Source organism: Mixophyes fleayi, chromosome 1 (genome assembly GCF_038048845.1).
Source record: "Mixophyes fleayi isolate aMixFle1 chromosome 1, aMixFle1.hap1, whole genome shotgun sequence".
Taxonomy (NCBI): Eukaryota; Metazoa; Chordata; class Amphibia; order Anura; family Limnodynastidae; genus Mixophyes; species Mixophyes fleayi.
This window is the reverse complement of record NC_134402.1, coordinates 134,631,912-134,920,269: the sequence shown is the minus strand read 5'-3', so window position 1 is coordinate 134,920,269 and position 288,358 is coordinate 134,631,912. Positions and strand designations below refer to the sequence as shown.

General features: G+C 42.7%; 1 long non-coding RNA gene across 2 annotated transcripts; it reads left to right on the top strand.

Moving 5' to 3' along the window:
- The first annotated feature begins 95,056 nt into the window (after positions 1–95,056).
- On the top strand, positions 95,057–275,846 carry LOC142106008 (uncharacterized). Of its 2 annotated transcripts, XR_012679730.1 has the most exons (4): positions 95,057–95,218; positions 96,565–96,644; positions 196,934–197,093; positions 275,803–275,846. It is a non-coding gene; the product is annotated as an uncharacterized LOC142106008 (long non-coding RNA). The 2 variants fall into 2 exon arrangements; XR_012679729.1 differs by lacking the exons at positions 196,934–197,093; positions 275,803–275,846 and adding an exon at positions 128,556–128,933.
- Positions 275,847–288,358: the final 12,512 nt, after the last annotated feature.

Here is a 288,358-nt window from a genome sequence, read left to right as displayed (position 1 = left end):
AGTACAATTACAATGTCCTGCAAAATGATAAAGTTAATTTTGCTAAAAATTCATAACTTATCTATGCTGGGAATGTTTGTATTTGAGAAATTTAAGATGTTACCGATGTAGACAAGAACAAGACCCAACATCGATGAGTCTCCCTGGCTGTGCTCACAAAATATGTACTACTATATATGTCTGTTGATCATACCTGGAAATGATTGTCAATATATAACAACTATTATTATGTTATATGTAGCCAAACTTCTTCAATAAAAATGTTTATTAAAAAAATTAGGTCAAAGGCTTGGATAACCGGGATCTCGTGGCCAGGAATATTTACTGGTACTGCACAAGACAACGCCTAAAATTAGACAAATATGGTTCCACTCCACAGAGAAACAGTGCTTATATGGGGTTATGACATTCCAGCTTGTGCTTTACACCCAGTAATTTAATCTAACTGTGATGTGCAAAGTATTATTTACATTGTCAACATAAAAGTCGTCTCACTTCTCCACTTTATAACAGCTGTCATAGAGAGTCAATTCAATTGACTGATTCTACAATTGTGTCATCTCTGGCAACAACACTATGATGATCTCATTTTATGGAAGGCACAAATAGAAATAAAATAGACATCAGGTAAGAATCTGTTGTTTCCTGTAACAGCACCCTATGAGGATGACCTGATGTTATATTTTAGTTTATTATGTATATAGTGTGTGCAGGTTTTTTGTAGTACAGTACAGGTTATACAGGGCTCAGGGGGGAGGAGAGCGTTTTATTTCTGTTATAGGCTTTGAATAGCTTGTATTAAACAAAAAAGGTCTTATCAGATATCTGGGACAACCTCACAAGAAGTTCAATATTGAGACTGAAAATTCTTATAAACTAATAATCCGCTGGTAATATGTCCCCAGTAGATAAAATCTCTCCTTCCACCTCTGATGGGTGTTGGGGAGGGTGTTCCTTTTATTACATTTGGTGGGATTGCATCAAGTTAACAGGGTTCTGGAGAGCAATTAAGAATTTTATTGTATTGATTATTCAAGTTGATAGCTCTTTCTTCCCTGATATTTTCAGCTTCCTCCGCCCATCCTCTCCAACACTTGGCACCAACACAAGCTTCTCAGATATATTATTTCTGTGGCTACCGGTCAGTTGGTGGCTGATTGGAAATCCCCTTCTCCTCCCATCTTTCATGATGAGCTGAACAGCGTTTGGCATGTATAACCACTGGAATACATGTCATGGCTCTTGAACTCGTCTTCATTGTTTTGTAAACTATGGGAAGTCTTGTGCTTTTCATTTCAATCTAAAGCTTCCCTTCCATTTTAATTGTTCAACTCATGATTGACTCTTACTGAGCATAGTGCTCCCCTGAGTCTCATGGTTTCTGTCCTGGACGCCTGCCTAGTTGCTAAGGGTGCATTAAAAACCCCTCTACCACCCACCCACCTTACCCATCTTCAGCACATCCCTGTCCTCTTTTGCACCTCTTCTCTTAAATTTCTTATAGAATGTTGTCTTTTTGCGCCATAGACTTGGTGAGGTGCATGGCTGTACCAGAGGATTTGTCCAAAGCCTCAGACATTTTGTACTACATAAAAAACTTCCTGTGTGTGAATATTCAGGTGTAGACATGTCAGGTGACATTTCTGAAGTTTAATCCTCTGAAACGTAACCTGATGTGGTTCCACTTGAATATTCACGAAGAAGCGCTCATCTAGGGTTGCCAGTTGCATTTTCCATATGAAATGTGATTAAATACAAACACCTCCACATCTGTTGTTTTTTCTTTAAAATCAAATGGGAAATGTCAATTAAGTAATGTGAATAGACGACTGTGACTTAATATAATATAGCCCTGATCCTAATGATTTAAGTACTGTTAGCTGGAGGGGTCAAATAGCAATTAGAAATGGCTGGATAGTGCTGCCTATAGTCATTATCCTCCAGTATCTGCATGAGATAACCTTCTGTACTCTTGCTTTCATAGATGATGTGTGTTAGCACTTCTGCCTCACAGCGCTGGGGTAATGAGTTCAATTCCCGACCATGGCCTTATCTGTAAGGAGTTTGTATGTTCTCCCCGTATTTGCGTGGGTTTCCTCCGGGTGCTCCGGTTTCCTCCCACATTCCAAAAACATGCTTGTAGGTTAATTGGCTATCAAAATTGACCCTAGTCTCTCTCTGTCTCTCTGTCGTCTGTGTGTGTGTATGTTAGGAAATTTAGATTGTAAGCTCCAATGGGGCAGGGACTGATGTGAATGAGTTCTCTCTACAGCGCTGAGGAATCAGTGGCGCTATATAAATAAATGGTGATGATGATGATGATGAAGAGGGTGTGTGCAAACATCACACTGCATCCATATGTGTCATGCAATACTATTTGCATAACTTGGTCAGCATTATTTTTAAGGAAAAAACACATGATTCTGATAAATGACATTGCTATATTAAAAAGCAAAAATCAGATGGAAAATTCTTTCAACATAGTTATTGTACCTTTGACACAGTTGACGGTCATTAAATATTTCACTAACAAATGTAAAACCAATAGCAAAATAAATGCAATAGTGTGTACATTAGTTGTTAATATTTTAGATATTTGCATGTAGGGTTTAATTCTTTCATCATGTATTCATACACCTTAAAATCATATTAGCACATTATTGTTACACTGTTATGGTAAGTATTACCAACCGGGACTATAATTTCTAAACATAACTGTATTACTTGTGGCAAAACAAACTGCACACATTTGTATATCCTTTCAAAAGAAACGTATACAGTTCACACATTCAGAAATGGCAGAAATGCAGCATGATGTTAATAAGCAAGGTGTACTATGCATTTTCTTAGTTTATCCTAGACTTCCATCTAGTGGTTGAAATAGTGACCGCTTCCATTTCCTTGGTTATAATTATTTATTATAACTATAAAACTGCTATGTGAGAATTGACATAACCCAACACACACGTCACTGTTATATATAACAGGATGTAAGATATAGTTCTCAAACATTGTTGGGACAATGTTTTAATAATGGCAATCACAAGTGAATTAAAAGAGGCTTTTCATGTATTGAAAAATTCCAAAGGGCGATGGTGCAGGTGTAATGAGAAATTCATTAAAGTTTCTAAATTTTGAAAGCTGGGCTTTTCCTTTTTTATTAAAACTGCATTGCAAACAGTGAATGTTAATTCCACATATTGCAATATATGATGTGGGGGCTTGGACTATATATACTGTATACAAACATGCACACACACTATGCATGTTGTAACAGTTACAGCTGTCCGAGTGCTAGAGTCTAGTGTCTGACCCAGGAGTGATGGGTGCTGTCCACCTTGTGCACCTTATTGGACGTGGATAGGCAATATGTTGATACTTATAATTTTTAAGGTATATACACACTTGGTGGTCACTTTATTACCTTTCTAGTACTGGATAGGATCCCCCATTGTCCCCAAAACAGCCTAAATTCTTTGTTGCATGGGATGAACAGGGTGCTATAAAGATTCCTTAGAGATTCTGGTCCATGTTACTGTAATCATGCAGCGTTACAGAGTGTCTGAACACTACCCCCACTGATCGCAGGCGAGGTCACCAGCGTGGACACTAGGAGTCGAAGCGTGAGCCTTGTGAGATCTGGTGCCGTAGCCAACTGCATCACTGATTGAGCAAAGTTTAGCCCTGTGATGTGAAAATGTCAGTTCCGAGTAGAGCAGGCTTATGTGGGGGACCCTGTGCTTGAAGAGAGGAGCAATTTTTGGAGTGAGGCAAGTGGTGGTTCCAGATCCCTGGTAAAAGTAAGGGGAGTGTGCTAGGGCTCCTGCAGGGGCATATAAATAGAAGGCATCAGAGGGGGTACTCTCCAGAGATTTGGGTGACTTCAATGTTGTAAGAGCAGGTGTGTGGTAGCTGCCATGAGAGCCAGTTTAATGAATTAGAGGGGAAAAGTCCCATCAGCTGAAGGCACAGAGTAAGAGAACTGCAAGGAGGATCCCAACATTTAGGGATACCCCAATAGTACCAACAGCAGCAGAAAGCTACTGACAATGCAGAGAAAGGACAGTGAGAGAGGGCATCTAGCAGATGCTCTGATGGAGAAGTCTCAATGGAAGAGGGCACAGTTAAACTGTGTTAAAAATCTGTGTATTCGGTGGGGCAGGGCCCTCTGGTTCCACATGCCTGTACCCACCAGCTAGCCGGGTAAGGACCACATAAGGTTGTTAGACCAGGTCACCAGTAGGGCTTACACATTACATGATAGCATCACACAGTTGCTGCAGATTTGTCTGCTACACATTAATGCTGCAATCTTCTGTTCCACCACATCCCAAATGTGCTCTATTGGAGTTAAGATCTGGTGACTATGGAGGTCATTGCAGTAGACTGAACTCATTGTCATGTTTATGGAACCAGCTTGAGATGACATGTGCTTTGTGACATGGCACGTTATCCTGCTGGAAGTATCTATGAGAAGATAGGTACTGTGGCCATAAAATGATGTACATGGTCAGCAACAACACTCAGGAAGACTGTGGCATTTAAGTTATGCTCAATTGATATTAAGGGGCCTAATTTGTGTCAAGAAAACATCCTTCACCATTACAACACCAACAGCCTGGACTATTGACACTGGCAGGCCGGTTCTATGGATTAATGTTTTTTATGGCAAATTCTGACCCAACCATCTGTTTGTCGCAGCAAAAAACGAGATTCGTTTTGCCAGGCAACATTTTTCCGATCTTTAACTGTCCAGTTTTGCTGTACCTGTACCCACTGTAGACTCAGTTTCCTGTACTTAGCTGACATTAATGGAGCCCGGTGTGGTCTTCTGATGCTGTAGCCCATCCACTTCGAGGTTTGACATGCTGTGCATTCAGAGATGCTTTTTCTGTATGCCACTGTTGTAACGCATGGTTATCTGAGTTACTGTCAGCTTTAACCAAGCATTCCATTCTCTTTTGACCTACACTCACAAGACCACTAGAGACTGTTGTGAGTGAAAATTCCAGGAGATCAGCAGTTTGATTCAGTCAAACTACCATGTTCTGCATCAACAATCATTGCACAGTCAAATTCACTTACCTCGCAATTCTTCCCCATTTGGTTATTTGGACTGAACCTCTTGACTATGTCTGCATGCTTTTATGCAAGTTTTTGGCTTATGATTGGCTGAGTAGATATTTGCATTAAAAGATTGTGAAGATACCAGGTTTTCTGGCCCAATTCTACCCACTTCATGCTGGCTGGCCACCCACAGGTGCTTTACTATGCCAGGGAAGCCTATCTCAGTACGTTCTAAGGTTCGTATAGTCACTCAGGCAAATGCATTTAGAAAGTAAAACAGTACATTTATTGTAATAAAAACAATCACTAAAATATACAATACACAGTAAATAAATGCCAGGCAGGTTCACCACATTATCTGTCCCTTACACCACTAGCTTAATGAGTTACAGTCAACTGGCTGTCCTGACTTGACGACCAATGGATCTGTCGATATATTTCACTGGTAGAAAACGGCAACTCAACACCACATCTTGCACCTTCCAGCATTCAAATCACAGAATGAACATCACCTCCCCTCTGGAGTGGCTCCGTATATCTATGGTCAAATTTATACAGTGTTTTCCCCTCCCTGTCCAAACCCCTGGGTCTCTCCTTATTAAACATTGGTGAATGCTGGATTAGGGGGTTGGAGGAGGAGTGGAGATAAGCTGTTATTCCACAGTGGCTCCCATGCGGTTTCCTGAACAGAATATCTCAGGCAGTCCTTAATCCCTTACACTACTTTGGCATGTCACAGGGTCCCCAGATATTCCATGCTTTCTGTAGAGTAAGGAGGAGGAAAATGAATGCAGCTCCAGCCCTCTCACCTGTATCCTGGACACCACCTGATCCTTACCCATAACCCACCTGGCTTCAATTTCAGAACAATGCATAACAGCATCACTAAATTAACAACAAACACGTTTTTACAATGGGTAACATGGAATGAAGAAGTCTCTTATCTAGGCATGGCTACAATGTCCACTTATCCACATGTAATTATACACTGCAGTTGAGCTGGGGAACAAAAGGAAGGGCTATAAAAAGTACATGCTATAATCCACATTTTGTGAGAAACGAGGGACAGGCTGGTTAAGGTGTTATCAAACTCGGTTCGTCACATATACCTCCCCCACTATTTTAGCCCTTGTTCCCCAGTGGCTCCCTTGACCCAAGTAAACCTTTCTCGCCCAAGTCCAAAGTATCTGGCCTGCTGTGGATTCACCTGGGTCTGATGGTAAGGTAGACAGCAGTACACAGTTCCTTGATCTCCCACCAGGGTCCCGTGGGTGCGGGAATATCATCCCACCCAACTGGAGTGGGGCTTTATGCTGCCCTGCGTTATAAGATGAGATAACAATATGTCACGTACTGTCAAGTTATTCAGGTTTAGGATGGGCCTCGAAGCGTGCTAGGCAATGACAACCCCCCGAGAGCTGCTTATTCTAGTGGAAGGAGAAGTATTCACAGGGATCCCCGCAAGGAGATATGGACTTGGCTGCTCTCCAACCACAGGTCGCGGTCCTCTAGGGGGCACAGAGCATACTAAAAGGAACCTGGAGACAATAGAGATGTGTAGCTATGTCAGACTGTCGGAGGGTAAGTATACAGGTCTTGGAGAGTGGCAGGTGAATCAGAAGAATACGACAGGAACAATACGCTGAGAGAAGCAGATGACCTATAGTCAGCAGACCATCCACGTCTCTGAGAGATGTCTGTGCTGAGCAGCAATATACAGGAGAGCTGAGATCCCTAAGAGCCAGTTACTCAGAGACAGAATCTATGATGGTGCCCGATGCCTTGTAGTAACTCTTCAGGTAATCTGTGGAACACACTACAGCAGGTAAGAGCACTGAGGCTTCATTCAGGATCAATGATGAGGTGCGATATAATGCTGGCTTGGCACGAACATATACTGAGGAACAGATGACACAGGAACAATAGTGAGAGTGATAAACTGTAGAGAACTGTGCGCTGAGATCCCTGTGGGCAGAATACCCTGGAGCAGGATCAATGATGAGATGCGATATTTAGCAGTATAATCACTGGGCTTGAATAGAACAGGTATGAGCAATAAGGACACAATGAGTAGTAGGTGATTGATCGCAGAAATTATCCTCGGGGCTGGATAGCCTATAGACAGGACCAATGGCAAGGCACGAGGCACTGCAATATATCTACTGATCTGATTGTGGAACAGGTGACACTGGTTAGAACCTGGAGGACGATGTACTGCACAGACCAGAGGCTCTGGGATCCTCGTGAGGCTTATAGCCTAGGAACAGGACCGATGGTAAGACGCGATGTACCAGCAATACAGCCGTAGATCACAATGATATACAGGTGTCACAGAAATCAGCAGACAAGTAGGCGTGGAAACGATCAGAAGTCAGAGTGCAAACAGGGAAAACTGCATCCATACAGGTAGGAGACCTGAAGATCTGACAATGGGAGATAGGAGGGAGCGGTTAAAATAGTGAACAGGCTGGTAATCAGCAAATGTGGATCCAGGAGAAGTCTGAAAAGTGGCGGTATGGCACATGTTTAGCAGGGCAGGCAAGATCGTGATTAAGAGAGGAGGAAAGCCATGCAGTCCGAGATGAGATGGCTGTCCAGGGCAACAGGTTTGACAACCGTCTAACATGGAGTTAGAAAAGTGCGATGTGTGATACAATAAACCTGGGCCACTCCTGTGCACACATCTGTGGTAGGAGAGTTGTAGTCCACCATCCCTTGGGTGCCTTGTCCATCCTCAAATGCCCAACTGTAAATAGTGCCTTGACAGGTACTGTTTCTGGAGATCAGGCTCCCCTCATTCACATACCCAAATGAAAACTGTCCAGGGGCAGGGAAAATTTGGGGCCCCCTGTCCGGTTGTTTCTCGCAAAGATCCACTCCCCACCTCCCCCAAACGCTCAAGTGACAACTGCCCAGTGGCAGACAAACATGGGGGCTCTATTAATTCTTTGCTGCTGGGGAATTCTCTGTTCCCCTCCAAAACCACATGTGGGTGCCCCTGTATGTACGTTGGGGTGCATCTCCCCTCCCCCGCTACCACATTCACCTGTTGGACTACTTCCCTCGCCTGTGGCGCATCATTGTAGTGTGAATCCTCTTTGGACCCAGAGGAGTCCTCTTAGCAGCAAACCAGAGTGGATAGTCCAATGAAGGCCTGGGTCCCCAGATTTGGATTTGTAGTGCGGTGCTCCAAAGCTTGTGGGGCTGGTGAATCTTGCTGTTCCGGTGCCCTCTCAGACACCTGCTCGGTCAACGTCTCCTCATCTGCCAATTCTGCATAAAGAAAGGTGTAGCAGTAGTTTTCCCAGGGCCCCATGGTATTGGCCCCTGACATGACAATTCCTTTGTCCTCTGCCATTAATTCTGTCATACAGTCTGTAATCATGATTTCTGCTGAGATCATATGTTGAGCAAGTTTATATTTCTCTTCTGTTACAATTGGGTACAGCTGTACATCATTTGCACCGGAGAGCACACATACAGTATCCTGTGTTACTTCATTGGATAATACATTATCAGACACAACAGGGGTGGATACCTGGCCCTTTCTGCAATTCTGTTCTGACTCAGACACCTGTTCTGTCTCGGGTGCCAATAATGCTGGCAGATTATCAGAAGATGCTACTACATGGTACTTACATGGTGGCTCTTTTCCATCCAAGTCACCAAATGAGAGGATTTCTCCTAATCCTTTCTGAGTAGTGAGAGGTACAACATCCTCACCAAGCAGTTCTTCAACAGCCTTCCCCAAGATAGTAGCTTGGGCAGCTGTGTAGTCCACTGGGATGGGCCTCCCCCTGATTAACAGACTGAGCAGCCCTTCTTTTTAGAATGTGACAAAAGATATTGTAATTGGCATTTTTCAGTATTCAGTCGATAAAACTGATCCTGACACTTTTCAGTGTCAATAAGTCCTTGTCGCCATACCTCGTCCTCTGCTTCTTCAAAACTCTGTGGCAGACATTGCAATTGTTCCCAGAGTGGTATGTGGGGACCTAAATTGAGCATCCATTTCCTATAGACATTAAAAACATTGATGGGATTCTCCTGATCCTTCAAAAGACGTTGGAGGATATCCCTGTGAGTGCAGAACAGGTCCTGTACACCCCAGATCTAGCATTCCACTATCAACTCCTCCACACTCCGTACTCTGTTGAGCTGAGGAACAAAAGCAAGGGCTAAAAAAAGTACATGCTATAATCCTCATTTTGTGAGAAACGAGGGACAGGCTGGTTAAGGTGTTATCAAACTAGTTTTGTCACACAGATGAACCAAATAAAATGTCCACTGAGAGTATGTGCCAGCGTCTATCAGCTGATCAGAAACATTTGAAGTAACATCTAGAAACCTCTGAGTTGCATTTAATGTAGGGCCTGAGTCATTAAGGAGAGTAATGCATAAAAAAGGAATAACTTTGCACCTGGGAAAAACCATGTCGCATTGGATGAGGAGGTAAATTTAAAATGTGGGGACAGATTTATAGTTGGGGTAGGGTGTGTCCTAGATCAATTTTAAATTTCAGTGTAAAAATAAAGCTATCAAGTATCTGTGTGCTACATGAAAAAACAGCCAGTATTTAACTTATGTGCAAAATAATAAACTAATTTGCACCCCTTACATTATAACATGGTTTGTCTCAGAGAACATTTACTCCTTTTTTTTTGCCTTACTTGCCTTAATGACTCAGGCCGTAAAGTGCATTCTCAATTTCTAATTCCTTTGTTGTGCCTGAAAATAAAGCTGTGATAAAAGACTACAGAATTTAAGTTTTTCTGATTCTTTTACTTAACAGGTATCTTTACTAATATACAATATATGGACAAAAGTATTCGGGCACTTGACCATTACACAAACAGGGACTGTAATGACATTGTATTAAAATACATATACTTTAATATGGAGTTGGTCCCCCTTTTGCAGCAATAACATCTTCCACTCTTCTTGGAAGACTTTCCACAAGGTGTTGCAGTATTTCTGTGACAATTTGTGCCCATTCATTCTGTAGAGCATTTTGAAGTCAGGCACTGATGTTGGACGAGAAGACCTGGTTTGCATTCTCGTTCCACTTCATCCCAAAGGTGTTTGATGAGGTTGAGGTCAGGGCTCTGTGCGGGCCAGTCAAGTTCATCCCTGCTGAATATTCCACCGTCAACTCTAAGTAATATTATTATAAAGTGGAAGCGTTTAGGAACAACAGCAACTCAGCCACGAAGTGTAAGACCACATAAAATCAGAGAGCAGGGTCAACGACTGCTAAGGCGCATGGTGCATAAAAGTAACCAATGGTCTGCTAATTCCATAGCTGAAGAGTTACAAAATTTCACTGACCTTAATGTAAGCACAAAAACTGTGCAGCGGGAGCTTAATGGAATGGGTTTCCATGGCTGAGCAGTTGCATGCAAGCCTTACATCACCAAGACCAATGCCAAGCATCGTATGTAAAGCACATCAACACTGGACTGTGGAGCGGTTGAAAAATATTCTGTGGAGTGATGAATCACGCATCTCTGATTGGCAGTCAGAAGGGCGAGTCTGGATTTGGCGGATGCTGGTAAAATTTTACTTGCCTGACTGCATTATGCCAACGGTGAAATTTGGTGGAAGAGTGATAATGGTATGGGGCTGTTTTTCATGGTTTAGGCTAGGCCCCTTATCTCCAGTGTAGGGCAATCTTAATGGTTCAGCATACCAAGTCATTTTGGACAATGCTATGCTTCCAACTTTGTGGCAACAGTTTGGGGAAGGCCCTTTTCTATTTCAACATGACAGTGCCCCAGTGCAAAAGGCAAGTAATACAAAGACATGGTTTGATGAGTTCGGTGTGGAAGAACTTGACTGGCCCACACAGAGCCCTGACTTTAACCCCATCAAACACTTTTGGAATGAACTGGAATGGAGATTGCAAGCCAGGCCTACTCGTCCAACATCAGTGCCTGACCTCATAAATGCTCAACAGAATGAATGGGCACAAGTTCCCAGAGAAACACTCCAACATCTTGTGGAAAGCCTTCCAAGAAGAGTGGAAGCTGTTATTACTGCAAAAGGAGGATCAACTCCATATTAAAGTATATGTATTTGAATACAATGTCATTACAGTCCCTGTTGGTGTAATGGTCAAGCGTCCGACCATACTTTTGTCCACATAGTGTGTCATGTGATGCGGCCGCATCACATTGATATTACTTCCGGGGAGCGGGCGGCCCTAACAGCCGTGATTCTGAGCGGCCCGGGGGGGCGATGCCCCCCTGCCCCCTGGCCCAGCCCGCCCCTGCTGTAGGGTATGGCAGAAATACCAAGAGAACTTAGTAAACAACAGATGCAGAATGCGATGGTCTGCAGGACTTTACCACAAAGTAGTGGAGTTAACACACAAGGTGCGACGGGCAGCGGAGCAAAGCACTGAAGGTAAAGGACACAGGATGCGATGATCTGCAGAAGCACCGGTGAGCAGGAGGTGGAGACTGCTAGCAACAGGTTAGTTCTCTGCAACACTGGAAAGCTGAAAGCAGGTATTGGTGGTAATACTCTGCAACAGGATAATGCTGAAACACTGGAGAGCTGCAAGCAGGTACAGAGTCACAGACAAGCCCAGTCAGGGGTCACAAGAAGAGGTGCAAAAACGGAGGGACAAGCAGAGGTCAATAACAGGAGTTCAATCCGGATAGCATACAGGAAAATTAACACAGGTAATGGCAACAGATGATCTGGCAAAGGCTGTTGGGTAATGCAGGCTTTTATAGCCAGGGACAGTTGTTAAGCATCCTGGGATAACGATCCTAGCTCTGGCAGATAAGTGAACTGTACCACAGTGGCCACCTTTTGGTGAAACAGTGGCACTGCAGAACAACAAAGGTCCAACATAGTTCTTGGCAGACAGGAGCTGCAGGATACAGATCGTGACAACCAGCTCCTCTATGACTACTGGAAATTAAGGGAACCATTAACTTATGAATATACCTACTACTCCCCTGTCCACAACTTGTACTCCTGTATAGATATGATTCTGCTCAGCCATGATTTAGCCCTAAATATGATGTTGGTCCAAGTCCACTCTCCAATTTGGTCTTACCTATATCTATTGACCTGTGCTCTCGTCCACGCCCTATGACATGGTGCCTCAATGAATCTCACCCACAACAAAGATACTGCATTACAGCTCAAAACCCATCTTACAGAATACTTTGAACTGAATGACCTCCCTGATATATCATCCATCCTTTGGACAGCTCAGAAAGTGGTCCTGAGGGGACATCTGATCAGCCTGGCATCCCAGAAAAAAAAAAAAAAAAAAAAAAGTCCCTTACCATGATCAATGAATTGTCCATCAAACAACAAAATTTAGAATCCAGACACAAGCTTAGCCCTGACCCATCCATTTTTGCTGACCTCAATACAGCTAAGGCTGAACATGATCCTTCCTCTCTACGCAACTATCCAAGTGCCTCAAGTGGCTAAGACAAACCTATTAGTAGAAGAGGGACAAGGCAGATAGAATTCTCACGTCATGATTGAGGTCCACAAGAGCATAGAAAAATATAAACATTTGAAACTCTCATAACTAATTAATAAGTGATCCCTCGGGTATTAGATCAGAATTTCAAAACTACAACAACCTTTATAATTTGGCTTTTCAAACTCTCCCAGTAGGAGTTCCTCTCTTCATATTAAACAACATCCAGAATTTCATCATTCGCTTCATTAGGAAAAACATTCAGCCAACATACTGAAAAGATCTATTCATATATCTGGTAGAGGCTCCCTGATGTCACACTATACTACTTGGCCTCACACTTTTCCCAGATAGTTGCTTCGTATGCTCCCCCAGGCATAGTCTCTTGGCTCCATAATGCATCTGATTTCTTAAACTGGCCTGACCTGAATCCCTTGTGGGGCATACCTAAGAAGCAAAGACCTCCCACCACCAAAATGCTCCCAACACTCAAATTTACTACTAAAATCTGGGACATATTCCTTAAAACTGATGCTCGCCTCTTCAGTGTCATCCTTGACTTCCATCTCCCACTATCCTGTATTTCCCCTAGCAGAATTTATTGCTAGACACTGTAGTTGTATCCAGGTTGCATTTTGTGTACATGGTGTAAGAGAAGGTCCCAGTCTCCGGCTCCCGAGCAGTCCTCTCCTTCCACCCATGCCGGCTGTCAGTCAGACGAGCGACTTCCAATCGAGGTTGCAGTCATGTGACCGCTAGGTAGGGAATTTGAATCCCTGCACTATTTAAGAGGGTCCTGTACACTAGATCAGTATCAGATCAATAGGTTTACCTTCTTGGTGTCTGGATCCCTTGAATCCTTGTTAAGAGAGTGTGTGTGTTTCAGTGTATGACCCAGCTTGTTTCCTGACTTTGGCTCTTGATACTCCTATTGTTACTTCGCTTCCTGCCTTTATTTTGAACTCAGATAGCTGACTACTATTACAGATCTCCCTTGAACCAAGTCTGTATGTGTACCAGACCCTGGATTGTTGACTATGTTAATCAGATCTCACTGCTATTTCTCAAACCATCACGTCAGAGGGCCGTCCTAAGGCCCGCAATCTGCGAACCTTCGGCAGTGAAGCCTGGAGGGTTCATTAGACTCCACGCCTTGGTTTGGCTAGTGCCTTCTCTATCTGCTAGTAAGCTCCACTTTGCCACACGGAACGTGACACATAGTCAGCACTAGCAGAAGTATTCCTCCCAGATACTTAGTCAATTAGATTTTTTTTGTACAGAGTTATGATCTCCCAAATTAATGGTATTTTACTCAACACTGCCCAATCCTCATATAATTACAATGAAGCTGCAATGAAGCAGAATGGGAAAGGTACCTGAGATCCCCGCCAGATGAGAAGGCCTAGGAGGACATGATACTGGGAATTGCTAAAAGTTCCATCAACTATGACCAAAGAAACTTCCTACAAAGTGTCACGGCTCTGAGGTTTTTTGCAGATCCCCTGCCTCACTATCGAGGATGGTGGAGGCAGGATACAATAATATTCACAGGATAAGTTCATGGCTTACAAGCATCAATAATAACACAGGAGAAAGTAGTAGTGCTGCAACGTAGTATATTGAATGTTGGTACAACAGGAATATATATGAATATATTGGCAGAGACGAATACACGGCAATTCGTAGTAATGCAGACACAATTCACATATGCTACTTCATAGTCGGTAACCCTTGGCAACAGCATGAGATGAGATGCTATACAGTTCAACGCAGTGATGATAAACAAGAACACCAGGATCCAATAGAGAACCACACAGCAGATGAATATGAATCACTGGTACAGCATACAGTCCAAACAGAGTAGTATATAGAACTTAGCTGATCCGAGAGTAGAGATGACTCAACATAGCAGGTGGTACTGGAATCGCTGATTCTTATTAAGTAAAGCAGTAAGCGTTAAACATCACCCAAGGACTTGGATGAACACTGACACATGCAGTAGAATGTTGCCTAGAAGTAGCAGAGACGCGAGTAGTATCTGAATCATGCGTGGAACTACAGGAAGCAGGATTCGTTGTAACTGCAATGGTAAGTTCGCTGTAGTATGGAGCAACTGAACAGAGACACGCAACTTGAGCCCAAGTACTAGCCACCGGCACAACAAGTAGTTCACAATAACAGTCCAGTAAACAGGTAACAGCAGAGTAAGGATAACCCGTGTCAGACGTGGAACTACAGGTGACAGGTAACTTGATAGTAGCTCTAACAGTGAGATGCAGCGATCTTAGCAAGCCAGCAGAAAAGTTGAACCAATAGATAAAGCACAGGTTTAGCAACAACTCACGATACTCGTTCAGCGTGCAGATGAATAGCGGAGAGAAGTTCCAGCTTGTAGATGAACAGCGGTAAGGAGTTACAACTTGCAGGTGAACAGCAGTGAGGAGTTTGCAGCTTGCAGGTGAACAGCAGTGAGGAGTTTGCAGCTTGCAGGTGAACAGCAGTGAGGAGTTTGCCAAAAACATACTGGTAGGTTAATTGGCTACTATCAAAATTGACCCTAGTCTGTCTGTCTGTCTGTCTCCCTCCCTCTCTGTCTGTGTCTGTGAGCGAGTGTGTGTCTATATTAGGGAATATAGGTTGTAAGCTCCAATGGGGCAGGGACTGATGTGAATGAGTTCTCTGTACAGCGCTGCGGAATTAGTGGCGCTATATAAATAAATGATGATGATGATGATGATGATGATGAGTTTGCAGCTTGCAGGTGAACAGCAGCGAGGAGTTTGCAGCTTGCAGGTGAACAGCAGCGAGGAGTTTGCAGCTTGCAGGTGAACAGCAGCGAGGAGTTTGCAGCTTGCAGGTGAACAGCAGCAAGGAGTTTGCAGCTTGCAGGTGAACAGCAGTGAGAAGTTTGCAGCTGAACAGCAGTGAGGAGTTCAGTTCAACGAGCAGGTAACAAACACACAAAAGGAGAGGTATACAGCCAGATCCAAATGCAATCAGAGTAACACGAAGAACAGGCAATGAGCCCATAACCATGGGAGGTTAATATAGTGCTCGAGGACCAATGAGGTTCGGGAGGAGGTGCAGATCACAGTAGCCAGGAACACCTGTGAAAGTAATGTTTCTGAGGCAGAAGCAAGCAGAATCGTGGTTCTTAAAGGGAAAGTCACAGCGCCGGCACCTAACTATGGGACCGGCGTGTGACACAAAGTGTTCTATTGATGGTACTATACCCCAGCAAAGCTCACTAAAATGTTTCCCCTGTTTCACCTTATTATTGGCGAAATTGTAGCCATATTTGGTAAACATGCCCTTAAAATCCCTCCCTCCTGGGATAAAGTTAATAGACTCCTAAACATCCTCCCAGTAGCAAATGGGAATGTTTGCTGTGTTAACCCCCCTTCCCCCCAGATCTGGATACATTTTCTAAACTGGAAGAACTGCTGCCCACCGTCCTCACGTTTATACAAGTATAGGCTCCTTGGCTGTTTCACAGAAAGCAGGTCTCCATCCCTCTTTTTGACCCATGTGCAGTCAGTAGTTTTCTTGCCTCGCGATTTTCCTTTCAGCCATGTCCCCAGTACATCAGGCCCCTAATGTCACCTTGTTAGGTACCCTATTATAGGCTGATATGAGGTTGCTCTCCTACCCCCTACATAGTCCCCACCCAGGGGCAAACGCAGGATTTGTAGAGGGGGGTTTCCACACCATGCCACCAGTGGGCGTGACCAGCATGCATGGGGGCGTGGTTATAATCTTAGACAGTGCTTGGCTGCTCTCCAACTCTTCCTATCCCTATAATATACATGGGCAATGTTGCATGTACTACTGTTAGGTGCACGCAGCTCTCCCTTTTCAAGTAGAGCTGTGTGAAGTGGGAGCAGCGTCCAGCCACCTCAATTATACAGTGCCCCATGTTTGGAGGGGGGTTTCCAGGCACTAGTAAACCCCTCCTCGGTTTGCCTATGCCACCTATTTCACTACAACATTTTCTTTAAACCTGAAAAGGTGGTCATACATTTTCATTCCTTGGTTCATTGTTGAAATTGCTTTTTATGGCCTGTTTGCTTTTTCTTTTAGGACCTTGATCGACTGTAATATTTTCACTATGACATTTGATACTTTATGCATTATTGTTTCTGTGTCTAATGTCACTCAGCTTGAGTATAAAGGTCAATGCTTAGCATAGAACAGAAAGTTACCAGCTGTCTGTGAGTAAGTGTGTACCGTATATATTTACTGTTTATTTCTGTGATTACATCTACTGGATTAAGTATCACCTAGTTAAAGGTAAGCTTATTTTATATTGAAAAAATATATATTTAGTTACATTTCACATAATAATGCAGACATTGCAAATTTATTTTTTTGTGTGCAAATTTTGGATATACAGGTACCAGCCAATAAAGTTTAAGTGTTCCATATCACTAGCCTTAGAATACTATTTGTGATCAGAGCACTTTAAGTAATTACTGTACCTATAACAACAGAGCTCCTTAGTGGGCCCCATTCTCATTTGGGTAAATCAAGGGTTAACCTGCAACTCTTCCACAACATTTTCTAAGGAGAGCAGTACAAGTCAAAAATACATATTTTATTCTTTACATTTCTACTGTTTCTTTCCACATTTCTAGCTACACTGGGAAAAGATTTATTTGAATTTGCTAAAGAAAGTTCAGTTAGACCTTGAAAGAGTTGAGGGATGTAAGCAATGTATATCATTACAATTTACACATGGATTATGGTTTAGGCTAATGTTAAGTTTAGTGTTAAAACTTAAGGTAAGTTGAGATTTAGGACTTGAGATATGTTAAATGTTAAACATACGTGTATTATGTTAGTATTCTTTTATCTTTAGACACAGGGGATCTTAGGATCATCTTGCTGAAACAGTAGAAAGAGGAGACTTAATTTTTTGAAACAAGAAATGTCTTTCACCTAGGACACCTAGGAGTTGAGACATGAGATCCTTTGCGGCTTCTCTTATCCAGGCTCTGTTACTATGAAGCCATTTGTGGGCCCTTTGATTGGGTGGGCCCAAGACATATGACTCTATGGGGCGTATTCAATTGTTAGCGTTAACGATATCAAACGAGCGCTCAAAAAATCTTAGCGTTAATACCGTAAGCTGAAATTCCGCGAGTAAACTACCGTATTAACGCTTTTCGCGCGAGTAATTACCGTATTAACGATAAGATTTTGTGAGCGCTCGTTTGATAGCGTTAACGCTAACAATTGAATACGCCCCTATGTCTATATTCTCTGCACAGTGGACGGACCTTGAAAGGAGCTTGTTTTATTTTTGGTCTATCCAGCAAATAGTGAGTATATACATTCATTCTTCCTAGTGAATATAGATCACTATTTTGAGGTCTGTTTAGACTGCCTTCACTAGAAGGTGGATGTCTGTGAGTATATACCCATATCTCAATGGCTTGTGTCTTATAGCTAAGGCTAGGTACACACTGGATGCTTTTCATCCAATTATCAGGCCAATCACCCGATAAACCCCCGTTGGGCCAGATATCGCATTAGTGTGTATACTTACACAATGAACAACAGTCATTCCAAAGTACCGATTGTCGTTTCATTTGATTGCTCGTTCTGTTTAATAATCCCGTTCCAGTGACCTTCCGATCCTGCAGTGTGTATGCAGCACTCTTGTTCCTCTCTTGTCACTCTTTATCCTCTCAGCGCCGCTTACCAGTCCCACATTGCACATCTCCTTCACATAGAGAAGATTCCCTGTCCCACTGTCTCCAGTTCACCAGCGCCTCTCCCAAGTGCCATCTTCATCTCCCTCAAGTAGAACTCCTAACACTAGTCCTACAGTGCATATTTTAAGATCTAAAAACTTGCAGGACTCGTTCACTCAGTATTAGCAGTTTATCTGACAGCTGCCTGATCTTTTGGCCGGCATCTAGCAGGTTATTTCATTCATTGATTTTAATTTAAGAGTGCACTCGTGGCAAAGTGCACTAATATGTAGAAGTACCTCTTGATGTTAATAATTACTTGCCATTCCCATGCACATTACAAAATGTTTTAGAGATTGCTGCAATAGCATCATTCTTTCCCTCCAGTACTCAAGAGGTTAATTGGCCTCTAATCATCACAATTTCACTACACAATTTCTGACTTCATTATTTCTAGGTTGATTTCTGTCTATTGCATGTTCATTTTCATCACTCAAGCTATGCATGTGATGTACATGGTGAATGAAGGAGGTTCTAGGGATATTGCATCAATGCAGATCGTATAAAAAGCATCATGCACAAAAAGGTAGTTTGCTCAATGAGCCATCTCCATTTTTAATCTATACTGTATTCAGTCACAATGCATGTTATGCTTGCGCAAGCCACAAATAAAAGCACACAAGATTTAAGAGCATTGGTGTGGATGCGTAACATGTTTTTGTGCGACTTATTGTTTCTTCATCCTCTGTGTTCTAGAAATTAAAGTGTCAAATGTCAAAGACAGCTTTGGGATCCGTTGCACAATGTGAAATTACAGGTGGAAAATGTACCAGCTAAAATCTCAATCAGTGTGATGGATCACAAGACTATGTAGACATCTCAAAACCATTAATATTTATCGGGTAATACACTGGTGGGTGAACAGGGAGTGGGAGCAGTATCATAATAACAGTGGATGTACCAGAGTAGAGACTTACTTATTTTAGGGAAACCTCCATCATCAAGGAGCGCTTTGCTTTTAAACAACTTGAGTAAAGGAGATAAATAAGTTAATTATTCAAAATAGGCGTCCATCTAAATTTTACTTGCTTTCCCTATGTGCACATTTGCAAGTAACACACACTATGGGGTATATTTTTAAAACTGGGGGTTTTAAAAAGTGGAGATGTGGCCTATTGCAACCAAATCAGATTCTAGTTGTCATTTTGTAGAATATACTATATAAATGTTAACTAAAATCTGATTGGTTGCTATAGGCAACATCTCCACTTTTTCAAACCTGCAGTTTACTAAATATACCCCCATGACTGCATTGAGCTCTACGCCTCAGTACTAGCCAGTAAAATACCACATATGTATGTGCACAGCAAAGGACCATCTTTGGTTTTTTTCATTTTACTCCTTTTAGTTCATTTAAATAAGACAAGTGAACATTTGCAGTATTGGCTACAAATTTATGTTCAAAACCATGTGCATAGGAATAACTACACTGTATATGCCTATATTTACCCATGTTGATTGCACACATACCTCCAAAGTGCCCTGATTTGAGTGGACTGTCCCACGGTCCCTGGAGGTAGGAACATTTGTCCCGACTGGCAACTGGCATCATGTTAAGAGTGCAGAGGCAGGTGCATTGGATTTAATCGTACAAAATGACAATGTTTCTACAGTGATAATTCCGCCCTTTCAACATAGAAGGTTCAATAACAATTTGCACTTTGTGCTTGTGGCTGGAGCAATAACCACAATACGAACTGTAGATAATTGGAATTTTGTAGGTTTCGTAGTGGAATGTTTTCCCAAGTCTGGTGATAGAACTGTCTTTCTATACAGATCCCCCATACATGTGTGTATATCTGGTGCTTGTGAGGCAGAATCACTCATAGTATGTGAGGACCCAGATCACTCTGTCAATCCTTGTTCAGGTTTCCTAAGAGAACTCTGAGCTAGATGAGTGCAACGTATGATATAGAACATATAGTTGATGCCCTTTCTAAGAGGGTTCTAATAACACACCTGCTAAAACTGAAAAGGGGTCTTGGCAATTGATCCCTTGGTAGGCAGTGTAAATATTTGCAGGAGCAAAAAGCACATTAATAAAGATGCTATTTGTAGTTCCTGAAGATGTGTGTTTTACACCTACATCGCAGGGACTCCCTGTGCATGATGAATCTGTGTATGGGCTTGGGAGCCGGCTGCCTTTCAGAGTTATGAATGGACGGCTGTGGCCGTTGTGTGACGTTGCAGGCACAATCTGATATGACTTACTGTAGAACATAGTATCCTCTTATTTTTCTTGAATTAATCTCATTTACATGGGGAGGATACCGAGGGTACAGCGAACACTGAGAGATAGGGCATAGATAAATAGGTGAGCGATATGTGAGTGGTCACAGAGGTGTTAATGGGGAATACGGGAATAATGAATTGGTTATAAGAGGGGTAGATTATGGTAGTCAGTGATTTATAATTGTGGTGCCCACACATTTCCTAGTAAATCTACTAATGAAGGTACCATGCTTCTATCAAAGCCTCTATCCCAGGTTTCTAGCAGTATGGCCAGCTTTTTATATGGATGCCAAAGAAAATAAAACTGTATTCTCTAAATGACTACACTACTCTTGGACCAGATGAAGAACACAGATCTGAAGGCAAATCATGTATTGTGTGTACACATCAATCCGCATGCTGATCAGGACATTTTTTTCCCCGTCGATGGTAAATTGCGAATTATTAGAATCTTCCTGTAGTGTGTAACTAGCCTAAGCCAGACTAATTGAATGAATGGAGCAAGAGTTATCACAAAGTAAGACCTGAGTTTTGTGCACAGCTGTTAATGACAGATAGTGAATTAGCACAAACTGCTTTTTGAAACTGATAAAATAGAGAAAAACATTTACTTGTTTGTTTTGTAATGTTGATTATAAAACAATAATCTGTATTTGCAAATACAAAATAATGTCCCTCTGACCAATTACATTGTTGAAAAACCATATAAGTTATACAGAGGCAGCATGAACAATGTAAGTAACAAATTGTAACGAACAGATGTGAGCAAACTCCTTATAATTTGTTTCACAAATATATCTATCTATCTATCTATCTATCTATCTATCTATATATATATATTGAAAGAATAATAAGCAATAATGGCGCTCAGTGAGTTGTGAGTCCAACAGTGCACCAAGTGTAAACAAATCTCTGTGTTACAGACAATAAATAAGATATTTGGTCACATACAGTAGGCAGCTTATAGATCTTAGCACTTAGGTGCCAACCTAAAAAATGAAACAGAGAGAACACACAAAGATGATACACACCTGGAAGCTGGGACAATTCACTGGACACACACTGCAACTTTCCACTTTTTAGTGACTTTTCACCCCTGTAAAATATCTGTGGCAATAAGAAGAGACATCTGTTATTCGAGTCTTCCAAGGAGGAACCTCATTTATCAGATAAACCGACATTGATTTTTTCCTTTGGTACTAGGCTACACTATTCTATATTATTGGACATTTTTCCTCGCGCTTTCTTAAGATTAACAACTCTAAAACTGAACTCATTGTCTTTCCCCCGCCTAGACTCCCATTCCACCATGACCTCTCTATCGTTGTTAATGACACAACCATCTCCTCTGTCACCCAACTCCACTGCCTGGGTGTCACTCTTGACTCCTCTCTCTCTTTTGCCCCCCACATTCAATCACTCGCCCAAGCTTGTCGCTTCCAACTCCGCAACATTGCCCGCATCCGTCCCTTCCTCTCTCAGAATGCCAGCAAAACTATCATCCACGCACTCATCATTTCCCGCCTCGATTACTGCAACCTCCTCCTTACTGGCCTCCCCAACTCCCACCTCGCCCCCCTCATCTCTATACTCAATGTGGCTGCAAGACTCACCTTCCTTTCACGCCGCTCCTCCTCTGCGTCCCCTCTCTGCCTTGCCTTACACTGGCTCCCCTTCCCCTACAGAATCCTTTTCAAACTCCTTAACACCATGTACAAGGCTCTCTCTCAGTCTACTGCCCCTTACATCTCTAACCTCCTCTCCATTCACACTCCTGCCCGCTCCCTGCACTCGGCCAATGACCGCCGCCTCTCCTCCACTCTATTCACCACTTCCCACTCCAGAATCCAAGACTTCTCCCGTGCCGCCCCCCTTAACTGGAACGACCTCCCTCGCTCCATCTGTTTCTCTCCTAATCTGTGCTCCTTCAAGCGAGCACTCAAAACTCACCTTTTCCTCAAAGCCTACCAACCATCCACCAAACCTCCTCATCTTCTCCACTCGTTCTACTCTCTCTCCTCCTGGCCCTTTTTTTCTCCTCATACTTCAACTGCCTCCCCTTGTGCCTTTTTTGTTTTACTCTCCCTTAGCATGTAAGCTCGTATGAGAAGGGCCTTCCTCCCTCTTGTCTCCACACCTGTTCTTCTGCTCCGCCTCTAGTGCATTAGCCTGCCCGGAGTTTCTGAAGCATTGGTATTTTTGTTTATTGTTCTGTACTGTCTCACCCTGTATAGTCTACTGTTTGCTCTCTGTACGGCGCTGCGGAAATCTTGTGGCACCTAACAAATAAATGATAATAATAATAATAATACAACCCTTTCCGGAAGTCAGGCAAAGCTCTTTGTAGTGAGTTTCCCTAACCAAGCGTGTATCATGGTACCAGACTTCCACTGGTACAAAAGATGCTTTTGAAGGTTTCTTTTAGGATTTAGGTAAAAAAATTTAGAGCAGTGTTATGGACAGTTTAGTGCTAAGACTAGACTTAAAGCTTGGGTCATGTGCTGTGGAAACCTTGTGGAACCTTATAACTAAAAAATAGTAATAATTTAGAGTCTGGGTTAATTTTTGGACATTGGAAGAGTTATGATTAAAACTAATGTTGTGAACTCGTTAGGGTTGCCCATTATCACCTCTAATTTTGGTTTTATGCATGGAGGCTCTGGCGAGGGCGATTAGATGTAATCCAGACATTTCGGGTCTGCAGATAGGAAAAAAGGAATATTGTTTAACTCTATTTGCTGATGATTTACTGGCAATAGTCACCAACCCAGTTATTTCTCTCCCTAATTTGATGTTCGGAATTCTTAAGATTTGGCCATCTTTCTAACTTTAAAATTAACTATTCCAAATCAAATGCACTTAACATTTCCGCTCCAGAACAAATGATTGCAGGTCCTAAGGGGGCATTCCCATTTAAATGGCAAGCATCACACATACGCTACTTAGGAGTTTCCATTGCAAAAAATAATGAACATCTATTCCGATTGAACTACTCCCCGTTATTGTCTAAAATGAAAAGAGAACTAGGTTCATGGTCTCTACCGAAGTTTTCTTGGTTTGGTAGAATGAGTATTGTAAAAATGAACATTTTACCCAAGGTATTATATATTATGCAAGCACTACCAATTAAGATTCCGAAGGTATTTATTGATGATTTCCAAAAACTAATCAGTAAATTTGTCGGGGGAGGGAGGAAACCTAGATTCAAACATTCTATTTTATAACGACGAAAGCACCAAGGAGGCGTTCAGTTGCCTATGTTTAAACTTATCTCCAGGCCGTATACTTGAATAGAATTCTGGAGTGGACCAGAGGGGGTGATGTTAAGCAATGGGTAGAATTAGAGGGTAGTTCCAGTGGAAAATACCTGAGTGCTTTACCCTGGTTGTCTAGGATCCCTAGGATAAATCACCCTACGGTCAGGCCCACCCTGTTGGTTTGGAATAAACTTTGCACTTGGAGTAGTGTGGCGGCTTTCCCCTCCCCTTTGACTCCTATTTTATATAATCCAGATTTTCCTCCTGGCTTGTCTAGAATTTCATTTGTTGGATGGTCCTAAGCTGGGATTCTTGGCCTCGGCCATCTGGTGGTCAATAGGAAACTTTGTTCCTTTCGGGAACTCCAGTCTACATACTCACTACTCTCAAATGAATATTGAAGATATTTGCAGGTGGTGCACAATGTCAAATCAGTGGGAGGTTGCAGATCTCTGGCTAGGGAGCCTTCTCCTTTTGAGGCTTTGTGTCTATTCAAAAATACACCCTCTCATACCATATCAGGGATTTACAAAATTCTAATGAATGATATATTTCAAGTGGCTCCATCTTATACAGGTCCCTGGGAGCGAGACTTAGCACCTTATATATCACAAACCTCATGGCCTAAGATTTACCAAAACACACATAGTTGTTCCTTGAGTGCCTCAGTTGTGGAAACTCATTATAAACTTCTTACAAGATGGTATAGATGCCCTTCCACACTTCATAAATTTCACCCTCAGATGTCCTCATTATGCTGGAGATGTAATGGGGCTTTTGGCTCATTGGTGCATATATGGTGGGAATGTCCTCAAATTACTCCCTTTTGGGATGAAGTAATCAGGCTCTCTTAGATCATTGTGGGTTACGAGGTTATAGTTTGGAGCTTGTGATTTCACTGCTTTTTTGATTTCAAGTGCTGTTTTTGTTTAAAGTGTGGAGTTAGTTCCAGTAAGGATTGCTGTGCTGAGAGAGTGATATAGTTTGGGGAATTATTCTGTGTGTTTATTGAATGGGATTCGTTTTTCTGTGTGTTTATTAAGTGTCCCTTTTTTCTTTTCTTTTCTCTTTTTTTTCCCTTCTCTCTGTTAGAGCTAGTGGGTGTGGTTTAATTGCATAGTTGATACAGCTGGTTAGTGCAAGCTCTATTTAACAGGAGGTAGCAAGCGATTTCATTGAGCTTGTGATTTCACTGCTTTTTTTATTTCAAGTGCTGTTTTTGTTTAAAGTGTGGAGTTAGTTCCAGTAAGGATTGCTGTGCTGTGCTGAGAGAGTGATATAGTTTGGGGAATTATTCTGTGTGTTTATTGAATGGGATTCGTTTTTCTGTGTGTTTATTAAGTGTCCTTTTTTTCTTTTCTCTTTTTTTTCCTTCTTTCTGTTAGAGCTAGTGGGTGTGGTTTAATTGCATAGTTGATACAGCTGGTTAGTGCAAGCTCTATTTAACAGGAGGTAGCAAGCGATTTCATTGAGCTTGTGATTTCACTGCTTTTCAAGTGCTGTTTTTGTTTAAAGTGTGGAGTTAGTTCCAGTAAGGAGTTGAATCCAGGAAGGGGTTTAATCTGGTAAGTGGCTAGGAAAGGCTAGTACTTAAGTTCACTGTAGGCTATAAGAAGTTAGGTTAGCCATAATAAGATGAGTAGTAGCAGGCTTGATGATCTCACTCAATGCATATCTTGTCATATGTATGCACACTTGGAGCAAGTGCTCCAAGGTTAATACCTCTGTGAGAAATGTGAGCAATTGGTCTCTTTGGAAGCCCAGGTAACTGATCTAAAGCAGACCATTGCAATATTGAGAGACATTGCCAAACTGGAGCAGAGTTTACAGCTCACCGTTGATGCGTTAGCTGAGCAGGGTGGAGCAGAGACAGAGGAGGATGCACAGGTAGGCAGCTGGGTGTCACGGGCACTAGGAGTCTTTACCCAGGGATCACCAGGTGATGGACTTACCAGAGCAGTATAGGTGGTAATATGGTACTCTGGTAGCGGGGTGATCACGGAACAGGAGACAGCAGATGGTAGAGAATGCTCGTGGAAAGTCTATGACTAGCAGCACTGGTAAAATATATGTAATAGTACACGAGGAACTGAATGGACAAAGGGAACGTGAGGGTAGTCAGTGGTCTGCGGATAGTAAGTTGTACCACTGCTATAGTGAGGAGGAATGTCAAGAAGTAACGAGGAGGTGATGAGAGTCAGCGGTCTGCGTTTAGCAAGTTGTAACGCTGTCTAGGTGAGGGAACGGAATCCGGGTGGAGGTATCCGGGAAGTCAGTGGTCTGCGTTAGCAAGTTGTACCACTGCTATATAGAAGGATACTGAAACAGGAATCAGTGGTCTGCCTCTAGCAAGTTGTACCACTGAAATATATATGTGAGGAGGAGCACGGGGAGATAACTGTAATGCAGAGTATACAGGGGCACACTGAACTTGATCCCACGATGATATGCACAAGTAGTAATAACTGAGCAGCACTGCACAAATATACAAAGTCACAGGAACTATCCAGACTACAAGGTAACACAGTCAAATGATGGCAATAGTCTCAGTGGATAGGCAACTTCAGAGAAGAACAACTCAGTCCAGCAAAGTATGCAATACACGAGCACAGTCAATGATAAGTATGCATACCGTGGTTCAGAAGAGCAGGCTGTCAGAAAGGAGTGCAGGGATACCTGAGCGGCAGGAGGCCGGCAGGATGCGAAGTCCCAGGGAAATGGAAGCGGTAAGCCAGTAGGTGCAGCGCACAGGTAGGGAGACCAGCAACGATGGAAACAATACTCAGGAAGCAGTGGTATATTGGACAGGTAACCTGGAGATCACTGAAGAGTAGAAGTAGTATGGCAGAGAAGACAGCAGCAGAGCGTTGATCCAATGCAGACAGGAGTTGACACAGGCAGGAACACTGTAGAAGCACGGAGAGCGGATCAGCTGGCTGCAGACACGAGTAGTACTGGAGGGTAGCGACAAGCAGGACACTGCAGATACACGGAGGTAGCGGATAGGAATCAGCAGGTGCAGTAACGATGAAACACGGGAGAGTTGAGATGAGCTGGAACTGTTGAGCACGGAGGCAGCGGATAGGAATCAGCTGGAGCAGTCTCGATGAAACACAGGAGAGTTGAAGTGAGCTGATAACTGTAGTGCACGGAGGCAGCGGATAGGAATCAGCTAATGCAGTCACGATGAAACACAGGAGAGTTGAAGTGAGCTGATAACTGTAGTGCACGGAGGCAGCGGATAGGAATCAGCTAATGCAGTCACGATGAAACACAGGAGAGTTGAAGTGGTCTGGAAACCACAGGAGAGTTGAAGTGGTCTGGAAACCACAGGAATCAGCTGGGCTGAATACACGAGGAAACACAGGAACACCTTCAGAGGCTCATGGGGAATGAGACTCCAAGATCAGGCCACGAGGTAAGACAGCAGGTGCTTTAAATAGGGAGTGTTGCCTGATCAGCCAATTAACTAAAAGGAACATGTACTGAAGGTTTGAAAGGGCTGCACATGCGCAGACCCTCAGGATGGTGGACGACCACGGTTCCTAAACATACGGGAAGAAGCACTCACAGTCTGGTGAGTGACACTGGGTAACAGTTACTAGGGGTAGCAGAGGGAGGAAGAGGCAGGCCAGTTCTGAGCTAGGCAATCCCAGCAGATTTGCCAGATTGGATGAAGATACTGTGGAAGGCAGTTCAGAATTGGTAGAGTTGGATGAGACTACTTCCTCTAGCAACCAGGGGAATGGTCTCTCCAGCACAGAGGGGACCAAAGTTACTCAGGGACCCAGGCAGATTGTGGTGGTAGGGGATTCAATTATTAGGAAGGTAGATAGGGCAATCTGTTACCGGGACCGTGCATGCCGAACAGTGTGTTGTCTCCCGGGTGCTCGGGCTCGGCATATTGCGGATCGGGTGGACAGATTGTTGGGAGGGGCTGGGAATGACCCAGCGGTTTTGGTGCATGTTGGCACCAATGACCGAGTTAGAGGAAGAAGGGGTGTCCTAAAGAATGATTTCAGGGACATAGGTCGCAAACTTAAGGCAAGGACATCCAAGGTAGTATTTTCAGAAATACTACCTGTGCCACGCGCTAGTCCAGGGAGGCTGCGGGAGATTAGGGAGGTTAATGTGTGGCTAAAAGATGGGTGTAAGAAGGAGGGTTTTGGATTCTTAGAGCACTGGGCTGATTTCTCGGTCAGTTGCCATCTTTATTGTCGTGATGGATTGCACCTGAATGAGGAGGGGGCTGCAGTGCTAGGGGAGAGGATGGTTAGAAGGTTGGAGGAGATTTTAAACTAGGCTCCGGGGGGGAGGGGCAAGCAAGTATTTATGGGATAGACATTGAGAGTAGTAAGGAGGAATTTAAAAAGAGTAAAGGGGGTGGAGAGGGGGGAAAGGGAAGCATAGCCGATAAGGAGCGGCCCTTTTTAAAGCAAAAAGAAATACCTAAGGGAGGCAATAGACTTAAGTGTATGCTTGCAAATGCAAGAAGCCTGACAGGTAAAATGGGGGAGTTAGAACTAGTAGCAATGAATGAGCAGTATGATATTATAGGTATTACTGAGACCTGGTGGGATGATACACATGACTGGGCAGTCAACTTGAAAGGCTATTCTCTCTTCAGGAGGGATAGGGTAAATAAAAGGGGAGGAGGAGTATGTCTTTATATTAAGCCAGAATTAAAACTAAGTATTCAGGAAGTTATATACGAGAATATTGGTGATAATATAGAGGCATTGTGGGTGGAAATATCCAGCGGAGGAAAAAGTTCAGAGAAGTTTCTGATAGGGATATGCTATAAACCGCCAGATATTAGTACGATTGAGGAAGCCCAACTTCTACAGCAAATTGAGAAGGCTACACAACTAGGTCAAATTTTAATTATGGGGGATTTTAATTATCCGGACATTGATTGGAGTACTGAGACCTGTGGTACAGCTAGGGGAAATAGGTTTCCGAGCACGCTAAAAGACCATTACATGTCCCAATTAGTAGAGGAACCAACTAGGAACCTGACTATACTGGACCTAGTAATAACAAACAATGTAGACGTAATATCAAATATTCAAGTAAAGGAGCACTTGGGAAACAGTGATCATAATATGGTCTCATTTGAAATTAGTTTCCAGAAACAACAGTATAAGGGATCAACTAGGACTTTAAACTTTAAAAAGACAAATTTTAATATGCTAAAGGAGTCTATAAAGAGCATAGACCTGGACAGAGCCTTTGAAGGAAAAAAATACGGAAGAAATGTGGGCTGTCTTTAAAATGTTGTTGGAAACATACATGTATAAGTTCATTCCTATGGGAAATAAATGTAAAAGAATTAAGTCTAAACCAATGTGGCTAAATAAAAAGGTAAGGGAAGAAATGCAAAGGAAGAAGCGTGCTTTTAAATTGTTTAAGTCTGAAGGGTCAAGGGAGTCCTTCCATAGGTACAAGGAATGTAATAAAACATGCAAAAAGGAAATTAGATTGGCTAAATTAGAAAATGAAAGGCACGTTGCAAAAGAAAGTAAGACAAACCCCAAAAAGTTTTTTAAGTATATAAATAGCAAAAGGATAAAAAAATATAATATAGGACCCCTAAGAAGTGAGATGGGTGAATTGATAAATGATACTAAGGAAAAACCAGAGGTATTAAACACGTTCTTTTCTTCAGTATTTACCAGAGAGGAACAAATGGCAGGAGTAATACATAAAAATGGAAATGAAACCATGCCATTAATTAATACTTGGTTGTCAGAGGAAGAAGTCCAAAGGCGACTGAAGAATATTAAGATAAATAAAGCTCCAGGTCCAGATGGCATACACCCAAGGGTCCTTATGGAGTTAAACTCGGAAATAGCTAGACCGCTATTCTTAATTTTCAGAGATTCAATCTCATCAGGCTCAGTACCAAGGGATTGGCGAATAGCAGATGTGGTGCCGTTGTTTAAAAAGGGGACGAGATCACAACCAGAGAATTATAGACCTGTAAGCCTGACATCAAAAGTGGGGAAACAACTGGAAGGTATTTTAAGGGACAGTATTCAGGATTACTTGGTACGCAATAAAATTATTAGTGGGAATCAACATGGATTTGTGAGGGATAGGTCATGTCAAACTAATCTAATTAGTTTCTACGAGGAAGTTAGTGGGAACTTAGACCAGGGCAGGACAGTAGATGTGGTCTACTTAGATTTTGCAAAGGCCTTTGATACAGTGCCACACAAGAGGTTGGTTTACAAAATAAGGGAACTGGGTCTAGGAATCAAAATTTGTACTTGGATCGAAAACTGGTTAGAGAATAGGGAACAGAGAGTTGTGATAAATGGAACATTTTCTAATTGGTCAAAAGTCTTAAGTGGAGTACCTCAAGGTTCCATGCTGGGACCACTCCTTTTTAATATATTTATTAATGACCTTGGTGATGGTTTAGAGAGTAAAGTTTCTATTTTTGCAGATGACACTAAACTCTGTAAGGTAATAAAATCAGAGCAAGATGTAGTTTCTCTACAGGGGGACTTAAATAAACTGGAGGATTGGGCGGCCAAATGGAATATGAGGTTTAACACAGATAAATGTAAGGTTATGCATTCAGGGATCAAAAACAAGAACTCAATCTATAAATTAAATGGAATTAATTTAGGAGAATCTATAATGGAAAAGGATTTGGGAGTGTTCGTAGACAGTAGACTTAGCAATAGTGCTCAATGTCAAGCAGCAGCTGCAAGGGCAAACAAAGTATTGGCATGCATAAAAAGGGGCATAGATGCAAGGGAAGACAGTGTAATTTTGCCACTGTATAAATCGTTGGTAAGACCTCATCTTGAATATGCAGTACAGTTCTGGGCACCACTCTATAAAAAAGATAATTTGGAACTAGAAAGGGTTCAGAGAAGGGCGACAAAATTGATAAAGGGTATGGAGTCATTAAGTTATGAGGAAAGGTTAGCCAGTTTAGGCATGTTTACTTTAGAAAAGAGGCGCCTAAGGGGAGATATGATTACTATGTACAAATACATTAGGGGTCAATACGGAGAGCTTTCATGGGAACTTTTTACCCCAAGGACCATACACAGGACACGTGGTCATCCCCTAAGGTTAGAGGAGAGGAAATTTCACAACCAGCAAAGGAAGGGGTTCTTTGCAGTAAGGGCAGTCAAGATATGGAATTCATTGCCAGGGAAGGTTGTGATGGCAGATTCAATAGATATGTTTAAGAAAAGGTTAGACAAGTTTTTAGTGGAAATGTGTATCCAGGGATACGACCATTAATTTAAAATAAAGGATAGTAGTGGATATAGGGTAAAAATTGGATTGCAATATTGAGTCTGGGGGGATTTTCAAAATTGAAACAGATTGGCGGTTGCCTACTCTGGATTAATTTCAAATATAAGTGCAGGATCGCAGGAGATCCAAAATAGGTTGAACTTGATGGACTGGTGTCTTTTTTCAACCTCATCAACTATGTTACTATGTTACTATGTTACTATGTTCCCGAAGATCCGGGTTTTTGGCTCTTATCTCTTTCTAAAATTCCCTCATCTAAATATAAGAAATCACTTTTAAAACACTTAAACAATGCAGCTACAGCGGTTATTCCAATACACTGGAGATCTCATTTTCCCTCTTCAGTCAAGGATTGGTTCGTCAGAGTGGAGTTTTATATGTCAATGGATGATATTATTTTCTCTGTGAACGACAAATATTCAGATTTCACAGCCATATGGTTTAGATGGTTGGAGTTTAAGGAAACAGAAGAACTTAAGACTATCTTTTACACTCCCACTTTGATTGATGGAGGTTACACATCTAAAAATTGCACTTTTAAATTCCATATAAGGTAATTTAATAAGGAACACCTTTCGCTTGGCAAGTTACATGTTTTTACAGCTACTAGTGCAGCACAGTGGCCTAGTGGTTAGCACTTCTGCCTCACAGCGCTGGGGTCATGAGTTCAATTCCCGACCATGGCCTTATCTGTGTGGAGTTTGTATGTTCTCCCTGTGTTTGCGTGGGTTTCCTCCGGGTGCTCCGGTTTCCTCCCACACTCCAAAAACATACAGGTAGGTTAATTGGCTGCTATCAAAATTGACCCTAGTCTGTCTCTCTCTGTCTGTCTGTCTCCTCTGTCTGTGTGTGAGTGTGTGTCTATATTAGGGAATTTAGACTGTAAGCTCCAGTGGGGCAGGGACTGAAGTGAATGGGTTCTCTGTACAGCGCTGCGGAATTAGTGGCGCTATATAAATAAATGATGATGATGATGATGATAGTATCCCCAACAGAAGTAATTGAAGATAGTCCGAAGAGCTTCTTACACTCTCCCCCTCTTCCTGTCCCTTACCTTTCTTACCTCTTGTCTTATCCTTTGCCCGGTATTTGTTTTGCCTCTTATTTCCCTTCTCTACCTATGTCAAATTTTGTTCATTTAGATTGAAGAAAAAAGAAAAAAGAAAAAAGAAAAGAAAAGAGGAAACAGTGAGTTTGTTTGTCTGCTTTATTATAATTACCAATGGATTGACACTTTGTCATTGTACCATTTGTAACGCTATGCTTATGTACACTGTATAATCGGTATTGTATATTGCCATATTTTCTCTTTCTAACAAATAAAGAATTAAAAAAAAAAAAAAAACTAATGTTGAGAACCAGTTAGGCCCACCATTGCGGTGGCCTACTTTCTTCAGGGACCCTTAGTATGGGATGCCACCAGCTAAGGAAATTAGTAGTAAAGGGGTGTGGGGATTGGTTTGCAAACTTTTTCATCCAATAGGTGGAAATATCCTTTAGGTGGCAACTTGCACCTGAGGCAGAAGTGCATTTATAGACGTGCACTCCTTTTCTCATTTGGAAGTATTAAATAAATATATATAATTTTTTTTCCCCTCAAATACTGTATATTGTCCAAATATTAACCCAAGTTATAAATCAAAACATAACCGAAGCGTTAAGACTAGTCTAACAGTAAACTTGGCTCAAGCTCATAAACTATCCATCATAGTCTTAACAGTAATCTAAACTTACATCACTAAAATCTAAAATAGAAAAAACATCAAAAACACTGTACCTCAAAAGTACTGTGCCTTTTGAGACCATATCAGTTGTACCATGGTGTACGGGAAACCAAACCATGTAAAGAGATTTTTGCCTGACCTTGTGAAAGGTTTGAGGCATGAATTCATTATTTAACAAAGGGTCATTTACATACCACAAACATGTGGACACACTATGCTTCTTTATGTGTGTAAGTGTACATTGTTGCCTTGACAATGCATTTCACAGTGCATACACACTTACCTACAATTGTGCAAATGGAATTGCACTGCCCATTTACATTGCTGCACATTTATACTTGACAAGGTCAATCTTTTATTCCTTATATTTATTGTTATTATACTAAAGACATAAACCACAGATGGGACTTCTCACATGCTTCTTATATACTGTATATCGTCCTCTGGCTTACTTTGATGTGTGATTTCACGTGCCTATTGAATGTGTGTATCTAGATTAAAAAAAAACACCGTCACATGTTCTGCAGTCTCTGACAAATGAACAGCTCAAATATCATTTTCTGGGTGATAACATATTTTTCAGACTCCTATTTTCAAACTTTTGTTGATATATTATGTGAAAAGGATTACTAGCAGCTTGAGGGCCACTCACTGATGGTAACGTTAATCCTCACGTCTTAATACACTGCACTGAAAAATTTAAATAGTCAATAGTTGTTTTAGGAGACTGTCCAAAGGTTAACCTGATAAATCTGAAAATTGTTGTCATAAATAATTCAAACAAAGACCAGCCAGCAGAAACAGATGGTGCTTCTGGAAAGTCCTGTAGAATTTCCACGAGACTTTTACATAAACCTTCTGTCTGTAGCTGTGTGGAAACATGCAGCAGTGTGTGCCATTACTTAGAACTTGTTATATTTTACTCAGTATTATAATGATCTTCAAATAGAGATCCAGTAATGACGTATTCAGACATACCAAGAGAAGTTTCTGAAAACTGGTGCGCAGCTGTGCAAAAATGGTGCTATAACATCTCCAACAGTCAGACGTTTGTTTTCAGAAACTGTACAGAAAACTGACAGTATGTCTGATTTATTGCTATGGCTACAGCACCTTTTTACAATTCAGTGACCTTGAAGTGCAGTAGGCATGCCGGATCACATGTCAATAGCCCCATCTTTCCATTCTATTTCAGTGGCATTGGGTTTAAGATAAGTGCAAATAGCTTTGTTCCTAGTGGACTTTGATGATACAATTCGCAGTGCGATGATGGGATCAATGCATTGTTGTGAGACACTAAGGAGTACAGTTGTTTAGTACAGGAAATATTAGTTCCACGTATTGCAATACATGTTAGACTGACCATTATTGGTACTGGGACAGTTATTGTATATTCAGACCAACAAACGTTCCATTCCTCCAATTTTAGACAGGACAGTCCCCACTTGAGTGGACTGTCCTACACATCAAGCTGAGAGTTTTCCGGCGGGTTTGAAAAGTGGAGATATTGCCTATAGCAACCAGTCAGATTCTGGCTATCATTTTGTAGAATGTACTAAATAAATGATAGCTAGCATCTGATTGGTTTTTCAAACCTGCCGGAAAACTCTCAGCTTGATACATTTACCCCCAGGACTTTTGCACAGTTGGGTGATAACGGGTGCCCCTTCAATGCCGCACGTACACATGGCAGGTGGACTTGGCATTGACAAAGTGTTTTTTGGGGAGGGAAGTGGCACTAGGTGGCCCAGCATTTACACAGCTCTGGGCACGCCAATAGGAGAGTGTGGCATCCCCAAAGTGATGTAGATTGCATGACCATACCACCTTTTTGTGCATGCATGCTGTCCGGATTTGGGATAACCAAAATTTGAGGGCACTGTGACAATATAAAAACATTATGCTGCAGGTAGAGTGCTTTTATAAGGTCACAGACACCCAAGGTGACATCTAATGTTTGTAACAATTTACAGTAGGAAGTTCATTATTCCTTATAATACACAAGTTTTCCTAATAAATACTAAAGTGTTGAAGCCGGAAATCACCAATTACAAGTGATGATATCAGTACTCATTATTCGTACATGTATTATTCACAGGAGTTTATACCTATATTAACATTAGGAATGAGCGCACTCGGATTTATGAAATCCGAGCCCACCCGAACGTTGCCGATCCGAGTCGGATCCGAGACAGATCCGGGTATTGGCGCCAAATTCAAATCTGAAACTGAGGCTCTGACTCATAATCCCGTTGTCGGATCTCGCGATACTCGGATCCTATAAATTCCCCGCTAGTCGCCGCCATCTTCACTCGGGCATTGATCAGGGTAGAGGGAGGGTGTGTTAGGTGGTCCTCTGTCCTGGTAGATCTCGTGCTGTGCTGTTTAGTTCTGTGCTGTGCTGTGCTGTGCTGTGCTGTGCTGTGCTGTGTTCTGCAGTATCAGTCCAGTGGTGCTGTGTGCTGTGCTCTGTCCTTCTGAGGTCAGTGGTGCTGCTGGGTCCAGTGCTGTGTCCTGTTCAGTCCAGTGGTGCTGTGTCCTGTGCTCTGTGCTTCTAAGGGCATAGTTATTTCCCCAATATTCCCCTGTGTTTAAAAAAATAAAAAAAAGTTATTTAAAAAAATACCAAAAACTAATTTAATTTTTTTTAATTACCACAAAATTTGCACAACCAATCCTGCAGTATAAGCCCATTGGTACTGCAATATTACCAAGTTCACACATTCAGCAGTAAAAGTCCAGTGGTACTGCAATATTACAAAGTTTACACATTCTGCAGTATCAGTCCAGTGGTGCTGTGTCCTGTGCTCTGTCCTGCTGAGTTCCGTAGTGCTGCTGGGTCCTGTGCCGTGTCCTGTTCAGTCCAGTGGTGCTGTGTCCTGTGCTCTGTGCTTCTAAGGGCATAGTTATTTCCCCATTATTCCCAAGTTTTTAAAAAATAAAAAAAAAGTAAAAAAAAAATTACAATTAAAAATTAAAAAAAAAATATATATAATTATAACCAAATTTGCAAAACCAATCCAGCAGTATAAGTCCATTGGTACTGCAATATTACAAAGTTCACACATTCTGCAGTATCAGTCCAGTGGTGCTGTGTCCTGTGCTCTGTCCTGCTGAGTTCCGTAGTGCTGCTGGGTCCTGTGCCGTGTCCTGTTCAGTCCAGTGGTGCTGTGTCCTGTGCCCTGTGCTTCTAAGGGCATAGTTATTTCCCCATTATTCCCAAGTTTTTAAAAAATAAAAAAAAAGTAAAAAAAAATAAAAAATTTAAAAAAAAAAAATATATAATAATTATAACCAAATTTGCAAAACCAATCCAGCAGTATAAGTCCATTGGTACTGCAATATTACCAAGTTCACACATTCTGCAGTATCTTGTGCTACATATAATGGAGACCAAAAATTTGGAGGATAAAGTAGGGAAAGATCAAGACCCACTTCCTCCTAATGCTGAAGCTGCTGCCACTAGTCATGACATAGACGATGAAATGCCATCAACGTCGTCTTCCAAGCCCGATGCCCAATCTCGTAGTACCGGGCATGTAAAATCCAAAAAGCCCAAGTTAAGAAAAAGTAGCAAAAAGAGAAACTTAAAATCATCTGAGGAGAAACGTAAAGTTGCCAATATGCCATTTACGACACAGAGTGGCAAGGAACGGCTTAGGCCCTGGCCCGTGTTCATGACTAGTGGTTCAGCTTCACCCACGGATCTTAGCCCTCCTCCTCCTCCCCCCCCCTACAAAAAATTGAAGAGAGTTATGCTGTCAGCAACAAAACAGCAAACAACTCTGCCTTCTAAAGAGAAATTATCACAAATCCACAAGGCGAGTCCAAGGATGTTGGTGGTTGTGAAGCCTGACCTTCCCATCACTGTACGGGAAGAGGTGGCTCGGGAGCAGGCTATTGATGATGTAGCTGGCGCTGTGGAGGAACTTGATGATGAGGATGGTGATGTGGTTATTGTAAATGAGGCACCAGGGGGGGAAACAGCTGATGTCCATGGGATGAAAAAGCCCATCGTCATGCCTGGTCAGAAGACCAAAAAATGCACCTCTTCGGTCTGGAGTTATTTTTATCCAAATCCAGACAACCAATGTATGGCCATATGTAGCTTATGTAAAGCTCAAATAAGCAGGGGTAAGGATCTTGCCCACCTAGGAACATCCTCCCTTATACGTCACCTGAATAACCTTCATAGTTCAGTGGTTAGTTCAGGAACTGGGGCTAGGACCCTCATCGGTACAGGGACACCTAAATCCCGTGGTCCAGTTGGATACACACCAGCAACACCCTCCTCGTCAACTTCCTCCACAATCTCCATCAGATTCAGTCCTGCAGCCCAAGTCAGCAGGACTGAGTCCTCCTCAATACGGGATTCATCCGAGGAATCCTGCAGAGGTACGCCTACTACTGCCACTGCTGCTGTTGCTGCTGTTAGTCGGTCATCTTCCCAGAGGGGAAGTCGTAAGACCGCTAAGTCTTTCACAAAACAATTGACCGTCCAACAGTCGTTTGCCATGACCACAAAATACGATAGTAGTCACCCTATTGCAAAGCGTATAACTGCGGCTGTAACTGCAATGTTGGTGTTAGACGTGCGCCCGGTGTCCGCCATCAGTGGAGTGGGATTTAGAGGGTTGATGGAGGTATTGTGTCCCCGGTACCAAATCCCGTCGAGATTCCACTTCACTAGGCAGGCGATACCAAAAATGTACAGAGAAGTACGATCAAGTGTCCTCAGTGCTCTAAAAAATGCGGTTGTACCCACTGTCCACTTAACCACGGACATGTGGACAAGTGGTTCTGGGCAAACGAAGGACTATATGACTGTGACAGCCCACTGGGTAGATGCATCCCCTTCCGCAGCAACAGCAACAGCTGCATCAGTAGCAGCAACTACAAAATGGCGGCTCGTGCAAAGGCAGGCAACATTGTGTATTACAGGCTTTAATAAGAGGCACAACGCTGACAACATATTAGAGAAAATGAGGGAAATTATCTCCCAGTGGCTTACCCCACTTAGACTCTCATGGGGATTTGTGGTGTCAGACAATGCCAGTAACATTGTGCGGGCATTAAATATGGGCAATTTCCAGCACGTCCCATGTTTTGCCCACACCATTAATTTGGTGGTGCAGCATTACCTCAAGAGTGACAGGGGTGTGCAGGAGATGCTTGCGGTGGCGCGCAAAATTGCTGGACACTTTCGGCATTCAGCCAGTGCCTACCGCAGACTAGAGGCACATCAAAAAAGCATGAACCTGCCCTGCCATCACCTCAAACAAGAGGTTGTGACGCGCTGGAACTCCACCCTCTATATGCTGCAGAGGATGGAGGAGCAGCAAAAGGCCATTCAGGCCTACACAGCCACCTACGACATAGGCAAAGGAGTGGGGATGCGCCTCAGTCAAGCGCAGTGGAGACTGATTTCCGTGTTGTGCAAGGTTCTGCAGCCATTTGAACTTGCCACACGAGAAGTCAGTTCCGACACTGCCAGCTTGAGTCAGGTCATTCCCCTGATCAGGCTGTTGCAGAAGCAGCTGGAGAAAGTGAGGGAGGAGCTGGTAAGCCATTGCGATTACACCAAGCATGTAGCTCTTGTGGATGTAGCCCTTCGTACGCTTTGCCAGGATCCGAGGGTGGTCACTCTTTTAAAGTCAGAGGAATACATTCTGGCCACCGTGCTCGATCCTCGGTTTAAAGCGTATGTTGTGTCTCTGTTTCCGGCGGACACAAGTCTACAGCGGTGCAAAGACCTGCTGGTCAGGAGATTGTCCTCTGAAGAGGACCGTGACATGCCAACAGCTCCACCCTCATTTTCTTCCACATCTATGGCTGCGAGGAAAAAGCTCAGTTTTCCCAAAAGAGGCACTGGCGGGGATGCTGATAACATCTGGTCCGGACTGAAGGACCTGCCAACCATTGCAGACATGTCTACTCTCGCTGCATTGGATGCTGTCACAATAGAAAAAATTGTGGATGATTACTTTGCTGACACCATCCAAGTAGACATGTCAGACAGTCCATATTGTTACTGGCAGGAAAAAAAGGCAGTTTGGAAGCCCCTGTACAAACTGGCTCTATTTTACCTGAGTTGTCCCCCCTCCAGTGTGTACTCGGAAAGAGTTTTTAGTGCAGCGGGGAACCTGGTCAGTGAGCGGCGAAGGAGGTTGCTTCCTCAGAACGTTGAAAAAATGATGTTTATAAAAATGAATAATCAATTCCTCAATGAAGTACAGCACTGCCCTCCAGATACTACAGAGGGACCTGTGGTTGTGGAGTCCAGCGGGGACGAATTGATAATGTGTGATGAGGAGGAAGTACACACTGTAGGGGGAGAGGAATCAGAGGTTGAGGATGAGGACGACATCTTGCCTCAGTAGAGCCTGTTTAGTCTGTACAGGGAGAGATGAATAGCTTTTTTGGTGTGGGGGCCCAAACAAACCAATCATTTCAGCCAAAGTTGTTTGGTAGGCCCTGTCGCTGAAATGATTGGTTTGTTAAAGTGTGCATGTCCTATTTAAACAACATAAGGGTGGGTGTGAGGGCCCAAGGACAATTCCATCTTGGACCTTTTTTTTTAGCATTATATGACCAATCAACAGTCGTTTGCCATGTTCAAAAAGTAAAACCAAATTTAAAAAAATACAAGAAATTAAACCAAAAGTAAAATGCCGTGTCATAATTTAAAACAAGAGGTATTGACGTGCTCTAAAACTACTGTATTGTTGTTTATATTTTATAAACACTACACTTGAAAGCTTGAGTCTTTCAATAAAAAAGTAACTGTCCATTGCACGAATATTTGCAACAGGGACAATTTTAGGGTTAAGAAAGTCAACTAATAACACTTCGACGCTGTCTGTCTTTATAAACACTACACTTGGAAGTTGGAGGAGGTATTGTGGCCCCGGCACCAAATTTACTACCGGGGCCACTCCACTGTGCAGTCCATATTTAGGTGTATCAGATATTAAACAACGGTGACAGTTGATGCCCAATTTTTTAATTATATTGTGGCCTCGGTACCAAATTGTGTACCGGGGCCACCACACTACGCAGTCCAGATACTTGTTTGGTGGAATTCAGACCAGTTGAGGGTTTTATTATTATATTGTGTGGACCACTCTATCTATACCACACTACAACTCTATACCACTCTATTTCATACTTTAATTCTATTTCATACTTTAATTCTATTTAATACTTTAATTCTATTTCATACTTTAATTCTATTTCATACTTTAATTCTATGACTAATTACCATAAAGAGGAACAAAATAAACCAATTTTACCAAAAGTATAATATGACTTAGACTTACAAACACTACACTTGAAAGATCGTGCCTTTAAATGAAAAAGTCAGTCTTCATTGCACGACTATGTGCAACAGGGACAGTTTTTTGGGTTTACAAAGTCAACGAATAACACTTCGACCCTGTCTGTCTTTAACATACTTGATGGGATCTCAATGACGAATTGTCTGTACCATGTTTGGAGGAGGTATTGTGGCCCCGGTATCAAATTGGGTACCGGGGCCACCCCACTATGCAGTCCAGATACTTGTTTGGTGGAATTCTGACACGTGGAGGGTTTTTTAATTATATTGTGGCCTCGGTACCAAATTGTGTACCGGGGCCACCACACTACGCAGTCCAGATACTTGTTTGGTGGAATTCAGACCAGTTGAGGGTTTTATTATTATATTGTGTGGACCACTCTATCTATACCACACTACAACTCTATACCACTCTATTTCATACTTTAATTCTATTTCATACTTTAATTCTATTTAATACTTTAATTCTATTTCATACTTTAATTCTATTTCATACTTTAATTCTATGACTAATTACCATAAAGAGGAACAAAATAAACCAATTTTACCAAAAGTATAATATGACTTAGACTTACAAACACTACACTTGAAAGATCGTGCCTTTAAATGAAAAAGTCAGTCTTCATTGCACGACTATGTGCAACAGGGACAGTTTTTTGGGTTTACAAAGTCAACGAATAACACTTCGACCCTGTCTGTCTTTAACATACTTGATGGGATCTCAATGACGAATGGTCTGTACCATGTTTGGAGGAGGAATTGTGGCCCCGGTACCAAATTGGGTACCGGGGCCACTCCACTATGCAGTCCAGATAGAGGTGTATCAGATATTAAACAACGTTGACTGTTGATGCCCAATTTTTTAATTATATTGTGGCCTCGGTACCAAATTGTGTACCGGGGCCACCACACTACGCAGTCCATACCCTTTTTTGGTGGAATTCTGACACGTGGAGGGTTTTTTAATTATATTGTGGCCTCGGTACCAAATTGTGTACCGGGGCCACCACACTACGCAGTCAAGATAGATAGATGCGTATCATAGATAAAGTACATTCAGTGGTGTGGGGCAAATTGAAAAATATTCAAAATGCACTGACATTATCAAAAACAAGAGGTTGTCACACGCTAAAACTCCAACATGTATATGATGGAGAGGATGGAGGAGCAGCCGTATGTGTAGTGTAATGCAGACCTGTTGAAGGTTTTTTATATATTTTATTGTGGTGCCCAGTGCCCACTCCTCTAGGCAGTCCAGGTACATTTATTGGTGCGATTCATAAAAGTTCAGGGTTTTTAATAGATATTGTGGTGACCCACTCCTCTACGCAGTCCAGGTACATTTATTGGTGCGAATCATAAAAGTTCAGGGTTTTTAATATATCTTGTGGTGACCCACTCCTATACGCAGTCCAGGTACATTTATTGGTGCGATTCATAAAAGTTCAGGGTTTTTAATAGATATTGTGGTGACCCACTCCTCTACGCAGTCCAGGTACATTTATTGGTGCGAATCATAAAAGTTCAGGGTTTTTAATATATCTTGTGGTGACCCACTCCTATACGCAGTCCAGGTACATTTATTGGTGCGATTCATAAAAGTTCAGGGTTTTTAATAGATATTGTGGTGACCCACCCCTCTACGCAGTCCAGGTACATTTATTGGTGCGAATCATAAAAGTTCAGGGTTTTTAATATATCTTGTGGTGACCCACTCCTATACGCAGTCCAGGTACATTTATTGGTGCGATTCATAAAAGTTCAGGGTTTTTAATAGATATTGTGGTGACCCACTCCTCTACGCAGTCCAGGTACATTTATTGGTGCGAATCATAAAAGTTCAGGGTTTTTAATATATCTTGTGGTGACCCACTCCTATACGCAGTCCAGGTACATTTATTGGTGCGATTCATAAAAGTTCAGGGTTTTTAATAGATATTGTGGTGACCCACTCCTCTACGCAGTCCAGGTACATTTATTGGTGCGAATCATAAAAGTTCAGGGTTTTTAATATATCTTGTGGTGACCCACTCCTATACGCAGTCCAGGTACATTTATTGGTGCGATTCATAAAAGTTCAGGGTTTTTAATAGATATTGTGGTGACCCACTCCTCTACGCAGTCCAGGTACATTTATTGGTGCGAATCATAAAAGTTCAGGGTTTTTAATATATCTTGTGGTGACCCACTCCTCTACGCAGTCCAGGTACATTTATTGGTGCGAATCATAAAAGTTCAGGGTTTTTAATATATATTGTGGTGACCCACTCCTCTACGCAGTCCAGGTACATTTATTGGTGCGATTCATAAAAGTTCAGGGTTTTTAATATATTGTGGTGACCCACTCCTCTACGCAGTCCAGGTACATTTATTGGTGCGATTCATAAAAGTTCAGGGTTTTTAAGATATATTGTGGTGACCCACTCCTCTACGCAGTCCAGGTACATTTATTGGTGCGATTCATAAAAGTTCAGGGTTTTTAATATATATTGTGGTGACCCACTCCTCTACGCAGTCCAGGTACATTTATTGGTGCGAATCATAAAAGTTCAGGGTTTTTAATATATCTTGTGGTGACCCACTCCTATACGCAGTCCAGGTACATTTATTGGTGCGATTCATAAAAGTTCAGGGTTTTTAATAGATATTGTGGTGACCCACTCCTCTACGCAGTCCAGGTACATTTATTGGTGCGATTCATAAAAGTTCAGGGTTTTTAATATATTGTGGTGACCCACTCCTCTACGCAGTCCAGGTACATTTATTGGTGCGATTCATAAAAGTTCAGGGTTTTTAAGATATATTGTGGTGACCCACTCCTCTACGCAGTCCAGGTACATTTATTGGTGCGATTCATAAAAGTTCAGGGTTTTTAATATATATTGTGGTGACCCACTCCTCTACGCAGTCCAGGTACATTTATTGGTGCGAATCATAAAAGTTCAGGGTTTTTAATATATCTTGTGGTGACCCACTCCTATACGCAGTCCAGGTACATTTATTGGTGCGATTCATAAAAGTTCAGGGTTTTTAATATATTGTGGTGACCCACTCCTCTACGCAGTCCAGGTACATTTATTGGTGCGATTCATAAAAGTTCAGGGTTTTTAAGATATATTGTGGTGACCCACTCCTCTACGCAGTCCAGGTACATTTATTGGTGCGATTCATAAAAGTTCAGGGTTTTTAATATATATTGTGGTGACCCACTCCTCTACGCAGTCCAGGTACATTTATTGGTGCGAATCATAAAAGTTCAGGGTTTTTAATATATCTTGTGGTGACCCACTCCTATACGCAGTCCAGGTACATTTATTGGTGCGATTCATAAAAGTTCAGGGTTTTTAATAGATATTGTGGTGACCCACTCCTCTACGCAGTCCAGGTACATTTATTGGTGCGAATCATAAAAGTTCAGGGTTTTTAATATATCTTGTGGTGACCCACTCCTCTACGCAGTCCAGGTACATTTATTGGTGCGAATCATAAAAGTTCAGGGTTTTTAATATATATTGTGGTGACCCACTCCTCTACGCAGTCCAGAAAGATACCTTGTTGCAACGTTTTGGACTAATAACTATATTGTGAGGTGTTCAGAATACACTGTAAATTAGTGGAAATGCTTGTTATTGAATGTTATTGAGGTTAATAATAGCCTAGGAGTGAAAATAAGCCCAAAAACTTGATTTTTAAACTTTTTATGTTTTTTTCCAAAAAAATCCGAATCCAAAACCTTAAATCCGAACCGAGACCTTTCGTCAAGTGTTTTGCGAGACAAATCCGAACCCCAAAAATAACGAAAATCCGGATCCAAAACACAAAACACGAGACCTCAAAAGTCGCCGGTGCACATCCCTAATTAACATCCCTTGTGTATAATAATGATCTTAAATTTATGCAAGGGAAAACCTATGAAATGGAAAATATAAGCACACTGGCATATAGTATGACCAATTGGTGCAGCTGTAAAACGGTTAATGGAAAAGGCGACATAAAACAAAGTTTTCCTAACATATATTATGGGATAATAATGTTATTATGTGTAATCATTCCTTGTTCTGCCTTGTATATCCTCTATATTATGTGCAAATAAGCAGTTATACGGTACATATTTCACTCCAGCTATTTTTGTCAGGCAGTTCTGAGGTATTTTAATAAATTTAAAGGAACGATATGCTCACTCACTAGTAATAACAGTCTTTATATGGAAGTAATTCCATGATTCACAGCACACTGTAGTTTATGTTAAACGCTCTGATTTACACATTCCAAACGAAACTAATCACTGCATGATTTAGGGCCACATGAAAATGATGTCCATATAGAAACTGTAAACCTACACTTCTGGGAATATGCAGTTATTTTTAAAAATACAATTATACATATATAAAAGTCTCATGTACAGTATGTTTAGAAAAAATGCATTTCAGCAACACATGTTATGTTTAGCATGTTACTTGATTAAATTACTATATATTGTAATATTGTATAAAGGATTTAGAGCACATAATCTATAATCCCAATAAATGCTTCTTCCTAACTATATAGAGTCATACTAAATAACATTTTACAAATATTATATTTCCCTTCTCTAAATAGAAAAGCAATTTGAGTGCAGCATGTAGGGGCGCCGCACCTCCCCCATTTACCCAGAGAAAAGGAAACAGCTCAGTGGTGACAATCAGTGCACAATTCCCTGTAATATCCCTACACTGTATAGAAATAGCCAGTATAAAGTGTTTGGGCTAGATTTACTAAACTGCGGTTTTGAAAAAGTGGAGATGTTGCCTATAGCAACCAATCAGATTCTAGATGTCATTTTTTAGAATGTACTAAATAAATGATAGCTAGAATCTGATTGGTTGCTATAGGCAACATCTCCACTTTTTCAAACCCGCAGTTTAGTAAATATACCCCTTTGTCTGAGTGTAAGCCTTGAGAATTCATACTGTAATGTTGATTGTATCTCATAAAGGGGGGTCCAGGATTATAATGTCACCAGGAATGAAACAACAAGCTAAAATGAAAGTCATTGACAGGGGCGTAACTAAACATTAGTGGACCCCATACCAAATATGTGGTAGGAGCCCCCACGTTTTAACAGGGGAAGTAGGACTCCCTCAGCTGTGGGCTCTTACAGCTGCACTCCCTGCACTTATGGTAGTCACACACTTTATATCCTTCAAACCTCTTCTTGATTGAACATTATGAACTGGAGAGAGAGACACAAATTGTAGTTTATTTTAATAAGCAGATAGTAAAGATTCTCAGCAAGAGTGTAAACAAGGAACGTTATTAAAATTTACTATCAATGGTTGATGTTGCATTGACCAATGTGAGTTAAGATGTACAACATATTAATGAAAGTAGAATGTAAACAAGGTTATTCCTGTTGTTTTTTTTTTTTCTTTAAAGACTTTTTTAAGAATTTTTGTCACATAATATACAAATAACTAACATGGGCAAAGGGGGATATGAACAAATGACATCTTTAAGTATAAACAAGAAAAGAAGACAAATCCCGATTGGGGTAATTGCATAATATAAATAGGTAGACTGGTTACCTTAACACAGAATTGGAAAGAAATCTTGGAGAAGAGTATAGAAGCATGACTATGTATATAATGGATAGGGAGAGAGGTCAGAGGTACTATTGTAAATGAACCAATCACACTACATTTGGAAGAATTTATGGGTTCTCTTATTTAGATATATATCATTTTTTTCATGGATGCCAAACAACTAATTCTATTGAGTAATTGCTGTTTAAAGGGGGGAAGGTCTGTATTTTTCCAGTGTTTTGCAACTAGGCATCTGGCTGCGTTGAGGATCTGAATGGACAATTTGTCTGAATATTTGTTTAGTACCTCAATAGGGAGAAAGGGAGAAAGGACCATGGACATTTGGAGACCTGAATAGTAGTGACGTTGCTAATGAGAGCGGCAACATCATCCTAGAAAGAGGCGATCCATGGGCAAAACCACCAGATGTGGAGAAAGCACCCCTGCTGTCTACATCCCCTCCAACATAAGTTGAAAGTGAAACCATAGATTCTTTTCAGCCCGGTGGGAACCAGGTAATACATTTTGTAGGCGTTTTCCTTGACAAGGAATGAGAGGATGTCTTAGAGACCCTCTCTTTGATTCTTGCCCAGGTGTCCTCATTTGGTGGCCTGTCCAAATCAGCCTCCCACCTCAGGTCATGGATGGGCGGGTTGGGTTGCTTGGAGGAGGTGAGAAGATTATATAGAATGAAAAAAACCCCACTTTGCAGAGGTGAGTGCACACAAAAGGATTCCAAGGGAGTTAAAAGTCTTGTTAAATTGGACTTAGGAAGGGAGTCAACATAGTGTTTCAGTTGGAGGTAAGCAAATGGGCTAACATTAGGAAAGTCAAATTTCTCCCGTAGCATCGGTAGTGAATTACACTGGTCCACATGTAAGACGTCCCATACCATCCTGATACCCTTCTTCTGCCAGACCTTGAAATGGGAGAGGCATTGCCCCAGTATAGAAGAGGGATTGTCCCAGAGAGGCGTTATAGGGAAGTGAATGGAGGTGGTCTCCAAATGAAGCTTACAAAAGTCCCAAATCTGTCAGGTGAAGAAGGCCCCTGGGTGTGATCTCTGCAAGAGAGGTCTGGCGCCCTTTGAAACCTCCAAAGCTGAGCCTAAGAATGGTGTGCGACAACAGGAGGACTCTAGATCAATCGACCGAGGGTCTTGACTAAACCACGCCAAAGCTTGGCTCAGGTGAGTAGCAGTATAATCAAGTGAATGTCCGGAAAACCCCTACCACCACTAATCATCGCTGGGCATAGTAATAAAGCTAGTGCGTGGCGGTTTATGCTGCCAAATCAATTGAGCGAACCAGTGTAGTAATTGGTTTAAGATGGGTCTAAGTACCTACACTGGGAGAGTCTGCAAGAAATAAACCAATTAGAGTAGGATATTTATCTTAAGGGTTACTATCCTACCCAGCCAGATCATTAGTTTTTGCCATCTGAGCAGATCCAATTTAATTGCTTTCATTATGGAGGGGAAGTTTTCCACATATAAGGAGTCATAACAGGAGGTAATAAAGACCCCTAGATATTTTCATTTAGATTGCCGCCAGGAAAAGTTAAAGTTACTTTTAAGGAGAACCACGGTTGGTGGTGGTACATGGGGAGTGAGGGACTCAGTCTTGGAGAGGTTTATCTTATAATCAGAGGCTGAACCATAAGCTGCAAGGGTGGTAAACAGGTTCAGGTGCGAGGTATGGGGAGAAGTTAACGTGAGGAGGATGTCGTCTGTGAATAAGCTAAGTTTATACTCTTCAGAGCCAACGGTATCACCATTATTAACTGGGGCCAAATTAAATTTTGGCTGCCAGGGGCTCAATCACAAGGGCAAAAATTAGGGGGGGGAAAGAGGACACCCTTGATGAGTGCCATTGGTGATTGAGATCAGGGAAGATATTACTTCATTTACTAAAATCTTAGCAGAGGATTTTGAGTATAAAGCTTGGATGCCCTGAAGAAAAGTGCCATCAAAACCAAATTTCCTAAGAGTTTCCATCATGAAGGGTCAGCTAGTTCAGGCAAAGGCATTCTCTGCATCCAAAGACAGCACTGCGGCTGGGGTCATAGCAGAGTTGATACAGTGAATGAGGCTATTGATTCTTCTGGTGTTATCACGCGCTTGAAGGCCTGGTATGAATCCCACCTGGTCCTTGTGGACCAGATGGGATAAAACAGAATTAAGGCGGTCAGCAAGGGCTTTTGCATAAATCTTGACATCTGTATTCAAGAGTGAAATTGGTCTATAATGGGCACAGTCCGATGGGTCTTTGCCTTCCTTTGGAATGACAATAATACATGCTTCTCTTGAGTAGGAGCCGCCCTTTAGCACACTGTTAAACAAGTAATCATGATAAGGTGAAAGAAGCTTATTATATGTTTTATAATATAAAGCTGTGAAACTGTCAGGACCCAGTGCCTTTATAGATTTCAGGTTTTTGATAAAACCAGAAATTTCCTGTACTGTAAATTCTACCCCTAATTGTTGGAGTGTAGCTGGCAGGAGTCTGGGCAGGCGGCATTGGGAAAGAAAATGCTTAGAGGTCTCCACTGAGGCCAGGGAGGAACCACTTTATTATAAAGTTTACTATAAAACCTCCTAAATTCCTCTCCTATTTGATTTGGATCCTGAGTAACACCACCCGAGTGAGATTTGATATGAAGTACATTGCTATGGTAAAGTTTAGATCGTAACCTGGATGCCAGCAGTCTGTCCACTTTCTCACCCTTTTTGTAAAAAGGTTTGATTTAGGCATTTAAGAGAATTCTCTGCTCTAGTGGAGAGCAAAAGGTTTAAGTCCCCCTTGCTGCTACAAGTTTAGTATAGTCCTCTGACAAGCCTGAAGCCTTATGAATTCTGTCTGTGAGTCCTCACTTTTATAGTGTACGTGGCCGTCCTAATCAGATCCACATTAAGGACATGTTGAGCTAAATCAACGCACAGGAAGACCATGTCCAAACGCATGTGCATGCCATGGACCGGTGAGTAGAAAATACATTTTTTCATGGTGGGCTCCCTAACTCGCCATGATTCAAATAAGAGGTGTTGGGAAAGTAGAAACCCCAAGCCCTTAAAGCTAGTATTAATGGTATGGTCGGTTGAGGGGGAGGTGAGGATCTGTCCAGGTGGTTGTCTAGGGTAGTATTAAAGTCACCCGCCAGTACTACTTTGGCCTCTCGGTGCAGTAATAAGACATTGCCTAAGGAACGGACAAATTGAGCTTGGTTCGTGTTGGGAACATAAAAATTAAGGAGTGAAGAGGAAATGTTGTTAAGGTTCACCTATTAAGAGAAGATAATGCACCTCTGGGTCCCTAATCTCCTTAGAAAGTGTGAACGTAAGAAGCATAGCTATAAGAATGGCGACTCCCTTCTTCTTTCGGATGGGGTTACAGGCATGGTTAGAGCAAGGGTAGTGTTTAGATTTATACAAAATTGTGAACAGAAATGGCGCTATTAGTAAACAATCCAGATATTATTATAAATGGAATTCAATGTCCATATATTTTCAATTTCTGGTAATTTTCATATCCTTGGTGTATCCACTCCTCTTTATTCAGTGTGCTTCTCTGTATTCACTCATCAAAGGAATATGTAAAACAAATATAAAACAAACATAGTGCACCCGGGTTGCAGAGTTGGATGCCTCTGGAAAGGTGATAAGATGAGTAGCCTGCAGGTTACATAGGTGTATAACTCAGGAACAGGGTAGATGATGCTGTGTCTGCGGCACTGGAATGAACAGCAAAAACACTAATACAGGTACACAGTAAATTATAAGCAGGAACAGGAGTCAAAGGAGAATGCTTCCAATCAGGTTGAGTGACCTGATGATCTGGCTCAGACTGCTGGGCGAGGCTGTCTTTTAAGGAGTAGCGGCAGGTGAAAATCATCCTGAGAAAATGAGCTTAGTTCAGTGGGAAGGGAAACAGTTCAAGCGCCACAGTGGCCCCATTGGTGGCATGGTGGTACTGCAGGCTATATATATCCAGAAAGTCCAACATAGCTCCTGGCAAACAGGAGTTGCAGGAGGCAGATCGTAACACATAGTTTGTGCCAAAATCATAGGACTGCAAAATGGTGTAGATTGCAAGCCCCCGGGGCTATAAAATCCCAAAATGGCACCAGTGGGGTATAGTGTGGATTCTCCACCGCCTAGTAGTGGTATGTAGGCTCGCAAAGATGTGGTCTGGATGGTCAAAGGAGAAGTTTAGCTCCATGCAGGACAGTTAGAATGTCTGACTGGCCACCTTGGATGCCAAGCCACACCCCCTATTAATGCTGTTTTAATACCACGTGAAACTGTATGTAAACATGTTAAATGCATTGTTTCCAGATCAGGTGCATTTTGCATGGTTGCATATACCAATCAATTAAGATTAATGCTACATACTTGCATAGTGTAAACTTAACATGTGCTGCATGCAGTGGTGGTGCTACCATGGGGCAAGCCTAGGCACTTCCCTAGGGTGTCAATGGTTAGGGGGTGCCTAAAGCATATTTTAAGGCACTCCCTAACCATTGGTTAGGGGGTGCATAAGAACACAGCCATGAATAAAGAATGGTACCAAAACATCCTCCAAGAGCAACTTCTCCAAACCATCCAAGAACAGTTTGGTGACGAACAATGCCTTTTCCAGCATGATGGAGCACCTTGCCATAAGGCAAAAGTGATAACTAAGTGGCTCAGGGTTCAAAACATTGAAATTTTGGGTCCATGGCCAGGAAACTCCCCAGACCTTAATCCCATTGAGAACTTGTGGTCAGTACTCAAGAGGCAGGTGGACAAACAAAAACCCACAAATTCTGACAAACTCTGAGCATTGATTAGGCAAGAATGGGCGGCCATCAGTCAGTATGTAGCCCAAAAGTTGACTGACAGCATGCAGGGCGAAGTGCAGAGGTCTTCAAAAAGAAGGGTCAACACTGCAAATTTTGACTCTTTGCATAAACTTAATGTAATTGTCAATAAAAGCTTAAAAACACTGAAGCAGCAAACTTTTTGAAAACCAATATTGTGTCATTCTTAAAACTTTTGGCCATGACTGTATTTTTCCATAAACTAGCTGTGAAAGAGAGAAAGAGAGACATTAATGCAAAGAGTAATCTTTAGCTTTTTATTGTACTGATGAGAAGTGTGAGCTTGATACCTTAAGGTATCACCACTGAATCAAGACTAGTAGACAGAGAGGAAATGGAAACAAATGTGCTTTCCTATTGCAGCATTCGATCTATTTGACAACAGACAACCTGAAGTTCTTAGCTCTCCGGTAGTCTCGCCTTTATCAGACAAGCCTATGCCCTTTCTGGAGCTCCTTTTGACAGGAGCAATCTCTCAAAGTGTCCCAGGTAAGTGCCAGATGACCTTCTTATATAAAACAATCTATCCTCAATTAGCTCCAGTACTTTTTTTTACAAAAATTAGTTCCACTAATTTTTCTTGATGAACTGATAGGTATACACAAATGCACCATTAAAATCAAGCAGTAGACACAATAAAAAAAAAATGGTACATTATATTGTACACATAGGTGATCATTTAGTGTTGGACACATTTTTGCCTGTATATAGGGCCTGAATCATCAAGAGGTGTTGTGGTCGTATTTTGCATAAAATCGCCCTGTGCTTGTACAGAACCATAGTATATTCCAGTGATCGCAGCAACATTCAATTCATCTTCAATTGCAATGGACCCTTACTGCAGCTTACATTTTCATGGGTAGAACCGGGGAAGGGAATGGGCGTTTGCACATAGTCAATGTACAGTAAGGGGGTGCAAAGCGCAGGCACACGCAGCAGTGTCTGATACAAGCTTTGGTAATCTCTAAGATAAGTGTTTATCTATCCTAACACTTCCACAAGCTACAGGTCTGGTGTATGTGCTGATTACTAGTGATGATGATTGTGTATGCATGCTAGAACACGTGTTTGCAATCAGGGGCAACTGTAAAAAATACATGTTATGTACAGTAGACATTCAGAACATTCTAATAAATGTATTGTATGGGGGGGGAAAAAGCCCTTTTTTTTAATTAATGTTTTATCATTAATGACTATGGGCCTGATTCATCAAGGAAAATTAAGCAAGACTAAGCAAGTAAGGCAAAACCATGTTGCATTGGAGGGGGAGGTAAATTTAAAATGTGATGGCAGACTCAGAGTTGGAGTAGGGCATGTCCTATCCTTTAGATTTCAGTGAACAAATAAGCTATCAAGTATTTGTGTGCTACATGACAAAACAGACAATAATTTCCTTATGTGCAAAACAATAAACTTATTTGCACCCCTTGCATTGCAACATGGTTTTGCCCAGAAAACTTACTCAAATTGTTGCTTAACTTTCCTTATTGAATCAGGCCCTATATTATTAACAGGTGACAATAATTTAATATTTATTTTTTCCTGTGCGTTCTTTTGTAGCTTGATAATCCACATATGTATTATATGTATCCTGCAATGTATTGTCTTTTAGAGTCAAGCAGACTTTTACCCATATTCGTCAACAGATATATCTTTGCATCTGCTCCTTGTTGAATGTGGACAAGTTCAACATGTATTAAGATCAAGGGCTGGCTGGCAAATATTAGCCTTTGGGCTAAAACTTGCCAGTCAGCGCAGAGCACTGACCCATGAACAGCAGTTCATAATAAAAGATGGTTTCAGTATAGAACCCAGGGGCTGATTTATCATAGGGTGAAAAGTTGTCTTGTTGGAGAAAACTTTTTTTTTCACTGTCGAAAGGGCTTGTTTTCCCTTTGCCATATATATTAATGGTATTACTGCTGACAGTAACCCTGTTGGGGGAGCCTAATTATCGAGCGTCATGGTGGTACTTCCTGTTCTGGTAAGACCAGAGGCATTACCAGAACAGAGACATTAAAATGATTTAATTTTAGAATAAAGTATTTGTTTAATGCAGTACTCTTAAAATTATTTTCAATTATTTCTAAGAAAGAAAAGTACTTAATTTTACCGGTGCCCTTATAGCTCATAAGTGCTGTGCTGCTGCTTGATCCACTATTTACAAATCTCCTACTGCTTGGTTCAAATTATTCAATAAGTCATCACGTCAGCTAAGTAGCAGAAGATTTGAAATTTGCAGTTGAAGTGAAAGCAGCGTTACAGCACTGGTGACTTGCAGTGGAATCCGTGTAATTAATACATATAAAAAAAATAAACGTTATTAATTTAAATAAATGTTTTTTAAACTTAAATTATACTTTATAGAATATAAGTTACATATTATACATAATGCTGTTTACGTGTGGGTTTGTACAAAATCTGTTCTAAATAGTCTCCCAACAAAAAGGCATTTTTTGAAACAAAAACACAATTATATATTTATAATGATAATATAAATGTAATATATACAAATAAGGTGCATACACTTCCCTAAATAAAAGATAATATAATATTTCCCCTCTCTCTATTCTCTCATTTCTGCCTTCTCTCTTTTCTCTCCTGGGCTAAGCCAAGTTTGTGGATGTGTCTATGATATTGTGTTCTTTTCCCACTATGCACCCCCACCCACTTCCTTTTTAGTATATCACCCTCCTTTTTGCTTTCTGTATCCCTCTAGTTTGTTACATTTTAATAAAAGTTATTGATGTTAAAAAAAAATAGTGCAAATAAAGCTTAAGTTAAAGAACCTGTGTGGAAAGAGAGTGACTGCCTGGGACTCAGCACAGAATGGAGGAGGTCCTGGGATCTCCCTTGTAATCTAGGGAGGTGGTCCATGGCCTGATACTACGAGGGGCCAACGTACAACATCACTGACAGAATACTAATGAAATATGACAGATTTGAGGGATGAATTACCTTAGAATGTGGCAGAATTGTAGACAGGAGAGACAGTATACATTGATGGGGCTGAGAGAGGAACATGTAAAGTGATCATTCTTAACAGTTTATGATTGTGCTGGAGTAAAGAAGGCGTGTAAATAAAGAGTTTATTTTGTAATATAGAGATTACAGTTACATCACCTGTGTCCCAACATCTTCACAGAGACTGTGTAAAAATAACCTGCACCTGCGGGCAGGGCCGTCTTTCCGACTGGCCATGATGGGCAGGTGCCCAGGGGCCCAAGGCAATGAAAATAAGAAAAAATCCTGCAGAAAAAAACCAAAACAAAACAAAAAAATACAGCTTACCTTTTGCGGTCAGGTGCCGTGCTCGCAGTTAATATATATACATATATCTATCATCCACACACTCTGTGCCCCTGCATCATCATCCACACACTCTGTGCCCCTGCATCATCATCCACACTCTCTGTGCCCCCTCTGCATTCACTCTCTGTGCCCCCTCTGCATCCACTCTCTGTGCCCCGTCTGCATCCACACTCTCTATACCCCCTCTGCATCCACTCTCTGTGTCCCGTCTGCATCCACTCTCCGTGCCCCGTCTGCATCCACTCTCTCTGTGCCCCCTCTGCATCCACACTCTCTGTGCCCCCTCTGCATCCTTACTCTGGCCCCTCTGCATCCTCACTCTACCCCCTCTGCATCCTCACCCTGCCCCCTCCTTCATTCTTTTGCCTCTCCATTGCAGTTTCCTATCACTATTCCCCTCCATTTCTTTACTTACCATACTTGATCTTCTTTCTTCTATTTCTTCTGTTTTTTCTTCTTTCTTCTTACCAATTCGTCGGTGCCTGGGACACAGCATCCTCTCTCCTGCCGCTTGTCACTGAATTTCGGGCATGATGATGTCACGCCCGACATTCAACGAGAAGCGAGGAGGGAGGAGGATGCTGGGTCCCGGGTGCCATCGGATTGGTAAATTGTTTTTTTTTTCTTTGTCCCCTGGCCACAGCACCCCTGTGACAGCGCCGCGGCACCCCTGGGAGCTGCGGTGCACACTTTGGGAACCTAGGTCTTAGCCTCTGAGCAATCTATTAATAAGACATGTAAACACCTGCTTGACACCCATTGGCTTGCAACTTGTTTTTTCAGACAGGTGCAAGAGCCAGCACCTCCTGTTTAATCTTTAACTGTCAGAGCTAAGCAAAACACTCCTACAACCATTGTGCGTGTGATGATACCGAGCTTAGTGTAACCCTCTGTGCCGTACAGCTGGCCTATCCAGTACCTATCCAAAGGTCAAAATCACCCTGGCAAATTTCAGAATTAAAGGACACAGATTTATTTAACAAAATGGTAGCACCAAACAGCAATAAACATGTTTAAATAATATACATAATATACACAATATATATATATATATATATATATATATATATATATATATATATATATGCAAAATACACAATATCATTTGCATTATAAAGGGTTATTAAGTGTCATTGGGCATTACTTATGAGGGATCCAGTACTACAAGATATAATCCTGAAGACTCCCCATTTTATTTATAGAAGGGTTGCTAATTTAAGAAATCATCTGGTTAAGAGTCATGGGCCTGATTCATTAAGGATCTTAACTTGAGAAGCTTCTTATTTCAGTCTCCTGGACAAAACCATGTTACAATGCAAGGGGTGCAAATTAGGTTTCTGTTTTGCACATAAGTTAAATACTGACTGTTTTTTCATGTAGCACACAAATACTTGATAGCTTATTTGTACACTAAAATTTAAAGTTGTTATTTGTGTGCTACATGAAAAAAACAGTCAGTATTTAACTGTGCAAAACAGAATACTAATTTGCACCCCTTGCATTGTAACATGGTTTTGTCCAGGAGAATTAAATAAGAAGTTTCTCAAGTTAAGATCCTTAATGAATCAGGCCCCATATTCCTAAACTTAGCGAAAGTAATTATATTAAATCTAAGGGTTTCTACTGGTGTGGAACATGTATTATGCGTAGAAATATTAAAAGTGAAGCATCTAGAATCCAGGAAATTGTTTCTTCGTCCACAGATTACAGATTCAAGATAGACAAATTTATAATGTGCAATTCCAAGAATTGTGTTTATATAGTGGAATGTGAATGTAATAAACAATATATTGGAAGAACATCAAGGAGTTTAAAAGGTAGATGGAGTGAACATCTAAGAAATGTTAAAAAGGATATGAACAACATTCACTTTGTGCACACTGTAAAAAGTTACATAATTGCAGTTCGAATTCTATTAAGCTATTTTGTGGTATGAAGAAAGTGGTAGGGAGTTGGAGGAAAAGTAATATTGATACTACTCTAGCCCAAACAGAGATTAAGGGGTATATTTACTAAACGGCGGGTTTGAAAAAGTGGAGGTGTTGCCTATAGCAACCAATCAGATTCTAGTTATCATTTATTTAGTGCATTCTACAGAATGACAGCTAGAATCTGATTGGTTGCTATAGGCAACATCTCCACTTTTTCAAACCCGCTGTTTAGTAAATCTAGCCCTTAGTGTATTTTTATGATGGGGACACTAGCCCCAAGGGGATTAAATAATTATTTTGAAGTTAAATGGTTCCTGTAATGTTCATCTATATTTTTTACAAGTCTAACTAGAGTTATTTTCAGGATTTGTTATAATCCATATCTTATATACGGTGTGTATTTTATTTATGACATGTATATCAATGCATAATTGGTACAGAAATAGAATATTATTGGTTTTAACCTCCTATTTGTTATTAATGGCTGTACAGCAGCTATATGTAGATTATATTTAGTCATAATTAATTGAAGTGTGTTATAGCTTGATATTAGAGTAGATAGAAGATGTGTCAGCACTGATATCCACACATATCTAATATTGGAGTAGATAAATGTATAGCACATCTTTTATTTATTTATTTATTTATTGAAAGGGATCATATACAATGTAAATACTGCAGATACAGGATCGTTTCTTAATAGTGCAGACATAATTGGTTTATATCTTTTATTTTATTAATAGCGGTTATACTGCAGTAATATTCATAGAACGTTTATGTGATTTATTTTAATTCTTCATGTGTTTGATTATATGCTGTTTTACCATCTATATGTGGTAAGGACCCATTTGTACCAATGTCTGGGATTGGTTTTTAAGGAATGTATTTTGTTTCTTTCTATTTTTATCCAGTTGTTATACTGGTAATAAAGCTGTATCTGTGATTTTATACCCTCTTAGTTTAATTCTGTTGGTGAAAATATTTTTTCCATTGAAGTATGGTATTTCACCTTATATATTACAAAGGAGGATTAGTCATATCTATGAGTGTGAGCTATTACGAAATACTGCACCATAACTTTTTTTTTTTTCATATGTGATACATTGAATTACACTAAGAGGATTTTCACTACGAGTAAGAGAAAGAACCTTTGTGAAGAAAACTGCACTACAAAAACAGTGAGGAAATATATGAACTATATGTATTTATTCATTGATATATGAGAACATTATGTTATAGCGCCATCTTTCCATCCACTTTTTGTGACTTTTGGGATGTTTAAATACCTGCAACAAATAGCACTACAGTCTGTCACAGACCACATACAGGGTATAATAAAAACACCTCACCAGTACTCTAATCACTCTCAGGGACTGCTGTCTATCCATCCAAGCTTCTCCTCCTCTCTCCTTTGAGGCTACCAGCAAGGCAGTGTGTCACTGGCACTAGGAGTCTTTGCCCAGGATATCACCAGATGATGATCTTACCAGAGTAGTGTGGGTTACACAGTGGTCCTCTGGTAGCAGGGTGACTAGCGGAACATATGACTCAGCAGATGGTGAGAGGATGCAAATAGAAAAGTCAATAACTAGCAGCAATCTGGTTAATGATTAGGTAGATATGAACACGAGGATCTTGATGGACGTGAAGAAGTGCAGGAAGGTAACGGAGAAGTCAGTGGTCTGCGGACAGCAAGTTGTACCACTGCTATAGTGAGAAGACTTGTCCAGGTGTAGGTAGGTAACGGAGAAGTCAGTGGTCTGCGTACAGCAAGTTGTACCACTGCTTATAGTGAAAGGACTTGTTACTGGTAGGTAACTGGGAGTCAGTGGTCTGCGTACAGCAAGTTGTACCACTGCTATAGGTGGGGATAGGTACAGGTGTCGAGGAGTGGAAACATAGAATGTAGACACTGAGAGCACAAGGAACTTGATCCCAAACAATATGCACAAGTCTATGTTGGTGTGGAAGGCGCTGCTTGACAGAGACAAATTCACTACTGGAATCCAGGCTAATAGCAGAAGGTCAATTAGCATATGTATCTCACGACTGAACAAAGAGGTAAACTTCCCAGCAGATATGCGGAGTAATAACACAGTCTCAGGGAGATAGAGGATTCCGTGGGTAAGTGGAGAATAGTCCAAGCGGATATGCAGTAAACGAATACAGTCAATAGAAAGTAAGCATACCGCAGTTCAGTTGAGCAGGCTGTCCACGAGAGGATACAGGAACAGCTGAGCGGCTGCACGCCAGCACGAGTAAAGAAACCACAGGTGAGTGGTAGCGGTAATCAGGGTCCGGGTCAGCACACAGGCAGAGAACTTGACACGGGTAGAACAACGATGAGCAATGCAGGAATCACTGGAGATAGCGAACACGAGTAGAACACTGGAGGTAATAGCGGACTGGAAGCCGCAGATGATTAGAGCAGGAATCAGCAGGGAACTGAAGACATAGTAGAACACAGGAGACTTGTAGCGGTCTGGAAACCGGCAGGAATCAGCAGGGAACTGAAGACATAGTAGAACACAGGAGACTTGAAGCGGTCTGGAAACCGGCAATGAGTTGAGCAGGAATCAGCAGGAAGCTGAAGACACGGAGAAGTACACAGGAACACCTTCAGAGACTCACAGGGAATGAGACTCCAAGATCAGGCAACGAGGTAATGAACACAGGTGCTTTAAATAGGGAGCGTTGCCTGATCAACCAATTAACTAAAAGCAAAGGTCAGAGAAGTCCTTAGGAACTGCGCATGCGCAGACCATCAGGATGGCGGGCGGCCACGGTTCAGGATAGGTGCTGGCAGGAATACTGGAGAGCCACGCACCAGTGAAGAGGCACTCACGGTCCGGTGAGTGACAGTACCCCCCCCTTTTAAAGGTGGGCACAGAACACATGGAGCCAGGTTTGCCTGGATACTTAGAATAAAATTTTCTTAGAAGAGCTGGGGCGTTGAGATCTTCTGCCCGAATCCACGAACGTTCTTCGGGACCAAAGCCCTTCCAATGAACGAGGAAACGAAGAACTCCTTGCAAAATTTTTGCATCTAATATATGAGTGATCTCAAACTCCTCCTCTTGATAAACTTGAACTGGCCGAGGTGCTGAAGGAGGAACAGAGAAACGGTTGATGATAAGAGGCTTGAGTAATGACACATGAAAGGCGTTGGAAATACGAAGGTTCTTAGGTAGTAGAAGTTTGAAACAAACTGGATTTATCACTTGAGTGATCCTATATGGACCAATAAAACGAGGAGCGAACTTCATAGATGGAACCTTCAAACGAATATTTTTGGTTGATAGCCATACACGATCACCAATTTTAAGTGGTGGAATAGCCCGTCTCTTTTTATCTGCAAAGGACTTATATCTGGCAGATGTCTTCTTTAAACAGATTTTAACCTGAGACCAAATATTTTTGAAGGTCTGACAAACAGTCTCTACCGCAGGAACTTGGGTGGGAGGGAGGGCAGGAAATTCCGGGGGAGACGGATGGTGACGGTAAACCACAAAGAATGGACTTCTTGAAGATGACTCATGATACATGTTGTTATGGGCGAATTCAGCCCATGGGAGCAAATCTACCCAGTTGTCTAGGTTGGCTGAGGAGAACATCCTTATGAAAGTCTCGAGATCTTGATTGACTCTCTCAGTCTGTCCGTTTGATTAAGGATGGTAGGAAGATGAGAGTGATAATCGAATACCCAAGGTCTTACAAAGGGCTCACCAGAATCTGGAGACGAATTGCACTCCTCTATCTGAAACAATCTCAGAAGGACATCCATGAATTCGGAAAATCTCTTTGATGAAATGATCAGCCAAAGTAGATGAAGAAGGTAAACCGGTCAAAGGAACGAAATGTGCCATTTTCGAAAATCTATCCACCACTACCCAAATGGTATTACACTTTTTACTAGGAGGAAGATCTGTAACAAAGTCCATACTAATATGGGTCCAAGGCTTGGAAGGAATGGGTAGTGGTTGAAGTAAACCCGCTGGTGTTCTGCGGGGAGTTTTAAACTGGGAACATAACTCACAGGCAGCCACGAAGTCTTTGACATCTCTCCTCATAGTGGGCCACCAGTAGCTTCGAGAAAGGATTTCGAAAGTCTTGCGTTCACCAGAATGTCCAGAAAAACGTGAAGAATGAAACCAAGACAAAATTCTCTTCCTAAGAGATGGAGACACGAGAGTTCTCCCAAATGGTAGCACCTTGGTGGATGAAGCGGCCAGAGAAACACATTTGGGATCTAATATAGAATGGTTAGGACCATCTTCAACGTCTGAGGACGTCACGAATGCCCGGGATAGGGCGTCTGCTTTTTTATTTTTTGCAGCTGGTTTGAAGGTTATAATAAGTTCAAACCGAGAAAAGAAAAGAGACCATCTTGCTTGACGAGGATTCAAACATCGAGCTGACTGTAGATATGACAAATTTTTATGGTCTGTAAAAATTGTTACAGGATGACGAGCTCCCTCCAGCAAATATCTCCACTCCTCTAATGCTGCTTTTATGGCCAGCAACTCCTAGTCCCCGATGGTATATTTCTTCTCCGTGGGTAGAAGACTCCGGGAATAAAAGGCACAAGGATGGAATTTTTGTTGCTCCGATCTTTGGGAGAGAATGGCTCCTAAGCCAACATTAGAGGCGTCTACCTCTAGGAAGAAAGGGAAGCGTCACATCAGGCTGTCGAAGAACAGGAGCGGAGGAGAAGGACTCTTTGAGACACTGGAAAGCTTGAAGGGCCTCGGAGGACCATTGTTTAGTGTTGGCCCCCTTGCGAGTTAGGGCCACTATAGGAGATGCAATAGACGAAAAATCTTGAATGAAGCGTCTGTAATAATTAGCAAAACCTAAAAAACGTTGGATTGCACGAAGAGTAGTTGGCTGGGGCCAATGTAATACAGCATTCACCTTTTCTGGATCCATCTGAAGGCCAACTCCGGAGACAATATATCCCAGAAATGGAATCTGGGGCAACTCGAATGAACATTTTTCTAATTTGCAAAATAAAGAATTTCTTCGGAGTCTGGAAAGGACCTCTGCCACGTGTTGATGATGATAGGGCAGATCCTGAGAAAAAATTAATATGTCGTCCAGATAGACGACGACACAAACCTATAACAGGTCCCGGAAGATCTCATTCACGAAACCCTGGAAGACAGCGGGTGCGTTACACAACCCGAAGGGCATAGCTAAGTACTCATAATGCCCATCTCTGGTGTTGAAAGCTGTCTTCCATTCGTCTCCAGACCTGATCCGAATTAAATTATAGGCACCTCGATGATCCAGCTTGGTAAAGATCCGGGCTCCCTTGATACGATCAAAGAGCTCAGTAATTAACGGAATGGGATACCGATTTTTGATGGAAATGGCATTGAGTCCACGAAAATCTATACAGGGACGTAATGACCCATCCTTCTTTTTCACGAAGAAGAATCCCGCTCCAGCGGGAGAGGAAGAAGGTCGAATAAATCCTCGCTGGAGGTTCTCCTTAATGTACTCAGATGTAGCTTGAGTCTCAGGTAAAGAAAGTGGATACACACGGCCCCTAGGAGGAGTCTTGCCTGGATGTAGATCAATCGGACAGTCCCAAGAACGATGAGGAGGGAGGCGTTCAGACTGAAGCTTATCAAATACATCGGCAAAGGAAGCATACTGTGGAGGAAGACCCGGTGGACACGATGAAATGGAGGATTGCTGTATCTTGAGTGGAACAACTTGAGAAAGGCAACGATGATGACATTCAGACCCCCAGGACGTGACTTGAGGAGTGTTCCAGTCAATCTGAGGGGAATGAAGTTGAAGCCATGGAAGGCCTAGTACGATTGGACTGGTAGTGACAGGAAGAATTAGAAATGAAATTTTTTCCTGGTGTAAGGCTCCAATTTGAAGAGTCAATGGAGACGTACTCTGAGTAATGAGACCATTAATTATACGTGATCCATCGATAGCAGTAACGGTAATGGGTACCTTTAAAGAAATCACTGGTAGGGACCATTGATTCACTAGGGAACTAGAGATAAAATTTCCTGCAGCTCCAGAATCTATAAGTGCTTAAGTGTCAAAGGATTTGGTAGCAAAGGAAACGGTAACATCAAAAGCACAAACTTTCACTTTCGTGGAACATGGAGAGGACTCCAGGGACCCTAACTTTACCTCTCCAGAACTGGTTAGGGCCTGGCATTTCCCGACTTCCTAGGACATGAGTTGAGCATGTGAGTAGAATCAGCACAATAGATACAGAGTCTATTTTTTACTCTTCGTTCCTTCTCCTCTGATGTTAATTTGGAGCGACCTACCTCCATAGGTACTACTGGAGATGGAGCATGATGAACTTGAGGTACTAAGCGAAGAGGTGCTTTATAGGAAGTTACTTTCTTGGAATCTCTCTCACGAAATCTCATGTCTACACGATGGCAAAGAGAAATAAACTCATCCAAGGAGGAGGGTAGTTCTTGTGAGGTCAGTGCGTCTTTAATCTTATCAGAAAGCCCCTGCCAGAAGGCGGCAATCAAGGCTTCAGTGTTCCACTAAAGTTCAGAGGCAAGTATCCGAAATTGAAAGACATACTGAGCTACGGTGCGAGATCCTTGGCGTAGTCAGAGGATGCTGGAAGCTGCAGAGATAACACGACCAGGTTCGTCAAACACACTTCGAAACGTAGAAATAAACTTGGCACTATCTTGCAACAAAGGGTCATTTCTCTCCCACAGAGGGGAAGCCCATGCGAGAGCCTGTCCGGAAAACAAAGAGATGAGATAGGCCACTCTGGAACGATGAGTAGAGAAGTTATGAGGTAGAAGTTCAAAATGAACGGAGCATTGATTACGAAAGCCCCTACAGGTTTTGGGATCTCCATCATATTTAGAAGGAGTAGGCAGGTGTAGCGTGGAAGCGATGGACACCTGGGATGGCACTGGGGAAGGAGATGAAGATACTGGAAGCTCAACGGTTGCTGCTACATTTTGCACAGGGGTTCCTTGGGAGGCTAAAGCCTGACAAAATTGCAACAACTGTTGTTGGCGAACATCTTGTTGTTCGATTCGGGTGACCAGATACTGCAGCATCTCTTTAGCTGTTGGTTCCGATCCTGGGTCTGTCATGGCCTGATCTTACTGTCAGGGGCACTAGGAGTCTTTGCCCAGGATATCACCAGATGATGATCTTACCAGAGTAGTGTGGGTTACACAGTGATCCTCTGGTAGCAGGGTGACTAGCGGAACATATGACTCAGCAGATGGTGAGAGGATGCAAATAGAAAAGTCAATGACTAGAAGCAATCTGGTTAATGATTAGGTAGATATGAACATGAGGATCTTGATGGACGTGAAGAAGTGTAGGAAGGTAACGGAGAAGTCAGTGGTCTGCGGACAGCAAGTTGTACCACTGCTATAGTGAGAAGACTTGTCCAGGTGTAGGTAGGTAACGGGGAAGTCAGTGGTCTGCGTACAGCAAGTTGTACCACTGCTTATAGTGAGAGGACTTGTTACTGGTAGGTAACTGGGAGTCAGTGGTCTGCGTACAGCAAGTTGTACCACTGCTATAGGTGGGATAGGTACAGGTGTCGAGGAGTGGAAACATAGAATGTAGACACTGAGAGCACAAGGAACTTGATCCCAAACAATATGCACAAGTCTATGTTGGTGTGGCAGGCGCTGCTTGACAGAGACAAATTCACTACTGGAATCCAGGCTAATAGCAGAAGGTCAATTAGCATATGTATCTCACGACTGAACAAAGAGGTAAACTTCCCAGCAGATATGCGGAGTAATAACACAGTCTCAGGGAGATAGAGGATTCCGTGGGTAAGTGGAGAATAGTCCAAGCGGATATGCAGTAAACGAATACAGTCAATAGAAAGTAAGCATACCGCGGTTCAGTTGAGCAGGCTGTCCACGAGAGAATACAGGAACAGCTGAGCGGCTGGACGCCAGCACGAGTAAAGAAACCACAGGTGATTGGTAGCGGTAATCAGGGTCAGGGTCAGCACACAGGCAGAGAACTTGACACGGGTAGAACAACGATGAGCAATGCAGGAATCACTGGAGATAGCGAACACGAGTAGAACACTGGAGGTAATAGCGGACTGGAAGCCGCAGATGATTAGAGCAGGAATCAGCAGGGAACTGAAGACATAGTAGAACACGGGAGACTTGTAGCGGTCTGGAAACCGGCAGGAATCAGCAGGGAACTGAAGACATAGTAGAACACAGGAGACTTGAAGCGGTCTGGAAACCGGCAATAAGTTGAGCAGGAATCAGCAGGAAGCTTAAGACACGGAGAAGTACACAGGAACACCTTCAGAGACTCACAGGGAATGAGACTCCAAGATCAGGCAACGAGGTAATGAACACAGGTGCTTTAAATAGGGAGCGTTGCCTGATCAACCAATTAACTAAAAGCAAAGGTCAGAAGAGTTGTTAGGAACTGCGCATGCGCAGACCATCAGGATGGCGGGCGGCCACGGTTCAGGATAGGTGCTGGCAGGAATACTGGAGAGCCACGCACCAGTGAAGAGTTTCTCACGGTCCGGTGAGTGACACAGTGGTCCTGAGTCACTGTCACTCCGCTTTTGGTGGACACACAGCTCCCCAAGACCTGGAGAGGTAGATCAGGGCAAAGGCAGTGCTCCAGGGACCGATTGTCCCTTCCCTGTCAGGGGCAGAGATCTAGACCTCAACCCCAGCCTGACTTCAGCTACCACTGGGTAGTGAATGCCCTATTGCTGTTCTCTGGAGCTCTTTTTAAAAGCCATAAATGACCTTCTCAGGAGTTTCAGGAGCTGCCTAATTGGTTCTTTTCTGTGTTTACCTTTTCACAGGTAAACATACAGAAAAAAGGATAGCAGATGAGCCACTCTTTATATAATTAGGGATAGGTATTGTTCTGTGGCTATACAGCAGAATTTGTTTAAACAGGAGAGATCACAATTCAGACACATTAGAATTAAATACACAATGCAGTCCTCTGTAATTAAACAAAGAGCTCTATCTGTGGACCATTTTCCTATCTTAACACATGAGATTCCCTGGTGTGATGTACATTCTTACAGAAATAGTGGACATTAATCTTTAGGGGACATTAATCCTTTTGCTTAGACTGAAACAATGGGATAGTCTGCAGGTATACACAAAATAGGAAAACCATGCTGCCAGATATATTACCACATAAAAATAAAATAATATAATAAATAAATAAATAAGGCCTTGAGGGCAGAGTTTATTCTTGCATGTTTCAACAATAGATTTTGTGTTTCCATTGCCTTCCCTGTGAGACTGGGTCCCACATATTGGGGCCACACCACCAATACAGCTACAGATGAATGTTAATGTCTGTTTTTTTGCATCAAAGATGGGCACATTCCTCTGGGGGGATGGTCTGCTTGTGCTCTTGTGATGTCACCCATTGTGTTGTCATATATTATGATGTCACCCATTGTGATTATATCTATGTTTTCACCCATTGTGATTTTATATGTGATATTACCCATTGTGATTTCATCTATTCTGACAACCATTGTGATAATTATGAGGTCCTCCACTGTGATGTCATCTGTGATATCACTCACCCACTGTAATGCCACCTACAGTGATAATCATCTGTGGCTTCACATATGATATATTGCCCATTGTGGTGTCATGCATTGAGACATTAACTATTGTGATGGCATCAGTTACATAATCTATTGTGAAAGTGCATAATGGCCACGATACAATGGATATTTGGGGTATTTCTTGAAATATATGGAACACCGATATGTCTACTTTTCTGGACCACACTTTTACATATTAACATTACTATAGTTAGCAGTATGGCCTCAGCAGCAAAAAAACAATCAAAGGGAAAAGGAAAAGGAAGGGAAATAATTCAATTTATATCAGTGGTCCTAGTGGACCGGTATACGGTGGTTTGTCATGTCGTCACTTCTTCTACTGCTTTGATTGTAAAACTATCAAATTCCATTCACTTATGCTACTTCTAAATTTCCATACCACCAAGTCCAAATTTCCATTTTGACCCCTGATATATATATCAATAAAGATAGTAACATCCCATACATTCAGTATCATGCAGAATTACATTTTCTTCCACACACTATGAATAATAAGGGAAACTTATACTATAAATGTGGCCACACCATGCGGTCTGGCCATTGAAAGAATCATAAGCTTAACAGTTGGTCCAACTAGCATTTTTGACCTGGAAAATGTGGCTGAGCATTTAAATGTTTTAGATTTTCGAAATGAACCACCCATCATTTATTCCCCTCCCCCCCCGTGTGTGTCCCAACTCCCCATAAGTTGAACATCATTTAATAAGGGGTTGAGCAGGATGGTCAGGATGGTCAGTATGTGCCATGGCAATTTTCCAATGTCTGAAATTGTGCAGGATTCTTACACACAAAAGTCACTCAACTGATGCGGGGTGTAAAAGCTCTGTTTTAAGGTTTGTTACAGAATTTCCCATAAATGAATGACTGGTTTGACTAGATGGGAGAGATAGTCATCATGAAAGACACTCCTGCTAGGATAGAAATGCTGCAACATTAAGTAGCAATTCGTATTGCCTTCTAATGGAATGATTGTAATTAATCCATGCAAGGAAAATGCACTACACATCATTATAGAACTCCCAGAAACCTTCAGTGTTGGAAACAAGCACTTAGTACTGTTGAATACTATAGGTTAGCATCAGATGTTGACTTGTGTGTTTGTTGATAACATGGTGAAGGATGGTTCATCTGACGATATCACCTTGCTCTACTGCTCTGTAGTCCATTACCTGTGCTCTTTGCACCATTGAACTCGCAAATGTGCATTGCCAGGTGGGATGCAACCTGTCTTTTATCCTGCTCTGTCTAGTTTTGATCAAATTGTATTTGATTAAAATTGCCACTTACACCACTGGTTGAAATTTACAGTCATATGATCTATTTCCTTGTTTTTCCTTTGGAGTTCCATGCTGACACTGTTGCTCGTCAAACATTAGCAAGTTAAGGCTGTGACAATAGACAGTAAACACAAGACGATGGGCAATAACAATTCACAGATATAACAAGATTCATAATTATCTGGAGATAGGGACAACAAAAAAAGTCAACAAGTAAATGGACGAGGAAGCCTCCATTGTTAATTGGGAATGTGCTGTTGCTGATCTTATTAGTGACCAAGGAGACAGACAGAAAGACACACAATAAATTAACGATAAGAGACATGTGTCAAAGTCGTATAATGGGATGAACTAAAGTATATTGGTTAATATTGTTTTGCCGTGCGATTGCGATTCATACACCACGTAACACAGATCCGTACGCCACCGAACACAGCGCGTGGTGCGATCGCATGGTAAAATACGCACGTACACACTCGCATTACAACATTTAGTTATTTATATAATTCATATTCATGCTAGTCCGTTACACTGTAATTTATGAGCAGATAGTATTTGGTTTATTATTAGTTTATATAATATGATTATATGTGCACTTCAGTGATATTTAAGGTTCAGCTTATAGGAAAGGTGTCATGTCTAATATCATATTAATCCCCTAGACATCAGCAGCTGTTCGGTGCATTCGGCGAAGAGATCGCACATTGCATACTCTAGTTATTGATGTTAGGGAATAAACCTTTAATATGATATTAACTGCCAAATGCAAATGGACTGATTGTATTTGGAGTTTGGTGGGAAGAACAGAGCAGTTTGGCAGGAAGAACAGAGCTCATCCCCTGGAGAGACCCCCTCCTTTGGATTCCTTAGATTGAATCAGCCTATGATGCGTAACCCCCTGGACCCTCCTGATGCCTGGACCAATAGAAGCAAGCTATACCACCTGCATTGTTTCACTGTATCTCTGTTTGCATATAAGCAGTAGCTCTCATGGAGTGTTCAGTCTACTCTGACCACAGTTATCTAAACAGATATACTGTCCACTGGGACCTGTGGAAGCGCAGCGAAGCGCATGCAATACGAGCGCGGTATGTATGTATCTTTTGGTATTGGCTGTACTGTACTGTATTATATTACAATCATGTATTGAACTGTTAAACTTTTTACATCTGCTAAGAAAAATCACTTTGTGCGTTAGAAACACAATACAATCGCTTGGGCAATGCTTATTTGAAAACGATACAATTACTTTAATAATTTGGGGGCTCTTGAGTTTGGAGGTTACGTTGCCGGAAGGTATGCAACGCTGACGGAATTCGGTTCCTCAACAAAGGGTGGATATTGACGGACGCGTCTCATACGGGAAAGAACGCAATGTGTTCAAAACCTGTTGTCCATTTTGTGTTGAGAAGCCGAATGTCCGCAGTTGCGTAATCTGAAGGAATGTTAACTAGAATCTAGGGACAAGAAAGAAAAATGTTTCTTTATATTATCGCTTTGCGTTTTCAAAAGTATTGCATTGCCTAGTGTATGTTTAGCGTGTATGAACTTCCGGTATTGTTACCACGTGTTTAAACAATCATGTTCATAGTCTGTTATATATGTAACATAGTCTACATATGTGTTAATATGTTTATAGTCTGTTATATAAGCATTTGTTAAAACCTCTGTAAAACTACCATTGATTGGGAAATCTATTTTTTGTGCAGAAAACAAAAGGTTGTATGTGAATTGTATGCATAAAGATAAGAGAAGAGTTTGCATACTGGTGAAAAGAGATAGATAAGGGAAGAATTTGCATACTGTTGAAGACAGACAAAGAGGTGATTTACTATTGAAAAGACAGGGATATCGGTTGCTGCCGGACCAGGGGGACTGGATGGGCAAGGTTGGGTTTGAAATAAGAACACTATTCTAAGTAGTATGTGGATTTTTATGTAGCATACGGTGTATTTGAATAAGTAGTATGTGGATTTTATGTAGCATACGGTGCAGTTTTATAGGTAGTATACAGGGTATACAGTGATATGGTAGTATGTGGATTTTTATGTAGCATACGGTGTTATAGGTAATATACAGTATTCTAAGCTGTATATGGTGTGGGAATAGGTAGTATACAGGGTATACGGTGATATGGTAGTATGTGGATTTTTATGTAGCAAAAGGTGTTATAGGTAATATACAGTATTCTAAGCTGTATATGGTGTGGGAATAGGTAGTATACAGGGTATACGGTGATATGGTAGTATGTGGATTTTTATGTAGCATACGGTGTTATAGGTAATATACAGTATTCTAAGCTGTATATGGTGTGGGAATAGGTAGTATACAGGGTATACAGTGATATGGTAGTATGTGGATTTTTATGTAGCATACGGTGTTATAGGTAATATACAGTATTCTAAGCTGTATATGGTGTGGGAATAGGTAGTATACAGGGTTTACAGTTGTCACGGGCACTAGGAGTTCTGCCCAGGATTTCACCAGATGACTTTGCTTACCAAAGGGGCGGAGTTTGCACAGCGGTCCTCTGGCAGTAGGGTGAATAGTGGAACGTATATAACAGCAGATGGAGTGAGGATGCCAATGAAGCAGATGAATAGTCAGTGACTTGCAGCAATATAGGTAGATGAGTCAGCGACTTGCAGCTATATAGGTAGATGAGTCAGCGACTTGCAGCTATATAGGTAGATGAGTCAGCGACTTGCAGCTATAGTGGAAAGGCAGGTTTAACCACGGAGACCAGAGTGGACGTGCACAGGTGAAGGAAGGTAACGGGTAGTCAGTGGTCTGCGTATAGCAAGTTGTACCACTGCTGTGATGAGAAGACTTGTCCAGGTGCAGGTAGGTAGCGGGTAGTCAGTGGTCTGCATACAGCAAGTTGTACCACTGCTGGGATGAGAAGACTTGTCCAGGTGCAGGTAGGTAGCGGGGAAGTCAGTGGTCTGCGTACAGCAAGTTGTACCACTGCTGAGATGAGAAGACTTGTCCAGGTGCAGGTAGGTAGCGGATAGTCAGTGGTCTGCGTAAAGCAAGTTGTACCACTGCTAGTAAGTGAGGACTTGTACTGGTGCTGATAAGTGAATACAGGGAAAGAGTCAATAACTGAATGAGGACAATGAGAGCACAGAGGAACCTCTCCAAACGGGTAGGCAGCGTTATCGCTAATAGTCTATGGTGATATGTATACCGCTGCTCAGTAGAGAGGCTTGTATCGAGCGGATAGGCAGAGTATCAGCCAAAGTCTATAGCGGGTATGGATACAGCTGTTTGAGAAGAGGAGCTTGTCCTAAGCGGATATGCAAAGTAACAGTGGATAGTCAATAACGAGTGAGCATACCGCTGATGAGCAGAGAAGCTTGTCCACGAGAATATGAAGACACAGCAGGAGCGTTGAACGGCTGTAGCGGGTATGGGAGCTGCAGGTGAGCAGAGTAGATAATCCAACAGGCAGCTGAGAACACGAGCAGGATGCAGGAGTCAGTAGCGGGTATGAGAACCGCTGATGAGCGGAGCAGGTGATTCAGCAGACAACCGAGGACACGAGCAGGATACAGGAGTAGGTAGCGGGTAAGGGATCCACCGATGAGTAGAGCAGGTAATCAGCAGGAAGCTGGAGACACGAGCAGGACACAGGAGTAATAGCGGGTATGGAAACCACCGATGAGTAGAGCAGGTAATCAGCAGGAAACTGAAGACACTAGCAGAACACAGGAGACACCTTCGGAGACTCACAGGGAATGAGACTCAAGATCAAGCCACGAGGTAATGAGCACAGGTGCCTTAAATAGGGAGAGATGCCTGATCCACCAATGAGGTTAAAAGCAAAGGTCATAAGTTCTTGGATGCTGCGCATGTGCAGTGCATCAAGATGGCGGGCAGCCGTGGTTCAGGACAGGTGCCGGCAGGAAGGCTAGGGAACCACGCACCAGCGCAGAGGCACTCACGGTCCGGTGAGTGACAATGGTGATATGGTAGTATGTGGATTTTTATGTAGCATACGGTGTTATAGGTAATATACAGTATTCTAAGCTGTATATGGTATGGGAATAGGTAGTATACAGGGTATACGGTGATATGGTAGTATGTGGATTTTTATGTAGCATATGGTGTATTGAAGAAGTACGTGATTTGAATAAGTAGTATACAGGGTATACGGCGAAAACAGATTTTGTGGTAGAGTCAAGGGTATCGAGGAGCTGATAGCCCTTTAGTCCGCAGTGATATTTCTGTCTTAGGAGGTGTGTGGGCGTAACCTGTGAAGCCATCCACGGATAAAAATCTCTAGTAGGTTATGTTTGAAAGGAGAACAGGTAAAAAGTTTTTTTGTGTAGCGTTGAGAAATAGGTTGTTTTCACAATGGATGCGAAGCAAACGGTAGAGATAGTACGTGTTGTGCTGCCTAATGAATGGCCGGTTAGTTCAGCAAGGTATGTTATGCGTAATAAATATGGTGCGTACGCAACGGCATATTGCGACAAGTGGGTCAAGATGACCACGGATTGTGAGAGACCTTTCCCAAACATAGGTAGTTTCGAATCAGAGGTGTTGAATAATGTTAAAGATAAAGTGCAGTTGATTAAATCAATAAAAACAAGAATTGAACATGATAGCTGTTTAAAATTGTGGCAACAAGAAGGGTACACGTGGCAAGGAAGCGCGTGTTCAGCGGAAGTAAGCGTACCGGAATCAAAGCATTCTGGAAGTGTGCGTTGCAAAGCGTGGTGAACTGAGCGCAAGCACGCCCCCGACAAATTCGGTCGGGGCGGAAAGTACAGCCAATACCAAAAATGAAAATACTGTAACCAGTAACTTGTATATTGTTTTAAGTGACGTTAAAAGTAATGTTTCAGGACAAAGAAAAGGAACGATCCCACCAGCAGGGGCAACAGCTGAAAGTGGTGAGAATAATATAAATGTTAACACAGGGGGAGACATTCATTGTACTGCAACAACAATTCCAGCAACTAGCTCAGAACGTAGTGATTTAGTAGGTTTACATCCTGTCTGCACAACAGCAGTTCCCAATGGGAAAGCGGACAGAGATGGTGACGTTCCCTTAAAACATGTAGCAAAGCATGATCCATGGACTAGGTCTGAAATATTTTCAATTTTGTCTGATTTCCCTGATCCTAGGAAAGATTTGACCAAATGTCAGAAGCTTATTAGATATTATGGTAATGTGTACGAGCCAACTAATAACGATTGGCGAGTATTATTGAAGACCTGTCTTCCTCTCAATACTGATATACAAAAGTTCATTAAGGATTGTATGTTGGAGGAGGATGAATCCTTAACCGAGGATGATAATCAGGACAATATTAGATATATAATCAAGCAGTTGGCTATATATTTTCCAGTGATAGTGGACTGGAGTAAAATTTTTACTATCAAACAAAAGGACAGTGAAAAGGCAACAGAATATTTTTGCAGGGCTCTAATAGCGATGGCCAAATATACTGGGATTTCAGACATAAAGGATAATGTACACTACAGGGAGATTGCTGTTTCAGTTCTAATGGATGGCCTCAGAGGAAATTTGAAAACAAGGGTGCAAACTTCATTACCGAACTGGAGAGGGATCACCGTAGATGTTCTCAGGGAGTCAGCTATAGAACATGATAAGAATATAAATAAACAGAAAGAGACACTAAGTGATAGGGTAATGATGGTAAGTATCCCAGCACTAGAGGGACTGCACACACGACCACCAGCATACAACCCACATAACAAGAAACATAAAATAATCAGGTGTTTCAACTGTAACGAAGAAGGACATTTCATGAGGGATTGTAAAAAGGAAAGACACAATACACATAGGGGTGGGTCACGTAGATATCCTCCAAGGAGGAATTCACATAGACTAGAAGGCTCACACCTGCCCCCGCATGTTATAGCAGCAAATGCTGCGCGGGAAAGCGATAGTCAGCGCTAAGAGTTCAGGTCAGACCTGTAGTCCTACAATCAGGCGGGGTAAATGTTAAACTGTGGTAAGTATTAGTGTGCAGGTTACTAATTTAAAAGGTATACTTTGTTGATGTTGCTTGTTTGTTTTATGTTGTCACATGCTTGCTTTCCTAATCGCTGGCCGATGGTAAAACATGAGAATGTTTGTTTCGTTTGTTGTTTAAAGATAACTATCTTGGTTTTTTTTCCATCTCACAGATAAGGGTATAGACTTAGTGTTTAGAGGGGTGGGATAGAGAAATAGAGAAATCACTCTTGAAAGACTAATTAACAATGGATCATTGGAACACTCTTTGTTTTAGGCTGCAGTGACTCATGATAATTTGTTTGGCTGAGAATCATTATCCAAAAATGAAGTATGTACATACTTTGCTCCAAAGTATCGTTTTATGTATTTCAGAGAAAATATGAGTCAATAAGAGAAAATTTTTCATTTCTCTATCATAAGTTAGGAAAGTCCGTTGAAAAGGTATGTAGATAATGTGATACCGAGTTCTTAATGAACAAATGACGGACGGCACTTGATTGCACGGTTGATTTAAGACCCCCTAGTCAAGTATGGGGAGGGGTCATAGTTTAGCAAATAGCTAAGGGGATTAGTGGAATGAATTCAGCCATTTCCCCATAGAATCCAATCCAGCTGTCATTTTTGCTGAAAAATCTCCCTTTCTGCATGTATGTTTGTTTTCAAACCCTTGTATTCAAAGCTTTGTATTCCTATTATTCATTGCATTCTTATTTCTCATTTTTTACATCTATGCTAGTATCTCTCTCTTTCTCTCTGCTCATGTATAGATACGAAAAGACATAGACATAGTCTCATTAATGGGGCTAAAACATTTTTTTTTTAAGACAAATTCAGGGATACACACATTAGATTGAGATGAGTTACAGAAACAGTCAGGGGGTGTCACTCACCGGACTGTGAGTGCTTCTTCCCGGACATTTAGGAACCGTGGCCGTCCTCCATCCTGAGGGTCTGCGCATGCGCAGCCCTTTCCTATACTTCAGTGTATGTCCCTTTAACTCAATTGGCAGATCAGGCAACACTCCCTATATTAAGCACCTGTGGTCAACACCACGTTGCCTGATCTTGGAGTCTCATTCCCCATGAGTCTCTGAAGGTGTTCCTGTGTTTCCTCGTGTATTCAGCGCTGCTGATTCCTGTGGTTTCCAAACCACTTCTACCTCTGTGGTTTCCAAACCACTTCTACTACTGTGGTTCCCATACCACTTCTACCATCAACTGTATCATCGTGACTGTTAGCTGATTCCTATCCGCTGTCTCCGTGCACTACAGTCTTCTATACCACTTCAACGCTATCATATTCCATTGTGACTGTTTGCTGATTCCTATCCGCTGCCTCCGTGCACTACAGCCTTCTCTCCACATCCACTCACCTGTTCATCATCAAGTCTGTTAGCTGCTTCCTATCCGCTGCCTCCGTGCACTACAGTCTCCAGCTTGCAACTCGTCTGTGTTCATCATCGTGACTGTTAGCTGATTCCTATCCGCTGCCTCCGTGCACTACAGTCTCCAGCTTGCAACTCGCCTGTGTTCATCATCGTGACTGTTAGCTGATTCCTAACCGCTGCCTCCGTGCACTACAGTCTCCAGCTTGCAACTCGCCTGTGTTCATCATCGTGACTGGTAGCTGATTCCTATCCGCTGCTCCTGTGCACGGAAGCCTCATCTCATCTCTCCCGTGTTTCCTCGAGACTGCTGCTATTTTGCCATCCGCTACTCTCCGTGATCAACAGCTCCTGGTCTACTCTGCTCTCCCGTGTTCCATCGCTATTGGCACCTGTTGGTTGCTACTGGTTACCTCCGTGTGTCCGCAGAGTCCTGCTGCTGCTGTCAGCGCTATCGTCCATCTACTGCTGATCCGCTTTCCACGCCTTCCTGTGTCCCGCTGGTCTCTACCCTCCTGTCAGCATTGGATTCGTATCTCATCAGCTACTCCTCTGCTAGATCATCTCCATTCTCCTGGGTCCTCCATGAGTCCAGTTCCACGTTCTACTGATTCCTGTGGATTCGTGTCCCTGTTGGTCTACTTACCTGTGCGCTGCACCTACTAGACCCCTGCCTCATCCATCCAGGGACTTCTCATCCTGCCGGCCTCCTGCCGCTCAGGTATCGCTGCACTCCTATCTGACTGCCTACTTCTGAACCACGGTATGCATACTTCTCATTGACTGTGCTGGTGTATTGCATATCTTGCTGGACTGTGTTGGTTCTCCTCTGGAGTCTGCTATCCGCTGAGTCTATTGCCATCATTGACTGTGTTATCTTGTGCTGGATTGCTTCAAGAGACTTTCTATATTTGCAGACCTGTTCAGTCATTTATATATATTGTGCATATTACTGTGGATCGTGTTTAAGGTGCCCGTGTACATCCTGTGTTACAGTCTCTCCCCGTACACCTCCTCACATATATATTCAGTGGTACAACTTGCTGAAGGCAGACCACTGATCCCTGTTTCCTGTATCACCTGTTCCAGTATCCTCTCACATAGCAGTGGTACAACTTGCTATCGCAGACCACTGACTACCCGGATACCTCCACTTGGATTCCATTCCTTCACTCAGACAGCGGTACCACTTGCTATCCGCAGACCGCTGACTCTCATCACCTCCTCGTTTCTGTTGGACATTCCTCCTCACTATAGCAGTGGTACAACTTGCTATCGCAGACCACTGACTACCTTCACATGCCCTTGTCCATACAGTTCCTCGTGTATTATTACCTCCATATTACCAGTGCTGCTAGTCATAGACTTTCCTAAGCATCTCATCATCTACCATTGCCTGTTCCGTGATCACCCTGCTACCAGAGTACTCTATTACCATCTACATTGCTCTGGTAAGCCTACCACCTGGTGATCCCTGGGTAAAGACTCCTAGTGCCCGTGACAGTAAGATCAGGCCATGACAGACCCAGATACGGAACCTACCGCCAAAGAGATGCTGCAGCATCTGGTCAGCCGTGTGGAGCAACAGGATGCCCGCCAACAGCTATTACTTCAGTGTTATCAGTCATTAACCTCCCAAGGAACATCTGGACAGACTGTGACAGCTACTCCTGAGGCTCCTGTGCTTTCCTCCGTTTCCCCAGTGCCATCCCAGGTGTCTACAGCTTCCACGCTTCACCTGCCTACTCCGTCAAAGTACGATGGAGACCCCAAAACTTGTAGGGGTTTCCTGAACCAATGTTCAGTCCATTTTGAGCTCCAACCTCAAAATTTTTCTACCCATCGTTCCAGAGTGGCCTATCTTATCTCTTTGTTTTCAGGACAAGCCCTGGCTTGGGCCTCCCCTCTGTGGGAAAGAAATGATCCAATATTACAAGATAGTGCCAAATTCATTTCTACATTCCGAAGTGTGTTCGATGAACCAGGTCGTGTGACCTCCGCTGCTTCCAGCATCCTCCGTCTGCGACAAGGATCTCATACAGTAGGCCAGTACGTCATTCAATTTAGGATCTTAGCCTCTGAACTTCAGTGGAACACTGAAGCCCTAGTTGCCGCCTTCTGGCAGGGGCTCTCCGATAAAATTAAAGATGCACTGACTACACAAGAGCTTCCTTCGTCACTCGAAGATTTGATCTCTCTATGCCATCGTGTTGATATGAGATTTCGTGAAAGAGAGGCTGAGAAAACAACTTCTGCTAAAGCACCTCTTCGTTCTAACCCTCAATTTCGTCCAGTTTCACCTTCTGTGATTCCCATGGAGATAGGACGTTCCAAATTATCTTCCGAGGAGAGAAAACGAAGAGTAAAGAATAGACTCTGTATCTATTGTGCTGATTCCACTCATATTCTCAGCTCTTGCCCTAAGAGATCGGGAAATGCCAGGCCCTAACTAGTTCTGGAGAGGTGAAGTTAGGGTCCCTGGAGTCCTCTCCATCTTCCATGAAATCTAAAGTCTGCGCTTTTGATGTTACGATTTCCTTTGCTACCAAAACCTTTGAGTCACAGGCATTGATTTATTCCGGAGCAGCAGGAAATTTTATTTCCAAGTCATTAGTGAATCAATGGTCTCTACCAGTGATCACCTTAAAAACACCTATTACTGTGACGGCTATAGATGGATCACGTCTCATCAACGGTCTCATCACCCAGAGTACGTCTCCAGTAACACTTCAGATTGGTGCCCTGCATCATGAAGAAATATCGTTTTTAATCCTTCCTGTTACGACAAGTCCGATTGTCTTAGGCCTTCCATGGCTTCAGTGTCACTCTCCCCAGATTGACTGGCGCACCCCTCAAGTCACGTCTTGGGGGCCTGAATGTCACCATCGTTGCCTTTCCCAAGTTATTCCTCTCAAAGTACAGCAATCTTCCATCTCATCTACCTCACCGGGACTCCCTCCTCAATATGCTTCATTTACTGATGTGTTTGATAAAGCTCAGTCTGAACGTCTTCCTCCTCATCGTTCTTGGGATTGTCCGATCGACCTTCTACCTGGCAAGACTCCCCCCAGGGGCCGGGTCTATCCACTCTCGTTACCTGAAACTCAAGCCACATCTGAGTACATACAGGAGAACCTCCAGCGTGGGTTTATTCGACCTTCCACCTCTCCCGCTGGAGCTGGGTTCTTCTTCGTCAAAAAGAAGGATGGATCATTACGCCCTTGCATAGATTTTCGTGGACTCAATGCCATTACTATCAAGAATCGGTATCCCATTCCGCTGATCACTGAGCTATTCGATCGCATCAAGGGAGCCCGTATTTTTACTAAGTTGGATCTTCGTGGTGCCTACAATTTAATCAGAATCCGTTCCGGTGGCGAATGGAAGACAGCGTTTAACACCAGAGACGGGCATTACGAATATCTGGTAATGCCTTTCGGGCTGTGTAATGCCCCCGCTGTTTTTCAAGGCTTCATCAATGAGATCTTTCGGGACTTATTATATATATGTGTCGTCGTCTACCTGGACGACATATTGATCTTTTCCCAGGACCTGCCTTCTCACCACCAACATGTGGCAGAAGTCCTCTCCAGGCTACGAAAAAATTCATTGTTCTGTAAATTAGAAAAATGTTCATTCGAATTGCCCCAGATTCCATTCTTGGGGTATATAGTTTCCGGAGTTGGCCTGAAGATGGATCCAGACAAGGTGAATGCTGTACTACATTGGCCCCAGCCAACTACTCTTCGTGCTATCCAGCGTTTTTTAGGTTTTGCCAATTACTATAGACGCTTCATTCAAGACTTTTCTTCCATTGCATCTCCTATTGTGGCCCTGACTCGGAAAGGGGCTAATCCTAAGCAATGGTCGCCTGAGGCTCTTCAAGCCTTTCAAACACTCAAAGAGTCCTTCTCTTCGGCTCCAATCCTTCGACAGCCTGATGTGACACTCCCCTTCTTTCTAGAAGTAGATGCCTCTAATGTGGGCTTGGGAGCCATTCTCTCCCAACGCTCTGAACAGCAAAAATTCCATCCTTGTGCCTTCTATTCTCGGTGTCTTCTGCCCGCAGAGAAGAATTATACTATCGGGGACAAGGAGTTACTGGCTATCAAAGCTGCATTAGAGGAATGGAGATACTTATTGGAAGGAGCTCGCCATCCGGTGACGATCTTCACGGATCATAAGAACTTGTCATATCTTCAGTCTGCCCAATGCTTGAACCCTCGTCAAGCAAGATGGTCTCTTTTCTTTTCCCGTTTTGAATTAATAATAACCTTCAAACCAGCTGCCAAGAACAAAAAAGCTGACGCTTTATCTAGAGCTTTTGTGACGTCCTCTGATATAGAAGAGGTTTCCAACCATACCATTCTAGACCCCAAATGTATCTCACTGGCTGCTTCATCCACCAAAACGCTACCATTTGGGAAGACCCTCGTGCCTCCTACTCTAAGGAGGAAAATCCTTTCGTGGTTCCATGCCTCTCGTTTTTCTGGACACGCCGGTGAACACAAGACCTTTGAGATTCTCTCTCGAAGTTACTGGTGGCCTTCAATGAGGAGAGACGTCAAAGAGTTCATTGCTTCCTGTGAATTATGTTCCCAGTTCAAATCCTCCCGCAGAACTCCAGCAGGGTTGCTGCGACCACTACCCATTCCGTCCAAACCGTGGACCCATATTAGTATGGATTTCGTTACTGATTTACCACCTAGTAAGAATCATAACACTATTTGGGTGGTGGTGGACAGATTTTCGAAGATGGCTCATTTCGTCCCTCTGTCTGGTTTGCCTTCCTCGTCTATCCTGGCTGAACATTTCATTAAAGAGATCTTCCGCATCCATGGATGTCCGTCTGAGATTGTGTCAGATAGAGGAGTACAATTCGTTTCCAGATTCTGGCGAGCCCTTTGTAAAACCTTGGGCATACGATTAGCACTCTCATCTTCTTACCATCCGCAATCTAACGGACAAACTGAACGTGTCAATCAAGATCTTGAGACTTTTATAAGGATGTTCTCTTCAGCCAATCAAGACAACTGGGTAGAGTTGCTTCCTTGGGCTGAATTCGCCCATAACAACATGTACCATGAGTCATCATCCAAAACTCCATTTTTTGTGGTCTACGGTCACCATCCGTCTTTTCCGGAATTTCCTGCCCTCCCGCCCACCCAAGTTCCTGCGGTGGAGACTGCTTGTCAGACCTTTAAAAATATCTGGTCTCAGGTCAAAACCTGTTTAAAGAAGACATCTATCAAATATAAATCTTTCGCAGATAAGAAGAGGCGGGCTATTCCACCACTAAAAATTGGAGATCGTGTCTGGTTATCTACTAAAAACATTCGTTTGAAGGTTCCATCTATGAAATTCGCCCCTTGTTTTATTGGTCCATATAGGATCATTCAAGTAATCAATCCAGTATGTGTGAAACTTCTTCTTCCTAAGAATCTTCGGATTTCTAATGCCTTCCATGTGTCTTTACTCAAACCTCTTATTATCAACCGTTTCTCAAATCCTCCCTCAGCTCCGCAGCCAGTTCAAGTTCATCAGGAGGAGGATTTCGAGATTACTGAGGTACTAGACGCAAAAATTTCGCGAGGAGTCCTCCGTTTCCTCGTTCATTGGAAGGGCTTTGGTCCTGAGGAGCGCTCTTGGATCAAAGCTGAAGATCTTAATGCTCCTGCCCTTTTGAAGAAGTTTTATTCCAAAAATCCGGACAAGCCCGGTTCCAGGCGTTCTGTGCCCACCTTTAAAAGGGGGGGTACTGTCACTCACCGGACTGTGAGTGCTTCTTCCCGGACATTTAGGAACCGTGGCCGTCCTCCATCCTGAGGGTCTGCGCATGCGCAGCCCTTTCCTATACTTCAGTGTATGTCCCTTTAACTCAATTGGCAGATCAGGCAACACTCCCTATATTAAGCACCTGTGGTCAACACCACGTTGCCTGATCTTGGAGTCTCATTCCCCATGAGTCTCTGAAGGTGTTCCTGTGTTTCCTCGTGTATTCAGCGCTGCTGATTCCTGTGGTTTCCAAACCACTTCTACCTCTGTGGTTTCCAAACCACTTCTACTACTGTGTTTCCCATACCACTTCTACCATCAACTGTATCATCGTGACTGTTAGCTGATTCCTATCCGCTGCCTCCGTGCACTACAGTCTTCTATACCACTTCAACGCTATCATATTCCATTGTGACTGTTTGCTGATTCCTATCCGCTGCCTCCGTGCACTACAGCCTTCTCTCCACATCCACTCACCTGTTCATCATCAAGTCTGTTAGCTTCATCACGTCACACCCGTCATTCAGTGAGGAGCGGCGCCCGGCAGAAAGAAGAAAGGAGAGAAGACAGAAAAGAGAAGAAATACAGAGGTAAGTAAAAGAGAGTAGAAGCGAAGAGAGGCGCACGGGAATACAGGGAGAAAAGCCACAGGGGAATAAAGGGAGAAAAGCCACAGGGGAATAAAGGAAGAAAAGCCACAGGGAGAAAAGCCACAGGTGAATAAAAGGAGAAAAGCCACAGGGGAATACAGGGAGAAAAGCCATAGGGGAATACAGGGAGAAAAGCCACAGGGGAATACAGGGAGAAAAGCCACAGGGGAATAAAGGGAGAAAAGCCACAGGGGAATAAAGGGAGAAAAGCCACAGGGGAATAAAGGGAGAAAAGCCACAGGTGAATAAAAGGAGAAAAGCCACAGGGGAATACAGGGAGAAAAGCCACAGGGGAATAAAGGGAGAAAAGCCACAGGGGAATAAAGGGAGAAAAGCCACAGGGGAATACAGGGAGAAAAGCCACAGGGGAATACAGGGAGAAAAGCCACAGGGGAATAAAGGGAGAAAAGCCACAGGGGAATAAAGGGAGAAAAGCCACAGGGGAATAAAGGGAGAAAAGCCACAGGGGAATAAAGGGAGAAAAGCCACAGGGGAATAAAGGGAGAAAAGCCACAGGGGAATAAAGGGAGAAAAGCCACAGGGGAATACAGGGAGAAAAGCCACAGGGGAATACAGGAAGAAAAGCCACAGGGGAATAAAGGGATAAAAGCCAAAGGGGAATACAGGGAGAAAAGCCACAGGGGAATACAGGGAGAAAAGCCACAGGGGAATAAAGGGAGAAAAGCCACAGGGGAATACAGGAAGAAAAGCCACAGGGGAATAAAGGGATAAAAGCCACAGGGGAATACAGGGAGAAAAGCCACAGGGGAATACAGGGAGAAAAGCCACAGGGGAATAAAGGGAGAAAAGCCACAGGGCAATACAAGGAGAAAAGCCACAGGGGAACAAAGGGATAAAAGCCACAGGGGAATACAGGGAGAAAAGCCACAGGGGAATAAAGGGATAAAAGCCACAGGGGAATAAAGGGAGAAAAGCCACAGGGGAATACAGGGAGAAAAGCCACAGGGGAATAAAGGGAGAAAAGCCACAGGGGAATACAGGGAGAAAAGCCACAGGGGAATACAGGAAGAAAAGCCACAGGGGAATAAAGGGATAAAAGCCAAAGGGGAATACAGGGAGAAAAGCCACAGGTGAATAAAAGGAGAAAAGCCACAGGGGAATAAAGGGAGAAAAGCCACAGGGGAATAAAGGGAGAAAAGCCACAGGGGAATACAGGGAGAAAAGCCACAGGGGAATACAGGGAGAAAAGCCACAGGGGAATAAAGGAAGAAAAGCCACAGGGAGAAAAGCCACAGGTGAATAAAAGGAGAAAAGCCACAGGGGAATACAGGGAGAAAAGCCATAGGGGATCACAGGGAGAAAAGCCACAGGGGAATAAAGGGAGAAAAGCCACAGGGGAATAAAGGGAGAAAAGCCACAGGGGAATAAAGGGAGAAAAGCCACAGGTGAATAAAAGGAGAAAAGCCACAGGGGAATACAGGGAGAAAAGCCACAGGGGAATAAAGGGAGAAAAGCCACAGGGGAATACAGGGAAAACAGCCACAGGGGAATAAAGGGAGAAAAGCCACAGGGGAATAAAGGGAGAAAAGCCACAGGGGAATAAAGGGAGAAAAGCCACAGGGGAATACAGGGAGAAAAGCCACAGGGGAATACAGGAAGAAAAGCCACAGGGGAATAAAGGGATAAAAGCCAAAAAGGAATACAGGGAGAAAAGCCACAGGTGAATAAAAGGAGAAAAGCCACAGGGGAATAAAGGGAGAAAAGCCACAGGGGAATAAAGGGAGAAAAGCCACAGGGGAATACAGGGAGAAAAGCCACAGGGGAATAAAGGGAGAAAAGCCACAGGTGAATAAAAGGAGAAAAGCCACAGGGGAATACAGGGAGAAAAGCCATAGGGGAATACAGGGAGAAAAGCCACAGGGGAATAAAGGGAGAAAAGCCACAGGGGAATAAAGGGAGAAAAGCCACAGGGGAATAAAGGGAGAAAAGCCACAGGGAGAAAAGCCACAGGTGAATAAAAGGAGAAAAGCCACAGGGGAATACAGGGAGAAAAGCCATAGGGGAATACAGGGAGAAAAGCCACAGGGGAATAAAGGGAGAAAAGCCACAGGGGAATAAAGGGAGAAAAGCCACAGGGGAATACAGGGAGAAAAGCCACAGGGGAATACAGGAAGAAAAGCCACAGGGGAATAAAGGGAGAAAAGCCACAGGGGAATAAAGGGAGAAAAGCCACAGGGGAATACAGGGAGAAAAGCCATAGGGGAATACAGGGAGAAAAGCCACAGGGGAATAAAGGGAGAAAAGCCACAGGGGAATAAAGGGAGAAAAGCCACAGGGGAATAAAGGGAGAAAAGCCACAGGGGAATACAGGGAGAAAAGCCACAGGGGAATACAGGAAGAAAAGCCACAGGGGAATAAAGGGATAAAAGCCAAAAAGGAATACAGGGAGAAAAGCCACAGGTGAATAAAAGGAGAAAAGCCACAGGGGAATAAAGGGAGAAAAGCCACAGGGGAATAAAGGGAGAAAAGCCACAGGGGAATACAGGGAGAAAAGCCACAGGGGAATAAAGGGAGAAAAGCCACAGGGGAAAAAAGGGAGAAAAGCCACAGGGGAATAAAGGGAGAAAAGCCACAGGGGAATAAAGGGAGAAAAGCCACAGGGGAATAAAGGGAGAAAAGCCACAGGGGAATACAGGGAGAAAAGCCACAGTGGAATAAAGGGAGAAAAGCCACAGGGGAATAAAGGGAGAAAAGCCACAGGGGAATAAAGGGAGAAAAGCCACAGGGGAATACAGGGAGAAAAGCCACAGGGGAATACAGGAAGAAAAGCCACAGGGGAATAAAGGGATAAAAGCCAAAGGGGAATACAGGGAGAAAAGCCACAGGTGAATAAAAGGAAGAAAAGCCACAGGGGAATAAAGGGAGAAAAGCCACAGGGGAATAAAGGGAGAAAAGCCACAGGTGAATAAAAGGAGAAAAGCCACAGGGGAATAAAGGGAGAAAAGCCACAGGGGAATAAAGGGAGAAAAGCCACAGGTGAATAAAAGGAGAAAAGCCACAGGTGAATAAAGGGAGAAATAGCCACAGGGGAATACAGGGAGAAAAGCCACAGGGGAATACAGGGAGAAAAGGCACAGGGGAATAAAGGGAGAAAAGCCACAGGGGAATAAAGGGAGAAAAGCCACAGGGGAATAAAGGGGAAAAGCCACAGGGGAATACAGGGAGAAAAGGCACAGGGGAATAAAGGGAGAAAAGCCACAGGGGAATAAAGGGAGAAAAGCCACAGGGGAATAAAGGGGAAAAGCCACAGGGGAATACAGGGAGAAAAGCCACAGGGGAATAAAAGGAGAAAAGCCACAGGGGAATACAGGGAGAAAAGCCACAGGGGAATACAGAGAAAAGCCACAGGGGAATAAAGGGAGAAAAGCCACAGGGCAATACAAGGAGAAAAGCCACAGGGGAACAAAGGGATAAAAGCCACAGGGGAATACAGGGAGAAAAGCCACAGGGGAATAAAGGGATAAAAGCCACAGGGGAATTAAGGGAGAAAAGCCACAGGGGAATGAAGAAAGGGGAGGAGGGGGTAAAAGGGACTCGGTGATGAAGAAAGGGGGGGAGATAAAAGGCACAGGAGGATGAAGAGTGGCAAAAGCAGCATGGCAGAATGTGATGAAGGGGGTAAAAGTAGCATGGAGGGCGCAGTGTGATCATAAGGGGGGCACAGTATGATGGTGATGAAGGGACTGTTTGCAGGGAGGGAAATATGTTTCTTTATTAAATGTGAATACTATTATTTTGATATTGGGGCTGTAATGAGGCCTAATTTTAAAACGTGGGTGCTATATTGATTTAACAGCGGTGCTGCTTTGAGTTTTCTAAATTTCATGTACCCATTTTTTTTCCAAATAGGGCCCCCAATATTCCAGGATCCAGACAAGCAGCAACTGATCTAAAGACACCAACATCCACAAGTCAGGTAGGAGAGAGCAGGACAGTCTGCCAACTGTCCTGAATTTGGTGGGTGACTGTATCGCTTAGTCAGGATTTGGTCAGACTGCAAGGACCAGTTGGGAGGTATGTCCTGCTTCACATTGTACTGCTTGTGAAGGCAGAACTGTGTTGCACCTAACAGTAGTGCTCACAGTATTGCGTGTGTATTTGTTGAAAATGTGTCTAGTAACCATATTACATATAGGAGCCCCCTCTGTCTTAAGTGCCTAGGACCCCCCCCACCTTTCCCCCCGAGCCTTAATCTAGCTGTCACGGGCACTAGGAGTCTTTACCCAGGGATCACCAGGTGATAGGCTTACCAGAGCAGTATAGGTGGTAATATGGTACTCTGGTAGCAGGGTGATCACGGAACAGGAAATAGTAGCTGATGAGATGCTCAGGAAAGTCTATGACTAGCAGCACTGGCAATATGGAGTAGGAATACACGAGGAACTGTATGGACAAAGGACACGTGAAGGTAGTCAGTGGTCTGCGGTAGCAAGTTGTACCACTGCTATAGTGAGGAGGAATGTCCAACAGAAACGAGGGGGGTGATGAGAGTCAGCGGTCTGCGGATAGCAAGTTGTACCGCTGTCTGAGTGAAGGAATGGAATCCAAGTGGAGGGATCCGGGTAGTCAGTGGTCTGCGATAGCAAGTTGTACACTGCTATGTGAGAGGATACTGGAACAGGTGATACAGGAAACAGGGATCAGTGGTCTGCCTTCAGCAAGTTGTACCACTGAATATATATGTGAGGAGGTGCACGGGGAGAGACTGCAGCACAAGATATACACGGGCACCTTGACTTTGAACCACAGTATTATGCACAATATTAATGTATAGATGACTGAACAACACTGCCAATATAGAAAGTCTCTTGAAGTAGTCCAGCATAAGATAACACAGTCAATGATGGCAATAGACTCGGTGGATAGCACACTCCAGAGGAGAACCAACACAGTCCAGCAAGGTATGCAATACACAGCACAATCAATGAGAAGTATGCATACCGTGGTTCAGGAGAAGGCAGTCAGACAGGAGTGCAGAGATACCTGAACGGCAGGAGGCCGGCAGGATGCGAAGTCCCTGGATGGGTGAAGCGGTGGTCTAGTAGGTGCAGCGCACAGGTAGGTAGACCAGCAGGGACACACAGGAAAGCGTGGAGAGCGGATCAGCAGTAGATGGATAAGTCGCGCTGAGGAGTAGTAGCAGCGGGACTCTGCGGGAACACGGAGGTAGCCAATAGCAACCAGCAGGTGCAGTAACGATGGGACACTGGAGAGCAGAGTTGAACTGGAACTGTTGATCACGGAGAATAGCGGGTAGCACCATAGGCAGCAGACTCAAGGAAACACGGGAGAGTTGACAAGGACTGAAGACTGAAGCGCCCAGAGGCAGGCGGATAGGAATCAGCCCAAACAGTCACGATGAAACACAGACGAGTTGCAGGTTGAAGACTGTAGTGCACGGAAGGCAGCGGATAGGAATCAGCTAGCAGTCACGATGATGAAACACAGACGAGTTGCAGGTTGAAGACTGTAGTGCACGGAGGCAGCGGATAGGAATCAGCTGGCAGTCACAATTATGAACAGGTGAATGGAAGTGAATGAAAGGCAGTAGTGCACGGAAGGCAGCGGATAGCATAAGCTAACAGTCCCAATAATACATGGTAGAGTTGAAGTGGTTAGAAGACTGTAGTGCACGGAGGCAGCGGATAGGGAATCAGCTCACAGTCACGATGATACAGTTGATGGTAGAAGTGGGTATGGGAACCGACAGTACTAGAAGTGGTTTGGAAACCACAGAGGTAGAAGTGGTTTGGAAACCACAGGAATCAGCTGGGCTGAATAAACGAGGAAACACAGGAACACCTTCAGAGACTCATAGGGAATGAGACTCCAAGATCAGGCAACGTGGTGTTGACCACAGGTGCTTAATATAGGGAGGTTGCCTGATCTGCCAATTAAGTTAAAGGAACATACACTGAAGGTTTGGAAAGGGCCTGCGCATGCGCAGTCCCTCAGGATGGAGGACGGCCACGGTTCCTAAATGTCCGGGAAGAAGCACTCACGGTCCGGTGAGTGACAGTACCCCCCCTTTTAAAGGTGGGCACAGAACGCCTGGAACCGGGCTTGTCCGGATTTTTGGAATAAAACTTCTTCAGAAGGGCAGGAGCATTAAGATCTTCAGCTTTGATCCATGAACGCTCTTCAGGACCAAAGCCCTTCCAATGAACGAGGAAACGGAGGACTCCTCGCGAAATTTTTGCATCCAATACCTCAGTAATCTCGAAATCCTCCTCCTGATGAACTTGAACTGGCTGCAGTGCTGAAGAAGGAGTCGAGAAACGGTTGATAATGAGAGGTTTGAGCAAGGACACATGGAAGGCATTGGAAATCCGAAGATTCTTAGGAAGAAGAAGTTTAACCACATACTGGATTGATAATTTGAATGATCCTATATGGGACCAATAAAACGAGGGGCGAATTTCATAGATGGAACCTTCAAACGAATATTTTTGGTAGATAACCAAACCCGATCTCCAATTTTTAGTGGTGGAATAGCCCGCCTCCTTCTTATCTGCGAAAGACTTATATTTGTTAGATGTCTTCTTTAAACAGGTTTTGACCTGAGACCAGATATTTTTGAAGGTCTGACAAGCAGTCTCCACAGCAGGAACTTGGGTGGGTGGGAGGGCAGGAAATTCCGGAAAAGACGGATGGTGACCGTAGACCACAAAGAATGGAGTTTTGGATGATGACTCATGGTACATGTTGTTATGGGCGAATTCAGCCCAAGGGAGCAATTCTACCCAGTTGTCTTGGTTGGCTGAAGAGAACATCCTTATAAAAGTCTCAAGATCTTGATTGACTCGTTCCGTTTGTCCGTTAGATTGCGGATGGTAAGACGATGAGAGTGCTAATCGTATGCCCAAGGTTTTACAAAGGGCCCGCCAGAATCTGGAAACGAATTGTACTCCTCTATCTGACACAATCTCAGACGGACATCCATGGATGCGGAAGATTTCTTTAATGAAATGTTCAGCCAGAGTAGACGAGGAAGGTAAACCGGACAGAGGGACGAAATGAGCCATCTTCGAAAATCTGTCTACCACTACCCAAATAGTATTGTGATTCTTACTTGGTGGCAAATCAGTAACGAAATCCATACTAATATGGGTCCAAGGCTTGGACGGAATGGGTAGTGGTCGCAGCAACCCTGCTGGAGTTCTGCGGAGGATTTGAACTGAGAACATAAATCACAGGAAGCAATAAACTCTTTGACGTCTCTCCTCATTGAAGGCCACCAGTAACTTCGAGAGAGAATCTCAAAGGTCTTGTGTTCACCGGCGTGTCCAGAAAAACGAGAGGCATGGAACCACGAAAGGATTTTCCTCCTCAGGGTAGGAGGCACGAGGGTCTTCCCAAATGGTAGCATTTTGGTGGATGAAGCAGCCAGAGAAATACATTTGGGGTCTAGAATAGCATGGTTGGGAACCTAACCTCTTCTACATCAGAGGACGTCACAAAAGCTCGAGATAGAGCGTCAGCTTTCTTGTTCTTAGCGGCTGGTTTGAAGGTTATAATTAATTCAAAACGGGAAAAGAAAAGAGACCATCTTGCTTGACGAGGGTTCAAGCATTGAGCAGATTGCAAATATGACAAGTTCTTATGATCCGTGAAGATCGTCACCGGATGGCGAGCTCCTTCCAACAAGTATCTCCATTCCTCTAATGCAGCTTTGATGGCCAGCAACTCCTTGTCCCCGATAGTATAATTTTTCTCGGCGGGCAGGAGACCCCGAGAGTAGAAGGCACAAGGATGTAATTTTTGTTGCTCCGAGCGTTGGGAGAGAATGGCTCCTAAGCCCACATTAGAGGCATCTACTTCTAGGAAGAAGGGAAGTGTCACATCAGGCTGTCGAAGAATGGGAGCAGACGAGAAGGACTCTTTGAGAATTTGAAAGGCTTGGAGAGCCTCAGATGACCATTGCTTAGTATTAGCCCCTTTCCGAGTTAGGGCCACAATAGGAGATGCAATGGATGAAAAGTCTTGAATGAAGCGTCTATAGTAATTGGCAAAACCTAAAAAACGCTGGATGGCACGAAGAGTAGTTGGCTGAGGCCAATGTAGTACAGCATTTACTTTGTCTGGATCCATCTTCAGGCCAACTCCGGAAACTATATACCCCAAGAATGGAATCTGGGGTAATTCGAATGAACATTTTTCCAATTTACAGAACAATGAGTTCTTCCGTAGTCTGGAGAGGACCTCTGCCACATGTTGGTGATGAGAAGGCAGGTCCTGTGAGAAGATCAATATGTCGTCCAGGTAGACAACGACACATACATATAATAAGTCCCGAAAGATCTCATTGATGAAACCCTGGAAAACAGCGGGGGCATTACACAGCCCGAAGGGCATTACTAAATATTCGTAATGCCCATCTCTGGTGTTGAACGCGGTCTTCCATTCATCACCGGAACGAATTCTAATTAGATTGTAGGCACCACGAAGATCCAACTTAGTAAATATCCGAGCTCCCTTGATGCGATCAAATAGCTCAGTGATCAGCGGAATGGGATACCGATTCTTGATAGTAATGGCGTTGAGTCCACGAAAATCTATACAAGGGCGTAATGATCCATCCTTCTTTTTGACGAAGAAGAACCCAGCTCCAGCGGGAGAGGTGGAAGGTCGAATGAAGCCACGCTGGAGATTCTCCTGTATGTACTCAGATGTGGCTTGAGTTTCGGGCAACGAGAGAGGATAGACCCGGCCCCTGGGAGGAGTCTTGCCAGGTAGAAGGTCGATCGGACAATCCCAAGAACGATGAGGAGGAAGACGTTCAGACTGAGCTTTATCAAACACATCGCAAATGAAGCATACTGAGGAGGGAGTCCCGGGGAGGAAGATGTGATGGAAGATTGCTGTACTTTAAGAGGAGTCACTTGAGAAAGACAACGATGGTGACATTCAGACCCCCAAGACGTAACTTGAGGAGTGCGCCAGTCAATCTGGGGAGAGTGACACTGAAGCCATGGAAGGCCTAAGACAATCGGACTTGTCGTAACTGGAAGAATTAAAAACGAAATTTCTTCATGGTGTAGTACACCAATCTGAAGGGTTACTGGAGACGTACTCTGGGTGATGAGACCATTGATGAGACGTGATCCATCTATAGCCGTCACAGTAATGGGTGTTTTTAAAGTGATCACTGGTAGGGACCATTGATTCACTAGTGATTTAGAAATGAAATTTCCTGCTGCTCCGGAATCAATCAATGCCTGTGACTCAAAGGATTTGGTAGAAAAGGAGATCGTAACATCAAAAGCGCAAGCTTTAGATTTCATAGACAATGGAGAGGACTCCAGGGACCCTAACTTCACCTCTCCAGAACTAGTTAGGGCCTGGCATTTCCCGATCTCTTAGGGCAAGAGCTGAGCATATGCGAGGAATCAGCACAATAGATACAGAGTCTATTCTTTACTCTTCGTTTCCTCTCCTCTGAAGATAATTTGGAACGTCCTATCTCCATGGGAATCACAGAGGATGGAGCTGGACGAAATTGAGGGTTTGAACGAAGAGGTGCTTTGACAGCCGTTGTTTTCTCAGACTCTCTTTCCCGAAATCTCATATCTACACGATGGCAAAGAGAGATCAAATCTTCTAGTGACGAAGGAAGCTCTTGGGTAGTCAGTGCATCTTTAATTTTATCGGAGAGCCCCTGCCAGAAGGCGGCAACTAATGCTTCAGTGTTCCACTGAAGTTCAGAGGCTAAGATCCTAAATTGAATGACATACTGTCCTACTGTATGGGAGCCTTGTCGCCAACGAAGAATGCTGGAAGCAGCGGAGGTCACACGACCTGGTTCATCGAACACACTTCGGAACGTGGAAATGAATTTGGCACTATCTTGTAGAATTGGATCGTTTCTCTCCCACAGAGGGGAGGCCCAAGCCAGGGCTTGTCCGGAAAACAATGAGATAAGATAGGCCACTCTGGAACGATGGGTAGAAAAATTTTGAGGTTGGAGTTCAAAATGGACTGAACATTGGTTAAGGAAACCTCTACAAGTTTTGGGGTCCCCGTCATATTTTGACGGAGTAGGCAGGTGAAGCGTAGGAGCTGTAGACACCTGGGATGGCACTGGGGAAACGGAGGAAGGCACAGGAGCTTCAATATTAGCTGTAACAGTCTGTCCAGATGTTCCTTGGGAGGTTAACGATTGGTAACATTGAAGTAACAGCTGTTGGCGAGCATCCTGTTGCTCCACACGGCTGACCAGATGCTGCAGCATCTCTTTAGCGGTAGGTTCCGTATCTGGGTCTGTCATGGCCTGATCTTACTGTCACGGGCACTAGGAGTCTTTACCCAGGGATCACCAGGTGATAGGCTTACCAGAGCAGTATAGGTGGTAATATGGTACTCTGGTAGCAGGGTGATCACGGAACAGGAAATAGTAGCTGATGAGATGCTCAGGAAAGTCTATGACTAGCAGCACTGGCAATATGGAGTAGGAATACACGAGGAACTGTATGGACAAAGGACACGTGAAGGTAGTCAGTGGTCTGCGGTAGCAAGTTGTACCACTGCTATAGTGAGGAGGAATGTCCAACAGAAACGAGGGGGTGATGAGAGTCAGCGGTCTGCGGATAGCAAGTTGTACCGCTGTCTGAGTGAAGGAATGGAATCCAAGTGGAGGGATCCGGGTAGTCAGTGGTCTGCGATAGCAAGTTGTACCACTGCTATGTGAGAGGATACTGGAACAGGTGATACAGGAAACAGGGATCAGTGGTCTGCCTTCAGCAAGTTGTACCACTGAATATATATGTGAGGAGGTGCACGGGGAGAGACTGCAGCACAAGATATACACGGGCACCTTGACTTTGAACCACAGTATTATGCACAATATTAATGTATAGATGACTGAACAACACTGCCAATATAGAAAGTCTCTTGAAGTAGTCCAGCATAAGATAACACAGTCAATGATGGCAATAGACTCGGTGGATAGCACACTCCAGAGGAGAACCAACACAGTCCAGCAAGGTATGCAATACACAGCACAATCAATGAGAAGTATGCATACCGTGGTTCAGGAGAAGGCAGTCAGACAGGAGTGCAGAGATACCTGAACGGCAGGAGGCCGGCAGGATGCGAAGTCCCTGGATGGGTGAAGCGGTGGTCTAGTAGGTGCAGCGCACAGGTAGGTAGACCAGCAGGGACACACAGGAAAGCGTGGAGAGCGGATCAGCAGTAGATGGATAAGTCGCGCTGAGGAGTAGTAGCAGCGGGACTCTGCGGGAACACGGAGGTAGCCAATAGCAACCAGCAGGTGCAGTAACGATGGGACACTGGAGAGCAGAGTTGAACTGGAACTGTTGATCACGGAGAATAGCGGGTAGCACCATAGGCAGCAGACTCAAGGAAACACGGGAGAGTTGACAAGGACTGAAGACTGAAGCGCCCAGAGGCAGCGGATAGGAATCAGCCCAAACAGTCACGATGAAACACAGACGAGTTGCAGGTTGAAGACTGTAGTGCACGGAGGCAGCGGATAGGAATCAGCTAGCAGTCACGATGATGAAACACAGACGAGTTGCAGGTTGAAGACTGTAGTGCACGGAGGCAGCGGATAGGAATCAGCTGGCAGTCACAATTATGAACAGGTGAATGGAAGTGAATGAAAGGCAGTAGTGCACGGAGGCAGCGGATAGCATAAGCTAACAGTCCCAATAATACATGGTAGAGTTGAAGTGGTTAGAAGACTGTAGTGCACGGAGGCAGCGGATAGGAATCAGCTCACAGTCACGATGATACAGTTGATGGTAGAAGTGGTATGGGAACCACAGTACTAGAAGTGGTTTGGAAACCACAGAGGTAGAAGTGGTTTGGAAACCACAGGAATCAGCTGGGCTGAATAAACGAGGAAACACAGGAACACCTTCAGAGACTCATAGGGAATGAGACTCCAAGATCAGGCAACGTGGTGTTGACCACAGGTGCTTAATATAGGGAGGGGAGGTTGCCTGATCTGCCAATTAAGTTAAAGGAACATACACTGAAGGTTTGGAAAGGGCTGCGCATGCGCAGTCCCTCAGGATGGAGGACGGCCACGGTTCCTAAATGTCCGGGAAGAAGCACTCACGGTCCGGTGAGTGACACTAGCTCTGGTTAGCAGTAGGAATCTGATAGTTGCTCCCAGTCCCCGGACAGGACACAACCTGCAGAGCAAGCCGAGGATCTCTAACTCTCATGAGATTTATTAATCTTGTGAGACTCAGAGCTTCCCTGCTCACTCTACAGGAAGTTTCCATCCTGATGGATGTCAGAAGCGTAGATAAGTACAGTGGACTAGGGTGTTGTAATGTGTTTCTGGGGTGGGGGTGGCGTGATGTGGGTGGGGAGCGCCTGATAAATGTAATGTTTTATTATTATGTATATATCAATGCCCCATGTCAACCACGCATCCAACATAATGTGGCCACGCCCTTTGCGCCGTCGCCGCTGCGCAGCGTCACCAACAGAGGTGGGCCTGTATGCTTCAAATGCCAGGGCTGATTTTTAGTCCTAGTCCGGCCCTGCTTACAAGCCTACCAACTTGGTGGTGACTGCAAGGGAACAAAATTTTCCTCTACTTTTAAAAAGAGTTACTGTGCGGATCTGGGCCATCCCTTGCTGAATGTTGCTTATCTGCAGTACCGCACCTTGTTCTGCACCTCTAACTGTTGTGTTGCAGAGTGAGATATATTAATGAACATCAAATGGCAAACACTATGCATTTAGGCGAATGCTCCAGGCTTTGCATCTGCAGGTTTTTTACTTATTTTTACTTGAGATTTATGCATCAATTTATGTGGCTTGACTGAATACTAGGCATTGCCTTCACTGGGAAACATTTTGTATCATCCATCTACAAACATTATATAGGGGAAAGCTCATGTGTATGCTTGCTGACATAAACTGTTAGATATTGTGATGTGGCTCTGATCCACATTGCTGTTCATGCCTGCAATACCATGTTTCACCACTGTGTTGTTTTACTGTGCTGTTTTGCAGCCTGCTGTAAAACGTGTTGCTTTATGTTTGTTCTTGAGTTCAGTTTAGTAAGAAGTGTTTTACATTATGCATAGCACCGCTCCTTGTCTCCATGTTCTGCTTGTATCAAGAAGCACACACACAGACACTATATAAACCAATACAATTTAAACATTAAAATCATACTTACCGACTCTCTTCAGCTCTCTGTGGAGGTGGGCATGAGGGGGCGGGGCGCTAAAATTTGCGCCATTTTGGCCCCGCCCCCTGTGATGTAATGATGGGGGCCAAATGCCGCGATTCAGCAGGAATCGCTGCGTTTGGGACCTAATACTGCCCAGAATTCGGGAGATTGCCACACTCGCCCGGGAGTCCGGGAGACTCTTGCAAAATGCGGAGTCTCCCGGACATTCCGGGAGAGTTGGCAAGTATGATTAAAATGTAAAACTGGAATACTTGAAAGAAAGATAGGCCAACAGGGTACTGTGGAAATATCAGGACTGTTAAAATGCATAGCGGGAGGCTCCCCTCGACTCACACCACACCGTAGGAACCTTTAGCACCATCCCAATAAAGACACGGACACCAAATTAAAGTTGGAATAAATGAATAGCATTTATTAACTGGCATTCTAAATTTACCTAAATAAAAGCTAAATGGGACTGTAAGGCGGACGAGAGCAGGGCAGTCAGCAACAGCAAAACCAAAAACGGTGGAAAGGTCAGACCATAGTACCACCAACCCAGGATCATACCTTATCTATTGGTCGGTGCTAAAAATCAAGTACAACGGCAAGACTACACCCCCTACCAACCGCCAGTATAGATCTGAAATTACGGCCTAGGGTCCTCCTCATAGGCGGACCAACCATACGATGGCACCATGAACAAAAGGGGATAGTGACCTATGACAAGATCAACCGAGCACCATATGCACACTTACCGACTGCACTGCTCTCCTACCCACGCCGCAATGTATCTCTATATATGCGGCCCGCCACTATAGACCTAATAACACCTCTCAACCTCCAACATAACTGATCTATAAAGTAACGCACGCCCTCGTCCGACAAGTGAACCTCATCTGATCTGAACAAATAAGCAACGGGTGAGTTATAACCAAGCCCCCTAGCGCCCCCAAATATTTTATTGGCTGCTTGATTCACTTTTCTGACAACTGCTGCTATGGTAACCGCAGGAATATTGGGCCTCCACTGACGACACGGAACAATGTAAGACCAGCACAATTTCATTTTCGGACATCTACTTGAAACAATTGCCATGTCTTCACGAATCCTAATGAGCGAGGGTGGTGCGCCGGTGCCGCCGCCCAGGGCGCAAAGTCTAGGGGGCGCCACGGCCCCCCCTGTTATTAAACAAGTCACAGCCCCAGGTACACATCTGGGGCTGATGCAGAGTCAGCGCTGCAGATCGCGATATAAGCAGTGCGGGGAGGTGGGAGGCGCCATGCTGCTAGAGGCACTCCAGCCTCTATGCCACCTTACAGTCAAATACACTAAGGAGCTCCTGTGCAGTTCAACACAGGACGCTCCTACAAGAAGCCGATCTGCCCGCCCACTTTGTGTTGAGTGACAGCAAGCTGAAAGAGGCGCCCCTCCCCCGTGGTCAGCCCTTCAGCTTGTCCAGCACAGCAAGCTGCCTGCTACAAGTATCGAGACTGCTCAGCAGAGGACCCTCCGCCCCCCTGGACAGCCCCACAAGCTTCTGTTGCATTTTTCACCAGCCTGTACTCCAGCTATGTAGGTAAGTAATAATCAGCATGTGTTTCTTACCCTGTCTCTCTCTTTGTATTTGAATCTCTCTCTCTCCCCTTCCCCCTATCTCCCCCTCAGCCTGTGTGTGTGTCTCCCCCTCAGCCTGTGTGTGTGTCTCCCCCTCAGCCTGTGTGTGTGTCTCCCCCTCAGCCTGTGTGTGTGTGTCTCCCCCTCAGCCTGTGTGTGTGTGTGTGTGTGTGTCTCCCCCTCAGCCTGTGTGTGTGTGTCTCCCCCTCAGCCTGTGTGTGTGTGTCCTCCTCCTCAGCCTGTGTGTGTGTGTGTGTGTGTCTCTCTCTCCCATCAGCCTGTGTGTGTGTGTCTCCCCCTCAGCCTGTGTCTCCCCCCCCCCTTAGCCACTGTGTGTTCTCCCCCCCCCCCTGAGCCACTGTGTGTCTCCCCCCCCTGAGCCACTGTGTGTCTCCCCCCCCTGAGCCACTGTGTGTCTTCCCCCCCCCCTGAGCCACTGTGTGTCTTCCCCCCCCTGAGCCACTATGTGTCTCCCCCCCCCTGAGCCAGTGTGTGTCTCCCCCCCCCCGAGCCAGTGTGTGTCTTCCCCCCCCTGAGCCAGTGTGTGTCTTCCCCCCCCCCCCTGAGCCAGTGTGTGTCTCCCCCCACCCCCCCCCCCGAGCCAGTGTGTGTCTCCCCCCCCCTCAGCCTGTGTGTCTCCGCTTCCCCCTGCCCCCCCTCAGCCTGTGTGTCTTCCTCTTCCCCCTGTCCCCCCACTCAGCCTGTGTGTCTCCTCTTCCCCCTGCCCCCCCCCCCTCAGCCTGTGTGTCTCCTCTTCCCCCAGCCCCCCCCCCCCCTCAGCCTGTGTGTCTGCTCTTTCTCCTTCCCCCCCTCCCTCAGCCTGTGTCTCCTCTTCCCCCTGCCCCCCCCCCTCAGCCTGTGTGTCTCCTCTCCCCCCCCCCTCAGCCTGTGTGTCTATTAATTTAACAGGAGTAGGACTATTCATTTATTGGTGACTAATAATTTAATGGGAATAAGGGTTATTAATTTATTGGTGGGGCTATTCTTATACTTGTGGGATGATTGTGGTGGTGGGGGCTATTAATTTAATTTATTACTGGGGATTTGGGTGTGTTTTAATTGAATGTGGAACAGAGTTGGTGTTGAATAGGCCCTATTTGTGAAATGGGAGTGCTCTTAATTTAATGTTGGTTGGTAAGACTGGAAATATGCCTTTTTTAATGTAATTTTGAGAAGGAGACCTGATTATAAAACATGGGTACTTTTATTTCATGTCAGGGCTGGTTAGAGGACGGAGGCCTGGACTATTCACTTGTTGCTTTGCTTTCCTTCCTTGTGGTGAATATTAAAAATATTTTTTCCAAACAGGGCCCCAGCAGGATCCGGACAAGCATCAAGTGAGCGGAAGATGACAGCAGCAGCTCTATGTGGTCATACTACAAGAACAGGTACGAGAAACTTGTACAGGATTGGAGACCAGTCCAGTACTTGTAAGTGCTAGGCGTATTCTCCCCCACACAGGGCCGTAACGAGGGTGGTACAGGCGGTGCCGTTGCCCAGGGCGCAAGGCCAAGGGGGCGCAGCTGCCGCCCGGTACCTGACTCCATACCTTGAAGAGAGAGAGACTAACTTACAAGAGCTTGGTGCTTCTGCCCTTAAGTTCCGCAGTGGAACGCATGTGCGTTCCACCGACAGGAAGCTCGTCATTTGGAACGCAAGTTTGCGTTCCACTGTGGGCAGAAGCACCAAGCTCTTCTTTCTCACAGACTCACAGACTGGATACTATAAAAGACTGAAAACACAGATGGACGTAAGAAAGACAAAGGAATATACTCGTAAATATAGATCGGCACGTACGAAACAGGGTATAGTCATTTTAAGTTGGAAACACACTTTGAATTTTTTTTCCTAAGTGCTTACTTTTCTTTAGTTATTTACTGTTATAATTGTACAATAATCCCACCGTTTCTCTTGCTGAGACCCCCGCCTTAATGCCAGATGCATTCTGTATAAAAAAAGAGAGAGGGGATCATTTTAATGGACACTCGTGCAGTCTGAAAACAAAGATGGTCTCTTTGGATTTATAGCGCAAACCAACTACACAAATCCTTATTTTAACTATGCTAAAGTGATTTAATGTGGAGATGCCAAATATAAAGGCATCATTCAGTCTTTCTTGTTGCCCTTTATCCTTGTCTCTAGTTTTAAAAGAACACCTCAGTGTTTTGTTTTCAGTATTCACATCAGCGATAGCAAACCAGTATTTCATGATCTCTTTAAACTTGTTTTCAGCATCTTTGCTGCTTTATAAATTAACAATTGTAAAAGGGCAACAGAACTCTTTATCTATCTATCTATCTATCTATCTCTCCCTCCCTCCCTCTCTCTCTCTCTCATCACTCCCTCTCATCACTCCCTGCCCCATTGGGGCTTACAGTCTACAATTCCTTAAGACACAGTTTTGCTGCTCTTATTTCAGCATTAAGTGCATAAAAATTAGAATACCTATTGCTATATATTTTTTGCATACTTTAAATGGTCATATTATATATATATATATATATATATATATATATATATATAAAGAATTGTTTCAGTAAAGTGCTAGCCACACCCACACATTATGTTTGCCACTCCCACTTAGATGGGGGGCGCCGGTGCCTTGTCTCGCCCAGGGCACCAAGATGTCTAGTTACGGCACTGGCTCTAGTGATTTAATTTGGCCCACATCGTTACCCCCTAAATGTAAAACCAGAATGTCGGGCACACCATGTCTGTAAATTTCACCAGAAAGAAACGGATTAATCTCGGCCCATTTCATGCCTCTCTTCCCTATCCATCTAATAGAAGCGAGAGCAGGTAACCAGGGACATCTTCGAGATAATGCATGCCTACTCGCCCAGTAAACATAAGAGTGTCCCAACACTCAAACATCAATCTTCATTTTTTCCACTCCTACAACAGAAGATATGAAACATGTGTCAATTCCAAAACAGGAGGACGAACCCAAGAAACCTACAAACAGTCTATTGCAGAAACACTAATAAGCTCCGAGACCCATTAACCAGTATGCAATCACGACTACCACCCTAATCAGGGACCATTACTATGAATAACATAACTAAATAACTGCTGGCTGTGATTGAAGGGGGTATAGAGCAACATTGATTCCAACCTTAAGCCTAACAGAACGGAAAAGAAAAGCAGCAACCCAAGTGAAGGTAAGAACCTAATGTATAGGAAAAAATCCCTTCACGTCCCCGCAACAGCGGCGAGTAGCATAGCTCTGGGTTAACTACTTAAGAAAGAAGGAAAAGGTAAGAAGAGCTGCGTAAAGGGAAAAAACAAATGATTAAACATCAGGTTGTATATAACATTTGTAACAATCAGACTTCCATCTGCCTAATGCCTGTATTGATGCTGCGGAAGCCCCACTTGAGGCTGCAGCCGTAGCTGCTCCAATGCGAAAAGAATGCGTACCGAATTCTAATGATGGTAAACCTAAGGCATTCAAAGCATTGCTCATAATAGCGTGAAACTGGAATTTAGAAACCAGGGACCCATCTCTGTGTACTAACCAAATCTCTGACTGCTGTGGCTGTAAACCCGCTAATTGATGACACAGCCTAACTGGACAGAAACTCTGGTCTTGTTGTCTAATCAAGGAGAACCAATGTCCCACCCCTGCCTGGTCTATTTTTGACCGCGTAATTTTACATAGCACACTATCCGCATATATAAAATCACATTTTTTTGCTACGATGGCTGACCCTACCCTGCTTTTGGACTGCGCAACTAACTCATTAACTCTCAGGGCCCCGTGAAACGTCATAGAGAACGCTGCGCCAAACGGGGCAACCTTGAAAGGATCTGTTGTTACATCTGGCAAAATTAAAATAATATGGGACAGCAATGCAGGATCTACAGGCCTCCTATTATCCTTAGGTACGGTGCGAATCCTGGACCACCCTTTCAAGGCTTTGCTAATGATGAACGATTTGGTGGGATTCGTAAGTACTTGTAATTTAGCCATAAATTATATACCTGCCAAAGTAGAAGCCATTGAAGCTTTACTAATCCCTTACTGATTAGTACCAGTGATAGCACCCCCACATAAAATCATCAATACTGTGAGAGTCCCCCGGGGAACGATTGGAACAGGATAACAGAAAGCTTTCCCATCGCTTCCAAGCTGACCGATAGGCCTTCCATGTGAATGGGGCTAGAGAAGCTTCAGCCAGGAATCTTATACCGGCTCGACCATCTGCAAAACATAAGATGGACAAGCTATACCTATGGGGTTGGCATGGGGTGCCAGTGTCTGAAACCGTCCCCAATCGAAACGGGAAAGGGACTAAACAGTTATCTACCCCCGGAACATGCTTGGCACGAACATTTATGTCGTAATCCAAGCAAGGAAGCACCAGGACATGCAACAGATTTACTGCCGGCCTAGAAGATGCACTCTGGCAATTAATTGCTTGGACCACTCCCAAATTATCGCACCAAAAGGAAACATTGCGCCCGCTGAGTTGAGGCGCCCACAACTCCAGCGACACAATGATGGGAAATAATTCTAAAACCAATAAATTATTTACCAAACCGCTATCAATCCAATTCTGCGGTCAAGGAGATGCACACCATTCTCCCTGAAAGTACGCGTCAAAGCCTCTGGACCCTGCAGCATCTGTAAATAAATCTAATTCCCTAGTGGAAATAGGAGGGAAAGGCCAAATTCTGGAACCGTTAAACTTTCTAAGAAAAAAGGACCACACTACTACATCTGCCCTTATCTCATCGGACAGCGAGATTAATGCATGAGGTCTATCCCTACCTGCTGTGGCTAATTGAAGCTTTCTACAAAAGATCCTTCCCATAGGAATAACTCCACATGCAAAATTAAACAATCCTAACAACGCCTGCACATGTCTTAGAGTGTGAGAAGGAGAGGCCAGAGTACTGTCAATCAAACTCTCCAATTTAGACATTTTGTCCGCAGGTAACCGACAACATCCTGCTACTGTATCTATCTCTATCTCAAGAAAAGACAAGCATGTTGATGGGCCCTCTGTCTTATTCTGCGCTACGGGTACCCCCATAACTGAGAATAGTGCTTGTGCCGAGTACAGCGTATCTAAGCACAGTGTGGAGCTAGCTGGACCTACGAACAGAAAGTCATCCAGGTAATGCGCAATACCCTTATGACCTGCACCCGCCTGAATCGCCCAATGCAGAAAAGAGCTAAAGGATTCAAAGAAGGCACAAGAAAGAGAACACCCCATGGGAAGGTATCTGTCGATGTAATATTTGCCTTTGATTTTAAAACCCATGTACCGAAATGACTCTGGGTGAAGGGGAAGCAATCTAAATGCTGATTCAATATCCAACTTGGCCATAAGGGTCCCTAATCCGAGTCCTGGGGCCCGGCTAACTTGCTTAACTGGTGAAGATGAGTGTCACTCACCGGACTGTGAGTGCCATTTCTCCTGTGTTCAGGAACCGTGGCCGTCCGCCATCCTAAGGGTCTGCGCATGTGCAGCCCTTATGAAGCCTTCAGTACCTGTTGCTTTTAATTGATTGGATGATCAGGCAACCCTCCCTATTTAAACCACCTGTGATCATTACCTAGTTGCCTGATCTTGGAGTCTCATTCCCCATGAGCCTCTGAAGGTGTTCCTGTGTTTCCTCGTATATTCAGCTCCAGCTGATTCCTGTCTACTACGATTGTGGTTTCCAGACCACTTCAACTCTCCTGTGTTCATTGTATCTGCACTCAGCTGATTCCTATCTGCTACTGCTGCCGGATTCCAGTCCGCCTCAACTCTCCTGTGTTCAGCGTGTCTGCTCTCCGCTGCCTCCGTTACTACTGCCGGGTTCCAGACCGTCTCAACTCTCCTGTGTTCATCGTGTCAGCTCTCCACTGATTCCTATCTGCTACTGCTGCCGGATTCCAGACCGCCTCTACTCTCCCGTGTTCAGCGTGTCTCCCCTCCGCTGCCTTCGCTACTACTGCCGGATTCCAGACCGCCTCTACTCTCCCGTGTTCAGCGTGCCTTCCCTCCGCTGCCTCCGCTACTACTGCCGGATACCAGACAGCCTCAACTCTCCCGTGTTCATCATGTTATCAGTTTTACTTACTACTGCTTCCTGAGTATTGCTCCGTTGATTACCGGTTACCTTCCATGCGCTGCACCAACCTGATTACCGCTTCCATCCTCCAGTGGTCTCTCCTCCTGCCGGCGTTCAGCCGTTCAGGTATCCCTGCACGTCTCCTTGACAGCCTGCTCTCCTGAACCGCGGTATGCATACTTTACATTGACTTTGCTATTGTATTGCATATCCGTCTGGACTGTGTTGTGTTCATCTCCGGAGTCTTCCATCTACTGAGGCTATTGTTACTATTGACTTTGTTTCCTATTACCTGGATCTCTATAGTGACTCCGTGTATCCTCTGCATTCCATTCATCTCCTCGTGCCCCTCCTCACATATATATAGCAGTGGTACAACTTGCTGAAAGCAGACCACTGACTCCTGTTTCCCATTGGCACCAGTTTCAAGTATCCTCTCACATAAGCAGTGGTACAACTTGCTGTACGCAGACCACTGACTTCCCCGTTACCTACTTGCACCTGGAATCCATTCCTTCACTAAAGACAGTGGTACAACTTGCTATACGCAGACCACTGACTTTCACTACCTCCTCTCTACTCCTGGACATTCCTCCTCACTATAGCAGTGGTACAACTTGCTGTACGCAGACCACTGACTCTCCTCACGTTTACTTGTCCATCTGGTTCCTCGTGTTCATACATCTAAGTCATTACCACTTGCTGCTAGTCATAGACTTTCCTTGAGCATTCTCTCACCATCTGCTGATTCTCCTGTTCCGTTGTCATCCTGCTACCAGAAGACCATAGTACCAGCTATATTACTCTGGTAAGAACATCATCTGGTGATATCCTGGGCAAAGACTCCTAGTGCCCGTGACAGTAAGATCAGGCCATGACAGACCCAGGAGCGGAACCTACAGCTAAAGAGATGCTGCAGTATCTGGTTACCCGTATTGAACAACAGGATGTTCGCCAACAACAATTGCTGCAATGTTGCCAGGCGTTAGCCTCCCAAAGAACGTCTGCGCAAAATATCACAGCTACTGTCGATGCTCCTGTGCCTTCCTCTGTTTCCCCAGTGCCATTCCAGGTGTCTACTGCTTCCACGCTACACCTGCCTACTCCTTCAAAATATGATGGAGACCCCAAAACATGCAGGGGTTTTCTAAATCAATGCTCAGTTCATTTTGAGCTTCAACCTCACAATTTCTCTACTCATCGTTCCAGAGTGGCCTATCTCATTTCCTTGTTTTCCGGACAAGCTCTCGCATGGGCTTCCCCGCTGTGGGAAAGAAATGATCCATTACTACAAGATAGTGCCAAATTTATTTCCACGTTTCGAAGTGTATTCGATGAACCTGGTTGTGTTATTTCCGCTGCATCCAGCATCCTCCGTCTACGTCAGGGTTCTCGTACTGTAGCCCAGTACGTCATTCAATTTCGGATATTAGCCTCTGAACTTCAGTGGAACACTGAAGCTTTAATTGCCGCCTTCTGGCAGGGGCTTTCTGATAAAATTAAAGATGCACTGACTACTCAAGAATTACCTACTTCTCTAGAAGATTTGATTTCTCTTTGCCATCGTGTAGACATGAGATTTCGTGAAAGAGAGTCTGAAAAAACAACTTCATTTAAAGCACCTCTTCGCTCAAGTCCTCAAGTTCGCCAAGTTTAATCTCCGGTGATACCCATGGAGATAGGTCGCTCCAAATTAACTTCAGAGGAGAGGGACCGAAGAGCAAAAAATAGACTTTGTATCTATTGTGCTGATTCTACTCATATGCTCAATTCATGCCCTAAAAAAAAAAAAACGGGAAATGCCTGGCCCTAACCAGTTCTGAAGAGGTGAAGTTAGGGTCCCTGGAGTCCTCTCCATGTTCTACGAAATTAAAATTTTGTGCTTTTGATGTTACTGTTTCCTTTGCTACCAAATCTTTCATGTCCCAAGCACTTATTGACTATGAATCAATGGTCCCTACCAGTGATTACTTTGAAAATACCTATTACTGTGACTGCTATCGATGGATCACGCATTATTAATGGTCTCATCACCCAGAGTACGTCTCCAGTAACCCTTCAAATTGGTGTATTACACCAGGAAGAAATTTCATTTTTGATTCTTCCTGTTACTACCAGTCCGATTGTATTAGGCCTTCCATGGCTTCAATGTCATTCTCCCCAGATTGACTGGCACACTCCTCAAGTTACGTCTTGGGGGCCTGAATGTCATCATCGTTGCCTCTCTCAAGTCGTTCCTCTCAAGATACAGCAATCCTCCATTTCACCTTGTTCACCGGGACTTCCTCCTCAGTATGCTTCTTTTGCCGATGTATTTGATAAAATTCAGTCTGAACGTCTTCCTCCTCATCGTTCGTGGGACTGTCCGATTGATCTTCAACCTGGCAAGACTCCTCCCAGGGGTCGTGTGTATCCACTTTCGTTACCTGAAACTCAAGCCACATCTGAGTACATCAAAGAGAATCTCCAGTGAGGATTTATTTGACCTTCTACCTCTCCCGCTGGAGCAAGGTTTTTCTTTGTAAAAAAAGAAGGATGGGTCATTACTACCTTGCATAGATTTCCGTGGACTTAACGCCATAACTATCAAAAATCGGTATCCCATTCCATTAATTACTGAGTTATTTGATCGTATCAAGGGAGCCCGGATCTTTACCAAGTTGGATCTTCGTGGTGCCTATAATTTAATTCGTATCAGGTCCGGTGACGAATGGAAGACAGCTTTCAACACCAGAGACGGGCATTATGAATATTTAGTAATGCCCTTAGGGTTATGTAACGCCCCCGCTGTTTTCCAGGGTTTCAATAATGAGATCTTCCGGGACTTGTTATATGTTTGTGTCGTCGTCTATCTGGACAACATATTAATCTTTTCTCAGGACCTTCCTTCTCATCATCAACATGTGACAGAGGTCCTTTCCAGACTCCGGAAAAATTCATTATTCTGCAAGTTAGAAAAATGTTCATTCGAGTTGCCCCAGATTCCATTTCTGGGATATATTGTCTCCGGAGTTGGTCTTCAGATGGATCCAGAAAAGGTGAATGCTGTATTACATTGGCCTCAGCCAACTACTCGTCGTGCAATTCAGCGTTTTTTAGGTTTTGCCAATTACTATAGACGCTTCATTCAAGATTTTTCCTCGTTTGCATCTCCTATTGTGGCCCTAACTCGTAAAGGGGCCAATACTTAACAATGGTCCTCTGAGGCCCTTCAAGCCTTCCAGTTTCTCAAAGAGTCCTTCTCCTCCGCTCCTGTTCTTCGACAGCCTGATGTGACGCTTCCCTTCTTCCTAGAGGTAGATGCCTCTAATGTTGGCTTAGGAGCCATTCTCTCCCAAAGATCGGAGCAACAAAAATTCCATCCTTGTGCCTTTTACTCTCGGGGTCTTCTGCCTGCGGAGAAGAATTATACCATCGGGGACAAGGAGTTGCTGGCTATAAAAGTAGCATTAGAGGAATGGAGATATTTGTTGGAAGGAGCTCGTCATCCTGTGACAATTTTTACTGATCATAAAAATTTGTCATATTTACAGTCTGCTCAATGTTTGAATCCTCGTCAAGCAAGATGGTCTCTTTTCTTTTCTCGTTTTGAACTAATCATAGCCTTCAAACCAGCGGCAAATAAATAAAAAAGCAGACGCCCTATCTCGAGCTTTTGTGACGTCCTCAGACGTTGAAGATGGTCCTAACCACTCTATATTAGACCCCAAATGTGTTTCTCTGGCTGCTTCTTCCACTAAGGTACTACCATTTGGGAGAACCCTCGTGCCTCCTGCTCTTAGGAAGAAAATCCTAATTGGGGGCCCGGCAGAAAAGTCCTCGTCCGTGGGTGGACGGGCAAAGGAGACTATACCAGCTGCCAGTTCAAGCTCCGTAGACCTTTCTCTCTTCTTTCGCTTTTTCTTCTTGCGAGAATTCCCCGGAACAGCAGTTTGAACCAATTGGGTGGAGCACAAAGGAATCTCTAGGCCAGGTGAGATGGGTGGAACTGCTGACAATACGGAGGCCCCGTAAGATGGCATAGCGGGAGGTGTTGGTGAAAACTTGTTGATCACTGCCTCGACAAATAGTTGTAAGTCAGATAGAATGGGGTGATCAGACTCAACAAAAGGGTTTGCCCATTCCATAGCCTCTCCTCTAAAATGTGTTAACAAAAACAAAACTTGCCTCTTTGGGTCACTGGCAAGGTTAGGTACTGAGGGGAAATAAGAAGCACAAAACCTCAGTAGAGCACTAAATTGAGAAAGGTGCCCCTCAAAGGTAGATGACAGCTCACACTTGGCACCCTTGGCAACGGATGGTTCGGACTTGGCAGCAGGCTTGACAGAAGGCCCGGACTGGGCGGCTGGCTTGGCAGCAGGCCCGGACTGGGCGGAAGGCTTGGCAGCAGGCCCGGACTGGGCGGAAGGCTTTGCAGCAGGCCCGGACTGGGCGGAAGGCTTGGCAGCAGGCCCGGACTGGGCAGGAGGCTTGGTAGCAGGCCCGGACTGGGCGGCAGACTTGGGAGCAGGCCTGGACTGGGCGGCAGACCTGAAAGGGACAGCACTTTGAGAAGCCTGAGGGCAGACAGCACTTTGAGAAGCCTGAGGGCAGACAGCACTTTGAGAAGCCTGAGGGCAGACATCACTTTGAGAAGCCTGAGGGCAGACAGCACTTTGAGAAGCCTGAGGGCAGACAGCACTTTGAGAAGCCTGAGGGCAGACAGCACTTTGAGAAGCCTCGGAGCATACAGCACCAAGTGGGAACTCGGGCTGGACCGCATGGACTGGCAACTCGGGCTGGACCGCATGGACTGGCAACTCGGGCTGGACCGCATGGACTGGCAACTCGGGCTGGACCGCATGGACTGGCAACTCGGGCTGGACCGCATTGACTGGCAACTCGGGCTGGACCGCATGGACTGGCAACTCGGGCTGGACCGCATGGACTGGCAACTCGGGCTGGACCGCATGGACTGGCAACTCGGGCTGGACCGCATGGACTGGCAACTCTGGAGCGGACTGGAAGGGAAGCGCCCCCTCTGGAGCGGACTGGAAGGGCAGCGCCCCCTCTGGAGCGGACTGGAAGGGAAGCGCCCCCTCTGGAGCGGACTGGAAGGGCAGCGCCCCTGGAAGGGCAGCGCCCCCTCTGGAGCAGACTGGAAGGGCAGCGCCCCCTCTGGAGCAGACATTAAGGGCAGCGCCCCCTCTGGAGTAAACTGTAGCTCAGGAACAGAGACTGCGGCTGAAGACTCTGAACTGGAGACAGTGGCAGGAGATTCGGAACTGGACACAGTGGCATGAGACTCGGAACTGGACACAGTGGCAGGAGACTCGGAACCGGACACAGTGGCAGGAGACTCGGAACCGGACACAGTGGCAGGAGACTCGGAACCGGACACAGTGGCAGGAGACTCGGAACCGGACACAGTGGCAGGAGACTCGGAACTGGATACAGTGGCAGGAGGCTCCAAGCTGGAGGCAGATGATGTGACCTCAGAGCTGGAGGCAGATGATGTGACCTCAGAGCTGGAGGCAGATGATGTGACCTCAGAGCTGGAGGCAGATGATGTGACCTCAGCACAGGAGACAGAGACTGGCACCTCGGCACAGGAGACAGAGACTGGCACCTCGGCACAGGCGGCTGGAGCTGGCAGATTGGGTCTCTTCCCAGAGAACAGAAATGGTGGAGCATAAATAATTTTGGAATGCGGAGAGGAAATAACAGGAGATGTTTCAGTAAGCTGACATGGTCTACGGACAGGACAGTCCTGCAAGAAATGTGCATTGCTGGCACAGTAGAGACACAACTTGTATGTTATCCTGCGCCGCCGTTCCTCTTCGGTCAGATGGGGGCGTGGACCACCTGTGTACTGGGAATTTGTTACCCCATAGTTCATAGAAAACAGCAAATTTGTAGACGTATTTTTAAGAGGTGCTGTTTGCACAGGTTTATCAGCAGAGAAGGTGGATTTAGACAGATCAGCAGCTTCTGAATTAGGAGAGACAGAATCTGACAGTCTCCTGAGTGGGTCCAAAAGCAAAGTAGAAAATTTAGCCAGCTGGGAACGTAGCAATATAATGTCCATCTGTAAAGTTTGTAGCAGTGGAAATTCCAAGACTGGTGAAACAGACATGTTGCAAACACAAATGACAACTTGATTGCAGAAAAGGGTCCCAGAAATAAACAAAACTTCCACCTGACTCCAAAGCTGTTTTGTGGCTGGTTATACTGTCACGGTTACAAACAGAAGTACAGCTAGGAGTATGGTGAAAACACTCTGTGTTTATTTGCAGACAAGTATAACAACAGGTAGTCAGGAGTAGTGGTAATTACCAGGTGCAGGCTGATGTAGGAAATAATATAAATGTCCAGAAACAAGCAGGTATACAGCTAATGCAGGGAAGCACTGGTGTGAAAAGACTCCAGGCAGCATGAACCAGAGGAGCAAGGCAGGAGGAAGAATCCACAGGTAACACAGGATATGACATGAGAATAGGACAACAATAACCAGCCATGTGTGCTGGGAGTGACAGGTATATAAAGGGAAAACCACACCCAGGTGCATGGGATAATTGGTGAACATGAAGGTTAACCCCTAATGCACACAATAAGGCACAATAGCAGCACCTCTGGTGAATGGAGGTACTGTCAATACAAATATCATAATAATAAGGACAAAAAGGCAGGAGTTGGCATGCAAAGCAGCATGTAATGCATAAGCTGTAGGCAGATCGTGACACATATAGGATCATTCAAGTGATAAATCCAGTTTGTTTCAAACTTCTACTACCTAAGAACCTTCATTTTTCTAATGCCTTCCATGTGTCTTTGCTCAAACCTCTTATCATCAACCGTTTCTCGGTCCCTCCTTCAGCAGCTCGGCCAGTTGAAGCTCATCAAGAGGAGGACTTTGAGATTACTCACATATTGGATGCAAAAATTTCGTGAGGAGTGCTTCGTTTCCTCGTTCATTGGAAGGGCTTTGGTCCTGAAGAGCGTTCATGGATTAAAACAGAAGATCTCAACGCTCCAGCTCTTCTTAAGAAGTTTTATTCCAAGTTTACGGAAAAACCCGGTTCCATGTGTTCTGTGCCCACCTTTAAAAGGGGGGGTACTGTCACTCACCGGACTGTGAGTGTCATTTCTCCTGTGTTCAGGAACCGTGGCCGTCCGCCATCCTAAGGGTCTGCGCATGTGCAGCCCTTATGAAACCTTCAGTACCTGTTGCTTTTAATTGATTGGATGATCAGGCAACCCTCCCTATTTAAACCACCTGTGATCATTACCTAGTTGCCTGATCTTGGAGTCTCATTCCCCATGAGCCTCTGAAGGTGTTCCTGTGTTTCCTCGTGTATTCAGCTCCAGCTGATTCCTGTCTACTACGATTGTGGTTTCCAGACCACTTCAACTCTCCTGTGTTCATCGTGTCTGCACTCAGCTGATTCCTATCTACTACTGCTGCCGGATTCCAGTCCGCCTCAACTCTCCTGTGTTCAGCGTGTCTGCTCTCCGCTGCCTCCTTTACTACTGCCGGGTTCCAGACCGTCTCAACTCTCCTGTGTTCATCGTGTCAGCTCTCCACTGATTCCTATCTGCTACTGCTGCCGGATTCCAGACCGCCTCTACTCTCCCGTGTTCAGCGTGTCTCCCCTCCGCTGCCTTCGCTACTACTGCCGGATTCCAGACCGCCTCTACTCTCCCGTGTTCAGCGTGCCTTCCCTCCGCTGCCTCCGCTACTACTGCCGGATACCAGACAGCCTCAACTCTCCCGTGTTCATCATGTTTCCAGTTTTACTTACTACTGCTTCCTGAGTATTGCTCCGTTGATTACCGGTTACCTTCCGTGCGCTGCACCAACCTGATTACTGCTTCCATCCTCCAGTGGTCTCTCCTCCTGCCGGCGTTCAGCCGTTCAGGTATCCCTGCACATCTCCTTGACAGCCTGCTCTCCTGAACCGCGGTATGCATACTTTCCATTGACTTTGCTATTGTATTGCATATCCGTCTGGACTGTGTTGTGTTCATCTCCGGAGTCTTCCATCTACTGAGGCTATTGTTACTATTGACTTTGTTTCCTATTACCTGGATCTCTATAGTGACTTTGTATACTTCAAGCAGTGCTTGTCAGTTATTATTGTATTGTGGTTATCATCGTGGGATCAAGTTCCGTGTGCCCCGTGTATCCTCTGCATTCCATTCATCTCCTCGTGCCCCTCCTCACATATATATAGCAGTGGTACAACTTGCTGAAAGCAGACCACTGACTCCTGTTTCCCATTGGCACCAGTTTCAAGTATCCTCTCACATAAGCAGTGGTACAACTTGCTGTACGCAGACCACTGACTTCCCCGTTACCTACTTGCACCTGGAATCCATTCCTTCACTATAGACAGTGGTACAACTTGCTATACGCAGACCACTGACTTTCACTACCTCCTCTCTACTCCTGGACATTCCTCCTCACTATAGCAGTGGTACAACTTGCTGTACGCAGACCACTGACTCTCTTCACGTTTACTTGTCCATCTGGTTCCTCGTGTTCATACATCTAAGTCATTACCACTTGCTGCTAGTCATAGACTTTCCTTGAGCATTCTCTCACCATCTGCTGATTCTCCTGTTCCGTTGTCATCCTGCTACCAGAGGACCATAGTACCAGCTATATTACTCTGGTAAGAACATCATCTGGTGATATCCTGGGCAAAGACTCCTAGTGCCCGTGACAATGAGCCATTAGAGACTGTTTCCACCCCTGCCAGCCCAAAGGAGTGTGGCGTGTCTGAAGGTGACTCAGCGGAGAGAGTCACCTGTGTGTTCAAAAGACCCCCCAAAAACATGTGGGGAAACCTGCAGCTGGTCCAAGTGGGACCCCTGCAGGATGAAGGACCGAGAGACTCAGGGGCCTCAATTACTATTGTGAGTCCCCACCTTATTTATCCTGCTGCAGTATTGCAGGATCACACTGCCAAAGTTACTGTGGCAGATGGACTGGGAAAAGAAGTGCCTGTAGTAAGGGTGTATCTGGACTGTGCAGATGGCCAGGAGTTGCGAGATGTTGCCGTTATGGATGGCCTCCCAACTGATGTGATTTTGGACAACGATGTTGGGGATGGAATTCTGACTGCATTTCTGAACCCTCCTACCCGGAGCCAAGCTGCTAAGCTACAGTCTCAGGATCTACACCTGCACAGCCCAGCCCAGAGGAAAAGACCACAGCTGCTACAACACAGCCATCACCTGCAACCACAACTTCAGCCAGCCCAGAGAAAAAGACCACATCTGCTATTTCTTCAGGAAACAGCCAGCACTTTGCCTCTGGAAAGACTACGTCTCCTAGCTATGCATAGGATGTTGTCTCTTGCCAACCTGATCTTGCGGGGGTGTCCGGTGATGCTCCTGTCCCTAGCAGTATGCCAACTCCAGCGGTGAGTACAGATGACCACAGTGACACCCCTTTGACTGACCCCACTTTACTGACCCTAGTCATCCCAGCATAGACCCCCCTGCAGCGTATCCTGACTTAGATAATAGTGAGGGTCGCAGGGAAGAGTTCAGGGCAGCGCAGCTCTCTGATCCCTCACTGCAAGGCATGAGGCGCCAGGCTGGCGGCAGCTTTCCAGCGAGGGAGGTAGGGAGTGTGACCTGGCGTGAAGGGTTGTTGTACCGTGTAGCTAGGAAGGTATATGGGGATAGACCAGTCTGGGAACAAGTTCAACTGGTGGTATCGCGGGGCTTTTGTGTGCAACTAATGGCAGTTGCTTATAAAATTCCTATTGAGGGACACCAGGGTAGAGACCAAACACTGAAGCACCTGACACAGAACTTTTTCTGGCCTGGAATGTCTGATGACGTCCTAGCCTACTGTAAGTCCTGTGATGTGTGTCAGCATCTTGGGTGCCCCAGTGTTCGTGCTCGCCTCAGGTCCTTACCAATAATTGGGGAACCTTTTCAGCAAGTGGCTGTGGATATAGTAAGTCCCCTGACTGTGCCCATGTCTGACACCTACCCCTTGCCCTGTACTAATGCTTCTGTAGATGAGCTAGGCAGAGTTCAGGGTTACCTAGAGGACATTTCCAATTTCAGTAAGATTTGGGAAGATAATCTGGAGCAAATAGGGCTGGGGTTACGGAAGATGGGGTGGGCAGGTTGGACTGTTAGGACAGAGAAGTGCCAGATGGGGATGTCAGAAGTACAGTACCTGGTTGATTGTTTGGGGGGAGGAAGGGTTAGGTCAGAACCAGCTAAGGTAGAGACAATCCGAACCTGGCCCCAGCCCACGACCCAGTTACATGTACTAACATTCTTTTTTTTTTTTTAAATCCAGTATTTTTATTGAAATTTTTTAAGATATAAACATACCAAAAAACAAAAAGAAAAGAAAAACAATCGCATACATATCAGAATTAAATGACGGAATTTACAAGATTACAATAAAGCATAATAATAATAAATGTGCTATATTCATTCAGGATAATACATTGTAAATGCTCATACATAAGTATGTTATACATGCAGGGTTTATTACATGGACTCAGATACTTATTATAAGAACTGCGGTAGCCATACATTTAAGTAGATAGAGCATCTGTACTAGATGACATAGGATAGAATGGAGACTCTAACCATCTGTACCATATATTCTCAAATTTCTTTAGAGCCTGTCTGCTAGTATAAACAAATCTCTCGTGCCTTATGGTGGTATTAACCAGTGCCTTCCAATTTTAACCAGGGGACTCGTCGGGGCCAACCACAGCCTCGCTATACAGACCTTAGCCAACATCAATAACTTTGAAATTTACATTTTTGTCAGTTTATTAACTTTCCCCTTCAATCGGAGCCCAAAGAGACAAGTGGCCGGTGAACTAAGAGACATTTCAATTCCAGTAACCTGAATACATCTCCTGATCCTTCGCCAGAAGATTCGTATACATGAACACTCCCAAAGAAGGTGCCAAAAGTTAGCATTGATCAAATTGCATTTCGGACAGTTAGGGGTAACATCCGGACGAAATTTTGCCAATCTAATAGGGGTAAAGTAGGCCCTGTGTAAGATAAACACCTGTATTTGTTGAAATTTTAATGATGAAGTATAACCTTTAGTACTGTCTGTAACCATTCCCCACTCCTTGTCTGATAAAGGATCAATATCTATTTCCCACTGATTCCTCAAACCATCCAAATCATCTGCAGTGGATTCATACAGAAGACATGAATACATTCGAGAGATCAGACCTCTATAACCCAAGGCCTGTAGTTGTTTCCTCAGTGGATCTACCCCAAACACCAATGTCTCCCCTTTAAATTGTGTGTTTAGGGCGTGTCGTAATTGAAGGTAAGAATAAAACATTGTTCTGGGTACAGAGAATTCCCCAACCAACTGTTCGAAGGATTTAAGTACATTTGTGTCATAAAGTTGACCTACCGATACCACACCCAACCGAGACCACTCCCTGGCCCTCTTCACTGTATTCAACTTCTCAAATTTCTTTGCCCCCCAGATAGGAGTACATGGATCAATGTCAGTTTGTTTCATTATTTTATTACAGATTGTCCAAATCTTAACTGCCTGAATCAGGAGCGGAGGAGCCCGCATACCAAGCCGCCCCGCCAGCAGTGACTGTAAGGGAGTGTGATTAGAATTAAATTGGTGTACCAACACCCATTGTAGCTCATGGTAATCGGGGTCCGAAACCCATGCCCTAAGATGGACCAACTGAGAGGCAAAATAATATAGTTTCAAGTTAGGAAGTGCAAATCTACCAGAAGATCTGGATCTATACAGCGAGCTGAGCTTGACCTTAGCCCTTCCCTCTCCCCAAACCAATGAAATCAAATAGCTATCAATGCATCGGAAAATGGAGGGTGGAATATATACAGGTGACTGCTGGAGTATATACAAACTATATATATATATATATATATATATATATATATATATATATATTATATACTAACAATCTTAATGACTGCAGGGGACTACAGACGCTCTGTCTCAGACTTTAGTACTGTAGCGAAGCCCCTGACAGATCTCACTAAGAATAAACTCCCCAAAATAGTTGACTGGAAACCCGCTTGTGAGCTGGCATTTCAGTCATTAAAGGAAGTTCCTGCTCCAGTACTGTTGGCGCCTAATTATGACAAGGACTTTATTGTGCAAACTGACGCATCACAGTATGGACTGGGAGCAGTACTTAGCCAGGTGGGGCCTGATGGGCAAGAGCACCCCATGGCCTATTTGAGCAGAAAGCTGCTAAACTGGGAGGTGGGGTATGCCACAATTGAGAAGGAATGTTTGGCCATTTTGTGAGCAGTGAAAAAAACTACAACCTTATTTGTATGGACAATGTTTTACTGTGGTGACTGATCATAATTCTTTAAAGTGGCTACAACACAACTCAGGGGAAAATGGACGGTTGTTGCGCTGGAGCCTTGCACTTCAAATTTATGACTTATGACATAATTCACGAGCAAGGAAAGGCTCGCAACAATGTGGAAGGACTGTCTCGGCAGGAAGAGCCTGATCCTCCTGATCACCTCCGGTAACCCTAGGATACTGCGAACCGGGAGCCAAATCGTTGGACATGGCACCCTGGTTGCCGCATGGACAAGGTAGGAGGGACGGAGGAGTGTGACTGGATCACTATTAAATAACTTTTGGTAAAAAATTATTTGAAGGAAATAGTGCAGGGTGCATATTTATATAATTGCATGGGCACTTATTTTTGTTTATTGTAAGATAGGAAGTTGTTATTTCTGAGACCAGGCTAGCAACTAGTTTTTCCTGTTTTCACCTTACTAAAGGATATGCCTTATTTCTGATGCATATATTTGATACAATAGGCCTTTGTGGATGGAGGTCTTGTGTGTATTGGGATGTATTTAGTATGGAAGTGTTATTGTTTTAGGATTTGTAAGGTTGCTAGTGGGAACCTCCAATTAGGCACATGTGGAAGGATGTCTGATAGCAGGAATGGTTAATGGAGTTTTGTGATGAAGTGTCATGCCTGCTCTGGCCAAAGGCCCAGTAGGGGGTCGTTACTGTGTGTCCTTTTGTCAGAGTGAATTTCATAGATGAGTGTAAATTTTGTTAGCCTTGATATGCATGTAAATTCATGGTTGTGTAAATAGAGTATATCCTGTTTCGAAAAATAGACTATTTCTGAACTGTATAAAAGATGAGCTCTGTGAGTATGTAAATGTTCTTCTGACTTTCTGACCTGATCACCATGGTACTTTCAACTAGGGTGAAAGAAAACAAATCATCTTGCTTCAAACACCTGCTTGGAACCATCTTCAATATCGTTGTATTCCTGTGATCTACAGATTAGACCTTACACCTAATCTGTTCTCCGGCTGTCTCTGAGGTTTTGGACCCAAGAGTTTCCAGTACCACTGCACTGCCTGCTACCCAGCAACCCTGGTTAGTGTGATAGGCCAGGGCGGGGATCCATCCACAGCAACCCGGATCCATAGTAAGAGGTCTGGAGTTACCAGCCTGTCACACCTCCCAACTGTCCTAAGCAAAACAGTCACCCAAATTCAGGACTGTCCCACCAGATTCAGGACATTTGGCAGACTGACCTGCTCTCTCCAACCTGTTCTTGTCACTGTCGCCACTTGTGCTGCTGGCTACTTTACCTCATTTGCTGGTTGTCTGGATCCTGGAATGTTGGAGGCCTTATTTGGAAAAAAAATGGGTACATGAGATTTAGAAAACTCCAACTAGCTCCAGTGTTAAATCAGTAACACACAAGTTTTAGAATTAGGCCCCCCTCCACCCCCAACATTAAAATACTAATATTTCACATTTGCTAAATAGATCTATTTCCCTCCAATCAGCCCCAACATTAGATTGATAGTATTCCCATTTAATACATAATCCTTTTTTCTCTCCCTCCAAACAGCCCCAGCAATAAATTAAATAGCATTTACGTTTAATATAGCCATTTCCCACAACTATCACCGGCATTAAATAATTCATATTTACAATTACAATTAATAAATAGCCCTCTTCCCCAAAATCAGTCCCATATTCAGTTAAAAGCCCAAAACCACCTCACCTTAAATTAATAGGACCCAATATTAAATTAAATAGCCCCACCAATAAATTAAATTGCCCCACCATCACCCCACAAAGAAAATAGCACTCATTAAATAATTAGCCCCCACCTGCACTCCACCATTAAATAGCCTACCTCCCACACTATATTAAGACCCCCCCTTCCCTCACATATATTAACATACTGCCCTCACACACACTATATTTATATACTGGCCCCCCACACTCACACACTATATTTATATACTGCCCCCCCCCCCCACACTATGGAAATGTATGAAGCTCCGGGTTCTTCAACACCCGCGAGTTCGGCGTCTTCAGCGCTTAAATTTAAAGCGGCCCTGCCTTGTAAAGGGAAACTTCCCTTTACAAGATTCATACATTTACCCCTATATTTATATACTGCCCCCTGCACACTCACACACTATATTTATATACTGCACTCCCCCACACACTATATTTATATACTGCCCCCCACCACACTCACACACTATATTTTATAAACTGCCCACACACACACAATATATACTGCCCACATATACACACACACACACACACACACACACACACACACACACACCCCTTTCATCTAAGGGAACTGTAACCATATAATCTATAAGTGAAGTCCTTCCCATCCTGTTATTTGTAGCATACTTTCTGATTCAACTCCTAATGGTGGTGAGAGGAAGTCCTGTTCAATCTGCTGCAGTATTGTTTTGGAATATTAACAGTTGTTTGATCCTTCAGATCAGTTTCTGCCCAAATCAAAATCTGAGTCAACTCCCTCAATAATTAAGCACTACTTGACCCTCCTTCTGATGTGATTCCTTAATTTTTTAAAAGAGATGTAACTTTGTTGTTTTAAAATGCTCGACTGGATCACTAGAGGACATTTGCATTCTGCACCACTCCCCAGTTCGGAGGCCTCAGTTGAGGCCTGCATCCAATGAGGAACTTCTAGAAGATAACCTTCTCCAAGTAATGAAGATCCGACCACCAAAAAAAGTTCTTATTTCACTCTTCTACTAATGTAGTCTACTAGATAGTGATCCCAAATATCCTCTTTGTTGAGCAAAAGGTACATTCTCCTCTGAAACTTTACTGGTAATTTCGTTGAGGCATTTACCACAAAATCACTGCTCTTGGAAGGCATTAGGAAAAAGATGGCAAATGGACCCAGCCACTAGAAAATACTCTGCTCTTTTGTCCATAAGCTCTTTGATAGATGCATTCTATTAAAAAGCAGCTGCATTAAAGAAAGATTCCCAGTCATGGCAGAATCCCAATCTCTGGAATCTTCCAAATCACTACAATCTTCAGATTTAAAATGATAAAATCTTGAAAACCTCAAACTTTCTTGCAATATCAGAAACATGAAGTCTGCAATCCACAGCCTCTGCAATAGTTATGTTTCTGTTAAGGTGGCCTCTTTCCTTTTTTCAGGAAAGCCAGAAAAGATAAAAAAACAATAATAGAACAAATCCCTAAACATCAACAAAAGAAATTAACAACAAGACCTACCTAGCATCATGTGCAGTTTTATTAGAGGCATTATAATATGGACAAAATTAAGTGATGAAATAAAGTAAATAACCACCTGTAAGAATGAGCAAGGGGGCTCTTTTAAGTAGACTAAACCAGCAAGACTAATAGCACATTGTTTAATGTATAAAATCACGTTGTATATGGCCATCTTAAAAAACCTTAAATAATAGAATACATAAAAGCAAGCTACATGCCATAAACCAAGATTACTTCTACATACTGTAGGGAGAAATTGTGTACTGTGGACACTGAGGCTACTTTGTAAACTCTGATTGCTGAACCACAGGAAAATGACAGATGAATCTGCTGTGCCCACTTTGGCAGCTTAAGCTGCATAAATATTACCACTAATGCTAAGTGTATGTTTATGCAGCTGAACCAAAGTACACTATATGGACAAAAGTATTCGGACACTTGACCATAACACCAACAGGGACTGTAACTACATTGTATTCAAATACATATACTTTAATATGTCCCTCTTTTTCAGTGATAACAACCTCCACTCTTCTTGGAATGCTTTCCACAAGATCTTGGAGTGTTTCTGTGGGAATTTGTGTCTATTTATTCTGTAGAGCATTTATGAGGTCATGCACTGATGTTGGACGAGAAGGCCTGGCTCGCAATATCCATTCCAGTTCATCCCAAAGGTGTTCGATGGGGTTGAGGTCAGGGCTCTGTACGGGCCAATCAAGTTCTTCCACATCAAACTCATCAAACCATGTCTTTGTAGTTCTTGCTTTGTGCATTGGGGCACAGTCATGTTGGATAGAAAAGGGCCTTCTTCAAACTGCTGCCACAAAGTTGGAAGCATAGCATTGTCCAAAGGGACTTGTTATGCTGAAGCATAAAGATTGCCCTTCACTGGAGATAAGGAGCCTAGCCCAAACCCTAAAAAACAGCCCCATACCATTATCCCTCCTCCACCTAACTTTACAGTTGGCATTATGCAGTCAAGCAGGTAACGTTCTCCCAGCATCCGCCAAACCCTGATTCGCCCATCTGACTGCCAACCAAAGAAGCGTGATTCGTCACTCCACAGAACATGTTTACAAGGCTCCACAGTCCAGTGTCTGTGTGCTTCACACCACTCCAGCCAAAGCTTGGCATTGGTCTTGGTGCTGTGAGGCTTGCATGCAGCTGCTCGGCCATGGAAACCCATTCCATTAAGCTCCCACTGCACAGTTTTTGTGCTTACATTAATGCCAGTGGAAGTTCAGAACTCTTCAGCTATGGAATTAGCAGACCATTAGCGACTTTTACGCACCATGCGCCTTAGCAGTTGTTGAGCCTGCTCTGTGATTTTACGTGGTCTTCCGCTTCATGGCAGAGTTGCTGTTGTTCCTAAATGCTTCCACTTTCTAATAATATCACTTACAGTTGGAATATCCAGCAGGGATGAAATTTCACGAACCGTCTTACTGCAAAGGTGGCATCCTATCACAGTACCACGTTTGAAGTCACTGAGCCCTTCAGAATGACTCATTTTGTATCACATATGTTTGCAAATGGAGATGGCTAGATGCTTTATACACCTCTGGCAACGGGTCTGATTGAAACACCTTAATTCAATAATTAACAGGTGTGGCCAAATACTTCTGTCCATATAGTGCACAAGGACTACCAGGGTATGCTTTGTTGCTGACTCACAGGAAAACAATGTGCTCTCCAGTGACTCAGGTTATAAGAAAATGACTCATGCAGTGACTACGCATGCTGCAGCTTCTCAACTACAGGAAAATGACTGTGTGCGTTAGTAACTGTTTGGCTACTGTGCATGATACCGCAACCAAATACAGAAAAATAGCCGCAAAACCTACATGCTTTGTCATCTTGAAGTCACCAACACATTCCTGCCTCTTTGCACCTCACTGTTGCCTTCTTTATCCAATTGGTGTCCAAGAAACCAATTCACAATTTTGAAAAGTAAGGAAATATAATTCTGAGTGTCTCCAGAGCCCCAGTAGGGCTAAGGAGTCACACGGAGAGGAAAGCTATGTGCAGATACTAACAACCTGAAGTAAAGGAGAAGAAAATAGCCTTTGGGAGGAGGGGGGACCTGTTATAATATTTGGAGGATGGCTATTTCAGTATTCTAAACCAAAAGACAAAATTCATTAGTTGATATTGGATTTCCAGAATACACAGATTTAGACCAGCAGGTACAAGCACTGAAAACTATCTAGTTCCTTTTTTTTAAAAAAACAAAAAAACAAACTAATTTAATAACTCTGAGGGTACTTTGTGCTTTCTTGAACAGACTACCTTCCACATTTTTTCATGCATAGTTTAAAGCAGAATACTTTTTGTGTATAACTAAATCAATTTTATAGATATTTTCAGTACAATAATTGAATGAATATATACCTAGATTATAAATAACATATTTTTTTTAATTTTACATGATTTTAGCCACGGTGACCTTAACACAAATGGTGACAGCCACTGTCATGTACATGTTATTATGTTCCCCCCACCACCACCACCACCACCACCGGGACAGCTGCAGTTGTGTGCCAATGACAAGCAACGTGGTAAAGATAGCCCCTCTTTTACCCCTGCATTGCCACACCCACTCACTCCTAAAGATAGAATCTTGCTTCCCTCATCCTACCTTTGTTCAGGTATTGTTCGCCCATTCTGGAGTCTGGTCCTGAGTGAAACTATAAGTTTACTCCAAGCAGTATATTTACTAAAAATCGTGTTTGGTGGCAGTTTTATACCGCCACACATTGACAGCGGTTTAGTACCTTAAACTGACTTCTTCACTATACGGCCATTCGAAGCTGGGATGATAAATGCCTGGTGATGTGTGGTGGATAGAAAACAGCTAAACTGCTGTTTGAGCTATCTTGCCATTCAGAGCATAGCATGAGGCACCACTGACATGAATTATGGGGGCAATCATTATTTATTAAGAGGCAAATTTAATTTAAAATTAACTTATGGGGGATTTTTTTTTATTATATTAAGGGGGCAATTTTATTGTATTATATTATGGTGCCAATATGAATATATAATTATATCAAGGAGCCAATACTATTTGATTGCTAAGGGAGGTATTAATTATTTATGATGCACACATGTGACACTACATATTGCCCTCATAATATATGTAATGTTTGCTGGCGGTTTGGCCTTTAGTAAATGCTGCAGTTTTATAACCACTGAGAAAACAGCCAAAATCCATCAGTTTAAGCAAATCGCCCGTTAGTAAATCTACCCCCATATTTAATTTAGCGATCCCTGATTATAGGGTTCCCTAATATATGGATTTCGCTCGTCTAATATCCAAAAGCAAATAATATAAATATGTTTCTGATGGTTTACAATAATAGCAAATAAATGAGTCTTTATCTTATGATTATGAGCACCTGGGGGGCTGGAAGATTGTAGCTGAAAAGCTAGCTGTGGTGTTGCATTTGTCATAATCAACATATTGTATGACCCTTGTGTACAAGGTGTCAACAAGAGTTGCTAAGATAGTTAAACTTTTCAATCTGCACTGAAACCAATACCAACCAATCAGTGATTAGCTTTTATCTGTCTACTGGCAATTAAACAATTCAAGCAAATATCTGATTGGTTGTTATTGGTTGTGCAGAGTTGCATATTTCTACATAGAGCTTCAGTGATCAGAGAAAGTTTACTGCATTTGGGAGTAAAAAGTAGTATTGGAATGTTCTCACTGAGCATGACATTTGATTGTATGAGAGAGCACTTTAAGTCTGAAATAAACTGAATATGGAAACCATAGAAAAATTACAATACATAGAATATGTTATAGCATTAGAAGTATAGAGTTTGTAATCCTGTGACCACAGCTCATTGTTTAGCCTATATAGTTACATGCCTATAGACGTTTACTTTAAGGATGAGCGGGCTCAGATTCCGCTAATCCGAGCCCACCCGAACAGTGCGGATCTGACGGGATCCGAGCACTGTTCGGGTACTTCCGCCCGGGAAAAAAATCCGAAACGAGGCTATGACATCCAAGTCTCGCGTCGGATCTCGCGAGACTCGGATGTCATAAATTCGCTGCTTGCGGCCGTCATCTTCATTTGGGCTGTGATCAGGGAAGAGGGAGGTTGTAGGGTAGTGGTGCTCCTGCGCCTGTGTGATCAGTCCAGTGGTGCTTTATTCTTTTGTCCTGTGCTCTGTCCTGCTGAGTTCAGTGGTGCTTTGGCCAGTGCTCTGTCCTGCTGAGTCCAGTGGTGCTTTGGCCAGTGCTCTGTCCTGCTGAGTCCAGTGGTGCTTTATTCTTTTGTCCTGTGCTCTGTCCTGCTGAGTTCAGTGGTGCTTTAGCCAGTGCTCTGTCCTGCTGAGTCCAGTGGTGCTTTGGCCAGTGCTCTGTCCTGCTGAGTCCAGTGGTGCTTTATTCTTTTGTCCTGTGCTCTGTCCTGCTGAGTTCAGTGGTGCTTTAGCCAGTGCTCTGTCCTGCTGAGTCCAGTGGTGCTTTGGCCAGTGCTCTGTCCTGCTGAGTGTAGTGGTGCTTTTGTCCTGTGCTCTGTCTTGCCGAGTCCAGTGATGCTTTGGCCAGTGTCTGTCCTGCTGAGTCCAGTGGTGCTTTTGTCCTGTGCTTTGTTCTGATAAGTCCATAGTAATTTTATAATTATTAACAAATCATAAAAAAATGTAAAAAAATTATACAAAAATAATTAAAAAAATATATAAAAAAATAATTTAAAAAGTATAAAAAAAATTCTAGAGCAATATATTCTTGCAGTCCAGAAATATTAGTACTGCAATACCTACGTTCACTGTTCTTGCAGTCCAGAAATATTAGTACTGCAATATTTACCTACGTTCACTGTTCTTGCAGTCCAGAAATATTAGTACTGCAATATTTACCTACGTTCACTGTTCTTGCAGTCCAGAAATATTAGTACTGCAATATTTACCTACGTTCACTGTTCTTGCAGTTCAGAAATATTAGTACTGCTATATTTACCTACGTTCACTGTTCTTGCAGTCCAGAAATATTAGTACTACTATATTTACCTACGTTCACTGTTCTTGCAGTCCAGAAATATTAGTACTGCTATATTTACCTACGTTCACTGTTCTTGCAGTCCAGAAATATTAGTACTGCAATATTTACCTACGTTCACTGTTCTTGCAGTCCAGAAATATTAGTACTGCTATATTTACCTACGTTCACTGTTCTTGCAGTCCAGAAATATTAGTACTTCTATATTTACCTACGTTCACTGTTCTTGCAGTCCAGAAATATTAGTACTGCTATATTTACCTACGTTCACTGTTCATGCAGTCCAGAAATATTAGTACTGCTATATTTACCTACGTTCACTGTTCTTGCAGTCCAGAAATATTAGTACTGCAATATTTACCTACGTTCACTGTTCTTGCAGTCCAGAAATATTAGTACTGCAATATTTACCTACGTTCACTGTTCTTGCAGTCCAGAAATATTAGTACTGCAATATTTACCTACGTTCACTGTTCTTGCAGTCCAGAAATATTAGTACTGCTATATTTACCTACGTTCACTGTTCTTGCAGTCCAGAAATATTAGTACTGCAATATTTACCTACGTTCACTGTTCTTGCAGTCCAGAAATATTAGTACTGCAATATTTACCTACGTTCACTGTTCTTGCAGTCCAGAAATATTAGTACTGCAATATTTACCTACGTTCACTGTTCTTGCAGTCCAGAAATATTAGTACTGCAATATTTACCTACGTTCACTGTTCTTGCAGTCCAGAAATATTAGTACTGCTATATTTACCTACGTTCACTGTTCTTGTAGTCCAGAAATATTAGTACTGCTATATTTACCTACATTCACTATTCTTGCAGTCCAGAAATATTAGTACTGCTATATTTACCTACGTTCACTGTTCTTGCAGTCCAGAAATATTAGTACTGCTATATTTACCTACGTTCACTGTTCTTGCAGTCTAGAAATATTAGTACTGCTATATTTACCTACGTTCACTGTTCTTGCAGTCCAGAAATATTAGTACTGCTATATTTACCTACGTTCACTGTTCTTGCAGTCCAGAAATATTAGTACTGCTATATTTACCTACGTTCACTGTTCTTGCAGTCCAGAAATATTAGTACTGCTATATTTACCTACGTTCACTGTTCTTGTAGTCCAGATATATTAGTACTGCTATATTTACCTACGTTCACTGTTCTTGCAGTCCAGAAATATTAGTACTGCTATATTTACCTACGTTCACTGTTCTTGCAGTCCAGAAATATTAGTACTGCTATATTTACCTACGTTCACTGTTCTTGCAGTCCAGAAATATTAGTACTGCTAAATTAAAATACGTTCACTGTTCTTGCAGTCCAGAAATATTAGTACTGCTAAATTTACCTACGTTCACTGTTTCTGCAGTCCCAAATAATAGGTACTGCAATCTAAATGACTACGTTCACTGTTTCTACAGTCCCAAAAAATAGGTACTGCAATCTAAATTACTAGGTTCACTGTTTCTGCAGTTCCAAAAATAGGTACTGCAATCTATATTACTACGTTCACTGTTTCTGCAGTCCCAAAAAATAGGTACTGCAATCTATATTTCTACGTTCACTGTTTCTGCAGTCCCAAAAAATAGGTACTACAATCTATATTACTACGTTCACTGTTTCTGCAGTCCCAAAAAATAGGTACTGCAATCTATATTACTACGTTCACTGTTTCTGCAGTCCCAAAAAATAGGTACTGCAATCTATATTACTACGTTCACTGTTTCTGCAGTCCCAAAAAATAGGTACTGCAATCTATATTACTACGTTCACTGTTTCTGCAGTCCCAAAAAATAGGTACTGCAATCTAAATTACTACGTTCACTGTTTCCGCAATCCCAAAGTGTTTGTGGTTTAGGGGTATGCTCTCTTGTGCTGCATATAATGGAGTACAAAAATTTGGAGGATAAAGTAGGGAAAGATCAAGACCCACTTCCTCCAAATGCTGAAGCTGCTGCCACTAGTCATGACATAGACGATGAAATGCCATCAACGTCGTCTGCCAAGGGCGATGCCCAATCTCCTAGTAGAGGGCATGTAAAATCCAAAAAGCCCAAGTTCACTAAAATTAGTAAAAAAAGAAAAATTAAAATCATCTGAGGAGAAACGTAAACTTGCCAATATGCCATTTACGACACGGAGTGGAAGGAACGGCTTAGGCCCTGGCCCGTGTTTATGACTAGTGGTTCAGCTTCACCCAAGGATCTAAGCCCTCCTCCTCCCCACCCCTCTAAAACATTTAAGAGACTTAAGCTGTCATCAACAACACAGCAAACAACTCTGCCTTCTAAAGAGATGGCATCACAAATCCCCAAGGCGAGACCAAGGGTGTTGGTGGTTGCGAAGCCTGACCTTCCCATCACTGTACGGGAAGAGGTGGCTCCTTCCACCATTTGCAGCACGCCCTCTGCATATGCTGGAGGATCACCCACAGTCCAGTTACAGATTTGGCTAATTAAGATGTCAATGTTGTACACCGGTAGGAGGATATTGATGTAGCTGGCGCTGAGGAGGAACTTGACGAGGAGGATGCTGATGTGGTTATCTTAAATGAGGCACCAGGGGGGGAAACAGTTGTTGTCCATGGGATGAAAAAGCCCATCGTCATGCCTGGTCAGAAGACCAAAAAATCCACCTCTTCGGTCTGGAGTTATTTTTATCCCAATCCGGACAACAAATGTATGGCCATATGTAGCTTATGTAAAGCTCAAATAAGCAGGGGTAAGCATCTTGGCCACCTAGGGACATCCTCCCTTATACGTCACCTGAAGAACCTTCATAATTCAGTGTTTAGTTCAGGACCTGTGGCTAGGACCGTCAGCAGTCCAGGGACACCTAAATCCCTTGGTCCTGTTGGATACACACCACCAACACCCTCCTCGTCAACTTCCTCCACGATCTCCATCAGATATAGTCCTGCAGGCCATGTCACCAGCATGACTGAGTCCTCTTCAATCCAGGATTCATCCGAGGAATCCTGCAGCGGTACGCCTACTACTGCCGCTGCTGCTGTTGCTGCTGGTTGTCGGTCATCTTCCCAGAGGGGAAGTCGTGGGAACGCTACGTCTTTCACCAAACAGTTGACCGTCCAACAGTCGTTTGCCATGAGCACAAAGTACGACAGTAGTCACCCTATTGCAAAGCGGATAACTGCGGCTGTAACAGCTATGTTGGTGTTAGACGTGCGTCCGGTGTCCGCCATCAGTGGAGTGGGATTTAGAAGGTTGATGGAGGTATTGTGTCCCCGGTACCAAATCCCGTCTAGATTCCACTTCACTAGGCAGGCGATACCCGGGATGTACAGAGAAGTACGAACAAGTGTCCTCAGTGCTCTGAAAAATGCGGTTGTACCCACTGTCCACTTAACCACGGACATGTGGACAACTGGTTCAGGGCAAACGAAGGACTATATGACTGTGACAGCCCACTGGGTAGATGCATCGCCTTCCGCAGCAACAGCAGCAGCTGCATCAGTAGCAGCATCTCCACAACGGCTGCTCGTTCCAAGGCAGGCAACGTTGTGTATCACAGGTTTTAATAAGAGGCACAACGCTGACAACCTCTTAGAGAAACTGTGTGAAATAATCTCGCAGTGGCTTACCCCACTTAGACTCTCCTGGGGATTTGTGGTGTCAGACAATGCCAGTAACATTGTGCGGGCATTACATATGGGCAATTTCCAGCACGTCCCATGTTTTGCCCACACCGTTAATTTGGTGGTGCAGCATTACCTGAAGAGTGACAGGGGTGTGCAGGAGATGCAGTGGCCCGCAAAATTGCTGGACACTTTCTGCATTCTGCCAGTGCCTACCGCAGACTCGAGCAACATCAAAAAAGGCTGAACCTGCCCTGCCATCACCTCAAACAAGAGGTTGTGATGCGCTGGAACTCCACCCTCTATATGCTGCAGAGGATGGAGGAGCAGCAAAAGGCCACTCAAGCCTACACAGCCACCTACGACATAGGCAAAGGAGTGGGGATGCGCCTGAGTCAAGCACAGTGGAGAATGATTTCCGTGTTGTGCACGGTTCTCCAGCCGTTTGAACTTGCCACACGAGAAGTCAGTTCCGACACTGCCAGCTTGAGTCAGGTGATTCCCCTGATCAGGCTGTTGCAGAAGCAGCTGGAGAAAGTGAGGGAGGAGTTGTTAAAGCATTGCGATTCCACAAAGCATGTAGCTCTTGTGGATGAAGCCCTTTGTATGCTTTGCCAGGATCCGAGGGTGGCCACTCTTTTAAAGTCAGAGGAATACATTCTGGCCACTGTGCTGGATCCTCGGTTTAAAGCGTATGTTGTGTCTCTGTTTCCGGCGGACACAAGTCTACAGCGGTGCAAAGACCTGCTGTTCAGGAGATTGTCCTCTGAAGAGGACTGTGACATGCCAACAGCTCCTCCTTCATTTTCTTCAACACCTGTGGCTGCGAGGAAAAAGCTCAGTTTTCCTAAAAGACCCGCTGGCGGGAATGCTGAGAACATCTGGTCTGGACTGAAGGACCTGCCAACCATTGCAGACATGTCTACTGTCGTTGCATTGGATGCTGTCACAATTGAAAAAATGGTGGAGGATTACTTTGCTGACACCATCCAAGTAGACATGTCAGACAGTCCTTATTTTTACTGGCAGGAAAAAAAGGCAGTTTGGAAGCCCCTGTACAAACTGGTTATATTTTACCTGAGTTGTCCCCCCTCCAGTGTGTACTCGGAAAGAGTTTTTAGTGCAGCGTGGAACCTGGTCAGTGAGCGGCGAAGGAGGTTGCTTCCGCAAAACGTTGAAAAAATGATGTTCATTAAAATGAATTATCAATTCCTCAATCAAGAACAGCACTGACCTCCAGAGACTACAGAGGGACCTGTGGCTGTGGAGTCCAGCGAGGACGAATTGATAATGTGTGAGGATGAGGAAGTACACACTGTAGGGGGCGAGGAATCAGAGGATGAGGACGACATCTTGCCTCAGTAGAGCCAGTTTAGTTTGTACAGGGAGAGATGAATAGCTTTTTTTGTGTGGGGGCCCAAACAAACCAATCATTTCAGCCACAGTTTTGTAGGCCCTGTCGCTGAAATGATTGGTTTGTTAAAGTGCGCATGTCCTATCTAAACAACATAAGGGTGGGTGGGAGGGCCCAAGGACAATTCCATCTTGCACCTCTTTTTTTTCTTTGCCAGCTCGTTTTGGGGGGGTCCAAACAAACCAATCATTTCAGCCACTGTTTGGTAGGCCCTTTCGCTGAAATGATTGGTTTGTTAAAGTGCGCATGTCCTATTTTAACAACATCAGGGTGGGTGGGAGGGCCCAAGGACAATTCCATCTTGCAACTTTTTTTTTGGCATTATGTGCTCTTTGGGGCCTAGTGTTTCAAACTGTCATCCTGTCTGCCCCTGCAGTACCACTCCTATATAGTCATCCTATGGCAAAGCGGATAACTGCGGCCGTAACAGCTATGTTGGTGTTAGACGTGCATCCGGTGTCCGCCATCTGTGCAGTGGAATTTAGACGGTTGATGTAGGTGTTGTGTTCCCGGTACCAAATCCCGTCGAGATTCCACTTCAATAGGCAGTCCAGAAATATTAGTATCAGATATTAAACTACGTTCACTGTTCCTGCAGTGCAGAAATATTAGTATCAGATATTAAACTACGTTCACTGTTCCTGCAGTGCAGAAAGATTAGTATCAGATATTAAAGTACGTTCACTGTTCCTGCAGTGCAGAAATATTAGTATCAGATATTAAAGTGCGTTCACTGTTCCTGCAGTGCAGAAATATTAGTATCAGATATTAAAGTACGTTCACCGTTCCTGCAGTGCAGAAATATTAGTATCAGATATTAAAGTACGTTCACTGTTCCTGCTACATCAAAAAAGCATGAACCTGCCCTGCCATCAACTAAAACAAGAGGTAGTAACGCGCTTGAACTCCACCCTCTATATGCTGCAGAGGATGGAGGAGCAGCAAAAGGCCATTCAAGCCTACACAGCCACCTACGATGGGCCACGTGTTTGTGCCGCCCACTTGTGTCACTTAGCTTAGACATCCAGCTACCTCGGTGCAACCTTTTTGACTAAAAACAATATTGTGAGGTGTAAGGTGTTCAGAATAGACTGGAAATTAGTGGAAATGAATGTTATTGAGGTTAATAATAGTGTAGGAGTGAAAAAAATATGGATTTTAGCACTTTTTATGCTTTTTTAAAAAAAATCAGAACCCAAAACCCAAAATCAGAACCAAAACCTTTCGTCGGGTGTTTTGGCAAAACAAATCAGAACCCAAAACCTCAAGCTAATCAGAACCCAAAACCCAAAACACCAAAAGTGGCCGGTGCACACCCCTAGTTTATTTGTAATATATGTGGATCTGAAATCTGGACATTACATAAAAGAGTTAAATATGCTTTTGCAAATATAGGTAACTGGGTAATGCTGGATCAAATATCCAATAAAGTAAATAAACTAGGCTCTTCCAGCTTTGTTCCCTGCCCCAGGTATCATGGAAGCTGAGTTTGTTTTCAGCAATTTTTGTAGTGCTCTGTTAGATTATTGTTTAACGTGCACTAAAAGAGCTCTCCACTAGATGCCACTGTTGTCCTTGCTAAATAGAATGCTTTGGGCCTGCGCTGATTCTTCATACTGCTTATTTCCTCAGATTAAAGCTCTCATAATGGATTCTTTTCCTCAGTAACACAAACAGAAGGGAATTGGGACCACAGTTCACTTCACCACTGTAGTCAAGAAATAACAGTGTAACTGATATGCTGCAAGAGAGAGACCTGATGTGTTGCTGCTCTCTTCTTAGTAAATAGGTGTACAAGGATGATTGCGGGATTACCACCAAGACCACCAAGTCAGCGGCTTCACTAGGATTTTACTAAAGACAAGGAACAGAAATAAGACGATTCAGCCTATTCATTCATAGCAATATGATTTACATATCCAATGTCATCTTGCTTTTATTTCTATAATAAAACTAATGTATAGTCATAGAATGTACACAGCAATTATATACCACAAAATTGAGACCCACAGCACATAAGCAGTTTTTTTTTATTATTTTGTTCCATCATGTACAGATTTTTATTGTCCATGTTTCGATAAGCATGTGACTTAAGGCTTGAACATAGCTACAATTGCGGGGATGCAAAATGTTGCTACTTCTAAAGGGAAGAGCTGAGCTATTAGGGAACTATTCTTGCTGGATAATGAGCTTTTATTGCATTAAAAGATATAATAAGCGATTTGAGTCCAATTGGGAGAAAAGCACTATATAAATAGAATTATTATTAATTATAAATTTTAAAGCAGCAATTCCACATGGATGTGTTTTAAACAGCAAGTTAAGTACATTTTAAGTATGCATCTGACAGACGTTTTTTTTAGCTGTCCTTCTACAAATCAATATCTCCTTTTCAAAATCTCTCTGGATGTTACAAAGTATGGCTTACAGGCATAGACAGTCTGCTACACAGACACAGGCTCATAGCTATCAGCATATCATGTGACGGCAGAGGATGGGACAAGTAGGGGGAAAGTCTAGAGCATGACTGTTGTTGCCATGGTTGTCCTTAATACCATCCTAAAGAAACAAACCAAGGGAAACTTGTTATAGCCAGCCAGTGATTTATGTTAAAAAAACCACACCTAATATTGTTGCAAATGAAATTATTATTTCAAAATGATTCATTCACATCAATTTGCTTGAATTCACTGTCACAATGGATACAATTTGAAATATCCTAGGCTGATTTGGCTTGCTAGAATTCCCACAACAGAGTCATAGGTTGCTTACCTTTCCTTTAGATTAGGATACATTTTTACATCATATATTTATAATGTTTTTAGTAGAACTTAAACTACCACTTTCACACATTCTTCAGATATATAATTTAATCTGACATACAAACTTGTACAAATAGCAGATATAACTTGTACAGGCAAGTTGTTAAATCTAGCCAGGGCAAATGTTAGTCTGGCAGCGAGCACACAGGACTGGCCCATAGTGCATGACCAGTGGCCCATCTGTGATGAAAGCTCCACTTTAAAATGTATTATGCGGCTTGCTGTATGCCAGAGTGACCAATGGCTCTATAACTATTTTGGACAAGTTACAGCTTACTGTTTGGTGGGGAATGGAGTGCTTTGTAGTGTTTTGTAGTTCCACAATACTGAAGAGCCATTGGCACTGACAATAGCAAGTTGCTATTGATTGATGGTCCATCTGCCTTGCAGGTTGTATTCTGGCCTGTCTGCTTCTGCGGAGCAGTGCAAGGGAACAGAGTCCATCCACGTGAGAAGCTATGAAGTAAATATGCTTTGAATTTGCAAGTCTGATATGTTAAGGTCTCTCACTATATTAAAAAAGACCCATGTCACAAGAACTATGTTTAAAAAAGTATTTATTTATTATTTTGGAACATAATTTTGATAACACTAGTCTAAATTAACATTACAAAATAAGCTTGATGAGCAATAGAAATCCCGTTCCAATATATAGGGGTAGAGTCAATAAGCCGCGTTGTTCTTTAGAACAACGCAGCCCACACATTATTACCGTTACTATGGTATTTCTCAGTGGAATTTTGCTCATGACTCACAAAGCCCCAGCAATGTCCCTGACCCACAGCCAGCCCGTCCATGGATATAGCCATAGCAGCTGATGTAAATACCATGGAGGTCTTTTAGGATAAGCAAAATAATCAAGCAATGGGCAAAGTCCTCTATGGTGATATCATGTGATTCAATTTGCTCTGGTTTGCCTAGCTTTCTACCAAATTGCATATGTTTATGGAATAATATAGAGGGGCATCTTTGGAGAAGCAGACGTTTGCACTAGCCAATGGAATAAGGAAGGTGGAGTGAAATTGTTCTTTGCAGAGAAGGAGTAGGCACATCGCTATGTCTAGTTCTGAGGAGCAGCGTAAAAGGGAGAATATTAAAATGAGATAGAGGGTTGGAAAGAACATAGTTTTAGGTCAAGCTCTACATCACCATCTGCTGGACACATATGGTCTTGCCACAGTTGTGCTTTACTTTTAATATGCAAAACAGTTTTCCTTGGGTCAATGTTGAGATTCCAGACATCTGTAACCACCCCTATATAATTTGCCTTACATAGTGGTATATAACCTGCTCAAATAACCATATAGTCTAGGGGGAGAATTTCAATACTATTCATTCCAAATGAAAATATCATGAAAATCATATTTTTTATCTATTTTATGTTTTCCATAGCCACATTCGCTTACTATGGTTGGTATCTATTTAATTGATTCCCTATTTTAAATATGCTTTCAGCTGGAGTATACATCCCAGTAATACATTCAGAATCCTATTCACATTTGACACATACATGTTACCTTTCCAGATGTGGTATTGTTTGCTCACCCAGATGGCTAAAGGCTAATTCCACCTTTATAGTGGAAATTTTGAAAAGTTATTCATCTGAATTCCGGGGGTTCCGCTATGAGGATCCTCTACCCTGCAGTGTTGGGGTCCATGGTCCCCACAACAAAGGCCCTGATGTACAAGTCTGTTGGTCCCACCTCCTGATCTGATCAGTGACCAGGCTGATGGTGTATAAATGTGCAGTGTAATGCTGCTGGATTGTTGGTTCTGTGTCATTTGCATTTAGAGCCCTCTTGGCCTGGAGAGGAGGATCGAGGGCAGGCAAGCACAGGTTCTCGTGGCATGCCCCATATAAATACACTTCATATCATTTTGGGGTCCTGGTGTAAAAAGTCTGCTGATGCTTAAGACCTTATTGTCTTTTCATTTGATTTAGTCTACAGAGTAGGAAGAGATCAGGTTTGAGAGGTAAAGTGAAGTAAATAGGCATTAGTTTAATGTCCATGCCACAAATTAAGCTTCTTGTCATACTGAAAATCAATTAAAAAAAGAACACCATTGAGATTCAGAATTTTTGACTCATTAGGTATATACCAAAGCTGCCTATTAATGTAAATGCTTCTACTTACAGTCCTAGGAACATTGTGCTATCACATATAATGTGTCAGTAAAATTAATGTTAGTATTTTTTTAAAATAAAATATATTCAAGTAAGATTGCCCTTTATTAGACTAACATGCACTAGACTAGATTAAATGCTGATTTGTACTATAGGATACTGCACGCTTGCATACATGTTAGTAAATTACCACAAAATGCTTACAATTAATAGAGTTACTTATGAGTTTAACTTTGCTTTGCACTTAATTGTGGATGTTAAACTCAATCTTATGTAATCTGTACATGGAAATGGTGAGGATGGTTAGCTCTTAGCCCTTTTAATGATAATAATTTTTATCAGAGCTTAGAACATGGAGCGGGTATTACTAAAGGTGTAAACTTATTTGTCAAAACAATGTTTATCTTTCCAACTTTTGAAAGCATTTTAAAATAAATTTGAGACCTATTTTAAAAAAAGTATGCAATTAGTTGTCTATAGAGTAATAGGGGGGGGGGGGGGGGTACAGCAACTGTGCTAGATTTGTTGGATAAGTAGGATACCATACACCTATAATGTATTTCTGACCTTCAAAGATAATTCTCAATCAAAATACGTATTTTGGGTATGAAAATCACAGTGTGCAGCTATGGGAAATATATTAATGCAAGTCAGTTTTATGTTGGATTTTTGAACGCAAGTGTCATTGCATTTTTATTTGATCCTCTACTTGATTTTGGAGCATTTACACCTGTTTCCATCATTTACTCCTAATTAACATCTGAACATACATGCGTGCATTTCTTTAATTACCCTCACTCACCTTATTACTCCTAAACACTGATGTTTCATGACAATTACATCATATTAGCCCTTTCATTGCACTACCTCATCAACCTGCACTATTCCATGATAACAATAACCCCTTTATAACATATTTTACTATCTAATATGTCTCATTATTAAATATTTGCTTAGAAAAAATAAAACACACATACAAAGGTTTTTTTTAAGCTACAAAAAAACATTTTATATCAAAATAAATAACATTAGCAAGTGAAACACAAACTTAAAAAATGTTATAATTTCTAAATATTTTGTAATAGATTTTTTTTAATCTTATGCACAATAATGGGGGAAGTATTCCTTCTGCAACTGAAAAAAATTTAGAATCAAAGTACTACATTTTAACATCACAACATTATTACGTTAGAAACATATCTTTGCTCTATATGTGCAAATTTGTCCCACATTTTTATAGCTCTGCAGAGTTCAGAGGTGCTACTTTCATTGATATTCTATTAAAGATTCATCTTAATGTGAACACAGTACTAGTCAGAGGACTGAATTTTGGAGGCACATGCAGATAAATTGTGGAGGATTTGTTTTACGTAAGAGCAAACACTTATTAGGCCCATTAAGTCAGACACCTGTAAGATAGTAATCTTTGCCTTGTCCAGGGCAACTACAGATGAAATCTGAGGCCCAAGCAGCACAGGGAATATTATGGCAGGCAGGGCCTGATTAAGGGTTCTGGCCGCCCTAGGCTAATACGGCCGCAGCGCCCCCCCCCCCCCCCCCTCCTCTGAATATATAGGTGTATAGGAACACTCCTGAATATGAATGTTCAGGTGTATTCTCCAGCATTCAAATTTAGACAGATTGTGCCATTGTCTCTTACCTGTTCTTGCTCTTCTCTCTTGCAACTTTGTTATCCTCTCGCTGGCTTCTGGAAAGTTGGCGTCCTTTTTTGAAAATGCAAAAATGTATTATAATGCAAACCCTGAATGATTAGGCCCTTTAGTTAAAACAAAACACTCCATTATGGCCAGCTAAAAGTACCCCATTGGACAGGCATATATAAGCAATATCTGAATATTTGTTGTCAATCAAATACAAACCTCTACCAGCCCCATCTCACTAATATTTAGTATTCTAGTGATTGCTGAGACCACCCATGTGACCACCACACAATCATGAGATTCTGCCCCCAAAGCTGCTCTATTTTTTAAATACCCCCTGCAGCCATTTTCCTTAACCACAACCCCCCCCCCCCACAGCCATTTTCCTTAACCCCTGCTGCAGCCATTTTCTTTACCTCCCACCCTGCATCCATCCCCCTTGCAGCTATTTTCCTTACCTCCACTCTGCTAGCTAGCTATCCCCCCCCCGTCACATCAAAACTCCCCCAGTCACATATATCAGCTCCCCTCCTCTGCCCTCCTTCATACATATCAACCTCTCTACCTCCCTATAGATTTTCATGGCAGCCCCCCCCTCCCACCCTATAGATTTGTATGACAGTCCCCCTCTCCCTCCCTATACATATGCATGACAGTCCCCCCTCTCCCTTCCTATAGATATGCAGGGTAGTCCCCCCCCTCCCTATAGATATCCAGGGCAGTTCCCCCCCTCCCTATAGATATGCAGGGCAGTTCCCCCCCCCTCCCTATAGATATGCAGGGCAGTTCCCCCCCCCCTCCCTATAGATATGCAGGGCAGTCCCCCCCCCCCTCCCTATAGATATGCAGGGCAGTCCCCCCCCCTCCCTATAGATATGCAGGGCAGTCCCCCCCCCCCTCCCTATAGATATGCAGGGCAGTTCCCCCCCCCCTCCCTATAGATATGCAGGGCAGTTCCCCCTTCACTTACCTGTAGTTGTGCCAGCGTCGCTCCTCTCCTCAGATCAGCAGATAGGAAGTGAAGACGTCCTGCTTCCTGTCTGCTGCACAGCAACAGGCAGCCTGGCGATTGGCTGTGTGTTGCTAACCACTGACCACCAATGCTTTTGATCGTCGAACCCTCCACCCCCCCGCAGCGACCCCCCCCCCCCCGCGGCGACCCCCCGCCTCCCCCACCCCGAAAAAAAAAATGAATGAAGGAAAAAAAAAAAAAAAAAAAAAAATTTAAAAAAAATAAATAAAAAAAATACCCACAGTGCAGCGCCCCCCGGGACCCAGCGCCCCAGGCTGCAGCCTGGTCAGCCTAGTGGTTGATCAGGCCCTGATGGCAGGGGGAAAGCGACAGCACAAGACCAAATGAGATTTGTGTGGTTTAGTTGTGTTTGTAATTGTCACTAATTTGTTTGTTTGTCACCACTAAATGCACTGTTTTGATTTCAAATGGTTTCCTGTTTTTTTAAACATTTTTGGTAATCATTCAATTTAAAGTCAGCACAAAAGCTACATATAAAATAAGATGAAATCACATATGTCTCGAAGGTTGAATAATCTTATGAATCTGGAGAACTAGGATCAACGTCATCTTCCTCCTGGCCAGCAACCTCGGTCTCTTCCACCCATGGAACACCACTCTGGATGGTAATATTGGGAAATATCACAGACAGACCAATGATGCCGCAAACTATATCAGACGCATACATAAGGACTCCACTAGTCCGGTCAAGGCAACGGAATCTGACTTTCATAAACCCAAAAGTCCGCTCTATGACCGATCTGGTTGAGGTATGCGCAGAATTGTATGCAACCTCTTGCTTTGTGTGTAGTTGTAAAATTGGATTGTTAAAGCCAATGAGAAAGACATTTTGACACTATATAGAGTTATTCTAATCCAACAGTATTCCACACTTTTTTTCTAACTATGCCAAAATGCAAAGAGTGTTAAAATTTGGCTAAAGTGCTAAACCAATCTTTTATTAGTCCAATGTATACAAATCTATTTAGGGATAAAAAGGCCTAATAATAAACAATTAAGTCAATAACAAAAGTACCTAATAACCACGTATATCTAAGTGGCCTTGCCACCTCCTCCTTGCCTCTGGGCTAATCTGTGGCACAGGCCTGTTGCCTGAATGCAAAGAAGTTGTGTACACTCCCAAGCTATTTAACAACCGGGCATCAAATCGGGAGAGATGCATCACATATAGCCTGGACATTGATCTAGGGCTAATGCTTTCTAATGGAAAAAATAGATGCCTTATTTACTTTACAAGGGACTCATCACCGAGTGGCAGATGGATAAATTGATGAATGCGCAACAGGAAAGCCTACAGCACCACCCTCAGCATACAGCTAAAGTTGGGCTGGGGCAAGCATATCCACTGTAGTCTGGAATGTTGCCATGTTAGTATTGCCGTAGGAATGTTGCTCAGAGGTTCTAGGTCACTCTGCACTATAAGTAGGATGCCCATGATGACATGGGGTGGAAGGCGATAGCAACGGATAAACTCAGCATCTGAAATTCCAAAGATGCTGACACATGACCTGAAGAGATGCTGTACAATGATATGCTATACGTGAGAAAGATGGAGGGGGGAATAAAATATTACCTTATGCAGTGTAGCTTTGTGGGTCCCCTTTGAAATTACACATTATAGACCAAACATACTTAAAATACCAATACTTGTCCCATGTTAATATTTTAAGGTTCTGTGATACAAAAAATAGTAATAAAAAAAATTCAATACCATAAAGTGTGTAATGTTAGTGTAAAAAAATAAAAAAATTGAAGAACAAAAGAAAACCACAATGCTAATGTACACATATATATATATATATATATATATATATATATATATATATATATACATTTCTAAAAATATATTGCAGTGCAAATGTCTTTTGACTCGCATATATTGCAATAAGTCACTGATATGGCATGCTGGTACATGTAGTATCACCACAGCTGATAAATATATATATATATTATTAGAGTAATTCTATAGTTTTCAAATAATCATTGCATAAGCGATTTGTGTTTCCAAAGCACAAAGTAATTTATTTTAGCAGATGCAAAATTTAACAGTTCAATACATAATTATAATACAGTACAGCCAATACCAAAAGATACATACATACCGCTGCGCTCGCTTGCGCTAGCTGCGCTCCCATTGGTACCAGCGTACAGTACTTCACTCCAGAATACTGTGATCAGAGAATGACTGAAGCCAGTGCCAGCACAGCTATATTATATAAACTCAGTGTTACAGAGAAAGCAATGCAGATGATGTGGCTTGCTTCTATTGGTCCAGGTATCAGGAAGGTCCGGAGTGCTGCAGGTCATAGGCCAGTTCAAACCAAAATATCCAAAGGTGGGGGTCATCTCTCCAAGGGTTGTGCTCTGACTTTCCCGCCAAGACTCCAGTTTCAACTAGTCTATTAGCATTTTACAGTTGGTATCACTCTGATCATTTATTCCCTAACATCAATAACTAGAGTATGCAATGTGCGACCTCTTCGGCGAATTAATCGGACAACTGTTGATGAATAGGGGATTAAATGACACCAAACATGACACAGTTCCTGCAACCTAAACCTCAAATAACACTAAAGTGTACATATAATCATAATATGTAAACTAATAATAAACTAAATACTATCTGCTCATAAATCACTGTGGAATGGAACCAATATAAATATGAATTATATAAATAACTAAATAATAGAGTGTGAGAGTGTGCGTGTGTATTTTACCGCGTGATCGCGCAATGCCCCGTGTAGTGTGGCATACTGATCGCGATCGCACAGTAAAACAATATTAACCAATATATTTTTGTTCACCCAATTACACGACTTCGACAATATATATATATATATATATATATATATATATATATATATATATATGTATATACTGATCCCACCTCTACCGGTTCATGTAGCAAGACACTCTGTGCAGAGCGTCAGTGACTCCCACTGATAGTGTCATGGCCACTCTGCACAGAACACCTACATCATGGAGTTGTACTCTGACCCCTAATTGACTGTACTCCCCATCAGGGTAAAATGTGCTAGTAGGGGTAGTTTGCAGCCAGGATAAAGTCCTGACTATGTGGGACAGTTCACCAAAATTGGGTCTGTCAGGACAGAATCGGGTTAGTTGATAGACTGCTTACTCCTACCTGTAATTGCTGCTTTAAGTACCTGTTGATTCTTCTGGTGTCTCTGTTGCTGCCAGGCAGCCAATCGCGAGGCTGCCTGTTGCTGAGTGAGGTGGAGCTGCGCCTACAGAGGCCATGTGTGACTCAAGCTGTACCAACTTCCACCCAGTCTCAGGCGGTGGTCAGCGGTGCTCAACACAACAGGTAGGAACAATTTATTTTTAACATCAGGGGATATGTGACATCAAGAGATATGTGACAATAGGGGATATGTAACATCAGAGGTCATGTGACAATCAGGGATACTTGACAACGGTGGATGTGTGACAACAGACCCAACATTGAATATGTAACAACAGAGATATATGAAAACAGGCCCATCAAGGGATATGTATAAATATAATATGCATGTGTGATTGGCCTATGTGTTAGAGCATAGGGATCAGTTCCTGTTCTTACAGCAAAATTACCAACTTTTTCAATGGAGATTATACCCTGGTGCCACTGACGGTTAACTGTGTTTGACTATTTGTATTTTGAAGTCTGCTCAGATGTATGAGCACTTGAAGAGAGAACAGTTATATATAACAAATTTTCTACATTCCCCTTTGGCCATTTGAGGTAGTAGGAGGTATAAAAATAGCCAACAGCTGATAATCACGTTCTCACACATTAACCGCAGAGTTTGTTGTATCAGTAAAAATCATATTTTGCTCTCTGTATTGGCTGTCTGTCTCATGGGTGGCCTCTGTATTCTGTGGTGGTGAAAAGGTTGCCCTCTGTATTGTGTGGCAGTGACAAAGGTGTTATGTGTCGTATGGTGGTCACAAGGGTGCTATGTATTGTGTGGTGGTCCCAAGGGTGCTTTGTATTGTGTGGTGGCAGGGGCAGATTGGTCATAGGCCTTACCGGGAACTTTACCGGTAGGCCGATGACCTGAGGCCGCCTGCCAGTTTTTTTTTACATTTGAATTGTTTTTCTTCTTTATTTTGAACGAGGCCGCGGATCTCCTGTGGCCTGTCCCTCCCCCCCTTTGAGTGGCCTATCACAGAAGAAGTGGATATCACATGGGACGCGCACCATGTGACAGGTGCCGTCCCATGTGAGCAGAGAAGCGCAGCTGGAAGCGGCTAAAAGGTAAGTGAGTGCGGCGGGCTTATGACAGGGTCTGTGTGTATGTGTGTGGGAGCGCGGAGGGGGGGCCGACTCCTGTGAGTGTTTGTGTGTGTGAAGGCGGGGGGCAGCGATTCCTGTGAGTGTGTGTGTGCGCGCTCGTGGAGGGGGGGATGACTCCAGTGTGCGAGCGAGTGGAGCTGATTCTAGTGTGTGTGTGTGTGTGAGCGGCAGGGGGGCTGATTCCAGTGTGTGTGTGTGTGAGTGGAGGGGGATGGGCTGATGGCACTGTGTGTATGAAGGCAGCAGGGGGGGCTGATGGCACTGTGTGTGTGTAGACAGCAAGGGGGGGCTGATGGCACTGTGTGTGTGTGTGTGTGTGTGTGTGTGTGTGTGTGTAGGCAGCAAGGGGAGGTTGATGGCACTGAGTGCGTTGGCCAAGGGGACTTGTGGAAATGTAGTGTTTGTGTTGGCAAAAGGGTCTTGTGGCATTGTAATATGGGTGTGATGTAGGTGGTGGCTATTTAATGGGTACTATTTTGTTTGTGTATTGATGGTGGGGCAATTTAATTTAATAGCGGGGACTATTTAAGATGGGATGGTTTGGGGGCTATTAATTGATGTTGGGACAACGGTGGTATGTAGTGGGCAGTCTAGCAATATTCAGCCCTCTAATGGCATAATCAACTTTGTATTAATCCCGTCTCTTTTTGTGTTTGCCCTGCCTACACTTGATTTGGCCCTGCCCACATGAGGCCACTTCCAGATTTTTTTCCAGGGCCACTTTACGCTCCCAATCCGCCCCTGTGTGGTGGTCGCAAGGGTGCTGTGTGGTCTTCTGCTGCTGTAGCACATCCACTTCAAGGATGGCTGTGCTGTGCATTCAGAGATGCTCTTCTGCATACCACCCATGGTTAATTGAGTTACTGTCGCCTTCCTGTTAGCTGGAACCAGGATGGCCATTCTCTTCTAACGTCTCTCATTAACAAGGCGTTTCCATCCACAGAACTGCCGCTCACAGGATGTATTAGGTTTCGGTTTTGAGCACTGTTCTCTATACACTCTAGAGACTATTGTATGTAAACATCCCAAGAGATCAACAGCTTTTGAGGTACTGAAGCAACCCGTATGGCACCAACAATCATTCCACAGTAAAAGTCACTTAGATTGCATTTCTTCTCTATTCTAGTGTTTGGTCTGAGCAAAAATTGCAGTTTTTGACCATGTCTGTGTGCTTCTATGTAATGAGTTTCTGCTACAAGATTGGCTTATTAAATATCTCCATTAATTAGTAGGAGTTCAGGTATACCTAATAAAGGATAATAAAAGAATATGTCATGGTTTTGTAGGTTTGGGTCCTTGATCTGCCCAATTTAGCACTAATTCCAGCAAGACATGGAATCTAACAGGCAGATGGTGTTCACCACGGCCCGCCGCAAGGTGGTTTAGTCTTAGCTGCATCTGCACCGCAGGTCGCAACCCTTACTGGGAGTATCAGTGAGAGCTATAGGGGAATTCACAGAGATGAATCCATCTTAGAACAGTAGGTTCAACACTGGGATGGTGGAAAATACACAGGAGGTGTAATAGTCCGTGGACGGCAGGTTACCACTGGAATAGTGGAGTGTTCACTGGAGAAGTAATAGTCTGCGGACAGTAGGTTACTACTGGAATGGTGGGGTGTTCACAAGAGAAGTAATAGCCTGTGGACAGCAGGTTACCACTGGAATGGTGGAGTGTTCACAGGAGAAGTAATAGTCTGTGGACATCTGAAGAATCCCAGGAGATCAGAATTCCAGCAGGAGATACGGGAGCCACGTCTAGAACCAAGGAAGGTAACTAAAAGAACAGGCACTGAGTAGCTGCAGGAAGTGCCTTTTAAAGTTTGGAGCCAAATTAGCCAGCCAATGAGGAAGCAGCAGAGGAAATAAGGAGATTGGGTCTGCGCATGCGCAGACCGAAAGAGAAGATTGTGGACGGCCGGGACAGAGCGCTGCGGTCAGCGGGGAGCAGGTAAGTGTGCCAGGCTTCGGTTATGGAAGCTGTACGCCCGGCGCGTGACAATATTAGGATCAATATAGATACATACAATAGACATTTTTCTTACGTTTTCAGCACCCTGTACTTTGTTCAGTGTTGAAAATCTGAATAGCATTTTTCATGTATGATTCTATTAAGGCACGTTATAAACAGCGGCTTAGTGGTTAGCACTTCTGCCTCACATCACTTGGGTCATGAGTTTGATTCCCCACCATGGCTTTATCTGTGATGAGTTTGTATGTTCTCCCTGTGTTTGCGTGGATTTCTATCCACACTCCAAAAATATACTGGTAGGTTAATTGGCTGCTACTAAATGAACGTGTGTGTGTGTGTGTTAGGGAATTTAGACTGTAAGCTCCAGTGGGGCAGGGACTGATGTGAGTGAGTTCACTGCAAAATTAGTGGTGCTCTATAAATAGCTGCTGATGCTGATGATTAATGGATAATACAATAACATACCTTTACCTCTCAACTGTCCCAATTCCATCAGGATAGTCCTGATTTTAGGGGACTATCCTGATCAGCCAGGAGCTTGTCCCGGCATGAGGGAAAGCTGGGACTGATTTCCACTCTTCACTTTACATACATGCTGTGTGAACCAGTTAGTGGTGCACTCTTTATAAAGGAAGATGCAGTGTGCTCCCCAGAAAATTTTGCCAGCTAGGTGGCATTAGGAAGTAGCTGGGTGGGGGCAGTTGTAATACTTTGCAATAATATTGAAAAATGTTGGAGATTATTGCCCACACCTGTCAGAACTGGTGGTCAGTGGTCTAACACACACTGCTGGCTGTAGTGCTCACATAGTGCCTATTCTAATAGGAGAAACAATGGTTTATTCCATTATTATAGGACTCTTCTGGGCATCAAGAGCCAGATGGCAAGTAAAAACAGCTGGGTGGAGCACCAAGGAAATAGGTGCTGGGGAGAACACTGAGATAGGAGGGATATGTAGGTGGTTGGAGGGAAGTGCAAGCTATACCCTCCATGGTTCTGGCCATGCCAACACAAAGCTGGCCACACCCACACATCACTGGCCACACTTCCGGTGGGAAGGCGCTTCTCACAATCAGCCCTTTATAATTTTCAGCCCCATGCCCATGTGGCCCTTAATCTGGCCCTGCCCAAATGGATGGCTTGGACCAGTATACTACAGCTGTGGGGAAAGCCACTAAATGATAGGACCCATGGTGGGTACACCACTGTGCCAGGAGGGGAGCCCACTCCACCCCACCATCCAACACTCCCATAGCAGCGGGGTATGTGTGTGCATGTGCAGCAGGAGCAGCAGTCCTTAGTCCTTTAGAGAGTGAGCCGGGGGCGGGAGGGTTTGATTGGGCACAGGCAGAAGGGCATATTGCAGATTTCCCTGGTACCCTGGTGGGCCAGTCTGATACTGCTCATATTAATGCTATTTCCTGTGCATGTTGGTATTATTTCACCCATATTTGACTACTTATATATTGATCCATAAAGTTTCTTTATGCTTTTACCGCATGTTAAATCTTTTGGAATAAGACATTGTTGGTCATTTTATGCACTTAAACTTTTCAATCCATCATCAGAAAATCTCCTTATGTCTCCAGGCACATACATTTTTTAAAATCATATAGACAAAAAAAGAGATTCCCAGTCACAACATTTGTCAGCAAAGACAGTGTCCTTATAGTCCCCAATAAATCTGTCTCTTTGCAACCAACTCCTAAAAATACTTCCTCTAGATTAAGTGTGAACAGAAAATATCTGCCACATAAAACTATAAATTTCAAGGGAAGCTCTCAAGTACACCTACACCCATCTGTTAAGTTACATATAGTGCAATAAACATCTGGTGGGTTTTTTAAGAAAGAGTGTAGAGAAAATATTTCTAAACTTTAATCCCTTTAAATGATGCTTAATAGGATTCCTCAACAGCAACACAGCAGCACATTTATTTGTGTTGTAAATAATGCAAAACTCAAACACGGTTCATTTTGCTAATGATTAGAAAAGCAAGGCAATCTAATTAAACTCAGATAATGTTTGCATGAGGGGAGGTCACCAAGATGAACAGCCCCCATATAGAGCTGTATAGTGCATTGTTCAGATATACAAATTGCTGTACATACTAAACACTATTTGAGATGTTGTAACAGGCTCACTATAATAATTTAGGTTTGCCTTTTAATGGTTAACCATATATAATATAATATAATATAATATAATGGCAGGGTTAAATAAGGACTAAACATAAATAAATTGCTGTTCGTGCCCTGGAAAAGAAATAAGTATCAGGAACTTCCATGATGATCACTGTCATGTATAAAGCAAGGACAAAAGTTAAATTGCTATATTTGGCTTCAAATAATTGGATATACATAAATCATGTTTATCATTATCATCATCATCTATTTATATAGCGCCACTATTCCGCAGCGCTGTACAGAGAATTCATTCACATCAGTCCCTGCCCCATTGGAGCTTACAGTCTAAATTCCCTAATATATGCACAAAGACAGAGAGAGATAGAGCGAGAGAAAGAACGACTATGGTCAATTTTAATAGAAGCCAATTAACCTACTAGTATGTTTTTGGAGTGTGGGAGGAAACCGGAGCACCCGGAGGAAACCCACGCAAACACAAGGAGAACATACAAACTCCACACAGATAAGGCCATGGTCAGGAATTGAAATCATGACCCCAGTGCTGTGAGGCAGAAGTGCTAACTACTTAGTCACCGTGCTGACCCAATATCATACACTGGATGCACTAATAGAGCAGGTTAGATACTCTACCGAGCAGATGATTTACAGGATATGGTTTTCTCACAGATATAACAGTTTTGATGCCAGATTAATCACCTCCTTAAGGATGAAAAATACAAATGCAGAGTTGTTTGCATGATCAAATCAATGTTTTTATTTTAAAAATTAAGATATTTACAGAATTGCCACAACACTCTAAACCAAATCATATCAATTAGATTTGAAGATTAGTGACAAACCATCCTGAGGATTCTGGTTTGGAGACCGGTGACTGGACTTCTGTGGAATAGCCTGAGTGGGCCACGATATTACCTAACACACAATCTACTGCTACATAAGCACAGTGCTCTTTCAAAATCTAGTGCCAGAAAGCTTGTAAAAATTAATGGTAGTAAAACATTATGCAAGATGGTCATTCAGACAATTGACCTGTGATCACTTTGACCACATATTTGGTCATTCAGGAGGCCAGAGTAAAGTTATTGTATACTTCAATATATTCATTGCATTTCTAATTATCGTGTGTTATGAGTGAAATTGAATTGGTTGTGTACCTTGAGCTGTGATCACATTTCTTTCATTTGGCCTTGAAAATATATAGAGCACAGGGATGGTGCAGAAACCATTACCATGTGACCAATGCTGCATTGTACATTTTCTAACAAACAATATCCCACCACAGGATTTAGGTTCGGCGCTAATAGGGATAGGAAAATAATAAAATGTGAATTAAAATATTAAATCCAAAATGGATAAAATACAAGTATTGGAATAATCAAATACTATAAAATACTAAACGATAAACCTCATGATAAACCTAGGTGTTATCAACTCCTCTGCTGCTCATTAAGGGTCTATTGAAACTCTAAAGTACTGGAATCATTTAAAAATAATAATGGCGCTGTAAGAGTGATAGCTCCCAAGTATAAAGTATAAAATAAATTAATATATCACATATAATAAAAATAAAAAACATATCAACACAGATCAAAAAGTTATGATGACACAATTCCTCAGTAATATCAATGCTTATGAAATAGAGAATACAGTGTAATCAAATGTATCTGGATCTAGATAGTAAAAATATGGAGACTGTCCAGGGTAACAGAATACAAATCTAGGTCCCAATCACGGGGAAAATAGAGACAAAACCCCTGAAGGGTTGAGTACACACAGTTTCCAATAGGCAGATAGCAGATATAGGGTGAAGCTTGCCCGCACGGTAGGTTTAAATATTAAAAAGTTCCTCCGGAAGAAGTGAATAAATAATATGGCTCCTTACCAGGTCTGTAGAATCTCCTGGTATCCCTCAAGGGTAAGAAAGAAAAAGTCCACTGGGCGTGAGTATTACGGAATATACTGCTATGTAGTAAAGACAGTACTCACTAGTCTCCTCCATGGAAACTCCGCTCTGTACATTTTCTATCTCTTTTCTGCTTCTGTGCATGACAATTTTCAGATCTTACATAGTCCCTATTACTGTAAAAGATACAAGTAGCAATATAGTTCTAAGCAAAGTGTAAAAGAATTGACCACATCTCTATATCATGCCAAGGGTTACTCTCCATCACATCGTGTACTCAATATCCATTTTCACACATGTCCACATACTTCTCAATTTTCTTCATGCAGGGATCAGATTTCTGTTCTGGAGCTGGTATAATACTGGTTACATATTTAGACTGTGGATTCAACATCCATAAATGCTTATATTTCTAAATTATTTTACTAGAGTTCATGCTTAAAAACATACAACAAAAAGTGTTTGAAATGAGTATGTTTATAGTGCTCCGATCACGGAAGGTGGGTATTTATGAGAATGCAGGATAAATCGTAGCGTATTGTTAGGCTGTATTCTCATTAACATTGGATCAGTCTACAAAGTGTCTGTAGTATTTCCTGAAGTTTAAGGTATAGTAAAATGTGCAGCACATTATATGAAGCACCGTATTACATTTTTATTACATATGGTTTTACAATTGCAACAGTGACCTCTACAAACAATAAGGGTTTAGTACATTGTTGTCAACAAATCATGATGAAGATGGATAGGTTTTCTCAGATCCCCTTTTTCCCCACCTATAAACTTGTAACTCACAGGGCCTGAATCATTCTGAAATGCAAAACGGACATATTCAACAAGGAGCGGATGTAAAGATATGTCTGTGGAGGAATACGGGACTAGGTCCGCTCTGCTCCAACAGACAATAGACTGCAGGAGACGTCCAATACATACGTGAAATATAATAAAGTCCAAACGGAATGCACAGAAAAACAAGTAACTATTCAATTAAGGAAGCCCCCCGGCACCTGGCACCATAGTCAGTTATTTGCCTAATGCATTTTTCAATGCATGAGACTAACAAACTTCACAGACTCCTCAGGGTGCTGTGTGAGCGTTCTGAGGAGACATCAGGCAGCCCCACAACACTTTCTGTCAGGAGCAATGCGGCAGAACGGTACCGGTGATCGCAACTAAAGATAAGTAAGGGGGATGTAAATATAACTAAAAGGAGGGGGCTGTAAATATAACTATAGGGAGGGGGATGTAAATATACCTATAGGGAGGGGGTTGTAAATATAACTATCGGGGGGCTGTAAATATACCTATAGGGAGGGGGCTGTAAATATAACTATAGGGAGAGGGCTGTAAATATACCTATAGGGTGGGTTCTGTAAATAAAACTATAGGGAGAGGGCTCTAAATATACCTATAGGGAGGGGGCTTTAAATATAACTGTAGGGAGGGGGCTGTAAATATAACTTTAGGGAGGGGGCTATAAATATAGTTATAGGGAGGGAGCTGTAAATATAACTATAGAGAGGGAGCTGTATAGAAAACTATAAGGAGGGGGCTGGATAAAAATTATAGGGAGGGGTCTGTAAATATAATTATAGGGAGGGAGCTGTATAGAGAACTCAAGAGATGAGTTTGTATAGAGAACTATAGGGAAGGGGCTGTAAATATAACGATAGGGAGGTAGCTGTAAATATAATTATAGGGAGGGAGCTGTATAGAGAACTCAAGAGAGGAGTTTGTATAGAGAACTATAGGGAAGGGGCTGTAAATATAACGATAGGGAGGTATCTGTAAATATAATTATAGGGAGGGAGCTGTATAGAGAACTCAAGAGAGGAGTTTGTATAGCGAACTATAGGGAAGGGGCTGTAAATATAACGATAGGGAGGTAGCTGTAAATATAATTATAGGGAAGGAGCTGTATAGAGAACTCAAGAGAGGAGGTTGTATCGAGAACTATAGTGAAGGGGCTGTAAATATAGGGAGGGGTTGTATAGTTATATGGAAGGGGCTGGAAAGAAACTATAGGGAGGGACTCTAAAGAGAACTATAAGGAGGGGACTGTAAAGAGAACTATAGGGAGGGAGCTATATAGAAAACTATAGTAAGGGGGCTGTAAAGAGATTGGGACAGGGACAAAGGGAGAGACAAAGAGGTGGAAAGGGTGAGACAGAGGCAGCATTGGGAAAGAGACAGAGGGGGCAATGAGCGATATATGGAGGAGATGATAAGAGAGATATGAGGGTAAGAATAACACAGTTTTTCTCTATCATTTTTGTGAATGATGACACTATGCCCTTAATTTTAGATCATAGGGACACCATGTCTTTAGTGCCCCGGGTCTCTCAAAGCCTTAATCCAGCCCTGTATTTTGATAAGCATGCCTTATTTTTGCTGTTTTATTGATTTGGTGTTCAAATGGGGGGAAGGGGGTTAATCATGCCACCCAATTATAAAGCTTATCTGCCAGGCTGAAGTTTAAAACAGCCTTATTCAATTTTCCCAGGTAACCCCTTTTACCTAGATAGAAAGATAGATATATTCAAGATCAATAGATATATGTTATTATGTTATTATTAGATTCACAAAGGCACACTGTAAAAATGTTTGCCAGTTCTACTACTGTATCATTAAAATTCTACATGCAACATGTTTGACAATGATCAAAATTAGAGGACAGATTGGTCTATATTTCAGCAATCAAAGGTAACAAATTATGTGCCGCCCCTACTACACAATGCTGGAAGAATTTTCAACAATGCAATCTGCTTCATTGTCAAGATGGTGGTGAGTCTCTTGTCCCTATCTCGTACCCCAGCATTTTACGCCTACCAGGAAGAATAGATGTATCATTGAAGACACAAAATAAAATAAAAAAGTCTCAGGTAACACATCTGAGTGAACTTTAGTATTTTTCTTTAGCATCAAATACCATTGTTTACAAAACCTTTACAAGAAAAAAAAGAATTACCAACCAGATTTTGTGATCTTTCAAGGACTTAATTGGGTAAAAAGGCATGTACACACATGCATTCTCTGAATTACAGCATTGCAACACACTTGTATAAGTAACCAGTGGTCGAAGTGGAAAATTAGAAGTGGTGGTATGAAAAACGTAATGGGATGTAAGCGAATGGATTATTATAGTTTTACAATAAAGGTAGTAGGAGAAGTGGCAATATGGCATACCTCCGTATACACCCCCACTTCCACCACTGCATGTGACACATTATTTGTCCAGTTTTTTGTTATTTTTTTAACTGAAACCAAAATGTCTATTGTGTTTTAAAATTTAAAAATAGATTCACTTAAAAGAGCCATTGAGTCTTTTTTGGCAAACTAAACTACTTAGATATATTATGTCATTGGTTAGATACAATATCTACTAGAGTGTATCTAACAGGTACCTGAAACTGAAGAAATCTATTTTTCTTCTCTGGTTAGTGGGAGGGCATCATGTGGGCATGAACATACACTGCTCTTCATGGCATTGCTGAGTCATTGACAATTTTAGATTTTAGATTGTCAGGCTGAATATATTTGAAAAACGTTGGCCTGAAGTATCTGAATTTTAAGTTGGTCTCCTCCTTTTGATCCATGTTGCAAATTTTATACCTAACATAGTCCTGATATAGTAATGGAGCTGATAGGTAGGTTTATATTGTGAATATACGGTAATATACTGTACATATTGCACAGAAAAACAATTCATTAGTTTATATTTTTTTAAACACCAGTTTCGTGTTTTGTTTTTTATAATTTTGCTTTTTCCATTTATAGGATTTCTGACTTTTCCTAAATAGCACTCTTCTAATTGTATTTGTTCAAGTGTGTTTGTAATGATATTTATTATAGCAATATTATTAGTATAGGCAGCATGTAGTAATACATTCAGTAATTGTTGCTTACTGCTTGGCTGCTAGTGACAAGAAATTTCAAGCTTCAGGTGTACAAGCTATTGTTGATAATTGCATTTGCATTTCTATATTGGTTGGCTAACATTTGTTAAACAAAAATGTAGGGGTCTATGCATCAAGCAAAAACGTATTTAAAAGATGTGGAAACACATGTTTCCGCATCTTCTAAGTAAGTTTGCTGTGTATTAACTGCCTAATGGAGGAGATTTCATAGAAATCTCCTCCGTTTAGGCTGACACCGTGCAGCATCACAGTCCCCATGGGGACTGCGATGTTCTGCAATGTATGAAGCTTTGATAAGCTTTGCATTGCACGAACAGGTGACGCCACCTCAGGATCGTGCTACCTGTCATTTCCTATGGGATTCTGCTGAAGCCTCTCTGGCTTTACAGAATCCGGTAGAGTGGAAGTGCTGTGCAGACAGGCGCGGGCTGGCAGGCTTCAGCCCGGGGGGCGCACAGGCGGCCGCATCACCTGACACGCGATGCGGCCTGGAAATATTGCATCGGGGGGGGAGAGGAGGGGGGCTGGGTGGCCGGCCCTACCAATGGTTAGACCGAGCGGCCCGGGGGACCGATGCCCCCCTGCCCCCCGTCCCAGCCCGCCTCTGTGTGCAGATACGCACAGCATTTCCTTCTGTCACCGGCAGTAAAGGAAAAAAAGTTTGCAGTATAGGGGCCCCCAGAGTAGCCCCAGCATGGTGCATCTTAGTGGTAGTTAAATATGCATCACTGCGATGTGCAGCGATGCATATTTAGCTGTACTGCATCTTATTGATGCATAGATCCCATATTGGGCAATGTGTCTGTTGTGTTTATTGTTATTAAATTAACTACAAAACACTGCATTAATGCCTAGGGTTTATAAAGTTAAAGTTATTATTTATCATGTAGTTGTATGCTGTCTGTATATCATATTTTTCAATTATGAACACATTTTTAAAGATAATAATATGTAAATATGATTTACTGGATCAGTAAGACAAAATCGCTAACACAGTTTCCATGAGTGCTTCCAATCTTGGATCCAGCATACACGTAAACTGCTGCAAGTAATTCCTGTGTTCCTTACTTAGCTGCACAAACAGGACTGATGAAAGTTTTATAGTTAATTTGATTCTTGTATGTTCTTGTCTTAGTCCTGAATGGTACAGTAAGTACCAGACTTGCTATCCTGCTAATGGCCTTGTTAATCTTTTAAATGTAGCCTTCATTGCGTTAGCTCCCCTTATGTTGTAGTCCATTAGCATGCTTTAGTGATACAGCCTGAAATACTGTGTATCGTCTTACAATATAATACATTCCCATCAAAGTTCAAATGCTTTAACACTGTTTATATCCCACAGTGTAATGCAGGAAATGCTATGCTTATTACATTGATTATAGAAAAGGTTATTTCTACCAATATCAGAGACAGGGTTTTGATTTATGAGTGATCTATAAGTAAAAGTTGTGCTACATATACACACAGTGCATCTGAATGGCTCTCCAATACATCTTCCTCTAAGATACCAATCGTTTCTGTGTCATCTCCAGACTTTGCATAGTAGTCTTAACTATATATTGCAAAAAAATTCTGTAAAGTGAACTGTGGCAGATTGCTTCCCCCTAATGTCATAATTTTGTTTGTAATTTATTTTTGTGTTTTGTATTTGTGTTTGAATTTAATTACATTTCTATATTTAAAATGTGACTTTTGTCCTATTTACTCTCTTGCGTATATATGACACTTTATGACATTATTAATGTGTACAAATATAGTAATGCAACGTTGACTACTAACACTGTTGAGGCACATCCCTACGCTGTCACTAGGCTACCGTGGGGTGTAAGTATACACACTTGTACTCCTGACGTAGGTCTGGCACAAATGCTACTGGCTGGACACTTCGTGAGGTTTGTCAGAATAAACACTTGCACACAAATGTGCTTTTTCTTACATGTGTCTTTCCCTATGTACGTTCTGGATGCCAATTCGTTCCACTCTACACAAGCCCCTATATATTTATGCTTTATATATGGCATTTACAATTTTTTAAGCATTTTTTAAACAGCATATGGAAATTAATCTCCAGACTCATGTGGTCTGTTTGGCAAATTAAGTTACAGTACCTCGCTATATTCCATTGTTTTGTAGACACGTTGACTGTGTAGAAATATAGACTTTCATCTCAGATAAGAACCATCCAGTCCGCATGTCTTTATTTTTTGTTTATTTTTCTTTTTTTTGGAGTGTTTTTTTTATGTTGGTGGTGTGTTTGTTATTATTTTCCCTTCATATTGTCTAAGCCTTAGCAACAGTAATATATTTGTCCTGTATGTTCTTAAATTCTGTTACTGCACGAGTTCCCACCACAACTGCTGGAAGACTATTCCATGGCTCTATCATCCACCTTATGTTACATTTTAGTCTACCTTTCTTCAATTTCAAAACGTTTCCTCTAATTCTAGAAATCCTCCTTTTTTAAAAAACAAATTCAGCCTTCCTGAACTCTAATAGCGTTTTTAATATATAAAAAAATTCTATCACTTCACCTCTGTCAGTTCTCGCCTCTTAAGTTGTTCATGCTCAGCTCTTCAAGTCTTTACTGATAGGATTTGTTGTGTAGCACATGGCCCATTTTAGTAGCCCTTCTCTGAAGTTTTTCTTTTTGGAGGCAGAGTCTGTAGGAATCTACAGAGTACTCAAGGTGAGGTCTTAGCAGTGACCTATAAGTGGCAATGTAATCTCCCTCTTCCCATTACTAATACCTCTTCCTATTCAACCAAGTATTCTACTGGCTTTTATAAAATGCTTGACTCCACTGCTTGCTTACCTTCATATCATATGAAACTATAACTCAAAGTTTCCATTGCTGTTGACATTCATCACCATTCATTCTGTATTCTTCCCATACAGTGCTCACCCTCCGAACACATTAGAGATATAATTTCTTCAATTACGAGTACCTGCTAGATACACTGTACTAGAGTGAATTTAACCAATAGCTAGATAGCTTAATTAGTAACTGGATTGCCTAATTAATTGACATTATTCATTTTATATTTAAAAATGAAAATAATGTTCACAAAACGTATTCATGCAAAACTTATAATCTATATTTAGTATTCATCCCAAAAATATTGATTTAATGAATCTCTCTATTTATAACAAAATATAACAAAATTACAGATATTATTGCCAAATAAAAACATATAATTTTAAGGTATTTTAATTAAAAATAATTAACTAAAAAGTAGCATGTTTTCCCAATTTCATGTGTGATCAATATTAGTTGTGGATAATATTGGTAGGGACACATTAATTAATTAATTTATTTTTTAATTGTACCGCATCATTTTTATTTCGCAGCTGTTGTTTTTATGTTTTGTCCTAATATTTTGGGAGATTATTTGTTCACTCATTGACTAATATATTTTTGCTCTTCAACATCTGCTTAATAAGTGCACATACCATATTTTGTTTAACTTCATTCCTGGCAATTTCCATTATGTGTACCCATGATTCTGTGTTTCAGATATGACTCCATCATGTGTTCAACAAGCGTTGTTCTGCTGAAGCAAATGAGTTAATATATAGCAATATTTTAGAATCCCCAAAGTAATTAAAAAAACATGAGTCTATTACATAGCTGTATTTTCCAATTTCCACCTTAATAAAAGAAAAGTTGGAAAAAATACCGAGTGATTAATTAGGCTGGCTCAGGACATATATCCCATTTTAAGTGACACAAAAATGCTTTAATGAAATGAGCTTTTTAAAAACATTCAAACCCTCAACACAAAACCACCACTCACAGCTTGGCACAGAGTGGTACTTTTAGCAAGAAAAGCTGACGCCAAGGGAGAGATTGAGTTACTGAAGCTTTTACACTTCATTTTAATTTATTGTGCTCAGAAACTTGAGGGGCCAAAAAAATTGGCTTATCAGCAGATGTCCTCTGGATCTGAGGAGAAATATGTATCTTGGAATTAGTCACTGCTACTGTCACAGTTATTTAAGGAATATCTGAAAAATTCCAGTCAAATGAATCACCTTAAAAAGTACACTGGAGTCAGTATATTAAATATGAAAGCGGAGTGGATTTATTAATATATTTTATGCTATCTTTTACTGTAAAATATGCCAAGGTTTAATGCAATATCTCAAGTTAGCCTTATTATTATTAACCTTAGTGTTACATGGACAAACCCTTTTATTTTCATGGAATGCAATATGTCATTTCGGTGGAAACAGGTCAACAGGACACTTCAAGGCCAATATTTATTATATTAGCATTGCATTCTAGTGTAGTGATAGGCTGCATCTCATACTTACTGGTCCTCCCTACAAAGTGACTGCCTCTAATGTGTGTAAAGACAAATAAAAACAAAGATCTGTGGAAGACTTTGCTTCAATTAGACTTATTGGGCCTGAGTCATTAAGGAGAGCAAAGCATAAAAAAGGATTCACTTTGCACCAGGGCTAAACCACGTTGCATTGGAGGGGGAGGTAAATTTAAAATGGGAGGACAGATTTATAGTCGGGATAGGACATGTCCGAGATCAACTTTACATTTCAATGTAAAAATAAAGCTATCAAGTATTTGTGTACTACATGAAAAAACAGCCAGTATTTAACTTATGTGCAAAATAATAAACTAATTTGTACCCCTTGCATTGTAACATGGTTTGTTCCTGAGGACATTTACTCCTTTTTTTGCCTGACTTTCCTTAATGACTTAGGACCATTATTCCCACTTACACTTGCATATCTCCCAACTGTCCTGATTTTGGTGGGATATCCAGATCCGTTGGCTGCTAAAAGGCAGGGGCTAACAAAAAAGTGGGTGGAGTTTAAACTAGATTTGCGCACATGTGGGCGGAGTTTGGTCAGGATGGGCAGGGCTTATTTTGTTGCGATGTTGTGATTCTAAATGAGGTATGCACTTGCATTCTTATACCATGTAAAAGCATCTGTCTACTAGTTAAACTATGAAAGTGCTGCTAAATCAATCTTCATACTGCAATTAAGTCAAATTCTGAACACAAAGACACATATTTAATTCTATATTACATTGTAGACAAATGTTTGCATTTAGGTAATATCTATGAATCACTTGTATTATCGTTATCCTTTTAGTTGAATATATTTTAATAACTAAACCCTTCCGTAACTAGATGCATTGTGAGCCAAAAGAATAAGGTTCTTTTAAACCTCATACAAGCAGCGAAGCTTCTTGTGAAAACATGTTATTTCATTTAAAAAAACATTACTTTGAAAAGTGAGAATTGACTTCTCAAGTAAAGATGTTTATTGTTTATACAAATATACCGGATTTAATTTTGCAGTCGTTGAAAATCCCTTCTTAAAGTCTGTAGTTTTGAAAGGCTAAAGAGATTTTGAGCAACTACGGATGCGATTAACTATTGTACAGGTCAACGACATATAATACCGGCAAAGTCTGACATACCCAATTACTCCCTTAAGCAGGTATGGGAACATTTATAGAAGTGGAATAAGAAGTATATGCAACTTAATGTAAGTACATTCAGTTTTATTCAATGACTGTGTTTGTTTCACATTTTGTACTCCACTTTCTATCATACTTTTAAAATAATAATTGTTTTGAACTGCAATTTCTTCTGCTGATGCTCTTCTGTAGGTTATACTGATTGAAAGATTCACAACCAACTTGGAATTGTGATAAAAAGAGAATGGATAATAACAAATACAATACAAACATGCAATAGTTGTAATTTTCCACCAATTAATATAACAATTTTTTTTTTTTAGCATTTTGTGGATAGAAGTGTTACTTTATTACGACGATGGATGAATACATTCCATAAAATGTTAAAAAACCCAAAATGTGTTATAAGATAATATATGAATATTTTCAAACGTACTATACATGTACATGAATTAAGTTGTGAATATGACAAGTAATAGTAGCTCAATCTAACTATACAAAGTAAACTTCCAAGTTTATTAATTTTGGAAACTGCTATTTCTGAATATCATTAGAAATCACTTTGGTTAATTCTGTAACATGATGTTGAAAAGACTGGTTCACTAATAATGTGATGAATCTGTCTCTGTATCCAATCAAACGCTACTGTCTGTGAGAGATTAATTATGCTTGGTAACTACGTGCAATAATTTGAAAACAATATAATTGCTGAGATTAGTTGCTTTTGCCTATAGGTGTGGAAGTTGCATTACCACCAATCACTTATCAGACAGGTTAACTTATCGCTGAAAAATCCCAGTGAGGAGCAAAGCCCACAACATTTTTGTATCTGAATCATAATAAATAATCGTATTGTTTTTTTGGTTACTATATTCATGCAGGAATGTCAGGGGTTTCTCAAACCTTTTTCTTTTCCCAAACAGTAAACCGCTGACATGATTGTTTCCGCTTCCCTAACAATTCTACATATTATTCTTTGTCATTTGTTGCAATGATTTCACTTGTGTGTACTAGTCTTCATAAACTTTAATTTCTGAATGTGCCTCTCTTGCAAATATCTTTTTAGCTTATCATAACAAGCAGGATTAATTGCGCAAAAACAAATCCATTATTGATCCGATTACAAAATGCTATATAATCCCTGTATATAAAACCACAGGTTGGCTTTCATTCTCACTACGTGCAAAATCAACACTTATTTTAAGGACATTATGAAATATATTATAGTTAATACGGGGGTCATTTACAAAGAGGAAAACACAGCACAAAAGCTGTTATTTCATGCTTTGTGATATCATGCGCCTATTTTTGAGTAGTTGCACTTGGATGTAGGTACCGACTAATCAGTCAAGAAGCTGGTTATTTTTAGAGGAACACATTTTGGGTCGTTATGATGGGCACAGTTGGTAGCAATGGCGGAAATGGATGTTCAATGCAGAATGTGGATAGTCTCTGTACTGAGCCTCAAATTTTGCTTTCCATTACATGATAATCTATGTTTTAAATGATGGAGACCATACATATTTAGAGGGGCTCCCCTTAGTGGGGGGTCCTCAGAACCTTTTTATTTACATAAAACATATTTTACAGTGGCAGTAATTGAGTTTGGTCATTACTTTTATGCCTTTTTCTCCACAATGAAAGCGCATTAACATGTCTACATAAATCAACGTGCATGAGATAATGATAATATCTATTATGAGATTTTTAGGAGGGGAAAAAACTAAAGCAGTACTGAATTAAAGTGGTGTTTCATATGAAAGTAGGCAATACTCTATGGTGACATTTTTACTTTTCTTGATAAAAATCTGCATCTCAGTCATGCAAAATATTGTGCAAAGCAGCTGCATAGACAAGCGCGAAGAATGGAATGTGCTCCAGTGCATGCACCGAGCAGACAATTTCGCATAAAAGTACACTTAGGGCTAGATTTACTAAGCTGCGGGTTTAAAAAAGTGGGGACGTTGCCTATAGCAACCAATCAGATTCTAGCTTTCATTTATTTAGTAGCTTCTACAAAATGACAGCTAGAATCTGATTGGTTGCTATAGGCAACATCCCCACTTTTTCAAACCCGCAGCTTAGTAAATCTAGCCCTTAGCTTTTCTTTTCCAATATGTCAGAGAACCCCAGCGACTTGTTAATGAAGTATTAATGACAATGCATGCTTCAAAAGCTGAAAAATGGCTTAATGGTAGATCCAGGGCTAGAAACACCTGAAAACTGAAATGGCTATGTTTACATCAACTTGACCTACAGCATGCTGATGTTATACAGTATGTAATGTAGGTCGGTTACATTTGTACAACCATCTGATACAGACTAAAGTTGAAAGGTAATCATTGAAAATAGGTTTTATTTTGCATAGCGCAATCTAAGAGAACTCAGAATGCGAGTAAACATTTATTTTCACAATACCATTTTTCTTTCTTAGCCTAGGACAGATACACTGATCAACCACAACATTAAAACCACCTGCATAATATTGTGTAGGTCCTCCTTGTGCCAACCCATCAAGGCATGGACTCCACAAGACCTCTGAAGGTGTCCTCTGGTATCTGGCCCCAAGACATTAGTAGCAGATCCTTTAAGTCCTGTAAGTTACGAGGTGGGGTGTCCATGATTTGGACTTGTTTTTTCAGAACATCCCACAGATGCTCAATTGGATTGAAATCTGGGGAATTTGGAGGCCAAGTCAACACCTTGATCTCTCTGTCAGGTTCATCAAACCATTCCTGAACAATTTGTGGGAAAAAAAGGAGGGGGAACAGATGGGATGGGAGGACAAAGTGAGACATGCACACAAAGGGGGAGAGAGAAAGGGACAGACACCCAGGGCCGTATTAAGGGAATGGAGGCCCCTGGGCTAAGGGCGCCTCCATTCCCCCATGAGGTCCCCAATGTGAGCCACCCGCCGCCCCCCCGTACCCCGTGAGGGCCCTCCCCCCCAAGCGCTTACCTGTCACTGTAGTCCTCCCTCCCCGGCGCGCTGTAAGCTCCTCACTGAGGAGATCTCGTGAGAGTTCACTCGCGAGATCTCCTCAGTAAGCAGATTACTGAGCGCCGGGGACGGAGGACTACAGTGACAGTGCTCAGCAGCATTGATCGGGCTGGGGGCGCCCCCACCCCCGGACCGATCAATAAGGCTGCTGAGGACTTTGAAGGGCCCCCTGGATGCCCGAGGCCCCTGGGCTATAGCCCAGTTAGACCTCGGGTTAATCCGGCCCTGCAGACACCCATTATGTGGAGACAGATACACACAGACTGTTTGCAGAAACAGAGAGAAACACACAAAAAGGAGAGAGAGTTTCACACACACAGAGGGGAGTGGGCAGAGGCACACATGGATGGCGGACAGAGAAACACATGAGCAAGGGGGGCAAAGACACACATGGGCAGGGGGGCAGAGACACACATGGGCAGGAGGCAGAAAAACACATGGGCAGGTTGATAGAGGCACATATGGGCAATCTGGCAGTAGCACACATGTGAAGAGAAAAATGCAGACAGGAAAAAGTCGGGAGGGAATACAGGTTGGAGAGCTAATTTACTTGGAGCATTCGCCTCTTTTTCTGTGCACATTGCCTTTTTAGGCCCAACCAATGGAGGAAGTTGAAGGGAGGAGAAGAGGGGAGGTAGAGGCGGGGACAGACATCCGGAAGCTAGATGTTGTGCTGCAGTTCCTATGTAAATGGGCATACGTGTGCTCCAGCAAAAATGACTGTCGTACCAGGAGTATCTGATCCGGAATGCGGGGTACTAATAGAGGGGTCCCTTTAATATAGCTTTGAATAATGGCCTCTAAAATATCCTTTTGTGAAAAATCATTATGCTTACACATGACACAGTTTGGCAGTCATACCCTAGATGTCAAAGGCCATTTTCTTCTCTCTTGAATATATTATTAGTTTCTAGGTAGAACAGAAACATACATAAACAAAATAAACTGTTTAAAAACTGTTTAGATTATAGACCGGGGTCAAGTACAGGATTTTAGATGTGGTGGAGAGATGCAACATTTTCCTGGGTACAATTCCTGGGCTGGAATTAAAGCGGCAATGCCACCTCTATAATGTAGAACCCTTAATCCTAATTGCAACCCTTACCCTAATCGTAACATTAACCCTAAAACTAAACCTAACCCTTAGATTAGATTATAGAAGCGGCGAGTCCTGGCATTGCCACTTTAAATCTGGAAATGTCGCTCTTACCATTTTAATTGATGTCATTTGTAAGTGCCAGGATTTTCTGCAATCAGAAAGTATAGCAGGCTTGTCGGGGAAGTTGTGTGTCTTTTTTACAGCAAGTCTAGATTTCCTGCCTATCAGGATTATTGTAATCAGTATTCCTTTGTCGCGATTGCAATTGTCGAAATTGTGGCGTTCAATTAGGGCATCACATTCACGAGTACCACCGATTACTTTATCCCTTGTCAAGGTAATATTCTCTCCACTGGGCTTGAATGGACACTTTTACTGCATCAGAGTTCTAGATGTCCAGGGAAAATGCCCCTATTATGACTAACCACTGGAGAGTAGTTGTGCTTGGAGAGAAAAAACCTCCAAGTAAAAAAAATAGTTCTACCCCCGAACAATAATATGGACATTGCCAGGGCCGGACTGGCCATCTGGCACTTCTGGCAAATGCCAGAAGGGCCGATGGTCCCTATGTTACATAATAGGGGCCCCCTGTCTTAAATACCCCAGGCCCCTCGAGCATTAATCCAGCTCTGGTTAGCAGGAGGAAGCGGATAGTTGCTCCCAGTCCTTGGATAGGACACAGCCTGCAGAGTTTCTTTCCTGCTGGAACTGAGGTGGGCCTGTGTACTTTAAATGCCAGGGCTGATTTTAAGTCCCAGTCTGGCCCTGGAAATTACAGTGGAACCAGGTCACATCTTGGCTCTAAGGTCCTGTGTGAGTCGCGGAACCCTAAGCAACTTGCCTAAAACTAACACTAGAGGGACTTAAACTTAAAGACTCATATGTTTTCACATTATAAGTATTGAGAGGTGCCCATCTTCCTGCATCCATGTATAGAGGTATACAGGGCAACAGAGCACAGATGGACAAGCATTAGTTGCATTATGCCACTTACAAAATACATTTTAAATGGTTAATGGTTAATTGGCATAAGGCAAATCTTACCATTAGCATTATGCTATATAGAGAGTATTGCAGAGCAAAATTACATGATTAAAGGTGAAGTATTGTATAACGATTTGTAACTTCAAGTTATAGCAATTTTCTTTGGAAAGATGTACCAGTGCTCAGGTTACTATTGTAAATTAAGTATCAAAAAATATTGCTAACACAAATGTTTTTTTCTGGCCCTGTTGAATTTATTAGAGCTTTCAGTTCTGTAACTTGTGTTATCAGTGTCATCTTTACTGTAGTGATGCTAATACAAACTGAAATTCTACTAACGTGTGCCTCTTTATCAACAGCACTAAACACACAGCCATCGTGTTTGATTTGTTACTTCACTCACAAATTCAAATTTTATACCTAGAGAGAATAGGGTTTATCTGCAAAATGAAGTGGCTGTTTTGCCTACGTTTAGTTGTGGCTTTGCTGGTGTTTGCAAAGAATGTTTATTTTTCCAGGAAGGTGACAAAGACATGAGAGGCTCGACACTCACTAATCTGTGAAAGAAGGTTTCTACAAACAGGATTTGTGGGTAATAGTCAGCTCCACAAGACACCCACATGAACCATAATTACATGCAGGAACAAAGCAGAAGAAACAATGAGACACCCCCTGTGTCATGTTTTTAGAACACTGTTTTAAACTATTATTGCTTAATTTCTCAATTCAGTTTATTTTGCAAAACTGCTGTTCAACTGTTTATACTAAGCAAATCATTCAGTTACAAAGTGGCCCTGATTAATGTATGTGCAACGAAAATGTTTCTCATTGTGTACGGGTCCCCCTAATCCTGGATGGGATTGCCCATTGGGTCGAGATGAGGGTGGCATAATTTAATCAAAGGGTGTCTGATTACTACTCCCCCCGAGCTACTCATAAAAGTAGAGACAGGCCAGTTAAATTATTGTCTAACTTTAACCATGACAGGTCCACTACGGACATCCCACCAAGTTAATTTAGGAATGAAATTGGACCAGCATATTTTAATTGCCGGTTAACTATTGACTATGAGCTGCAAATCAGCTATGATATGCCAAATGAGATCAACAGCTTTACCCTTACCCGAATCGTAACCCCCTAAATGAGTCACTAAGAAATCTGAAGCTTGAGATCCAGCCGGGTAGAACTGACTATAAAATTTCTATGTATGTAGATGATATTTTACTAACAATCACTATCCCCCTCATCTCCCTACCCTCCTTACAGAATGAACTCAGTGCTTATGGTACAATATCCAACTTTAAAATTAATATGGACAAATCCGAAATCCTCCCTCTCAACTTACCAACCCCACTCTTAGACTCCTTTAGACACCAAACAAATTTTAGATGGCAAATAGATAAGCTCAAAGACTTGTGAATCTACTTAACAGCTCAATATAATCATCTCTACGCTTATATTTTCCCCGACTTTCGAACTTACTCAAAGAGATCTCGAGAAGTGGGATAGCTTGTACATCTCTTGACTGGGTCGCGTTGCGGCAATAAAAATGAATTTAGTACCAAGGATTTGGTACCTTTACCTGTACCTTTAACTGTTTCAGGCACTGCCTATAAGAATACTGTCACTCGCATTGCAAACTCTACAGAAGCAAATTGCTAGATTTATCTGGGTAGGCAAACGACCCCGAGTACAAGCCCATACTCTCCATCGCAGAACAGCAGAGGGAGGGCTGGGTTTCCCAAATATTTCTAAATATTACATTGCCACACATCTAACCCAACTAGTACTATTCCACTCAGCATTGACTACGAGGCTGTGGATTGACATAGAAGCTAATCTCATGCATCTGCTCTCGCCTTACACCTCTCTATGGATATCGATTAAACACTCTCCCTTCTCCCACCCACTACCCGCTTCTCGCTTCAGATATGGGACTATAGTACCACAGCATTTCACTTGGTGACAAATCATGAAATCATGTTCCCGCTGTGGAATAACCCAACCTTTCCCTCTGGACAACAACAATCTTTCATCCGAATCTGGTCTCATTGTGGACTTATTTGGAATTTGCAGACCTCCAACAACGATACGATATTCCTCATAACCACTTTTATCAATATCTACAGCTAAGACATCTATATCACTCAATCCCAGCACTTAAAACAATATATCAACTAGCTCCTTTAGAATCCTTTTGTATAAATAATTCCACCCCCCACGGGTTTAACCTCTACTCTTTACAGCCTTCTGGTGGCATTTCTGCAACCGGACCAGTGGCGGATCCAGGGGGGGGGCGATCGGGGCCCCCCCTAGCAGAGACTTGCTGCCGACAGCTGCACACTGTGCAGGTCCGTTCGGCAGTGACAATGTGCTGCCCGGCTGCTCTGATTGTGTTTTAAACACAATCAGAGCAGCTGGGCAGCACATTGTCACTGCCTAACGGACCTTCACATACTGTGCAGCCGCCGGCAGCCTTGGAAAGCAGAAAGGGGCGGGGCCTAAATCCCCCCCCCCCCTAAGATCGCCCCGGGTAGGGCAAATGTCTAGATCCGCCCCTGAACCGGACAAAGATCCTTATGAGCTAAAGTGGGAAGAAGACCTTGGTAAAGTACTGGAACTGGAGGAATGGTCCAAGATCAGGAGACGTGTTGCCAAGAGCTCTATTTGTGTGAAGACCAAAGAAAATGCACATAAACTACTTTTTAGTCCCTACCTGTCTAAAATCTATATATCCTGACTCCTCTAGCTTATGCTGGAGATCCTGTGGGCATGAGGGTTTGTTTCATCACATACGGTGATCATGCCCTAACATGGTGAGATTTTGGCAAAAGATCCATAATCTAATTCTTAGAGTCAATTTGCTACAAATTCCCCCTTGCCCTTCCTACTCTCTTCTACACAGACCTGTACCTGAGACTGACAAACATACAACAGTGCTCGTAAGTCATATACTTAATGCCGCCAAATGCGCAGTAGCTGCAAACTGGAAGCAGCCTGAGCCGTTCTCCAGGCCAGCCAGCGATGTAATTTCTGAGACCCAGCCGGAAGGGTGTTTAGTTCTCCGCAGACCTGTTTTACACATGGATGATTTGTAGATTCTGTGCGATCCAGCATCTGGCTCACAGCATGTCACCCCCACGTCAAAGCGGAGAAACAGATTTATTGCTGGTGATAAGGGAACGCGTGTAACGGAGCTGCAGTTCATTACCAGGATTGTTACACATAGGGTCACTGTAGGGTCACTGTGGGTCACATTAACAAAACAAAAGCACAGATATTTTCCACTGGTCCCCCTTGCACGATGATCTTGTTCTCTGACTTTCTGTGTAAAAGCAGCCATGTTCGGTAAGCTCCGCCCTAACAACGGAGGGGGCGGAGCTTCAACCCAGCGGGAACTACCAGTGGTTAGTCCGGCTGTCCGGCAGGCCGGTCCGAGCCGCAAGATCAGCATAAAGAGCAAGTTCCCTTAATTTCACTTAAAATTGGGAAAGTGTGTCAGCCAAAGTGTTCCCAATATCCAGTATGCTCCTATCCGAAACCCAGTATTATGCTGGATGCAGCACAAAACTAAATATGCCTAATAAGCCCAATCGCAGGGGAAGAAGTGGCGTTTTGCTTATTAATGCACTGAACAATCCCTGAATTGTCAGAAAATGATTTCACGGCTCCATAATCTAAGAGCATAGAGCTCCATAGCTAACAGGATTGAGTAAAGATCTAGCACTAACAGATTAGTCACACCTGCCACCTCTGCATTTTTCGATAAAAAAATTTGGGGATAATGTGGCAAGCAACTTAAGGGACCCTATCACAGACTGGATCTGCCTACGGGATACACTAAACACATGCCTGACCGTCAAAATCAGCTCTCAAGATTGCCACCTATTGCCATAGAAGAGCAGCAGCAACCTACTATGGTGTCTTTTATGGTAACTGCTCCAAACAGCATTGAAATGGCATCAATTATTTTCAATTACCTCATACCTGCTAACGCTATTATCACATTCAGGTGCTTACGTCTTAGTGAACCATTTCCAAGCAAAATTCCAATGTGTCTGGCTCAGGGCCGGATTAAGACACTGTAGGCCCCTGGGCTTGGGGTACTGTGAGGCCCCCATTTTTCAAGCGACATATGCCTAATCCGATATTATTGGGGGCTCCCTAGTAATATCGGATTGGGCATAAGTAGTTTGAGCTGTGTTCCTTTTAATATACTAAATCAGTATTCTCAAAATGCACACTTTGCAAGCCAGCCCCCAAACCTCGCCCTTCAAATATCTCCCCCAAAAGTGCACACTGTGCCAGCCAGCCCCCAACCCCCCCCCTGCAAATATCTCCCTCAAAGGTACACACTTTGCCAGCCAGCCCCCAAACCCCGCCCTGCAATTATCTCCCCCAAAAGCACAATATGCGTGCCAGCCAGCCCCCCCTTGTAATTCTCTGCACCAAAAATACAATGTACAGTATGAGCCAGCCAGCCCCCCCTTGTACTTCTCTGCACCAAAAATACAATAAGAAAATGGTAGTGGGAAGGGCCGCACTTCCTTATATGTGAGGATGCAGCCACAAAATAGAACCCGTGGTATACGGAGGGAAATCCCCACCCTCCCAAATAAAGATGGGTAACAAGATGAGGTTCAGGGCGCAAAAGTATGTGCCTAAAGCTGGATATACTGAATAAGCAAAGAAATGTTTAAATGTAAAAAGGGCAAACTTTCGGTAGTATCGTGCATTGAACAGCTACTTACTTTTCATTTTATGGGTTTTGGCCCCAACTCATGTGTGTTTGGACTCTTTTTTTGTTTTTCATTTTTTTTTTTTAATCTATTTTATATCATTTTTTCATAGACTGTTTAGTCATTTTTCATACCCCTGATCAGTTTGCCCTTTTTACATTTAGACATTTCTTTGCTTATTCAGTATACTGTTTACTGTATTGCCCAGTGCAATTATCTCATACCGTGCTCTGCATTGTGCACATTTTATTGTTTATATGTCTTTGTTCTGGCCAGAACATGTTTATTTGCATTTATGTACACATAATAGAATAAATTCCAGCTTTAGGCACATACTTTTGAGCCCTGTACCTCATCTTGTTACCCAAAAATACAATTTACAGTTGTCTGAGCCAGCCAGCCCCCAAGAGCGAGCTTACCTCGGTCTTCATCGCTGGTCTTCTCTTCTGTCAGCTCACACCCTGTCCCTGCTGCCTGTAGTGTCCGTTCCGCGGCGTGCACATATCTCCTTTCTGAGGAGATCTCACTCTCACGAGATCTCCTTAGTAAGGAGATAGGTGCACGCCGCGGACGGACCATTGCCTGCAGCCTGTCAATGGAGGTGAGTGACGTGACGTCACCATCATTCAGGACTCGGGGTCACCGATCGCGGTACAGTAGCGCGGCCGGCGGCTCGCTACAGCTCACCATAAAAAAAAAAAAATACTTTCAAGAAAGGGCCCCACGGATGCCCGAGGCCCCTGGTCTGGCTACGTTGGGCCTCATTTAGAGTTAGGAGCAAGGACAGCTAAAAGAGCAAAACCGCACCTAGACAAATCATGTCGGAATGCAAGGGGCTTACATGGAATAATTTGTGCATGCAGAGAAAATACAGCCGCACTTGCATGGAACACACTAATACTTGGCAGATTCATTTCAACATTGCAATGTAGAGATAAACAAGGACACAACCTCAGCAATAGCCAAAGAGGGCCCAGCTGCCAGCACCTGGACACTGCCTGCAGATGTCAGCTGATCTAACACTGCAGGCTTCAGAACTGGCAGGGAGGGGGGTAAGGGACACATTAATGGCAGTGGGACATAATGGCAGGGAGGGGGAGAGACACACATTGATCAAAGGGTGGGGCAACAGCTTTACTCACAGTAGGGTATGGGGCAGGGTTAACATGGGGGCTACATGAGAGGATGAACCATGTGCAATGGAGGAGCCGACAGTGGGGAGGGGGGTGGGGACACTGCCTGGCTGGGCAAAGGGTAAAGTTAGGTGGGACAGGCTGGAAACATGGGGAAGGGGGTTGGGGGAGCAGATTTAGCACTGAAGGGGGGAATCATTCCACAATCCTTACAGTATAGTAGCTGCCTGGCCATCAAGCACCATGGTTAAAAGCAAATTTTTTGTTTGTTTTATTTTGGGGATTTCTAATGAAAAAGACATCTGTGCACCCTGTGGAAGGGGAGGGTGATGTGAACTGACCAGGCGGGCATGCTTATTGTGGTTGAGGGTGCCACTGTTGGCGGGCATATTATTACATGGAAAGAAAATGAAGGAAAGAAGATAACATGGTGGAACAGAGAACAGACAGAGGGGAGGGAGAAGAGGCAAGCACATAGGAGGAGAGACAAGCAAGAAGGAACAGGCACAGAAATGCTGGAATATAAATGTCACAGAATCCTTGGATTTCTTAAGGTAAAAAAGGATGAAAGACAGTGGAAAAAATTGGTGTACAAATACAGGGACAATACAAGCATCTGATATCCTAAGGCAAAAAATAAATATAAAAAATAAAATAAAAAAGAAATAAAGTAAGAATGAAGCACAGCAGCAAGAGTTAAAGTAAGGAATAAGGAAGGTGATAGAACGAGACAAGGATTGAGCAGCTGAAAGAAAGCAAGGAATACCAGATATTTAGCTGTGATTTCATGAGGTAAAAGAGGGAGACTTCCTGTTCTTGGGTTCATATAAAGGCTTGTTTCGCCACACCCCTTGGAGCCCATTAGACAATTCAAAACGAGCCAGAGAAAACTTTAACCCTTGAAGGTAAGTGCATTGTAAGCCTACAAGCCTGGCATTTAAATGCATTCATCCCTGTGCATGTCTTCATTTACTATTTATGATGTTTAACAATAAGGTTCTAGATGGATTTTAGTTTATCATGTTCAAATTTCTAAGTCGAACTAGGGGGTGAAAATGATATACATGTCCTTTCCTGTGGATTTTTATATTTATTTTTTGGCCCAATCAGGTTAAATAATTAGTAGAACTGTTTACTATTAAAGATAAAACGTTTTTCTATTTATTAATTTCACCCAATTTATTCCTAACCCTCACACTCTTAAGCTTAAGCCTAACAAGCTCACACTAACAGCAGTCACTGCCAAATGCCCCTGACATTTTGTTTCACATCAGCTACATAATGTTGTCATTATTCACAACATTATATAATTTATGACATCTGTAGGTTGTAGACTGTGCTGAATAGATTTTACTATTTTTACACATTTTCCTTTTCTCCTGGCTAAATATATGACAGTGTAAATAAATAAACCGAACTATAATTATTCAGTTAATAATTCCAATTTCTCTACCTCATATATCTCACATTATTTAATATTTACTGTTACTTCATAGCTTACCATACATTTCCCAAATAATTATAATTCCTGCCACATAGTATAAAATGCAGTCAGCAGCCTAGGCATTCCCTGGAAAAGTTATACATCCTTGTACACTATCCATTATCTCTTCTCAAGAAATGGGTACATTAATCAGAGACTATATAACGTACTCTATTATTATTATCTTTCATTTGTATGGTGCCACAAAGGGTCCGCAGCACCGTACATAGTGCATAGGAGAAAACAAAACACGGCGTAGAGGGAAGTACAAAGACAAAACAAAGTTGTCACTCACCGGACTGTGAGTGCTTCTTCCCGGACATTTAGGAACCGTGGCCGTCCTCCATCCTGAGGGTCTGCGCATGCGCAGCCCTTTCCTATACTTCAGTGTATGTCCCTTTAACTCAATTGGCAGATCAGGCAACACTCCCTATATTAAGCACCTGTGGTCAACACCACGTTGCCTGATCTTGGAGTCTCATTCCCCATGAGTCTCTGAAGGTGTTCCTGTGTTTCCTCGTGTATTCAGCGCTGCTGATTCCTGTGGTTTCCAAACCACTTCTACCTCTGTGGTTTCCAAACCACTTCTACTACTGTGGTTCTCATACCACTTCTACCATCAACTGTATCATCGTGACTGTTAGCTGATTCCTATCCGCTGCCTCCGTGCACTACAGTCTTCTATACCACTTCAACGCTATTATATTCCATTGTGACTGTTTGCTGATTCCTATCCGCTGCCTCCGTGCACTACAGCCTTCTCTCCACATCCACTCACCTGTTCATCATCAAGTCTGTGAGCTGATTCCTATCCGCTGCCTCCGTGCACTACAGTCTCCAGCTTGCAACTCACCTGTGTTCATCATCAAGTCTGTGAGCTGATTCCTATCCGCTGCCTCCGTGCACTACAGTCTCCAGCTTGCAACTCGCCTGTGTTCATCATCAAGTCTGTGAGCTGATTCCTATCCGCTGCCTCCGTGCACTACAGTCTCCAGCTTGCAACTCGCCTGTGTTCATCATCGTGACTGTGAGCTGATTCCTATCCGCTGCCTCCGTGCACTACAGTCTCCAGCTTGCAACTCGCCTGTGTTCATCATCGTGACTGCTAGCTGATTCCTATCCGCTGCTCCTGTGCACGTCAGCCTCATCTCATCTCTCCCGTGTGTCCGCAGAGTCCTGCTGCTGCTGCCAGCGCTATCGTCCATCTACTGCTGATCCGCTCTCCACGCCTTCCTGTGTCCCGCTGGTCTCTACCCTCCTGTCAGCATTGGATTCGTATCTCATCAGCTACTCCTCTGCTAGATCATCTCCATTCTCCTGGGTCCTCCATGAGTCCAGTTCCACGTTTTACTGATTCCTGTGGATTCGTGTCCCTGATGGTCTACTTACCTGTGCGCTGCACCTACTAGACCCCTGCCTCATACATCCAGGGACTTCTCATCCTGCCGGCCTCCTGCCGCTCAGGTATCGCTGCACTCCTATCTGACTGCCTACTTCTGAACCACGGTATGCATACTTCTCATTGACTGTGCTGGTGTATTGCATATCTTGCTGGACTGTGTTGGTTCTCCTCTGGAGTCTGCAATCCGCTGAGTCTATTGCCATCATTGACTGTGTTACCTTGTGCTGGATTACTTCAGAGACTTTCTACATTTGCAGACCTGTTCAGTCATTTATATATATTGTGCATATTACTGTGGATCGTGTTTAAGGTGCCCGTGTACATCCTGTGTTGCAGTCTCTCCCCGTACACCTCCTCACATATATATTCAGTGGTACAACTTGCTGAAGGCAGACCACTGATCCCTGTTCTGGTATCACCTGTTCCATTCCTCTCACATAGCAGTGGTACAACTTGCTACCGCAGACCACTGACTTCCCGGATACCTCCACTTGGATTCCATTCCTTCACTCAGACAGCGGTACCACTTGCTATCCGCAGACCGCTGACTCTCATCACCTCCTCGTTTCTGTTGGACATTCCTCCTCACTATAGCAGTGGTACAACTTGCTATCGCAGACCACTGACTACCTTCACTTGCCCTTGTCCATACAGTTCCTCGTGTATTATTATCTCCATATTACCAGTGCTGCTAGTCATAGACTTTCCTGAGCATCTCATCATCTACCATTGCCTGTTCCGTGATCACCCTGCTACCAGAGTACCCTATTACCATCTACATTGCTCTGGTAAGCCTACCACCTGGTGATCCCTGGGTAAAGACTCCTAGTGCCCTTGACAGTAAGATCAGGCCATGACAGACCCAGATACGGAACCTACCGCCAAAGAGATGCTGCAGCATCTGGTCAGCCGGGTGGAGCAACAGGATGCCCGCCAACAGCTGTTACTTCAGTGTTATCAGTCATTAACCTCCCAAGGAACATCTGGACAGACTGTGACAGCTACTCCTGAGGCTCCTGTGCTTTCCTCCGTTTCCCCAGTGCCATCCCAGGTGTCTACAGCTTCCACGCTTCACCTGCCTACTCCGTCAAAGTACGATGGAGACCCCAAAACTTGTAGGGGTTTCCTGAACCAATGTTCAGTCCATTTTGAGCTCCAACCTCAAAATTTTTCTACCCATCGTTCCAGAGTGGCCTATCTTATCTCTTTGTTTTCAGGACAAGCCCTGGCTTGGGCCTCCCCTCTGTGGGAAAGAAATGATCCAATATTACAAGATAGTGCCAAATTCATTTCTACATTCCGAAGTGTGTTCGATGAACCAGGTCGTGTGACCTCCGCTGCTTCCAGCATCCTCCGCCTGCGACAAGGATCTCATACAGTAGGCCAGTACGTCATTCAATTTAGGATCTTAGCCTCTGAACTTCAGTGGAACACTGAAGCCCTAGTTGCCGCCTTCTGGCAGGGGCTCTCCGATAAAATTAAAGATGCACTGACTACTCAAGAGCTTCCTTCGTCACTTGAAGATTTGATCTCTCTATGCCATCGTGTTGATATGAGATTTCGTGAAAGAGAGGCTGAGAGAACAACTTCTGCTAAAGCACCTCTTCGTTCTAACCCTCAATTTCGTCCAGTTTCACCCTCTGTGATTCCCATGGAGATAGGACGTTCCAAATTATCTTCCGAGGAGAGAAAACGAAGAGTAAAGAATAGACTCTGTATCTATTGTGCTGATTCCACTCATATTCTCAGCTCTTGCCCTAAGAGATCGGGAAATGCCAGGCCCTAACTAGTTCTGGAGAGGTGAAGTTAGGGTCCCTGGAGTCCTCTCCATCTTCCATGAAATCTAAAGTCTGCGCTTTTGATGTTACGATTTCCTTTGCTACCAAAACCTTTGAGTCACAGGCATTGATTGATTCCGGAGCAGCAGGAAATTTTATTTCCAAATCATTAGTAAATCAATGGTCTCTACCAGTGATTACCTTAAAAACACCCATTACTGTGACGGCTATAGATGGATCACGTCTCATCAACGGTCTCATCACTCAGAGTACGTCTCCAGTAACACTTCAGATTGGTGCCCTGCATCATGAAGAAATATCATTTTTAATCTTTCCTGTTACGACAAGTCCGATTGTCTTAGGCCTTCCATGGCTTCAGTGTCACTCTCCCCAGATTGACTGGCGCACCCCTCAAGTCACGTCTTGGGGGCCTGAATGTCACCATCGTTGCCTTTCCCAAGTTATTCCTCTCAAAGTACAGCAATCTTCCATCTCATCTACCTCAACGGGACTCCCTCCTCAATATGCTTCATTTACTGATGTGTTTGATAAAGCTCAGTCTGAACGTCTTCCTCCTCATCGTTCTTGGGATTGTCCGATCGACCTTCTACCTGGCAAGACTCCCCCCAGGGGCCGGGTCTATCCACTCTTGTTACCTGAAACTCAAGCTACATCTGAGTATATACAGGAGAACCTCCAGCGTGGGTTTATTCGACCTTCCACCTCTCCCGCTGGAGCTGGGTTCTTCTTCGTCAAAAAGAAGGATGGATCATTACGCCCTTGCATAGATTTTCGTGGACTCAATGCCATTACTATCAAGAATCGGTATCCCATTCCGCTGATCACTGAGCTATTCGATCGCATCAAGGGAGCCCGTATTTTTACTAAGTTGGATCTTCGTGGTGCCTACAATTTAATCAGAATCCGTTCCGGTGACGAATGAAAGACAGCGTTTAACACCAGAGACGGGCATTACGAATATCTGGTAATGCCTTTTGGGCTGTGTAATGCCCCCGCTGTTTTTCAAGGCTTCATCAATGAGATCTTTCGGGACTTATTATATGTATGTGTCGTCGTCTACCTGGACGACATATTGATCTTTTCCCAGGACCTGCCTTCTCACCACCAACATGTGGCAGAAGTCCTCTCCAGGCTACGGAAAAATTCTTTGTTCTGTAAATTAGAAAAATGTTCATTCGAATTGCCCCAGATTCCATTCTTGGGGTATATAGTTTCCGGAGTTGGCCTGAAGATGGATCCAGACAAGGTGAATGCTGTACTACATTGGCCCCAGCCAACTACTCTTTGTGCTATCCAGCGTTTTTTAGGTTTTGCCAATTACTATAGACGCTTCATTCAAGACTTTTCTTCCATTGCATCTCCTATTGTGGCCCTGACTCGAAAAGGGGCTAATCCTAAGCAATGGTCGCCTGAGGCTCTTCAAGCCTTTCAAACACTCAAAGAGTCCTTCTCTTCGGCTCCAATCCTTCGACAGCCTGATGTGACACTCCCCTTCTTTCTAGAAGTAGATGCCTCTAATGTGGGCTTGGGAGCCATTCTCTCCCAACGCTCTGAACAGCAAAAATTCCATCCTTGTGCCTTCTATTCTCGGGGTCTTCTGCCCGCAGAGAAGAATTATACTATCGGGGACAAGGAGTTACTGGCTATCAAAGCTGCATTAGAGGAATGGAGATACTTATTGGAAGGAGCTCGCCATCCGGTGACGATCTTCACGGATCATAAGAACTTGTCATATCTTCAGTCTGCCCAATGCTTGAACCCTCGTCAAGCAAGATGGTCTCTTTTCTTTTCCCGTTTTGAATTAATAATAACCTTCAAACCAGCTGCCAAGAACAAAAAAGCTGACGCTTTATCTAGAGCTTTTGTGACGTCCTCTGATATAGAAGAGGTTTCCAACCATACCATTCTAGACCCCAAATGTATCTCACTGGCTGCTTCATCCACCAAAACGCTACCATTTGGGAAGACCCTCGTGCCTCCTACTCTAAGGAGGAAAATCCTTTCGTGGTTCCATGCCTCTCGTTTTTCTGGACACGCCGGTGAACACAAGACCTTTGAGATGCTCTCTCGAAGTTACTGGTGGCCTTCAATGAGGAGAGACGTCAAAGAGTTCATTGCTTCCTGTGAATTATGTTCCCAGTTTAAATCCTCCCGCAGAACTCCAGCAGGGTTGCTGCGACCACTACCCATTCCGTCCAAGCCGTGGACCCATATTAGTATGGATTTCGTTACTGACTTACCACCTAGTAAGAATCATAACACTATTTGGGTGGTGGTGGACAGATTTTCGAAGATGGCTCATTTCGTCCCTCTGTCTGGTTTGCCTTCCTCGTCTATCCTGGCTGAACATTTCATTAAAGAGATCTTCCGCATCCATGGATGTCCGTCTGAGATTGTGTCAGATAGAGGAGTACAATTCGTTTCCAGATTCTGGCGAGCCCTTTGTAAAACCTTGGGCATACGATTAGCACTCTCATCTTCTTACCATCCGCAATCTAACGGACAAACTGAACGTGTCAATCAAGATCTTGAGACTTTTATAAGGATGTTCTCTTCAGCCAATCAAGACAACTGGGTAGAGTTGCTTCCTTGGGCCGAATTCGCCCATAACAACATGTACCATGAGTCATCATCCAAAACTCCATTTTTTGTGGTCTACGGTCACCATCCGTCTTTTCCGGAATTTCCTGCCCTCCCGCCCACCCAAGTTCCAGCGGTGGAGACTGCTTGTCAGACCTTTAAAAATATCTGGTCTCAGGTCAAAACCTGTTTGAAGAAAACATCTATCAAATATAAATCTTTCGCAGATAAGAAGAGGCGGGCTATTCCACCACTAAAAATTGGTGATCGTGTCTGGTTATCTACTAAAAACATTCGTTTGAAGGTTCCATCTATGAAATTCGCCCCTCGTTTTATTGGTCCATATAGGATCATTCAAGTAATCAATCCAGTATGTGTGAAACTTCTTCTTCCTAAGAATCTTCGGATTTCTAATGCCTTCCATGTGTCCTTACTCAAACCTCTTATTATCAACCGTTTCTCAAATCCTCCCTCAGCTCCGCAGCCAGTTCAAGTTCATCAGGAGGAGGATTTCGAAATTACTGAGGTACTAGACGCAAAAATTTCGCGAGGAGTCCTCCGTTTCCTCGTTCATTGGAAGGGCTTTGGTCCTGAGGAGCGCTCTTGGATCAAAGCTGAAGATCTTAATGCTCCTGCCCTTTTGAAGAAGTTTTATTCCAAAAATCCGGACAAGCCCGGTTCCAGGCGTTCTGTGCCCACCTTTAAAAGGGGGGGTACTGTCACTCACCGCACTGTGAGTGCTTCTTCCCGGACATTTAGGAACCGTGGCCGTCCTCCATCCTGAGGGTCTGCGCATGCGCAGCCCTTTCCTATACTTCAGTGTATGTCCCTTTAACTCAATTGGCAGATCAGGCACCACTCCCTATATTAAGCACCTGTGGTCAACACCACGTTGCCTGATCTTGGAGTCTCATTCCCCATGAGTCTCTGAAGGTGTTCCTGTGTTTCCTCGTGTATTCAGCGCTGCTGATTCCTGTGGTTTCCAAACCACTTCTACCTCTGTGGTTTCCAAACCACTTCTACTACTGTGGTTCTCATACCACTTCTACCATCAACTGTATCATCGTGACTGTTAGCTGATTCCTATCCGCTGCCTCCGTGCACTACAGTCTTCTATACCACTTCAACGCTATTATATTCCATTGTGACTGTTTGCTGATTCCTATCCGCTGCCTCCGTGCACTACAGCCTTCTCTCCACATCCACTCACCTGTTCATCATCAAGTCTGTGAGCTGATTCCTATCCGCTGCCTCCGTGCACTACAGTCTCCAGCTTGCAACTCACCTGTGTTCATCATCAAGTCTGTGAGCTGATTCCTATCCGCTGCCTCCGTGCACTACAGTCTCCAGCTTGCAACTCGCCTGTGTTCATCATCAAGTCTGTGAGCTGATTCCTATCCGCTGCCTCCGTGCACTACAGTCTCCAGCTTGCAACTCGCCTGTGTTCATCATCGTGACTGTGAGCTGATTCCTATCCGCTGCCTCCGTGCACTACAGTCTCCAGCTTGCAACTCGCCTGTGTTCATCATCGTGACTGCTAGCTAATTCCTATCCGCTGCTCCTGTGCACGTCAGCCTCATCTCATCTCTCCCGTCTGTCCGCAGAGTCCTGCTGCTGCTGCCAGCGCTATCGTCCATCTACTGCTGATCCGCTCTCCACGCCTTCCTGTGTCCCGCTGGTCTCTACCCTCCTGTCAGCATTGGATTCGTATCTCATCAGCTACTCCTCTGCTAGATCATCTCCATTCTCCTGGGTCCTCCATGAGTCCAGTTCCACGTTTTACTGATTCCTGTGGATTCGTGTCCCTGATGGTCTACTTACCTGTGCGCTGCACCTACTAGACCCCTGCCTCATACATCCAGGGACTTCTCATCCTGCCGGCCTCCTGCCGCTCAGGTATCGCTGCACTCCTATCTGACTGCCTACTTCTGAACCACGGTATGCATACTTCTCATTGACTGTGCTGGTGTATTGCATATCTTGCTGGACTGTGTTGGTTCTCCTCTGGAGTCTGCAATCCGCTGAGTCTATTGCCATCATTGACTGTGTTACCTTGTGCTGGATTACTTCAGAGACTTTCTACATTTGCAGACCTGTTCAGTCATTTATATATATTGTGCATATTACTGTGGATCGTGTTTAAGGTGCCCGTGTACATCCTGTGTTGCAGTCTCTCCCCGTACACCTCCTCACATATATATTCAGTGGTACAACTTGCTGAAGGCAGACCACTGATCCCTGTTCTGGTATCACCTGTTCCATTCCTCTCACATAGCAGTGGTACAACTTGCTACCGCAGACCACTGACTTCCCGGATACCTCCACTTGGATTCCATTCCTTCACTCAGACAGCGGTACCACTTGCTATCCGCAGACCGCTGACTCTCATCACCTCCTCGTTTCTGTTGGACATTCCTCCTCACTATAGCAGTGGTACAACTTGCTATCGCAGACCACTGACTACCTTCACTTGCCCTTGTCCATACAGTTCCTCGTGTATTATTACCTCCATATTACCAGTGCTGCTAGTCATAGACTTTCCTGAGCATCTCATCATCTACCATTGCCTGTTCCGTGATCACCCTGCTACCAGAGTACCCTATTACCATCTACATTGCTCTGGTAAGCCTACCACCTGGTGATCCCTGGGTAAAGACTCCTAGTGCCCTTGACAAAAGTGCAATTGAACTGACTGCCCGGCTGAGGTCAGGTAGACTGGGCAGAGAGGTATAAATGAATAAACAGACGCTTGAGAGCCAGAAAGGGGGAGGAAGAGGGGTGGACTAAAATAAGATGGGGGTGTGGGCCCAACTAGCAGGACCAGAGCCAGTAATGTAAGGGAATGGAGAGGAGGAGACAGAGGCAGAAGCCCAGAGTTGAGGTTGAGGAATGAGGTTGGGGTGATGGAAACAACAGGAAGGTGACAGGAAGAGTAGGACACAAGTAATAGAGGGCCCTGCTCATGGGAGCTTACAATCTAGGTGGCAGACTAACAGGAAATACTAGGGGGAGGGGGGTTGGGTGAGGGGACTAGGGATCTGAATGGATAGTAGAAAATGGACTAGAGTAGTGAGGAGACTGAAATCTGAAGGGAGAGCAGAAACAGTGCTGGTGAAATGAGGAGGGGAATGAAAATGATAAGTGAGGAAGGATAAAGAAAGGGGGAAGAGGAGGGGAGAGGTTAGACAGAGGAAGTAATTAGGAATAACTTAATAAGTCTTGATTTATCAACAAAGACACTAATAGTAGTAACTGAATTATAAATCAATATACAGAAATTGTCCACCTGGGGCATACAAATGTCCATATCCACATTTTTGGAAACTTCTCCCATAAAATTGCTCTTTGTGATCTTTTGAGGGGAAGTGTGAAAGGGTTCCTTCAAAATCATCAGAATAGAAGTTAGATTAATGGTGCCTGTAGTGAACTCCTAAAAAAGCAAATACTTTTGTGGGCATTTAGGGGCAAAGGCCACGAGACATACTGCTAACCTTGGAATATCCCCATAATTGATCTCTCTTCACCCCTTGAAACTCATTTAAATATCTCTTCCTGCAAACCAAAATGTAAGAGCGATACAAGGTGCACATAAATGACATTCAGCAGGGGACTCATCAGTCTAGCAGCCACTACCATCACAAGAGACAAGTTTTTGCAACCCCTGCAGACTTCTCCATTTTGCTGTACCAGGTTTTGCTCTTTTTGTAAATAGCGATGCAAGTTCTGCAATGAAAGCAAGTGTCTGATCGGTTGATATGATTTAGAGCAAATGCTGCACTTATGTGCAATTAGTAAATAAGCCCTTAAATATCACCAGGCTTATAGCGTGCTTGGTTAGTGATGAGTAAGGTGAGTCTGCAGTATACAAACACAGAATTCTCAAACCAACTTCAGGATCATTCCTATTTCACTAAGGTTAAAAAAAATTGTAAATCTGGTTCGGACTCACAATATTCCAATCATAACAATGCAAAGAATATATTCACTTTCACTATTTTCCCTACAAATAACCTTTTCTGTGTAACAGGTCACAGTTTGTAATTTAATGGTCACCTGCACATTCCCTATTTACAAATTGTTTAGCATGAAAACCACTGTGACCTTTCTTTTCTATGTGCCCCACTATCAGAAAGAGCAAAAACCAATGAACCATCAAATGGTGTCGTAATAGATTCAATGTTATTCCTAGAGAGGCAGGAATAAGTATTTGTTATATTGCACATCAATGTTAAATGTTTTGGTCCTCTGGGAAGATCTCATTGCAGATTCTCAGTAGTGTATTTTCTCCCCACACCATGAATATGTTTAAGAAGCTTATCACGAAGCTAAGATAACATAAATTCTTCCTCATTACAATGTGCAGGCATTTATTTTATATTAGATAAAACATTTAAAATTTTGATAGAATTGTTACCTATGCTGGTTTGTTTTTTATATTGTATATACTTTAAAAAATAAAATCTGTTGGTGCTCATTCTGTTTTTTATACCGTAGTATGAGCAATATAACTTTCAACGTAGGTTATTTGTCTATTGGAGATGGTATAGAGTTATTACTTCTTTAATACATAAAAATTAATTCCTAATGATTGATTACTGAATTCATTGAGCAGTTTTATAGTTAAGCATAATGCTTTTCTCTGAAGATAAGTATATGTAGAATGTAGCCAATACTGGCACATTGGCTGGTAACAGATAATTAAAGCTCAAAAACAAAAAGTTGAGATTTCAAAGAATATTTCATTTTTTTCAATAATATCAGGATCAGAATATGAAATTGGAATAATGACGCAAACTATGTAACATTAGTGAAGCTGGTTGTATTTGATTCAGTGGAATATGTTGAGCATAAGTCAGATAGACAGGGGTCAAAATGAATGTCCAGAACTGCAATTAGTAATTTTGGAAAGGAAAATTGAAGTGAGGTAGACATGTACTAGTCAAGAGTCAAGGACTAGATGAAGGGACTTTTTTTTCATCAAATTATACAATACAGATACATTTATACAGTACAAAAATGAGGGCTTACATGTTAAATGAATACATTACCAAATCACAAAGTGGAAAATAGAGATATACATTGACAACATAGAATTGTATAAGTCTCTTGGATTGTCTAAAGGTATATAATATAGTTTAATTGGAGATAGAAGAAAGAAGCTTAAACACTTCTTCTGTGACTGGAACAAAGAAGTCAAGGAAAGTGAGCACCATAATATAAACAACGTTACCTAGAGCTCTACTTGTCTAAAACAGAGCTGATCATCTTCCCTCCTTCTAGAGTCACCACCTCTGCTCAAATCTCCCTCACAGTTAATAACACCATAATTCCCTCAGTCTGTGATGTAACACTTGACTGTGCCTTCTGCTTTATTCCTCATATCTAATATCTCTCCCAATCCTGTTTCCGCCTTAGGAATATTGTAGGAATACGCCCTTTTCATTCCCAAGATGCTAGCATTCTCTCATCAACCTCCCGCCTTTACTACTGCAATTTTTTCCTATCTGGCATTCCTCAAGCCCATCTATACCTTCTTCAATCCATCTTAAATTCCTCAGCAGAACTGACCTTCCTCTTGCCGCTCCACATCTGCTCAGGGGCAAACGCAGGATTTGTAGAGGGGGGGTTTCCACACCACGCCACCAGTGGGCGTGACCAGCATGCATGGGGGCATGGCTATAATATTAGACAGTGCTTGGTTGCTCTCCAACTCTTCCTATCCCTATAATATACATGGGCAATGCTGCATGCACTATTGTTAGGTGCACACAGCTCTCCCTTTTCAAGCAGAGCCGTGTGAAGCAGGGGCAGGGTCCAGCCACCTCAAATATACAGTGCCGCAGGCTTGGAGGGAGGTTTCCAGGCACTAGGCAACCCCCCCCCCCCTCGGTTTGCCTATGCTGCTGCACCACTTTGTATATCCCTGCACTGGCTCCCAATGTCCTCCAGAATCCAATTTAAATTATTCTATGTTACCTAAAAAGCTTTCAACAACACCACCCCTTCATACATCTCAAATCTCAACTCAAAATACTCTCCCTCTCACCCTCTTAGATCTACTTCTGACCTGCGCCTCGCCTTTGGTAAGCACCTTACACTCCCGTGCCACTACCCATTTATGGAATCCCGTACCATGCCCAATCAGACTCTTCCACAGCATTCAAATCTTCAAATGCTCTCTGAAAACTAGAGATGGTCACTGACCCCCGTGTTTTGGTTTTGGATTCGGTTTTGGATCTGGATTACCGTCGTGTTTTGGTTTTGGTTTTGGTTTTGCAAAACCGCCATTGCGTGTTTTGGTTTTGGTTTTGGTTTTGTTTGGTTTTGTTTTGCTATTTTTTGGGAAAATCCATGTTTTTGGGCCTAAATTAACCCAATTTAGTGCTCCAACTGTTTTAGAGACAAGTAATCTAATTGTTGAGGTAATAAATCATCCAAAAAAACAGTTTAATTCTTCGTTGGTAGGCCTATTCTACACACAAAACAGATTGTCTTCCTCTCCATCTATGCATATTGGCAATGCAGCCATCGTCTTTGAATGTATATTACACCCTACACTTATAGTTAAATATGTAAAGAAATGGAAAAAGCCAGTTTGCTTTCTGTCTCTCAAGGCCCCCCTCCACTTGTATAAAATAGCAAAAAATTCAGCCATTATAGACTGTACAATATTAATTGACATGGAGAAAGCCAGTTTGGTTTCTGTCTCTCTAGGCCCCCCTCCACTTGTATAAAATACTAAAAAATTCAGCCATTATAGACTGTACAATATTAATTGACATGGAGAAAGACAGTTTGGGGTCACTCTGTCTCTCTAGGCCCCCCTCCACTTGTATAAAATACCAAAAAATTCAGCCATTATAGACTGTACAATATTAATTGACATGGAGAAAGCCAGTTTGGTTTCTGTCTCTCTAGCCCCCCCTCCACTTGTATAAAATACTAAAAAATTCAGCCATTATAGACTGTACAATATAAATTGAAATGGACAAAGGCAGTTTGGTATCTGTCTGCATCAGATCCTCTCTCCACTAGGAGTAAAATAGAAAACTATTCAGCCGTTATATAATCTAGAATATAAATAGAAATTGAGAAAGGCAATTTGGTATCTGTCTGCATCATAATCATCAACATCATCATTAGCGCCCTCGTCGCCTACACAAATCTCCCCCTCATCCTCTTCTAATTCCAAAGTGGCATCCTCAATTTGGGTATCACCGGCTACACTCGGGCTATTAAGGCACACATCAGCAGAATGCTCACGATTAGACATCCCACTGTTGGATGGACTCTCCACAGGGATTGTTGTCATTTGTGAATCAGAGCAAATATTCTCCTGTAATGCCTCACTGGTATCTTGCAGCTCAGCTTTGACGCGTAACAGTAGTTGTGCACCAATTGTAGCCTGGGTAACTTTTTGGGATCTGCCACTAATAGCCAAAGGTGAAGGCCTCATTCTCTCTTTGCCACTGCGTGTGTAGAATGGCATGCTTGCAATTTTTTTTTTATCGTCACTTAACTTTTGCTCAGTTACACTTCTTTTTCGCTTCAATACAGTAAATTTTTTTTTGGTTTTTGTTTTTTGCACTAATTTGAAAACACTCTGTTGTTTGACATCGCCTTGGCCAGATGACGTACTGGGAACACTAACATCAGGACTGGTGACAGAACCTGGTTGCTCATTTAGATCATATGTGGACTGCTTTGAATCCATTCTGAGCGCAAACCACTGAGGAGTGCTAAAAATTATTGAGTAGATACTGCTGACAGATATGACTTTTGACAGCCAGAAATATTAATGCACAATTAGAGAGGACACCCCAAAAACACTGAGGAGTGCTAACATTTATTGAGTAGATACTGCTGACAGATATGACTTTTGACAGCCAGAAATATTAATGCACAATTAGAGAGGACACCCCAAAAACACTGAGGAGTGCTTAAAATTATTGAGTAGATACTGCTGACAGATATGACTTTTGACAGCCAGAAATATTAATGCACAATTAGAGAGGACACCCCAAAAACACTGAGGAGTGCTTAAAATTATTGAGTAGATACTGCTGACAGATATGACTTTTGACAGCCAGAAATATTAATGCACAATTAGAGAGGACACCCCAAAAACACTGAGGAGTGCTAACATTTATTGAGTAGATACTGCTGACAGATATGACTTTTGACAGCCAGAAATATTAATGCACAATTATGGGGGACAACCCAAAAGCGCTGGGGAGTGCCAAATATGAAGAAAAAATAATAAACCTCTATCCTCCTCTCTGCACTAGCGATTTTGGTTAGAGCAATTGCAAGAACAATATTGTATTCTTTCTCTGTCCCTGCTCTAATTAGCCTATGACTACACCCTGCTCTCTCCCTCTGTCAAATGGCGATGGATTGCTGTGGAGGCGTGTATTTATAAAGTTGAAGTATCGCGAGAACCGAGTCCCGAGATCCGACGACGTCACAATGACGTTCGGCCTCGATTTGGATTCGGAATTGGCGGGAGAGTACCGAGCTGCTCAGCTCGGTACTCGGATACCCAAAGTTCGGGTGGGTTCGGTTCTCGGAGAACCGGACCCGCCCATCTCTACTGAAAACCCATCTCTTTATTAGATTATTACCCTGCTCCCACCTACACTACCTACACAAATGCAGCCTCACAACTGTCCTAATCTCTACTCTGAGCCACACTTGCTTCTCTTGTTTCAGCTGAGCCCTCTTCTTTCCACCCCTTGTTTTATGTCTGCATTTATGTTGTCTAACTTGTATGTCTGTTTTACGAATTTTCTGTTTTCCCCACTGTACAGTGCTGTGGATCCCTATGGCTACTTGCAAATCAATGATAAAAAATAATTATAATTATAAGGTGGGTTGTGCAGTGAATTCAATGTAGAGAAGATCAATAGATGATGGAAAGAAAAATGATTGGATTTATAGGTATGAATCAGAGGGGAACTGTAATTTTGTTTAGAACAGAGTAGACGAGTTAAACTCCTGTGACAGCGAAAATAAGGTTAAATGAATGTTATATGATGGTTACTAATTCAGATGATGGTGAAGTATTGGTCGGAACAATACTTGGTAAAGGAAGGGTCAAGAGGATGAGATCATGGTCATCTTTGAGCTTGCAGTCTGCAATCCACTGAAGGGAATCATTGGTAGAGGTCAGGAGATAACATAGGATGCATAAGATACATAGGGTGACCGAGTCTATATTCGATCTTTGTTTTAATGTCAAAGAGGAAATCAGAATGAAATGAGGAAGGTGGCTGAAAAAATTACTGCTGTCCAAAAGTGGATCAAAGGGATGTACCAAGTTATTCTCAGTTCAAACTGATCTTCTAAATAAACCGGATTGCATGAATTAATATCTAGTAGCAGCTGTCAGCCAGACAATGCCAAACTCAATATTAATTGACATTGAAAATTGGCTGTTATATTGGAAAAATATTAACTTGTTCCCTGTAAGTGCTGATAGATGCAGGTAACACTAGACTAAATAGTGTTAACATACAGGAGATCCCATGTTCCAAATATACATGTACAAAATATAAAAATAAACTATTCCTAACCTTGACCTAAACATGGCATTCATACATTATACAATCCACTCATGCAAAATGTGTGAATGTCACACAGAATGAAATCTGCAGCAAATGGCACCTTCCCTTATGATTTGTCCTCCGAACCCTGTTCTTCTTCCCTCTGTCAGCCTAAGGATTTGGTCACACACAAGTATGTTGCACACTACCCATGAACAGTCACGACATAACATGTCTATAGAACATATATTTAGTGTCCCTATTTAAAGTCGTACTGCAAGGCAGGGTGAAATATCACTATACCCATGGTACCATTCACCAGAGCCCGAGGGGTTTGCTATGTGCTGCCGTTTTTATCAGGCATCTGAATGTTTCTGCATTCATCTAGTTCTTTTCTGTTAATAGTTCTATATACAGAGCTGTATATGTTTAATGCCAGGGGTGAACTGTACATTGCACCCTCTCTGTTCTCAATGGAGCAGAGCAGGGACCTCTTCTGAGCATGCACATTGCCAGAAGAGGCCTCCACTTTGTTCTCTTCTGCGCAGACCTCAGAGATGGGACAACCCATATTTGCTGAGCCCCCCTCAACCCTGACCACACCCTCGTGCCCAGTATAAATCTGTCTCTGTTTGCTGCTATCTTAGCCAATCTTATAATATTTCAATTTAGGTCACAGGCTGCATTTTTCATGATTCTAATTTATGACATGATGCTTTCTGAGTCTTCAAGCCCAGGAAAGGATATATCTTTTTACCTGTTGCTATTTCCCATTTGTGTTTGCCATTCGTGCTACAATGAATTGTCCTTCACAACTGTGACTGTTTCTCTCTGTTTCTCCTAAACTACTAAAATAAGCCATGGATCTTCTGTGTAAATAAATTGTTTAATAGTTCTAGAAATATCACTGTCTGTGCACAATTTGCCCTCTCGGTTTAGCTGCCTGAATAGCTACACACGCACCCAGGGCCAGTGCTAGGGTCCTTGGCGCCCTAGGCACACTTTCAAAATCCGCCCCCCTCACGTCTTTACTTACCTTAACTCCATAAAGCTGCTCCTCTCTGCCGGGTCCCGTCCCTCACTGAGACTGTCGGGCCGTGATGATGATGTCACGGCCGACAGTCAGTGAGTGGAGGGGAGGAGACGGAGCGCCCCATCAGCTGTTGGAGGGGAGGGCGACGGTGGTGATCCATAGCCCATCCCCCTCCCCGTGGATCTATCTGAAGTTGTGCGGCGGCCGTGAAAGGTATGGTCAGCGGTCGTCGCACAGTTTTAAAGTAATTTCAATCCTGTGGCGCCCACCAGAGCCCGGTGCCCTAGGCAACTGCCTAACCTTGCCTAATGGGAGCTCCGGGCCTGCACGCACCACGTTTTTTTCACTATACAATACAATAGAGTTTTTTCTCTTTTCGTCACAAAATATATTTAGAAAGAAAACGACATGCTTAAAATAGCTAACTGACAAAACATAACAGCTGGCCTGGTCGTGAACAGGTAAAATCCATCTGTTCTTGAAGGGGTTAAAGATGCTCTGGCTTTTTTTAAATACACACATAGCTGACGTTTGGTGCTGGAATACTGAACAATTTATTAGATCTATTATAGTTGAAACTAAATTCTACATCTATATTGTTTGAGGTTATGAGAAAAGATAATAAATGATAATTTTAACATACAATTTATTATTGTTTCACAAGCAGACATTTTATTATTCCTGAGTGCTGCAATTATTAAGCCATAATGCTCATCCTGAGGATTTACTTAAGACTTTCTTCATTTAGAAAACAGGACAGAAAATTAGCTACACTGCATTTAATGATAAAGATATATAGTAGGTAGCCAGAGAGAATTGAATATAGCGATGTTTTTCTATATTTACAAGCATTACATACGTAACAACTTTAGTTTTTATATAAACTTGCTAAAAGGTTTGGGGATTACAGATAAACAGCATCATTAACAAGCTCAAACATGTACAGAAATGACAAAACAGTCATTATTTTTATGGTTTGGAGAAAAGCACATTAGTGAGTTAGTCCTATACCACAATGCCCACTACCGTGTTTGAAAAAATCCACTATTTTTTGTGGTAGATTATGATAGAAAAAAAATAGTATCAATATAAATATATGACATCAACTATTTCTAACATGTTGGATGTATGTATTTTGTTTCACATACGGTACATTTGATACCAAAATCTTCCACATCAGTTTGACAGGAACCTCACATGTCTATGCTGTGCTTTTGGGGAGCTTTTTCCTTCCACTGTCATACTCAAACCGAGGGGGGTTTTCCTAGTGCCTGGAAACCACCCTCTACAAATCCTGCATTTGCCCCTGATACTCTGCCTCTGGTCTCCATTTCTCTCCTCACATCAGGGCTCATTCATGTTCGGATGTAAGTTCGTCTGCGTGCAGTATCTTGCATGAAATAACTCTGCGCATGCTCAGAAACAGACCTCACACCAATGACCGCAATTCATGTCTGAATGCAAATGACATTTAAAACTGACTACGGCTTGACAGACAGAACAGGGGAGCAGACTAAGCTTCAATGGGGGGGAGGCACAGCAGTAATGTGCCCCAGTTTCCCCTCTGTCGGGAGCCTGACGGTACAGGTGCTGGTGTAGGGACAGTGTGGTAGTTGGTGACTCTGGTTCCTCCTCCAGGACAAGACACTCTCCTTCATTTGGCCACAGATCTTATGATGCGTCACTCCCTCCCTCCCTTCCCCTATGTGTGGCCTTCTCCTATATCCGTAGAAGACAGGTGTCACATGGGAAATAGGGATATTTATTAAACATAAATACTATCAATTTATTGCCAGAGTGGGGGGAGGGGGAGTCTCTACTGTAATTTAGCTGGGAGGTAGGCTATTAATTTAATGGTGGAATGTGGGTATTAGCTAATTAATTTATCATTTTAAATTTCTCTGTGACCTATTTTCTCAGGGTGAAGGAGCAAAATCTAAATAATCATGATTATATATATATATATATATATATATATATATATATATATATATATATATTGCAGTAACAAACAAACCCTTCTTGTAACACTTCCGACACCTCTTGTTTCAAGAGCACCCTGCAGATGTCAGCAACACGGACAACTTCTTGTTGGTGGTATATTGTTACATCACAATAATACATCAAACGTCAGGATGACACCAGGCAACCTACATCTGGCTATGACAGACAGACAACACTCTCCCTTTGTCTTCAAAAGGAGTTTCCAGTAGATGTTCTGTAACCTGTCCTCATTGCAGACACTTTTTAGCCTTCTGCTGGTGCTGTGGAAGACAACTCAAAGCAAGTTAAATTACATTTTACACTTCAGCTTGTAACATATGTCTCAGACCTGTATGTAACTGAAAATAAGCACAATACTACACCTGTATATAGCTTGGTCTGCAGCCTTTTATCTGCAGACTGTCAGCTCCATAGTCCATTCCACTCTGAGAGGCCTGTGGCAAGCCACTCCATTTGCTACAATATATATGTGTGTATATATATATATATATATATATATATATATATTTTATATATATATATATATATATATATATATATATATATATTGTGGCACACACAGACACGTATCACGTATGTAATCCTTACCCTCACAGTTTGATATGTTGATGCATGTGCCAATTATTACTGAAACGATCTTTGATGCTCTAGGAAGCATTATGAGTATCTGATAAAGCATTGGTCAGGTTTCATTTGCATAAGCAAGTTCGTACAGGGCACAGTGGAATGTCTGTAAGTGGATTTCATTACAAAAGTTCAGCTTACCAGGACTACAAGTAATCCTCCTACAAACAATGTATATTGCTTCAAGTTCTTCTGTAATAAAAATATTTTAGTAACACAAGAATCCAAGAAGACAGGAAATGAAAAAGGAGGGGCAATGCATCTTCCATTTTGTGTGCAATGGTAAAATTAGCTTGTAATGTAAAAAAAAAAAAAACATGACATTCATTTTATTTCAGCAAAGTAATATAAGTCAGTCCATGTCTGTTTTGGGGTGGTTAAACAAATATTAGATTTAACCACAAGAATCTACAAGTAGCATAGCTGGTCAACATATTAAATGTGTGCATTTATATATATATATATATATATATATATACATTTTGTCATCAACTAAGTGTTTAGATAAAGGCACTATGCTGGTGAATAGTTTTCATTAGTACTTGGTTGACAAAACACAGCAGTTTTAATGCTTAATTACAGTTTATATTTTATTTTTATCTCAAAATCTGCATAGTTGAATAGTAAATGTTTTAGGTGTCCCCCAAATATTGGTGCCCTAGACAACAGCTGAGGTTCACCTAATGGTAACGCTGGCCCTGGCACCTTGTTCCATGGAGCTTTGTGGTGATAAACAGTGGCTTATGTGAGAGGAATTCAACACAACACAAATGGCCTGGGGAAGTTCAAATCTGGTCATGTGTATTGGATATGGTGGAGGATTTCACCATGGAATCATTTGGCAATTGTGGTTGGGAGACAGGTAGCACAGCCAAACTGACTTAGAATGGGGCAAAAAGTTGAAATCCGGGACTGGTAAAGAACTGTAAGAAGAAGTGACAATTATATGCAATCGTCTGCATAATAACTACTTTAATTTTATTTTTTTTAAAGCAAAGCTTAGTAGTGGCATGAATTGCAATATGAGTTAGTTATGTTAAGTATTCATTAGAATTTAGTTAAAATTGTGTAATCCCTACTGCATATGATGAGGAGATTAGGATTTGACATCACGTGTGCATGGCGCTAGTCCTGAAATTGCTCCTGAATCTGCTTTGTGACTTGTACGCTGATGTTGTTCACGGATCCTAGCAATTAATCTTTTGCAAAGTATCCAATTTAGTTATTCTATTTATTTGTCGCTTACTACAACATTGTTTTGTTTCAACCACCCATTTCCAAATAAATATTTATATAGTTTATCTACAAATAGTATCCCAACTGGGCACAATCCCAAACTGGATTTATTTTGACCTTTTACGTACCAAACCAATTGAATTCTTAAGATAAATCCATTTCAGTAATTCATTTATTATAGGAATCTCATTCCAACCCCCCTCCTTTGCTTGCCTCACTAATGACAATACTTACACCTATTAATAATTTTGTTTAAAATGATTAAAAAAAAAAAAAAAAAAAGGAATTTTCAGACTTTTAAACAAATAAAGACACATTCATGTAGTATCTACCCTGTCATTACATAAAACACACTATGCTAATTTGGACGCATGTGCATCAAAAATTCTGTGCCAAAAAAAGTTGCATGTAAAATCAGCATTTTTGCACGCATGTCAGGCACAAATCCAGAAGCATCCAGGCATACTCCAGCCACGCTTACAACAAACTCAGCCCATGTGTGCATTGAAATATTCTATGACTGCCCCATTTATAAACAATAAACAATTTTCGGCCTTAACTATTAATAGCTTATTATGCACATGTATTACGTAATTTGACTGCACCGCTAATAGCTCACATTAATCACACTGTTTAATTATTCTTTCACTCCATTTGAAGAAATTCATTCAATTTATGTTAAAAAAAAAACCAAGATTGAAACAACAATAACTTTATTGTTTTGGAACAAATTTGAAAACATTTTTTCAAACGTTATAAAACATTTTTAATGTAATGTTTAATTCAGTTAAAAATAAAACTTATTGCAATATATTTATAACTAACTGGATGTATTTCATGGTTTGGTCCGTAGCATATTTGATGCCAAACATGGCCATGAATGCTATCCAGGTATTCCTTGGCCATATCTATTTTGTTCTTTGAGGTGTAATTCCTCAGGTACAGCATCTGTGTATGAGATAAAGGCAAGTTCTACTTGTTCCTGATGAGCTCAAGTTCCTTGGAGCGCATCAGGAGTTCTTCAAGTTCTATTTGTGGCAATAACAAATATTTAAACAAATCAAACATGCTTTAAATTATACCTCCCAACCGTTCCGATTTAGGCAGGACAGTCCCGATTTCAGGGCCATCCTGAGCTGGACAGCTTTGTCCTGATTGGTGGGAAAGAAGTTTATAAGAGATTCTGTCCACTGCTGCTCTGCACAGCTGCTGTACGCGGCAATGAAGGGGTTTGGAGGGGAGTGGAGGAGAGAATGAGGCAGCCCAAAGCTTCAGAAGCCATGCCCCGCATCCCACTGCCTGAGAGACAAATGTTGGGATGTATGCTTCTATACAGAGTTCATCAATCATTGTTAGAGAATGATTTTTTGGCATAAGTTTATTATTTTATTTTATTTTGTCATTATGTTTCCATTATATAGAATATAGACGTTTGGATTATCAATTTGTAATTTATATGCAAAACCAACAATTATACTATTAAAGTAATTTTATCGTTTTCAAATAAGCATTGCCCAATCAATTGTATGTGTTTCCAAAGCACAGAGTGATATATTTTAGCAGATGTAAATAGTCAACAATACAATACATTATTATATTAAAATACAATACAGTACAGCCAATACCAAAAGATACATACATACCGCGCTCTTATCGGCTGCGCTAACCACGGGACCCAGTGGACAGTATATCTGTTAGAATACTGTGATCAGTGGAGACTGAGAGCCATGGGGAGTGCAGCGATGATTATATACAGTACAGTGTTACACAGTGAACAATAGAGATGACGTTGATTGTTTCTATAGGTCAAGACGTTGGGTGGGTCCAGGGTAAACAGGTCATAGGCTGATTCAGTCTAAGGAATCCAAAGGTGGGGGTCGTCTCCCAGGGGATGAGCTCCTTTCTTCCCGCCAATGCTCCAATTAATTAGCATTTCATAGCCAACATCATACAAAGGTTTATCCCTTAATATCAATAACTAAAGTATGCAATGTGCGATCTCTTCGCCGACTGTACTGGACAGCTGCTGAGGACTAGGGGATCAATATGATATCAGGCATGACACCTTTCCTATAACCTAAACCTTTAATAACACTAAAATGTACATATAATCATATTATATAAACTAATAATAAACCAAATACTATCTGCTCATAAATTACAGTGTAACGGAACCAATATGAATATGAATTATATAACTAAATGTTGTAATGTGAGTGTGTGCATATTTTACCGTATGATTGCACCACACCACGTGTTACGTGGCGTACGGATCGCAATCGCGCGGCTAAACAATATTAAACCAATATACTTTCGTTCATCCAATTATACGACTTCGACAATACATAGATCTAATATATATAGTAGAATGCAAAAGACATTGAAGCTTATGTGTATTACACTACCTTTACCCATTTGTGTACAATGTATATAATTTTAGCTTTGTTACTTGAATATAAACGTGCAGATTATGACCACTGACCACTTTATTCACTCAAATTTTTACTCCATATGTAGACTTAAAAAGACTGACTTTAGAAGCAGGTAGAACCATTGCAGGCTTGCTAAATATTGGCTTTATATATAATTCACTGATCAAACGGCTGCAGTGTGAGGCTATACAAAAATGAACTCTTTAAAGGGCAAAGTGAAAGCAATGCGAGATCAAAACAGCAGAATTAATTGTCTTTGTAAAGACATTTTTTTTCAAACCACAAAATAAACCACAAAATAAAGAGCTATAGATATATGACTGTGAAAATACCAAGACAGCGTAATGAGTTTACAGTTTTATTTGTAAAAGTGTCAATCGCAATACACTAAACGTACACAATAAGCTTAGACAAATAGTAGCATTCTAATATAAATGCCATAAGTCCAAGATACATTTGATTACATTTGTTGTGTTGTGATAGCAAAAGACGGTATTAGTTTATATTAACTAAAAAAAATAAAAAAAAAACCCTCTATAGTACAGCATGGAGTGTCTTCCTTTTTGTGTATGAATGAAAGCAGTAGATAATTCATGCAAACATATGCCCGCTAAATTATAACATGGCAACGAGCAATGAATGAGGTACTAGCAGTTTCAGTCGGCAGTCCTCCATAAACGCCTGCATTTGCAGCAGTCTTCAGTCACCAGCAAGAGATGCTGCTCCTGAAAGGTGTATCTGTAACGCCCCCTGCGGGGAAAGACAGGGACAGACGCAACACAAAAGAACTCACCTTGAAAACGATGGTCACCTCCAGTCCGCTTCCGATTTCCCAGCTGCGATCCAATCCCAGCAGATCCGCAGCCGCAGTCACCTCCAATCACGTCCCTCTAAGATAGAGGCAGAGATTACGGCCGTGCCTACCAGGTAAGGGCTGTCCGAGACTACGGCAAAGAACAAGGGCACAGTCAGTCCAAGCTCCTTGCCGCCTCCTCACTTTGTTCTTGCCAAGACGCAGGGGACTACAGGCACTGAAGGCCAAGACTAATCCGAGGACTAATCCCGCCTCAAGTACCTCACACACCTGCCGGTGAGGGCCTAACCGAAAGGGGGAATCGAGCGTGATACTCACCGGGACACTCCCACTTCCGATCCGGTTTTCCTGCACCTTCCCGACTCCTGCGGATGACAAGAACACACAGCCTCCCTCTACGCTCTCCGTGAGACTAAGATGGCACCCACAAAACTGGACTGACTACAACAGTGACCCGACCCTAACAACGTTCTAATGGTCGGCAACGCAACTAAGTCAAACACTATGACTAACTAGGTGTGGTGCACTAACGGAACTACTCACTTACACGCTACGGGGAACACCAGCCGGTGTTCACAGCCTAAACGGGAGGGCGGTTCCTAACCCCCTCACCCAGGTCGTACCAAGAAGCTGCCTTCTTGCTATGGAGTCACACACAGGCCCTAAGTACGGGTTCTTTAAGCCCGGCTGAGGCTCAGTAGAACAGCGCACTAACCCGCGGGCCGACTGCCGCACGGAACAGCCGATCGAACTGAACCGCCCGACTGCCTGTACTCGGGTATCTCACACGTGTCCCTACGTCCGGAACCACAGGTCTCCCCTGACTATGTGTATGCTGGTAACTACACTTGTCCCCACAGCACGGGTTAGCACAGGAAAACCACAGGAACAAGAGCCTACCTTTAATGGGGGCCTGACGTCTTGCCCCTGGACACAGTTATATAGCACACCAAAATACTGTAATGTAAACTACACTCGCCACACAGACAGAATAAATACAGTATACAGTACTTTGCCCGCTACTTACCCGAGCACACCGCCGCTAGCCAACCAGCAGGTTGCTACAGCACCACAGGAGCCTCCGCTCTACTGTACCTCCTAACCACGTGTGCTCACCTCACACAGGACCGCGCCTACACTCACAAGGCTCTCACGCCTCTACCTCACACCACCAGGGCCTTATGCCCTACACACCATGGGTCTCTGCCCAGCTACACACAGAGCCTTGTGCTCTGATTAACGGGCATCAGCCCCCTCTCTACCTCAGGGCTCTGAGCCCACTCACTAGGGCCTTGTGCCCTACTACCTAGGGGTCCTAGCCCCTGCCTGAGGCCTGTGGCCTCCCTAACTGACTGAGGGCCTTGTGCCCTTAATAGCAGACGGGCTACCAGCCCCTAACCAGGCCCTCTGGCCTTCCTATGGCCTCTAGGCCACTAACTACCTAAGGGCCTTGTGCCCTTGTACCTGGGCTCTCACGCCCCTATCTAGCTAATAGGGGCTTGTCCCCTTTATATATATACTAATGGCCTACTGGCCCACTAAACTCGTTGGGGCCTAGTGCCCAGGTCCCTGGGCCTTGTGCCCGACTGTGGCCCCGGGCCTAGTGCCCGAATTAACACTGAGTATACTTACCTGCTCTGCGCAGGATACTCAGCTTGCCACGCCGTCTTCTTCCTTTCTTCTCCGGGTCTTCCAGACCCTCCAGCCGGCGGCGCCTCTTCTCCGGTTCGGCGCTGGGTCTCCTGTTGCAGCTGGGGCGGGGGCGCTCTCAGCCCTGACAAGGGCTCCCCGCCGGCGATCACCGCTTGCTTGGAGTCTTCTGGCGGCAGGGTAGCTCACGGCCCTTACAAGGGCCCCCTGCCGCCGCTGCTGCTGGCTCTGTTGCTGGACGTCTTGAAGGGACGTCCTCTCTCTTCTCCGCCGACGGACTTCTGGCAAAATGGCGCCACCCGGCGACTTATATAGTCGCCGGCGTGACGTCATCAGCCGGCGCGAGCGCTGATTGGCTCGCGTCGGCGCCAATCTTTTGAATGGCCGGGCGCGAGCCGCGATTGGCTCGCGCATCCGGCCGCTGATTGGCCAGCGGGGAAAGATGAGCCCTGATTGGCTCATCCTTCCTCCGCGGACGGGACCTGCAGAAAGAAAGTTATACTCACCGCCGCTGGATCGATGGACGGGTGAGTACTTCTTCTCTTCTTTCTTCCTGCTGGGCACCATCGGGGACCTCTTCAGCCCCTCCAGGGGCACCAGGAACGTCTTCTGTCCCTCCAGGGACACAGCGATGGCGGGTACCTTCGCCCGCTTCTCGGGCACCATCTCCACATTTCCGCCGCCTTTTTCCATTGTGGTCCCCACAATCGACGTCTTCTCCTCAACGTCCACCTCCAAGGGTCGCTTACCGGCATCCCTGACTTGCGTCCACCAGGTCCTTCGCGGTAAAGCCCTCTCGCGCAGGATCCACACCATCCTGGCAACTTCCTCGCCCGAAGTCGGTATCCAGGGAGTCTCTTCCTCGGCGCATGCCGGAACCTCCCATCCGTCCGATACCTCCTCGGTTGTGCGGGAAGCTTCTTCAGAAGGTGACAACATCCACCACTCTCCAGCTGCGCTCTCTAAAGTACAGTCTTCGTCAGGCAGTACTTCTTCAGCAGCTCTCTCTTCCGGGGTACTGATGGCTTCCATCCTCTCAGGTACCACCGGGCAGACATCTTCACATGTCTCCGGACACAACGTTGCCCCGTGGAGGGTCTGCTCAGTTCTCCCTTCGTCCTCAGGGACCAACTCTTCCACAGCCACGGACAAGTCGTCTGACGTATCCGACGTCTCCAATACCCCGGCTCCAGCATCCGGCTGACGCGGGTATCCCTGTCGCGAATCTTGCTTGGACGGGACGATCACCTGCGATCCAACAGTCAGCAGGCTCTGCCGATCCTTCCCTCCCGACTCCGACTTCTCTTGAGACCATTGATGGAAGGCTTCCTCGTCCTTCCACTCGAAGACTTCTACGTCTTCCCATTCATCGGAGACTTCTTCGTCCTCCCATTCATCAAAGAGCTCCTTGGCAACTGGGCAGTGGTATGCGAAGTGTCCAGGCAACCCACACTTCCAGCACAGCATTTCTTCCACCGGTTGCCGTTTAGTACCTCTGTTCTTCTTCTTCCTTGTCTCACAACATTCCAGGATTTGCTTCGTGAACGCTGCCACTTCGTCACGAGAGATGACACAGCTGTATCCCTCGTACAGCGGAATGATCCCCCAATGAGCCATCGTTGATCCTGCCGACTACGCCAAAATGTAACGCCCCCTGCGGGGAAAGACAGGGACAGACGCAACACAAAAGAACTCACCTTGAAAACGATGGTCACCTCCAGTCCGCTTCCGATTTCCCAGCTGCGATCCAATCCCAGCAGCTCCGCAGCCGCAGTCACCTCCAATCACGTCCCTCTAAGATAGAGGCAGAGATTACGGCCGTGCCTACCAGGTAAGGGCTGTCCGAGACTACGGCAAAGAACAAGGGCACAGTCAGTCCAAGCTCCTTGCCGCCTCCTCACTTTGTTCTTGCCAAGACGCGGGGGACTACAGGCACTGAAGGCCAAGACTAATCCGAGGACTAATCCCGCCTCAAGTACCTCACACACCTGCCGGTGAGGGCCTAACCGAAAGGGGGAATCGAGCGTGATACTCACCGGGACACTCCCACTTCCGATCCGGTTCTCCTGCACCTTCCCGACTCCTGCGGATGACAAGAACACACAGCCTCCCTCTACGCTCTCCGTGAGACTAAGATGGCACCCACAAAACTGGACTGACTACAACAGCGACCCGACCCTAACAACGTTCTAATGGTCGGCAACGCAACTAAGTCAAACACTATGACTAACTAGGTGTGGTGCACTAACGGAACTACTCACTTACACGCTACGGGGAACACCAGCCGGTGTTCACAGCCTAAACGGGAGGGCGGTTCCTAACCCCCTCACCCAGGTCGTACCAAGAAGCTGCCTTCTTGCTATGGAGTCACACACAGGCCCTAAGTACGGGTTCTTTAAGCCCGGCTGAGGCTCAGTAGAACAGCGCACTAACCCGCGGGCCGACTGCCGCACGGAACAGCCGATCGAACTGAACCGCCCGACTGCCTGTACTCGGGTATCTCACACGTGTCCCTACGTCCGGAACCACAGGTCCACCTGCACGGAACCGGCCTTGAGGACCCTTGATCAGAACCACGGCCGCCCCTGGAACTGCCTCAAGGTGTGCTGCACTGCCACCAACTCACTCAGCCACCCCCTCTGGGTATCAGTGTGACCCCGGGGACCTAAGGGACAGGAAAACTACGTGTGTTCTCCCCTGACTATGTGTATGCTGGTAACTACACTTGTCCCCACAGCACGGGTTAGCACAGGAAAACCACAGGAACAAGAGCCTACCTTTAATGGGGGCCTGACGTCTTGCCCCTGGACACAGTTATATAGCACACCAAAATACTGTAATGTAAACTACACTCGCCACACAGACAGAATAAATACAGTATACAGTACTTTGCCCGCTACTTACCCGAGCACACCGCCGCTAGCCAACCAGCAGGTTGCTACAGCACCACAGGAGCCTCCGCTCTACTGTACCTCCTAACCACGTGTGCTCACCTCACACAGGACCGCGCCTACACTCACAAGGCTCTCACGCCTCTACCTCACACCACCAGGGCCTTATGCCCTACACACCATGGGTCTCTGCCCAGCTACACACAGAGCCTTGTGCTCTGATTAACGGGCATCAGCCCCCTCTCTACCTCAGGGCTCTGAGCCCACTCACTAGGGCCTTGTGCCCTACTACCTAGGGGTCCTAGCCCCTGCCTGAGGCCTGTGGCCTCCCTAACTGACTGAGGGCCTTGTGCCCTTAATAGCAGACGGGCTACCAGCCCCTAACCAGGCCCTCTGGCCTTCCTATGGCCTCTAGGCCACTAACTACCTAAGGGCCTTGTGCCCTTGTACCTGGGCTCTCACGCCCCTATCTAGCTAATAGGGGCTTGTCCCCTTTATATATATACTAATGGCCTACTGGCCCACTAAACTCGTTGGGGCCTAGTGCCCAGGTCCCTGGGCCTTGTGCCCGACTGTGGCCCCGGGCCTAGTGCCCGAATTAACACTGAGTATACTTACCTGCTCTGCGCAGGATACTCAGCTTGCCACGCCGTCTTCTTCCTTTCTTCTCCGGGTCTTCCAGACCCTCCAGCCGGCGGCGCCCTTCTACGGTTCGGCGCTGGGTCTCCTGTTGCAGCTGGGGCGGGGGCGCTCTCAGCCCTGACAAGGGCTCCCCGCCGGCGATCACCGCTTGCTTGGAGTCTTCTGGCGGCAGGGTAGCTCACGGCCCTTACAAGGGCCCCCTGCCGCCGCTGCTGCTGGCTCTGTTGCTGGACGTCTTGAAGGGACGTCCTCTCTCTTCTCCGCCGACGGACTTCTGGCAAAATGGCGCCACCCGGCGACTTATATAGTCGCCGGCGTGACGTCATCAGCCGGCGCGAGCGCTGATTGGCTCGTGTCGGCGCCAATCTTTTGAATGGCCGGGCGCGAGCCGGTATTGGCTCGAGCATCCGGCCGCTGATTGGCCAGCGGGGAAAGATGAGCCCTGATTGGCTCATCCTTCCTCCGCGGACGGGACCTGCAGAAAGAAAGTTATACTCACCGCCGCTGGATCGATGGACGGGTGAGTACTTCTTCTCTTCTTTCTTCCTGCTGGGCACCATCGGGGACCTCTTCAGCCCCTCCAGGGGCACCAGGAACGTCTTCTGTCCCTCCAGGGACACAGCGATGGCGGGTACCTTCGCCCGCTTCTCGGGCACCATCTCCACATATCTGCCCAGTTACGCAAATACACCCTAATAGTGTACCTATGTTTACTTACCCTTTCCTACCCCATTCTGCCTCTCCAGTCGTAAGGAGTGTTTAGTGTCAGATGTAATCTGCTTACAGACATAAGTGTATGAATTTTTGGTAAAAAAAATAGACGTAGCATCAAGTCAGCATCAGACCCACTGTGTCTTACATGTGGATTGTACTTGAATAGGCCACTATAAATAAATAACTGTACCCTGAGCTATGGGGGATGTTATCATTGGTTCTCTGCTGGTGGTTCAGGTGCTGGATATATAAATTTGCCCTGTCCTTGATTCATTTGCTATTAGGTGAATGTTGATCTTCTCTGTGTCAATCTTTCTGTTTGTTTTTCCAGTTCTTTACTTTCTCTGATGTTGATCCCAAGTACCTTTGGACTTACATTGGTTCTGAACCCTTGCTCTCATCAGCACTTTGACCTTTCTGTGAGTAACCATTTGGCTTCTCTTTTTGGTCACTCCTTTTGGTATATTTCTGTAATAACGTTGTTCTGAATTCTGATCCTCTACCTGCATGTACCTTACTAAATCTTCCAAACTATCCTGTAATCTTCACTGTCTGTCCCATAATTGCAACCCAAAATGCCCCAGCTTATCAGCCTCACAGCATCATAGCAACTAGTCATTATGCATACCTACAAATCTAGGATTACATTTGAAAATAAATTCTATGAGACAGTTTAGTAGTCATTCCATATTAATGTTTTAAGGTTACTGTACTTGGGTTCTACTTATTGAATTTGGGATGTGCTCTTAGCTTTACTAGTGAAACTCTAATGATTTTATTTCAGATATATTTGATGGTCAGGGACTCAGTAACAGCCTATTAATATTATTATCCTGATTTTTTTTACTCGCAAAGTTCTTCTTTTTGTCATCCATAGTGAACACTGGGGTCACAGATAAATAGAGCATTCCCGTTAGTCCCAGCACTTACCACCAGCAAACAAGGGAACTGACGCAGATTACAAGTGACCACATAATGAAGGAAGAAAACTCATTGGCGAGTGACTGATAGGAGCCCAGGGAACCTTCACTTGACAGGTACCTCTAAATGTTACAGAAAGAGTTGATACTGGTCACACAGTGGCAGATTACTTTTAGCTGATGGATGTGGTGCAATAAACAAAGAAATGCTCACCAGCACTTTTATGTTAATGTTTTATAAATTGAGTTATGGCAGAAGGGTCTCTAGGATACCAGTTGCGGTTTCTGTAGTCCAGTGGACAGCATAGCAGTCTTAATGGGGCTTCAGGTGTCTGCCTCCTGATGTGCCCCTATATTAATTTGCTAATTATAGATAAAAAATGCTAATCTACCTGCAGTTGGAGGTCAGTGTCTTTAGTCTCAACAGACACCAGGCCTGGACCATACCTCTTAAGCAATAACCAATAATAATATCTGAAAAAGCAAAAAAACTTGTTGGGAGCCTATATAAAAACTTTCTAAGGCTGAAAATATGTTAATTCAGTTTAATACTGATTGTGTTAGAAGATATTGCAGCTTACTGTACTTGTCATGGAGAGAAGTCGTAACAACTATTAAGATAAGCCATTATTTAGATCACACAACAACCAATTGCTTAAGCCAGAAATTTCTCAAGTGGTTTTCAACCTGCCAATAGGAGAGATGCCAATAATTAAAAAGCACATGGGCTTCGTCACAATACATGAAACTAATGTACTGGTATGAAAGGACATATGCCTCTATTTTGTGTTCATGTCCATCCCGTGTTATCTGAAGAAGCCTGTGTGCACAGGGACAGTTCTTCTCTTAGGGCATTTTAATTGTTCATCAGTTATGTTTTGTTTTATTTAGCTAAAATGTATTGTAAGTTTGCAACAACCTTAACAAAACTAATGTTTTTTTAAAATAACATCTGTTTTATCTTAAATTGTATATTCTTTTCTTAAGTCTTAAGATACCACCTGTCATTTGACAGTTTTATAAAGTAACCTTCACACCTCTTACTTCCCCTTGACTAAACTAAAGATGTTCCTCTATTGGTACATCCTCCTATGTGCTGTTAGGGTCAAAATTTATATTGGAACCCAACACTGGAGTGTTCAATACGTGAGTAGTCCTCAGTCTGAGTCTACATGTATACAGTCCTCGCTGTGAGGGTCTGATATAACGATACAAATATAACAAGGAGGGGTGTCCAGATGGTAAGTTGTGGTGTATCCTGAATAATGTTGAAACACGCTGTGTTTCTAACAGTCGTCTAGGGGTTTTCCGTATATATAAAAAAAAAAGTAGGTGTTCTCTTTCACAACACAAACGCAGATAAAGAAATATAGCACCTGAAACACTAGATGAAACTAAAATCATCTTGTACTTAACCCTTCTTGTGGTGAGTACTTTCTAGATGTTTGGAATTCCATTTTGATGCATGAGAATATTCACATGTTCAAGGTCTTTCCTGTGTAAACAAAACTCAATTTACACTGCAGTAAAATACTTTATTATAGCCTAAGTAATGATTTCCTGTAAAACATCTTTTGTTAATCAATTATTTCAAAGTCTAACTTACACCATCAACACCCCAGAAAGTTATATAAATACATCTGCTAATTATTTATTAACATACAACATGATCCCAAAAAGAAGTATTTATTTCCCAAGCTGAGTGTTCAAATCTTGATTTGAGTTAGGGAAACCCAGGTCTACCCTAACTGTGGAATCAATCTTCCTGACACAATGTACATAGGTAGTGACAACACAGAAAATTACAAGCTGGTTTAGATATACAGTATCTTCACAGCCATAAATACAAGGATTTAGCTGTCCACAGTTCTGTGGCATATGTATGAGCAATGCCTTATCTAATCTTATCAGTTTACCTGTTAGCTGTCTGCTGTAAGAAAATATGTCAGTCCACAACAAAAAATATAAATACACCGTTTTCAAGCAACGTGAACAATGTGCTAAGTAAAACCATTGACTCAAATGGTCAACAGTTTATATATATATAAGAAGGAAATGTGACTGAGTAAATCCAAGTGTTCTACAATCTCTGTGCATTGTATGAACATGCTGCCTTCAATGATCATTAGAGCACAGATTGTGATATCTGAAAAGAGAAAATATAAATTACTAGGTCCATTTCCAGGAAATTCTATGCTTCAAAATGAGACATAACATTAGAACAGCACGTTATACTGAATGTGAAATTAAAATCTGTTGGTTATAGGGGTTTGATTTTGGCATCCAGCATATTTAATTAAGTAATATAATTTATTCCTGTTTATATAGGAATACATAGGCACAGACTTCCCTACTTAACTGATAAGTCAATCTAGATTTTGGCGTCGGGGACGCATGACCATAATGGGTCTATTAATGAAATATCAGTGTTGCATCTCCACATTTTTTGTATGGATAAAGAACGAAATTTCACCTATTTAAAAATATGTTGTAGTGTACTTTGGGGGTTGTCACAAAACATTGTGACCTACTCAGTGGTTGGAACAGCACCCCTATTGTTACACCCCTAGACCTAATTATAAAGCATTTATGTATCTTTAAAGCATTTTTTTTGCTTTTTCCTGGCACAATTTGCTTTCTCAGACAGGAAATGTTCTGTAACTTGAAAGAATGGCAAAAGAGATGTCATTGACATCAGTGGAAAATCTTTCAAGGTAGAGTATAAAATAATTCAAAGGATTCTTTTTTTTAATTTTATGTATTTAATTAAAAGTTTTCTTATAAATGGTTTATGTCATTGAGAATTATGTTCCTATAAATAAATAAATACAAGTAGTAATTGGAGTGTAGGGTGAGTATATGGTGCTTCAGATGACTACAGTCATGGCCAAAAATTTTGAGAATGACACAAATACTATTTTTCACAAAGTCTGCTGCCTCAGCTTTTATGATGGCAATTTGCATATACTCCAGAATGTCATGAAGAGAGATCAGATGAATTGCAATTAATTTCCCCCTTTGCCATGACAATGAACTTTATCCCCAAAACAACATTTCCACTGCATTTAAACCCTGCCACAATAGACCAGCTTACATCAGATTCTCTCGTTAACACAGGTGAGAGTGTTGACGATGACAAGGCTGGAGATCACTCTGTCATGCTGATTGAGTTAGAGTAACAAACTGGAAGCTTAAAACGAGGGTGGTGCTTAAAATGATTGTTCTTCCTCTGTTAACCATGGTTATCTGCAAGGAAACATGTGCAGTCATCATTGCTTTGAACAAAAAGGACTTCACAGGCAATGATATTGCTGCTAGTAAGATTGCAGCTATATCAACCATTTATCGGATCATCAAGAACTTCAAGGAGAGAGGTTCAATAATGTAAAGAAGGCTTCAGGGTGCCCAAGAATGTCCAGCAAGCATCAGAATCATCTCCTAAAGTTGATTCATCTGCGGTATCAGGGCACCACCAGTGCAGAGCTTGCTCAGGAATGGCAGCAGGCAGGTGTGAGTGCATCTGCAAGCACAGTGAGGCAAAGACTTTTGGAGGATGGCCTGGTGTCAAGAAGGCCAGCAAAGAAGCCACTTCTCTCCATGAAAAACATCAGGGACAGGCTGATATTCTGCTAAAGGTACAGGGATTGGACTGCTGAGAACTGGGGTAAAGTCATTTTCTCTGATGAATCCCCTTTCAGATTGTTTGAGGCTTCTGGAAAAACGCTTGTCCGGAGAAGGAAAGGTGAACGCTACCATCAGCCCTGTGTCATGCCAACAGTAAAGTATCCTGAGACCATTAATGTGTGGGGTTGCTTCTCAGCCAAGGGAGTGGGCTCACTCACAATTTTGCCTAAGAACACAGCCATGAATAAAGAATGGTACCAAAACATCCTCCAAGAGAAACTTCTCCCAACCATCCAAAAACAGTTTAATGATGAACAATGCCTTTTCCAGCATGATGGAGCACCTTGCCATAAAGCAAAATTGATAACTAAGTGGCTCAGGGATCAAAACATCAAAATTTTGGGTCCATGGCCAGAAAACTCCCCAGACCTTAATCCCATTAAGAACTTGTGGTCAATCCTCAAGAGGCAGGTGGACAAGCAAAAACCCACAAATTCTGACAAACACCAAGCATTGATTAGGCAAGAATGGGCGGCCATCAGTCAGTATGTGGCCCAGAAGTTGATTGACAGCATGCCAGGGCGAATTGCAGAGGTCTTCAGAAAGAAGGGTCAACACTGCAAATATTGACTCTTTGCATAAACTTAATGTAATTGTCAATAAAAGCTTTTGACACTTATGGAATGCTTGTAATTTATAGGGGTGTGCACCGGCCACTTTTAGTGTTTTGGGTTTTGGGTTCTGATAAGCTTGAGGTTTTGGGTTCTGATTTGTTTTGCCAAAACACCCGACAAAAGGTTTTGGTTATGATTTAGGGTTTTTGGTTCTGATTTATTTTTAAAAAAGCATAAAAAGTGCTAAAATCCAGTTTTTTTTCACTCCTATGCTATTATTAACCTCAATAACAATCATTTCCACTAATTTCCAGTCTATTCTGAACACCTCACACCTCACAATATTGTTTTTAGGCCAAAAGGTTGCACCGAGGTAGCTGGATGTCTAAGCTAAGCGACACAAGTGGGCGGCACAAACACGTGGCCCATCGTAGGTGGCTGTGTAGGCTTGTATTGCCTTTTTCTGCTCCTCCATCCTCTGCAGCGTATAGAGGGTGGAGTTCAAGCGCGGCACTACCTCTTGTTTTTGTTGATGGCAGGGCATGTTCATGCTTTTTTGATGTAGCAGGAACAGTGAACGTAATTTAATATCTGATACTAATATTTCTGCACTGCAGGAACAGTGAACGTAGTTTAATATCTGATACTAAGATTTCTGGACTGCGTAGTGGAGTGGCCCCAGTACCCAATTTGGTACCGGGGCCACAATACCTCCTTCAACTGTCTAAATTTCACTGCACTGATGGCGGACACCGGATGCACGTCTAACACCAACATAGCTCTTAAGGCCGCAGTTATCCACTTTGCCATAGGATGACTACTGTCGTACTTCGTGCTCGTGGCAAACGACTGTTGGACGGTCACATAATGCCAAAAAAAGAGTTGCAAGTTGGAATTGTCCTTGGGCCTTCCCACCCATCCTGATGTTGTTGAAATAGGACATGCGCACTTTAACAAACCAATCATTTCAGCGAAAGGGCCTACCAAACTACTGTGGCTGAAATGATTGGTTTGTTTGGACCCCCACAAAACGAGCTGGCAAAGAAAAAAAAAAAGGTGCAAGATGGAATTGTCCTTGGATATGTTGTTGTTATAGGACATGCACACTTTAACAAACCAATCATTTCAGCGACAGGGCCTACAAGCTGTGGCTGAAATGATTGGTTTCTCTACTGAGGCAAGATGTCGTCCTCATCCTCATCCTCATCCTCTGATTCCTCACCCTCTTCAGTGTGTACTTCCTCATCTTCACACATTATCAATTCGTCCCCGCTGGACTCCACAACCACAGGTCCCTCTGTAGTATCTGGAGGCCAGTGCTGTACTTGATTGAGGAATTGATAATTCATTTTTATGAACATCATTTTTTCAATGTTTTGCGGAAGCAACCTCCTTCGCCGCTCACTGACCAGGTTCCCCGCTGCACTAAAAACTCTTTCGGAGTACACACTGGAGGGGGGACAACTCAGGTAAAATAGAGCCAGTTTGTACAGGGGCTTCCAAACTGCCTTTTTTTTCCTGCCAGTAAGAATATGGACTGTCTGACATGTCTACTTGGATGGTGTTAGCAAAGTAATCCTCCACCATTTTTTAAATTGTGACAGCATCCAATGCAGCGACAGTAGACATGTCTGGAATGGTTGGCAGGTCCTTCAGTCCGGACCAGATGTTCTCAGCATCCCGCCAGTGGGTCTTTTAGGAAAACTGAGCTTTTTCCTCGCAGCCACAGGTGTTGAAGAAAATGAAGGAGGAGCTGTTGGCATGTCACGGTCCTCTTCAGAGGACAATCTCCTGACCAGCAGGTCTTTGCACCGCTGTAGACTTGTGTCCGCCGGAAACAGAGACACAACATATGCTTTAAACCGAGGATCCAGCACGGTGGCCAGAATGTATTCCTCTGACTTTAAAAGAGTGACCACCCTCGGATCCTGGCAAAGCGTACGAAGGGCTTCATCCACAAGAGCTACATGCTTTGTTGAATCGCAATGCTTTGCCAGCTCCTCCCTCACTTTCTCCAGCTGCTTCTGCAACAGCCTGATCAGGGGAATCACCTGACTCAAGCTGGTAGTTTCGGAACTGACTTCTCATGTGGAAAGTTCAAACGGCTGCAGAACCTTGCACAACACGGAAATCAGTCTCCACTGCGCTTGACTCAGGCGCATCCCCACTCCTTTGCCTATGTCGTAGGTGGCTGTGTAGGCTTGAATGGCCTTTTGCTGCTCCTCCATCCTCTGCAGCATATAGAGGGTGGAGTTCCAGCTCGTCAGAACCTCTTGTTTGAGGTGATGGCAGGGCAGGTTCAGACTTTTTTGATGTTGCTCGAGTCTGCGGTAGGCACTGGCAGAATGCCGAAAGTGTCCAGCAATTTTGCGGGCCACCGCAAGCATCTCCTGCACACCCCTTTCACTCTTCAGGTAATGCTGCACCACCAAATTTATTGTGTGGGCAAAACATGGGATGTGCTGGAAATTGCCCATATGTAATGCCCGCACAATGTTATTGGTGTTGTCTGACACCACAAATCCCCAGGAGAGTCTAAGTGGGGTAAGCCACTGCGAGATTATTTCCCTCAGTTTCTCTAAGAGGTTGTCAGCGTTGTGCCTCTTATTAAAGCCTGTAATACACAATGTTGCCTGCCTTGGCATGAGCAGCCACTGTGGAGATGCTGCTACTGATGCAGCTGTTGCTGTTGCTGCGGAAGGGGATGCATCTAACCAGTGGGCTGTCACAGTCATATAGTCCTTCGTTTGCCCTGAACCACTTGTCCACATGTCCGTGGTTAAGTGGACAGTGGGTACAACCGCATTTTCCAGAGCACTGAGGACACTTGTTCGTACTTCTCTGTACATCCCGGGTATCGCCTGCCTAGTGAAGTGGAATCTCGACGGGATTTGGTACCGGGGACACAATACCTCTATCAACCGTCTAAATCCCACTCCACTGATGGCGGACACCGGACGCACGTCTAACACCAACATAGCTGTTACAGCCGCAGTTATCTGCTTTGCAATAGGGTGACTACTGCCGTACTTTGTGCTCATGGCAAACGATTGTTGGACGGTCAACTGTTTGGTGAAAGACGTAGCGTTCTTACGACTTCCCCTCTTGGAAGATGACCGACTACCAGCAGCAACAGCAGCAGTGTCAGTAGTAGGCGTACCGCTGCAGGATTCCTCGGATGAATCCCGGATTGAAGAGGACTCAGTCTGGCTGGTGACATGGCCTGCAGGACTAAATCTGATGGAGATCGTGGAGGAAGTTGACGAGGAGGGTGTTGGTGGTGTGTATCCAACAGGACCAAGGGATTTAGGTGTCCCTGGACTGATGACGGTCCTAGCCCCAGTTCCTGAACTAATCACTGAACTATGAAGGTTATTCAGGTGACGTATAAGGGAGGATGTCCCTAGGTGGCCAAGATCCTTACCCCTGCTTATTTGAGCTTTACATAAGCTACATATGGCCATACATTTGTTGTCCGGATTGGGATAAAAATAACTCCAGACCGAGAGGTGCATTTCTTGGTCTTCTGTCCAGGCATGACGATGGGCTTTTTCTTCCCATGGACAACAACTGATTCCCCCCTGGTGCCTCATTCAAGATAACCACATCAGCATCCTCCTCGTCAAGTTCCTCCTCAGCGCCAGCTACATTTATATCCTCCTCCCGGTGTACAACATTGACACCTTGATTATCCAAATCTGGATCTCCACTGTGGGTGATCCTTCCAGCATATGCAGAGGGTGTGCTGCAAATGGTGGAAGGAGCCACCTCTTCCCGTACAGTGAGGGGAAGGTCAGGCTTCACAACCACCAACACCCTTGGACTCGGCTTGGGGATTTGTGATGTCATCTGTTTAGAAGGCAGAGTTGTTTGCTGTGTTGTTGCTGACAGCATAACTCTCTTAAATTTTTAGGAGGGGGGGGAGGAGGAGGGCTTAGATCCTTGGGTAAAGCTGAACCACTAGTCCTGAACACGGGCCAGGGCCTAAGCCGTTCCTTGCCACTCTGTGTCGTAAATGGCATATTGACAAATTTTCGTTTCTCCTCAGATGTTTTTAATTTCCTTTTTTTGGTAATTTTTGTGAACTTTGGGCTTTTGGATTTTAGATGCCCTCTACTAGGAGATTGGGCATCGGCCTTGGCAGACGACGTTGATGGCATTTCCTAGTCTATGTTATGACTAGTGGCAGTAGGTTCAGCATTAGAAGGAAGTGGGTCTTGATCTTTCCCTACTTTATCCTCCAAATTTTTGTACTCCATTATATACACGTTGTATTACAGTACTATTTTTTTAATACTGCTGAAACAGTGAACAATTTTTTATAGATTGCAGTATTAATGTTTCTGGACTGCAAGAACAGTGAACAATTTTTTATAGATTGCAGTATTAATGTTTCTGGACTGCAAGAACAGTGAACAATTTTTTATAGATTGCAGTATTAATGTTTATGGACTGCAAGAACAGTGAACAATTTTTTATAGATTGCAGTACTAATGTTTCTGGACTGCAAGTACAGTAAACAATTTTTTATAGATTGCAGTACTATGTTTCTGTACTGCAAGAATGTATAGCACTAGAATTTTTTTTATAGTTTTTAAATTATTTTTTTTATATTTTTTTAAAATTATTTTTGTATAATTTTTTTTATTTTTTTATATTTTTTTTATATTTTTTAATACTTTTAAAATAACTATGCACTTAGCAGAACAAAGCACAGGACAAAAGCACCACTGGACTCAGCAAGGACAGAGCACTGGACACAAGCATAAAGCACCACTGGACTCAGCAAGGACAGAGCACTGGACTGATGCACCACTGGACTCAGCAAGGACAGAACACTGGACTGATGCACCACTGGACTCAGCAAGGACAGAGCACTGGACACAAGCATAAAGCACCACTGGACTCAGCAAGGACAGAGCACCACTACCCTACACACCCTCCCTCTTCCCTGATGTCAGGCGAAATGAAGATGGCGGCCGCAAGGTGAAAATTTATGACATCCGAGTCTCGCGAGATCCGACGCGAGACTTGAATCATAGCCCCGTTTCGGATTCCTTTGGCGGCCGGAAGTACCCGAACAGTGCTTGGATCCCGTCGGATCCGCACTGTTCGGGTGGGCTCGGATTAGCGGAATCCGAGCCCGCTCATCCTTAGTAATTTTACTTCAGTATACCATAGCAACATCTGACAAAAAGGTAGCAAACTTTGTGAAAATCATTACTTGTGTCATTCTCAAAACATTTGTCTGGCATTTTTTGTCTCTGAGAAAGTCCCCACAATGAGATGAAATGCATCAGTCAACTTGCATGTCTAGACCACAGCCGAAAATGTTAGCATTACATCCATACCCAGTGCTTATTTCCAGAGCAATCACTTGCATCAAAACTGGATTTAGATCAGTGTAGCAGTGTAACCCTTAGAACCACAGCCCCCTTTGGAAAGTTGCCCCAGCTTAGTCTCACTGCAAAGATCCCCAGCCCACACCCATTGTACAAATTCCTTGGCCCAATTGCACAGACCTCAGGCGGTCAATGCCCTTACCTGTTAAGGAGGGGTGATGCTGTAATAGAGGCAGGCTCATTAGTCCCAGTGGATGGGTGTCTTACCCACCCGTATCTTCTATGTAACAGGTGCAATGAACACACAGAGGTTTAATGGTCAAGCACTATCAGCATCTTTCTGCTTTACAGACAGACAATAAAAAGTGATTGACTCCAGACCCTCCCTGTAACTTAGGAGAAAGGGTGTGAATCTGTATGGCATGGTGATTTAGAGGTAGCAGCAAGTGTGGGCAACATCTTCCATTCAGGACATTGCAATTAGGAGAGATAAATAGAAGAGAAATGACTCTATATATTTAAAATTGTTTAACAGTATTGTGTTTTGTTTTTTTCCTACTTGTTATTATTACTGGATTGAACTCAATAGAAGAATATTTAAGATCATCTGTCTAATGTGAAGGGTTTTTAATATTTGTGCTGTAGTTATGCCCCTATTTTTGTGCTGTAAGCCTTAGTCTGACATTCATATTCAACAATGAAGAAAATGTGATGAGCTTTGCAGGTATAGATTCTGCCATCAGTATCCATAAATAATTAATACATTCAGTCTGGTTTGCACAATTGAGCGGTACAGTAATACATATTATGATAATAAGATTCATTGTCTGTGTTGTAATGCTGTTTTGACATACCTTGTGCTAGTTTTATCCCTGACTAGAACATGACAAAGAGGATGGCTTGTAGGGAGGAAAATTAGGAATAAAGTCATAGACAGCTGATTCATCAGTATCAATCTAGTGTTGTAATAGTGAAACCTGAAACAACGCAAAAATAATGATAATTTAAGTTTTACTTTTGAAAAAACACATTGATATCATATCCAGAACATCATATAGCCTCTGTAGTAGTCTGCCTGCACATAGGTGCTACAAATCCATCAGCTATTGTAGTAACCACACTGAAGACAGAGGTCAAAATATACTACAATTTGATAAATTTAGGTAAAATGATGTGAAGCTCCCCTTCATATATTGGGAAGATTTATACATTATTCAGTTAAATGTAGCTTAAAGACTGTTTGAAAGCAGACTGACCACTGACCACCAAATGTTAGGCATGTCACCATTAATCTCCTCACTATAATAGAACCATGTTCTGCTTAGTGCTGCACAATATATTATGAACAACTAGAGCTACCTTACAAGGTCAGAAGCAGAAGTAGGATGAGCAATAAAGCTAGTAGGTAGGACTTTCTTTTCAGGAAGGGGTTTATATACTTTAAAATGCTGTATTTCCTTTATTGTGTCTGCTGCAGCTATCTACCATATTGCAGGATTGTAGTGCTATGTTGCTCGGATGGTATGATATCAGAGGCGGAACTAGCGAGCTATGGGCCCCAGTACAGGAAGGCGGGGCGGAGGGAAGTATGGAGGGTCTAGAGAATCAATGACTTTTTTGTTTATAAAATGTAAGACCCAACTCTCTTGCGCCCTATTTTTTAGTTCTTTATATTAATTAATTCCAACTTGTGTCAGGTGAGTCCCAGGTCTCCCACGTCTGCTAGTGCTTGGGAAAGACTTGCCTTTTAAAGCTGTGTGCAGGAAAGCCTTTAGTGCAGATAAAATAGCATAGCATTTGATCATGTTAGGACTGACCAGATTGGGAAGACTTTGGCGTGAGTTGGTCAGCTTAACATATATTGCAATATGTGGAACTAACATTCCCAGTTTATTAATATAGAAAAGTAGTTAGAACAACATGAATTGTGTATTTGGGGAGTGCAAAGTATCCCTGTTTTTGTCTATACAATGCTGTACATGGAGAGTGCAGAGTATTAATGTCTTTTTTTTATTATATATTGTATAGATATGAATAACATCCTGTACTGGTTTGAGCACCAATATCATTTAGCATTCTAATTTCTGCTGCCCTCGGAATCGAAAACGAGACAAAACGTCATTGTTACTTCGTTACGTCGTCGGATCTCGGATCTCAAGATTTTTGAATTCCTTTTTAAGATCCAACATAATGGTGGGTGGGAGGGCAGACCCAAGGACAATTCCATCTTGCACCATTTTTCTTTTCTGCCACTGCTGTGTGCCAATGTGTTCTAGATGTGCTAGGAACTGCCGTGTGTTTGTGTCATTGCTCTGTCACTTACCATCCAGCCAGGTCGCGGCAGTATCTGTCCAAAAGTGTATGAAAATAATATTGTGATCTGTGATGTGGTCAAAATTGAATGCAAATGACTTCAAATTAGTGTTATTGAGGTTAATAATAATGTAGGAACAAGAAAAGAGCAAAACTATGTGATTTTAGCACATTTTAGGATTTTCTTAAAAAATTAAAAACCAAATCCGAAACCAAAACACACAAGGGCGGTTTTTCCAAAACTAAAACCAAAACACAAAGCTAATCCAGATCCAAAACCAAAACCAGTTCACGGGGGTCAGTGAGAATCTCTACTAATTCTTCACATAATAAGTGTTTCTACAATACAAACAGATGCCTGTTGTAATCTTAATAGCCAGTGGATTAAGTGTCCTTGTCAGAACCGGCTGGTTGTTGATTCAAGTACAGTGAGACCTTGAGGAGAAGAGGAGGAGGGGAAGTGACATTACGTCAGTGATGTCACAATTTCTGTGATGCTGCAACAGTTTAGAGAGAAGCCTCGCCCACTCCAGCTCCTCTCCAGAGTTCCCAAATTAGGCACTGTGGTCCAGCGTGGGACAACGTAGGAGAATGAGAGGCTACATTGGGCAGGAGAAGGGCACTCTGAGCCTGTGTGTTAGAAAAATGGTTATGTTGATAAAGGGGGACTGTGAGTGGGTCAAGGGAGAACAGAATGCAAATACATTGCTTGCTCTGTTATAATAGGGCACCTACCCCTGATGCAATGTAATGGCCATTACTGCTGGTATATCAGCATAGCTGAGCACAGTGGAGACAGTCAAACAAATTGGCACATACACTTCAAACAACCTGCTCCATTTGTGTTTTCTTTAGAATACATTAAAAAGTTAGTTTAAACATGATAATTCTGCATTGAGATGAAGTTAACAAACATGGATTATTCAGCCATGGAAGAATCGAGAGACACCCCTCATGTTTGTATCTGCACATTGGTTCAAGCTGAGGGGTGACCACTAAAGTGTTCCCTCAAACAGCGCTACATTCAATTAATAGATCACAAACCACCCCAGCAATAAATTAAAGGTCCAATCACACCATCTTAACTTCATAGGCCCCACTATTAAATTAAATTGCCCCACCATCAACACAAATAAAATAGCAATACACACACACACACACACACACACACACACACACACACACAATACACTGACCACACACACACACAGTATATGTGCCCCACACACACACACACACACACACACACACACACACACACAGTATATATGCCCCTCACACACAGACACAGTATATATGCCCCTCACACACACACACACACACACACACACACACACACACACACACACACACACACACACACACACACACACACACACAGTATATATGCCCCTCACACACACACACACACACACACACACACACACACACACAGTATATATGCCCCTCTCACACACACACACACAGTATATATGCCCCTCACACACACACACACACACACACACACACACACACACACAGTATATATGCCCCTCACACACACACACACACATACACAGTATATATGCCCCTCACACACACACACTATATATGCCACACACACACACAGACAGTATATATGCCACACACACACACACACACACAGACAGTATATATGCCACACACACACACACACACACACACACACTATTAATATAAACCCCCACCGCACTTACCTTTCTCCATCCGCGCCGTGCGCTCTGCACTTCTCATTCTTCCGACATGGGATGGCACCAATCACATGGTGCGCGTCCCATGTGACAGAAGAATTCTCAGTGTTAGGCAGAATGCTTGGCCTATCACTGAGCGGGAGGGGGACCGGCCCGAAACACACTATTTCTGACCGTCCCGGAGGACACATGCCCCCCTGCCCCCCAGGCCAGCCCACCCCTGGAGCAGAGGAAGATGGGGAAGAATCATGAGTTAATTGCCCACCAGGGGAAAGGGGGAACAACTCCCCCCCAAAATGTGTACTTATAGACTTTATTTACAGGGGTTAATACATAGATCTTTCCTAGGCTACTTACACAGCCTATAGGAGGGATGATCCTGTTGAGCCCCACAGCTTTGATAAATACCAGTGCTGCATAAGCAGCCTAGAAGGGTTGTGACCACACGGAACAATTATAAGCTATTTACCTGCGCAGACACGTTCCTCTGCCAATGATCTGGCACAGATGGGTCCAGGGCACCATCTGCCTTCACCACAATAACAACCTCTGGACCCCCAAGGAAGCCCAGGGCCCTTGTACTTTGTACTGGCCCCACTCAGCACCGCTGCTTGTGTTTTATATTTAGATGAATCGATAAATTAATGAAAAATTAAATAATTGTTGAAGATGAGGATGATGATGATGATGATAAATGTGTTTATTGGATGTCCGGAGTCACTGTCTTTCTTAAGATTTATTCCAGACTCTACAGGTCACTGCAGCACTTGGCATTGTCTTGTGATTTTATGCATGTGCAAGATTTAAGTTTCACTATGTGTAGATACTCACCATAGCTATGAGGCCACTCACAGCTGGTCTTCAACATCTTATAGGGAGTCCCCAAATGTACCCTTCTCTCATGCCACAACTATATGTATCTTTATATATGTGTGTATGAATATATGCACTTTTGATTATGGTGCTAATGTCCTGTACATCAGAAAAGGTGAGGCAAATTGTCAGTTGAACCTTTTATTTATTTTTTTAATATAGAGGCCCTAACAAGGAATTGAGTAGAAAAAGTGCAATCAAAACAAAACAATACAAAACAAAAAAACTCCAATAGTTATGCGTAAAATATCACATATTCAGGCCTTTGTTTTTAATTCATGGAAAACTGAAAAAAGACTATATTTATCTTGTATGGATTAACATGAACAATACTCCTGTCATCCTGTATTTGGAATATTTGATGTGTGTCCAAATTATAGCCTCCAACATCAATGCCTGTCCTGAATATTCAAGTTTCCATCTAAAACCATTTTGTGGTGCTGTAATAGCCAATAGTTAGCCAATCTTTTGAAGAAACTAGAGCACAAAATGTGTCTCTTTGAAGTCATAAATAATGTATATTTTTCTTTTGACTTTTAATAAGTCAGTAGAGTTCATCCCACAGTCTCCAAACACACATATTTTATTATGGGCCTCTGCAGTTTACTTTAATTAGTGTGTCTGAGTGCTTTGGGAGATTTAGCCCTACTGAAAACAAACATAGTCTTACCATCTATAAAACATTAGCTCCCTCTGGTTTACCCTGATGCAGCAGAGGCTTGCTGGGAAACACATGGTATAAGTAAACATTCATAATTGCATTAGAAGCCTCTGGTGTATTGGTAATTCAAGTTTTATTTCATAATACTGTCACAGCGGTGAGAATGAGTTTACCAAACTGACATCCATCAGGGGCTGCACGAGATTCCAGTTTGTGAGAATTTATTTTCCTTGTTTCAAGCCACCTGTAATGATGTGAGTCTGGACCCAAAAGAAACTATGAGCGACAATAAGACGAGAATAGCAGTACAAGTCAGCAGAAATTTAACGTCATCAAAAGCCAATCTTCATGTATATAAACGTCTCTGCAAAAATAAACATGCTATTTCAAAGCAGCAGTCCAGTATAAAGAGATACAATCCTAATAACATATTGAGATAGTAGATTGGAAAAATATATGGAACATTTAATAAATAAAATGCATAGCGTGGAAGTTCCCATCGACTCACACAATACCATTTAACTAACCATCTTATCTAAACCCAATAACGACACAGACACCAAATTAATGTTGGAATGAAAATAGAATTTATTGAGATGAACTTATAAACTTGACCTAATGAGGACGGTAAGGCGGACGAGAGCAGGGCAGTCAGCAAAAGCAAAACCAATAAAGGTGGAAAGGTCAGACCATAGTACCACCAACCCAGGATCATACCTTATTTATTGGCCGGTGCTAAAATCTGTCCAATGGCAAGACTACACCCCTTATTAACTGCCAGTATTAACCTGTAGATACTGGCCGAGGGTCCTCCTCACAGGCTGATCAACCATATGATGACACCATGAAAAAGGGGGGTAGTGACCTATGACAAGATAAACCCAGCACCATATGCACACCTACCGACTGCACTGCTCTCCTACCCACGCCGCCATCTATATACATATATGCGGCCCGCCATCAAACAGACCTAACCACAGCCCTCAACTTCCAACACAACTGGTCTATAAAGTACTGAATCCCTTCACTAGAGAAATGTACACCATCTGGTCTAAACAAGTAGGCGTACTCCGCTTTCAACAATGGATGAGATATAGCCGAACCCCCAAGTGCTCCGACATATTTACTGGCTGACTGATTGACTTTCCTAATAACTGATGCTATAATGACAGCGGGAATACTCAAAATCCATTATCGATGTGGAATTATGTATGCCAACACAATCTAATATTAGGCCATCTATGTGCTACATCTGACATGTCCTCAAAATAATATTGAGATCCAACAATTTAACCTGGCCCGCATCGTTACCCCCTAAATGTATGACCAGAATATCAGGAATACCATGTTCGTTAATTTCACTGGAAAGGAGTGGAATAAAGTCAGCCCACTTCATGCCTCTCTTTCCTTTCCATCTGACTTTGGTGTGGGCAGGCAATCGAGGGCAGTTCTGAGCCACGTCATGCTTACTCGCCCAGTAAACAGAAGAATGCCCCAAAAACCAAATAAACATCTTCTTCTTGTCCACACCACTGACAGAAGACATGAAACATGTGTAAGGTTAAAACTGGAACAGATAAAATTCTATAACCAGAGGACTACCAAAAACTACTGCACATCCAACTAATACGCTCTCAAAAGTAACCTAACTTTGCGTAAGACAAACCAATTGCTTTCTGAAAAAGAAGTTTGTGGTATGTGTGTTTAGGGGGGGTTACAGCAGTTATATTAACACCTTATATTAACGGAAAAGAAAAGCAGCAACCCAAGTGAAGGTAAAAACCTATAAAACCCCGGAAGGCTCCAAGCCAATCAGGCCAACTGTAGGAAGAATAGGAAAAATCCCTTCACGCCCCTGCTAAAAGTGGCAAGCAGCATAGTCCTGGGTACATTACTGAGAAGAGAAAAAGAGGTAGAGTAGAGCTGCGGAAAAGGAACAAAACAAAATGGTTAAACATTGGGTCTAATGTATCTTTTATAACTGTTGGACTTCCACCTGCCTAAAGCCTGAATGGATGCCATGGATGCCTCTCCTGATGCTGCAGCCGTAACCGCCCCAATACGGAAAGAATGAGTCCCAAAATCCAAGGGGAGTAAGCCTAAAGAAGCTAGTGCACTCTTCACTAAAGTCTGAAACTGAAATTTAGTAACAGGAGATCCATCTCTGTGCACAAGCCAAATGTCGGCCTGATGGGAACGTAACCCTGCTAGATGATGACGAAGAAGAACCGGGCAGATTATCTGATCTTGCTGCCTGAGTAGAGAAAACCAATGACAAATCCCCGCTTGATCTGTTTTGGAACAAATTATTTTATATTGGACACTCTTAGCATTTAAAATGACATTTTATGACAACATAGCTGCCCCTAACCTAGTTTTCAATTGCGCCACCAACTCGCTAACTCTAAGGGCACCATGGAAGGCCAATGAGAAAGCCGTGCTAAAATGGGTAACTTCGTAGGAATCTGCAGCTATATGAGATAAGGCTGAAATGATACGAGATAGCAATGCTGAATCTATCAGCCTCATATTATCCCGGGGAATAGGGTGAAATTTGGCCCACCCCTTTAAAGCTTTGCTGATAAGGAACGATTTTGTGGGATCTGGAAGCCCTTGCATTTTTGCCATAAAGGATATACCAGCCAAGGTCGATACCATAGATGTTTTGCTAAGACCTTCCTGTTAGCACCCGGACATGAAATCAGGAATACCGTGAAGAGTCCCTTGAGGATGGTTGTTACAGGAGAACAGAAAGTTTTCCCACCGCATCCAAGCCAACCGATAGGACTTCCAAGTGGACAGAGCTAGAGAAGCTTCAGCCAGGTATCTTATGCTGGCTCGACCATCTGCCAAACATAAGATCGACAAGATATACTGATGTGTTTGGCATGCGGGGCTAACGCTCTAAAATGCAACCAATCAAAACTGGACAGGGAGTCTGCTATACAATTTTCTATATCAGGGACATGTTTGTCGCGAACATTTATGTAAAAATCCAGGCAACGAAGCACCAGGAAGTGCAACAGATTAACCGCTGGCCTAGAAAATGCACTCTGACGATTGATTGCCTGAACCACTCCTAAATTGTCGCACCAAAAGGAAACATTAAGCTGAGGAGCTAATAACTCCAAGGACACAATGATCGGTCAAGGGGATGCACACCACTCGCCCTGGAAGTAAGCTCCAAATCCTCTGGACCCTGCGGCATCTGTATACAAATCTAACGCCCTGGTGGAAATAGGTGGGGATGGCCAAATTCTGGAATCGTTAAACTTCCCTAGAAAAGAGGCCCCCACACTCAAGTCCGCTTTGATCTCGTTGTTTAATGTAATTAAGGAATGAGGTCTATTTCTACTTGCCGTTGCTAACTGAAGCTTTCTACAAAATATTTGTACAGGAATCACCCTGCACGCAAAATTTAACGACCCTAATAACGCTTGTACCTGTCGTAGTGAGTGAGATGGAGAGGACAGAGTGCTGGATATCAGACTCTCCAATTTTGAAATCTTATCCGCTAGCAATCGACAACAGCCTGCTACTGTATCTATTTATATCCCTAGAAAGGATAAGCACGTTGAAGGGCCGTCCGTCTTGTCTTGAGCTATAGGTGCCCCCATAACAGAGAAGAGTGCATGCGCTGAGTACAGCATATCCAAGCATCACGTGGAATTGGCAGGACACACAAGTAGAAAATCATCGAGGTAGTGCACTATTCCCTAATGACCTGTCCCCGCCTGAATAGCCCAACGTAGAGAAGAGCTGAAAGACTCAAAAAAGGCACAAGACAGAGAACACCCCATGGGAAGGCATCTATCAAAGTAATATTTGCCCTTAATCTTAAAACCCATGAACCTAAATGAGTCAGGGTGAAGTGGGAGTAACCGGAATGCTGACTCAATGTCCAATTTGGCCATAAGGGCCCCTAAACCAAAGTACCTAATAAGTATCATGGCCTCTTCAAATGATTGATACACTACCGAACTTACATCCTGATCTATGGCGTTGTTGACAGAATTTACTAATGGGTGAGACAAGTGCTGAATTAAACAGAATTTATCGGAACTTTCTTCAGAACTACGCCTACTGGGGAAATAACTAAGTCCGTAATGGGTGGGGTGTGACAACCATACGACCCAGGCTAATCTCGCCAAAAAATTTTTGTGTCCAGGACTTACTGGAAAACATACGCTGACTTAAGATTCTTAGAGGCTCTGGCGGAGCTAATGGGAAGCCGGAAACCATAACGAAAACCTTTGTGGAGAAAGGAGGCCTATTCCGCATGCTGATAAAGTCCCAGCTATCTTTCAAGCACCTTGATGCATATAGGCGAATGGGCCTCTGCTGAGACCGGGGGCACGCCTCGTACACTCTTTGGCCGAATGCGGTCCACGGCAATTGGAGCATATGTTCCTGTACCGACAAGCTTCACCTCTCCCACATGATGCATTGTTGAACGCGAAACATCTATTTCTTGGGAATTGGGGAGCACCTCTTCTCCCCCCTTGCTGAAACCGATGCGTAATGGCCCCTTGACCTACCGTGAGGTTAGCCCGATTGAGCTTCATCCATATCTCTACATCTCTAGAACCTAAAGGCATTTCTACTTATCCGCTCACTTTTTCGCTGAACTGCTCGTCGTATTTGCGCCAAGTGCCTGGGCGGTCGCACACGTACATCTCACTTATGAGGTGCAAATATTTCCAAACTTCTTCACTTGCTTTCGGCCTAATTTCTATATAACGCACTGCGAAGGCACAGTAGCCTGCTATCCAATTGGGGAAAGTTTTAAATGCCTCCTCCCCTATGCCCCCTTTTGCGCGTGTCCAGCTCCTTTTTTGAAGACACCGTCAATTCAAACATATTAACGAAAAAAAACCTTTTAATCTTATCTCTAATGCTAGGATGCAAACCTGCTAAAAGGACGGTGTTCTCGCACTGTACCATGGGGCCTTTAGCTGCTGACGATTTTGCTAACGTGGCCCGTTTATTTACCCGCGACTTGTTATGACTAAAGTGAGTGTTCAGGATTTGAATGAGTTTGCAGGGACCTTTATCCGACGCGAGGAAGAATCCTTGCTGGTGGTGGAAACCGGGGGACTAGGTGTGCGATCGTGTGCTACAATAACATCATCAAACTCACCGCCTATTGTTGCTACTGCCTGTCGTCCTGAAGCCACCTCGGTTGACGTCGACGGTTCCGGCTCTAAATTTGTCTGGATGTCTGCAGACTGCTGCGGTCCCCCAACGTTCGATGATAAAGAAGGAGCCGTCGTAGGTAAACCCTGGCCTCCCGAGGAGTCTGAAATTGGCCCGTCTGACCTCGGTAATGCCTGTCGCCCGAACTCATTCACATAAAGCAGCTGCACAGAAGAACCTTCCATGGAAACCTATGTTGCTGAAAACAGAGACAAGTTAACCTCCGAAGCAAACTGCTGTCTTGCTGTTACGAGCCGCGGCGGTACTCACAGCCACCGCGGCTCGCTTCGGGTGCCCTCTGATGTCGGGCGCATGCGCAGAAAATATACATAGCCTGTGGGCTAATTTAGGTTAAATATATTCATCAGGCAGGGGCTGTGGGTGATTTCAGAGCTAGGCTCTGATTGGCTGACTCTGGTTTTTAGGGCAGTGAGGTCTGAAGCCTCACTGCCGGTTATAGCGTCCAGTTTGCCTGTCAGCTTTACCTGCTCCTGCTCCTGCTTTGTATTGGTGAGAACCTGTTGGACTGACTGCCTGTTTATGACCCCTTGCCTGGATTTGGACCCCTCCTGTGTATCTTGTGACCCTGACCTTCTTGCCTGTATCTGGACCTAGCTACCATGCCTGTGACCCTTGACCCCGGATTGTATATTGGATTCCCTGTCTGCTGCCGGCCCTCGACCCTTGCCTGGACTTCACTCCGCTTTCCTGGGTTCTCCATAGTCGGTACGCACTTCACGACCCTCTGCTAGTCTGCGGCGAAGTCTGTCCCCACCACTAGGGGCTCCAGTGAACACCTGACTGGCAGAGCAGACTCCGGGTTGTGCTGTACCGGCTAGAGGGGTTCCTAACACTTGCAAGCGACAAGGCTGCTAACCCCGAACTAGATGTGTGGCCCCGATCTTGCCCCAGCCATGCAGCTAAAAACCCTGGGGGGCGGTCTGCCCAAACCCACTGAAGGACCCGTGAACGCGTGACTCTGCCCCTTGGGTTGTGTTATGCTAGTATCTGGGACTTTGTAGGAATGCATGTAATGCCTAGCTGGGGTCAGATAAAGAGGGGCACCAGATATACCGGCACATGATGTCAGTCTGTGGTCAGGAGGAGGATAGGGAACGTTTCAGGGAACCATAGGGTCCGGACTCGTGGGACCGGATGGAATCCTGGTGAGATCATTTGAGTGTCCCACAGGCACTAAGGATGAGGGCTGGGAGTCCTGTGAAGCTGCGATCCCAGTATTGAAGTTAATTGCCGACCCGATACTCGACGAGTTCCCTCCGGTGAAAGGATGGGCATGGGTACTCGCTTCTTGCGAGAATAGCAATGGTGACATATAAACCGGGAGGGCCCGACAGGAACTGGGGGAAAAGAAAGGCTACTCTGAAATGCCCAGTTGCCAGTTGATGGGCGGAGTTGTGAAATCACGCTGAGGGGTGGTGGAGGAAGGGGGAGCCCAAGCTGTGTACTCTCGAAGCCCACCCCCCCTATTGAAAGGCTACCACCGGGAGGGGGTACATAACCCTATGCCTGTCCGTGGGGGAGGGGGATCCCATATAACAGGCCCCAGGTCCCTGTAATGGGACGATGTGCCCTGATTAAAATTGGAGGATAGAGGCACATAAAGAGAGGAGGCTGAAGTGACCTCCCAGATCTTAAATAAATTGCTGCTGGACAAAGCTGAATTGGTAGCAGGAGGAGGGGGAAGAGGGGGAGAGGGGAGAGAACCCCCGTTAAATGCTGTCCGCTGTACATTTGTAAAAGAACCACCCGGGGCAGAGAGAGAAATGGATATTGTTGCTGGAAGATGAACGGCGGCGGAAACCAGTGACTGCCGCCCCCGTGAGGCTCTCCTGAAGGTACCTGAGCAACTGTAAGCAGAGGCGCTGCGAGAGGCCCTAGCGGCCAAACTGGTAGTACTGGGACCCGAAGAAGAGGAGAGGCGAGCTGAAGGAGTGGACGGCAGGGAGCGCAATACAGGTAAAGACGCTGCATAGCGGAAGGAATCGCTACGTACCCTGCTTGGACGGGACATCACAGAAGAAGGTAATCGGGAGCGTTGGTGGAAGGAAAAGGGATGAAGCTGAGGGAAGGCACCGCTAAACACAGAGAAAAAGTTGAAGAGGGGAAGGAAAATGGCGGGGAATGGAGATGAAGGTGGGGTAGGGAGGAAGAAACGGAAAGAAGGAAGATGGAGAGGAAAGAAAAGAGGGGAAAAAGAAAAGGGGAAACAAATAACAACAACAAAAGAAGAAACCGAAAAATTAGGGGAAAAAAATAAAAAACAATTAATACGGTGATAACCAAGAGCTCTACTATGCCTGACTCTGTAATCTGGAAGCAGGAACATACTGATACTGCCTGAGCTGCAGTATATGGGGATCAGCAAGACTCTCCTCCAGCCCGTATTGGCTGCTATTCCATGTAAGCCTCATTGACTGGTGATTACTCTAGTCACTCAAACGCATGATTTTGACTGCGTTCTGTCTAAAGGCCATACTTCCCTAGTAAAGGGCTCTAGGTAACTTCTTTTTTATAATAAAGAAGTAATTAGTACTTATTGCAGAATTTAGTTGAGCGTACTGGAATGGTTTTGGCTGCAGAATGTGTATGTGGAAACCAGCTCATAGTCTCATAGTCTGATATTAAATAAAGGTGTAACTACCAAAGAAGTAGCAGGGCCTACATCGGTCCCATAGGGGAGGGGGAGGGGGGTTGGAGGATATGGTGCTTCGCTTCTGAAAGCCAATTGTGTCTATATGTTTTTCAGCCTGTGGAAGTATGCCTCTGAGAGAAATGCATTTTGTAATAATACACAGCTGAAAATTAACATTAATAATACATGGAGATGTAATAATACACAGCTGAAATTAGACATTATTGTTAATATGGAGTGCTACGCTCCATCTTCCATCTTGGTAGTGGTGTCCTCTGTGGTCTAGTGAAGACAGGAAGTGGGGCAGCCTCCAGCCATCCGCATCACTCTACTGAGCATCATAGTTGGCAATTCCGCTTATAACAAGCGGAATTGGGCTTCTTTTTTTCCGGAGTTGCGGGTATTTTTGGGCTGCCGCGGGTAGCTTGTTTTTGGGCTTGGATACGTTCTCCAAGTCCTCAGGCTGCATAATCGTTTTTTTTTTCTCTGCTACCATCTTGTGATTGGTGCATTCAGTTGTTTTTTTTTGGTGGGCGGGTTGTGCAGAGAATTCCTTCAATAAAGTGGCACTTTTGTGGGTGGGCAGAGTCAGAGGAGGACGTGGAATAAATCACAGGAAGACGGATCTACAGCAATCTACTGAAATAAGTGGTGAGTCTGGTGACAGACACGATCGCTGCACTTATAGCAGGTAACATTGCTATATAACACCCTCCCCTCCCATTCAGTAAGCTGCTCATGTCAGAAGACTGCTTTCACTGCCCTATTTTATACTGTTATATGATTGGGCTGTGTGGTATAGACAAACCAGTGTCCTAAATTACAGCATTTGCGTTTTCATTTGCCATATCAGTGTATAAATGTGTCCTCTTGTGTTTATAAAGGTTTTCTAAATGGAGATTCAGTGTAGAAATTAGTGTTATAGAAAAGGACGGTCCCCTGTAAGTTGGGCTTTTTAGGATTGGTTTGGGCTTGTTTTGGGCTTGTTTTTCACTAAGCGGTTGCTTGTTTTTCATTTCAAAGTTGGCAACCCTGCTGAGCATACATAGACAGGAAGTTCATCTCTCAGAAGGTTTTTCCAGCGACAGTTGCAATGTAAAGATGTTATAACTAGAGCTGCATCCCTTTTATGTTAAACTTACGGTATCAACTGTGAGCAACTGTATATATGTGTATATCACCTGTCACAACAAGATCTGAAATAAAACCAACAAATGGGTTAAGTCTAAAATCTTCTTGTGGTTTAACATCTACAACTAATGCCGCTGACACCTATTACATATAACTGCACAAGTGCCCTGATATTAGGTTTCTGCCAACAATTCTGATAGCTAACTGAAGGTGAGTTTGTAATGCTAAGGCCAATTTCATGGTAGTGAAGAGTAGGTGGAGAGGGAATGACTTAAACATTTGTGGGGGATCATGAAGCACATCATCCACCCACTGAAATATTATAATAATGTAAACATTCAATGATGTAAAGAACCAAAACCATTTAAAATATATTAGGGTTCATCAATATTGCCAACAGGTCTGCCGCATAAATAATTGTTTTTAGCATTTATTAATCCTCTAATTGGCCAAGACCTGGTAGAGAAGACAGTTTGAGGAGATGCTGCTAAAAAACTGAGGGTACATTAGTCAACTAACTATATTAAGAAGGGAGAGAAGTCTGTTTGTGGAACAGTCCCAACCCCTGGGAGAAGAAGGACGTTAACAGGTTGCTAAGGTAGTGGGAAAGTCAGAGGTTTGGTCTCTCAGTAGAATGCAAGCTGACAATGCATTCTAGAGTGCTTGGTGGTAATGGGTGACTTAAATAATTTCAGATGTGAGTGAGCAAAATATTATCAAAATATAATTAATGATTCCTGTACAGAGAGCCTATTACAAGAGAATGGTAATCAAAAACTAAAGACAACTGGTCTCAATGGTTTAATTTTAGACAGTTTATAATAGCTTTCTGTGTTTTAGATTACTTTGTGATATTTCATATTATATAGAATAACATTTTAATAAATCATGCCTGCTAATAGACAGAGCAATTGTTGGAATACGGATTAGCATTCATACTTGAAAAGAGAGCGCACACCTCTAACATATATAATCCGTATTCACCTTATATTAAAAACATTTAGGGCTAGATTTACTAAGCTGCGGGTTTGAAAAAGTGGGGATGTTGCTTATAGCAACCAATCAGATTCTAGCTTTCATTTACCTAGTGCTTTCTACAAAATGACAGCTAGAATCTGATTGGTTGCTATAGGCAACATCCCCACTTATTCAAACCCACAGCTTAGTAAATCTAGCCCTTAGTGTTAAAAACAACATATAAAATGGTGTTATGAAAAAATAGCATAGAACAAAACAATATAAAATCAATTCGCCAATCCTACTGTGGGATTGGCAAATTGATTTTATATTGTATTGTTCTATGCTATTTGTGCTTTTATAGAGGGATCTATATTGGGCAGCACCCTCATATATTTATTGTATCGATTTATAACGACCTAGTCTCACAGTGTGCATATATTGATGTAGCGCTTAAATTCTTGTTCCAAGGATTAGCATTCATGTCTACCCAAGGCCCAAAGTAATCTTAATCCAGCACCTTTGCATAGAGAATATTTACAACATTTAAGTCTGATGTTTCACTATAAAATGCATGTCAGCATTATTGTACTGAAATAGACACAGTCATTACACAGAATAACACTGCTTACCTTTTACTAGTAGGTTGAGCTATGGGGGCTACAGTCTGCTTATTGCATTGTGGCTCATTTGTGTGTTTTAACTCAGTTAATATTAAACATCCCGGGAGCATGACTTGCTGAAGAGAGATCATGGCCACTTGAACTGAGAGGTCTGTACATGGCACCACCAACACTCTTTCAATGTTCCAAATAGTCCACAGAATTGTAAAAGTGATTGATTCCCATAAGAATAAGCACAAAATCGCCACACTTAGCGTCAATTTAGGTAGTTTCTTTGTTACTTCTGAATGGGATCAGCACACACAGACAAAATCTAAAATAGCACCAGCCATGCAGTCGGACACAGTGTGGAACCAGAAGATGACATGGTGAGTGTCCTGAGCTAGCGTCATCACTATGTCTTAGTTAATGGCGTAAAGATTACGCAGGGTAAAGATGTAACTAAAGCAGGAAATGCTGAAATGAGGGCTGACTTTCAGAGGTATAGAAGACTTAATAAACACTGTGAATATAGGGTATGCTGCTGTTGAACATGACCAGCACAATAAACAATTCAATTACAAATAGACAATCTGGAGAATTGGAATAAAAGCAGCAAATTAAGAATGATACCGCTTTCATACTGCCGCCCCGGCAATATCCCTGTTTTTTAAGCCGGGTTTTTGCCGGGGCTCGGAGTGTCCCAGCTCAGAAACACCATTCATACTGCACCTCGGACCCGGGAATTTCCCGGGTTGACCCCATTCATACTGCACAAGTCTGTGCCCTGGCAATTTGTGGGAGTCATCACCAGAGCAGTTTTCATTGGCTGAAAACATTTTTGTTTTTTGTAATAGTCTACTTTTCTGCTGTTTTGTCCATAAAGATGTGTGAGTGTATCTTATAAGATATTTTAATTTTTATTGTTCCATTGTATCATTTGTAAACAATCAGACATTTCTTCAGTGTTTCCACCAATTCCGTTCTGTACTGCTCACCGCTATGTACTTTACTTTAGTCACCTATGTAAAGTATGTGCGACCTTTCTCTTTCGTTTGTTTCTTATAGTGTGGATGATAGAAGTAGTTGTTTCAGTCCATACTGTTGTTTTCCTCTCAAGTTTTTTTTTCCTGGTTTTATGTATGCAGTTAATGTATATATTGTGAGCATTACAGGTCATTGCAGTGTTGACACTGTGACATCATCCTCCAGAGACAGTCAGACAGCCAATCAGCTTGATTTCTGTGCAACCCGGGTTGAAAAACCCGGGTTGCACCATTCATAGTGCAGGCAACCCGGGTCCGACCCGGGAATTACCCCTCAATAAATCCCGGGTTTTTAGACCCGGGATTTTTGACTTGTACCATTCATACTGCACCAAGACCCGGGTCGTTTGAGCTCGCCCCGGCAAAAACCCGGGATTTTGGTGCAGTATGAATGGGGTATGAAAGGTAGAACAGAGGTGCATGAGAAGCAATTGAAAGCACTCCAATAACTATATTCTGATTTATTCTAGTATCATCTAGTAGTCTAACGGCCTGCATTTCTATGGACAGAGCACATAGTGCTTCATGTATAAGATGTCTTTATGATGCATCATTGCGAGTTAAAGCTGGGCTCCCACATTTTTGTAAAGTTGGTACTTCCTGATATTGCACTAACAGAGTAGGACCCTCTTGGACCCACTCTACATTACCAAGACACATCCTCTATATTGCAGTGGACTTCAGTAACATGCCTGAAGCCGCAACACTTTTCCGCTAAAGTGTTAGATCTTGGTTGATTCTTATCAAGCCATACATAGACAAAACTTGTGGTTCTTTAATGGCTTCTTACAGTTTTCTATTTATATTATAATTTCAACCAAAGTTGGACATTTGTTGTTCTCTCTTTTCCAATTGACATACATTACCTGGACTTTTTTATTTAATGTGTTTTTAGATAGAGTACTGTATGATTGTGGAGTTTGCTGTATGCAGACCCCAATCCACATTATCTTGGAGCACCAGAATCTGTGTTTTAGTGAAAGAGAACTGTGTTCCTCTATTCTATCCTTAATGCTAAATATGTGTTCATTGTTTGTTCATTTTGCCTTTCCTTATGTTTCCATACCCTTCCTTTTTCCCATTCTCTTTAAGGTATAGACAAAACCAAGATAGACACTGTGGGGGCCTGAGCCATTAAGGAGAGCAAAGCAAAAAAAGGAGTAACTTTGCACCTTGGCACAACAATGTTGTACTGGAGGGGGGGGGGTACATTTAAAATGTGGGCACAGATTTATAGTTGGGGTAGGGCATGTCCTAGATCAACTTTAAATTTCAATGTAAAAATAAAGCTATGAAGTATTTGTGTACTAAATGAAACAGCAGCTGGTATTTAACTTATGTGTAAAATAATATACTAATTTGTACCCCTTGTACTGTAACATAGTTTATCCAGGATCAAATTTACTGTTATTTTTGCCTTGCTCTCTTTAATGGCTCAGGTCCTGGATGTTTATTCCATGGGCATAATGATACATGACTCAATATTTCTCTATGGCATACAGATTTACAGGTGGCCCTGAGATTAAACTGGTCAAAAAAGAAATTAAATTTAATGTCTCTAAATGTTCAATGGCTTTATATTTCTATAAAGAAGTCACAGCTTTTTTGATGTCTTAATGCTGTGAAGGCAGATGTGGCCTTTATCCAGGATTCTTATTTTGTAGACAGCCAATACCTTGCACGTTTCATCCTCATTATACCTAACTATATGGGAGTAATTACACACATGGAAAGGGTAAAGGTGTAGATATTACATTTGATAAAAACATTCTTTTAAATTTTTTACATACAGACAACTAAAGGATCGTGAAAATCCAGAGAAAGGAGGGAGAGCCCAGTATACTCTTTCCTCCTCCAGGTATACCTGGAGGAGTACAGCATGTCCTTCCTACACTGTGAAGAGGAAGTTATGTGATACGAAAGTCGGCTGCCCCCGTTCTGATAAGATTAGGAGCTGTGAGCTTGGGGGCCACAGGTGTAGGCCCGTTGGGCCCACCACTGATTTAGCAGGTTGTAATTGGACATTTGGGTGGGTATCTGTGTAATTGGACAAGTGTCCGTAAAGCCACTATATAAGTGTACAAATACTCAGGCAATACTTTAAGATATCAACCGGTGTATTTTGTACAGTCCACTGACTGGCACAAAACCTCAATTTTCCAATTTTGATTGTTATTATTATTATTATTATTATTATTATTATTATTATTATCCTTGACTTATAAGGTGCCACAAAGGGTCCGCAGCGCCGTACATTACATATACAGAAAACAGAACTAAGACACAACATGATACAAAAATGTATACAAACACAGGTAACAGGGTAAAGAAAATCAGATAATATCTGGGACAGATAGTGAAAGGGATGGTAGAAATCAGCGAGAAGAAGGCCAAAGCTTAAGAAGACAGGGAAAACAGGGCTAGCGAAGCAGGCCAAGAGGTACAGAGGGTGAAGGAACAGTAGAAGGAGCACACAAGGAAAGAGGGCCCTGCTCATGGGAGCTTACATCCTAAAGGGAAGGAGGAGACACAAATAGGGTGGTACTAACTGGGGGAGAGATTGAGCTATATATGAGTACAAATATGCGGACAATACATTGTGTATCTATTAAACACGCTATAATGGCTGACAGGAAGAGGGTGAATCAGTGTTGGGATCTGTTGAATCAGTGCAATTCACTGATTTTGTGGTAGAAATAGTAAACTTCAAAATATGCTCCGATTCTCAAAATTGAGGATATATTTGAGTCACAGTTAAGCGAATGTTGTGGTATTCATATGTGTGTAATAATATATATGAAATACCTAACATATTTATAGTTAACTACTGTATAATAGCTCTTTCATCCGTTTACATCAGATTGTAATTATCTCATATCTGAGAAGAAAAACGTTACCAGTCAATGAGGTATGCTGAATTCTGGTTTATGGAAGGTAAAATGTGGCTACCCAATGCATATACAAGGACTATTTAGAATTCAACCCATTTAGCAACAATTGTCTCTACACCTAATTTTGGATCAAGTATACATGGTGAGAGTATCAAATGCCTATATAGTAAAAGTACAATAAAAATAAAAATTCAAAGGCAAAAAGCAAATTCTCTACATTAGTACATTGTCTTTGGACCTAATGACCATACAAAGACTATAAAGCTCTCTCTGTCTATTTTTTTTATGATGCTATATAACAAAATTGACACTGCACCTATTATAATAACATGTCATCATCAACTTGCAGTGACGTAAAATCATCAAACAATAAATCCTTTACCTTTTCCCTGAATAGTCATTGGTCTTATCAGGATGTTTCATTTTGTTTGCTGATAAAAGGAAATTGAATAATCTCAATTGTTGATACAGCTGGTGTTGAGCGATCAGATATTCTGTTTAATAATCTAGCAGGAGGCTTATCTAAAAGTAATTTCTTATCAGATTCTCTGTCATACATGGCTGTGTAAAGTAAGTACTGTATGTATACTCAATTGTTGTTATTTTTAAGAATTTGTAATCGGCCACAAAGCGGTTATGACTAGAAGGGTTAAAAGTAGTAAATAAACGAGCATCGTAAAAATGAACATGTGATGAAAACGGGAGTTGTTTCATGTGATCTGCTCTGCGGAGGGGAGAGGCCGCTGCTCCTTGCAATTACACACTATTTGTTAAATTGTCTGTATACGGCTGCCAAGTAACTGAGATGTCTAACAAACAAAAGCTGACGATTTAAACAAGGTGCCTTGAAGACTAGAACTGCCAGGGAGGAATTAAAGCAGTGCTTCAACAAAATCCCTATTTTAATACCACAATAGGATACATCGAATGATTGCTTTTTGCAAAGTCAAAATGCTACAGCAATTAACAAAGCAGATCTTTCATCTTCCTGCCCAAGGGCTTAAAGCTGGAGCCAAAAGACACTGTGTTTTAACAGGTACACTATGCCTAGGGAGTAAAAACACATCTCCGACCACCTAGCTGGAGACACAAAGGAATAATGGCATTTTTTAGGTGAGGACTGGCCAACAACTGACAGTAGATTATAGAATGCAAGTCAGTGGGTGGCAGTAAAGGTATGTTCACAGGCATAGGGGAATAATAGCAACAGCTTTTGATTTGTCAACTGTCAACATGTTAGAAGTGAGAAGACTGCATATGATTCACAGTGAGCAGCAGTTGTGTACATATATTTCTTTGTAAATTAGTCAAAAAATGATGGGGCTGGTATCCACCCATGGGATCACGCTATATGGAACAAATTTCGAGTGTCTAATTATACATGGTATAGCTTACCATTTGGCTCTAGAATAAACTAGAAATTAAATTTTCTCTCTTGGGGGTAAATGTATTAAGCTGCGATTTTTTCAATGATTTAAAATCGCCGCAAATTGTGAGTGATCGCCGTCGATTTGAGCCACCAAGTCGTATTAACAAGTCTCAAATAAGAAATTGCTGTCAATTTCTTGCGCTTTGCAGCGATTTTAAATGTGCCTAGCTGCAAAATCGCCAAGAAGGAGATCCTCGTGGAGAGCACTTGTAGGGGCTGATAGCGCCCCCGCCAAGGAGACAGCAGGAAGCGGCAAGCTGAAGAGAAGAGGCGCCGCCGATTGGAGAGCCTGGAAGACTCGAAGATGTCGGGGGCAAGTTCAGAATCTTGCGCGGAGTAGGTGAGTATATTCCCTGCAGTTAGGTCGGGCATAAGACCCATGGGCACTTCGGGCACTAGGACTGCTGACATCATTAGTGAGCACAAGGCCCTAGCGCAGTTAGGGCATAGGTAAGATTTATTTGGGCACTAGGCCCTATAGATAGAATCGTGGTACCAGGCCCTTAGAAGCGTAGTGGGCGCAAGAGCCCTTATTAGGTGGTTGACACAGGGCACCAGGCCCCTAGGTGTAGTGTGGCATGAGAGAGTGAATCTCAGGCAATAGGTCTGAGGTAAGTTGAGCAGAAGGCTCCTTTGACCGTTCTGTATATCCGGCTTGTTAGCTAGTCGGTGCAAGTGCCTTCCATTCACCACACCCAGTTTCTAGCGAAGTTGAGTTACCCGACCATTAGTTGTTTGTTGTAGGGTCAGGGCGCCTGTTGTTAGCTAGTGCCAGTTGTGTGGGTTGCACATTCTAGCCTCGCCTGTAGAGTAGAGGGAGGCCGTGTTGTATGCTGTCTTCCACAGGTGACGGCGAGAAGCAGGAGAGCAGGGACCGGAAGTTGGAGTGCCCGGGTGAGTATAGCTCTCTTGATTCTTCCTTCTGGTTAGGCCCTCACCAAGGGACGAATAGAGAATTTGGGGCGGGATTCCCGGTCACAAATACTCGTAGTCCCACGCCCCTGGCCAGAACAAAACAAGGTGGCAGCAGGCGGGGTTGACTGAGTATCTCTGCTCTTTGCCATAGCCTCGGACAGTCCTTCCTGGTAGGCACGGGTCTTAACTTCTGTTTCTTCCTTAGGGGGAAGTGGAGTGATCTGACGGAGGTTCAGTTGCTGGTCTGCTGGAATAGGAAAGAGCGGAGTATTCCATAGTGGTCCCTCGAGATTGGGGTCCAGGAGTCAGACCTTCAATAAACACAGTGCTGATAAGGAGAGCGGCTGGGGTGAATCCGAAGTGGACGGCAGGTGGTCATCGTGTGGATGGTAAGACTTCTGTGTGCGTCTGTCCTTTTCCCCTGCAGGCATTACAGTGGAGCATTTAAATTCCTCCTATACTGCACACACACCATTAGAATTTTGACATTTAATGAGCAAACTTTGGGGGATAGTAATGAGGTGTGTCAGTCTGTAAATGAAGAGCTGATGTAACTTCTATGGTCATAACAATTATGATTACAACAACAAGCTTCTTAATTAATGGTTTTGTTTCAATTAATATGTTTCTGCCTATCCATTAATTTGTTTTTTTTCCGTATTATTGTTTTTTATGAGCATGATGAACTGATCCAGACTGCAAACCTTGGGTCTATTCATTGTAATCATTATAGGTGAAATTTTATTTGTTGAAGATTTATTTTTGCTCTATTTTGCAATACATTTTCAGTAAAACACAGTAAGCACACTATGATCTCCTCTAGACCTTTAACTCAGGGCAACAGTCAAAGTAGAGAAATATTTTTCTCCCACGATGACCAAAGAATGGTGCATACAGCACAGTAAAACCAAAGAAAGGTGAAAGATTGCTTATTGTATAGATTGTCAGCTCCTGTCTGAACAAAGGGCACACCTAGACTTAATTTTTTTGGGGGGGAGAAGGTGGGGGGGGGGCAATTGGCTATACCCGGTTGGCCTCGCCCCTGCCACGATTGGCCCCTCCCTGTTTTGATCGACGCTGTTTTGGAGCAATTTAAAGTTAGGTTTGTGCTGTTAGGGGGGGGGATTGCCCCGATCGCCTATCCCTGGATCCACCACTGGTCTGAACTGGAATATTGCTTGCTCAGCAGTAAAATACCTCATCCACCTGATTCATGGGGGTGATTGTACATCTTGACTATTATAGTAGAGTAACTGGTGCCTATGGTAAAGAATGGGAGGCTGCTGATCAGGGGCTGGATGGCCAAGAGACCAGGGGGTGAATTTATCAAGCTGCGGGCTTGAAAAAGTGGAGATGTTGCCTATAGCAACCATTCAGATTCTAGTTATCATTTATTTAGTGCATTCTTCAAATTGACAGCTGGAATCTGATTGGTTGCTATAGACAACATCTCCACTTTTTCAAACCCGCAGCTTGATAAATTTACCCCCAGGAGTACATTCACCTCTGGCCTGGTCCCATTTTAACCTATTTGGCATACAGCTGTCTACATCTGTCAGTTTGTGGCAAATATTGTAAGAACTCATCTGGCAGTGCAGTGTCACCCTGAACGGAGGTGGGTTGGGTTTGAATGCTTTCAAGAAGCAGTGATGTTAGCGCAGAGACATGGAAGACCAGAAATGCTGTAGATGCAGAACTTTTGACATGTGTTTGTTCCAGTTTTTACGAGCATTTGGAGGTAAATACAGGCATCCCCTATGCTTTTATCCTCAGTAAACGACGAAAATAGAGTACAATGTATTCCAAATATAGAGTGCAAAGATAACCCAATGCTCTTAAAAATACTAGTTGTTATGGTTTTGTGACAAATGTAAACCTTTCATGTACTATGAGCAAAGGTGCAAAGTCTCATATTTTTCTCCTAAGCAATGGTCCTCATCATCGATCATCATCCCACACCATAGACATTAAACTCACAGTATATTGCCAGATGTCTCTTGGTCACAATTGTTTATTGAATCTTTCCCCTATTGCAATGTGTTGCGGTCAGCAGTGAAATGTAATAGTAGTTATACAGGTCCTGGAACGATTGCCTTCTATTATTCATTTTTGCTGAACGGATTAGTTATTCCATATAATACAGAAATTTCAAATGAAAACTAAAGAGCTGCATTTGTGAGGATTATTTATCTGTCCCTGCTGTGTTATTGTGTGTAGTATTAGCAAGTGTTATGTAATAACATTAAATGTAGTGTACATTTTAATCTGGGGTGCTATGCAAGTTGTTTATTAAAATATGTCTTCAAAAATATATCCAAATAAATGTAGAATCTTTCATAATGCTTACTCCTACCCATGTTTATATGGTCATAAGAGCATCATACATCCTACATAACTTTGCACGCCAAAGAGATTGCTCTCATGTTGGGAGCTCCCTTTCCAACAAATTGGAAAGCCTACTATAATATTTGTCCTATTAGTAAATAAACATTAATTGCAGATGCTGCATTTAAATTTAATTCATAATCAGTATTGTAAATTGCTGATACACATAGCAAGATGCATTATAATACCCACCATACATTTGTATATATTAGTTATATTTTTTTACATGACATGCTTAGTGACATCTAGTGGCAGACTGGGGCATCAGTGAATCCAATGGTAGTGGCCCATGTTGAGTGGCCCAGCAGGGATTGCAACAGTAGCCGAGTGAGCCAGTCCGAGCCTGGTGATGTCATACGGTGACATCACTTGAATTTCCTGTGACAATCTGATAGCAGTGCTGCAACCAACTTTAGTATTATCAATAAATATACATGGAAATATTAATAATTAAGTATATTATTACCTTGCTGTTCCTGTTAATCTCTTGTAGCAGTCACTGTAGGCAGGTATGGACGAAATATCCAGCTCTGGATGCTTTTCCACTGCCTAGAATAGACATGGCACATTAGTATTGGCCATTGATGTTATCCATATGCTCCTCACTGCAGTTGAAGACTTTTGGTGAACACTTGCTGAACACTTTGGTAGTCACTGAAGGAGCAAAGAACTTCTTTATATTTTTAACATATGTGAAACGCCTCTGAATGTTACATTAAACAAGGAGAAGTGAATAATTATCAAAGAGAGCGGACATACATGTACATTAGCTTAGATATTGGTTTGGACTATCAATGTAAAAGTGTGATTAATAGACTCCAATGACACAGGTTACATGTTTAAAATTACAGCGTATAAGGTGTAAAAAGTTGTGTCAGAGATTTGAAGTTGTAGTAAACCATAACTGTCTCTTCTGCATGGCAATGTTGTGGATAGATATATTTGATGCCTTTTTTAAAGAACACTCCCACTTTACTAGGAGGTGGGCAGCATGTGGGAGAATGGCCTGCTCTCTCGGGAGACCTAGCCAGAATTCAGGAGTCTCCTGGAAATTCCGGTAGAGTGAGCAAGTATTATATATATATACACTGTATATATATATATATATATATATATATATATATATATATATATATATATGTTTATATGTATTGCAAAGAACGATAAAATGTATTGTCTTTTCAGAACAGCTCTGGTTAATAATAGAAATGAGCAACAGTACCCCCAATGTAGGAAACTGAAATCAATGGCTAACTGGTAAATGACAGATGTACTAATGACAATTTAAACGAAGAGGAGCTATTGCACCAGTGAGAAATAAAGAAGATCAAAACAATATGTCAATAAATGCTGGGTTTGCATTTTGACAGAAATTAAAGGAGAATGTATTAATATGTCAATATATTTCTTTATTTGTATTTATTTATTTTACATTATCATCCTATTTCTATCTATATGTAACTTCATTTTTTTTTATGGACCTATGTTATGTTGATTTTCATTATATTTATGTTTCCTTATTTCTATAATTGCTTATTTCTATAATTATCCTTGTCTCATCAGAAAATTATTCAGGAATTGCTCACTAGAAAAATAAATAGCCTCAGATGGTGCTGGTGCCAGTAACAGCCTTAGAAGAAAATTTGTTATATTCTGATTTTTTAGATTGCACATCAAGCACAATAGTTTTGCAGTCTGAACTGTTGGATATTTGCTCTTGCCTAATAGCTTGATTCACAAGCAGCATGCTGGTTATTCTATATACTCTTTCATAGTATATTGGAGCATTTGAGGTGGCATGTGCACTACAAGCTTTGTCAAAGTATATAAACTTTCAGATTTGTTTAGTGATATAATTAATTAAGCCAGAAGTAGTTTAGACTACAACTGTATAATGTGGTATACTATTTCATAATATAATACAGGGGTTGGCAACCCCCGGCGTGCCAGGGGTGGCACGCAGCCCCCTGAGTCCTGGCATGCCGTCCGTTCTCAATGACAGCCGGAGAAGCGCAGCAGTTCAGCTCTTCTCCGGCTGTCATTCCTTCCCCGACACTGAACTGCTGCGCAAGCGCAGCAGTTCAGCACTTCTCCGGCTGTCATTTATTAAAAATGACAGCCGGAGAAGAGCTGAACTGCTGCGCTTGCAGTTCCTCCCAAGCACCTTTGCGGACTGGATCACGCCTGGAAGAGGTAAGTATAAACTTATATATTTTTTTATTCATTTATTTGTGTCCTAAAAATTTATTTCATGCAATTCTGAGGCCATAAGAGTCACTGGGGGCATTTTTTCTCTATCTACCAAATTTTTTGGAGGCACTTTGAAGTGTGAAGAGAATGGGGCATTACTGTTACATAAAAGGTATTGGGGCAACTGTGGCATACTATTTGTTTCTGGGGGCAACTGTGGCATACTATGTGGTTCTGGGGCGACTGTGGCATACTTTTAATTTCTGGGGGCAACTGTGACATATTATGTATTACTGGGGGCAACTGTGGCATACTATGTATTTCTGGGGGCAACTGTGGCATACTATGTATTTATTGGGGCAACTGTGGCATACTATGTGTTTCTGGGGCAACTGTGGCATACTATGTGTTTCTGGGGCAACTGTGGCATACTATGTGGTTCCGGGGCAACTATGGCATACTATGAATTTCTGGGGGCAACTGTGACATACTATGTATTTCTGGGGGCAACTGTGGCATACTATGTATTTATGGGGGCAACTGTGGCATGCTATGTATTTCTGCGTGCAATTGTGGCAAAGTATGAATTGGGGGCACAACTATGTGGCATAAGATGAATTGGGGGCACAATTATGAGGTATGATGTGAACTGGGGCACTACTGTGCGGCACAACATTTTTTTTCTTTACTGGTCCCTTACTGTTAATATGATATTGGCCTCATAAAATGAGAAATAATTATATATATATAGCCGCAGAGAGGGGAGGGGGCGGCTACAAACTGCCTGGGCCTGCTTGTTGGCCCGAGTCCCCTCTAGAGACTTAATTTTGTAAAAAAAAATATATTTTAAAAATACTTTTTTTTAAAATTTTTTATTGAGTGCAGGGGGATCGGTAGTGGCTAAATCCCCTTCAGTTCAGGTATCTTCAGACGCCAGGTCATGTGACTGCAGTGGTCACATGGTACTCGGCGGGCTGCTGGATATCTTCCCATGCTGTGCAGTGGAGAATAAGGTAAGGTGTGCTGGAGAGGGGGCATTTGTGACGAAAGGTGATGGAGAGGAGCATGTGTCACTAAAGGTGCTGGGCAGAGGGGGGGCAAGTGTGATTAAAGCATATGGGCAGAGGGAGGCACGTGTGATTAAAGCATGTGGGCAGAGGGGACATATGTGAGCAAAGCTGCTGAGCAAGGGGGGCATGTGTGAGTAATGCATTTTTCTGTAAGAGGGTGGCCTGGTGCTTTTCACCTGCTAGACATGCCCCTAATGATGTACTGCCACACCCCCAATTGTACGACCACTTGCATGGTAAAAAAATGTTGTGCCGCGGCGGCACAACATTTTTTTAACCATGCTTTACTATAAGGGAGGACCCATGGAGTTGCTGTACTGGGGCCATGAATTTCTCTAGGCAGCTCTGTATGTATGTATTTGTGTGTGTGTGTGTGTGTGTGTGTGGGGGTGTCTCCGGTGAAGACCCCCACCAGCGATGTGTCCCTGGAGGGACAGAAGATGCTGGAGCCGGTGCCCGTGAAGAGGGCGAAGATGTCTGCCAGCGCTGTGCCCCTGGAGGGGCTGAAGAGGTCCCCGATGGTGCCCAGCAGGAAGAAAGAAGAGAAGAAGTACTCACCCGTCCAGCGATCCAGCGGTGAGTATCGTGGCTTCTTTCTTGCAGGTCCTGTGCGCGGGGGAAGGATGAGCCAATCAGGGCTCATCTTTCCCCGCTGGCCAATCAGCGGCCGGATGCGCGAGCCAATCGCGGCTCGCGCCCGGCCATTCAAAAGATTGGCGCCGACGCGAGCCAATCAGCGCTCGCGCCGGCTGATGACATCACGCCGGCGACTATATAAGTCGCCGCGTGGCGCCATTTTGTCAGAAGTCCGTCGGCGGAGAAGAGGAAGGACGTCTCTTCAAGACGTCCAGCAACAGGACCAGCGGCAGCGGCGGCAGGGGGCCCTTGTAAGGGCCGTGAGCTACCCTGCCGCCCGAAGACTACAAGCAAGTAGTGATCGCCGGCGGGGAGCCCTTGTCAGGGCTGAGAGCGCCCCCGCCCCAGCAGCAACAGGAGATCCAGCGCCGAACCGGAGAAGAGGCGCCGCCGGCTGGAGGGTCTGGAAGACCCGGAGAAAGAAGCAGAAGACGGCGTGGCAAGTTGAGTATCCTGCGCAGAGCAGGTAAGTATACTCAACGTTAAATTCGGGTACTAGGCCCGGGGCCACGGTCGGGCACAAGGCCCGTGGGCACGCTAAATTAGGGGCACAAGGCCCAGGGACCTGGGCACTAGGCCCCAACGAAGTTAGTGGGCCAGTAGGCCATAGTATGGATATAAAGGGGACAAGCCCCTATTAGTTAGACAGGGGGCGTGAGAGCCCCAGGTGTATAAGGGCACAAGGCCCTTAGGTAGTTAGTGGCCTAGAGGCCATAGGAAGGCCACAGGGCCTGGTTAGGGGCTGGTAGCCCGTAGGCTATTAAGGGCACAAGGCCCTCAGTCAGTTAGGGAGGCCACAGGCCTCAGGCAGGGGCTAGGACCCCTAGGTAGCAGGGCACAAGGCCCTAGTGAGAGGGCTCAGAGCCCTGAGTTAGAGAGGGGGCTGAGGCCCATGAAACAGAGCAGAAGGCTCTGTGTGCAGCTGGGCAGAGACCCATGGTGTGCAGGGCATAAGGCCCTGGTGGTGTGTGGTAGAGGCGTGAGAGCCTCGTGAGTGTAGGCGCGGTCCTGTGTGAGGTGAGCACACGTGGTTAGGAGGTACAGTAGAGCGTAGGCTCCTGTGGTGCTGTAGCAACCTGCTGGTTGGCTAACAGCGGTGTGCTCGGGTAAGTAGCGTGCAAAGTACTGTATACTGTATTTATTCTGTCTGTGCGGCGAGTATAGTTTACATTACGGTATTTTGGGGTGTGCTACATAACTGTGTCCAGGGGCAGGACGTCAGGCCCCCATTAAAGGTAGGCTCTTGTTCCTGTGGTTTTCCTGTGCTAACCCGTGTTGTGGGGACAAGTGTAGTTACCAGCATACACATAGTCAGGGGAGAACACACGTAGTTTCCCTGTCCCTTAGGTCCCCGGGGTCACACTGGTACCCAGAGGGGGTGGCTGAGTGAGTCGGTGGCAGTGCAGCACACCTTGAGGCAGTTCCAGGGGCGGCCGTGGTTCTGATCAAGGGTCCTCAAGGCCGGTTCCGTGCAGGTGGACCTGTGGTTCCGGACGTAGGGACACGTGTGAGATACCCGAGTACAGGCAGTCGGGCGGTTCAGTTCGATCGGCTGTTCCGTGCGGCAGTCGGCCCGCGGGTTAGTGTGCTGTTCTACTGAGCCTCAGCCGGGCTTAAAGAACCGGTCCTTAGGGTCCGTGAGTGACCCCATAGCAAGAAGGCAGCTTCTTGGTACGACCTGGGTGAGGGGGTTAGGAACCGCCCTCCGGTTTAGGCTGTGAACACCGGCTGGTGTTCCCCGTAGCGTGTAAGTGAGCAGTTCCGTTAGTGCACCACACCTAGTTAGTCCTAGTGTTTGACTTAGTTGTGTTGCCGACCATTAGAACGTTGTTAGGGTCGGGTCGCTGTTGTAGTCAGTCCAGTTTTGTGGGTGCCATCTTAGTCTCACTGAGAGCGTAGAGGGAGGCTGTGTGTTCTTGTCATCCGCAGGAGTCGGGAAGGTGCAGGAGAACCGGATCGGAAGTGGGAGTGTCCCGGTGAGTATCACGCTCGATTCCCCCTTTCGGTTAGGCCCTCACCGGCAGGTGAGTGAGGTACTTGAGGCGGGATTAGTCCTCGGACTGGTCTTGGCCTTCAGTGCCTGTAGTCCCCCGCGTCTTGGCAAGAACAAAGTGAGGAGGCGGCAAGGAGTTTGGACTGACTGTGCCCTTGTTCTTTGCCGTAGTCTCGGACAGCCCTTACCTGGTAGGCACGGCCGTAATCCCTGTCTCTATCTTAGAGGGACGTGATTGGAGGTGACTGTGGCTGCGGATCTGCTGGGGTTGGATCGCAGCTGGGAAATAGGAAGCGAACTGGAGGTGACCATCGTTTTCAAGGTGAGTTCTTTTGTGTTGCGTCTGTCCCTGTCTTTCCCCGCAGGGGGCGTTACATGTGTGTGTGTAGCACACCTGGGCTTGACTAGATTTTAGCCGGTACTCCGATAGAAAAAGGTTGCCAACCCCTGATATAATATAATATAATATGATATAATATAATATAATATGATATTATATAATATAATATATATTATATTATTGCTGAGTATAACCATATTAACAATGCATAAAGCAAGATGAGACAGTAAACAATACATTTAAAATACCAGACAAATGCAAATATGTCTGACTAATTCACACGTCACCATAATGTCAGTCATCTGGTGTTTAGTGTCGCGAATGCAAAAAAATTAAGCCATTATGCAAAAATCAGCTTATTAAAAAACAACAGCGCCAACAAAAATGCATATACTAAGTAACTTTACGTGGAAGGAAACAAGATGAGTTTGTATACAATACATGCCTACACTGGAAACGAATTTGCAGAGACAAATTGTAGATTAGGTAACCATTTGTATATGTTAAGCATAAATTTCACAATCGCATGTGTTGTTCACGAAATAATACAGGTTTAATTCATAATAAAAAAGAGATATAGATACACAATGTAGATCTATAAGATAAACCATGTAAAAGAAATGTAAGGAAAAACTGTGTTGAGACATAATGCAAATAAAAAAAAAAACACAGGCATGAAACCAATTCTCAGTAGTTCATCAAATTAGTATACATCTGGATCCATATGGCAAACTGCAAAGCTCCACACAAATAAAAGACAAGCAGGTTGGTGCACAGCTGATGTGGAATCATATTCCTAGCCAGAGTTGGATACCACTTGGGACAACAATGCTTTGTGGGACTTCAGATAAGCTTTGATGAATTTTTATATTTTTTTATATTAAAGTACATTATTTTATACTGGCGGTCTTATTAACATGCAGTAATCTAAAGAGATATATATGACATGCAGATTGATATGGCGCTATATCTAATACTTGTGATGGACATATTACACTATTGTCTTTTTTTCTGTGGAGCTTTGCAGTTTCCAATATGGATCCAGATGTATACTAGTTTGAAAAGAACTTTACCATAGGGTCTGGGTACTAACATTGGGACAGGGCTTGGTACATCAGTGGGGTGGTGGGCTCGCAAAGCAGGGGCGAACGGAGGATTGTCGGGAGGGGGGTTTCCCCACCGACCCAAAAAAAAAAAACACCCCCCGCGAGAGCTGCTGCGTTTCTTCAGCGCTGTCCTATACAGCAGCCGCTGCGTTGTCTAAGAAGCGTCCGCGGCTGTGCTGTATACACTACAGCACCGCCGCGGACGCTTCTTTGACAGCGCCGCGGCTGCTGTATAGGACAGTGCAGCTATAGCGGCCACTTAGTTAGCGCAGGGGGGGTTTCTGGAGACTCAGAAACCCGCCCTGCGTGCGCCACTGCAAAGGGCGAGATAGTGGGAGAAAACTGTAGAAAGATTGGTGAAAACGCTGAATGAGAAATTTTATTATATTATTTAGAAAACTTCATAGGTACATTTTCAAGTGGTATCCACTGAAGAGGCTTAAGCTGTATGTTGTAGACAAGTGACTTTGGGGGACTTAAGGTTACTCTTTGGAGCTCAGGCTTGTACCCTACTGAGGTAGGGCTATATAGTGCATACTTGCCAACTTATGGCAAGTATGATCCAGGTGCTGCCGGGGGCAGGGAGCCTGCAGGGGGCAGGGCTCGGACAATCGTGTCATTTTGGCCCTGCCCCCGTGATGTAATGACGCAAACGCGTCATTTTATAGCGGGGGCGGGGCCAAATGCTGTGATTCCCGGTGAACCGTGGAATTTTGGATTTAATTCTGCCCACTTCACTAGGAAGTGGGCAGATGCGGGAGGTTGTCATACTCTCCCGGGAGTCCGGGAGACCCACCCAGAATTCGGGAGTCTCACGGACATTCCGGGAGAGTTGGCAAGTATGATATAGTGTGAGAAATAGGCTTTATGCCAGGTATGTGGCTGTATCTGTTGACTAAAGGCAGGGCTGTAACTAGGGCTGTGTGAGAGGGGCAATAGTGGGGGCTATTTTAGGTTAATTGGGCTACAGTTGGGGGCTAGGGGGCGTCAATTTTCCTTTTTGCTTCAGGTGCTAACGTTTCTATTTATGGCTCTGACTAAGGGCATACCCATTTTCACTATGCCAAGCCTGCTACTGTGTTGTTTTATTGCTATACCATGGTGATCTAGTTACATCATATTATGCTACACAATGCATGATTACTAGTTATGTTTTTTTGTAAAATGTTGAGCACAATATTATCTGGCCCTCCATCATTCACATCCACAAAATAATTATTAATAGAACAGAGATGTAAAATCCTTTTGACTCTACTGAATGTTGTATGTGGTTTTTTTCTTCTTTTTTCCCCCTTTTTGAGCAGGCCGCACTCACACAGAGATATTTCATCATGCAAACACTAGAGGTCACTATTGCTAGTAAATCATCCATAAATACTACTATGGGAGCAACAACTAATTTTCAGTAATTGTCTATTAAAGCTGTGTGTCGTTAATTATTATATTTTAGTTACAGTACATTTTAGTTTGTTCAAGAGAAGATTATCTTCAAGAAATACATACGTTTTGGAAGTAAGAATTACGTTTTATGTATTTGTCTAGATATGGAAATTATTTTTAAATTATGAATGTAGTCCTGAATATTGTTTGTAAGTCAATAAAGTGAACAAATTAACAAAATGCATCTACTTGGAGATGAGATGATAGAATGACTTATTTTGTAAGGGTTTTACAAGGGATAGAAACACTGAGCCTGATTCATTAAGGAAAGTTAAGTAAAAAATTGAGTAAGTAGTCTCCTGGACAAAACCATGTTACAATGCAAGGGGTGCAAATTTGTTTTTTATTTTGCACATAAGATAAATACTGACTGTTTTTCATTTAGCACACAAATATCAGCTTTAAATTTCAGTCTACAAATAAGCTATCAAGTATTTGTGTGCTACATGAAGAAACAGTATTTAACATATGTGCAAAATAGAAAACTAATTTGCACCCTTTGCATTGCAACGTGGTTTTGTGTAGGAGACTACTTACTCAATTTTTTGCTTAACTTTCCTTACTGAATCAGGCCCATTGTGTTGTATTTAAGAATTCCAATGAATCATGGGCTTCATTTAGAGCTAGTAGTAAATCCTGCTAGGGGTGCAAATTTGCACACGGACTAACTATATTGCAATGCAAGGGGTGCAAATGCATTCTTTTTCTTCCAGTAAACATACTGTCTGCTTTTGTATGTAGCACACCAAATCTGGGTAGCTTTATGTTTGCAGTGCATTTAGGATTGTGCTAGGACACGCCTCCCTCCCGAAACAAAAACTGCCTGCACATTTGTAATTTAACCCCTGCACCTCAGCATGTGTAAAGTCACACCTTGAGCTGTATCTCTGAATGAGGCCCTATATGTCTACTGTTTAATGAACATATGCATTTTTGTTAAGATAAATGCTATTAAGCATAGTTCCTTTGGATCAGTCTATTTAAACTAATCTCACTATACACAGTGTCCATCACTCTGCCCATTTGTTTCTCCATCATACTCCTAGATATGTCCTATTTCTACTCAAATTGTAGATAATACTAGCTACCTAATGAGAAATGTCACTAATTGAACCCTTTTTAAACTTAAATCCATCAACACCCCAGATAATAGTGTCCATCCTTCAATCACATGCAATGGATAAGAACCCAGGGCAGCTAAATCAAATGAGAACAGACAGGGAGAAAGATAGGGGAGGTCAAACACTGCTGGAGAAATGGGCCTGTTTGAACTTCTAAATCACCTAATGTTTGGAGTTTAGACTGTTACTTTTTTTGTTTTACCAGCTAGAGGTATGAGTGTAAACCATCTCTGCTCAGATCGCAGTCAGTAAAGAGAGCAAGAATAAATCTGCTATTTGTTCAGCTAAAGAATTATTTCTCTTTCTCCATGTAAGCATGGTTTCCCAGTCCCCACAGCTGTAAATAAGATTCAGGTTTCCTTAGATCAAAGGTTAGTACATTAATCTACCCTGTGTATTTCTTGCTGCTCTTTTTGAAAAACAAATGAAAACATTAAAATGTTCATTGCTGGAATACAACATCTGCACGTGCATACAAATGCATTTAAACTATGCATAGCAACAAGCAAACATCCAGATCCACCGTTAGACAGATCCATTTTCTTTATTAGTAATAATTTGAGAAATATTGCCAAGTCTCTCCTAACTTTTTATTTAGCCATATTGATTTTACAAGGCTTATTGAGAAATAGTGACTATGGGCCTGATTCATTAAGGATCTTAACTTAAGAAACTACTTATTTCAGTCTCCTGGACAAAACCATGTTACAATGCAAGAGGTGCAAATAAGCATTCTGTTTTGCACATAAGTTAAATACTGGCTGTTTTTTCATGTAGCACACAAATATCAACTTTAAATGTCAGTGTACAAATAAGCTAGCAAGTATTTGTGTGCTACTTGAAAAAACAGTCAGTATTTAACTTCTGTGCAAAACAGAATACTAATTTGCACCCCTTGCATTGTAACATGGTTTTGTCCAGGAGACTGAATGAAATAAGAAGTTTCTTAAGTTAAGATCATTACTGAATCAGACCCCATGTGCTCTGATAAAACTGTGCTGTAAGTCATACCAGCCAATCAGATATTAGCATTTAGTAGTTTAGCTTGTGTTAATATCGAAATGTTTGCATAGGCCATGTTTTCAATAAATCTTTATATGTAAGGGGTCACAAGTTTTGGATAAGGTTATTAATGTATGAACTCATAAAAAAGAGCACCTATCTTAAATGATATTTACCAGAACATTGAAAGAATTTAAACTTGACTATGATAAACTGGCAGTGATAGAAGTATGAGTATCATATTTTTGGACGTATAACAAGTCTTTCGTACAAATCATAAAACTGTTTATGTATTTTATGCGTATATGAAACCTGCCTGGCATTGCATTTTCTTATTTATCTAGTTTATCAATCCAATGCTAGCAGAGCAGACTCCTACAGTATCCCTGGCAGGACTTTAGAAAGGTGGTTCAAAACGGGCATCGACGGGCTGAGGTGGGCTCTGCCAGCCTAAAGCTTTTGCTTGGCCAGTGCAATTATGGAAGCTTAGATGCAAGCCTGTTTCTGTTAGTATGTGGCCTCATTACCTGACAACCTAGTGTTCTGGTTGATCTTGCCCATTCAGTGCACGTAGTCTGGGGGGGGGAGTTGGTGGGGGGAAAATTGCAGGCTAAGCTGGGTCATGAGTAACAGTCACAACACAGACACAGATGGGCATATTTATTAAAAGCCTCCTATCACAATAATTTATTAATAAAATATCACCAGGGCAGCTGAGTATCTGGCATGGAACAGTAAGGGATATGCACATGCGTGACCAAGGTAGCTGGATCATGTATGTGCAGTGGACATTAAAGCCTGGACATGCGCTTTTAATTCCACTTGTTGGGAAAAAAAAAGTTTCAAAAGTAAAAATAAAACATTAAAGGAAAATAAACTTTAAAATAACTCACCTGGGAAATAATGCTTTATTGAAAAAATGAAGCAGTTTTTCATTAAATATATTAATCATTCTGAAATGGTGATAACAGAATAGCAAAATAAGGATTGTGGTTGTTCTTATCTATGCTTAAATAAATAAAGCATTTTTTTCTATGAATATACACTATATGGACAAAAGTATTTGGCCGCACCTGTTAATTATTGAATTGAGGTGTTTCAATCAGACCCGTTATCAGAGGTGTATAAAATCAAGCACCTAGCCATGCAGCTTCCATTTAAAAACCTTTGTGATACAAAATGGGTCGTTCTGAAGATCTCACTGACTTCAAGCGTGGTACTGTGATAGGATGCCACCTTTGCAATAAGACGGTTCGTGAAATGTCATACCTGCTGGATATTCCACGGTCAACTGTAAGTGATATTGTTATAAAGTGGAAGTGTTTAGGAACAACAGCCACTCAGCAACAAAGTGGAAGACAACTTAAAATCACAGAGGGAGGTCAACGACTGCTAAGACGCATGGTGCGTAAAAGTCGCCAACGCACTGCTGATTCCATAGCTGAAGAGTTCCACAAAAACTGTGCAACGGGAGCTTAATGGAATGAGTTGTCATGGCTGAGCAGCTGCATGCAAGCCTCACATCACCAAGACCAATGCCAAGCGTCAGATGGAGTGGTGTAAAGCACACAGACACTGAACTGTGGAGCAGTGGAAACGTGTTCTGTGGAGTGAAGAATTACGCTTCTCTGTTTGGCAGTCAGATGAGCGAGTCTGGGTTTGGAGGATGCCGGGAAAACGTTACCTGCATGACTGCATTATGTCAACTGGGAAGTTTGGTGGAGGAGAGATAATGGCATGGGGCTGTTTTTCAGGGTTTGGGCTAGGCCCCTCATCTCCAGTGAAGGGCAATCTTAATGCTTCAGCATACTAAGTCATTTTCGACAATGCTATGCTTCAAACTTTGTGGAAACAGTTTGGGGAAGTCCCTTTTCTATTCCAACATGACTGTGCCCCAGTTCACAAAGCAAGACTACAAAGACATGGTTTGATGAGTTTGGGGTGGAAGAACTTTACTGGCTCGCACAGAGCCCTGACCTCAACCCCATTGAACACCTTTGGGATGAATTAGAACAGATATTACGAACCAGGCCTTCTCGTCCAACATCAGTGCCTGACCTCATAAATGTTCTACAGAATGAATGGGCACAGGTTCCCAGAGAAACACTCCAACATCTTGTGGAAAGCCTTCCAAGAAGAGTGGAAGCTGTTATCACTACAAAAGAGGGACCAACTCCATATTAAAGTATATGTATTTGAATGCAATGTAGTTACAGTCCCTGTTGGTGTAATGGTCAAGCGTTCAAATACTTTTGTCCCTACAGTGTCCTTTTTTTGCCAGAGATAGGACTTTTCTCTACATAATAAATAGAGCCCTTTGTGCCTAACCCAGTCCTATCAGTACTGTGACACAGAGAGGAGGAAAAGATACTTGTCGTCAGTGTGAAGTGACAGTATTTGTGGTGGCACCCTCTAACCAGGTAAGGTTGCAAGACTTCTGGGCATTATTAGCAGAATAAGCTTTCAGAGCTGCCTACAATAGCTGTCAGTTAGTTTATAACTATGTTAAATTGCAGATGACTGGTAGTTACTTCCAATGTGACATGGGTCCTATGTAGTCTAAACTGAAGTTTAATTAGAAGACAATGAACAGAAGAAGAGGGAGCTACAGAGAGACAACTGGCTATATCTGCTAGAGGCTGGCCAGCTAAAGTTGGCAGCATTTAGAGAGGAGCAAAACTTTGCACTAGCTAATGGGAGTACTTGGGAGGAGTGATGGCATATGTTCCTAAGTATAAAGAAGGCCCACAGATGCAATTCGTTTTGATTATATTTTGTGGAAAATTTTGAAATGACGCATAGTGTTGGATAGGGCCATTCCTTGCTGTGTGGAGGGGTGCACAGACATTCCCTCGCTGGAAAATGACTTGATTTTTGCACCAGCTCTGGTGGAGATCTTGTTTATTGGGACGTGTCCCCTCAGTCACATAATAAATGAGACTAAACCAAGTAGTGTTTTACATGAAAAAGGAAAAATATTATTCAATGGAAGTGGTGGTTCTAAAGTGTAAGGAGGTTTTTACATTTTTGCATGATCCTAATTGCTTGCAGCAAACGATTATTTACACTCAAGAACTTCATGCAATTTTTATTACAGAAATTAAATTTGCACTTTATAAAATATCACAAGCAATTTGTTTTCATATGTTGAAGAAAACAATCACTGCACTGCAAAAGGCAAATCCTGCAAAGCTTTCCATTGTGAGATAACAGACCTTTATAGTTTCTGAAATTGACAGTTTTCTTTTCTTGCATCATACTCATGGCTTAATATGTACTGGAGAATACAGGAACACATTTCTGGGAACTTCTTTTGTGCTCATAGTTTTTAATATTTAAAGATTATTTTTCACTTGTTTTTTCACCTGAGTTCCCTCCACTGATCGTACTCACTGTACCTCTCTACAGAGCTGATATGATTGCCAGGAATAGCATGTGTGTTCAGTGGATGTAGATGTAGAATAAATTAAATCATACCTGCTGTTTATGTCATTTATCTTTCTATATTACTTTTTGTAGAATGGTATCCTATTCATTCCCTTCCCTCTTTACGGTTGTGACAAAATCTAGGTACTACACATAAAGATTTAAACTAAGTGTACCTGTTTCCACAAATGTACCCTTTCTCTGATTATTATTTGTTTAAATACTCTGGAAACTAAATAGTTGAAATGAGGATTGGTTTGCACTGACCTGGAACAATTACAGGTTTTTTTTGTGTTCAGCTACCTTAATCTTTCCCGTTTCTATAAATTGGAGCATGGAACAATTATTCCATCACTTTTTACTGATTCCCTGAAATGACCACTGACCACATTATAACAATATAAATATGCTTTCCTATGGGCCCTAATGGAAAAAATAGTGCTAAAACTTTGTGACAACTAGTTTCTGTGTCAGGATATAACAAATCCCCAAATCATTTATCATCCCTGTATAATAACAGCCATAATCAACCTGTGCTGTTCCTATTACATTTAGAAAATGAATCAGTTTGCAGTTTGGGTTGTTCTTGGTTTACATTCCAAGGGGTCAACATTGTGTGTGTAAATCTAATTTGGTTAGTCAGGCCAGTGTGCGATGTCTGAATAGGAGTGGAGATCAATAGGTGTAAGATAGTGAATGGGAGATCTCATGCATGAATATTTTACTGCCAGTTATATCTTCCACAGAACTGATCAGTATACCAAGTTGATTATATTAACAGTAATGTTGGCATCATAAAATGTCTCAGCTCTAAACATTATAAAATAAAACATTTAAAATAAATATGGTAAATAAGATAAGGTAAATAAAGATGGTAACCTATGAAATAGATATACTACACTCTCCATTATGTATTCATAGGCAGGGCCGGTGCTAGGTTGATAGGCGCCCTAGGCAAGCTTTCAGCCCACCCCCCCCAATGTTCTCACACAAAAATTTGCATACTTTGCAAATCAAATATAGAGTATGACGTGGCAAATAGTCATTTTTAGACCATAGAAAAATTACTATTTGCCACCTCATGCTCTATATTTGATTTTTAAGCTATGTGGGAGAAAAATTACTATTATTTGGCACTTCATGCTCTATCTTTGATTTAAAAACTATGGTGGATAAAATAATTATTTCATTGGCACGTCATGCTCTATTTTTGACTTGCAGCAAGTCAAATATAGAGCATGAGGTGCAATAAAATAATTATTTTATCCACCATAGTTTTTAAATCTAAGATAGAGCATAAAGTGCAAAATAATAATCAAATCCCACCTCCAGCAATTTTTTGCCTCCACACTTTATGGATTGGCCTTTGGATACCCCTTTTTTTTAAAAAAAAACCAATTAATAATACCCCAAAAAAAAATAATTATATATACTCACCGTTTTTGAGGCTGGTCAGCAGATGCAGAGAGGCTCTTCTTTAATGGCTGCCCTCCGTTCCTCTGCTTCATTACAACAAAGGAGAGGGGTGGAGCAGCCGCGCAGAGCGGTGCATGCTGGGAAGGGAGGGGGGCGTTGGGCAGGAACTTTATTCACACTGTCTGTCACTGACAGACAGTGTGAAACTGCACACAGGCGCAGCCGGGTAGAGACTGACGTAAGTGATCATGTGTGAGATGCGCTGGGCAGCCCGGACGCATCAGAATGAAGAGGACGGCGGACAGTAAAAAAACACTTCTCTCCCAAGCCGCTGACTAGATTTTAAAATCTAGTCAGCGGCGCCCTGCAGGTCCCGGCGCCCTAGGCAAGGTTACCTAATGGGAGCGCCGGGCCTGTTCATAGGCATGGCCTACAGTAGTTCCTATGCAGCATGTATCTGATTTCTGTATTCCGGAATTATAGCTGGCCCGGTAGCCCAACTACAAAGGTTTCTTTATTTTTTCATATTGTGAACATAGCTCATTCCTCCTCGTACTTATTTAATTTTTTCTCTCTGAAGAACTGTAATTTCAAATATTCTCAGTTTACTGTATATTTTAGATCATTTATATTGGGATCCATAAACAAATGTCCTTACTTGCCAAATTTAACTACCAAAGTATATCTGTGCACGTCCCCCATCAGCAGATAACTGATAACATCTTCATCATTGTCATACGGTATGTCTAAAGTTTTCATTAACATTGGTATAGAAATAAATGCATGATTTCTAACATATCGCTACAAATAAGAAAACTGAGTCATAACCCAGCAAATGGAGCAAGAGAACCCATCATATATAATGTTAGAAGCACAATAGGGACGATATTGTTTTATGTTAATTCATCATGGATCTGACATGGACTTCTGCCATTCAACTAATCTTTTGATTTTAGTACAGAGTTTCATTTTTATGGCAAGTGCCCATATGTTAGGCTCATAGCATCATATTTTCAATGTTCACATCACGCCAGTAGTCCCGACAGACCATTAATTCCAACGTTTATTCTCAGTATCTTGTTTCCTCAGTCAATGGCTGCGATATTTATGTCTTTTATTGAGTCCTGCTGGGAAACATTATATAAAACTAGGCTTGGAATTACAGGCGCTGAAATGTATACAGTCCAGTAAAGGAGAAATAGGAATGATACAGTTTACATATTTAAACTAAAGAATCAGAAATGATTCTAATCAGCACAGCTGCCATGTAGACCCAGCAGGACAAAAAAGACACAAGAGGAAGGAGGAAATATTAAGTCTCCGTCTGTATTTCCCTTTCTAACTATCTCAGCGTAAGAGTGCGGGTTTATGACACATTCGGGAAGGATTGCATTGCTGGACTAGCATCAGTTACTTATTCACCATGGTGACCAATGAGGGTCAAGTTTGCAGAATATAACAAGTGATTAAATGGTCATTTAAGTTTATGATCTGCACATTTGGTATTATAGACATTTCTCCGTTCTAAATGGAAAGCTACTTCTACACTACATTTACTTGCACTCCAGTGTGCTTTAATAGAAGGTTACTTATGTTAAAAGATATTTATTGCAGAGTACTATGGCACTCCTCCTCTGCAATGGTATGCCTGTCTTTAGCATTTGTTGGAACACCCCCTTTTCTTTGTTATGATATACATGACAAATGAGTCCATCAATTGCTATGAAGAGCATGGAGAGACCATCTACAAGAGAAAAGGGTGTTGCGTTAATTACACTGGTTGTCAAGATATGGCAGAGCATGGAGACAGTTGTGATCTATATGAAGGAATGGGATGATCTGGCAATTGCACTGGTTGTCAATATACAGAAAAACATGGATGGGATCTACAGGCAAAAGGGATTGTACCCGTTAGGATGTAAAGATACCCATTGAAGTGGCACAGTTAGCATTATTATTATCATAGATTTGTAAGGTGCCAAAGTGCTCCACAGTGATGGACAGTGGGTAAAACAGGACATAAATAAAACAGGGACATATATGGTGGACAAAGTAAGTGCAGACATAAGTGCATGAAAACAAAGGGTAAGAAGTTATCAACAACAGGAAGAAATTGAGTGAACTGCTAATTATACTGTTTGACAAAATATGGCAAACGAGGGATAGAGCTGAGAACTGAAAGGAGTTGTTCCTTCTATTGATCTAGTTGTCCAAATATGGCATATCAGGGAGATGATTATGGCGTAGAGGAAGGAAAATGTTGTTGTGTCAGTTGCACTTCTGGTCAAAATAGGGCAGAGCAGAGAGACAGTTGCAGGCTATCCAAACGTCCTGGTCTCACTCAATATTCTCAAGATTAGCTTTGGATATATTAAAGGAAGGTACAGTGGGAAGGAGTGGAAGTCGAGTTGTATGACTGTTTTCTGAAAGTAAGGGAGTTGCAATAAAAATCAATGGAAATTGGAGATCTTCTTCAAGACTATTATGTGTGCTAACCTTTAAAATCCATTACTATGGGAAGAGTCCTCTCTATCAGAGTGATTCTGTGGTTAATACATATTTTTCTTTCTTGAGACTGTCAATATCCTCGATGTAATTATGTCTCAAGATAATGCAACGTGTTTATATTTCTGTCAAAATAATGCTAGTATTCAGTAAACAATGTTCAAAATCCTTCTATAAAATGTATTTGAATACTGTATCTGGCTAAACTATTAGCCATGGCTACAACGTAATACATGTTAAATCCCATGTTATTGAAAGTATGGCAGAACATGACAGTAGTGGGATAAAGCTTGCACTCTTTAAATGCTCAGGATCTGAAGTATGATTTAAAAAAAGGGAATTAAAGTGAATATCCTACAACAGAGGCCACTAAACCGAGCAAGACAGGAACAGACAATATACCCTTCATATGACTCATTCACAATGGTGGTTATAGACTTGAAAGCTTGAAGAGCCATCCATTACAGATAAATACGAAGGATATATTGTCATACAACATCATGAATAGAGATTTGTAAATATACTGCAGCCCTTTGTTGGATGGCCTACTAGAATTCATCCCAAACAATTAATCTTCTTTGTGTTGACTAATTCCACATCTCTTTTTCATCTCAGAGAAAGCAGAACCTCTAGAATTTCACGTATCTATTTACAAAGAAAAAAATTCTATAAGTTTTGCATATGGTTTGGTTTTAGACATGATCTGTTTTATCAATATGCTAGCAATTACTAACCTCTGCAAGTGCCAGCTGCCCGGTCGCAACAAAGCATTAAAAGCAATATATTAGGCAGAGGACTTGGCGTAATCCTTCATTAATTAATCTTCCATTAGATGCCTTCTACTACTCTGATGTAAATAAGAAAAGAGGTGTCAGCAATAGAAGGCAGACAATGTCCTACTGTAAACCCTGAATGTAGGTAGCATCAAAGCATAACTGTGGCCCTTTAATAAGAAGGGCGTGTGATCACTAATAAAGAACTATATAGTCCTGTCCATTTTCTTCATACAGATCGAGCCAAACTTGCAGTGAATGGTGCGCCATAGCTAAAGAAGAACCCATGTTAGGTTGTGACAGTTCTGTGGCAGAGTGTTTTATTCACTGCAATAAGTTCTGCTCTATCTGCGTGATGGGAACTAAAATATAAAGCCAACACGGCATGCCTTTAAGGCTGTGAGATCTTACAAAGGATTCCATGGATATAAAAAAAGTTAAATGTTCATATTTTCAATCTCTCAGTCAGAGCTAATAGTAAAAGACTAAAGGTAAAAAGGTGGTTATGGAAGTGACTATTGGGCCATCAAGACTTTTTTTTATCAATGCATGAAAACAGAATTGCTAGCAAGCTAAATGAATACTCCTCTGACAGTTTTCATCTTCTTGACAATACTGACAGTCATAGAAAACTGTTATTGTCATCACTTATGGCAGAGGTGTATAACCTGTGGGTTGGGATCCCAAGTTGGATATCATAATCTTTTTTTGGGTCCCCATATGTCAAATATTCAATATATTGCATATATTGTGAACCACCTGTCTTTGGGTTTCTAGCTGAAAACTAGGTTTAGTACCACTGATAATGATTATTTACTGTTTCACACTCCATCCAGTATAGTCAGTCACTGATGTTGACCCTTTGTTAGTACAGTATGTAGTTATACACATTAGACAGGGTCCATGATTTCTGTTTATTCCAAATCTTATAAAAGGCTGGTATCGAATAGATGCCGAATCCAAAACAAAGTAATCACAAACTAAGAAATAATATATTTGCAGGCAACTCATGGATTCCCTTGAGCATTACAGCATGAAAGGATAGCCATCAACACTATGATTGAGTGTTCAAGAACTTCATTTGAGAAAGAATATACTAATTACTGATCTGTGGGTGAACATGGTAATAGTGCGGTCTTCCTAGGTAAACAACGGACTCTGCAGGCAGCAGCGAGTGCATTGGCTGGAGAGACTGGAAAGTACATAGTGATAGGCAGCAAAGCATAGAACACAGGTCAAGAAGCAGAGGCAGAAGTCCCGGAAAAAAGTGTCACCTCAAGGGTAATTTATGGCCTTAAACATTTACGTAAACCTTTATAATCTTGTATATTGCATGATATGGTTTATGAAATATTATCATGGCGACAAATCGGCCAATCATTGGTACTTTTTTAGAAAACATATTTGTAAGTAGTTCTAGAAAATATATAAATAATTTTTTTTCTGTAAGGTCCAATACTTGTCACACATAATGTACCTGTCTTCAGAATTCTGTTTAGGTAGCTGCTTGTGTTTCAATTTGCTGGAAGCAAATTAAAACACAAGCTGGAATTCTAAAGACAGACATGCTGTAAATATAAATAAGACAAAATCTGATTTATATGTTAGCTTTCATTTTGGGATATTAAATGACCACATTGAAAAACAGTATATTATTTACTATAATAAATCTATTACTATTTTATTTTTAGATAGTTATTTTGTAATGTTGATATTTCACTTACTGAATTTTCTGCCAAGTAAATAATATTTACTCCTTATTAATCAGATCAGTTCTTGTATAAAAGATCAATATCAAATAGTAAATTCCTGACTTGAGCTCATGTGGTGTCCCAACAGATTTTAAGAGGGCGTACCAGTAAACATTTGTTGGTAATGTACACCACATAAACTTTAGTATGTGTTAATTGATATGTTAGTGGCTGACATGCATGCTAATCTATACACAAAATCTGAAGCAAAGCTCTTTTTACTCACAGTAAATATGAGTAAATAGTACAAAATAATGCATTAAAGCCTTAACCAAGTATTTTTACAATCCATCGTATTGCCCACTATGTAATCTTCCTATTATGTCTAAGTAAAAACAGATCAACCTCCCTTAAAGCAAATCCTTTATCAGAAAACTTTACTCTGATGGACAACTGGTGGGATATTTTCTGCCATGGCTGCGGCTGCTGGAGTTTGTTAATTCTTCTTTGTATTTTTGGAAAATAAAAGTAATCTGTTGAGAGCGGATGTCCCCTGTAGTGTATTTGCCATTACTTTAACATAACATATGTTGACCTCAGCAGAAAGCTAGGAGAGCACATGGAGCCACATTCATTGGCTTAGCTTCCCGCTAGAGTAGTATAGAGTTTGTATATGCTTCTCCTAATTAAATCAGTCGTTCTTGTGAATTTCTAAGACTCGCTACTTATACATACTACTAAGCTTATTAATACCTCCTGCTGAAGACCTGCAGTCTCAGTTACTTTCATGATATTAGTCATAGCTCCATGTAGCCTGGAACAATAATAGATATTTGCATCTATCTATCTATCTATCTATCTATCTATCTATCTATCTATCACTATATAAGTCTATCTATCTATCTATCTATCTATCTATCTATCTATCTATCTATCTATCTATCTATCTATCTATCACTATATAAATTTATCTATCTATCTATCTATCTATCTATCTATCTATCTATCTATCTATCTATCTATCTATCTATCTTTCTATCACTATATAACTCTATCTATCTATCTATCTATCTATCTATCTATCTATCTATCTATCTATCTATCACTATATAAGTCTATCTATCTATCTATCTATCTATCTATCTATCTATCTATCTATCTATCTATCTATCACTATATAACTATATCTATCTATCTATCTATCTATCACTATATAAGTCTATCTATCTATCTATCTATCTATCTATCTATCTATCTATCTATCTATCTATCTATCTATCTATCTATCACTATATAAATTTATCTATCTATCTATCTATCTATCTATCTATCTATCTATCTATCTATCTATCTATCTTTCTATCACTATATAACTCTATCTATCTATCTATCTATCTATCTATCTATCTATCTATCTATATATCTATCTATCTATCTATCTATCTATCTATCTATCTATCTATCTATCACTATATAAGTCTATCTATCTATCTATCTATCTATCTATCTATCTATCTATCTATCTATCTATCTATCTTTCTATCACTATATAACTCTATCTATCTATCTATATATCTATCTATCTATCTATCTATCTATCTATCTATCTATCTATCTATCGATCTATCTATCTATCTATCTATCTATCTATCTATCTATCTATCTATCTATCTATCACTATATAACTCTATCTATCTATCTATCTATCTATCTAATTATCTATCACTATATAACTCTATCTATCTATCTATCTATCTATCTATCTATCTATCTATCTATCTAATTATCTATCACTATATAACTCTATCTATCTATCTATCTATCTATCTATCTATCTATCTATCTATCTATCTTTCTATCACTATATAACTCTATCTATCTATCGATCTATCGATCTATCTATCGATCTATCTATCACTATCTATCTATCTATCTATCTATCTATCTATCTATCACTATATAACTCTATCTATCTATCTATCTATCTATCTATCTAATTATCTATCACTATATAACTCTATCTATTTATCTATCTATGTTACAATAAAGGGAGGAGAAGAATTTTTTGTCAGTTTAGGAACTAAATTAATTGGTATATGCTTTTGAACATCAACAGATTTAAAGTTCAAGGGTTATCTGTTCCATTTTAAATGTCTTACTCTCTTCCCCTCTTTGATATGTCTTGGAAGAAAGGATCAGTACTGCTGCACACTTGCATTTCCCTTCATTATTTATTAATATCACTGAGTGAACTTAACTTTTCAAACCCCAGATGTAGTAAAGCTACCAGGACAGTGAGTGTTACAGAGATTTAACATCTCCAGAATATCCCTCCATTGAAGCAGCCTTTTCCTGAAATCTTCTGACTAGAACTGTGACTATCATTTATGCACCCAAGAAACTAACGCTTCTCGTTTTGTTCAAGTGGCAAAACAACCTCACCTTACTTTTATTTAAGGTTCATTTATAAAAGTTTGTAAGACATTGAAATTCAGAAACACTTTAAACAATACAGTCTGACACTATGCAAAATAATTCCCACACGTCTCCATTACTGCAATGTGTCCCAGGTTTGGAAAATAAGGCCGATGGTTTGTGTGCATATTTAATACTTTGTTAAAACTGGACCTGTTCTTTCAGCACAGCTGTTTCACAGCCTAAGCAGCGCAACGGTTTTGACAGGTATACTCCAAAGTATAAATTATACTATAAGGCAGAGGACATAAATGCGAGCTGTTAAAAGAGGTAAACAGCGCTATGCTGGGATCCATTATACAGACAGCCTGATTCCTATGGTTATAATCCCCTCAGCATGACTAACTCTTTCACAGAAATGTGTTCATTCATCAACCCTTCTAGTCATGTAACATGCGTAGCTGTGTGCATAAAAGAGAAGCCGTTTTAGTAAATATTTTAAATAACACACGAAAATTTATGACTACGCCTTTCAAATTCTGCGTAAAAGATAAAACTATCATCATTTGTCATAGCGCTACATATGAAAGGGATCTGGCACTTGGTCTCAGCTTCCATCCAATTGTTACTGCCATAAATGTTGGTTTGGGGTAACTAGATAAGTATCTGCTTATTACACTGGATGCTGCCCAGGGCTAGGCCCCACTGGCAGATTTATGGCTTTCTCTGGAGCTGCTGTGGTATGATGGAAATGGCAGGTGTGCTTTTACACAAAGTGAATTTCTGTCTCTGGGTCCTGTGTTCTGCACAGGTGCAGGAGCAGCTGAAGGTCAGTGCGGACATTTCTTATGACAAAAATGATTACATTAAAAGATATGTTTGTATATCATTGCTATATTCTCTATATTTTTCATAGTTATATTTTTCACGTACTAAAATATGCCTACTTTTATTAAAAACCTATTCATGCAACAAGATAATTAATAAATAATTAAACATCATGCATACTGAACACATAAATCGTACAGGACAATTGAATTGCTATTAGATAGCCATGACATTCAATGACAGACCTTGTTTTTTGATTTGTCCCTGAATTATTTGGTCTTTACAATGTTTGTGTTTCCTTATTGTTGCACACTACCACTGCCCTTGTCCTGTGTGCAATTTAAGCACCTCTTTATTTTTGAAAAGTAATCAATAAATGTATATTTAAAAGTATATTAGATGTGTAATCATGTTTACTGGTCATGTTGCATTGGCAGGCATCATGCTTTATGTTTGACTAGGGTGACCCAACATACATATAGTGGTATGACATTTTGTTTTTAAGTAGAAAATACAGACATCCATGGGATATTAAGTTTTTGAGTGCTAAATGTAGATAGCAGCTAGGTGGTGATATGTATGTGCATCAGAAGTTTGTACTGAACGTAAATAATTGTACATAGTTAACAATTTCTAATGGAAAAACAGACTATCCTGGCTGTGTGAAACAAATGCTACTCCCCGCAGGGTAAGTATTGTTACTGGGAGGTGCCCATTGAGGGATTAGCTAGTACTGCCTCTTGAGAAGAGATAGGAGTCAGTGATGGGATCCGAGGATTAAAGTAGAGCCCAGCCAATCCTGTAATGAGCTCTAGTGTAGAGAGGTCATTTAAATATACTCCTGTGAGGAGAGAATAGACATATGCCTGGACTCGATTAGTCCAACTACCCATCGTTAACTGAGACCCAAGAACTAATGGGGAAGTGAGCAGTGCTCAAGTCGAGTCTAAGTCAAAGTCTTCAAGATAATCTTAACCTTGTCCAGTAGATGACCAGTGGTGTATGTCTATTGGAAAGCTGATACTCTAAGTGTCGTCAATAGACGCACTAGGCAGAGTTCCAAAGGGGAGATAAGCGAAAGTCAAGTTGAGTTGCAGAGTCAGTGAGTGCATTTACAGGCATGCTAATAATGTGCCAGGCCAAATACTGCTAAACTGATTTACGCTGTAGGTAGAGTCAGATAACAGAGACTAAAATCCCATGAGTGAGAGCAGGGGGAATGATAACATGGGTGTGATACCCATGTCCAGAGGGGAAAGACGCCTTAAATTAAAGAGTAAATTATCTATAGCGTGGTGATCAGGAGAGAAAGTTACCTGAACCTGATTCTGATTTTCCTACAATATAAAAGATAATAAAACTAAAAATAAGAAAATGAACAGTGTGGCAATGGATTTTACATCATAATCTACAAAGGATAAAAATTTTAAGAGCCTAGCAATGCTTATCTGTGTGCCCTCTCCATGAAAACAATCTTTTACTAACAATATTAGAAAACAAGTGATTGACCATCAACAATTTTTTACTGACATATTGTTCATGCAATTTGAAAATGTATACCACATAAAATAAAATTATGAGCTTTCTAGAACATAGCTCACAAATAGGTGTTAATGGACTAGCAGCCAATTCAGTGGTGTTGGTACATGATATGTGAGGTTTATATTTTCTATATTTTCTTTCATTGTTTTATTGATTGATTGATTCAGTTGGCAACCATGCCCTAGATTACCCTCCAGAAGAGCTGTAACTGTTGAGGCTGCTGGTGGCGGTGGAATATGTTTGTTTATTAAATGGGAATGCTATTAATTAATGTTAGGGCTGGTGGGTGAATAAATAAGTCTATTTATCACATGGGAATGTTATTAATGTACTGTTGGAGCTGCTAGCAGCGGTGGAATATGTTGGTTTATAAATGGGAATGCTATTAATTAATGTTAGGGCTGGTGGGTGGATAAATAAGTCTATTTATCACATGGGAATGTTATTAATGTACTGTTGGAGCTGCTAGCAGCGGTGGAATATGTTGGTTTATAAATGGGTATGCTATTAATTTAGTGTCAGGGATGGTGGAGGGAAATTTTATATTTACATAATAACTGGAAATTCTATTAATTTAATGTTGGGGAGGGGGGTTAGGGGGAAGAAGGCCTAATTAATAAACATAGGAGCTATTTAATGTCATTAAATGGAAATGCTGTCAATTAAATTCTGGGGCTCATTGGGTATAAGGAGGCCTGTTTATTAAAAATAAATTAAAAAAAGCTGCTGATTTAATCATTAATTAATGTGCACGACTGCTGAGAAGCAGCATTTACTTCCCTCAGGGTGGGGTGGAGGGGTGCCAGTGCTCTCCCTTACTCGTGTTGCCATTATTATTGCCTTGCCCACTGCTAATTCCAGGTGAAATGTTTCTTAAATCTAACCCGCAGCAAGCCCCTCTATACCCGTTGCAAGAAGCTTCTAAGTGAAGTTTAATGGCCAACCTGTAGGTGTGGTGGATTGTCAAGTCATTCAACTGTTCCTCCTCATGAAAGCATGGCACCATCACTACTACATTTTCATATGGCAGAGATGTTGGAACATAGCTATACCATTGCTGGAGAACTACCAGATAGCTACCACCTAAACTAAAGCCCCATATAATGTAGATAGTGTATAAGTCATGTGCATAACAGCAGTTTCATAATAACTGCTTTGCAAATAATAACTCACTTTGATAACATCCTGAGCATTACCATCTTTCTACCAGGCTGCAAATGAAGGTTCAGCCCAATATCTATCATCATCCCTCATTACTCATCAACCTCTTTGAGAAGTCAACCAACACACTTCATACTGGACCATGGAATCTAACACAGCTGGCATGGCATTGATTATTCTTTTTGACCATCATCGGTCAGGCTTCACGTCAATCCCTAGGGGAGCTGTTATCAGAAAGAATATACTAATAGCTTAAGTGACTTCAGACTAAATTGTCTCTCGCGCTGAGAAGGTTTGTGTACTTTTGGCAAGGGAGGTTAGATTGCAAGCCCACTTTCAGCTGCACTGTGATGTGTAATACACTGTATAAATATATAATAAATACAAATATTATTAATAGAAAATAACTGCCAAAGCAGTGGTGGAACTGTGAGGGCGATACTCCCGAAGAACGTCTCGAAGAGTTCCCTGTAATGAGAGGAAAGGTTCTCACCTGTTCACGAGGGTAGCTATGGGCGTAACCCTCTCAAGTGGAGGAGGCTTCTGCTGCAGTCACGGTCCCTCCTGCGTGCGAGAGGAACAGAGGCACGAATACAATGGGGGAAAAGGAAGGGGGTGTCCGGAATGCCGCCCAGGACTAGAGGGTTACTCAGCCCCGCTAGGCGACTCTGCCACACCGGCTGCAGTTCGTGTTCCAAATAGGTGCGGCGTCGCAACACGCCCTCGTGCACCGCCAGCTGGTTCCAATGCTACACAAGTTTATTCCGGCCGGGGCGATAGCGGAAGCGATGAGAGAACTTGGCCAAGCGGGCTCGCCACCGTTGTTCTAAGGCTCCTAATTTGGCCGAGTCTAGGTGCACCAGTGCACTGTTATCGGTGACTACCTCCACCTCCGCGGCCGTTAAGTACTCTGCAAATTTTTCGGTCATGGCCCACACGACTGCCAAGAACTCCAGTTTGAAGGAGCTGTAATTGGTGGGGTTTCGCTCTGAGTCGTGCAAAGTCCGGCTGGCATAGGCGATCACGCGCTCCTTACCATCCTTTATCTGGGCCAGTACTGCTCCTAGCCCTTGGTGGCTGCCATCCGTGTACAGGATGAACGGCTGGCTGAAGTCGGCGTATGCCAACACGGGGGCGCGGGTCAGTTCCTCTTTCAGCTGGGCGAAAGCAGCCTCGTGGGGGGCGTTCCACACCTCCACTTGAGACTTGGCTCCCGCGGGACTTCCTCGGAGCAAGTCAAACAATGGTCCGGCGATCTTGGAGAATCCCTTGATGAACCTGCGGTAATACCCAGCGAGGCCCAGAAACGCCCGAAGCTCCGTGATGGTCGTTGGGGCTGGCCAATTGGTCACTGCGGATACCTTGTCCTGGGTGGGGCGCACTCCGTCCCGCGACACCACATGGTCCAGGTACTCCAGCTGATCCTTCAGCAGATGGCATTTCCTCGGCTTTAGTTTCAGCCCAAACCGTTCCAGTCGTTGGAACACCAGGTCTAGGCGGGCTAAGTGTTCCTCCATGGTGGGTGCGAATACGATGATGTCGTCCAGGTAGATTAACAGGGCTTCAAAATTCAGATCCCTGAGGCAGAGCTCCATGAGTTGCTGGAAGGTGGCTGGCGCGTTGGTCAACCCAAACGGCATCCGTTGGAATTCAAATAGCCCCATGGGTGTAATAAACGCCGTCTTTGCCCGGTCTTTTTCGGCCACGGGTACCTGCCAATAGCCACTTGCCAGATCTAACGTAGAAAAGTATTTAGCCCGGCCCAGCACCGCGAGAGATTCCTCTATGCGTGGTAATGGGTATGCATCGCGCACAGTGCAGTGATTAAGCTTCCGATAGTCCACACAGAACTGGACAGTGCCATCTTTCTTCCGCACCAGGACGATCGGTGCCGCCCAGGGACTACGGCTTTTGGTCACCACCCCGTTGTCCAACATCTGACGCAGCATGGTCTTGACCTCCTGGTACAGCTTCGGGGGTATTTGACGGTAACGTTCTCTCTCCGGCACGGCCGTGTCCGTATGGATCTCGTGCTCCATTTGATCCGTTAGCCCAAAATCGTCCTCGTGTCGGGAGAACACTCGCTGTCTTCTCCACAGCATCGCTTCCAGTTGTTGGATTTCGTTCGGCGGTAGGTCACCTTCTGAAACATCCATGCTTTCGCGGATTACCCGTCCGTTCCAGGTGGAGGTGGGTTGTTCCGGGGGTGCTACTTGGACCACCATGGTCCAAGATCTTTGGGGGTCTGGGGACAACGACACGTCTTGAGTGGTTTCTACCTCTTCCCCGGCGGTCGGGTGGAGCAGGGCCAGCAGGGTGTTGGGCGGCATTTTCTGTGGTTGGTCGCCCATATTGCAGAAACGAACGGGGACTCGTCCTTCCCGTATCCTGACCAGCGTGCGGCCAACCATTGGCGTCCTCTGGTTGCTCTCCTCCGTCCCGCCCGAGGCTACCTGTTCGATGAGCACCTCCCGGCCTTCGAGCCTCTGCTTGGTCCCTACCCTCATCCACAACAAGAGCTCCTGCCGAGGGGGAACGACCACCTCCTGCCGATAGTTCGTGCGGATGGATCCCAGGGGAGCAGGACGGCCTTGGGGAAGTGTTGGGACTCGCAGGCGGTTCACCTGCTGTAGCGCCTGTTGTACCAGTCGTTGGACCCCCAATTTCTTCCAGTAAGCCGGACCCCTCTCGGACCACAGCATATGATCTAATCCTCGGAGGATGTTCATCCCCAGAATCACGGGGCCATGTCGTAGTTCCGGGCTGTCTATGACCACAATGCCCTGCTTCCCCAACGTGCGCCCTTAGAGCTCCACCTCCATCCACACGACTCCCACCACAGGGTTGGAAAGATTATTGGCGGCTGTGAGATGAATCCAGTCCCCCGTCTGGGCCTGTTGTAGATGTTGATAGTTTTTTTGGAAACAGGCCGCCGTCATCGTGGTGACATGGGACCCGGTGTCTAATAGACAACGCTGGTTGTGACCCTGGAAGCGAGCCACAACTACGGGACACTCTCCTACCAATTCTGCCGAATTGACAATCAGCCGTTCTGGGTCGGCTTCCCTTGCGGTGGGTCCCACTACCGCAAGGGTTTCTAGTTTAAAGCCGGCCTGGGTGCGGCGTTGGGGCAATTACGGGCCAGATGTCCCACCTGCCCACATTGCCAACACCGCTTCTCGTAGTACGGTATCTGTTTCTCCCAATACCTTAGTGTCCTTTTTCTTCAAATTCGCCAGCAGGCCTTGGAGGGCTATAGCGAATTTGGGGATGGTCTCCTCCTCTCGCTGAAATCGGGTAAAAAACCGGTTGCGCAGGGTCGCGGTGGTAGACTTGTCCCCGTACACATCGCGTAAGACCCTCAACACATCCGCCAAAGTCTTTTGCTGTTCAGGCTCACATAGAAGCGCGGCCTGGCGGGCATCCCCTCCAAGGCGAGCACGACCACTTCCGCTTGCATATCTGGGGGCACGCCATATAGCCGGACGACCATTCGTAACTGCATCTCCCAGTCGGCTAACGTTATGTTTGTACCATCGAACTTCGGTACGTGAGAAAGAGCTGCCCCTATCGCTACAACTCGGGAGTGCTCCGCCGGCTCCCATACCGGTTCCACGTCGCGTGGGACGTTCCCGGCAGCACTAGGCGGATCCTCCTCGCTCGCCGGCCTTCCAGACAGCCGGCCCTCTGGAGCGTTGTTGTTGTCCGCGTTTTCCATAGTTACCTGTCGGGATCCTGCCGACTACGCCAAATGTGAGGGCGGTACTCCCGAAGAACGTCTCGAAGAGTCCCCTGTAATGAGAGGAAAGGTTCTCACCTGATCCCGAGGGTCGCTATGGGCGGAACCCGTCAAGTGGAGGAGGCTTCTGCTGCAGTCACGGTCCCTCCTGCGTGCGAGAGGAACAGAGGCACGAATACAATGGGGGAAAAGGAAGGGGGTGTCCGGAATGCCGCCCAGGACTAGAGGGTTACTCAGCCCTGCTTGGCGACTCTCCGTTTTATTCTGGCCAAGCCACGCGGCTCCAAGAGTTCGGGGTAGAGAACGTTCTCGCCCAAACTCCCTACTCCCCTCTGGGGAGGGCCACCAAGTGTGGGGACAAGACTCACTCCGCCGGCGGTGCGCCGCGAGGTATCACAGTCCCAACCCGGAACCGTCAGTTTCCTGCCGGCGTGCGGGCGGACTCCGTCTTACCCCTCGAGACACCGTCTGCCCTGGGACCATCAGGCAACCTTGCCGGAGCCCAGGCCAGACACCCCAATGGAACCGTGGACGGCCGTGACCAACCCCGGAACTCACAAGGGCAGGGCTACACTGCCCCAGTGGAACCGCGGAACGCCTGGACCGCCCTCGGAACTCAGAAGGGCTGTGCTACACTACCTCCAAGGCACCGAGGGAGACCTTGATCTCCCCCAGCCCGCGAAGAAGTCGTGCCACACCGCCGCCCAAGGATCTGCCCCACCAGTCTACACGGAAGGGGGAAGGGAAAGGGGATAGACGGTACTTACCGGCTCGGGAGACCCTCCTCGGTCCTTCTCCCTGGGGTGGGACGTAGCTCGCCTACTTGACCTTCCCAGGCCGTACGCACGGCCCGGGGACGAGTTAAGTCCACCCGGCAATTAGTCCCAACACACCACCTTCCGACCCCTGCAGGGAGACACAACACACCCCAACCACCCACTACACCGTACAAGCCCACCCGCCACAGTACAATACCCCAATACAATATTCAATTGCACAGTACAATACCCGTGACACTATTAACGGCAAAGTACAATATCAATACAGAGTGTGTGAGTTCCTGCCCTACTCTGCCCCACGGGGTGATACGGATAGGAAAAGGGAGAGGGGGAACAAAGGCAGGCTTCCAAAGATGGGGCCTAAAGCCTGGGGGTGACCTGAGGGCCTCACGCCCTATGGGATCTACTCAGGGCCTGGTGCCCTATTGGGTCTAACGAGAGCTACCAAATGGAAAGGCTGACTTAATGGACGCAGGCAGAAGGCCCTGGGCCCGAGTGTATAGTGACCGATAGCCTGCAGGCGTGGGCCCGGGAGAGGTGGTCCCCACTGGGGTCTTACCTGGTCTAGGTCCTCCGCTCGCGACGTCAGCGTAGCTCCTCTTCGGTCCTGCTAATGCTGTCCGCCCGGGCTCCCTGCCGTGCTCTGGCTCCGTGACTATCTGCTCTGCTCTGCCTTCACCAGACAGATTAGCTCCTCTGTCTGGACTGGTCTTGGTGATGTCCACCGCTGTGGTTGTTGCTGCGGGTGCTGCTGCTGCTGCTGTGGGTGCTGCTGCTGCTGCTGTGGGTGCTGCTGCTGCTACTGTGGGTGCTGCTGCTGCTGTTCTCTCTGGAGGTCCTCTCTCTAGCTCCACTTCCCATCGAACAGACTGGCCTCCACGTTGCCGCCGACCATATCTCCGGGCCGGGCGCTCCCCTATGACCTCATCACGGCCGGGAGCCATGATTGGTCTGTGGCCGGGCGCCGTGATTGGCCCGCTGCCCATCTGTGGAGCCGGCGTCTCCACAGAACTACCGCCACTACAAGGGGTGCGGCCACTATTTGGAGCTGAGAAGGGCCTAGTAATGCTGGGTCATTCCCCCCCCTCTGAAGATCCCAATCCTTTTCAAGGTCTTGGCTCTGCTGTCAAAAGAGAAGAGCGGAGGCCTATTCTGAGCAAGCACACATCAGGCACATGCTCAGAAGAGGCCTCTGCTCTTTTGACAGCAGGGTGAGGGCCTGAGAGGCTAGAGCTGCATCGCCTCAGCCTACCTAAATTTTGCAACATACTGGCTTTGAGGGGGGCGTGACCTTGATTCACTGTGATAATTAGGGCTCCATCATTATTGCAAGCACAGCAACCCAGGCCAGAACAGAATCTCTGAGAGTGTGATTATGACATGAAAGGACCCAAGGCAAGTCACATAGACAGATTGTTTTTGCCTCACTGTCTTCCTTGTGACTTGTTGCCTACTACAATGAAATGATGGTGGCAAAAGTAGCCTTGATTCAATCACATCCCTGGGTTTTTATTTTTATCAGAAATTTTTCACTGCAGTTAATAGCGTCCAATTAATTGTGCTACTCTGTCATGTTGCCAGTTGTCAAAAGAGGGAACACCAAATTCTAACTGAGTTTTGAGTATTTCAAAATTGGCTGCTTTTTGCACTGCTAATACAGAGGGCTACCTGACTCACTAATTTTCCCCTGCAATCAGTACACTCTAACCACACATTACAGTGTGGCAGCCACAGTGCAATCAACAATGGCTTTCTCGTGTTCGTGGTAGCATTGTTCCTCCTTTTGTGCTTTGTACCAGTTGTGCATATAAACATGGCAGTTTCGCAGGAAGAGATGGTATCTTTGTGGGCAACGGACAATGGGAAGACTAACAAAAAAAATAAACTAAATAAGCAAAATTGGAGTGGAATTGATTTGTCAACAATCATATTATACTGTGTAGCGATATAAGACAGCCCTTGCTAGATGTAAACCATTATACCTGGGAGGTGAGTGCATCTGCTTTAACTGCATTTTAATGGTGTTTAAAGCATATAGGTCAGTGTAGGACCTGCATATAATGAGGTGCCCTTAATGCTGGGATGCAGGCTTAAATGTTTTGATCAAAATATGAACTAATATCTCATGTTTTCACTTTGCTAGACACACACAGATATGTAGTGTAAAGGATAAGCGCTGACAACTGTCTTTTTGTTTTCATTACACATTACACGACCAATGGATATTGGACTTTGGATGGTCAATGGATATTATAACTATATAATTACATTGAATTGTTGTGTTTATTTTAATAAATATGATAAAATGCAATGCCAAAGCTCAAAATCTGGGCCTACTTATGGAAACCAGATATAGGGCATCATTTAGAGTTAATAGTAAATCCAGTTAAAGAGATTAATTTTGTACCTTGGCAAAACAACAATGTGCTTCAGCAAGGGGGGTTAAAATGTGCAGACAGATTTGAAGATGGAAGGGACGTAAGGCAGGAAGAAGATGCAAAATCAGGAAAGATTCCCTGGCAGGCCAAAAACATTTGCACCCTTGGCACTACAACATTTCTATCCAGGTGCAAATCTGCAGACTTTAGCCGGATTTGCTCCTAACTCCTGAATGAGGCCCATAGTAGCAAAGTAAGCAACAACGCTGAGATTGGCAGTTCATGTATGTTATGTAGCAAATCTTCCTTCTTATCTATGTGTCTCTTAACTGCAAAGCTCTTTAACATTTAAAGTAGAACATAAAGAGTGAACGGATAGCTCCCACATACATCTTGATATACTGTAGCCTTCTATCCCTATTGCCATCAGTTTTATAAAATATCGGCCTGATGGTCAACACTTTCACTGTACTCAGAAAAGTCAGACACCTTATGAATATTGCTAAACTGGCAGCTTTCCAGCTCTCCCACTTTTGGTAATTGGTCTCTTAAAATCGTGGGAAGTAGTTTCTATTCTACCTGCCAGAATAAAGTCAGTATCTAGGCCATTGTTTTGCGGAAGACATTACCAGAAATGGGTTACTGATAAAAGTCATACAGCTTTCTGACTTTGTAACAGGGAAATCGTCAACTGAAAGTGATTGTAAGCCCCAATTTTGCCTGAAATCCTATGAAGATACATTCCATTTATTTATACCTTTTATTTATTTATTTAAAAGGTAAAATTTGTAGAAAGATGAAGTCAGAAGAAAATGAAAGTGTCAACTTTTACATTTACGGATTTGCGCTTTATGAGCCTTGATCTGTTAATACGTCCTATGGGGCTATTGTAGATGAGTGTATGGCACAGGTGTCCCACAGCAATTTATAGATGCAATAATTGGACAAGAAAAAAGAGACACAGGCTTTTGAAACACATGGTTTGCAGCTGGTTCCAACCATTTTAACAGCAGACATAACTTTTCCATGACAGAAATGATTTCCAAGTCACAGGAAGCACTTTGCATCCTCTTACCTCTCTGTGCTCTACTACTTTCTCCATGTTCACTCTTGCACAGAATGTACTAGCACTTTTTATTACCACTCTGTCAAAATCCCAAACGAACATTTGTATCTACCATAATTCATTCATCACCTGCAGTCTCTCCAAAGAACATCTGCGGAATACGTTAGAAAATCCAGCAGAAATTGAGTAAGATATTTAAATTTCTGATGAAAAGCTCTCGGCAGCATGTTATCTCCTGGGCTTTTTAACAAAGGGTCATTATTCAGAAAATCACACAATTATAGGACGAAAAATGTTGTCATAAACATTCACTAAACACTTCTTCTTTGTAATAGACAATGATCATATTTTTATTAAATCCTGGCATACTGCGAATAGATCTGGCTCATATACAGACATACAGACAGTTATATGATAAGAGGAAGATACTAAAAGACCATGGATACAAAATAATTTTTACAGTGGCATGTACAATTATATTCCACATTATTCTACCTATGTCACAATGTGTCCCTAGTGAGCAAACTTGCAATATATATTTTTTTCTTTGACTTTAATGGGAATACAGATTGTGGACAGTATTTACCTACAGCTATAAAGGTACAAATTAATAAGGAATCAATAGTAACAATTAGTAACCATTTATACCACAAAACTGTTACTCTTTTAAGGTAAGGTTACATACAGCCTTACCGTACTTGCTGCATTGACATTTGTCATTATCTTAGGGGGCATTCTGCATTCTTAGTCAGTGGCGCACGCAGGGGGGGTTTCTGAGTCTCTAGTAACCCCCCCCTGCGCTAACTAAGTGGCCACTGTCCTATACAGCAGCCGCGGCGCTGTCAAAGAAGCGTCCCCGACAATCCTCCGTGCGCCCCTGTTAGTGTAGAATGTCCCTGGAGATGCAACCTAACGAGATTTGGACACATTCCCAGATATGCTTCTTAGGAGGAGTATATTTTGCACGTGTTGGCAGCTTCTGATTGGCTGTTTACGTATTGACCCCTCTAGTGCCAATACCTCATTCATTGTGCTACACTATGTCAAGTTGCAGCCTACTGCTATGATTTGAGCTGAACGTACCTCAGAGTAAGTGACACTCAACATACGCACGCTCATCTGTAATTTGTGCAACAGAATCCTTACTGGGATGTTATGAAATGTGTAAAACTTCAAACAAGGCCTAATATTGCCTAGTGGTGCAAATGTATCATTAGAGAGATACAATTAGATTTTTGGCAACCAAATGAATTTATTGCCCATGCTCTGCTCTGCAGTAAAAATACAAAATGCTAAAATAAAGATCACACTGCAACATGCATTTATGACTTGACAGCTTTACATTAAATGTCAGGATATCTTATCCCAACTTTTAATTGTTAACATAATTAGTACTTAGTTGAAATGAAATTAGAAAACTTGACACCCATACAATAAAATACACCCATGTTTATTTCTTTCTAATGTGTATTCCTGGCAAGCCTGGAACTGAAATACAATGGGGAGGGGCATCTGATGGATTGGTCTAACCTCCTCCATCTGGGCACCCAAGCAGCTCTTACCCTGATGGAGTTGGGTTCAGAGGGTTGCAATGCACTACACACTACATGTGGGCCATGATGCCATGCTGCATTGTCAGCTGCTGTGAGGAAGACTGGAGCCCTGTTCCACGGGACATGCAGAGGGAGGAGCAGAGATATGGGAGTTTGGCTAGAGTGGTGGTGGTGGTGGAGGGAGGGAGAGAGAGGAATAGAGGGATGGGGACTGTATGTGACAAAGGTGAGTGAGGAAGGCATATAATAGATTGGGAGAGAGGCTGGGGTTTATATGTGACAAGGGGATAGTGTGGTGGTATAAATGAGAAGGAGAGAATGTGGAGCATAAGTGACAATGGAAGGGAATGTGGGGAGGCATATGTGATAAAGGTTGGGATGGTGGAGGCATATGTGACAAGAGGACGGATGGGGGTGGTCATAGGTGACAAGGGGTGCATGGGCATAAGTGACAAGGATAGAGCAGGGAGAGATGTGATAAGGGCAGAGTGCAATATTTCTATATAACCAGAACTTTAGGACTGAAAGATTGGGGAATCATATGTGCCAGAAGCAGGAAGGTAGTAAGCTCCCCCTCTGGCTTGGACACTATACTTACTGGTATATTCCTGGGGGGAAGAAATTTGCTTATAATTTCATCCTGACTGATCAAGAAGCTACAGTAGTCCTTTCAGTGCCGCACCGAGTCAGTAGCTCTGTGGATGCCACATAGAGTGCGAACTGAAGAAATTAAGCTGAGATAGTGAGCAGAAGAAGAGAAAGTCACAGAGAGAGCCAATTGTGTAACATGAAAATGAACACTGAAATTAATTTTGATTGTATACATGATTATTATACAAATTAACATTTTCATCTTGGGATCACTGGACCTGGAACAAATGCTATGTTTTGATAACATATAACAAGTATCCATTTATAAAAAGGGTGAAAAGGGGAGTTACTGATGGCAATAGGGCTCTAGGGGAAGAGGAAAGGAGGCGGTGGGAGTAGTGCATACATAGGCGCACTCCACTATTATGCTTTCGGGAATTGACCCCATAAAATCTATCAGTGCATCCTGTGATGAGATCCTCGATGGAAATGCACGTAGAAGAGAGTAGAGATAAGAATACTTGTTGAAATTTTATTGTTATGTTTTTGCTCCACTATGCCCCATGCATTGGAGAGGCAGACTCCAATGCATGGGACTCTTCTGTCTGCCTCCTTGTTTCCTGCATATGTGGGAATATGCGCACTTCAGGTGGCGCACGTCTCACATGTGAAATACAGCCAGCGGAGGAGAGAGGGGCAGGCACATTCAGTGATGAAGGTGTGAGAGAAACAGATCTGTAGATCCCTTCCTCTTTATATTCGGCTGCATGCATTAAAGTGGCTGGTACTAGGGAAGGGACTAGTCTGTCAATCAGTCCTTGGCTGGAGGAGAGAGGGCTTTCCAGACACATAGTACTCATGTCTGCCATAAATGAATCCTAAGAGTAAAGAGAAAGGAGTGCTGTCTTATTATGGATCACATTTGTCTATACAAATGTGTTATTATGATGGGAGTTTTGAACATAAATAGGTGCAGCACATGTGCCTGCAAGTTGTAATAGGAGACCCAGGGAAAGCATAGCACAACCTCCTATTACCAGCAATTCAAGAGCAACCAAACCTGTAAAGTTATTTTGGAATGGAAAAAGGACTGTCATCAGAGGGAGCAAACTTTAGCCCCCCTATTGTTACCCCTATCTTGAGGCTATAGATACTAAGCAGATTATTGCAGGTCGTAAATGACTCTTAATAAAGAATTCCATCAGCTTGTAAAGTGTAAAGCAGCAGGCTGAGTCACTGAAGTAATGGCATTCCATGGTGACCTCCAATATCCATAATAGTTTACAGCTGGAAAAATGTTACCCCCTGTAACACACAATTTTTCCTAATGAATGCTGAACTGATGGTATCAGAAATCACGGATTATATATGATGCTCTTAAGCATGTACAGTCACCTCAGTAAACTTTTGGCTATGCATTATAATAAAACGTTAAGCTTTCGAAGATACCTGATTGTGGAATAAATTGTTTAGAGAGACTGGGACTTGGGTTCAAAAGGGGAACTGACCCTTCTAAAGACAGGTATGCATACAGACAGGGAACTGTGTAAAATGAATGAGTATAAAATAAAAAAACAACTCTGAAGCCAATGCACAGATACACTTCAGTTGGGTCAGTGTCTTTAAAGTTGTACAATAGAGTAAATACAAAAAATATGTCTGCATTTGTGCGGTCTATGCATGTTGACATACACTCCATTAACTATTTACAATCTCTGCTCTTTCCTCTGGGATTCCCATTATTACTTATACTGAAGCTATGCCATTTGACAGCATAGAGGGAAGGAGCTGTCAGTGTTCTGATCTTGCCCTATTTGCGCATCTAAGTTAGGGTGTGTGAAGTAAAGTGTGCAGGTTTAGGTATTATCTTTCATTTTATATTTTTTAGTCACGTCATTGTGCAATGCCTTGTTGATATGTGGGCATGTAGTGTCTTTTGCAATTTTATTCTATGAACAGCTTTAAATTCCTATTTTCTATTTCATTGCTGTTTTTATTCGTCATGGAGAATGCAATAGATAGAATGCCCTGACAATTTTTGTAGTGTTATTAATAAAATATAAGGGCCAATAAAGGCCTGCTCCCTTTCTAGAGGAGATGGCTTAAACTAATCTGTGGAATCCTCAAATGACTTATTGGAGATTCTGCTGTTATGCATCTGCTGGGCAAAGTTACTAATATGAAAAATTGAGAGTGAACTCTAAAATGATTTTCCTAGATATTGAATTAGGCCATTTTTTTTATATAACAGTGTACATTTGTTTGGTCTGTAGGTGCAACTACTAATCTTTAGAATATACAGTCATGGCCAAAAGTTTTGAGAATGACACAAATATTGTTTTTCACAAAGTTTGCTGCTTCAGTGTTTTTAGACCTTTTTGTCAGATGTTGCTATGGTATACTGAAGTAAAATTACAAGCATTTCATAAGTGTCAGAGGCTCTTATTGAAAATTTCATTTTAAGAGTCGATATTTGCAGTGTTGACCATTCTTTTTGAAGACCTCTGCAATTCATCCTGGCATGCTGTCAATCAACTTCTGGGCCACATACTGACTGATGGCCACCCATTCTTGCCTAATCAATGCCTAAGATGGCCTCTTAGTTCCCTAGTTCTGATGTCTGCTCTTTCCCTGTTAGTCAACTCCAGGAACCTGGCCCCCCTATACAATAGCTGCATTATCTGGGAGTTACAACAGATTATAGGCAAAGGATAAAGTTCTTAAAGAAATCATCTATTGACCCAGTTTCCCTCTACAATTTTCACCCTCTTTCTCTTCTCCTATTTGCATCCAAACTGCTTGAGCAGTTTGTGTTAAATTGCCCAACTCTTTTCTCTCTGCTCGCTCCCTTGTTACTTCTTGCAATCAGGGTTCCACCCCCAACACTGAAACTACCATCACAAAAGTGATCAACATTCTACCTACAGCAAAGTCTATGGTTCACCTCTACTTATTCACCTTCCTCGACCTCTCAGTCGTTTTCAACACTGTTGATCACTCTCCTCCTATTCACTCCATTGGCCTTCCAGATGCAGATATCTCCTGGAAAATTTCCTACTTATATAACCTATTTCAGTTTCTCTACCTCTGACACATTCTCCCCTACACTGCATCTATCTGTTGAGGTTCCACAATACTCTATTCTCAGTCCTCTTTTATTTTTCACTGCATACCTTCTCTTTGTAAACTAATTCAGTCTGACACCACCCAAATCTACCTGTAATAATAAAGACAGTTCTGATGTCCCTCACTCTAATGATTAAGTTAAAGGATAGAGGCTAAGCCAAACACTAATTTAGGAGAAAAACATAAAAGTTAAGTGTTCAAATGTAACATAATTACATAATGTATATAATAATAATAATAATAATAATAATAATAATAATACAAACGTACAATGAACTGCACTCGTCTCTCTTGATATCCATAGCAATACCCATTACTTTCATCCTACACCCTCTTTGTTTCAAACCATATATTTATTGATCCTTTTTCATCTCTTAATAGTCTTCTTTCATCTTAATCTTTCATCTTAATCCACCTTTTCCACCTATTTTTTATTTTCACCTCATCCATTATCTTGTTTTTTCCTACTTGACCTATTTCTCTTTCCCCAGTTACTGTAGGATGTCTCCCTTCCTAATTCCACTCTCACTTTACAAATCACACAACGTATCTTTCTCCCCAAATCTCTATTTTTAACATATCTTAATGTCTTCATCCCAGCTTCACCACACACATGCCTTTATCTTCTACCATTGGAATAATCCTGTTATCTGTTCCTTTCTTTATCTGCTATTCCTTATCAGAGTAATTGTATGTGTCTTGCAACGTACATATCTATATTTTTCTACAATTACTTCCCATTTGTCTCTTTAGCTATTTATAGCCCATAAACGGGGAATTTGTTGTAAGGTTTGAAACGCAACCAAATACAAAGTGAGCCATTAAAAGATACAATATAGATATATACATCATGAAACATGCAGAAATGCACATGTAAAACTTCATATATCACGGCATAGTTTACAATATTTTACTTTGCATGAAGCCCCATTGAAAACTATTGTTTGTTTGACGCTCTGAAAGGTAATATGGTTTAGAGGTTTTGTTAGGAAGACTGTATAATCATAATAATAGTAATAATACTTATGATACAAACAATAATAATAGTAAGAATATAGATAGCAAAAGACAAAGAGGAGCTGCATGATTTCATAGGTACATACTACATGGCATTTAGCGGTAGGCTGTAGCTTGTTACCCTGTGCTCACTGGAATGTGAACACAGCAACCTCTTGTCAGAACGGTAATCAGTAGTCTACTTTGAAAAACACTGTTTCAGTATTGATAAAAATAATCATAAGATGGACTATGGATACAGTTACATTTAACTCAGAGAGGGCCTGATTAAAGGTTCATGCCGCCCTATGCTGATACACTTGTAACGCGCCCTCACCTTCCACACCAGGCTAATATGCAGTATGTAAAAATAAACTCATCCTTAATTTAAAATCCGACTTCTTTCACCCAAGCCCCCTCCCATGTTCATGTGTTTTCGAAACTCAGCTCCACTTGGCTTGTTAAAAAAGTTATGGCAATCTTTGTCACTCATTTCATTTTCATTAAAATCAGGAGTTGGGTACGGTTGGGGTCGGTGTTGAAAAAAGCGACATGAAGAAGTCCTACAAGTAAAATCCGATTTAGTGTAAAACCGATGTCATAAGAAACAGACTTACCTTGAAGCTGACGGTGGAGATGTCTCGATTGGATCACCATGCTGACAAGAAGTTATTACTGTTGGACAAGTCTTCGGCCCTGCAGCTTTATGTCATCGCCACATCTGTTAATAGAAATTTAAAGCGGCAATGTCGGGTTAAGTGTTTAAACAATTAACCTTAGGGGTCCCCACATTGCCGCTTTAAATTTTTATTAACAGTTGTCGTGATGACATAAAGCTGCAGGGCCGAAGACCTGTCCAATCGTAATAACTTCCTGTCAGCATGGTGATCCAATCGGAGATCTCTACCGTCAGCTTCAAGGTAAGTCTGTTTCTTTTGACATCGGTTTTACACTAAATTGGATTTTATGTGCAGGACTTTTTCATGTCGTTTTGGTGGTAATCGCTTTCACGATTACCACTGAAAATCAGAATGATATAGCAGAACAGGGGCATCAACAAGCAGTACTGAGGGTGAAGATGTGGAGGGGGCTGTCATGCGTGCGCTTGTTGCCATCCTTATCTCTCACAGAGCACACCATACTTGCCTACTCTGCCGGAATGTCAGGGAGACTCTCAAATTTTGAACAATTGTCCCAAGCTTCCAGGAGAGCAGGCAACCCTTCCAAGTCAAACCCACTTCCAAGTGAAGTGGGTGGGGTGGGAGGCCTCAATGGCCTGTTTTACTGAAAAAAATTGCATTATTTTGGCCCCACCCATGCAGCGTGATGATGGGAGCGCTGCGGGGGCCAAATAATGCATCACGCAGATGTCATCTGACCTTCCCTCCGAGTTCTCCTGGAGGGGAGATAGAAAAAGTAGACAAGTTTGTTTTAAACTAATGTGAATATGTAATCCAGTGTTTTACTGCCATTGTAATGGAAAATAATATAGTTAATTAAAAAATAAATGGTGCATTATGTTCAATTTATTAAGAAAATGATACAATTATATATTTCCCTTTTAAGAGATTATACACTGGAACAATGTTCTGCAGAGAAGTAGAATTAAAAAAGTTGTGAAATTCTGTTCTTGGAAGAATAACAGATAATGTACACTGATTAATTATACTGTAAAAAAGTTATATGTCTTATGCAGAATTGAGAGAATAAAAGTTGGATGTACTGTAAATAAATGTTAAAGATATTTCTCTACCAGAGAGTATTTCATAGTTGTGAACAGGATATATGCATTTTTCAAATTGGTTCACTACATTTTACTGCCACAATTTGCAGTCTCGGGTTGCCCCGTTAGGCCATTTACCTACTGATGTTTGTATTAGTGTTTTTTAACACCAGTAAAAGCATGTAAATGGGTATGGTGTTGAAACTTATTGGTTCTAATGACCCTATACACACTTATGGATGGGAACAACTGCTTTGTGGCATATTTTAGATTCTGCCTACTCTATTTAATTGCAAGTAAATGCATGGGGGCCAAAGAAGTGTCCTCCACTCAACTCCCTTTGCGACCACAGGTTTAAGTGCTGGTTATACAGCGAATGTCAAATGTAATTATATTACAACTAACTAAGTGCAACTAAGAAGTATCAGGCGCTAGAATCACTGCTAGACACTATTTGCAGGTAAGATTTGCAAATGTCTGAAATGCAAAGGGACAAGATAATTCCAGATTGAGGTTATTCTAGTAGATTATGCTCTGTAACATATTTATACATATAATGTATAGGTAAAAGGGCTATGTTCGACAGGTTTTTAATAGAGATGCTCAGGCTCTGTTTTCTGAAAACCGAGCCCACCCGAACTTAGGGAATGCGAGTAGGCTTGTATGCCGGCTCGTTACTTTTGCGCGTCCTCGGATCTGAATCGAGGAAAAACGCCATTGTTGCGTTGTCGGATCTCGCTGGTTTTGGATTCCATAAGTACCTTCCTCCCCAGGAGATCCAGTGCCATTGCTCACACAGAAACATGGGTAGCAGTGTTCTGGTCACTCTCCAGTCTCCAGTGCCATTGCTCACACAGAAACAGGGGTAGCAGTGTTCTTTTATTATTATTATTATCATTATTATTATTAATTTTTATTTATAGGGCGCCACTAGGTGTCCGTAGCGCCGTATAGGTACAAAGGAAATTACAATACGAGGTGAGACAGCACAGTACAGTAAACAATAAGCACAGTAACTCAGTGAGCTCAAAGCACAGCTAGGGGCAGGAGAGGGGAAAGGGGAAGGTCCGCATATGACAGAGCCCAAGAGTGAGGGCAGGGATGACAGGGAGAGCCCCAGAGGGGAGAGGAGGGAGCGAGAGGGGACGGGGGGAAGAGGGTCCTCGAGGAGGAGGGCTAGGTAGCTGGAGAGCAGAGTTAAAAGTGGTGAGAGTATGTAAGAGTGAGGAGCTTGAAGTCTCCAGTGCCATTGCTCAGTACCATTGCTCATACAGAACCAGGAGGGGTTATTGTCACTTGACAAAAATTTACTGGAAATGATTGGAAATTAATGTTATTGAGGTTAATAATAATGTAGGGATAAAAAAGAGCCAAATTATGTGATTTTAGCAACAACAAAAAAATCGGGATTTTAGAGAAAAATCGGAATCCAAAACCAAAACACGCGAGGGCGGTTTTGCCAAAATCAAAACCAAAACACACAGGAGGCAGTGAACATCTCTAGTTTTTAGAGAGAATATTGACCTTAAAACCTGCAAAAGGAAAAAGAAGGTTGGCAAAAGAGGGAATATGAGGTTCACAATTGTAAAAGTTTCAAGGTCAATATATCAGTCCCCATAAGAACACAGTACGACAATAGCAAGATAGCAAATGTGGATTTATGGCAATAAAAACATAATTTAATGTTATTGCAAATACTAATTGCATTTTGTGTATGTGGATGCACTTAGACAACTGATGAAGTGAATCCTGTCTTGCAGGCTGTACTATCCATTATGAACCAAGCAAAGTAGAGCCTGTGATATGAAAAATGAGTGTGTTTCTGATGAGAGACATGTATGCCAAGTCTGCACTATTAATCTGTCCTGTCCTTTCACAGATGTATGACCCTCTCTGCTCTGTACAAGAGAATTAATTGCACGGCATGAGGGAAAGGTAAGATAATACACAGTGCAAAAGAATTTAATTCTTCCAGTACATGTCAAGAAATAATAGGGATGATTAAATAGACTATGACAATAACAAATAGAACTTAAAAATATAAATTTATAGAATGATCGGATAAACAGGAATACAGCATGTAATTGATAACAGAAAAGTGATGCTGTTTTAGATACAAAACAATACAGAGTGAACTCAAAGGGCCTTGAGAGGTCATCAGGTCAGCAAAGGTCAGGAATATGTTTTTGAGGACAAGTAACACATTGCATAGGTCAACAAAGGACTTTATATCAATTTCTCATATATGCTGAATCTAGATGTCAAAAAGTTACATGTTTTATATAATAGAATTAAAAACTAAAAGTGAAAAATATATGCCAGATTAATAAAGGTAAATACATGAGTACAATATATAAAGCTAGATTTGAAGGGGTAAATCCAATGTCCAAACATTTAACGTGATTGTCTATGACATAGTGAAATTTATAAAAACTGTAGGCCTTGTTGGCTCCAAATACCCTGCTGTCTGTAATATATAACAGCTAAATAAAGTGATCGTTGCTTAGCACAAATGGATTTTAAAATCCATCTGATGGTGTAGTGCACCATTGGGGGCTATTAATTCATGTTCAAAATACATTCACCACCATAACTCCAAACACCACAACTCCCATCTGTATAAATAAATACCGAATTATTCAGACTTTGCTGAGTCCATAATTAAATGTTTATTTTTTATAAATAATAAATGATAATATATATTAAAAATAAACATGCAAAGTGAGCAGTATGCTGTCTCTGAAGTTTGCTGCAGAGGCCTATGTGGCCTTTTCCACAAACTCAGGTCTGGGTAATCATTTTCTTTGCATTTTGTATTTGTATTTTGCATTTGTGTTTGTATGTGATTACATTTTATGTGGCTTTCACATTTATTTTCACATTTATTAATAACACTGTCTAGACCCTTATCTCCCTTTTGTATATGACATTTAATGGCATTATTATATTGTGTACAAATAAGGTAATGAGACATTCAGAATCACTAATATTGTCAAGCCATATCTCCATGCAATCTCTACGCTAGTAAAGTATGCACACTTGTTACTCCTGACGAACTAGTGGATGCTAGTGTTATAAATGCTAGTGTTATACAGTTGAACGCATCTTGAGAAGCGTCTTCTCCTGCGGGCATTCGGCTTTCATTTGAATTCAATTCTACATGAGCTTCAAACCCTTGAGAGTACCACGAACACACACAGCAAACCTATAACAGTGACTGTTTCTCTTAAAAGTAAAAAAAAATAATGTCACCAGCTGCGTTGAGAGTTATGACTGGAGTACTGGAAAGTCAGTGTTTCCAAAGTTCAAGAAGACAAAAGTAATTTCTCACTGGAGGCCAGGACTGCCAGTTCTTTTGCTTACTAAATATGGGAACACTGAGTTCATACGGTCCTGAAATATTACTGTATCATGTATTATTGTTTACCAATGAGCATATTAAAATATCATTAGGTTATAGCCTCTCACAAATTAACTCCAGGTAAAGTGGGGAATAACAGTTCCTGCATTCAGTTTGCATTGAATTTAACTATTGTGGGTAACGGGCAACCATTGTGACTCAAATGGAGTGACGTTCCATGTTAGCCATAAAGTGCAAATTTACACTACCCTACAGCAGCTAAATAGAAATTAGCTTTCATCAGACAATGAAAGCAACTGTTATGGGTTATTGGTAGAGCTGAGTGACATTTTTAAAACTGCTTCTCAAAGTATGCACCTGATTGTGCATGTCACCGTGAAGTTTTGCATGTTTCACCGCCCTATGTGTTCCCAGTTGTACCTGAGCCACAACACACAGCAGACTGAAATGATTGTCGTCATTCTAGCTCTATTCATAGACCAACAATTCAGTGAAATTCAAGTTTACAAGTACATTACAGAATTGCAAAGCAAAAAAGGAACTTGTCAACTCTACAAACCTCAGATCTAATTATGGGTCTTTGCACATTTGTACTTTAGCACTTTTTATTTAGTAAAAAACCCAAACGTATACCAAGAGTAGGGAGGCCTTATGGAGAGAAAAAAGCAAAATAATAGTGTGTTAACAATAAAAATAGGAATACTGACTAAATTGCAAGCTTTAAGCTCAAAAGCCACCTTATTATGGCAGATTAACCAGTAATCCATGTGCCCTTTAAGTGATTCTATTTTCACAATTAAAAATTGTGTTATTACCAGTTAAAACCAGGCAGTAAAAGTCACCTACTTTGTGCTACGGTTGAGTTAATTAACACTCCAATTTTCACTATTCTGCTGTATTTTGTGTAATTTATAGATTGTAATCTTGTGATCAGGGCCTCCTTACCTCTCTGTCTGTATGTATTACCTAGTATTGTTTTATTACTGCGATACAGAATTTGCTGGCGCTACATAAATAATTGTTGATGATGATGATGATAATTTATGTAGCCTATGGTGCCATAGTTCTATTGTCATGTTACGTAATGCCTAATGGGGGCTAACTGAACAATGTATAAATCAATTTGGTTAGTTCCAAAAGAAAAAAAATAAATATATATATATATATATATACAGTTTATATGTAATGCACCTCTATATTAAAAGGAATTTGTACCCAAACATTGCAGTTCATTACACACATTTCATGTTTATAGTTTTGGTAGAAAGTCAGAAGGGCAGACCGTAAGCCTCTGCTGAGCGGTGTATGCCCAGTGGGTGCATGTTCTGGACCCCACATGCTCTTTAGAGAGCAGAGCAAGGGGCTCATGAGGAGGTTAGAGTGCCATGTCCAGGCCAAATGTTGCTATATGGTCCAGCGATGCTCTGTACCATCCCTGCTTGAGTTGTGTTAAATTGTACTTACTTTTGGCATGCAGCCTAGTACAAACAGAGATTGCCCTTCAGAGGCTTAGTGATAGAAAGTCAGCTACAGATAGAAAAAAAAAAAACCCAAAATGAGAACTTTAGGTTAGATATCTTCAGTTCTGACCGGTGGTAGTCAATATAGTAAAGACCAATACGCCAACAACACTTAGCCCAACAGTCCAGGATTATAAGTCTGTCGGGGGGTGACAGCTTCCCACTCAACATGTCGGGGTAAGCGTTGTTGACGTTTTGGTAATGGCATTAATGTACCCAACCCGTTCTGAGATGCTCTTGTAATGTGTACATATATTTTTGTAAATTATATTAGACTCTTTTATATGATTGTATTCTACATATATTGGTTCTTTAAATATTGCCAAAGTAGAATGTACATAGACTAGTATCTGGACAATTCTTAAAGAATCAATAAAGCTAATATGAAAAGAGCCTGATATCATTATTAACACACACGTATCCAGATACTGTACATACAGTTTAAACTAATTACCAATAATTTTTTTTCGACTCTTTGCCATGTCTTCTTTTGTTGGCTGTTGAAACATCCCCCCTAACCTGTTAGTTATAATTGGATCATTTTTTAACATATGTATATGTATTCAATATACTGTATATAGCTAAAACTAAACTTTGTAAAAAAGAAGATGCATATAATGAGATTATAATGTAATCAAACTAAATTAATCCTCATCTAACAAGAGATAAACAAAATATAAGCTCTTACGGAGGGGTGTTTGCTGTCATTTACCTAGTGACTTTCATATTATATTCTTTGTTGATATGTTGTAGCATGCTCTATTGATACCTAACAATCTACAACAGTAAATACGTTTCCATTAAATTCTAGGCAGCCACAGCCAAAGTCTGGTGGCCATATGATAATGTTAAGGCAATGGAAATATCCGGCTACCATGACTGGCAAGGGGTTTTCAGCAGCAGCGGGGAATACCCGTAGAGAGGAGGGTGTCCCTAGGTAGGAGATGAGCTAGTCATGGAGTGCTCTCTTTGGCTATGTGCACACCATTGCTGGCAAGTGCACAGCTGGTAGCAATAAATAGTGCATTGTGGCCAAGGGTTTCTATCTTCTATATGTATCTATACCTATATATATGTACAAAGCACAGATGAAGTGACAGGAAAAGCAGTCATACCACTTTTATTGTGCCACTCTGCTTGTCCCCACTACACCATACCAGTATACATTGTATACAGCTCATGTCTGCTGCAACACTATCTGACCAGTATGAAATGTAAAGCCCCTCTGACCAGTACACAGTGCATGACTATTATTATAATATTTTATTTATACCACAGCACTGTACAATTAGGAAAAAAATAACGTATCATTTTAACTTCATAATAACCAGGATGCTTTGCAACTTTGTGGCTAGACATGTTAAAATTGCGTGCTCGGTAAACAACAATACAATTTTTTTATCTGTTAGAGCATCTAGATTGAATCTTATAATGTTTATCATAACAGTTATTGTTTTATTTTTGTAGAGTATATTGAATAAATAGACTTTTATTTTTCATCTTTCCTCTTGCACGGAGGCATCACGTGACCACTGGGTGGATATAGGATGTAGAAGGGCCACACTCCATATACACAATAGAACACTGTGCAGAATTATTGAGCTGCCAGCAACCGTTCATATATGACCAAGTCTCTGGAGTCAATGACAGCCGGGCTCCAGCTATCAGTTGCATGTAGCAGTGCGTTGTCCTCCATTCCTATGCGCCATGTGTTTTTACCATACGGTATCAGTCTGTCCGCTCTTCCCAGTGCTTGGGTCCCATAATGATTTTTGCTTGTGAAAGGAGAAAAAAAATCTTACCAACTGTTGTGGGTACAACCAAACCTTATGATGGCTGTGCCTTAGAACGGATATTCTAGAAAACATTCCAAGGATAATGCATTTATGTGAAGTTATTTGTTGTATGCACCATTTTAATCGTAAAAAATCATTCATTCAAGTTGAGTACAATTTTCTCCACACAATTCCACATTTTCTACTCTTACTAATTTGTTTCTTAGAGTAATCAATCTCCAATTGCAGAACAACATTTTTTTTGTTGTTCAAGATTCACATGTCAAATACATATCATGTAAATATCATGCATTGTAATGTTTATATTGTGTGATGAGCTATATTTTTTTCCATGTTAAAGGAAATAAATTGAAGAACAGTGCACTAAATGGGCACTATGTTAAAACAGCATCCCTGATGACATTGGATATGATAGCTATAGTCAATTTTATATACTCACTGCGTAATAAAACCCAATCAATTCAGTGCTTATGATGAAAGCCCTAAAAGCCTAAAAAGTGACAGTTGCTAAGCGGTTTTCAGCATAATCAATAATATATGGAATGTTGGCAATTGAGAACATGGAGGAGCCAAGCTATCATAACGAAGGCTGTTAATTATTGCAAAGTTAAAAGTACAAATAAATGACTCTTTATAGGTCTTTCAAGACAACACAGGTGGGAGAGGCAATAACTCACTCAATAAGGCACTTACCAACACTTCTGATAGCACTGTCAAAAATGCTATTATTTATACATTACACAAATGCCCTAATCAATAGCTGTATAGAGACAAGAGGAATTGTGACACATGTATTTACACAAGTGATCAGCAAACATCCAGCTTTACATAGCCAGTATCTACCCTTTATCAAGTCCATAACTGATTTCTTTCTCCTTTTCTCTGTGGTTAATAGATTTTTAAAGCATTACAACAGGAGGTTTGTATTTTTTGCAGACTAACAATTTTGATTGCTTGATAAGGACATGAAAAGTATTGCCGTGGTTGGAGGCTGCAAACCAAACAATCAGAATGAAAAATACAATTTGTCAAACAAAACCAATGATAAAAGTGATAATAAAATGATTGCTTATCGGGTTAATGTAAATTAAATATACTCAGCTCTGAATTTCATTTTATCATATTCAGCCACTAATTTCAACATTTTAAAGAGAAAAAAAAAAATCACACGATGGAGTACAAAAACGAACTAAATAAATCAGTACAAATGGTTTATTTACCCCCAAAAAATACTTTTGAAATTATGTTTTATTGCACTGATGGTTCTGAGGCAATATTGTACAGACCAACAATTGCATTAAAATTCCATTATAGTTTGTACTGTACAACATATATGCGGAATGGTAATTTAGATACAAGTTTAATTAGATTAATTCATTTTGAATGCATGACTAAAATAGGTAATACAATTACTGCAAATGATAAACAAAGTATTATGTATTTATACACTCTTAGAAGTATGAGTGGCCACACAAAGGTATTGTTTCCTCCTCATTTGGATAAGATTATTTTGGGGAATGTAACAGAAACTTACCTCATTAGGGGGGGAAAAAACAGTATGCCGTAATTTTCTTGTCCATGTGTAAGAGCCAGGCAGTGCAGGGATACTGTAAAACTTCAGTCCTTGAATTCTGCAATGATAAGACAGACTCCTGGGATTAACAAACCTGTCAAGTGGAACTCTCTGAAGTGCTTATTTGTTTAGAAGGGCAGCCTAATTCGTCATGAGGGAGTGATAGAGGTGGAAGCCCTCCAACACAATAAATGAGGTCTACTGAAATGTATGTTTGGGGCATGATTGTAACAAGGAGATAAAACCTGCTATCTCACCTAGAAAATGGAATTAAAATGAAATATGTTACATGTGCTCATCATGTCACATTTTAGATCCTTTTTATTTCTTCTGGATTAAAATAATACTGCTTTATCTGACAGAATATTTATTATATTGCCACAGAGGAAAATGAGCAAAAACATGATTTAGTAGACTTTTGGCACAGATTTATGAAATATGGATAGGATAACGGCAGAAATTAAAATGGCACTAAGTACCACACATTTGCCTTGGTAGACTGGGATACAACTGCTTTCCCAAAAGGGTCAAAACTAGTTCAAAATGAGTTTGTAAAATGCAAACAATAAAGAAATGTGTTGAGGCATACATACACTTACCCACTCACAGGCACAAAGCTTACTGCATCATTGGTCATACACAAAGCCTAATGTGGCACAAAATCAGCATTGGTCTCGCTGTGTGCATAGATTTGTACATGGTTTCTGCCAAAGCTCACTAGGTTCAGAAAGCAATATAGCCACTGGCTGAAGTGGAAATTTAGACGTGGCTGCATGGAAATTGTAAGTGAATAGAACATGATAGTTTTACAATGAAGGCAGTAGAAGTGGCGGTATGGCATACCACCATATACAACCCAATCATAAATTAGGCTTAGCTGAGCAGTATATTAAGAGAAAAAAATGAAATGTTTAATTTAATAAAGAAGTAGTTTTAAAGTGGTAACAGTCAGGACTTTGATGTGGCATTTACACTTTTGCAAAGTGGTCTATTGAGATTTTTCCACCTCTTCGCACTTAAAAAAGATGTCTGGTTTGTAGATGCATTTCCTTTGAGTGGACAGCAGAGCTCTAACTTAAAATTTTAGTGCCTGAGATGAGAAGGAAAACTGCCGCCCCCTTAGCCTTCAGTTTTAACCAAATTAACCTAATATTTTCATAAACTGTGCCCCAATTCAGCATTTAGCCCAGGGTGGCCGCCCCTCTCGCACAGCCCTAGTTTCGGCCCTGGCGAACAGTAAATGTGCACATCAATGTGTGCTGGGAGAACTCATTGGTGTAAGGCCAGGGTGTTTTTCGGTGTGCATCTCTTGTCTTTCATGGGGCCAACTGAATAGTGACTGCAGTAGCCATCGGAATGAACACAACCTGCATTCTATAAAACTGAGGGCAGCAGAGAGATCTAAATGCCAGCGGCTCCCTTGAGAAACTGTGGAAACATTTAGGCAAATGTTGAATAGGTAAACTAAAAAACACTAAAATAAATTTAAAGTTAATAGTGTTTATAAAAAACAGCCATATGCTTTTTATTTTATGGTCAGTGAGGAGGAGGGAGAGGTAGGGAGGGGCCAGCTTCAAAAAATATTGTGTTCACTGCCACAAGAGAAACCCCAGCAGAGACTGTAATGTAGTAGCATTGGTGCAGGGATCTACTGTCTGCGCCGAAAGAGCCAGCAGTGTGACAGCTTCGCTCCGCCCCACTCTCACAGAGTGTTCCAGTGCCAGCCGTGGTACTAACAAATTTCCACCCCCCGCCCCACCCACACAACTTGCGAATCTCGGAACCCCCCCTGTCCCATGACATTTTGGCCAGAGGTACTTAGCTCCAAGGGGTGTCAGCGACAGCCAGAAATTATGGAGCTTGGAAGTCCCGCCACTGAGAAAGTGGCAAGGATTAAAGCCCAGTCATGCCAGGACATTGCCGCCCCCACCAATGAGTGTCCCAGTGCCAGCCGTGACACTAAACCCCCCCCCCCATGACTTGTGACCTGCGGTAACCCCCCTCCCCCGTGACGTAAGACCCACACAATAATAAAAAAGAGTCCCCGAAACTGACCACAGAACTGGAAACTGTTAACAGATTGTCGATGACAGTTTCAGTTTAGACATATCGGGGGGTATTCAATTGTCAGCGTTAACGCTGAAAAATGAGCGCTCAAAAAATATTACTGTATATACGGTAATATTGCGCGCAAAAAGCGTTAATACGGTAGTTTACTCGCGGAATTTCAGCTCGCAGCTCAGGGAGCAGCGAGCTGAAATTCCGCGAGTAATTACCGTATTAACGCTAAGATTTTTCGAGCACTCGTTTGTTAGCGTTAACGCTAACAATTGAATACGCCCCATCGTCTTATACAAGCACTGGATTCTACGGGAAAAAAAGAGCTAAAAAACAGCTTTTATCATTATTGCTTAAAAATAAATGTTAAAACCATAAGAACGATGAAACAATTATTTCTGACAGTTTTAGAATATAGTACAGCATAAAAATAAAAATCCTTTTTTTCACATCTGCACTGGTCTCTCCTGATTATCTTTCTGTACCCTAACCCTCTTATTTTTACTATTACAAAACTTCAATAAAAAGATGTCTAAATCTTAATTAGTACCTTCAAAACATCTTAATGAATTAGTTATTATGACATTATTTTCACATTATCTACCAGTATTCAATATTGTGCAGTAAGTGGCTGTGTGTGGAGGAATTATTTGGCATAGAGGGTTATGGGCAATTTAAGGGTGGAGTTTAGGATACTAAACATATTGAACCTTCATATTAAAGAGATCTACATCCAGCCCTGTGGATATCAGAAAGCACATTGTCACAATGCTTAAAACAGCGTTGCCATGAAAAAATGATTTGAGTGTGTGTGTGTTTGTAACATATATGTGTGTGACTATAAAATAATGTGTGCATTTACCATTTTCCTTGGTTTGTTTCTTCAGGCTGCTATTAATGATTTATAAATCTGTACAGTATCATCTGACTCCCAAGACAACCACAGTCCCATGATACTAGATAGTGACCAGAGAGGCACCTGTGTACTGTAATTTTCTTCCTCTCTTTTTCTCCCTTTTGCCTTGACATCATGTGCTGAAAGCTGTGAGACTACTAACAGCCATATTTTGCAACCTCCAGAGAGATTTTGAAGAGGAGATAATGATTTGTAGAAGGACAGCTAGGAAAAATGACTATAAGGTGCATGTCTAACAGGTACTTATTTAAAGACAAAAAATAAACTGTCTATGTGGGACTGCTGCTTTAAAATGATTGACAACATGTGCTGGTAAGAGACACAAAGTGAACAAACTGCCGGCTGAGTGTGAACAGATATTATGAACAAGATCCCATTTATGGCATAACTATGAGCTTGCAGGCGAAATACTGTTAGAAATGGGCAGCTGGATCACGGGCCTCAGTGCGGTAGGTTGTGAAAGCATTAGAAACCAAAGGCTATGTTAAAGATAATTATATATTAATGTGTTACATGAACCTTATTTTAATTGCAAAGTCTCCTCAGACATTTATATATATATATGTAACATGTATAAAACTGACATAATACTATAAATATATATATATATATATATATATATATATATATATATATATATATATATATTTACTTGTTATTATTGTACTACATTTGGATTTTTCCAGTACTTATCACTTGTAATGGCTTCAAACACTCTTAAGTTAAAGAGAAATTCCTCTCAAAACGAAACATTTCTGGGAATGGGAAATTCACAAAAGAGGGTGGAAATGCATCACCTAACATGGCACTCGATGGATCCAAGGGGATAAGTCAGCTTGTCTTCATTTCTCATTCCGAAGTTTTTGTAGTAATGGGTGTACTTGGCCCTTAAAAAATATATGTGATGCCACATAACATGTGGTACTTGTGTAGTAGAAGCTGAATTGCCATCTCTCTGGAGCCTGTAGGCACAAAGCACGTGTACCCTAACCCTCACCCTTGTGTACTTCTATTTTATGCACTCCACAAACAATTAGCCCTGCTCCCTTTTCCTCCCACTACATCTCCTTGTATTTAAAGTAGACAAGTTTCAGTTTGTTGCAATTAAGTTGATGTAGCCATTATATATAGTTTAATTTCTGAAGGACAAATTCATAAATTGATACAGAGTATCAACATCCATGGAAATTATAATTAGCAGCAAAGTATATAATATTATACCTACCTAAAAACACAATCAGAATAATTTAAACTCCTGGTTTCCCTGCCTCGACCCTGCTTCATGCACAGGCCACAATCTCCATTCGCCCCTCTGATATGTATCAACTCTCAAGTCAGATTCCCTGAGAGCTCTGGCAGAGAAATTTGTCATGGAGCGATAGGCGACTTCAGGAGTGCTTAGGCTGTGCTGGTTATTGGTGAATGCTTAATTGAGCAGGCTCCAAAGCAGATACAGTGTGTGGGAGTCAAGGATCACTGTGGGTTCACTGTCCTTTTGCTGGCTGCTCCAGTTGTATATATACGGACACCACTAGCAGTGGGAAGCACTGCCCAAGCACTGTTATAGTACTGATTGGTGGTGGCTTATACCAGTACTTTTTATTTGCTGATGTGATTCGGGACTGCATTTCCTGTTTTCTACCCAGGGCCGGATTAACGGAATGGAGGCCCCTGGGCTAAGGGGGCCCCCATTCCCCCGTGAGGCTCCCCCCGTTAGCAGACTGGCCCCCCTGTTAGCCGACCGCCCCCCCCCCCCCACCCCTGTCCTGATCAATAATTCTGCTGAGCTCTGTCAAGGGCCCCCTGGATGCCCGAGGCCCCTGGGCTGTAGCCCAGTTAGACCTCGGGTTAATCCGGCCCTGGTTCTACCTCTCTGACACAAGTACAAGTATACCAGGCCCACTGCTAAATCTAGCCCTGTGTGTAGTAAGTTTTGTGTATAATCATTCACAACATTGAACAGAGCTGTCATTATACATTGTATTGTGAGGCCCAGTAGTAACATCCATGCAGACCCCCATATCATTCTATGCCACTCCTTTTACCTGCTCATCAGGGGCTGGCTGACAAATCCTACCCAGGGGTAAACAAAACTTGGTTCAGCAGCCTATTAGGAACATTTTAAAGGAAAAATACTTCAGGCAGCCCAGTGACCCAGGACAAGGTAGACCACTATTGGATCGACCCGGGGAGCAGATGCCCCCCTGCCTGCCAGCCCCTTCCACTCATATATATTTGTCACGAACGCCCAGCCTGTCCCAGATACAGCAATCTGAACAGCTGGCCATGACTGATGTCACCTAAGTCACTTAGCAATGAATACCTTTTCTGCCACCAGGAAGAATTTATTATGGTGTCCTTACGTTCACCAGAACCACTTATTAATGTTTCACACTTATATCACATAAACATGTGGCATGAACCTCCTCGGGCTTCGTAAGTTTACAAAGAATCACATGCTGAATTGAATTGCCCCCTAAGAGTGAGTATGGTCTAGAACAGTGATGGGCAAACTTTTTCAGGAGCGGGCCATATAAAAAAGAAAAACCAATATAATTTATTAAAAATCTCAAATATCGAAATATATAATACAAATTTTTTGAATGGGACGGGAGGGTGTTATATAGCAGTGTTACCTCTATAAGTGCAGCGATCATACAGACACAGCACTTATTTCAGCAGGTTGTTCTAGATCCGTCTTTCTGGTGAGCCACTAACTGACAACACAGCAGCCAATCGAAATCCGCCTTAGTATATGGCCCAGCCCATCTCTTCTCACATGACTTTCAGCCATTAGGGGGCGGGCAGGTGTTTGAGTGATTGACATACAAAGTGTCCTTTTAGGAAGGATGATGAAGTGTAATGGAGGAAATAGCTGGGAAGGCATAAAAATGAAGGTTCTGACACACAGGGTCGGCCCTAATAATTTTATGCATATTTTAATGACATTTTTTAAAATATTGGTGGGCCGGATAGAACCTCTAAGTGGGCCGGATCTGGCCCGTGGGCCGTAGTTTGCCCATCACTGGTCTAGAATATACTAAATCATTCGCATTTGGGGATTTAAGATAATCAGACATTTGATGGATTAAGGGTAGTCATGGATTTGGAGGACTGAAGGAATTCAGTGGTTTGGTGAATGAAATAATATTGCATTTTGATGGATGGTGGATAGAAGGAGGTCAGAGGTTTGGTGGATGGAACATTGTCA